We start from the raw sequence: 288,358 nt of genomic DNA, 5'->3' as shown, positions 1-288,358 counted from the left end.
CCTAACCCTAGCCCTAAGTCGTACCCTAACCCTAATCCTAACCCTAACCAAACCTTAACCCTAAAACTAACCTTAGCCTTTAAAACTAACCTAATAGAAACCCTAACCCTAACTCCTAACCCTAACCCTAACCTAACCCTAACCCTAGCCGTAACCCTAACCCTAACCCTAGCCCTAACCCTAACCGTAACCTTAGCCCTAACCCTAACCCCTAACCGTAACGCTAACCCTAAGCCTAACCCCTAACCCCTAACCCTAACCATAACCCTAAACCCTAACCCTAACCCTAACCCTAGCCCTAACCCTAGCCCTAAGTCGTACCCTGACCCTAATCTGTCGCCTGGCGTGCAGGCGTGGCGACCTGGTTCAGGAACGGCGACCCCCGTCCATCAGCTTGCAGACACCAATGTGGTGGACAGCAAATGGCGTTTATTAGTGGTCAACACAGTGTTATATACCTTTGGTTTACGACGCCACTTCCGTCTGCTTACATCGTAAATTAAACACTATTGGTCATTAGGAGAGGGGCTCTAACTTTCCGTACAACGCGAGATCTTCCGACTGCCAGGCCCTAATTACCTACATTTCCCCCCTCCCTATGCGTCGTTAAATTAGTTAAATTAATTAAATTAGTTATAAAAATTATATTAATATAATTAGCAAAAATTTTTAGTTTTATAAAAAGTCTTAAAAAATATATGTAATATATATTATAAATCTAAGTAGAAAACTATATTAAAAACTATAAACACCATAAATTAGTTAGTTAAGGCAGGTAAGTAAGGAAGTTAAGGGGTAAGTCAGGAAATTATTAGTGACAATGTTAAATAAATACATTCTTAAAGCATTTTTTGGTGCTCTACAAACATGATGTTAACTCTTTGTAGTCGTTTTTTGACAAACGACACGAGCTTATTCAGTATACAGGGTCCGAAAATCAATGTCAGCAGGATTATCGTGACTGGCCCTATCAAGGAGGATATCAGGGTGGTTAACCACGGCGAACGGTTGAACCATGATTCGTACCAGTTTTGTTGCTTCTCCCATTCTCTTTTTCGCTTTTCCAGTCCTTCTCGCAGTTTAGCCATGGTGTCTCTCACTATTCCGGTGTGATCCTCATATGTACAACACTCTTCCCTCAGTGCAACACACACTCCTCCCTGCTGTAAGAACATTAGGTCCAATCCCCTTCAATTTTGTAACACTACTTCGGATAGTGATCTAACTGATTGTTCTAATGCACTTATTGATTGTTCAATCCTCGCTAGGTCTTCGTCTACTGCTACTCTTAGGGCGCTGAATCCTTTGCTTTGGTGTACCAAGGATGTTACTCCCGTACTTACTCCTGCTGTTCCTAAGATCATTAAGGTGGCTACCGTTAGTGCTGTAAAGGGTTCTCGTTTCACTAAATGATGTTCTGGGGTAACTTGAGAGTTATAGACAAATTCTTCGGGATGGTAGAAAATTTTTGGGACTATGGACACTTGGATACAATGTTCTGAGGACTTATCAAGGTTTTCTAATGACAAACAAGGCGTAACTCCGGTAGTAGAACAGACCCACTTGGCATTTTTGGTTGCTATTAACCATTTGGTAGAGGCTTTACTCAGCGTCTTATTAACACACAGTTGTTCTCTATGCTTTGGGACTTTGCCTACACACACTCCCTTCCCTACCACCTGTGATAACGTAATGCCTTGTTTTTCTGTGTCCCATATACACTGGGCCGGGTTTGCATCATTTGTCTTCATGGGTAGGTCACTTACTCCTATGGCCTCATAAAAGGGTGGTCTTATTCCGTAACATAACCAGCAATGCTCTGTAAGATTTGGATTTGTCTCGTTCAATACTTGGAAGCTAGCTTGCATTATTTTCCAAAGAAGATTTTTGTAAGGGATTTGGACGTTATCGGGGGTTGTAACTTCGATATCGTGTGTGTTGCTATATGTTGATGTTGGTGGGTTAAGAACTGGATTAGGCCCGATCGCTTGGGGTGTTTGTGGGATTGTCTTAAGGATTTGTATCACTATTCCTGGATCTTTGAAAGCGCTGTGAATGAATACTGACCACCTCTTTCCCACGACCCAACCCGTATTAGCCGGGTTTTGGATCTTCAAAACCAGATGGGAACAGGTACCTTTGTTGGCTAGCAGTCCATTGGATGTGAATTTTGGACGATTGCACCCGTTTGGTCCCCATTCTACTCGCAAATTTTTGTCCTCCCTTTCTGGTTTCCATCTATTGCTTGTCACAATGGTTTCACATCCCCAGTACCCACAAAACCAGCGTCCTGGATAGTTACAGGAACTCTTCCCTGGGTTTGAACTAGGACACCAATACGTTCCCCATATTGATTTAGGACCTCCACGTTTAGGGAACAAATCGAAATTCGTTACCACGAAAGTTGGGGAGCCTGCTGTCACGTTTACCGCTATCACTCGATCGCTGGTGAGGTCTTGTAGGACCCACCTGAATGGCCGATGGGGATTGTAATCTGGTTCTGCCTTTCCTGCAATGATAAGCTTTAAAATCAGGATTACACAAAAGCATCGGAATTTTCCCTTGCCGGGGTTGCTTAGATGTTGTCCGGGCTCCGCCGGTGCGGAATCTTCAGGTTCGGACGGGACTCTTGCCGGCTCGTCACTTCCTGTTGCTATCGGGAAGTATGGGTCACGGGGGCGTCCGATGATCCGGTCCTGTGGACAAAAACTCACAGTTTTCATTAGTTTTATTCTGGAGGTCTGGTTTAATGGACTTAAGCGGACACCACCCAACTTTTCCGTCTTTTTTGACGGCGCCATACCCCCGCCCTGTAAGGACTAGCCTCCATCCTTGTTCCCATTCTCCCAACTCATTTCTGATTATAACTAGCGGGCCTTCTTCTAATGCTCGAGTGGCCCAATGTTTTTGGGTAGGACTATTTACCTCCTCCCCCCAGGGGAACTGATTTAGTGCTAACAGAGCAGTCGCTAAAAGGCGTGGTTGGTCCTTTTGGGGAATGGCGTTGGCAAAACCTTCTGTTTTTGCTAGTACTTCCAATTTGGATTTCAGGGTGTGATTTGCTCGTTCTACTATAGCTTGTCCTGTACTATTATACGGGATGCCGTGTGTTAGGGTAATACCCCATTTTGAAACAAATGCCTGGACTGACTTGGAGACAAAATTTGGACCATTGTCTGTTTTGATCTGATTGGGGATACCTAGCCACGCCATGGTTGTTAGCCAATGTTGAATGGTTGCTTTGGAGTCAGTTTTAAAGTGTTGAGTGGCCGCGATCACTCCGCTATATGTATCCACGGTTACCGCTAACTACGCTCGAGGTTTTAGCAAGTGGCAGAGTGTAAAGTCTGTTTGCCACACCTCGGAGGCCTTAAGACCTCTGGGGTTGACTCCACTGGACCACAATGGTGCTTTTTGACAATGGGGACATGTAGCTACTATGTGTTTTGCGTCAGGGACTGAGATTCCGCATTTCTTTGCTAACGCTTTAGCTCCGATGTGGAGAGACTCGTGTAACTGACGAGCGTCTCTTAGTGTCCACAGTCCTTTAGCAGCGGCGTCTGCTTTGTCATTACCAGTTTGGAAAAACCCTCTGATTGGGCTGTGGCTGTTGACATGGATAACTGATATAGTGCCCTCTCGTGAGGATAACGCTTCCTCCACTATCAAGGCCGTTGTAGATGTTGCCATGCCAGGCCTTGACATGGCCAAGCAAAGTTTGGCTACAAACATTGAATCAGTTACTATGTTGAGATGTTCTGTTGGGAACAGTCCGCATGCTAGTACTATGGCTGTCGCTTCCAACTGCTGAACTGAAAGAGCGTGATCTGTCATTTTAATGCAGTGCCATTGTTCTTCTGATTGCCATACTACTGCCGCGGTTGAGGTCGCTGAAGATGCGTCTGTGAAGACTGTTGGTCCTGGTTGAGGTCGGTCCATGACCTTTTCTGGAAGGTCGATGTTGACGATTGTTAGCATTTGAGTCCAAGGGGGCTTCGTTGCGTACCGGACTTCTCCGCCAAACCCGGTGAGAGCTATGGCCAAATACTCTGATATTGCCACTGATTGCATTGGGAGCTGTTTGCGGAAGGGTAAGTATATTCTGGTGGGTTCGGTGCCTAGATGTCTTAGAGCGAGTTTCCTGCCTTTCATGATGAGGTTACTGAGACACTCAACTCCTGGAGAAAAGGCACAAGATGTTTTTCCTAAGACTATCCATTGTGTTGGCTGGGCTTTTTCTGGGGGGCCTTGGGCTAGTGGTCCTACCCCTCCCTTTTCGGTGAAATGCACATACAGATCAAGTGGTATATTCGGGTTCCACCTGGCGAGCGTGCTTGATGACGTTTGTTGTTCTATGAAGTCGAGAGAGTTCATTGCTTCTGTTGTCAGGGTTTTTTGTTCCCATGGGTTTTTTCCTTTCAAAAGATCATACAGAGGGGTCATAATTTCAGGAGGGATTAGGACGATATTGCGTAGCCATTGCAAAGACCCTACTAACTGTTGCATATCATGGAGTGTCTTAATGTTTCGGTGGATTTTTACTTGAGGGGGGGTTATGTAGAGATCTGTGATCTCCACTCCCAGGAAACTTACACATGGACCTCTCTTAATTTTTGCGTTCGCGATTTCGAACCCGTTCGTTTTTAGAGTTTCTGAAATTGTTGACACCAGCTGGTCCACTTGATTTCCTGACGGTGCAGAGATCAAAATGTCGTCCATGTATTGGATGATAGTTGCAGTCGGGTCACTACACCGGACCGGTGCCAATGCTCGATCCACTGTGATCTGGCAGATGGTGGGCGAGTTGATCATTCCTTGGGGCAACACTTTCCACTGAAAGCGTAAGTTGGGACGTTGGCTGTTTGGAAACACTACAGAAAAAGCAAACCGCTCTTTGTCGTCTTCATGCAGGGGTATTGAGAAAAAACAGTCTTTAATATCAAGGACAGCACAAGGTTGCCCTTCCGGTATCATAGAGTTCATGGGCAATAGTGTTTGGACGGGACCCATTGGTTGGATTATTTTGTTTACTTCACGCAGGTCATGGAGGAGACGAAACCCTTCGCCAGTCCGTTTGGGTATTACAAAAACTGGGGTGTTCCACGGGCTAGTAGAAGGCTCTATGTGACCTCTCTGTAGTTCGCGGTCAAGTAGCTCAAGGAGGGCATCCATTCGAGGCTTTGATAGGGGCCACTGCTCGACCCACATTGGATCGGATGATTTCCACGTCAGTTTGATTGGTGGAGGCGGGTGTATGGCAGTGGCCCTTAGGGTAAATTTGTCATCCTGATTTTTAATAGGGATAGAGCGTCCCTTCCCAACAGGGGTGGAACCCCTGACATGACATATGGAAAAAGAGTGATAGTTTCCTCTGGTCCCTTTTCGGTGTGAAGTGTGATTGCTACCAAGTGGGCGCTCTTCCGAGCTCGGATTAGTCCCCCGACTCCGCCTACCATGGGGGCGTCCTCCAGTTTCCAACGTGGGGGCCAATTCGTTTTGGGGATAACTGTGACGTCTGCTCCGGTATCGATCAAAAAGGGGACACTAATGGTGGTGTCATTTGGGGTATTATAGAGGGAACAAATTCCCCACACCACTGGCGGGCTATCACACGCTACCGCCAGGGCCAACCAGGGGTCTCGCTCCCAGGGGATGGTTTTTGCTGTCCCTGAGATGAGGGCAAATTCGGTTGGTTGACAGGCTGGGCCACAAAATCGGTAGCTCTTCGAGGGGGCAGCGGGTTCGGAAGCACCTCGCCCCAACTTGGATTGGCATAGTTGGGCCGCCTCACATCCCAAGTGGGAGAGGGCTGTGCGCGGCCCAGGTGCCCTCTCCCCCTTCCGTTTCCCTGATTTTTAAATCTACAGTCCTTAGCAAAATGTCCTTTCTTTCCACAAACCCAACACGGCCCTCTAGGTTGAATCTGGCGCGGGGGGGTACGCAGTTAGCAAGTTCCCCAGCTGAGGGCAGTTCATAACAACGTGGCCTTCCTGACCGCATTTAAAACATGCCATCACATCGGCTATTACGGTACGAACAGCCGCCTGAATCGGGGTTAGATGTTCTTCACTCACAACATGCTTGATCATGTCTGCGATACTTGACCCCGCCGGTAGCGACCGCAGGACTTCTTTGGTTTTTGAATTACATTGTTGGCGTAAACAGTCTGCGACAACTGGGCCTTTTGCCTCTGAAGGCAGGGATGAGGAATCAACTGCCGCTTGGAGGTGGTCTACAAATTGTGTAAAACTCTCACTTTCACTTTGCTTTATTGTGGACCATGGTGATGGCTTAGCAATGATTCTAGAGACTGTACGAATAGCTTCTCTAACTGCACGAGTGGTTGCCATAACTTCATGGGCTCGCAAGCCTTGGGCTTGTGCCTGGGGGGTAATCATTGTCGGATCTGTACCCATTAGTCGCTGTAGGTTAGAGCCATGGAGCGGGTGGTCTGCTCCTGCTGCTTGGGCTAGCTGCCTTGCACAGTTCTCTTCCCATTCTTGTTTAAAAACAATCATCCCCGCCCCATCAAAAATCAGTCTACAAGTTTGCTTTGTATCGAATGGGAGCATGTCATCTCCCCCGAAAATTCCATCTATGAGGGTGGAGACCATGGCAGAATTAAGCCCTTTCTCCGCGATCGCTTTAACAATCGCTTGCACATCCTTAGGGTTTATTGGTGAATAAATCCTTTGTCCCCCGTCCGCTACTCGGACTGGGAACGCTAGCGTGGCCGGTGAGGCCCAATCGGCGCATGCAATTTGTATCTTTTTCCAATCCGTAAGGGGAATTTCTCCTTTTCGCGTTTTTTCTTTATAGCGAAAAGGGGTATGTTGGCTTTTAATCTTGTTTACCTCCTCCTCCTCCTCTGAAGTTAGATCGGTTGTGAGCCGCTCGTCACAGGAAGCGTCTGACCCGGAGTCGGAACTCGACTGACTAGTCGTTTCCGGGCTCTGGTACCTTTTTGTTGGGCTCCGGCCCCGCCCCCTGTGGGTGGGCCGTTCCCTCCCTCTAGGCTCGCCCCGCCTTCTGTTCGGGGGGGTGGTCGGCCGTTTTTTCAAATGGCCGCTACGATTGGCTCTCCGCCCCTCACCCGCACTCCCCCCTCTGTGTCGGTCACTCCCATCGCCTCTCTCCTTCTCGTTCCCCTCCCCTTCTCTTTTGTGTGCGCTTGTTAGTTCTAGCGCTTTGTCTTTGTTCTCGCCGGGGGCATTCTCGCCCCGCCTTTCCCCTAGGGGCTCGGCGCCATCTTGGGGCGCATAGGGCAGTAGTTTAGCCCGGATATTTTCTAACTGTGATCTCTCCGTGGCGGTCCTAGCTTCCTCAGCTAACCCTCCTCAGAAAGATTTTGCTTGATCTTTTGCCTCCGCGAGCGGAACGGGGGTTGGGGATTTTGGGGACACGCCACCCTCCCGTGGGTGTTCCAACTCGGCAGAATTGCCGTCGCCTGGGGGGCACTGAGTCTGTGTGGCTGCCCCGACTCCCAATTTCGGGGTGACCAGCAGGCAGGCTCTTGCAGCCCTCCAGGTTTCCTGCTCTTGTATGGCTTTTTGCAAAGCCTGTTCAACTTTTCCCCACGCTTTAAGGTTTTTTCCGCAACCCGAGGACTTTGTCTCCTCGGCTAACGCTTTAGTACACTTACCCCACGCCTCAGGGTGGAGTATATCTACTGGTAGATCAATGGCTCCAATTTCCAAAAGCCTCGCAATAGCAAGGGTAAAATCTTTGGGCCTACACTCAATCCCCCACTGTTTATGTAATTGGGATACGACCTTCACAAGGGCCTCCATCCTCCTTGTTGGTCCTGGTCCGGGAGCGTCCCCTCTCGACCTCTTCCCGTGGAGCTGGTCCAGCAGCCCGTCTGACCGTTCACCCGTCCAGGCGATCTTCCCGGGTTTCGGCACCACTTGTTGCCTGGCGTGCAGGCATGGCGACCTGGTTCAGGAACGGCGACCCCCGTCCATCAGCTTGCAGACACCAATGTGGTGGACAGCAAATGGCATTTATTAGTGGTCGACACAGTGTTATATACCTTTGGTTTACGACACCACTTCCGTCTGCTTACATCGTAAATTAAACACTACTGGTCATTAGGAGAGGGGCTCTAACTTTCCGTACAACGCGAGATCTTCCGACCGCCAGGCCCTAATTACCTACACTAATCCTAACCCAACCTTAACCCTAAAACTAACCTTACCCCTTAAAACTAACCTAATAGAAACCCTAACCCTAACTCCTAACCCTAACCTAACCCTAACCCTAGCGCTAACCTTAACCCTAACCCCTAACTGTAACGCTAACCCTAAGCCTAACCCCTAACCCTAAACCCTAACCCTAGCCCTAAGTCGTACCCTAACCCTAATCCTAACCCAACGTTAACCCTAAGACTAACCTTAGCCCTTAAAACTAACCTAATAGAAACCCTAACCCTAACCTAACCCTAACCCTAGCCATAACCCTAACCCTAACCTTTGCCCTAACCCTAACCCCTAACCGTAACGCTAACCCTAACCCATAACGCCTAACCCTAACTCTAACCCTAACCCTAAACCCTAACCCTAGCCCTAAGTCGCACCCTAACCCAACGTTAACCCTAAGACTAAACTTAGCCCTTAAAACTAACCTAATAGAAACCCTAACTCCTAACCCTAACCTAACCCTAGCCCTAACCCTAGCCCTAACCACTAACCCCTAACCGTAACGCTAACCCTAAGTCTAACCCCTAACCCATAACGCCTAACCCTAAACCCTAACCCTAGCCCTAACCCTAAGTCGTACCCTAACCCTAATCCTAACCCAACGTTAACCCTAAGACTAACCTTAGCCCGTAAAACTAACCTAATAGAAACCCTAACCCTAGCCGTAACCCTAACCCTAATCTTTACCCTAAGCCTAACCCCTAACCCTAACACTAAACCCTAACCCTAGCCCTAGCCCTAAGTCGTACCCTAACCCAACATTAACCCTAAGACTAACCTTAGCCCTTAAAACTAACCTAATAGAAAACCTAACCCTAACCCTAACCTAACCCTAGCCGTAACCCTAACCCTAACCCTGATCTTAACCTTAGCCCTAACCCTAACCACTAACCCCTAACCGTAACACTAACCCTAAGCCTAACCCCTAACCCTAACCCTAAACCCTAACCCTAGCCCTAAGTCGTACCCTAACCCTAATCCTAACCCTAACCCAACGTTAACCCTAAGATTAACCTTAGCCCTTAAAAATAACCTAATAGAAACCCTAACCCTAACTCCTAACCCTAACCTAACCCTAGCCATAACCCTAACCCTAACCTTAGCCCTAACCCTAACCACTAAACCCTAACCGTAACACTAACCCTAAGTCTAACCCCTAACCCATAACGCCTAACCATAACCATAACCGTAAACCCTAAGCCTAACCCTAGCCCTAAGTCGTACCCTAACCCTAATCCTAACCCTAACCCAACGTTAACCCTAAGACTAACCTTAGCCCTTAAAACTAACCTAATAGAAACCCTAACCCTAACTCCTAACCCTAATGACTAACCCCTAACCCTACCACAACCCCTAATCCTAATGACTAAGCCCCAACCTAACCCTAAACCCTAACCCTAACACCCTAACCATAAGCCTAACCCTTAACCCTAATGACTAACCCCTAACCTTACCCAAAACCATAACACCAAACCCTAACCCTAATGACTAACCCCTAACCCTACCACAACCCCTAACCCTAATGACTAACCCCTAACCTAACCCTAAACCATAACCCCAAACCCTAATGACTAACCCCAAACCCTAATGACTAACCCCAAACCCTAATGACTAACCCCTAACCCTGAACCCCAAACCCTAACCCTAACCCCTAACCCTACCACAACCCCTAACCCTAATGACTAACCCCTAACCCTGAACCCCAAACCCTAACCCTAACCCCTAACCCTACCACAACCCCTAACCCTAATGACTAACCCCTAACCCTACCACAAGCCCTAACCCTAACCCTGAACCCCAAACCCTAACCCCTAACCCTACCACAACCCCTAACCCTAATGACTAACCCCTAACCCTACCACAACCCCTAACCCTAATAACTAAACCCTAACCCTACCCCAACCCCTAATCCCTAATAACTAACCCCTAACCTAACCCTAAACCCTAACCCTAGCCCCAACACCTAACCCTAACAACTAATCCTTAACCTAACCCTAATAACCATAATCCTAACTTTAAGCATGACTAACCCTAACCCTAACTCCCTAACCCACCCTAACCCAACAGTAACCCTAACCCAACAGTAACCCTAACCCAACAGTAACCCTAACCCAACAGTAACCCTAACCCAACAGTAACCCTAACCCAACAGTAACCCTAACCCAACAGTAACCCTAACCCAACAGTAACCCTAACCCAACAGTAACCCTAACCTTAATAGCTACACACACACAACCCTAACCCTAATGGCTACACACACACAACCCTAACCCTAATAGCTACACACACGCGCACGACCCTAACCCTAATGGCTGCGCGTGCAACCCTAACAGCCCTAACCCAATACCAACCCTAACCCAATACTAACCCTAACCCAACCCTAACAAGCTACGCACGCGCAACCCTAACCCTAATAGCCCTAACCTGCTACCCTAACCCCCTAACCTAACCCTAATGGCTACACACACACAACCCTAACCCTAATGGCTACACACACGCACGCGACCCTAACCCTAATGGCTACACACGTGCACACACCCCAACCCTAATGGCTACACATGCGCACGCGCAACCCTAACAGCCCTAACCTGCTACCCTAACCCAACCCTAATAGCTACGCACACGCGACCCTAACCCTCATGGCTACACACATGCGTGCGCGACCCTAACCCTAATAGCCCCAACCTGCTACCCTAACCCCTAACCCGATACTAACCCTAACCTAACCCTAATGGCTACACACGTGCGCGACCCTAACCTGCTGCTCTAACCCCTAACCTAACCCTAACGGCTACGCATGCGCAACCCTAACGGCTACACGCACGCGACCCTAACCCTAAGGGCAACACGCACGTGCGACCCTAATAGCCCTAACCCGCTGCCCTAACCCTCCCTCCCAACCCTAACCGCTACTAGCTACACACACGACCCTAACGCTAATGGCCCTGACCCTAACCCCTAAACAACCTAACCCTAATAACTAACCCTAACCCCCCCTCCCCCTAACCTAAACCTAATGGCCACGCGCACACACGGCCCTAACCCCTAAACCTAACCCTAACCCACTGCCCTAACCCTAACCCCTAACAGTTCCCTAACCCTTAACCCTAATCACTCCCTAACGCTAATGGCCATGCCCACACAACCCTAACCCGCTACCCTAACCCGCTGCCCTAACCTAACCCCTAACCCTAACAACCCTCAACCTAACCTAACCCTAATCCTCACCCCCTAACCCTAACAGTGTGACTGACATTAATCCTAATGCTGTGACGAAGCATACCCCTAACCCTAATGGTGTGACTAACTCTAACCCTAAACCAACACCCTAACCAGACACGCTAACCCTAACCCCCTAACCGGACACCCTAACGCAACACCCTAAACCTAACGTGACACACTAACCCAACAACCTAACACTAAACCCTTAACAGTAACCCTAACCTGACAGCCTAACCATGAGCTCACAACCTAACCTGACACCCTAACCCTAACACCTAACCCAACACCCTAAGCCTAACCTGACACCCTGAACCAACACCCTGAGCCTAACCCTAAACTGACAACCTAACCATAACCCGACACCCTAACCCAACACCCTGAGCCTAACCCTAAAGACTAACCCCTAACACTAACCCCTACCGCTAAGCATAACCCCAAACTCTAATCCCTAACACACTAACCCTAAGCCTACCCCGACACCCAAACCCTAACCCCAACCCCTAACCTTAACCTGATGCCCTAAGCCTACCCTAACCTGACACCCAAGCCTCACCTGACACCCTAACCTGACACTCTAACCCCTAACACGACACCCTAACCCGACATCGTAACCCTAAGACGAAACCCTAACCCAACACCCTAACCCCTACCTCTACCCCTAATCCCTAAGCCTAACCCTAACACGCTAACCCTAACCCAACACACTAACCCTAACACTAACATGACACAGTAACCCTAACCCCCTAACCAGACACCGTAACACTAACCCAACACCCTAACGCGACACACTACCCCAACAACCTGACACTAAACTCTTACCAGTAAGCCTAACCCTAATCCGGCACCCTAACCCTATCACCCTAAACCTAAGCTCACAACCTAACCTGGCACCCTAACCCTAATCTGACACCCTAACCCTATCCCCTAAACTGACAACCTAATCCTAAACCTTTGACCTTGAGTCCATGACCCCTGACCTCCACTTTTACCCTCAGCACTGTGACCTTTGACCCCGGACCCCAGTGACATTTGACCTTGGCCCCAAAGCCAACACCCTAACCTGTCACCCTATCCCCAAACCTAAACACTAACAGCCCTAATCCCAAACCCACATCCAGCCACCAGAGGGCGCTGTCCCACCACTCATACCACTCTCTGGTGAGGCCCTGCCCACTGGGTGTAACCCTTATTAGGGTTCCTCTACAGTAGGGTTTCCAGGGAGTAGGGATAGTGGAGCCTGGGGTTCTGCAAGGCTAGGGTTAGGGGTGTTCTGGGCTGTGGTTAGGGATCCCCAAGGTAGGGTTAGGGGTCCCTGGGGTCTAGAGTGCCTGCAAATGCAGGGACCCCTAACCCTAACCCCCTAACCATAGCCCTGCAGAACCCTAACCACAACCCTACAGATTAGGGGGGCCTAATTTGGGGTTCCCCAGTGGTGTTAGGGTGGGGTTCTATGTCTAAGAGGTCCCCTTACCATAGAGCACTAGGGGGTGTAATGTGGGGGGTACCCCCTCAGTAGGGTTAGGGTGGGGTTCTGGGTCCCAATGGTACCCTAACCCTACCTTGAGCTAACTAAAAGTGGAGGGGTGGGGCACATGGCAGCTATTACCCTAATTGATTACTATGGGGAGAGTTCTAGCTTACTCTAATTATTGCACTGGGGGGTGTGTAGAGGTGTGAAAAGTAGGGGGTGGGGCTCAGGGAGGGAGTAGGTAGTGGGGGCAGGGCTCCTAATTAGGGGGTGGGGGTTGGGGAAGGATTACCTACAGGGGGGGCTGCTAATTAGGGGGCTGGTGCTGGGGCAGGGCCTGCTAATCCCAGGGCAGGTGCTGGGGGGAAGCCCACTAACACCAGGGGTGGGCGGTTGGGGGTGAACTTACCTCAGGAAGTGGTAGGTGGATGGGGAAGGTGTAGATAATCTATAAAAAAAAAAATTAAGAATATGTAAGTTTGGTGCAGCAGTAGAAATTGGCTTCCTGCCCAGGAGCAAGTGTTTTCTGGTTTGCTTTTTATTAACTCTTTACTCCCAGGAAGTCTACCAATTTCTACTGCTTTTTTTTTTAAAAATGTTTACTTTTGAACTTAAAATTAAGTTTAAGCACAGCAGTACTCTCACTTTCCCAGTTAAACGCAGCAGTACCGCAAAATCTAAACTTAAGCACTACAGTATTGCAAAATCTGAGGTGAAGCGCAGCAGTACTGCAAAGTTGCAGTAGGAAATGGCTTCTGCCCTAGAAGTAAATTTTTTACCTTTACTTTATAACTCTTTACTCCCAGAGCCTGAGCCATCTGCTACTGCTCTTTTGTTTTAAATTTAAGTGTCACGGTAGCAACTTCCAAGTGTCACGGTAGCAACTTCCAAGTGTCACGGTAGCAACTTCCAAGTGTCACGGTAGCAACTTCCAAGTGTCACGGTAGCAACTTCCAAGTGTCACGGTAGCAACTTCCAAGTGTCACGGTAGCAACTTCCAAGTGTCACGGTAGCAACTTCCAAGTGTCACGGTAGCAACTTCCAAGTGTCACGGTAGCAACTTCCAAGTGTCACGGTAGCAACTTCCAAGTGTCACGGTAGCAACTTCCAAGTGTCACGGTAGCAACTTCCAAGTGTCACGGTAGCAACTTCCAAGTGTCACGGTAGCAACTTCCAAGTGTCACGGTAGCAACTTCCAAGTGTCACGGTAGCAACTTCCAAGTGTCACGGTAGCAACTTCCAAGTGTCACGGTAGCAACTTCCAAGTGTCACGGTAGCAACTTCCAAGTGTCACGGTAGCAACTTCCAAGTGTCACGGTAGCAACTTCCAAGTGTCACGGTAGCAACTTCCAAGTGTCACGGTAGCAACTTCCAAGTGTCACGGTAGCAACTTCCAAGTGTCACGGTAGCAACTTCCAAGTGTCACGGTAGCAACTTCCAAGTGTCACGGTAGCAACTTCCAAGTGTCACGGTAGCAACTTCCAAGTGTCACGGTAGCAACTTCCAAGTGTCACGGTAGCAACTTCCAAGTGTCACGGTAGCAACTTCCAAGTGTCACGGTAGCAACTTCCAAGTGTCACGGTAGCAACTTCCAAGTGTCACGGTAGCAACTTCCAAGTGTCACGGTAGCAACTTCCAAGTGTCACGGTAGCAACTTCCAAGTGTCACGGTAGCAACTTCCAAGTGTCACGGTAGCAACTTCCAAGTGTCACGGTAGCAACTTCCAAGTGTCACGGTAGCAACTTCCAAGTGTCACGGTAGCAACTTCCAAGTGTCACGGTAGCAACTTCCAAGTGTCACGGTAGCAACTTCCAAGTGTCACGGTAGCAACTTCCAAGTGTCACGGTAGCAACTTCCAAGTGTCACGGTAGCAACTTCCAAGTGTCACGGTAGCAACTTCCAAGTGTCACGGTAGCAACTTCCAAGTGTCACGGTAGCAACTTCCAAGTGTCACGGTAGCAACTTCCAAGTGTCACGGTAGCAACTTCCAAGTGTCACGGTAGCAACTTCCAAGTGTCACGGTAGCAACTTCACAATATCAACTTTCAAGTTTCACAATACAGTTTCACAGAAGCAACGTTCAAGTTTCACAATACCAACTTTCAAGTTTTACAATACAGTTTCACAATAGCAACTTTACATTTTTACAATACAGTTCTAGAATACGTTTCTACAACAGCAACTTCAAAAATTGCTGTACAAAATGGCTTCCAACATAATAGTAAATTTTTTATTTCTTTACTTGATTACAGCCAAGGACAGTGCCATATCCTACTACTTTTTATTATTGTTTCACCGGGTATTTAAATACAGAGTTTACAGACCATGTTCTGAGTCTACAGACCATGTTCCAACCTATCAGTCTTTTCCAAATTCCTCACTGCCATTATGTCCGTTGCTGCACGTCCAGAAGTTTTCCTCCCCAAGGTTATGTTACCTTCACAATCCCTGTTCTCAAGTAGAAAACGAGTTGCTCTGCTCCTCTTCACAGACTGTCCACTTCCACACCTAGGCACAAAAACAAAAATTGAAAAATATCATTACATCACAAACTACAAAGAGCACCCAAATATTTTACAAACACACCAAGGAAAAATACAGTTACACTCACGCACTTCACAACCCTGGCCTACTCCATGCTGGCCATCTAGTCCAACTCCCCCCACCCTTTGCCTGCAAAATCCTCAACTATCTTCCAAAGACCATCCGCTGACCAACATAATTCCCTGCGCTAATTGGCAATTACCATGTTCCAGGGGAGCGCCATTCCCGGGAGCCTAGAAAAAAATCCCCCTGCCTGCCAAAACCCCAGCCCGAGCCTGACCCCTATCCGAACATTGGCAATGAACATCACCTCACAGAGCAGCCAGGACTGGGGGGGAAAAAAAAAAAAAAAAAAAAAAAAACAACCCAAACCTGACTGGGGGGGGGGAATCCCCCAGCTAGGGTGGTTTTTTTTTCTAATTCTTTTTTTTTTTTTCAATTCTAAATCCCTAGAAAACATCTCACCTGTACAACCTGAAAGGAAAAAAACATTAAAAAGTCAAAACACATAACCCTACAAGGTTACACACATTCACAACACACTACGCATTGACATCGCATGCACACCGGCCCTCGCTCTCAACTCATCCATCCAACAGCCTGCCACCCTCAAGGGGCCATTGCCCTGTGTCTGCAGCACCAGGGGTCTCAAAAATCACCCTGCCTGCCAAAACCCCAGCCTGAGCCTGACCCCCGTCTGAACACTGGCCATGAACATCGCCTCACAAAGCAGCCAGGACTGGGGGGGGGGGGGGGAATCCACTGGCTGAGAATTTTTTATTCTAATTGTATTTTATTTTTTCCTAATTGCTAACAAACATCTCTGCATCCACCCTGCAAGAGACCACTGAAAAGCTAAACCACGTAACCCCACAAAGTTACGCACATTCACAACACACCACTCATTCAGATCACATGCACACTAGCCCTCACTCTCAACTAACCCATCCTGCAGCCAAAGGGTGTCAAAGTGGCCATCACCCCTTACTTGCAGCACCGAGGACCTCAATAATCACCCTGCCTGCAAAACCCCCAGCCCCAGCTCAACCGCCTTCCAAGCTTCCCACAAACTACCCTTCCATTACAGCAATGCTTCAACACACGCCATCTGCGCCATACACAGATTTTCAACCAGATACTTAGCTTTCATAGTGGCACATGTCACAGTCCAACCTCCGTAGCAGCCACATCGCCTAAAGGCGAGGTTCCTTCAAACGCCTCGTGGCCTGTGATCACCTGCAAAACCAACACACAAAACTCTTGAACACGCACTTCACCCTCGGCATAAAAAGAAATCCTTCACAGCTCCAAACACCTGCTTCTCACCGATTCCAAAAACAAAAACCTCAATACCTTAACCATTTCGAGAAGCTTACCACAAAGTGTCCACATAAACAATATTAACACCCACACCCAATTACCGCCTTACTATATCCTACCTCACAATCCACTTGCAATCCACTCCCCTACTGGCATGCAATGACTCAAAAATCTTTTAACCCTCAATGCTAGCAATCGAGACATATCAACATTTCACCCATAGACTCTTATCGCTGTTCCACCTACCCCGACTCTACGGCCCCGGGCAGGGCGGCTCCAAGCCAAACACACCTGTGCACACACCAACACAAGACAGAACAGAACAGTACAGACCAGGTGATTCAGAGAGAAGACTCTCGGCAAGAAGAATGACTCCCGGGCGGGAGGAGCCATCCGGCAAGATGACCTAGAGGGTCCAAAACGCCGAGGCGAGGAGGCTGTACGGCAGACCGCCAAGGAGTCCAACGTAACAGCCTGTTACAAGATGGTACTGTCAAAACCGAGACGATGGATGCGCCAGAAGCCCGTCATCAAGCCCTAGGAACGTCAAGATGCGGGGAAGAACTCCCAGTCCGAGAAAACGGACGGCTAGAGAGCGGAGCTGCCAAAGCGTCCCAAAAGAACGCCGCAAAAAGAACCGACTGGAATCTGCCGAGACCGATCCGTGCTTTAGAGCTCCGAACGCAAGAAAAGAAGCGCCCGACTGGCACCGGGCCGATGAGTAAGAGCATTCGAGACCCTAGGGACGGCGCCTAAAGCGCGTGCCGTGCTCCCCCGGCACAAAGCGCAACGAGGACATTGAGATCTGAGGAAGGTCTAAGCCACGGAGGACAGACTACGCAAACCGCACACCACCACAGACACAGGCCGGAACCGCCCTGCCCGGCACACGCTGGTCTCGTGCTGAAGAGCAACCCGCTCCCTTCGCCTGCGCAAAGGCGACTGCTTTGAGACGGTCCTCTCTCCTGCGCTAACTGTAAAACCCCTCCCTGCAATTCCCAGCTTCGTCCCTTCCTCCCAGCCGCTCCCCAGCCCGGGTCCCTCAACTTAGCTTTCAGAGGCCCAACAATACGAATCCATCCTCCACAAAACCACACGGGCTAACCAGGATGTTCCTCAAGGGGACACATTGCTCTTCAACATCTGCAATGTAACAAACAAACAAAAAAAACACAAATCAGAAAGGGGAGTAAGCATCCCGCTGGCCAACGCCAACTACTTCCCCAACTCCCCATCCTCACAAGTCCCACCGTGTTCGCTTCCCCGCTCATTTCAGAGTCAGACCCTGCAGCCGTCATCACTCGTGGTACCTAAGGTACCAAGAGACACCAAGTTAGCGCGGCGCTCGCGAGAAGTCATCGGCCCCACGCTCCTCCTCACTAATCCACAGCTCACCTCAAACGCTCATCCAATTCAAAGATAGCCCACACAACGCCTCCAGAACAGAAGGTAAATGCTTAACCGAGCAGCCCCATAACACTTAGCTATTCAACACCGACCCGGCCGACAACCGCCTCACCTTCGAGGACCCCTCACCGGCATGCAGCTTTGTAGGAGACCTTATAGCAGACTTCACGGTATGTAAAGGGCGCCTATAAGAAACCTGCAGAGGGACTTTTTACAAGGGTGTACAGCAATAGGACAAGGCGGTAACGACTTCAGTCCTAGAGAGGGTACGTTTAGTTTAGGCGTTAGGAAGACGTTTCTCACTAGGGGTGGCGAGGAACTGGAACGCGTTGCCCAGAGAACCTGCGGATGCTCCCTCCCTGGAAGTATTCAAGGCCAGGTCAGATGGGGCTTTGAGCAACCTGGTCTCACGGAAGGTGTCCCTACCCATTGCGGGGCGGGGGAAGGGGGTGGAGCTAGAGGATCTTTATGGTGCCTTCCAACCCAAACCATTCTACAATTCTATGACATCCAAATCCAACTGCAAAACTCCTCTGAGAAGGGCTAGTGAACCCTCCTCCCTTTCCCCAGCAGTCCCAAAACTTTAGAAACCCCTTTTCTTCTCCTCAACTCTCAGGAAAGGAACCCCACTGCTTCCTGACACCTCCTGCCCTCGATTCGCACCCCTGAACCCCCTTCAGTGGCTACGCCTCAGGAGCCGCTCTGCTGAGCCACATCCCAACTTCTGGGGGCACCTCCTAACCTACAGCTTCCCAGAGACTCTGAGCTCTGCTACATGCCCACAAAATAAAGTCAAGTCCCAAGGCCTGTAATCTACAAGGGGCCTGCCACAAGCTGCAAAGGTTCTAGGGACAACGTGGCATTCTGTGGGCAATGAGGAAAGGCATCCCAAACCCTGAAGGGCACTGTGCCTCATGGCCCTTCTACTTGCTTCAGAAATACTAAAACTCCATATACAGATGCATACAAGACACTCAGCCTGACCCCTGCTAAACAATGTCACCATCGGTCCCGTTAAGAGAGATATCAGCAACTTACACAGCATACAGCAGAACTGGTAAAGAAAAGAACAGGTTCCTTTTTCAATAAAGCTGGGAATTCCAGGAAAACACAATGCATGAAGAATTAAAAAAAAAAAAACAAAACAACAAACTATGCATACTATTAAACCATCTTTCTACCCCTGAACACTCAAAACAAAATTACTGACCTGAAAAAAAGAAAGGAAAAACAAAAAAAAGCTGCATACAAGTGTTACTTGCTACCACACATGCTGCTGAACCTTGACTGGTCCTGAAGCTCTTACCTCAGGCAGACTCCTCTTCCCAAACAGCTGAGCCAGCTCAAAAGCTGCAAAGGACTCAAGGAAGAGCTGAGCACCAACACCAGAGAAACCCAGGAGCACAATGAGCTCCCTCAGCAGAGGCTGTGGCTCAAATACTCTGAGCCTCCGCCCACCAGCCTTAGTGCAATCACCTGGGAAAGGGGAAGGGCAAACCACCAGAAGTTATAAGAGTCAGCTGGAGGAGCAGCAGCACTGTTCTCACCTGCCTTAAATTTACAGCAAGCAAGGTCCTCGACAAAGAAAGTAACTCCTCCAGGAAATGACACTACTTGCTCCTGTACTACAGCTATTACATCAGCAACGTGACCAGGTAGGGAATTAAACTTAATTTTTCTGGGGTGTAGCTAGAAAACGATAGATGCCCTTCTAAACTAGGTAAGAAACTAGCTCATTAAATGCAATGACAGTGTTGTTATCAAAATTGATGTGCTTTAGTTTCCTATAAAAAAGCCAAAATGCTCTGGGGTTTTGCTTCATTTCTAGCAAGACTGTGCATACCACCTTACTTCTACCAGAACTACCTTCTGGATAGGAATGAATCAAAAAGCAGAATTAGATCCCTTAAGAATTCCATCTCCAAAATATCTCTGGTTGCAAAATAAATTATTTACTGTGAATAGCCAATGATTCAGAGTCCCCCTGGGCGTGTCTCCAGCTGACTCCCTTAACAGAGGTACAAGAGTCCCAAAGCGCAAAAAAACACCAAAAAAACCATGGAAATACACGGGGGGGGACCAGGCAGCAGCCATGCCCCACAAGGACAGGCCAGGGCAAGGGGGCAACGACACCCCCTGCAGTCATGCAGGAAAGGGTCAGCAGAAGCCACACCCCTGTGGTTTAGGGGGGGGCAGCAGCCACAAATGACACCAAGAAAACATGGAACTTCAGGGATACACGGCTGGTGGGGGGAAGAGGGTGACACCACCACCAATCGGCATGGGAAAAAACTCACAGGAAAGGTGGGTTAGATGGATAGTTTGCGGTGGTAAGGTACATGCGCAAGAACATGCACAGTCCGGGGAGCGGGGGCATGCATGAGGTTTACCTTCACCAGGGGCTCCACCCAGGTAATCCACAGTAGGTAAACTCATCTGGGATAATCTGCAACAGCAGTTCCACTCTGGGTTCTTGACCCAACACCAGATAATCCACACTGCCTCCCCCATGGGAGGGGGTGCTTCCCACAGGATGGGGCATCTGCTGAGCATCACCACACCCTTAGGACAACACATCTGGAAAATTAAAATCACAAATTGTATTTCAGCATATTAAAAAAATAACACCAAATGAGTAGAGGAATTCCAGCAAAGGGAGAGGCTAGCAGGTGCCCTAATTAGGACTTGAGCTAAACAGGTCAGCTCACAATACAACACATCCTTTAGAAGGTAGACTGATGAAAACTGGTTTGCTGCTAGATAACTGTATAAGTGAGATTTGATAAATGATCATATATTAACATTATGGTTGAAACAGTAGACAAAGGGTAGCTGGGGACATAATTACAGAAGTGTAGTCAAGTGATTAACTAGTAATTATTTATAAGTTTTGCTGTTCTTTGCTCTTATGACTAGATGTTCCTGTAAGCTAGATGAGAACAATGCTGAAACTGACCACGTGTGATTGAAACTGCGTTAAGCTTCAAGATCAAAGAACAAGGACAAGAATAAAGACTTCAAGGACAGCCAACAAGAACTTCAAATGGGTCCGTGGTGGTAAAAGCAGCCCTTTGCCTCAAAGGGATCCATTGCACATGATCGGATGTAGGCAGTACTACGATAATCAGTTATAATCATTTTTATGTATACGTATACTAATCTGATTAATATGCCATTAGTTATTCTCTATAACCTGTTTGTGCTAAAGCTGTGGTATGCACGCTAGGCGGAAATATCCCCCGTGCATCCAGCGCTTCGATAAAGAATGCCTGCTTTCTAAAACTCCAAAACAAGTCTTGGAGAGTTTCTTCGACCGGCTTTTCAGTATCAGAGAGGTGTAATTGCAACAAAATGAGTCCAAAGGGGCCTTACAGAGCTAAAAGTGTGCTGCAGGGAAAATTTAAGACCTCGGGAGACATTGTGACAGTAGCAAAGGGCTTCTGAGAGGGACAGGCAAAAGAAGGCTCGAGGCCATGATGAAGTAGTCCAGAAGGGATTTGAACAGACTACAGATGTCCTCAGGGGACTAGGGACTGAACAGAGGTATCCTAGCTAGCATAGAGGACAACATGAGCATTCTGGAGATGAAAGATGGCATCAGGAAAGGTTCTCAGGGAGGGAGAAGGGTGCAAAGTGCACAACAGAGCCAAAAGAGGGCTGTGGGGCACAAGGATGGCCTCAGGAGGCATGATGATGGGAGAAGGGTGCTGAGAGTGAAAGACAGAAGGCAGCTCTGGTACACAATGCAAAACTCAAGGTGTCCCAGCAATGTACAGATGTCCTCAGGGGATGAGCGACTGAATGGAGACATCCAAGATAGCAGTGAATAAGGTAAGAGTGCTCTGGGGCACAATGAAAGCCTCAGGAAGAGTTGTCTCTGAATAAGAAAGAAACAAAGCCTGCTACAGAACTCAAGGATAGTGATGGAACAGAAGGATGCTCGCAGGAAGCATTGTTATAGAAATAGTGGGGTACTGAGGTAGACAGAGACACAGAAGAAGGCTCGAGGGCACAAAGATACTCGGGAGGAGATTTGAACACGGTACAGGTATCATGAGGGAGACTGACCCACTGGAGGCAAGCGAGGTGGAAGAGAGGACAAAAAGACTGCTCTTGTTACCGAAATCGGAATAAAAAAAACTTATCAACACCAATTTAGTGTAGATAAGCAGACACTTCTTTATTGACGGCCGGGTGCGCGGGTGAGTCCTCTCACTAACCACGCACACCTGTTACCAAAACAATACACCTTATATTGAACTTACTTATGCATATTCATAAGATTACAAAGACATCATTTACATATTCATCAGATTTCCAGGAAATCATTTGCATATGTTAATGTCCATCACGCAGGCGCACTAAAGGTCTCTGGTGGTCTTCTAGAGTCCTCTGGTGGTCTTTCGTAGTCTTCCTCACTTGTCCGCTTCTTGACCTCTCAGGTGTTTCCAAGCAGCAAACTGGTGTCCATAATGGTTTCCGTAGCCTTTAAAACAAACACTACAAGACTACCAATCTTTGTCAAAACTTCTGTGGTTAAATGATTTTGAACGATACTTAAATTCTTATGGTTAGACATTATACATTTTCTAAGCTCCTAAGTTCCTAAGGCTACATTTCAAACTTAACACTCCCATACTTGTGCTTCACAATTTTCTACTTTTTAGTCAAACCAAACTCTGTTATAATCAGATTTTAATTTTCTTTTATCTTGTTATCTAAGTTCTAAATGTTCCTACTAGATGATTTTAGCCAACTTCTCCGACCTTGGTACAGGGCTATACAGGGGATTTCGCAGCAGGTCCTGGTTGGTGGTTAGATATATAAAATACAACATACATATGATTTTGCTAAACTATTAAAATTAAATATGATTTTACTAAAATATTTCCTATAACTCTATATTACTATTAATATATGATTAACTCTAATCAATAACAAATCAGTGACCAATTAGTAACACTCTGAGGAAGAGGCAATGTTCTGACAAACCAAGAGGGGTGCAAATTACACCCCAGAGATAAAAGCGTGCCGAGGAGACCCTCTAAAGCCTGAGGATGAACCAAGAAAAGAGCCCCCCCAAAAATAAAAGTAGACATAGAAAGAAAATTTAAAAAAAAACAAAAGGGTACAAGGCACAGGAGAAAAATTTAAAAATAGGGACAGAAAACTAGATAAAAGTAGACATAGAAAAGAAATTCAAGAAGGAAGGCATTAAAGGAGGAAAAAAAATTAAAAATAGGGACAACAAACTAAATAAATGGAAACATAAAGAAAATTCTAAAATTGACAACCTACCCAAGTGTTGTGGTTTAACCCCAGCCAGCAACTAAGCAGCCGCTCGCTCACTCCCACCACCACCCAGTGGGTTAGGGGAGAGAATCGAGGGGGGGAAAAAAAAAAAAAAAGTAAAACTTGTGGGTTGATATAAAGACAGTTTAATAGGACAGAAAGGAAGATAATAAAATAATTGGAGATAATAATACACAAAACATAATACTTGGAGATAATACACAAAACAAGTGATGTGCAATGCAATTGCTCACCACTCGCCTACCGATGCCCAGTTAGTTCCCAAGCAGTGATCCCTGCACCTGGCTCACCATCCCCAGCCAACTCCCCCCAGTTTATATACTGTGCATGACATCATAAGGTGTGGAATATCCCTTTGGCCAGTTTAGGTCAGCTGTCGTGGCTGTGTCTGTTGCCGAAATCCGGAATAAAACTCCTTAACAGCAATGAGAAGTTAAGAAGCAGGCACTTCTTTATTGCAGCGCTGGGCACACAGGGGATCACTCCACCTAGTGTGTGCACCTGTCTGGTTTAATCATGCAGGTTAAATACACACCTGTTATACATACTCACTAAATTTCTGGGAAATGTCATACATAATCATCAACTGTCCGATAAATCATTAGCATATGTAAATGTCCTTTTTACGCAGGCGTGGTGATGTCTCTGGTGGTCTTCAGAAGCCCTCTGGTGGTCTTCCATAGTCTTCCTCACTTTGTCCGATAGTTGACCTCTCTTATGTGATTCTGCGCAGTATGATTTTCGCCATGATGTATTAGATTTACATAAAAGTACATTCAATGTTAATTCTTGAATTTAACATTTCTAGTGATTGGCCCTCAGTCACACCACCTTATCAATATTCTTATACTAAAACATTCATTGGTTAATCTTACTTAATTCCACTAACTGGAATCTTGATCAAAGTGGGGTTTCTAAGCAACAGAACTAAGGTCCATAACGATCTCTCTTAGTTTCTTAGGACAAAACACTACAAACTAACAAATCAGTCGAAGTTTCTATGGTTAACTAATTTTAGACAATACTTATTTTCTTATGACTGTATACAGCACATTTTGTATGTTCCTAAGTTTCGATGACTACATCGCGAGCTTCAAACCCCTATATTCTACAGTCTTTACCTTTTGATCAAACCCAGCTTATATATAAAATTTTAACTTATCAGAATATTTGTAACATGTCCCCTCCCAACTTCTTGTGCCTCTCCAGCCTTCTTGCTGGCTGGGCATGAGAAGCTGAAAAATACTTGACTTGCTTTAAGTACTACTGAGCAACAACTGAAAACACCAGTGTGTTATCAACATTTTTCTCATACTAAATCCAAAACATAACACTATACCAGCTACTAGAAAGAAAATTAACTCTATCCCAGCCGAAACCAGGACATCAACAGACAAGAATTAAGAAGTAGAGACAGAAGGTAGATAAAAGCAGATGTAGGAAAAAAAGAAAATTAAAAAGCAACAAGATTAAGAAAATAAAGGAAAAAATAAAAAACAGGAACATCAAGCTAAATAAACAAAATTTTAAAAGTGACAGCATTTTTAAATTACACAGCACAGACTAGAATAAAATATAAAGACAGTGAAGTGGATAAAAGTAGATAAAATAAAAGCAACAGGACACAGGAAATAAAAAAAATAGGGTTAGACATCTTGATAAAAGTAGACATAGAAAATTTTAAGAGTCATAATGTAGAGAACAGATAGGAAAAAAAGGAAACAATAGAGACAGAAAAATACATAAAAGTGAACAAAGAAACAAAATTCAAAAGTGAAGGCGTTAAGAGAGGAAAACATTTTAAAATAGCAAAAACCCCTAAACAGGCGGTGTGAGAGGCTGAAAGAGTTAATGTCTCAAACATTGTGGTGGGGCAAGTTCTGCTTAACAACAAACTCTGCATAGCAAGGCACCACAGGTGAAAAGAAGCAGATCAGCACCCATCAGCAACAGGAGGGGGAGGGCATGCCAGGGGGTGCACAGCTCCCTGTTCTGATAAAGCTGTTCTGATATGCCAGCAGGGCAATTCACCAGGCTGTTCTGATATGCTGAGCAGGGCAATTCACCATACAGTGACAAAAGATCATGTTTGCAGGGAAGGGGAAGTTACCCCCCAAACAACTTCCAAGTCCCAAAGGCTCACAAACTGCTCATGACACCTAATTAGCCTAATAAGTTCGAGTGCCTGCCCGAATGAGGACACAACCTGAAGCCCCAGGTGTGCAAGCCCACTGGGACTGGACCCCTCAGCTGACTGAACCAATGCTGGACCCAGGACTGGTGAAATCTTTCTCTTCTCTCTCTCTGCCTTGTTTCTCTCTTTCTTTTTCCTTTTCTGTAATCCCTACATCTTATCCCTGTAGACATAAACCGTTGACCAAGTCTGGGACTAGGAGTGGATTCAGCTGCCCCTAGGCTCCTCTGTGAGAAGGAGTCTAGAAAGCAAAGTGGTCTGCTCTGAACCTCGTGACTCGACAGAAGGGGTCTCCTTACTGTCTTCCCTGAGCTGATCCAAAAATAAGCAAGGCCTGTAGTATATGTTTGGTGATGCAGGGTTAGCACAGGTTACACAGTTTACTGATGTAGTTTGATGCCAATTTTTGTCGTGAGCGAATAAAGTTGAATTTTGTGAGTTAAAGGATCCCTGGTGTCATTTCACTTTAATCCTGACCTGGGAATCGGCAAACCTGAGTTGTCATCCTGAGAAACTGAGACGTGACAGACAAAGACATAGAAAGAAAATTTTAAAAGCAACTGGGTACGGGACATACTAGAATGGATTAAAAAATAAAGACAGCAAACTGGCTAAAAATAGATGAGGAAAGAAAATTTAAAAGAGATGGGGTACAGGACAGATAGGAAAATTTAAAAAAAGGGAGTGACATCTTGATAAAAGTAGACATAAAACAGAAATTTTAAAAGCGACAAGATACAGTAAACAGGAAAAAATTAAAAATAGGGACAGAAAACAAGATAAAAGTACACCTAGAAAAAAAGATTTGAAAAGTAAAAGGATTATGAGATAAAAAATTGAAAAATAGGGACAGGGTACTACATAAAAGTAGACATAGAAAATTTTAAAAGCAATGCAGTTCATGACAGGAAAGAATTAAAAAATAGAAACAGTTACTGGATAAAAGAAGACATAGAAAGACTATTTTAAAAGCACAGCATTAAGGAAATAAAGGAAAAAAATAGGGACAGCGAACTAAAACAGAGACATAGAAAGGAAATTTTAAAAGCAATGGAGTGTAAGACAAAGGAAAAAATTAAAAAATATTGATAGGCTGAAAAAGAGAGGGATACATAGAAAGTAAATTTTAAAAGTGATGTGGTAAAGGACAGACAGGAAAGAATTAAAAACCAGCAATATGCAGCATCCTAAAAGTAGACACAGAAGGAAAATTTCAAAAGTGATGGGGTACAGGACAGGAAAGAATTAAAAAATAGGGACAGAACTGGTTATCAGAGATAGAAAATTTTAAAAAGTGACGGAATAAGGAAAAATGGAAAATAATGAAAAATAGGGACAGCAAACTAAAGAAATGAAGATGTAGAAACAAAATCTAAAAAGCAACAGGCTACAGGACAGACAAGAAAGTATTAAACAATAGTGACAACAAACTACATCAAGAAATAGAAAGGAAATTTAAAAGTGATGGAGTGCAAGACAGGAAAAAGTGAGATGGTACAGGACAGAGGATAAAATTAAAAAAACAAAGACAGTGAATAGGTTAAAGTAGGCATAGAAAGCAAATTTGAAAAAAGTGACAGGTGTCATGGTTTAACCCCAGCTGGCAACTAAGCACCACCCAGCTGCTTGCTCGCTGCCCCCCTGCAGCAGGATGGGGGAGAAAAATAAGAAAAAAAAGTAAAACTCACAGGTTGAGATAAAGACAGTTTAATAGGTAAAGCAGAAGCCATGCACACAAACAAAGCAAGACAAGGAATTCATTCCCTGCTTCCCATCAGCAGGCGGGTGTTCGGCCATCTCCAGGAAAGGAGGGCTCCATCCTGTGTAACGGTTATGTGGGAAGACAAATGCCATCGCTCTGAATGTCCCCCCTTCCTTCTCCTTCCCCCAGCTTGATATGCTGAGCATGACATCATATGGTCTGGAACAGCCCTTCGGTCAGTTGGGGTCAGCTGTCCCAGCTGTCTCCCTTCCCAGCTCCTTGTTCAGCCCCAGCCTGCTCACTGGTGGGGCAGGGTGAGAAGCAGAACAGCCCTTGACTCTGTGCAAGCACTGCTCAGCAATAACAAAAACTTCCCTGTGTTATCAACACTGTTTTCAGCACAAAACCAAAATGTAGCCCCATACTAGCTACTGGGAAGAAAATTAACTCAATCCCACCCAAAACCAGCACAACAGGGTATGTGACAGAGACAAAAGAATTAAAACATGGGGACAGCTAACTAAACAAACAGATATAGGAAGAAAATTTAAAAGGTGATGGGCTACATGACAGACAGGAATAACTTAAAGACAGTGAATAGGTTAAAGTAGACATAGAAAGAAAAAAGTAAAAAGCAACGGGGTACACAATAGTGAGGAAAGAATTAAAAAACAGTGATACACAGCTTGATACTAGTAGACATAGAAGGAAAATTTAAGAAGTGATTGGGTACAAGACAAAAAAAATAAAATTAAAATAGCCACAGTGAACTAAAACTGAGAAATATGAAGGAAATTTAAAAGTGACACAGGGGCACAGGACAGAGAGGAAAAAAATAAAAAATAAAGACAGTGAACTGGATAAAAGCAGACCTAGAAAGCAAATTTTCAAAGCAACACGGTACACAACAGACAGGAAATAATTAAAAAATAGCAATAGGCAGCTTCATAAAAGTAGATGTAGCATCGTGGTTTAACCCTGGCTGGCAACTAAGTACCATACAGCTGCTCACTTACTCCCCCACACTGGGATAGGGGGAGAATTGGGAGGGTAAATGTGAGAAACTCATGGGTTGATATAAAAAGTTTAATAATTAAAAAGATTTTTTTAAAAAAAGTTGTAAGAGGAAAAAAAAAAAACAAACAGCAAATGAAAACAATTGCTTACCACCAACTGACCGATGCCCAGCCAGTCTCAAGCAACTGGGTACAGGACAGAGAGGGAGGAATTAAAATATAGGGTCAGGGAGACAGAGAGGGGAAGACATAGAAATTAAATTTTAAAAGTAATGGGGTACAAGGCAGTGCAGAAAAAAAATAAACAGGGAGAAGCAGCTGGTTAGAGAGGGGCATATTAAAAATTTAAAAGGCAACAGGGTACTGGGCAGAGTTGACAGAAGAATAACAAGTTTTGAGGAGCCATACACATAGGTGGGCAGGCAGAGAGGGAGACAGAGGAAGGGAGGCAAGCAGATGTCTAAAGAAGGGAGGCAGAGGTGGGCCAGGATGTAGAGGAGAGGACTTGCGACTCACCACAGCTCCTGGTGCCAGCAGGAGACCTTCACCGCCCCGATGCTTCTCTCTCTGCCCCTTCCTCCTCCCCAGTGCCGGCTGCCTGACCCTCACGTACTCGGCAGCACGCAGCGGATGCCTCGACGCTCCTCATCCACAAGGCTTGCTTTGATACATGGTGGCTCACGCATGTAGCCAACAAAGGCCAGGGACAGCTCAGAGGGATCCTTCCTTGCCACAGGGACTGGCCATTCCTTGCTGCAGGCACCTACCAGCCAGACCCCCCTGCACTCCCTCCTCAGCCAGTTCCCCTGCCCAGGCAGCCCCTTTTACAGCTGGAGCCCCTTCACACAGCAGGGCCAGCCCCATCCTCAGCCTCACTGGCCACACCTGGGGCCATCCCAGACCCAGCTGGAGCCCATCAGGAATAGGGGCCATTGCCAAAGCCCCACAGCACATCATCCCTGCCCCTGCACCTACCCACATCCAGGGAGACAGGAAAAATTTATTCATTAATGCATATAAGAAATCCTGGCAGTGAGTTGGCTACAAGGCTCAGTGCCCAAAGGCAGCAGGATGGGGGGATAAAAGGGAAGCGAAAAGCAGGAGGAAGGACAGAGGGACACAGATGTGCAAGACAGGGAGCCAGGAAATTGGATGCTGGGAACAAGAGAGGGACAAGAAGCAGGAAAACAGTGTAGAGAGAGAAGAGCAGAGAGACTGAGCAGAACAGCAGCGGTGGAGATGGAGGAATAAATAATAGGAAGCAGGGGAGAGAAGGGGAAGGGATTGGCAGGACAAGAAGATAAAGACAGGACAAGGGACAGGGAAACATTCTCAAGTGATACAGGAGAAGAAACAGCAAGAACTAGAAAAAAGAAACAGGGAGCCAGGTAGAGAGAAAATTTTAAAAAGCAACAGCATACAAGAAACATAGGCAAGAACTAACAAATAGTCACAGGGAGATAGAAAGGGGGAGATGTAGAAAGAAAATGTAAGAAGTGACAGGGTACAGGACAGAAATGGAAGAGTTAAGAACTAGAGACAGGGAGATGGATAGAAGGAAACATAGAAAGAAAATTTTGAAAGCAACAGGGTACAAGAAACACAGGCGAGAAATTAAAATAAGGTCAGGAAGACAAAGAGAGGGAAAAGTACCAAGAAAATTTAAAAAGCAACTGGGTTTAAGAAACATGCAAGAATTTAAATAGGGATGGAGAGGCAGGAAGTTTCAAAAGTGATGACATACAAGAAACATAGGCAAGATTTTAAAAATAGGGACAGGGAGCCTGATTGAAGGAAACTGTGGTGGGTTGACCTTGCCTGGCTGATGAGTGTTCACCAAGCCACTCTATAATGATAGCCACTCCTCCTCAACAAGACAGGAGGGTAGAAAATACAAAAGAAAAGCTTGTGGGTCAAGATAAGGACAAAGAGATCACTCACCAATTACTGTCACAGGCAAAACAGACTCAACTTGGGGAAATTAATTTATTGTCAATCAAAATCAAAGTAAAATAATGAGAAATATGAACAAATCTGAAAAACACCTTCCCCCCACCCCTCTCTTTTTTTTTCTGGGCTCATTTTCACTCCTGACTTCTCTACCTCCTCCTACCGAGCAGCACAGGGGGAGAGGGAGCGGGAGGTTGCAGTCAGTTCATCACAAGCTGTCTCTGCTGCTCCTTCCTTCTTCGTGTTCTTCTTCTGTTCCAGTGTGGTGTCACTCCCATGGGGCCACAGGTCCTGCCTGAAAACCTGCTCCAGTGTGGGCTCCTCTCCACAGCGTCACAGCCTCCTTCGGGTGCATTCGCCTGCTCTGGAGAGGGGTCCCCCATCAGCTGCAGGTGGATATCTGCTCTGCCATGGACCTCCATGGGCTGCAGGGGGACAGCCTGTGTCACCATGGTCTTCACTGCAGGCTGCAGGGGAATCTGCTTTAGGACCTGGATCACCTCCTCCTTTTCCTTCTTCACCGACTGTGGTGTCTGCAGGATTGACAGCTTCTGCACAGCATTTTTTTAGCCCTTTTTAAATATCACAGAGGTGCTACCAGCGTTGCTGGTTGGCTCAGCTTTGACCAGTAGCAGCTCCATCTTGAAGCTGGAACTGGCTGTGCCCAACATGGGGGCAAGTCCTGGTGTCTTCTCACAGAACCCACCCCTGCAGCCCTTGCCCACTCCCCTGCCCCAGCTTGCCACACAAACTCACTACAGCAGTGATCGGCTACAGGGCAAAGAGGGGGGATTGAAAAGTAGGGAAAGGGAGACAGAGAGAGACGGCGGGGGGGGATAGCAATGGGCTACAGGACAGAGAGGAGGAACTAATAAAAAGGGAGAGGGTACCAGACAGAGAGATGGAGAAAAACAAATATTAGTGATGAGCCATAGGGCAGAAGAAAGAATTAAAAAGGGGGACAGTGAGGTAGATGAGAGAGACTGAGAAGTATCAAAACCACTGATGATCTAAAGGGGAGAGAGAGGGGAAATAAAGAATAGGGACAGGGAACCAGACAGAGAGAGAAAAATAAAGACAAAAGTGGGCTATGGGACAGTGAGGGAAGAAGTTAAAACATAGGGACAGGGACCTGGAACAAGAGAATCTAAGAAAGTAAAAGTGTATCCAGAATACAGGGCAGAGAAAGGAATTTAAAAATAGAGACACAGCATCAGACAGGTGAGAGCGGCAGGGATTGTGAAGGGCTAAAGGGCAGACAGGGAGGAATTAACAAGACTGGCATAAGAAGACAGACGGATAAATGGAGAAAGACAAAGTAGTGATGGGCTGCAGGGCAGAAACAGAGGATAAAAAAAGAGGGATGGGACAGGTCAGAAGTGCAGAGAGAAAAAGAAAACAGAAAGGCAGAACAACAGAGAAAGAGAGGGACTTAAAAAACAAGAGAGGGAGAGGTACAGGAAGAAAAAACAAAAAAATTAAAGCAGTGAGAGAAAGAGAAGGTGAGGGCAGGGAGGGACTGGGATGCAGAAGAGGGGTAACACAGCCCCAGGGGTCCAGGACTCACTGTACCTCCCGCTCTTGGAGCTGCTGAGAGAATCTGACAGTTCACATATGTCTGTCTCTCTCTCCCTCTCCCTTCCTCCTCTGTAGCTGCAGTCACTTGACTGTCATCCACCCAAGAGAATAGATTGGTGCCTTACAGCTCTTACAATATGAGGCTTCCTAGAAACACAGCCTCACATGCACACACACACACACTACATGACTGTACTGTGGTTTTGGTTACACATACAGACCCTGCCGTGCACACTGGTGATCAGATCTGCTGAGGACTACACTAAGAAGGATCCATCCTCACCTGGAGAGGCAGGCTATCTCCTGTCTGCAGCTGCTGGCTGGATCCTCTTTATTTTGCTCTTCAAATAAAAAATATTCTTCAAATGCAGACCACTATGGAATCTTTCCATCTGTCTCGTACCGTCACGGCAGAAGAAAGGGCAACCACGGCAAAACGGTGCCAGCTGACATCCAGCTGAGAGAAGAAAAAAAAACATTAGCACAAAGCTGGGTAGGAATCCAAAGCTGCCCTTTTTTTTTTTGTGAAGGTTTGTGAAGACAGTACGACTGAGCAGAGGAAAAAGTATTTTTGCGTCATCTTCGGTACAGTTGTTGACACAGGCCACTAGAGCTTTTGCATTTTTCAGACAACCGTGCCTTTTTTTTTCCCCTTTTCTTTTTTGACTCATCGGCAACTTTACTTTCACTAGAACTCACTTTCCTAGATACCCAATGCCCCCCTTTCTGTTTTAGCACAACAGTTATCATATGGGAAACGTACAGTAATCCTTTGTCCTCTAATCCTTTGTCCTCAGGTGAACTTACGAGCTTCCTGGATCAGTAGCACAGTTGCAGCGACGGCTCTCGGACGACCAGAGCATCCCAGTCTCGCATTACCTAATCGCTTCGAGAAGTAGGCCACGGCTCGCCCACTTGGCCCTATATATTGGGCCAGGATACCCAGAGCTATACCTCTTCTTTCACGAGCAAAAAGTTCAAGCGTCTTTGTGAGATCTGGCAGGCCTAGGGCTGGCACCCCTATTACAGCCTGTTTCAGTTCTTGGAAAGTAGCTTTCTCGGCATCGGTCCAATCCATCGTTTGAGGTTTTGAGCTGCTCCTATAAAGGTCGGGCCAGCAAGCCACAATTCATAATCTACAGGTGACACCACTCAACCATTCCCGGAAACGCTCGTCATTAATTTTTTTCGTCTTAGGTTCGGGGAGACGACAAATTGCCTCTTTTCTCTCAGTTCCCAATTGTCTCTGTCCTTTTAGGATTTTAAAACTCATTTACATAAGTTTCTTCTTTCTGGGTTATTTGGGGTTTTTTTCTTTTGACACTCGATATCCACCGATTCCCCAAAAGTTCAAAAAGTTAATAGTTAACTTTGTGCATTGTTCTTCCGTCTCAGCTACAATTAACAGATCATCCATATATTTCAGCAAGATTTCTTGATTATTTTCTTTCTTCCAAATCTCTAATTCTCGTGCCAATTGATTTCCAAAAATGGTAAGACTATTCTTAAAGCCTTGAGGCAAGACTGTCCGCGTATATTGTGTTTTTCTCCCAGTCTCAGGATTTTCCCATTCCAAAGCAAAAACCTCTTGACTACCGGGATCCAAGGGAATACGGAAAAAAGCATCTTTTCGGTCTAACACTGTGAACCATTCTTGTTTCTCCGTTAGGGTTGCTAACAAAGTATAAGGATTTGCTACTACCGGATGAATATCTTGTAGTATTTGATTTATTGCTCTGAGGAGGTCTTGAACTAATCTACCATCTTTTTCATTAGCCTTTTAACAGGCAAGATCGGGGTGTTATATCTGGATTCGCATTCTATTAACAATTTGTATCTTAAAAATGTTTGTATTACCATTACTAACCCTTTCCGACTTTCCGGTCTTAGGGGGTATTGTTTAATTCTTACCGGATTCCATCCTGGCTTTAAATCAACTCTCACAGGTTCTGCTTTTTGGATTTACCAGGAACTTCCCAGTCCAGACGATTGGAATTACAGCATTAGACTTTGACTGGTATAATCTTCTGCTTTCGGTAACCATCCTGTTAACAACAAAGCCACTGCTTCGATACGTTTAGTTTCTGGAATTGAAGTTTTAATCTCTCCATTTTTTAATTTAACTTCTGCCTCTAAGTTCTCAAATAGATCTCTCCTTAACAGGGTTTTAGGAGAATCTGGCACATACAAAAACTGCTGAGTGACCCATTGCTTTCCTAATTTCATTGTTAAAGATTTAAAGAAGGGTCTAGTTTCTCGTTCACTTGTTGCACCGACACCACCAATTTCTTCAAAACTTAACTCTCCCTCTAAGGTATTTAAAACTGAAAAGGTGACTCTAGTGTCAATTCAAATTCCATTTTCTGTTCTCCCGGTTTAGCTGTAACCAGAGGTTCTGCTGGGAGACTCCCCTCCGGTCCCCGTCAGATACGTTCACTTAAAAAGAACAAATCTACCTATGGCACTTTATTCCATTTACTCTCTCTCTCCTACAAAACAACAGTAATTGCAATATAGTATTGTAACTCAAAGTTCTGTTTGTTTACCATTTTTCCTGCAATTCACCCCAATGTGCCAATAAACGTCCCAACGGTGATGGTTTTGGTAACTTTTCATCAGCGGTTCCATTTCCTGCACTCTTATTCTTAAACAATTTTGCTGATGCCTTTATACTTCTATACATTCAAATACCAAATACCAAACAAATGCAAATGACAGTTGTCCCAAATAATACACAAAGTCCAACCCAGCAATAGCTTTCGCTTATGACTTACGGGCAGACGCCTAGGCTTCCACTGCAGACGGGTACCCTCCAAGCCCCAACCCTGCGAAGCTTTCGCCGCGCCTCACGGGCAGGCTTTCCAAACAAATTCCAAAGCAGCGGCGCCTTACCTTTTTTTCCAGGGAACGCTGCGAGGAGCTTTGCGAGTCGAGGGTGACGGTTCTCCCCGAGAATACCTCGGTGCCGGCCGGAGTTCGATCGACACTCGATCTCGTCCAGTCTCACTCGCAAGGTCCCATCTGGGTCGCCAAAACCGTTCCCGAAATCCGGAATAAAACTCCTTAACACCAACCTGAAGTTAAGCAGCGGGCACTTTGTTTATCGCAGCGCTGGGGACACGGGGGATCGCTCCTCCAAAGGCGTGTCCCGCTTAGTATCAAAATCCATCAGTTTTTACAGACTTTTCCTGTCAGGTCATTGTTACCTAAGCTCCTTCCGTAAAAATGCATACTATGCTCGTTCTTAAATTTAACCTTTATAATGATCGGTCCTTTGATTATATAACCTTATCAATATTCTTATTTAAAAACAATCATTGGTCAGTTACACTTAGCTCTGCTGACTGGCATCTTCGATCCTCAAATGGAGATGGGAAGGGTAAGGGGGTTTCCAAGCAGCAAACTGGCGTCCCCGATGGTTTCCTTAGTTTCCTGAAACAGAAGGTAGGAGAACCAGTAACTTCCTGGTGAGGTTTCTAGGGTTAGCTCTTTCAAACTTTAACAATATTAAGGTTCCTAGAGTCACGCGTAACACAGCTCCTCCTAAAGTTTCTATGGCTACGTTTCAAACTTAACGATCCTATACGTTATGCTTCACAATTTTACTTCTTAATCAAACCTAACTCTTCTATGTGATTAAATTTTGATTTCTTTACCGGAATATTTGCAACAGCTGGAGCCCAGCAGGAACAGGGGGGACACGGCCCGACCCCCCCAGCGCCTCACCTCCTCCTCCCCTGGGCTCCCTCACGGCCCCTCCACTCGTGCAAAGGGAGCGCAAACGCAGCCCGGAGGGCAAAGGGGACGGGCGGCCAGCGTTTATTCAGTCAGTCGCGTGCCTATCGAGTCCTGCCAGCGAGTCTGCTCTGGGGCTCGGGGCGCCCCCCGGCGCTCCCTCTGCCCCTCGGACACCTCTGATAGCCTATTTCCATACATTCTGTATGGCACGTCTAAATATTGGGATGGTTTTAATATTTTGTACCAGCTGTGGAAACTGGTTTGCTGCTAGGTGACTGCAAAAGTGAGATTTGGTAAATAATTATTAGAAATCTTACACTAACACTACGATTGAAACAATAGACAAAAGTATAGCCAAGCAATCGACTAGCAGAGGTAGGTACTCCTAAGTTTTGCAGTTCTTTGCTCTTATGACTAGATGTTCCTGTACGCTGGATGAGAACAATGCTGAAACTGACCACGTGTGATTGAACCTGCGTTAAGCTTCAAGATCAAAGAACAAGGACAAGAATAAAGACTTCGAGGACAGCCAGCAAGAACTTCAGATGGGTCGGTGGTTGCAAAAGCAGCCCTTCGTCTCAAATGGATCCTTCATTGCACGTGATCGGACGTAGGCAGTACTATGATAATCGGTTGCCGTCGTTTTTATGTATATGTATACTAATCTGATTAACATGCAATTAGTTATTCTGTATAACCTGTTTGTGCTAAAGCTGTGGCATGCACGCTAGGTGGAACTATCCCCCGTGCAGCCAGCGCTGCAATGAAGAATGCCTGCTTTCTAAAACTCCAAAACGAGTCTTAGGGAGTTTCTTCGACTGGCTTTTCAGTATCAGGGGTACAAGGGAGGAAAGGAAAAAAAAAAAAAAAAAAAAAAGGCAGCGGTGTGGGAAAGAGAGGGGACCAGGGGAAGGGGCAGGGAGGGACCAGAACGCGGAAGAGGGGAGACAGGGCCCCGAGGGCCCGGGGCTCACCACAGCTCTTGGCACTGCCAGGAGAATTTGCCAGTTGAGACGCTTCTTTCTGCTCCTCTCCCGCTCCCCTCCTCTTCTGTAACTCCGGCGGCGCGGCCGCCCTCCCCCTAGGAGAACACGCGTCTCATAGGTCTTGCGAGACGAGGCCTCCTAGGCACGGAGCCTCGCTCGCTCGCACACTACGTGGCCGTACCGCACCGTCGGTGCCGCATCCGGACCCTGCGGTGCACCTCGGCGGTCTGACCTGCTGCGGACTACGAAGAGGGATCCTTCCACACGCGGAGAGGCAGGCTCTCTCTTGCCTGCAGCGGGAGGCAGCTGCCGGCCGGCCAGCCTTCCATTTCTTCTTCTCTACCTTTCTCTGGCCTCTCCAGCTTCAGCCGCAGCAGCTCCTGCCCGCAGCCGGTAAGCGCCCCGCCTGTCCCTTTGTGCTCCCGCGCCGCGAGGAGAGGGAGGCCGGGCAGAGACAGCCCGTGCGAGCTTTCCTTGCCGGCGGCGTTTCCTTACCGGGAGGAAGCAACGAGCGCGGCGGCACCTCCCGCCGGTGCCGCATTACCGTTACCGTCGGACGGCACGTGCAGGACCGCGGCAGCCCCGCGCACTCGCAGCCTCCGAGCTGCAGTACCGAACATTGGTCGCCGGGTGGCAGCGGCGAGCGCTTGGCACAACGCGCCAGCGCGCATGGGCGGCACCCCAGCTGCAGTACCGAAGTCTGTTCAACAGGTGGCGGAAGAGAGCGCTGGCGAAACGCGCCGCCACCGCGCGTGCGCGGCTCCGCGCTGCTGTACCGCGTTTCGGTTGCTAGGCAACAGCAGGAGGGCGGCAAAAGGCGCCACCGCGCATGCGCGGCTCCCGACCGCCAGGGCCGCGTTTTGGTTGCCAGGCAACAGCAGGAGCGCCGTCAACCGCGCCGCCGCGCATGCGCGGTTGCCGAGGCGCCGTGTCGTGCTTTCGTTGCCTGGCAACAGCGGCGAGCGCCGTAAAAGGCGCAGCGCGCATGCGCCCGTGCCGAGCTGCCGTAACGCGTTTGGGTTGCTAGGCAACAGGAGCAGGCCGTAAACGGCGCCGCCGCGCATGCGCGATAGCCGAGGCGTCGTGTCGCGCTTCGGTTGCCAGGCAACGGGGCCAGCACCGTAAAAGCCGAACCACGCATGCGCGGTTGCCGAGCAGCCGTAAAGCGCTTCGCTTGCTAGGCAACAGCAGGAGCGCCGTAAACCGCGCCGCCGCGCATGCGCGATTACCGAGGCGTCTTGTCGCGCCTCGGTTGCCAGGCAACAGGGGCGAGCGCCGTAAAAGCCGAACCACGCATGCGCGGTTGCCGAGCAGCCGTAAAGCGCTTCGCTTGCTAGGCAACAGCAGGAGCGCCGTAAACCGCGCCGCCGCGCATGCGCGATTACCGAGGCGTCTTGTCGCGCCTCGGTTGCCAGGCAACAGGGGCGAGCGCCGTAAAAGCCGAACCACGCATGCGCTGTTGCCGAGCAGCCGTAAAGCACCTCGGCCGTGCCCGGCAACAGCTGGACCCCCCCCCCCCCCCCCCCCCCCCACCGACGCACGCCACCGCGCACGCGCCCCTCCCCAACGCCACTTCCCACCTTCGGTCACCGGGCAGCAGCAGCCGCATCCCCGTAACGATCCTCTTCGGAGCATCAGCTGCACGAGGGACGACTGACAGCTCAGACCAGTAGAGACCAGACACAGGCGGCAACTACTTACTGGGGGCACAGGGATTACGTTGCCCTGCCCTTTCCCCACTCGCAGCCCGGGCAGTCATCTTCATCGTCTCCGTTCCAAAGAGCACCCGAGTGGCTGGAGCGTTTACAGCAGTCAAGTGCAAAGAACAGACCATTCGGGTGGTCGCTTCTGCCCCTGCCCTCCCCACCCCGTTATCTAGGGAGGAGAAGCAGCACAGGGAACCTGCAAATGGGGGGGGGGGGGAAGGGTGTCCCCTGGAGCAAGCCCCAGGGACTGCTGTATCCCCTCTGAATGTGGCATCAGGGTTGCGGGAGTGACAGCAGCCAGTCAACAGATGCTGGCAAGAGATTTAAAAAAAAAAAAAAAAAAATTAACGCCTGGTTCCGGTGACAGCCTGAAGGCAGGCCACAAGAGACCCAAAGCTGCTCTGTGCCAGAGGGGCAGCTCTGTCCAGCAGGAAACGCTGCGTCCCAGCGCACCAGATGCCAGCGGCCCACCTGCAAGCCAGCGATACCCTGGCGACCCTGGGGCTCGGTTGGGGTGGGCGCACCTTTCCTCACCTCTGAGCCATCAGAACTCTGCTCTCCCAATCCTACACGCACGCAAGGCTTCTTGTGCGGGGCTCATCTCTTATCGAAGAGACGCTGCACGGTGTTCCTTACCGCCCCGCCCTCCGGCGTGCAAAGGAATCAGCCGTGAAGCAGGGATAGCAAAGAGGCCTGTCGGGATATTAGTAGTCCTCAGCAGACGACCGTAGAGCCCTCGAGGTTCCATCTTTGCTCCCTACAGGAGTGTGGCTCCGCACTCCTTGCCGCTCCCGCCGGCAAGCGACACAATTGCCCTTTGCTGCCTGCAACGCGCAGTACCTGCACGGCCCCAGTACTGCCGCTTACAGAGCGAGAGGCGCTCGCTATAAAGCGGCAATGAAGAACAAGGACGGCCCGTCAAGATGGCAGGACGAACATAGAGAGCCTCCAGCATTAGCCAGGCAGGGCTTGCAACTCACCTCGTGTCGTGGTTTAACGCCAGCCAGCAACAAAGCCCCACGCGACCGCTCGCTCGCTCCCCCGCCCCCAGTGGGACGGGGAGACAATCGGAAGGGCAAAAGTGAGAAAACTCGTGGCTTGAAACGAAAACAGTCTAATAATTTAAAAGAAACAACAACAACAACAACTTGTAAGGAAAAGAAGACAAAAAAATGACAGAGAATGGGGTGCAGGCAGCATGCCAGGGGTCTGGAGCCTGACGGATGATGGGGAGCTGGGGGTGGAATATGGAGGAGGGAAAGGAAGCGGGGGACGATGGGGGGGACGGGACAGGAGATAGAAGAGCAGGGGATTCGGGGGGAAACAACTCGCGTGGGTTAAAAACTCGCATGGGTGAAGGGGGCGGGCTGGAGCAGTGGGGGGCATATATGGGGGAGAAACACACGCCGGGGAGAGGGTAGGTGAGGGTACAGAGGTGCATGGGGGGACACGGGGGGGGACGACCTACCCCAGGGAGTCCACCCAGGATGATCCACAGCAGGTAACTCACCTGGGATAACCTGCAACAGAGCATCCACACCAGATCATCCACACTGGGAGGACCCCCAGCAACGCCCCTCAAACTGCTTGTGCTTCACCCCCAATCTTCCCCAAACTGGGGAGTTTTTTGCTTTTTCAAAATACTCCGTTTGGGGTGTGTTTCAGTGCTTTTCCACAACATAAAAAGGGGTGATCTTTCGGTTGTGGGTTTGTGCATGAAAATGGGGTGGGTTTTTTGCTTTGCAGCTGCACAAATCCAGGCGGATTTGGCTTTCCCAGGAGTCCCAAAGTCGTTTGGTTTTTCCCGTTGCAGACCCAGAATCAGGGGGTTTGGGGTTGTCCTGGTTTCGGCTGGAATAAAGTTCATTTTCTTCTGAGTAGCTGGTACAGGGCCATTTTGGATTTAGGGTGAGAATAACGTTGACAACACCCCGATGCTGTAGTTGTTGCTAAGCAGTGTTTATACTAAGTCAGGGACCTTCCAGCTTCTCATACCACCCTGCCAGCAGAGGCTGGGGGCGCACAAGAAGAGTCGCTGAGCTAAAGCAGGATTCCAGGTAAACAGGTCAGCTCGAAATACACCACCTCCTTTAAAAGTTAAGAGCTATTTGAACACTTAAAATCAGCGTTTAAGCTAATCGATACCATTTTGAACACCTTCTTAGCATACAGGTAAACACTCTTGCCGGTGTTGGAAAACGTCTCCTCCCTTCCTTACAGCACCGCTGCAGGGAGATAACCCTGGGAGGCTGCGGGACGAGGTCGTACGCAATCACAATCTACGCTTACAGATCCGCCACAACAGCTACAGCCCTTGCGCTGCTGCTGCTGCTTTGCATCTTGCTTGTTTGGTGAATAAAGCTGAAAGTGAAGTGGAAAACTCCAAAGAGCAAAAGGAAAAATAAAGAATAAATCTCAATCATTCACTTTACACTAAAAAGGCGTGCCCATGCTTATATACGTCCAATAAAAATACTTATACTGTAAAAGTATTTGATTTTCCTTTTCCATTACCTTAACTTGCACAGCTCTGAATTCATACCATTAAATTATCTCTCTCCAAAGTACACAGTTATAATGGGACTAGGGGTTTTTGTGCGTGTTACAGAACGCGGAGGGACACCTGGCCAGCTGAGCTGCCCAAGAGAGGTGCTACTGAACTGCCAGGGAAACGCACCATTGAAAGCCAGACAGAAAGAAAGTACTTCAGAGCACTCCGTCAAAACATCAGGAAAAAAAACCCATAACATTCAGTTGCCTCTCTTTTTAAACGTTTGGAAAAATACCTAAACTGCTTACATACACCTAATAAATCATATACTACAGCTATTTGGCAGTTGCAGTTTAAACAATGCAAGTCAATTTGTAAAATCCCCAGGGCTGCAATACCTCAGACTACCAAAAAGGACTGGCGGATTCCCTAATGCTTTTGGCAGTACTGAAGCATGCAGAGCAACACGTTTTCATGTTATCTCGACTGTTACAACTGAGAAACCAAAGACCAGTGATGCCATCAACTTTAGGAAGATGGGCTGTGCTTGGGTCTTTGAAAGGAAACTGACTTTTTTTTTTTTTTTCTTTTTTTAAAAGAGAGTGAAAAGTCTCGTTACTGATGACTGCTACTGTCAAGTCGATCACCTCTGAAGATCCACTCTGATGGGAAGTTCCTAAAACAAAATTTCTTTGAGAGAGAAAGACTTCCATTTTGGAAAATCTCTTTCCAACTGAAGTCAAAATTACACACTGTAGGTTAAAGGAAAAAATACATTATTGAAGCAGTAACTCATCAAAAACACCTCAGGACTCACTGTCACTAGTTACAAGGCTGCTAACGCTTCCTGGGAAAGCCTGGAAAACACACAGATGCGACGCCCGTTTTGTCCTGTTTTGTCCACGTCTCTTCTTTGACCTTGATTGCTTTTAGTACAGATGCTAATTACCTCCGTAACGTTTTTGAGTACTACTAGAAGATATTTAAAAAAAAAATCATTGACTGTAAAAGCATAAAGCTTTTATCATGAAAACAAAGTCTGTTTCTTCTGAACAGCTGAACTCTTACGAACAGTTTCTTCCCTCTTTTAGGACAAAATTAGTTTCACAGTATCATTTACTAGCAAGCACACAGAAACAGAAGATTATGCTTTCAGGAAGAGAAAATAAACTGAGGGAAGTAAACTTTGTATAGGTGTAACATGCTCCAGAACAGAACTTGTTTTTAGTATTTCTGTTAAAATATTTCATGTAAAAAAAAGTAGAAGGAGAGTTGGCACACTCTCAACGTTAAAGTCCGTACCGCAAGTACCTTTGGAAAAATGCAGACACACATCGTAGGCATACCTTGTACTTGCAGGCCACTACGGAATCTTTCCATCTGTCTCGTACCGTCACGGCAGAAGAAAGGGCAACCACGGCAAAACGGTGCCAGCTGACATCCAGCTGAGAGAAGAAAAAAAAAACATTAGCACAAAGCTGGGTAGGAATCCAAAGCTGCCCTTCTTTTTTTGTGAAGGTTTGTGAAGACAGTACGACTGAGCGGAGGAAAAAGTATTTTTGCATCATCTTCGGTACAGTTGTTGACACAGGCCACTAGAGCTTTTGCATTTTTCAGACAACCGTGCCTTTTTTTTTTCCCTTTTCTTTTTTGACTCATCGGCAACTTTACTTTCACTAGAACTCACTTTCCTAGATACACACAGGTGACAGACATAGAGACCTACCTACATTTTCTCAAGCCTTAGTATAGCCGAGGCTTCATCACCCTATACGTCCCAAGTTGAGTATTTTTGCTAAAGAGCACAGCAACACATCTGTCCTTGTGAACTGCCTCGTTGCAAAAAAGGAATCACTTTTTCCAGGCCGTTGCTCCAAAGGGGCAAGATCTTTTAAAACCGCAGCTGTGCCACCAAACCCGCTCAGGGTCCCTCCTAGCTTTTGACCGCCCTGAGATTTAACAGGCACACGCTCCATTCCATCTTCCAACAGCAAAAATATGCTAACGCTCTCGGACCCAGAGCGCAACCCTACGGATGTCCACGCACACAGCCTGCCGTTTTGATGAGGAGCCACCCAGCATCCCTGCGAGCACAGCTGCACGCGCCAGATCGGTTTCCCCTCCGCCGCGAGTTACCGGTTTCGGTGAACGTAGTGTCTGACGCTTTAAACTGAAAACCGTATCTGGCCGCTTCGCCACAGTAGAAACGACCCATCGCCAGAATGCGACAAAAACGCAGTAACACCAATTGCAAACCCACAGCAGCAACAGCTCCAGAAATATTTAGACCAGGAACAAGGGAGAAAAACAAAACAGCTTCATCTCATGCACAGGGGAGCGGCAGGCAGAGAAAAGGGTCGGCATTCTGAGCCCTTACAGAACACGAGCATTCTCCTTCTGTTCCTCAGCCCGTCTGTGAAGGTCTAAATACCACAACACTACTACGGCAACGTTGAGAGTAGGGAACAGCAGCCCTGCCACCGGACTTGCCATTGACCCACGCTATTTACGTAGCAGGAGGTGTACGCAGAGGGAAACAGTTTGCCACACACAACCCTGAACTTCCTGAGAATTTACATTTACCAAAAAAAGCCATTTGGAACATATTGCCAAACAACATTTGGCAAGAAAGCTTTGATGCGTTTGACACACACAAGTTTTTGGTCACTTGCTATTTGCTTCCTGTTGCTGCTGCTGTTCTTCCTTCAGAATTTCTACTTGTCACCAAGTTACTCACTGCTGGTTCAAGCATTTGCCTTCCTGGTATTACCAGCACATTCACAGAGGCAAGTAACTTAATTGCTCTTCTACAGTTATCCAAATGACAATTACAGCCATGAAAGAGAAGGAGAGGTCAGGCAGCAGAAGAGCTCTGCAGGCTGGCACCAGTCAATATTGCACTCTCTAAAAACAAACAACAACAAAACAAAACCGTGACCCTGTATCCTTCTTTTTTTTTTTTTCCTTCTTCTTTCAGAGCTCATCCCTGCCTCAGCATTTTGTCTTGTCAGAGCACGAAGCGCAGGTGATCCGTACCCTGACGACTTCTGCGTGTGATGAATGCCTGTTCAGAAATAGTCCAGATCTGCAAGACTGGTGTCATTTCTATGGTTTTAATCATCATAACTCACATTTTATTTACTCACGCATTTGTGAGGAAACTAATTAACTCTTAGACACTGGCTCTCCTTTTTTTTGGGGGGGGGGGAGGGGTGGAAATGTGTTAGAGACTGAAAAGCATTACAATTCAGAGCTCCCAACCATGAGGGAGCGGTGGAGAAATCAATGAAAGCAAAGACCAACAGCAGCAACATCAACTGGAAGTTGGCTTTCATTCCGATCACGTACTTAAGCGACTCTCCTTGCAAGTCTATGCCTCGGTCCTAGGAATGACTAGTCCCTTTTTGGAAGGACAAACTTTTTCACTTAAAAGTCCTAGACTGGAGACTCCGCTGAACGGAATGGGGATTGTCCCACGGGACAACATGCCGTCAACACTCTTAATGGGGAAGGAAAAAAAAAAAAAAACAAATAAAAATCAAGTTTAAGTACCAGTTCCCATCACGTTTCACTCATTACATTTCTACTGGCATCTAGGCGCTCAAAAATGAACTACAGGGACACCACATATTCCTAAAAATTCAGTTATACATAAAAAAATAAAAGGCTATTTCCAACTTGCCCATAAAAATCAGTATGAACAGAGAGAAGAGAAACACTCGACCCTGAAGAAGCTAACAGGCAGCTCTGAATTTACCAGACAGGAAATTTCATTCTTTCCCCTGAAACAAAAACACATCAAGGGACCAGTTCAGGAACAGGGCGCGATCTGTTAACAGCAATTTTTCCATCGTCTTTTCTGCACTGGCAGCAAATTTGCCTTCCCTGTGGGTTTAACGTGGAGCATCTGTAGTGCCCTCGAACTCGCAAGTGTTTCTCTCTGCCCCCCCAGCCCGATACGTGCGATTACCTGAGCAGCAAGCGGAATTAACCACGCAGGATTTTCTTCGTGCGACGCGGAAGGTGACACTGGGAGAAGAGGAGACAAAGAAATGAACCTGCTTGTCACACCCAGCCAACGGTGAAAAGACAGGGGAGGATTCTGCCGGAAGGGCTCTGCACCCCAGGAGCTCCCGCCGGCCGGTTTCTCTCCCCCTTGCCCGGTACCGAGGGGATGACGACACCTCGCCCGGGTCCCCTCGCGGGGGGGGGGGCTGCCCCAGGTGAGCCGGGGGACCCCCACCTCGCTTCTGCCCGCGGGAACGGACCGGGAGAGACACTCCACGCAGAGAGAGGAGCGTGGCGTGGATTGCATGCCCGAGGGAAGAGGCCGGGCTCCCCGCTGGCAGAAGGACAACTCGCCTCCCTGCTGCTCGGAGCTGCTTGCTGCGGACAGCCCTGCCTGCGCCCGGCCGCTCTTCGGCCGTGCTGGGAGCGCGGTCCGGCCGACAGACGCCCCAGCGAAAAGACGCTCCAGCTAATCGCGCCTCCTGCTCGTTACAGCTGCAGGTACTTTTGCCTCTGGCTAATGCACGCTCCAGACAGCGGACACCCCGCCTCGTTCCAGCTCCCGCTTGCTACAGTTCTGGCTCCTTGAAGCCCCAGCTCCGCACTGAAGCTCCGGCTGATTTCAGCTGCTTCTCCTTACAAGCTCCAGCTACGTGCAACGGTCTGGGCTTTCCATAAGGTTGCATATCAACTGCTGTCAAAACTGGAGCATTAGGATTAAACATCAGAGTTACACACCAAATAAATATTCGTTAGTTTGGGCGATTAATTACTTAACGACTATTCTGAGCAGCGCAGAAAGAAGAGTTGGACTCAAAGAGGGCATGTGGGGTCTGAAACCATCGCAGATGTTGAGTTCAGCCTGCTGGGTGCCGGCCTCCCAAATTTCAGGGTCCGACACAACCAGACCCCCATATCTGGGGAAGGTCCATGCCCCCTGCCCACCCCCTGCTTTCCCCCACAGCCCCCAACACCCTCCCACCCACCTGCCTCTCATCCGCCTGCAAAACCAGCCAAGCCGGCTCCCGCTTTTGGCCCCCACACCGGCTGACTCGGGGCCCATTTGGGAGCCAAAAAACCCGGCTGCTGAGCCTGTTCTCAAGGCCCAAACACGCAGGGCCGGAGCTCTGTTTCTGGGCCCAAAGCCGCGCAGCTCGGTCTGTTTCCGAGCCCCCAAATCAGCCACGCGAGCCTGTTTTCAAGCCCCAGGAACAGAAAGCTTGGGTCTCCATTTCTGGCCCCCAACCCAGCTGACCCCTTTGCAGTCCCCACGGGCAACGCTGGGGGGAGCGTAGCCACCCCACAGCCCTGCACCCCTGGGACCCCACACGCAGTTTCGGGAGTGCTCGGGACCTGCGGAGGGCCCGGCCCCACGCCTCTGCGGGGCAGCCCCAGCACAGGCAGGGCACCGCTTCATTACTGCTGTTTCAGGCTCGCTTTCCCTGGCATCACCGGCAGTGCCGGGCGCGCACGCCAAACGCCCCAGCCGAAGCACTCCCGCGGGGAGCCACCCCCAGCCCAGCCCCGCTCCAGGACCCCCCGCCGGCAGCAGCCGGGGCCCTTCCCCACCCCTGCGGGCACCGGGACCCGCCCGCCGCCGCAGGAGCCCCCCCACCGGGCCGCCGCTGCCCGACCCGTGCCGGGAGCGGCAGAGGCCGCCCGGACCCAGCGAGGAGCAGCCGGGGACGGCATGGGGATGGGGATGGGGATGGGGATGGGGCTGCTCCCGCTCCCCCCCCCCCCCCGGCCGGACACAGGCTCGGCCCCGAACCTCCCCCGCAACGACCCCGGGGCAGCTTCCGCCCCCGCCGGCCCCGGGAGAGCAGAGCCCGGACCCCGTCCTCCCCCGCCCCGAGGCGGCTGCCGCTCCCGCAGCGGAGCGGAACCCGGCAGCCGGGGCAAACGCTGCCGCCCTGCTGGCCCCGCCCAGGCGTCCCGGCCCCGCCCCCGGCCCCCTCCGACCGCCCCCGGCCCCCTCCGACCGCCCCCGGCCCCCTCCGACCGCCCCCGGCCCCCTCCGACCGCCCCCGGCCCCCTCCGACCGCCCCCGGCCCCCTCCGACCGCCCCCGGCCCCCTCCGACCGCCCCCGGCCCCCTCCGACCGCCCCCGGCCCCCTCCGCGTTCAATACGGCGATGGGGAGCAGGACGCAGGGCTGGGAAGCGAAAAATAAAACAAGGGGACAGAGAGGGAAAGAAAGAACAAACAGGGACAGGGAGAGAGAGGCAAAGAGAGGGACGGGGACCAGGACAGCTGGGAATATATAGGCGGAGAGGGACAAGGAGCGGGACACAAGATTGCAGACAGAGGTACAGGGAAGTGGAAAGAATGACAGAGAGAAAAAGGCGGGTGGGGAGCAGGACAGATGGGTCCTGGAGAGACAACGAGGGACCCAAATATAATGACAGAGAAAGAGGGAGGAAGGGACAGAAGGACGGATGGCGAGCAGCACAGCAGGATGCAAAAAGAGAGGAATGGGCAGCAGAGCAGAGAAATGGAGAAAGAAAATAGTGGAGGAGAGCTGGAGAGAGAACTAGAAAGAAAAATAAGACAAGGGAGAAGACTGAGGAGCAGAGAGAGAAAGGAAGGTAGAAGGATAAGGTCAGAAAGGAAGAAAAATCAAGGAAAATAATAAGGACGAGAAGCCCTGCAAAGAGATGGCACAAGAAAACATAGGGCCAGTGAGGAGGACAGAGGGATAGAGAGATGGGGGAGGAAAGGAGAGGGGGGAGAAAGGAGGATGGAGGACAGGGACAGGGTGCAGAACACGCAGAGAGAGAAAAAGGACAGGGAACAGCACAAAGGGATTGAGAAAGAAAGAAAGGGTCAGATTGGTACAAAAAGACCAAGAATGAAAAATTTAAAAAAACAGCAATGGGCTAGAGGACAGAGGCAGAGGAATATAAAGGGCCAGGTAGCAAGAAAGAGGAGGAGAGAAAGGGAAAAAGTCAGAGCTGGTTGGACAGGGAGGTATAGCAACAAATGACCAGACAGGCAGTGGGACAGGGAAATAAAGACAGAAAAACCAGGGACAGGAAGCAGAACAGAGGGACAGCGAGAGGAAACAAGGGGCAGGGAGCAGGACAGAGGTGGAGAAAGAAGCATTGGGGCAGAAGGATAGAAAGAGAAAAGAGACAGGAAGAGGGATGGGAGATGGGGGTGGGTGGGAACAAGGAGCAGGACACAGATTGTCAGAGGAAGACAGGGAGCAAGACAAGGTGATACAGAGAGAGAAAAAAGGGACAGGGAGGTAGGACAAAGTGGAAGACAGGCAAAAAGAAGAGACAGGGAGTAGGACAGAGGTGGAAGAGAAAAAGCCTAGGATGGGCAGCAGGACAGGTAGCTGGAGAAGGGAAAAAAGCACTGAGCTGCAGGGCAGAGATGGATTGAGAAAACGCAGTGACAGGGAGCAGGACAGAGTGACAGAAAACAAAAAAAAACAAAGAGGGAACAAGACAGAGAATGGGGGGAAAGGCAAGGAGGAGGACAGAGAAACAGAAAGAGAGTGAGAGGGATAGCAAGCAGGACAGAGAGATGGAGCAAGAAAGGAAAAAAGGACGGGAGGCAGAACCAAGGGAAAGAGAGACAAGGACGGGAAGCAGGACAGTGGGATGGAAGAGGAGAAAAAAATAGCAACGAGCTTGCCGAGCACAAAGCGCAACAGTGGGCACCAAGACCTGCGGAAGATATGGCGTAGGACACAGAATACAAGACTACACAAACTACCTCACGACACACACACAGAGGCTGGAACTGCCCTGCCCAGCATACACTCACATTGTACACAACTGACCCCACACCCTCTGTCTGCACCTAAACACCACTGATCCTGAGCAGCCCTCTCCACGGCGCAGACTTCAAACCCCCTGTTTGCCCTGCTCTGCAATCCTTCTCCACCTCACCCCTCTCTACCCATAGCATGTGCCCCTCAACTTAGCTTTCAGACTGCTGGGGAGGGTCAGAATCCATCCTCAACAATGTTTTGGGCTTGTGTGGTGGGGTTTTGGTAGTGGGACAGGGGCTGCAGGGCCAGCTCCTGTGAGAAGCTGCTTGAAGCTCCCCTGGCTCCAAGCCGGACCCACCTCTGGCCCAGGCCGAGCCCGTTAGTGATGATGGTAGTGCCTCCAGGAGAACAGATTTAAGAAGGGGAACCTGCAGTGGGGGAGGGGAGCAGAATGGAATATGAGAGAAACCCCTCTGCAGACACCGAGGTCAGTGAAGGAGGAGAGGATGCCCCTACAGCCCGTGGAGGAGCCCATGCCAGAGCAGGGGGATGCCCCCCAAGATGGCTGTGACCCCATAGGAAAGCCCACGCTGGAGCATTTTGTTCCTGAAGGACTGCAGCCCGTGGAAAGGACCCACGCTGGAGCAGTTCGGGGATGTCCTGGTTTTGGCTGGGATACAGTTAATTTTCTTTCTAGTAGCTGGTACAGTGTTACCTTTTGGATTCGTATGAGAAGAACGTTGATAACACACTGATGTTGTCAGTTGTTGCTAAGTGATGTTTAGGCTAAGTCAAGGATTTTTCAGCTTCTCATGCCCAGCCAGCATGAAGGCTGGAGGGGCACAAGAAGTTGGGAGCAGACACAGCCAGGGCAGCTGACCCAAACTTGCCAAAGGGGTGTTCCATACCATGTGATGTCATGCCCAGTATATAAACTGGGGGCAGTTGGCCTGGGGGGGGAGTCTTTGCTCAGGAACTAACTGGGCGTCGGTCGGTGAGTGGTGAGCAATTGCATTGTGCATCGCTTGGTTTGTATATTCCAATTCTTTTATTATTATTATTGTCATTTTATTGCTGTTATTATTATCATTATTTTCTTCCTTTCTGTCCTATTAAACTGTTTTTATCTCAACCCACGAGTTTTACTTGCCCCCCCCCCCCGAATCTCTCCCCTAACCCACTGGGTGGGGGGGAAGTAAGTGAGTGGCTGCATGGTGCTTAGTTGCTGACTGGGGTTAAACCACGACAGTGAAGAACTGCCTCCTGTGGGAGGGACCCCATGAAGGAGCAGGGGAAGAGTGAGGAGTCCTCCCCACCAAGGAGGAGACAATGTGGAGGAACTGACCCCAACCCCCATTCCCCATCCCCGTGTACCACTGGTGGGGAGGAGGTAGAGAAAATCAGGAGTGGAGTTGAGCCCAGGAAGGAGGGAGGGGTGGAGGGAAGGCATTTTAAGATTTGATTTTACTTCTCATTATCCTGTTTTGATTTGGTTGGTAGTAAATTCAATTTTTTCCCCAGGTTGAGTCTGGTTTTTGCCCGTGACCATAATTAGTGAGTGTTCCCTCCCTGTCCTTGTGTTGACCCAGGAGCTTTTCTTTATATTTTCTCCTCCCCATCCCACTGAGGGGGAGGAGTGAGCAAGCGGCCTTGTGGTGCTTTGTTGCCAGCTGGGTTTAAACCACAACAAACAAGGAACATGCCATCTACTCAGGATGCTTCTGCCAGTGCCAGGTTCCTCTGCATCATCTGCAAAACAGAGCGGTGGCAGCCACTGGCAAGCCAGGCAACACTAGCCCCTTCCACAACACCACCTTCCTCAGAAGCACAGTGTCACTGCACTCACCTGCTCTGCTCTCAAAATCAGATGTTGAGACCACCAGCTCTCACAGCACCTGGGAAACAATAAAGATAAAATGACCATTGTGCTTGGAAGCAATCACCCATTCTGCAGGGGCCACCAGCTGCTCCTCTCATCTCCACCAACTCATCTCAAATCCTCAGCCATTTCTGAAGAGAGCCCTCCAAGGCACCTGCAACACCAAAGGGAAACACTTCACCGAGTTGCCTCATACTACTTTGCAATTCAACTCTAACGTGGCCAACAACCGTCTCACCTTCCTGGGCCACTCATCAGTGTGCAGTTTTACCCCTTGAGACTGGCATCTGGAAAAACAAACAAACAAACAAAAAACACAGAGGAAATGCACACTCTGAGATAGCTCCCAAAACCACAGGCTGCCTGCAGCAATACCTTTCGCCCTCCTTCACCTTGGCCACTCACCCACCAGGTCTGTTTATTCAGTCATCTACATTGAGGTCTGTACCCACCTGTAAACACAAACAGCAGGGAATGATTACAACTACGTCAACAGAATGACACCTCAGAACTAACTGCTACCTCAGCCCTCTCTTCATCACTCAGCTCTGGTGCTGAAATCCCACTTCACACTTTGCTTCACACCTTCAAAACAAAACCAGGAAAGGCTATAATATAGTCAGAGCTGCCAACAGTAGCACCTGCTGTCTGACACAACACTCTATCCCACCTTCTTACATCCTTCCACTCAGCTCCCCTCGTTGCTCTGTGGCCCAAGGCTCTTTTCTCTGCATCTGAAAAAACATAAAGCCATTCATTCAGAAGCTGACTGATAGCTTGAAAAGACAAAAGGGTCTTGCCTCCTTTTGCATATGCCTTCAAAAAAAAAAACAAAAAAACCCAAAACAAACCCAAAAAAACAAACCATCACGAACTAACTATAGCCTGCAAAAAAAAAGCCAAACCCAGACATTAAGTCGCAGACATACAAGCTTAGGTACATTCAGGATTCAACCTGCTCAAGTACCACACCAGCTGCCACTCCTTACTGCCTCAAGTCACCCTCCTGGTACCTGCGAAACACAAAGGGGAACAACTCTCTGTGCAAGATGCTGAAAGCTACTCACCCAGAGATGGACCACACGGTCTTCGCCAAAACAATCTGGGCACTTCAACATATTACCACACCGAATGTACTACTACGCTAGTCCCAACTCTACTATTGCTACACTCCCAGCCAGGACAGCTCTGGCCCAAGCACGCACACAGGCCAACACCATGCAAACAACATGACCATAAGATGCAAGAAGAACACACGCAAAACAAACAAGTCTCAGAGGAGGGAAGATGCCAGTGGCCAAGAAGCCCTACTGTGCCACAACAGCATGGCACCGATGCTCTATGGCAGGCCCAGAAAAAAACGAGTCACACACCACAGCCCATGACAGAAAGCTACTGCCAAAACCAGGACAATGGATGCACAAGTAGCCAGCCTCTAAGGCCCAGGACTGTAAGGGCACAGGAAGACACCCCAGAAGAGGACCCAGTGGAAGGTGAATGCTCAAGACAAGAGAAAAGCTACTGACACAGCCTGGATCGCCACCACAAAGATGACTGTCCAGAAACATCTATGACACAAAATGCGTGAGACAGATCCACACTTCAAGCTTCAATTGCTAAACAAGAAGCGCACGACTGGCACCATGCTGATGAGGTGACACATTCAAGACCCTCGTGATGGCTACTGAGGTACTCGCCAAGTGCAAAAAGCAATGCAGACATCAAGACCTAAGAAAAGTATGGTATAGTACACAGACTACACAAATGACACTACAAGACACCACACAAGCTGGAACTGCCCTGCCCAGCACATGCTCACATCCTGTGGGACAGACCCCACGCTCTCTAGCTGCACCCAAACGTGACTTATCCTAGACAACCCTCACCACAGCATTGACTTTAAACCCCCTGCCTGCCACACCCTGCAATGCCACCCTTACCCAACCACCCCGCACATATATAACATACGCCCCTCAACTTAGCTTTCAGAGAGCTGGGGGTCAGAATCCACCCTTGACAAAAAAATGCATCTGCTAAGTAGAGTGTTCCTGCAGGTACCAGGTTCCTCTTCATCTGCAAGAAGAGACTCCTTTCAGTCACTGTCACGTCAGCCAACACTGACCTCTTCCACAGCAACACCCTCCTCAGAAGCACCACAGCTTTTCACTCACCTGCTCCGCTCCAATTCCGAAGTTGGATGGTGCAGGCAGCATTACCTGGAAGAAGAAAGTGACAAAAAGACCATTGTGCTCAGAAGCAATCGCCAGCCATGCCTCTCTTCTCTCCTGCCCAGCCTCACCTTACATCCTCAGCCATTTCTGAAGAGGGCCTGCAAAAGCAAAGGGAAATGCACAAGTGAGATGCCTCATACTACTTTAAAATTCAACTCCATTCCAGCTGACAATCACGTCACCTCAGACTTCTTGCTGGCACGTGGCTTCGCCCCTCTGGGACTGCATGTGGCACATGCAAAAGCCAGATGAAAAAGTACATACTGAGATATCATCCAAAACCACAGCCTGCCTCCAACAATTCCTCTCTCCTACTCCTTTACCTTGGTTGCTCGACCACCGTGACTCCAAACCTCCAGGCTGCCACACTGAAGCCTGTGTACCACCTGTAAAACCCAAACAACAGGGGATGATTCTAACTACAACAATATGACACCTGAAAAAAACCTCTCCACTTCAGCTCACTGGTCATAGCTCACCTTGCCTGAGTCTGCTCTGGTGCAGACATCCTGCTTCCCATGTTGCTTCACACCTTCAAAACAAAGAGCAAAGAAATGGCCATATAGTCGCCAACAACAGCTCCTTCCCCCCCACACACACATGCTAGCCCACCTTCTTACAGCCCTCCGCTCATCTCCTCCATCGCCCTTTGATACATGGCTCATCCCTCTGCATCTGCAAAAAATATAAAGCAACTCACCTGGACACTGACCAATAGCTTCACAGCTCTCCATTTACAAATACCAAGTAAGTTCTAACTACAACCTGCAATAACAAAATAAAGAACATTAAGCCCCACACATAGAAGCATTCAAGATTCAAACCCCCTCAACTACCATGCAAACAGCCACTCCCTAAGGGCTCAGGTCACCACCTTGACACCCGAGAAAAAAACAAACACAATGGAACCAACTCTGCAACAGCTGCCAATAGCTACTTGTCACAAGATGGACCCTACAGTCCCTGCCAAAACTAACCAGGCAGATCAACATGTTACCTCACCACTGTATTGCTACACTACCTCTGACTCTACCATTGCTACACCCCCCATGCAGGATAGTTCCAACCCAAACACACAGGCAGACTGACAGCGCACACAGACAGTATGAACAACATGATCAAAAGATATGAGAAGATCACATGTGAAAATGATGACTCCTGAAGGGAAGACACTGCTGGTCAAGAAACCCTATGGTGCTGCAATGGTATGGATGCTCCACGGCAGCCCCAGAGACGAGTCTAATGCTACAGCCCGTGACAGAAAGCTACTGTCAAAACTGGGGCAACAAATGTAAAGAGAGACAGGCTCTAAGAGCTGAGACTGTAAGGACACAGGGAAGAAACTCCTGTGAAAACAGAACTCTCAAGAGAAGAGCTGCTGACACAGCCTGGACTGCTGCCAAAGATGACCGTCCAGAAACATCTACAATGCAAAAGACACAAGACAGATCCACGCTTTAAACTCCAAATGCAAGACAAGAAGAGGTTGATGGCCACTATGGCCATGAGGCATTTGAGACCCTTGGGATGGCTACAGAAGTGCGTGCTGTGCTCCTTTAGCACAAAGAGCTACAAGGCTTCAAGACCTGAGCAAGGTATAGGACATAGAACACAGACTACGCTATGACACAGACACAGGCTGAAACTGCCCTGCCTGACACATGCTCACATCATGCAGGCAAGACCTTGGGCCCTCTATCTGCCTAAACCTGACTGATCTCAAACAGCCCTCCTTGCTGATCTCATTTTCAGCCCCCATGTCTGCCTGCCCTTCCCCTCCACCCCCAGGCACCACCTCCCCCAATAGCCTTTATCACCTCAACTTATCTTCCACAGTGCTGGGCATCAGATTCCATCCACAACAGAAGTCACATCCTCTACAGCGTTCCTTAAATTGCCACATCCCTCTTCATCATCTGCAAAACAAGAGTGCCAGGAGTCAACAGCGTGCGTGAAATTGCTCTGCACCGCTGCACTGCCACTTACAACACACCTCCTTCACAATCATCTTGCCCCACTACTTCTACACCTCTTGAGTCACAGCCCCCATCTCAAGCTTCCAGGGCAGCTGTTTCTCATTCACGTGTTCTTTCATATCCTGCCCCTCAATCCCCCTCCTATTTGTCGTATACCAGATAGCCAAGACATCCTAGCCTAGTTTTCAGTGGCACACCCATTTTGACATGCTCAGGCAGAGCAGAGGGCAGCGAGAAGGGTGTATCTCAACACAGTACATCAGGGCACAGAGCACCTTGCTGCATAGAAGCAGCAAGAAGAGACCCTGTGCTTGTGAAGAAAAGAAAAGTGGCTCCAGTAGGTGCTTGGAGGTGACTTGGGACATTCTGTACCTGCGCCTGGTCCTCCTGCAGCCTCTCTGCATGCAGGAAAAGGTGCCTGAACATGGTGGTGTTGGGAGGTGGTTACATGGTGTCTCGGGCTGCTGTGGGGAGTGAAGGGCTGTTCCAGGGTCTCTTGTGCCATTGTAGGGTCCTTGGTGTGGGTTTGTTCACGTTTCCCTGGGGACTTTTCCTTCTGCTCCTGTAACAGGAAAGCTCAGCACGGCCCTCCTTGGAGCACCACTTCTCACAGCAGCTGCTTTCCCAGCCCCAACCTGGGCAAAGCTACTGCTACCAGGAGTCCTCATAGCTTTTCATAGCCTCCCTGCCTGCCTTACCCCACCCCTGCTGTCAACTTGGGATGGTCCCAGCCCCTGGGGACAGCCATGCCTGGTCCTGCCAGAGATAGGGAAAAAAAAACCCTATCAAAGTAGACTTTGAAACATAAATTTAATTTGAGCATTTACTGTTTATCGAGAATGTATGTTCGGGAAGAGGCACTGAGGCGAAATCACGCCTCATCTTTAGGTTTGCATGCTTTCGTACATTTGGACAAACGAACCATAAAAGCTCTAGATAAAGGAAAACTAATCACCATTGGACCAAAACCACATCACTCTCGGCTAGTTGGTAACTAAGGATATTGCTCAAGATTAGCCTTGTAAGTGTACACATAGTTCTGGTTACTGTATTGTCTTTGCGTGCACTGCTTCCTGCCGGTTGCAGTGACCGGCAACTTCCACAAAACCCTGTCCTGAGCTGGGAAAAACTGAGGAAACTCCACCGTTCCCGGCAATCGCCGGGGACTCTCATGTCAGCGACGCACGGACACCCCAAGTCACTCCCGCGGGGTAGAGGAGGCAGGCACACCCGGACCTACAGCTCCCAGCGTGCCACAGAGCGCAACACGGCCGGCCCGACCCCCACCCCGACAGAAAACTACACCTCCCGGCACGTCACGGGCACAACACGGCCGCGCCGAAGCCGTCCGTCCGAACACCGCGCCTCCCGGCACGCTCGGCGGAGCCCGGTTCCGACAGATTTACCGCCGCAGGTATTCCGTCCCTCGCCGCCTCCCGCCCGCTTGGAAGCGCCCGCGGAGGCCGCAGCGCGACCATCGGTCCCGCCGGAGGGGCCCAGGGCTGCCCCGCCACCGGCTCCGGTTCAACGCCGGCACGGCACGGCCCCTGCCGCGCCGCCCCACGCCCCCGGCACAGCTCCGAAGCGTCCCTTAACCCGCTCCCCCCCGACCGCCCGGGGGGCTTCCCACCCCGCGCAGCGCTCAGACCTGACGCAGGGCTCCCGCCGCACTACTCCCACCCAACGGCGAGCAGCTCCCCTCGATGCCGCTTCCCCGCCGCCCCCGCGCGTCCCTTCCCTCCACCACGGCTACCGTGTGCCGGCCGCCCCCGCGGACCCGGCTCGCCACGGCACCGGGGCACCCCCCGCCCCCAGCGCGGCTTGCCCCAGCGCGCCTCCCCAGCGCCCCCCGCTGTTTGCGTCGCCTCGTCCGGGACGTTCGCTCTTGCGGGGACCCCCCGCCCGCGCCTAGAGCCTCGGCGGTTGCAGCCGTAGTGCCAGTGCCCGTCCCAGCTGGCGGTTGATGCTCAGCGGCGGCTCCGCCGTCCCACACCAGCTCGGGCGCGACCTCCCCGGCCAGAGCAGCCCCCCACCCCCGCTTCCCTGACAGAGCGCGGCCGCCCCGGCCAGAGCAGCCCCCCACCCCCGCTTCCCTGACAGAGCGCGGCCGCGGCCGCCCCCGCCTCGCAGCGGCAGCCCGTGGGACACAAGAGGCCGTCGCCATCAGCCGCACCGGCCAGGCACCTTTCCTGCCCGACCCCCGGCCTACAGCTGCGGCCCATGGGGAACGCGGGGCCGTGGCCACCAGCCCCCAAAGAGACAACCAGGTCTGCTGGGGCAGCAGAGGTGCATCCCACATCCTCACAGCAGCTTGCTGAAAGCTAAAGGAAGAGCTCAGAGGTGCACCAAGAGGGAAGAGTATTAAGGGGACAAGAGAACAGATGCAGAGCTCTTGGGGTGCAATAAAAGGAAAACCAAGACAAGATCAGGGGATGACAAGGGCAGACAGAAGACTCTGGGTGCACAAGGCAAAGGGAGAGCCCTGCTATGCATGGAAAGAGAAACAGCTGACCTTGAAGCACACCAAAAAGCACTGGGAAAACTCTGGCATGGGAGACAGCTAAACAGAAAACTTTGTGGCACACTGCAAGACAAACACAGGGCTCAGGGGCACACAGAAAGGCATATGGAGGACTCTGGAACAACTCAAAATGTGAACTGATGGATTCAGCGGGCGAACGGAGGGCTCTGGGGCACATCAAGCTACAAATGAAGGGCAAGGGAAATCCCCTGCAGCCCTGTGAAGAGCACTGGGGTTCTCCAGGAAGCCCCAGGGATCCAAAGACATCTGAAAGACCTTGGGACCCCTACCACCTCAGACACCATGGGTACCCCCTTCCCCTGGCACTGTCCTCAGGCACGTTTTAATAAGGAAATACATATTATAACTATACATAAAAATATATTTGTTGTTATAAACTAGATATTGCACTGTTGTAGATATGGCACTGTTGTGTATTACCCATTTTATAGATATATGCATAATAAATTTTATATATATACACATATATATAAAATAGAAATATATAAGAACTCTTGGCCAAAGTTGGTTAGAAGGAAGTGAGGAAAGATAAATTCCTTCAAGCGGGAATACATGGCTGCAGTCACTCAATGAAGTTGTACTAAAAAAAAAAAATCAATGAAGAAGGATATTCAACTTTTTGTTGATTTCCTGTTAGTCACTTTCTAAACAAAAAAATGATCAACAGTGTCAATACCACAGTAATTTGCTATTACTGTGTTACAAAAAAGCTCTGGCTGCCCAGTTCTGGAAAGGAAGCAGTCCTGGACTGCCTACATTATGTTGCATTAAGCATAATGACTGAGAGCTAGCACCTTTCTTGAGTAGGGAACAACAGGATTTATGGATGCACGTTCAACAGTGCAAATAGAGCCTGCCTATGCAAGACAAGTGGACCATCTGTTTTAAAGACTGCTTTTTGTTAGGCAAGATCTTTAGTATCAGGTGCAAGAGCTATAATACCAGATATATCTTATAGAAAATACTAAATTTTATACAACTTTTTTGTCTCTAAAATAATGAAAGGGATATAGTTCATTATCAAAAAGAATTGTGTTCCTCATAGACAGTAAATGCTTTTATTTCAGGTATGTTTGGGGGGAAAAAACTGTGAAAGATATGGTCTTTCAGTAGTGAGTATGATTTAGACTAAGAATTAAGAATTTAAAAACATGTGAAAAGCAGTGTTTTCTAATACTATGGGAAAAAACCTGAATCATCTTGCAGTCATAAAAATTAGAGTTAACAGCCTATGTTACACATTACTGTTGCTCATCGTTTTGTCTGGGTACAGGACAACTGGCTTCGTACTTTTTCTTCAAGCCTTTCAAATATATACGCAAACTGTCTGGATCCAGTCGAGAATTTCTGGCAGTCTGAACCAATCTCATTGCTAAATGGTATACAGCTCTCTGTTTCATCATCTCAGGAGTGCTTTGCTGCCTGTGCTGTTCTTAAAAACATACACATGCATTAAAATACAAAACTGATTATGTTCTATTATTAAAATACTAATATTAGCTATTTTCCAGCCTGTTTCTGATCTCCTGATTCTTGGTTTGTACACCAACATTACATGCAATGCTCCTTAACCCTAAGGACTGCTTTGTGTTGTCACCTAACAGGGACCTTCAGCATAATCTTTTATAACCGGTTCCAGAAATACAAATTTTAATGAAATCTGTTTTCATAAAACCATAGGCAGTGCTCATCCTATATCCTTTCAGAAACTGAAAATATATTTCCATTTTATAAAAACTGTGAATTACAGTATTATAATTTTCTACTACATACCAAAATTTGTTTTGCAATAAGATTTGTGATTTCCTTTGCATCCAAAATTATCGATAATGGTAGGGAAGAAACTTCTGCAGCTTTTAATCCTAAACATATAAAACATAAATCAGGATTTTTGATATAATTTTTTTTCCTACCTTCCACACTATGTCTGCCAGAATTAACTTAGCCTGTTTTTTTAAAGGGTGAAGTTTTCATTTTTATTAAAATAATTTTGATATACATTTTCTCTTTGTGTCTCTTTTTAAATTTTTTTTTTTTAAATAAACAATATGGGTTTGGGAGTTACAAAATAAAATGTCTACTTTGTTGTAATGCTACCTCTAAGATACACTTCCATGTGAAGTTACTGCTGGTAATAGTGTAACTTGGCAGGATGAGACACATTAGGGGTTAAAGGAAAAAAATGGCACAGTGGTGTTAACAGCTTCTGTTTAGTTTTTTAATTTGGCAGGCCAGAAAATACTGAGGTTGTGCTAAATGCACTCTCCATTAAATCCAGACATCCAGTGGATATGGATGTCAAGTTCCAAATGCTACTCTGTTGCATTAAATCCAGACATCCAGTGGATATGGATGTCAAGTTCCAACTGCTACTCTGTTGCCAGTAGCCAAACTGCCAGATACTCAGGGTAAGAAAAAGATGTAAAATATTTTCTTCTGCCCTAACATGATTTTTTCCTTTGCCTGTGGCCCTGGCTGTTCTGAGAAAATTCTGTGTTTCATTGGGTGCTTTAATACTGTAGGGTTAAAAACAAAAAAAGGGTCAAGAAGAGCCCTTGCACTCTTTCTTAGAATGTAACTTTGCTCAAGTAAGGTAAAGCCAAGACACCAACACTGAGTTACTAAAGGTTTCCTGTTCTCTGAGAATACTCTCTAAACATATTTTTCTGCATTAGTGGTGGCGTAGCATCCAAAATTGAGCTTGTGCTGCCAAAGGTAAAGAAACTTATTCCAAAATTCTGATAAAGAAATGTTTTAAGTCCAATTAATTGAAGCTTGACTGGAATAATTTGTAGTCTTCAGTTACCACTAGCTTGCACAAGTCAAGTGTAGCTAATTTCCTATTGATTAAATGTCACCTAAATCAAGGATCCAACTTCAGAATCTAGTATTTGGAAACATGTGGATTTCTGTAACTCTTTAAAACAGGTAGCTATGCCTTACTGTCACTCACTGATTTATTGACTCATAATCCATCCACCAGTACAGTCTTCAGTATGATTTATTCTAAAATTAACCCACTTTCCTGAGAACACTGATGCTTTAGTGGAACCTCTCAAAATAGCCTTAGGCTGAGACACAGTAAAATTCCTGTCCTTTTTCAAAGAAACTTGATTCCTTTTTGCTAATCAAAAAGGGCCAAGCTGCTATTTAACTGATATATTATTACTTATGGCAGACACATAAGAGAGTTTTGCATAACACAAACCTCAGCATTCACAGCTTTTAAGTCTCTCCAGAACTTTCACTCACTTCCATCAGCAGAGATTAAATCAGCTCAAGTGCTTTGTGCTCAGAATGGCTCATCTTGTTCAAACAGAGGTGAATCAAGTAGGTACCGACATTACTAAAATGTTTTTTTTCACTATGAAATTTCATGTAGGTTCTTCATACTACCCCAAACCACTATCTCACTACATGGTTACTTAAAACACAAGTATTTGGAATATATTTACAGATCTGCAGTTGTTACTCCATGAGAGACAAACTCAGCCGATATCTGTCAGCAGAAAAACAGTTAGATGCCTAATAACTGAAATAGTATCCTATATAATCTGTACTAAGTTAAAGTCATTTTGGAATCCATTACCGTAGTTCTTTTCCTCTGTATATCCTTTAGAGAGTGTGTAAGTGTAAGCAATTTTCTCCTTATTTCCAGCACTGCTTCTCATATGTTGCACTTCAAAATGGTAATTTTCCACATTGGGATACAAAGCATCTATATGACACAGTTCCAGGAAATGTGTAGCAAACAATGTAAACGCCTAAATAAGGAAACAAGAAAGAAAATCTCTTTTGGAAATGATCCTGGAATAAATGACAATAAATAAGAAAAAATAAATGATGTCACAGATGTCCAGGTTTTCCTCCAAAACATTGAAAAGCTGTCTTTAAATTACTAAAGCAAATTAAAATCTTTAAGCATTGAGTTCTACCACTGGCAAGGTTATCTTTCCCAACTGGGGGTTCTCCCACTCCTTTCTCCATAGAAGGAAAAGAATATCAGGAGTAACAGGCAATCCATGATGCCTGCAAAATTTGACTAGGGCTAATTTGAATGATTGTCAAATAGTTGCCTTACTCGCAAGGAATGTTTTGCCAAAAGTACAAGCTATAGAAAATAGCTGAGCTTTTGAAATCAAACCACAAAAGTACTCTTGAGTAAATTCTGATGAGAAACTGAACACCTACACGCTTACTTCAAAAAGCTGACAACAACCTGAGGTTTGTGATGTAACTGGTAATAGAGGTGAAACTTCCAGCCCCTCTAAAACCATCTTCCACTTTTCTAAACAATCTCTAACTTCTGTGACCAATTCATAAGTTGTGTAGAACTACCACCGTATTTTGGAAGGGTAACAGCCAGGTAAACAGGTTCACCTCTAACATTCAAGCATACAAAGCTGTACAGAAATAGGTGATCAGCGCACTGGTTTTGGCTGGGCTAGAGTTAATTTGCTCACAGTAGCCTGTATGGTGCTACGTTTTGGATTTGTGACCAAAACAGTGTTGGTAATATGCCCACGTTTTAGCTATTGCTAAGCAGTGTTTGCACAGCATCAAGGCCTTTCCTGCTTCTCACCCAGCCCCACCAGCAAGTAGGCTGGGGGTGCACAAGAAGTTGGGAAGGGACACAGCCAGGACAGCTGACCCCAACTGACCATATGACGCAGCAATAAAAGCTGCAGAGAGGAAGGAGAAAGGAGGGACGTTCAGAGTTGCGGTGTTTGTCTTCCAAGTAACCATCACGTGTGATGAAGCCCTGCTTTCCTGGAGATGGCTGAACACCTGCCTGCCAACGGCAAGTGGTGAATGAATTCCTTGTTTTGCTTTGCTTGCACGCGTGGCTTTGCTTTACTGTCTTTATCTAAGCCCGCAAGTTTTTGCAGTTTTACCGTTCCAATTCTTTTCCCCCATCTCACTGGGGGGGAGTGAGTGAGCAGCTGGGTGGCGTTCTGCTGCCTACTGGGGTTAAATCCAACAACCAGTGAACAGAAGGGCAGTTTACATCAGCATTTTTTCTCTATCACTAATTCTTACTATTCACCAGTTATGAAAAATATCATATTTAGGCAAGAAATCTCTACAAAAATGAAGTTAAATTATGAGAAAGTACTGTATTGACTTTCAGTAGGACAAAATAATTATAAGGTTTAATTTTTTTTTTCAAAACAGAATTACCTTTAAGTTCAACAGATATTCGCAGGCAGCATAACAAATGCCAATACCTTCTTCAGCACTGGTACCTCTACCGAGTTCATCAATTATGATGAGTGATTTTTCATTAGCATTTTGTATGATGTATGTTATCTAGGAAAATATTTAATGTGTTATCTTTCCCATAAATGCATTTTTTTAAAACCCTAATAGGAATACTGCTGCTAATAGGACTACTTTGTGCTATTCAGATGAAACTTAATGCAGAAATTTTAAAAAGTCTTGTCAAATCCACCAATTTTACCTTTTCGCAGCTTTCAAATAGCTGTCAATTCTAATCAAAGACTCATATTACAGCACTCTTTCTCTTTTCCATTGAACATATCACATTCCCTCAAAATCCTATCAGTCTGGGAGAGGAAACTGAGAGGGCTCAGGCTCCTACAAATAATCACTTCAGGTCTAAGAAATAACAAAATGTTGAAACTACTATCCAATAGAGCACTGATTTTTACTCATACTGGGATATATTTTTATTTAAGATATGCCTGGTTTTATGTAGTTTATCATCAAGTTAACAGATGAAAGCTGAATTTTTGACTACTTTTCAAAGTACACTCTTTCTGTGAAAATATACTAGTACAATTTCTATTAGCTTAACAGTAAAAATGGGCCTTGGACCCTGGATTAGCTATGTTTAATACCTCTTTCATTTCCTTCATGAATGTTGATGCATTTGTTTCTATATCATCATCCATACCTACTCTGGTAAAAATTTGCTTTGCAATTCGAAAAGAACAATACTCTGCTGGGACGTAGGAACCTACAAAACAAGTAAAATACAAGTTTTCTCATATCAGTGTGACAAATGCCCATTTTCCTGAATACGTCCATGGGGAAACAAAAATAACAGTTTTACACTTGGTCTTTATGCACTGCAGAGAATGCATCTTATTCTATAAAGTTTCCTAAGATTGTGTTCTACCATTACTTTATAAGAAAAAATTATTATATAGCTACCATAATTAAAGAAGGTTATCAGTAAAACCTTAAGAAATCATATGCCTGAAGCTGTGTGTCATCTAAAGGGATGCAAAACTGAGAATAAACACTAGGATCAATCTACATTTCTGTAGCCATTGAGCTACTAATCCCAAGGAATCTTAGTTTCCCAAAAACAAGATTATATTGCCTTTATCAGACTTTGAGGCTTATTAGTTTTAATGAAGAGAAAAGAACAGGAAACCTGCCAAAAGACTTTACAGTCCCCTTTACTCACATTAAAACTCAAGTTTTTGAGAGCAATTCCTGAAGAACTGGCAGTTGTTGGGGACTGGACCCACAAACACATGGTGGATAAATTTTCTTCTTCAGTGCCAAGTAGTTTCATTCTAGTAGATTTAGGGCCAGCCTACTAAGGTCTTTCTCCTGTGCTACCAGCCTTACCTTTATCTTTAAGGTAAAAATAATGAGGAATTCCCAAGTATAGGGATGAGTCTCAGTTAGACTTTACAAATATTTGTTTTGCTTTTACAATTTAGTGATAGAACGTTGCAGTATTTATTACTACTTTTATTTGAAGTAGTTGATTATTTATCTGTTAGTTCTACTTGGCTGTAAGCATGTTTCTCTACATAACTGAGGTATGCTCAAGTTCATCTGTTCCTTTTGGGTGACAAATACATATGTGGCCCGATGGGCATACTTCAAGGATACTCACTATCAATCTAGCAAAAAGTGCTAGATTGGGTTAAGGTGCTCCAAAGAATTAAAGCATACAACTGTGCTTTTCCTGAAGACAGACTGGGGAGGCTTCCAGATACACAGACAGGGCCCCAAATGTTTCCAATGGCAGACCCAAAACCTTGCAGTGGCCTCTGTCAGCAACACAAGAGCTAGTAGGAGCGAACAGACTAAAAATTACCTGTTACTATTTAGACAAAATCTTATTCTAGAAGCCAAATCATTCAACTTCATAAATATTTTTAACTAGAAAACAATAAATGTGCTGCAGAAGGTTCCTAAGACAGTACATTCTTACTCACCAATCTGTGCCATAATTTGACAGAGAGCAATCTGTTTTAGGTATGTTGATTTTCCACTCATATTTGGTCCTGTAATAATGACAAAATTGTTACCCTCTGTCAGGTATGTGTTGTTAGATACAGGTTTTTCCATAGCTATCTTTTCAAGAATGGGATGCCAACCCTGCTTGATCGCTAAAGTATCCGTAAATTCTGGACGAACTAAATGAGAAAAAAGATATAAAACACTGCAGAGTTAGTGTGGAAACCTTTATGTTATTAAACTACTGCATTTGAAATAAAGTAATTCTTGCAGAGCAGAAGTCAAACTTTGTGGTCCTGATTCCCTAATTTCTACTTTCCTGTAGTGAACAAGCCTAACATGCAGCAGTTGGGAAGAATTACCAGCCACCTTCAGGTATAGATTCTGACTGTCATGCAAGTCTTCATGATTTATTACTACAAAAAGAATCTCATAACTAACACTTCATTTCTAAATTAGCATTCTGTGTTTGTGTTCTTTAGTAAGTAGGGTTGGACTCCAGTAATAAAGAAAAATACAAAGAGCAAAACTTAAGAAGTAATTAAAACAGAAAATCTGAAAGCCAGTTTCACAGCTAATATATTTTTAATAATTTATTTTTGTACTGCTATGAGCATATAAAGTACAGGGGTCATGAACTCTGTTACTACTACATATGTGCCTTATTATGTAAGCACAGGAAACAAGGAAGTAGCATTCCTTCTATTTTTGTTATATTTTATCATATTGATTATTTGGGCGTATACTATGCCTACATAGATCCATTTGATACTGGGACTATCTGTACATATTTCTGTCAGAATACAGTTCTTTTCTGAACCTATTCCTTATGCCTCCTCTTTGTCTACCTCAATAGCAGTACCCCAGGCTAACAAAGAAGCACTGTTAAATTTGGTGGTCTGTTTAAATGGAGCAGCCTTCAAGAAAGAAGTGCCAACACAGTTTTTCAGTTTTAAACATTGGGGAACTCTAACTACCTGGTGTAGGTTTTAGTCATTTGATGATTTAGATGAGAGAATCAAATGGCAAAGGGGACCAAAAGCTACAAATGACAGTCCATTTCTTTTGGTGGATACCCATTCATTCCTGCCTGTGCAAAACTGCAGGTGTAGATTTATGGGAGAAGCTAAGTGGCTTTGGTCTTATTATTACTGCTAAAGAAAACTTGTGCTCTGATTCATTTGGCGAGAAAAGGTTGTGATGCCTCAAGCATATCACCTACTGTTCCGTTACATATCAATTAATGTGCTATGACTGGAATCATCAGCACATGAAGATTCACAGTTCATACTGCAAAGTAAACTGATGCTGCTCATGATCTGGAAATTACATAGCAGCATCAGTAATGATGAGCTAATACATATTCTGAGATGGCTTCCAGACCTGATTTAGTATCTACACTATATTGTACTCTAGATAAGTATCTCAGGTCAACATTAATTGAAGACAATGTGCTCATCTATACAATGCAGAACGGGGCTAGGGAAGCAGGATGAACCATATGCAGGTAAGCACGTGATCCTGGATTCCTTAGAAGACTCTACTTCCAAAAAATGTCTGAAAGTGCCACAGAAATTGAAGCAGATAAACAAAGGTAGCCACATATTTTGTTTCATGGTATATACTTAATGTTGATCAGCTTATATTATCTTGTGCCCTTTCAGAACAGAAGTGTAGATTCAGAATGTTCACAGTCTTTGTGCTTTTGAATAGAACATGCTTAAACTGGCTATCTTAAAAAGACTGGCTGTGAAGGCTTACAGCAGCTAAATGGCAGAATGTAATTTCAATGAATGGAAACAGAAAGAACATCAGCAGAAAACTGGCAAGGATAGACCAGAGACACTCACCTAAAGCCTACTGAGACTCAGAAAAATAAATGATGTGGGCTTAGCAATTGGAGAACCAGACAAACAGCCTGGATATTCTCCAACAGGAGGGTCATTATATGGCCCATAATGGAATCAAAGAAAAAACTTACCATAATCAGAAAGAGTGCAGGCATGGGCAAATGAAAGCAGCATATCCAGCATTGAGACAATGTCAGACAGCTTGTATAGGCAATGAATGTGTTCATAGATCTCATTCAGTAGTTTACAGACTATTCTGAAATAAGACACTGATTTAGTTGCTGCACAGTACATACTGTCACTTTATACAACTTACAGAAATAAAGCAAGTTAATAAAGTTCATCCTGCATACATTAGGATAGGAGGTTACTCATAAAATGCAATCATCTCTGCCAGAAGCAAGCAAATGTATAAATTTCTTGGAAGCAATTTAAGATCTTATACCATCATCTCAGATCAAATTCTGCTATCAGACACAAGACACAGCTCAAATACCAACAGCTCATAAGAAAGCTTCACAAAGAAAATGAACTAAAAATATAGCTATGCAATCAAGTATGTTTTATTAACACATCAAATGTGACTCGAACTCCCTTAGGCCTTCATGTTAATAAAAACCCCACATCGTTTCTAGAAAGAATTTGCATTAAATGGACATGCAACATTACACTTAGTAAGTCTTCTGAAATAGACAGCAGAGCAACATGACATGCAGCAACAACAAAATACAGAAATATACAGTTCTACTGTAAATGCAAGGAACTTATTAGAAGTAATGATTCTGTATTACAAAACTAATGCATTCATTGTGTCATTTTGTGTAGATAATTCACCCATAAAAATTTAGTAAATATGACGGCCACCCTTATTAATAAATGCCTATATATTTTTAATGACATTTAATACAATACACACTTTGTGGGTTTTTTTTTTTGTCACAGGAAGTACACTTAATCGGTTTCACTTTGGATTATATCTGTAAGTAGCCATAACTTAACAGAAAGATAGCTTTAAGAAAACACATAATTAGCTGTTAATTGGACAAAACAAATGTAGTTAGCAAATATTAAATAGTTTTAAATGGTCTTACAAGTAGGTCATGTGATATATTTCTCTCAAGGACTCCTGACATCTTTCATTCATTTTTATTAAATCTGCTGAAGTGAAGCTATATGTGTTTTTCATTTTAGTGATCTACAGGGAATTCAAACCAACAATAAGAACTTGCCATATTATCAAAACCAAAAGTAGTTTCTAAAAAGAAAACCGGGAACAATACGGGGGGAAAAAAGCAGAAAAACAGTGCCTGGTTTCATTTTTCCCATATAGATTTCTATGAAAAAATCCATATAAAAGAATGGAGTTATCAGCAAGATATATGACTTTATATTTACACACAATATAATTGTATGTAATTGCACATTGCTGACTACATTAAGTATAACTAGAAACAGGGCAGTTATAAAAACATACCAATTATACCTTCATTTACTTCTAGATATCTTCACTGAAATTATTTTAATTGTTGCTTAAATTACTGTATAATGTGTACTTTATTCATGTACTAAACATTTCATATACATTAAGTATACAAACATATTATGAAAAAACATATCTAGTACAGATACCTTTGTAAATTCTGAAGGAAGTTGGCCATTGGGTAATGTTGAACAATCAACATTCATCTGGATAAAAAATCCACGAGTAGAGCTGAAACTTGTTTTCAATGGTAGGTTGTACTTTTCTGCAAGTTGTGTTATCATACCTACATACCACAAATAAAGATTCGACCCAAATTACATACATGCACATGCATCCCACACATACATGTTTGTGTTGGTACAAAGATGCATACTGTTAATGTGATTTATAGGTGTTGAATGTCTCAGGTAAGTAATATGACAAGAGGCCTTAGAAGTGGGTCTCCAGGGAGTTATTTAAGTAACATATTAATGTAACAAATCTGGCTGTATAAAGCTATTGGGGAAAAAATCAGATAAATTCATGACTTCTTTCAAGACAGTTCATGCATTTGACCAACTCCCAGGTGGGCCTAATTATGGAAAGGAAAGTTTGCTCAAGCACTTAGTGTCAGTGTCTAATCAGTAGACAGAATATGAACTGTAGACTAGGGACTCTCAGTTTTTAACCAGTCCATGATTCTAAGCAATCTTCTTTCCTCAGACTCAGGGTAATGCTTTATGTTTGTAATCGCCCCCCCTTAAATCCACCTTGTTCCTAGCTGAGAAGATACCACATGGAGGAAACTGTTAGATGATAGAAGAATATATATGGTTAAATCATGCGAATTCTGAATACTGAAAGAGGGTAATAGTGTAGTACTCCTGTGAGAAGAAAGGATGGAGCTACTCAGCAGCATTTCCCTGCTGCTCATTGCTCTAAGCTTGTCCACTCTCATGTTCTAACCATTCACAACATAGACCAGCAACTTAGGATGTTCTGGATATTGAATCACAGAACGGTTTGGGTTGGAAGGGACCTTTAAAGATCATCTAGTCCAACCCCCCCTTTCATGGGCACGGACATCTTTCACCAGATCTGGTTACTCTAAGCCACATCCAGCCTGCCCGTGAACACTTCCAATGATGGGGCATCCTCAGCTTCTCTGGGCAACCCGTTCCAGTGCCTCACCACCCTCATCACAAAAAATTTCTTCCTTAGGTTCAACTTAAATCTACTCTCTTTCAGTTTAAAAGCATTGCCCTTTGTCCTGTCAATATAGGCTTTGGTAAAAAAGGTCTTTCTCCATCTTATAAACCCCTCTATATATTGAAAGGCCATAATAAGGTCTCCCTGGAGCCATCTCTTCTCCAGGCTTAACAACCCCAACTCTTGCAGCCTGTCTTCACAGGAGAGGTGTTCCAGCCCTCTGACCAGTTTTGTGGCCCTCCTCTGGACCTACTCTACAGGTCCATGTCCTTGTGCTGGAGACCCCAGAGCTGGATGCAGTACTCCAGGCAGAGTCTCACCAGAGCAGAATAGAGGGGGAGAATCACTTCCCTCGACCTGCTGGCCATGCTTCTTTTTAGGTAGGCCAGGATACAATTGGCTTTCTGGGCTGCAAGCACACATTGCCAGCTCATGTCCAATTTTTTGTCCAACAGTATCCCCCAGCCTACATTGATACTGGGGATTGTGCTGACCCTAGGTGCAGGACCTTGCAACTTGGCCTTGTTGGACTTGCAAGAGGTTCACAGAGGTGCACTCCTCAAGCCTATCATGGTCCCTCTGGATGGCATCCCCTTCCTCTAGCAAATCAGCTGCACCACTCAGCTTGGTCTTGTCTGCAAATCTGCTGAGGGTGCACTCAATCCCACTGTCTATGTCATTGATGAAGATATTAAATAGTATTGGTCCTAGTACAGACCCTTGAGGGACACCACTTGTTACTGGTTTCCACTTGGACATTGAGCCATTGACTGTAACTCTTTGGATGCAGCCATCCAGCCAATTCCTTATCCATCTCATATCCATCTCTCATTCCTTTGCCAAACCCATCTTCCTCCAATTTAGCAACAAGGATGTTGTGGAGGACCATATCAAAGAGCTTACAGAAGTCCAGGTAGATTACATCAGTATTTCGGTCTTGGAGTCATTTAGAGTTTAATCCAGTAGAGAGGCAAAGAGAGAAGAATCCCTTCTGCAAGTATGTGGGCTACCGTGAAAATGGGCAAGGGGAACACATCTATGCACACATTCTGGAATCCTAGCAGCTACCAAATTTTGGAAGGTTTAGGAAATAAAAAACAATTGCATCTGTTCTTTTCACTGTGTACTGCGTGGAATGTAAAACTAGAAGGAAACAGGAAGCTCACAATATATGACAGATGCTAAAGTTTCTGATGTTCTTTTAAGATTCCAATTATATTGTAAAATAAGAAGGTGGTCCTTTAGCTAGAAATCAACATTTTATACTAAGAAAAAGGAGATCCATTCCAGAAGATAATCTTTTTTCTTCTATTTTGACTTCATGATAAACAAGAAGGTTACTAAAACACAGTAACAGACATTATGTTAAATTCCTTTTGTTCGTATTTTCCAACTCTTAGTAGCTTGGCTAAAAAGTAGTCCATGGATAGATCAAGACTGCTTAAAATATAAAGAACAAAGAAGTCAGAGAAGCTAAAACAAAGATTTAGATGTTTTATGCAGAATGTTTTAGTTGGATTAATTCTGTTACATTACTTTAACTGTTTTGTACTTCTAGAGGATAAGGAGCAACAGAGTTTTAAATATAGGAATCACAACGTAGTTCAACTTCATTAAAATAAAACTAAGTTTTTATCTACAAAAGGAGAATCTCAATATCTATCTCAAAAGTTACTTCAGTTACTTATCAATGACAATCGGTTTATACTAATACTAAATACTTTTTACAAACGAGGTTACAATACGTATGATTACATGGCTTCTATATGCCAGGTGCAACATACTCTGAACTCCGAATAAATAAAAATCTCGGTTTAGAAATACCTGCTATGTCATCAACAATTTCTGTGTATGTTCTACGAGCTATGTCAAGGAATTCATTGATGTTAGGCTTAACAGCGTAACATTTCTGGGTCCTCATACTCAGACATCCTTTTGTGTACCTTGTATCATCATTAATTACAGTTGTAATCTTTTCAAGTATAATTTGGAATCTGCAATATTAGTTGTATCGCTAATTAGCTACATAATACTTTATGATTTTTATTTGCGATATCATCCCAAAATTACAAATAAGAGTATTACACATAAATGAAACAGTTCTCTACTGTTAAAACCAAACACTAAATTTCATGTCTATTTTCACCTCAGAATGAAGTATGACCAAAGATATCATTCAAATCTTTGGGAGATAGAAATTATATCTCAAATACACAGGCAACAGTTGGTTTTCGCACTATTATAGGGACTCTAGGAAACCACTACTTCAGCCTTTTCAGAATTATTTCTAATGGAGTGCAGTTCATCAGCAATTGCAGTATCATAGCTAACTTTCTGGTTTTCTTTTTTCCCTGTTGTCCTGGTTTCAGCTGGGATAGAGTTAATTTTCTTTCTAGTAGCTGGTATAGTGTTACCTTTTGGATTCAGTATGCAAAGAATGTTTATAACACACTGATGTTTTCAGTTGTTGCTAAGTGATGTTTAGGCTAAGTCAAGGGTTTTTCAGCTTCTCATGCCCAGCCAGCAAGAAGGCTGGAGGGGCACAAGAAGTTGGGAGCAGACACAGTCAGGGCAGCTGACCCAAACTGGCCAAAGGGGTATTCCATACCATGTGATGTCATGCCCAGTATATAAACTGAGGGGAGTGGGCCTGGGGGGATTGCTGCTTAGGAACTAACTGGGCATCAGTCAGTGAGTGGTGAGCAACTGCATTGTGCATCACTTGTTCTGTATATTCCAATTCCTTTTATTATTATTGTCATTTTATTATTGTTATTATTATCATTGTTAGTTTCTTCCTTTCTGTTCTTGCTAAACTGTTCTTATCTCAACCCACGAGTTTTACTTGTTTTTTTTCTGATTCTCTCCTCCATCCCACTGTGAGGGAGTGAGCGAGCGGCTGTGTGGTGCTTAGTTACTGGCTGGTGTTAAACCACAACACCTGCATTTGTTTGTTAGTTGAAAATCAGAATTTTTTACAATTAAAATCAGCTTTTAGGCAAAAGAATTGAGCTATACCTGTAACTACAAATAAGCAAAGATGCAACATCTTTAATCATACATTCTTAAGAAAGATGAGAGTTTCTAACACACTAGCTAAAATATTATGATACACACCTTGTATCTTCAAGGGAATTGCAATAAGCCTTTAGCAGTGGTGTGTTACAGCTTCTTAAAGCAGCCTGTTGAAGATTAAAATATGGACATGAACAGTTACTTCTGTTTTGTAGCCCTTTTAAAGGACTGAAAGTTCTTAAGAGTCACTGAGGCTTATTAGCAGTTGCATAAGCAGCTTACAGAATCTGAGCAGGAGTTTCAGTTAAATGTTTGTTATAAAATCAATTACTCAGGTAATGGTAGGAATCCAGTTCTTAAAGAGTATTAGACTCAAATGCGTATTTTCAATTGGCTTAAGAATTAACAGATTAAGTTGGCGGTATTGTGTTCTGCAAGATATAAAGTAAAATAATATTTTTTGGACTCAATGATCCTTATTGGTCCCTTCCAACTTGAGATATTCTATGAAATTTAACAAACTGCACTGTATAAAAATAAGGACAAAACAGTCTGTACTTTACAAAAAAAATGACAGCAACAGCTTACTTTTAGAGGCTCCACAAGTTCTAGAGTATGCTTCAGGTAGATTAAATTAGTTATTTTTGATTCAGCAGTTTTAACCTGTTGAAAAGTTTTACAAATATTGGAGGTATTTGTATATCTGCCTGTTTAAAAAAGTACTTAAGAACTAGCAGAACTCGTACTGTTAACTGTAACAGGTTTATACTTTTAATGAAAACTGCTAAAATAGTTTAAGCTCACTTTGACAACTTGATGCATAACTGCATAAAAAAATGTCTACCTACATTTCACATTGCCTACTGTAATAGTTTGCCCCTCAGTAACTAATATTTTCATGTCTGCACTGATAACAATTGACTCTGAGAACACTATAACCCAAGCCATGAAAACTTTGAATCTTCTACATAATCATAGCTCTATACAAGCTATACATAGCTTGTAGACTCTTTCAAAGTGAATACATTATGCATCATAATTAAGAAGCACAGCCCTTTCCATAAATGCTGTTAAACACAACATAACCCAGTTTTGTTGACTTATCTTTGGTTAATGTATTTATATCCTTAAACATCTGCCCATGTAATTAAAAAAAAATCCAGTACGTTTAAAAATTTTGCTTGCAATAATGACTGGTCTTCAAAATGTTTTGTCCACATACACATTCTACCTTGTTTTGTATGCCCCATTGATCTTTATCATAAAGAATTTTGCTGCTGCTATTAGGGCACAGCATATGTACCACATAGCATATGCAGTACATATGCACTGTGAGAGAGGATTTTAAGAAACTAACATAGATAAGCACATTGTTTCGTTCCTTAGAAAACCTAGTGTCAGTTTTCTACATGAACTTAGGTGTATGACCCTGTGTGAAATCTCTTCTCATTCGTATATGATAACACTTCACTCTTGTGGTAGAGGGCATCTTTTGCCTTATCTTACCTTCTATATAAAGTTTTTTTCTGTAAAAGATAGGACTAAACAATGCAAAATGTATGAATGGAAGAATCAGAATCTGCAAATAAACGTGGGGTCCAAGTCCCACGATGGAATCGGACATCAAAAGGACAGAGAGGGTCATATGTGAAGAACTGGTATCTTGTAATGGAATGTACCTTTGCTAAAATAGTTCTTATAGGAACTTTAACTGAACTGGTGTTAAAACTGGATCTTTGTACCTGCTGCACTTTAGGGTCAAAGGGAGAAAATGAATGAATACAACCATAGTTGATAACTCTTCTACATAATGTTACTTCTTTATGATCCATTAATAACTAAAATGCAAGCCTATCCTTTACAGCATCTGAAATTAATTTGTCCACAGTCGCTCTGGTATGTAAAGCATGACAATGCAGAGAAGTGGTTGACTTTGGTTTTGTGCTAGAGACTTAAGTCCTACAGATTTAAGTGCTGTGTCACTGGATCAGCCCTAGTTTAACTTTTGTATTTCCTGGAAATTCATTTAAACCAAAAATATTGGTACCTTCACCCTGTGAGAAAAGGAATCCATCTGTCACATACCTGGAACTTCAACAGGCACAAAATCTATTGAATTTGTTCTTCAGATGGGTGACCAAGTAATCCAGAGCAGGTGGTCCTCATTTCCACCAAAAGTTGGATGTTGATCCAACTTCTAAGGATCCTTCATGATTGAGGCAAGAGGGTCTTCTAAGGAAACCTGTTTTGTTTTTTTTTTGTCCAGATACCTTTAATTTGCTTATATATGCAGATTTCGTAAGAGGAAATACTTGATTTCACCAATGACATCATTTTTCAAGTAACACATCTCAGCAAGATTGTCAGTTGATGGTTCTCCTTACGATGAGAGAATGCTCATGTTGAAAATACCACTCACACTTCTAGTGACTGAAACAAGGCTTTTCAGATAAGCACCTCATCTATCGACTGGTGGAACATTTTGCAATGAAAATTTTTATGGGGAGTGGCAGTGAAACATACTGAATGGGTTAACCTAGCCTTTGATTAAAGCAACTGAGTTAGCACTTGAATGAACATGTCTGTTGCACGAATAGAAAACTCTGCTATATTGGAGGCAGTCAAGATTCAAAACACTGCAGTTAAAGTTTGGTGTACATGGTCCTATGTATATATAAAGGCATCCAGTATGACAGTTTTAGTCATACAGCTGATCTTTCATTCATGTTACAGATCTCTACAAGGAAGCCTGGGAGCAATAAACATTCAGCTTTTGGGGTATGTCATTAAAGAAATTTGTCTGCACTTATTACAGTTCTGCTGGAGTCTGTACCTGGTTTCTTTAAGTGGCATTAGACAAGTAATTTATCTAAGCAGGTAAGTCAGCATGTGAGAAGACACTGAGAGGTGAAAGAGTTGTAAATATCTATGGTGCTGGCATACCAGCATAAACACAGGCAAGTGTAAGCTTCAAAAGCATTGGCAGAAATATCCTACTCAAGTACAGTAGGCAAATATAAATTATAATGGAATGGTTAAAATATGCTTAGTAGAAAAAAGTTGAGGTTCAGTAATGTCAAGCTCACTATGGTTAACTGTTGTGTCTGGTCTCAATCAAGATCCAGTAGTAAGCTACAGGTATTTAACCTGTTTTGATACCTGTATTGCATGTGTTAACATACAGATTGATATACAAGTCAGAGACTGATGAAAAAAAAAATTTCTTTGAAACATGTTAATAGTCACTAGTGGGGAGAGAGCTTTTATACCCCCTTCAGCAATTTTTGTTTACAAAATAGCCAAGAACAGGAGCTGACCTCCCATCTAACAATGACACATTAGCACACTGAAGGAAGAGAAACCTTAATTAATCACAACTATCTCCTGGTTAAAAATGTTACAGCATGAGTTTCAAGGCAAAAGATTAAATCTGTCTTGAGCTCCTAGAAGACTTCAAAGGGGAAATTCGCTACAAATACTGAGGAGGAAAGCAGGGTTCTAAGGAACTTGAATCTGAAGGTATATTCAGTAATTCTCCCAAAGGTGATCTGTCACAGAAGCCTTCTCTGTTGGTCAGGTTCCTGAATGCCCTCTAATGGATGCAACATGAGGCCTAAGGTGCTCATGCAGACTGAAACCATGGCTGCCACTGTCAAGTGGGTAAGGGATAAAATACCTTAATGCTGAAGCCTTCACATAAGCAGATAAAGTACTGCTTGTCTTTCAACTGAACTATGTTGTTGTAAGCATTTATAGCTTTATTGTCTAGTTATGCTTCTATGAATAAATGCTTTTATCTGCATTTCATTTTGGTCTGCCTTGTAAAATGTGTGATTTAAGGTAACAGATAAGAGCAGGGCACTCTTTTAATCCACAACACAGGGCCCTGAGAAAACTTAAGAGTAATCAGTTCTCCAAGACATTACTTATTCCTTGCATTCAAAGGTTAACAGAGAAGCATGGGTCAAGTTGAGAACTGGATGCAGAATGGACTTCCAGACGGTATTCATAACCTAGATTTCTCTCTCTCTGTGCTTGAGACGTAAGGTTCTCTGCTTATGAGAACAGTCAGTGTAACGGAAGCTTCTGTCTCATTTGGTACTGCTTATGCTGTGGAAGCGAGTATATTGTTTTCTGTCAGGTTGTTGTTGTTCAGAGGAAACACTTAACTCCTGCATGAAAAAGTTGCGCTTAGCTTATATGTCTGTATCTTGGAAATGAACAGGTAAGTCCCACTTCTGGCTTTGTATGTTTACACAATTGACTTAGTAATTGAACACAGATTTAAGTTTGTCTGTATTATAAGCACAGCTGAGCAAAGTCAGAGTGCTTCTTAAGAGCTTTTTTCAAAATAATTTTTCAGGCAATAAGCACTGACTTCTATTAATTTGTCTTACATGAAAACTAAGAAATTATTTAATTTCTAGTAAGAACGATGCTTAATTTTCTTTAGGCTATCAAAAATTGCATTAACCTCCAAAACCAAGAAAGTAAATTTCTGTTATACACTTTTTCCTTTATGCTGATGTGAAGAAAATTCCTCTCTCTCATTCTAGTACTGTTGAATAGGATGTACACTTATGAAGAATAAAGGTGGGGAGTGATGAAAAAGTAAACATTTTTGGAAGTCAATTTGCATAAATTAAGATAAATGCAATATTGAAGCAAACCCAAATTTTTCTAACATTCTCCTATGAGAATCTTCTACTGCTGTAAAGATACATTCTCCATCTATGATAACAGTATTCCATGTCTTTTTAAGGTGCAGACTTTTTCTTATCATATCATGCTTATTTCTAGATATCACATTTATATATTGCATGTTATAGCCAGATAACTGATCATCTAAGGTATACTTCAAAACATACTGTATCCTGCTTTGGAATTTGTACCAAAACTGAAAGTAGTTGTTCTGTATCCAGGAATTTTGAGATAACTGTAAAACAAAAGTAAACAGATCAGAAACTGAACTGAAATTGTAATAAAATCTTTTTTTTTTTTAATGCACATAATTACTTAGTGATACTTATGCTAATCTTTTTCCTTCATTCTATCTTCAAAAATTATTTACTAAGGAAAAAAAGCAGGTTAAAAATAGCTGCTATCTACATTATTTTGTCATAGCTATACTTACTACACCTAAGCATGCAGTGATAATTGTACAGGTGGACATATCAATTCAGCAATATTCCTTGTTAGGTTGAATCATATTTCTCTTGTGATAACGATTAAGATTACACAATCCAACTTCAGGTGGACTAACTCATACTCTGGTATTGTTAGGGTTTTTTTTTTTACATTTGTCTGGACCACTATGTTTTATGAAGCAACAGAAAAAGATATGCATACACAACAAATATTACATCAGCGATGCCTTTATTTGGTTTTAATATACACATTATGCGTATTTGTATACTTCCAACATAGAGCGTATCTAGCCATAGAAGTAAAGAGGACAAACTCAAATTGTTTGAAAAAGCTATTGGCTCACTGACTTCTATCCACTTTATCAGAGAAATTAACTTTTCTTAGCAAAATACTTGAGAAAAATATCACTATCATAATGAAGATTACTTCAAAAATTAAGTGTCCACTATATAAGTGTCACCAGACAAATCATAAAAAAAATACTTTTCAAACATATTGAGTCACACTGTATACTTTCATAGATTAGAAAAAATGTTTAAAAAGAAATATAATACTATGTATTAAAAAATAAACTACTACCTGCTTGAAGACCAAAAAAGAGCTCCTCATCCTGGAGTAATTCCTGAACACAGTCCAGTCTCGTGTTAATTGTTTCGGCATCAACTAGTGGCTCCAGGATATTGGATCTAAGTCTTCTACTTCCACCTGGAGTTTTAGTGTAATTTAGGATGCCAAAAAGTGTGTGACCATTCCTTTGAAAACAAAACAGATGTGAAGAATACACTCACAAAAATAAAGATGGTAAATGTCAAGAGATATTTCCAGGTAAGAGTATCCTACAAATTTGAGGCATGCTTTTGGGATGCTTAGTACCTCTCTATTTGCCATGTATATTATATGAACTACAGCAGTTTAGAAAGTCAGGTAATTTAATATTAGTCCTCATTATATCATTTTCCAAAGTACAGAGATACATTTGTACTCCATATTTTTCTCATTTTTTGTAGTAGTATTCCATTCCTACTGCAGTAGTTCAAGTTCATATTTTTCCTCTCAATTGAACTAATTAAAAACAAACGCTACAAAAGGAGACAAATTATAATCTGAGATCAAATACTAATCAGAACATTTTCACTAAAATACCTTTCTGAAAATGTTTTAAAATACTTAGAAGTCCAAGAGAGAAATAAGCTTTGATTTTATTTTTTTAAAGGACTGTCAGTCAATACAGGAGCCAAATAACATGCTTATGATTTCTAAATATTGTTTTCATGTTCATGGCTTTTACGTGTTACACATCCCAGGGCCTCACGCTTAAGGGTTGATTGTATCTTTAAAATAAACAGACTACAATATTTACAACTAGTACACACCTTAACAGTTTTAGAAACCAGAAACCTTCAGTGCTATTGGCTTGAAAGAAGGCCAGTGAAAACACTGGGGCCATATAAACATATTGATTGAAAACAGAACTTGAATAGGAAGAAATCTGATACAAGTATACAAAACAAACAGCATAAAGATAGAGAGATAATACAGAAACTCCTGAAATACCATGGTATAAAAGAACAAAGCAACAGTCAAGAGAATTAAAAAAGGGCAAAATTCAAAACCAGTTTTATTAAGAACATATTTACCATAAGATGCAACTCATGACAACACTTAAGGGGAACTCTACATTTGGGATAATATCCACACTGCCTACCTTTAAGCAATTGATGGTTCATTTCTGTATACAGTAAATGAAGAGAGACAAGCCCCTCCAGAATTAGTACTGGCATAAGAACTCAATTTAGGTGTTTCTGGTGTGTGCCTCTACTATTGACTTTTACCTGTTAATATCTGATACAAAGATATACAACCAGGCTTTAGCGGCAAGATCTATGTAATGAAAATAGCTGTGTGTGGTCTGATTCAAACTTGTTACTGGGTCAGCAAAAATTCTGCAGCAATAATGCTAAAAAAAAAAATAAAGCAGTTTACTGTTGCTCAGTTCCTCCTGTGACCTCCTCCTCCTCAAAACCATCTGTGGAATTAGGAGCAGCTTTTGGCAAAATATTGCTCTGAGGGTACCAATCTTAGAGTGGATGGCTCCTGCAGTTACATATGAAGCAATGGAGCAAACAAGGAGGAACTGGGGGCAGTGCACAACAGATGAGCAGAAACTATAGTTACCTCCCACTTCTGAAGAACACATATGTGTACTCTGCAATCCCGACAAAAATTTCAAAAAAGAAAAAAAAAAAAAAAAAGAGCAGTGGCACAAGGGTAAGGACGATTGATCTAGTCAAGGATGTTCTCGCCAACAGCAGGGAGGTTGGAACTAGATGATCTTTAAAGGTCCCTTCCAATCCAAGCCATTCTATGATGCTATGACATCTCTCCAAGTGGCAAGCTCTTATGAGTAATACTTGGAGAGTGAAGAATCTCCAGGCTCCCCTTTCTATATCAGGGTGATGAGTGGACTTCTAAACAGAGGTGGATCTCAGAACTTGGCAGGCAGCAAAGTGCAAGTTCCAAGTCTTCCGCTTTATAACCAGAAGCATAACAGTCTTGAGAAGGTAAGCCTTGCAGCTTCTTCTGCCTACAAGACAAGTAACTCCTGGTGAAGGAAGTGCTCCAAGCATGTTTTCATTGTGGAGAACTACCATGCAATCAAGTACCACATTGCACGTGACCATCATTATAGAAATTACTTTGCTTGCCCCTATTCCTTAGAGCTAAAGGAAAACAAAACAGCCTTTCAAGCCCGGAGTGTTTAGCTTGTGTAAAATGAATAAAACCTAGGTATTTTAGTCCAACGTAAGTAACTTCTTGCAGAAATGTTGCCTCTTTCATTCCACAATCTGTGAAAACTTGCATCAACATCATAAGTTTGAATAAAATATAGACATCAATATAAAGATGGCTATGTATCATCTCTTCCCGCAACTCACTTGTAGGATTTCCTATCCTAGAAATTTTGTGCTGAATTGTAATGCATTTTTCTGTCCAAATGTTTTTTTTTTAAAGCTCTGAATGGTATATAAGTTCTGTCATACAGAAATAAATACAATGGTCAGCTCTGACACAAATGTCAAGGAAACTTGGTGAAATATAACTCTATAAAAATGTAATTTGTAAACTTAAATATTCTTACCGAGAATCTCTGTTATTAATTACTAGTTCAAGATTTTGCGCTGATGATGAGTCTATCATAGCTGTTTTCTCACTCCCCTGGAAACGCACCTTGAGTGATTTAGGAGCATAAACTGAATTTTGAATAAATTCAACGTATTTTAGCAAAGCTGCAGCAGCTGCAAGACAGTAATACCTTGGAAAGAAACAATCTTTAATTAATGTTGAATAGTGCTATTTGAATTTCACAAAAACAAGCTCTGCACTACAGAAATCACATTCACACTTCTGCTTGACATCTACTGGGATTGATAGCACTGAAAAAGCAGTATGTTTTAAGTACACACTAACCCATGTATAATACACATATATGCATGAAAATCAAATATTCATGAATGTTTGAGTCTCTGTACATTTGACACCCCACACTATATAGCTGGTATTGTGAACATATATATTTCAGTAGTTACATGTGGCTTGAAACGAAGACCCAGGTCACCAAGTAACACTACTTAAAATTGTTGATACAGAGAAAACATTTGCTGAGGCCAGAAAGAAAGTCAATCATAGCTGTTAGGTTGGATCTTTAAGGACAGAACGAAAAGGAGAAAGTGGAAAGTTGTGAAAACAAACAAACAAACAAAAAAAAAACCCAAAAATGTGTAACGGGCTTTCTATTTAAGTTTCTAGATGTATCAGAAACACTGGAGGGGAAAAATAAAACAACAGCTCTATGTTTTTCTAACTTTCGCAACAACCCACAGACTTGTGTACTAAGTATGTAAAAAGCTGTTAAAACCTTATCTGGACACAGTATGCTTTTTCCTCATTTAAACATACTTTGACTGAACCTCCATGAAAATGGTGCTGAATTCAGATGCACACAATTGTTCTATATATTCCAAACCCTTTGTTTCATTGAAGTATTTTCTTTGGACAGTTGTAAAAGTCACATTCTGTGAAGATGGGGGGGAAAAGCACATAGTTGAAAAAGTTACAGATTTTTTCATTAGACAGACTTCTCTATTTTTCTAGTGGTATGTGTTTCCAAGAAAATCTATCAACAGATTCATCTATCAACTGATTCAGCAATCTGTCTCTGTACAAGTATTCGTTCTAGCTTATTAGCACAAGCCACACTATTGTTACTCATCTTTCCTTCTCTCTGGTAATGAATACATATAAAAGGCTCATACTACCGTTTTTAGGTAATTAACATAGGCTTTTTCTTGGATATTGCTTTTCCTCTCAAGAATTAGCTACTCCAAATTTTGAATTTAACCTGGGGATTAATCTATCATAGCTGTTTTCTCACTCCCCTGGAAATTTGGTTAAAATTAATGACTTTTCAGGGAGAGTTATTTTCATGCTAGCATTGATGCTCACATTCAAATTAAGGTTTTCCCTTGCCAAGGTTTAAGCCCAAGGGATCATTATCAAGCCTTCAATGGTAAACAGGGAATAAAGACATGCAGGTCTATGTAACTGAATGTGTGCGATGTGCAAGTGATTTATGAATGAAAAAGAGGAGAGAGGTCAGGAAGTAGAAGAGGACTCATGAAGAAGCTATCAGCAGTGCAGCCATAGAAGCAATTCAGTAATACAGTTTTTTTAAAAGTTCTGAGGCTTTAATACTCATAAATTACATAAATTAGTTCATCTCACCCTCTTTTACCCTGCTAGTGCCCTTTTCCCTATTCTGTGATACATTAGCCCCATCTATTTATCAGGTTGAGAAAACAAAGGAGCAAAGGAAAATTCTTAATTTTTTCATCTCTGAATCTTTCCTAGGTTCAGTAATTCTCAAATTACTTCAATGCCACAAATACAAAACTTTTGTCTTTAATCAGTAATATACTTATCTCTATAATTGTCAGGATTAAAACTAGCAGCATTGGAGCTGCATTTAGGTTATTCTTTACCATGGTACAATTAGGCCTGAAAATCATAGAAAACACAAAATCTGACTGCATTTAACGTTTTAGAAGTTGTGGAAAACTCTCAGATCAGCAAATTGATCAACAAGAACTCTAAAATATGGAATGAAATTTAAGAGTTTACCTTGAAATGTTCTCTTATTAGACTGAACAATTTTGTTGTGTTCCCTGCATCACAAGCAGTGTTTGACATTATTATTTCTAGTGGTGTTAAAATCTTGAGTTTTGTAACAACCTGAACAAAAAAAAATAAAAAAAAAAATCCCCATATAATCTAAAATATTTTTACATGGTAACGAACCAGCAACAAAGAATTACAGAATCCTTGTATTTTAAAATCACAGTTCCAGTCTTGTAAATAAAGACCAAATTTTCTGCTAACTTCTACACTAATGAGTCAAATTTATCTGTGTCTATAGCTACAGGTATATAAATATACATGGAACTAAATTAAAAAAAAAAAAAAAAGAAGGTATCTATCCCGTGTTATTTAAACATAGAAAAATGCTCGTCGTCAAAGAAAGAGATAAATATCCAAAACTATATTCCATGGCTATGATGGGAGAAGGACTCAATTTTCAAGAGATGACAGTTTCTAGGCTTGCAGCTATAAAGTTAATGGTGGTCTGGAAGATAAAGAAATGCAACAGGGCTGAATATTAATAATCTTTTGATTGAGACTTGTTTTAGACTTTGTTCTAACCTCCTCTTATAACATTTATCTCAGTCTTACCTTTTACAATATGGCTTAAAATGTGCATATTTAAACCAGTTTTGCTTTGATTATGTTACACACACCTGCTGTAGGGATTTAAACTACACTATATGCTTTTCTATTTGTTTACTGTATAAGAAAAGACAAACATCATTATGCATTTACACTCATTTGTATCATCATCCACAAATTCTCAAGGGAGAAACATGAAGAAAACCAGACTATATTTTATGTGCTTAGAAGTTAATATGTGAAAGAAGGGACAGATAACAACGGAAAGATGAACAAGCATAAAAAAAATACACAGAATAAATCATCTAAGGGTATTGGGGCATGGGAGGGAGAGCTATCGCCACCCATTATATCTGATAACCATTATGAAGTTTTTTCAGAGGCATCACAGTTAAAGCAAACTTTGAGGAACTTAAATAATACAAGAAAACTTTACTGATTTAATTTACAGAATATTCAAAAATAAAAGGGTGCACAAGAAAAAGAAAATACAATAAGCTTGATATCAATCACTAGCAAAACATGGATAGTGACACTGTAAGAAAACAGCTGATCAGCAGATAGACAGCATTGTTAAAGCCGTTAGAAACTAAGATAAGAAACTAGGCCATGTAGTGCTTTTGGGAAAAGTAGTTGAATACTAGCAGCTCTTCCGTTTTTTGGGTTTTGGTTTTTTTTGTTGGTGGTGGTGGTTTTTTTGTTTGTTTGGTTGGTTGGTTTTTTTTTGTACTGGATGGTCAATACAGTATCAGGTATGCCTACAGAATGGAGAACTCCGTAACCTAAATGGAAAATTAGGAAGATACGTGTACAAATAAAAATGCCATCTTTTAGAGTAGTAAGGGAGGAAAATACTGAACAATCTGGCCATGGCCTGACAGGCGGTCATAGAAGATGTAAACGTATCTAGATATAAGTCTGAGTAACAGAGAAGAGAGTCATGTTATCAGAATTTAAAGACAAAGTATGAGACTTAAGAGAAGTAATTGTATTTTATCATTAAATTCAAGTCAAAACTGAAAGTAAAGGGTTGGGGGAGGAGTTTGGGCAGCTAAAATACTTCTCAGTTCGAGAAAGATAAATTTCATGGGACAATAATACAGTTCTTAACCCTGACACAGTAGAACATGGGAGACTCTAAACACATCTACTGCTTGCTAAAAAGAAAGCCTTTTACTCTTAGAAGTAACTGTAATCTTAATGAAACCATTAAAATTAGTAAACAATTTCCATAAAAATAATCTGAAGTTTCCTTGCAGAATTTTCATCTTACCATTCTTTTGATTACATGGGACTTCTTCTTCTAGGTACAAGCAAATCAATTTTTCACTTTCAAACCTCTAAGTGAATTGTTATTTAAGTTGCCACATCGTCATTTGAATGTCTACATTTTCTCATGCACCCACATTTTCAAGGTGCACATCTGATTTTGATTTTTAGTACTGTGTATTACAGAAGTATTTCTGCAGCTGCCAGGTTCAGTATGTACTTACGTGTGTCAAGACCAGGATAAGCTTTAAAAGCACTAATGATCAAAGAAAATGACATTATACAACACATATTTTAGTAAATAGATTTGATAGCTGTTTATATTCTGAGTCATGTCTACTTATTCTCCTAATTAAACTTAGTTTTTATTTCTTTGAATATTGTAAAGATGCTACAAGCCACATTATTTTCTAGCATGCATACCTAGAACAAAACCATTAAATAAGATGTTTTATTAATGGTGGAGTTGCATAAAGCAGGGAGATTACTCTCCAAATTAACGGAGAGTATGCAGTGCTGGTAGGCAGAACACTTGGCTGTAAATTGAATGAATTTCATTTCAAACTGAGAAGGAATATTTATGCCACCATACAAAGCTAGCCCTAGAGTTACCCTCCTTCCCTCCCCTCCATTTATGCAGTTCTGCTCTCAAGAGTTGTTTGATGAAAAATATTTTCAAGTTCTACCACCACATATTGCCCAATGCTCTTCAAAACAAGGCATCTCACTTCCACATAGTTCAAACACACTATTTTTTGCAGAAAGGCTATTTTTCTTTTGCAAAACATTCTTTCCTCTTTAGCTAAAATCTGTGGCACAGTAACGAAAATAGCAGTCCTTTCAACATTGCACGTTTTCTAGAAGTCATTACTTTAACTTTTGAGAAATTTCTTCTACAGACTAAAAATTTAATTTCCCATTAGTCACACGCTTTTTTAAGAAAGAAAGTCACAATAATTAGCCTGTAAGGGATACAGCAATTAAGTATGCAACAATACCTTGGCATAAGTTGTATTGTCTGCAAACTGTGATAATATCACCTCAGGATTTTTTAAGTCAATACTGGCCATTCCTACTTCACCTCTGGCAAGGCCTCTTCCTTCTACTACAGCTACAATAACCGACGCAACAGTATGAGCAGAGACTGCAGATGAGGATGTAACTGTAAAACAGTTGCATATATTCAGTTATGAGCCACTACTATATATTCACAGAATCATACTTTGACATTCCAGGTGATATATATGTTTATATTCCCATATCCATGGAAAGCCCTTTTAATTTATGAAACTTAAAAATCAGAAACCCTGGTTGTTGAACTCTTTACTTGCCATACCATACAGACAAGGCACACTTTCCAAAGTATGAACATCATACTTTTTTAATGTAAGACTGATTGAATCCATTCATTTAAGATTGTCAGACCTAACCACATAGTAAGTGAAAATACAGTTTCTGAGTCACTATCTCTGTACTAAACAAAAAAGATGTTTAGTACATGCCAAAAGGCAGGCTATTATTAACATTTCCCATTTTAAATTAAAAATGATTCATAGCTATTACCGCTAGTCAAAATCAGGTGTATTAATTGCAGAGAGATACTGTAAGTTAATATTCCACAAAAAGCACAACTCTGATCGAGGTGGCTTAGATCTCATCAAGTTAGGGGAAACAAATGTCTTTTTTTTTTATATATATATATATTTAATCTGATTTTACACTAAACTTACTGAACTATTCTAAAATACATACATTTATATATATCTACAGTATGCTTGAGACCAAATAATTTGATTTTAATTTTGGTGTTTTCTTTTTAAAAAACACTTTTAGTATCTTAAAATTGGTTTGGCTTAAATTTTCCCAAATATCATCACAAACTCAACTGATCTCATCTCCTTCTTCAAATATCCAGGTATCTCTCCGAGACACCCCTTAAAAAGATTAAGCTTGAAAATTAAGATTACAGCTCCTTAACATGTCTTCCTTTCTGAAGACCCTAAACCTCATTTTCTTATCAGGTCTCTTTCTTTTCCCATGTAGATAAAACCACCGACCCAGCTGCTCTAGCAATTTGCCCAACATAATACAGCAGATCTGCTTTGGGATTGTACTACAGACTTACAATAAACCTGACGTTTATACCTAAACTGAACTCTATACACCTCTGATTCCTAATCTCATGTCATTCAGATCCAATTAGCTAATTTCAAAAATGGGGCTATTTTGTCTTCAACCATGGTTTACTGCAGTATAGTTGACTGGACATTCCTTCATCTCACTCCTCCCACACCGCTCCATACAGTACTGGACTTTATATAGCACCGAGTTAAAAACCAACTGTCTTCTAGCACTACTGTTTTCCCTAAATATGACATTTAACTAATGGGGTGATGCCATTTTAGTTCCATGTACTGAACTTCTTTCAATCTATAAAAGACAAAAAATATGTATACGGTGCTTCTTCTGGTGTCTCAGCTAATTTTTGCTTCATGTTTGCAAAATGGTGTTACATTCTTCCAAATTCTATCAGAGAAGCTACTAATGTGTTACGTTTGGAAATCTGCGACCAAAGACTGTGAGACTGTGCTATTCAAATGAGAAAATGTGTAACTTGCTGAGCAATACTGAAGTAATTTAATTACCACTCTGTGAAAAGCAGCTGCTACATACACTTTAGTATAACTTCTCAAACTGGAGAAACCCTTCATGATCTCAATCTTCTCAGCCTTCAGCTGAAAGCCAAACTAAACCTTACAATAGCTGAATTGAACAGATTCTTCACTTAATCCTTCTTGAATTCACTTAATGTTCAGAAGAGATGCCATTATTAAATAACCATTAAGTCTAAAGTATTCAAAGTAAGAAAAATATGTGCACATACAAAGCATGCCCCATTTACACTTTCAGAAACATCTAAACAGTATTGGATTTTGATAGCACAGACATATTTACTGATCTGAACCACCAATAAACTCTACCTGCTTCATAGTGATTATTTACATTCTCTTCCACCATTACCTTCCCTTGTTCTTCACAGAATTTGCTCTCAAAAAGCAATGGAATAAGAGTATTCTCAAAACAGAACAATCCTGCTGAGAAGGCATAATACACCAAACCTGCCCTTTTCCTCTGAGTAAACTCAATCTGTACCCCAAGAATCAAAACTAATCCTACTAGGGATCGGGAAAGGTAAGATCAGAATCAGAGTTTATCTAAGAACTTAATATTAAAAGGTTGTTTGAATTGCAACTGGCTACCACTTGAGCAAAATCTTTGATGCTGCACACAACTGAGTCTGAACCTTCATTTATTCTACCTATGTTCTGTAGGCCACAAGATGTCAGCAACAGCATTCACATAAAGTTTCATCTGAGACCTGCTGAAAATGTAATTGTTATTCTGAATCTTCTACTCGGAATAACCCCTGGCCCATCAGCAGCAGCTGATTACAATATTAACTCTTCTTTAAAAGTAACTAAAAGGTGAAGTTAATAAGTATTTTAGTTTAGGTATGATAATTACAAAAATTTTATTTGGAAAATGGTTAGTTTTTCAGTTTGTCACACTAAAAAAAATACAGTGACCAACCAATGCTCTTCAGAATGTGATACTCTGCATACGCTGTCTTCAGTACAGATCAGTGCAAGATTGATCAAGGAATGTCACATACAATACAGCAAGCATAAACAAATATATAGACGTGCACACACACAAACATAGAACCATAGAATCACAGAATCATTTAGGTTGGAAAAGACCTTTAAGATCATCAAGTCCAACCATTAACCTAGCACTGCCAAGTCCACCACTAACCCATGTCCCTAAGCACCACATCTACACGTCTTTTAAATACCTCCAGGGTGGTGACTCAACCCGTTCCCTGGGCAGCCTGTTCCAGTGCTTGACAGCCCTTTCAGTGAAGAAATTTTTCCTAATATCCAATCTAAGCCTCCCCTGGCACAACTTGAGGCCACTTCCTCTTGTCCTATTGCCTGTTACTTGGGAGAAGAGATGGACCCCCACCTCGCTACAACCTCCTTTCAGGTAGTTGTAGAGAGCGGTAAGTTCTCCCCTCAGCCTCCTTTTCTCCAGGCTAAACAACACAACAAAAAAAAAAAATCAAAAGGAAACTGAAGATGTGGGCTTGTTTCATTGTTAAGTTGCACAAAGTCTAGAGAAATCTGCTCTGTGGATTTCAACTTCATAGTTACTCTGATTCCTCAATTCCTTGAGTAGTCACAAAGAAAACTGTGGATCACAACAGCTGTAGGAAATGACAAACTTCATGTTACTTACCTTTTGCAAAACAGTAATTCAATTCAGTAGCAAGTGGAGAGCCAATTTGTATTCTTACCAGGAATAGATAATTTTTTTTTAATAAATTTTTAAATAATTTCATTACTTCAGAGAATTACCAGTAAATAACTTCAAGAACACTAAAGACTGAACTGATAATGATTAGTCAGACTGTGAAAGAACTTTGAATCCCATTACCTCTGCACTACCAGAGCACAGACACACATAACATGGCACAAGGCATCATTACCCTGTAACACAACTTTGTTCGTAAGAAGCACTGCAAAATGTACACCCAATGAGCTACTATGCAAGTGTTCTCCTGAAGAACTAGTGTTCTACACCTTTGAAGATACCAACATAAAATGCATAAAACTTGCACCAAGAAACCTGAGAATGACATCATGATGTGTGATGTACAATACATTACAAACCTAAAAAGAAATGCTGATTAGAAATATGCATAAATTTGGGCTCTTCAGTTCAGTCACCACACAAACCAACATGTCCACAAAAATAATTCAGTTTTGGACAATCTGAAAAAAGTCTGAATTCTAACTGGTAAGTGACCAGAGGTTGCAATACCAAAACATCAATTCAATATCTAAAGTAGTATTTTCCCCTATGGGTGCATCTTTCATTGGCAGACATCCCTGTAGTACAAAACAGATTATGTTTTGTGTTTTGAATATATTTCAGTATCTTACTGTATCACATTAAAAAATAAAGTATGTTTAATAAATTAATGTTAGAAATGTAAGTGGGGCTACTTCCTTTAAGAGCTATTAATCTTACCTGAATATCCCATAAGAGGGGTATGGCTTCTGCAAACAGATCTACCAGAAGAGAGGGGCGTTTTTCCTATATATGTGCTATTCAGGCCTCGCACAGAAGAAGAACTCGTGAGATTCAATGTACTAGCATTTTCTACATAAGAACTTTTGTCCCCAAAATATGATTCTGAGGGGAGGGGGAAAAAAAAATTAACTTTTGAAAACAGACACATTAAACTGTGTTACCATTTAAATGGAAAAAAAAAAAAGAGATTTGAATCATTTCTTAGTCAGAAAGCAATATATAAATATATAGCTTAGAAAACTTTGTTTTTCTTACTGGAAATAGAAATAGCAATTAAAGCAATAACCTTTAATATCATTCTATAAAAGCTCTCCAAAGTATAAAATGAAATAAAAATCAGCCTGTTTTGAAAACAAGCTTGTATCAATATCGTTATTTTCCACAATGACACTACTTGCAGTGCCAGTAAAAATCTTTGTTTACATTGTTGGACTGAAATAATGCAACAGAAGTCACTTTACAATGCATAATTTCATATTCTAATGAATTGTAGATTTATGAAAGAATGTTGTAAGTCAGCTCTATCTTGCATTTGCTCATCAGTTTTAAAATCCGTATCTAAAACTGCACACATTTATGACAAATTTTTTTTTTTTTAAAGCTGAGCATTCTTTTTAAAAAAAGTACAGTAAGAGAAAACAAAGAACCATGCTCAAAAATTCCTCCATTTGAGAATGATCTCACTTTGAATTTATGGAGTTCAACTCTCAGAAGTCATGCAATAAGCTGGGACGTCTTTGTTATCTGCGGTTTCTTTTACACGTGTATCTTAAGATTCATCTACCTTTTTAAGTCCTGAAAAATCTCTTTTTCTCAGATCATTCTTTAGTTTTGATAACTTAAAGTATTTTACTTATTTCCAGTTCTCTTGAGATGACTAAAAACAACATCACATCCTTAATCTAGCTTGGATGATTGCTTCTTAAGATGAAAAACTAATTAAAATATAAAGAGTTTTTCCACTTAAAACTTACAAAATTCCAGGTATTAAGAGACATGTGAAACCAAATGTTTCTGTTCCTTCTATTACACTAAAAACTGATCTACAAGACAAAATACTTCAGTATTGCTCTCAGATGACCCATTAACTGCATGACATTTTCTCATGGTTGGTACAAAAATATTTACAGTACTGGGGTTTTTTCCGTTTGGTTTGTTTTTTTTGTTTGTCTGTTTGAATCTTACAAAACTGTGACAGCTAAAAAAAAATTATTAGTTCAGACTGTAATTTTTTTTAAAAGAGTGGACAAATCAGCATTGCAATGCATGTAAATTATTTTTAAAAATAGCATTTGCTTAGATTTTGGCATAAGTTCACTCAGAAGTTTGGCAGACAAGACTTTGCTATTTATTATCTTAGAGTGTACTGAATCTGGCATAACATGGGGAAAAGCATAATCTGAAAGACCAGATGAACCAAATCATCTACAGGTATTTTTTAAAACCAACATTTAAGTTACGCCCTACTCAAATTAGCATTCTAAGTTTTGTTTCTTTGTTGTTGTTTTTTTTTAACGATTCATGACTGATCATACACATTACCCAAAACCATGTTACTTTCTTGCCAATTTATGCATAATGGAGATGTATGTACTTCAGAATGCATTTCAGCAAGTGTTAAAAGAATTTCCAATTCTTTTTATAGCTTTTCCACTGAAAAAATACAATTTGAACCATTTTTTTCTGCAAAGATACAGACTTTTATAGTAGGACCAAGTCTTATGAACTGGTTGATGCACACATGTTCAGTAGGCAGGAGCTGTTGAGGGGTCTCGTCCTCAGGGGAGAACCAGGAGACTGGCATTAACAGCAGTTTTATGTAAAGGATGGCAAACAGCAGTGTTGCATTATAGGCCCACAACATTCCTACAGCCCATCAAGCATAACAGCACTTAAAACTATTTCAAAGGCCAGGGCAAAAAAACCAAACCAAACCGAAACAAAAAAAAACTCAAAAACAACCAAAAGACCAAACACAAAACCAAAATCCATAACCAGCTGAACGTGGTTCAGGTCGCTAGTAAAGCAAATACTGTGTTGCAATTCAAACCAGTTTATTGACCCCAGCAGGGAACTCAGATAGTGGCATTTATGAAGATTACATAAAGAAAATAATAAAAAATTATTTAAGGAAGTGCGAGGAACGACTACTATTGTTCCGATGGGCTGAACGAAAAAAAAAAAAAAAAGAGGTCGCTAGGACGAAGAGATGCTGCTGCCCCCTTCTCAGTACAAGTACCGCTTGTAACAGCTCTTTCGAAGCCCGACCCAAGCAAAGAGGGCAGCAGGATAAAAGAAAGGGATAAACCGGGCGGAGATGGCAACGTCGCATCCCACCTCCTCTTCCGGGAACCGACGGCTTCACCCTGCTACCCTTGGCAGCCCGGCTGGGAGCGAGGCCTTCCCCGCTGGGGCTACCCGGCCTCACCCCGCCGCTGGAAAAGTCGCCGGTGCTGTCCGCCGTGCTGCGCGGCGTCTGCAGCAGCCCAAAGGTATAGCGGGGTGCCTGCTCCGCTCGCCCGCCCAACCCTGACGTGGAAGAGCCGCGGCCCGTACAGGACTCTGAGGCGGCGGCCCGCCCGCAGGTGTCCATCATGCCGCGCTGCTTCAGCATCGCCGCCTCCCCCACCGCGGGCGCCGCCTGAGGCGCACCCACAACCGCCAGCACCGCCTCCTCTCAAAATGGCGGCAAACGCGGCCCTCCCGCGCATGCGCACAAGCCTCCCACCCACACCGCGACCGAGCGGCCGCCTCCCGAGGCGGAGGGGGAAGCCGCTGCCGCTCCGCTCGCTGCCGCCGGGCCGGTGGCAGAGCGCCGCAGCTCCGCTTCCCCCGCGCCGAGATGGGGTTCTGCGGTAAAGGAAAACAAATTGGAAAGCGGCAGTTACTGGGACAGCTGTACGTGGTACAACAGTAAAGAGAGTTGCTGGGCACGCAACACGTTCCATTATAAATGTGCAATGACGGACAATGGAAGGGCGATGCAGAAACGCAAAGAAAGGGGCTGCTATGCTCTTTAAAAGAGGACTAAAGCATTCAAACGTATTTTGTCCCACATTTACTCTTCAACAGGATGTTCCTGTTTCAGCAGGAGCTTCAGAGACGTTTTTCCCCCTGCTCAAGAGTTTAGATACCAAAAGATCCCAATAAAAACCATAAAGCTTGTTTACGTCTAGAACTGTCTTCAATGTATGTCCTTCTGTGCATGTTTTAGAACACTGTAATGCTGCTTTGTATACTAGAATGTAATATACACCACTAAAACTGTTTCAATTAACATTTTGACTAGACAACGTTTTGACTCTGGAATTTAATACCTCTGCATTAAAAAAAAAACACTCCAAAACAAAGCCAGCAACTCTTTGAGGACAGTTGTATTTTTTGATGGCTATTCAGCTTCACAAGAGAAATTCTAACAGTTGCAGCTTGTCAGCTGACACCAGAGAGGCATTGCCCCCAGCCTCCTAGCTCAGAACAGGCATGTGCTCTCTCAGCACTGAGCACCATGAGACAGCTTTAAAAATTCGAGCATCAGAAACTTCAGTCTCACTGCAGAGCAAAAGATGGAAGACAGCAGGTACCGATTCCAGTTACTGCTCTTGTCCTGAATTTCAAGTCCTACACTGAGCTTTCCATATGCATTCGGACTCCTGAAGCTGATGTTAGGCCTTCTCTCCTCTTCTGACACAAATTTAAGTGTATGGCAAGAAAAGCAGAAACAAAAGGAATGTCCACCTTCCTTTCTTATGGTCACAGTTCAAAAGGCTGCATTCGCCTACCAGGCTGTCTCAATAAAACTGAAAGGCAGCATCTTTGGAACAAAGCCCACACCTCTGGACTTGACCGTGTTCTTAGAAGGTGATAGAATGGCTGTTGATTTCACACACACACAGACAGATTTTCTTTTAATAAACATACCTACAGACACACAACTTTATGTACCTGAATTATTCATTATTCTTTCGCAAATTCTCATACAGCTTCTTGCAAAATTTATTGCTGGGAACATTAGCTACACAACAGTACTTAAGATCAAGTACTAAGATAATGTCAGGATTTTACCATATAAAGATTTCCATGGGAAAAAAAAATTATGAAAGTACAAATTTCTGAAAGCCTTTAATAAAGGACCTGTAACTGACAACTGAGAACAGCAGATTAATTACTGCAAAGTTTCTAACTACATAAGCTAAGAAAAAAATTCTTATCAGTACTTCTAACAAAACAGAGGTAGATGGTAACAATGTATTCTGCACCAAAATGACTAAGTCTTAACATAGACACACTGAGCAACTAGTTTTTTTCACAGTACATTTAACAAAAATGGTGATTTTGTTTGCGTAAGAAAAATTGTGATGACTCTTTCTACAAATACAGTATTTTAAAAAGCTGATGCAAAGAATGGAAGAATATTCTTAAGAAGTTTTTAGTTTGTGCACATACTTGCCCCTTTTTTAACCTATAATCTTATAAGACCTTTACAAATCACAGCTGACTTAGGAAATGAAGTTGACCAGACCTTCTTCAGAGAAAAACTCCAATAATATTAATAGGATTTCAACCTACAGTGAAATGTTCTACACTGTCATGCAGTATCACCCACATATTAATTCCCAGGGTGTCTCAGTCTATACTAGACTAGAAATCCTGAAGAGGATTCTATTTTGTCTACACAACATGGAAAAACCAGCAAATTCCTATGTACTGAACCGTGTTTCCTTAGACGAAAAGAAGCAGCACTTGCAAAGGTAACCTGGAATGAGAAAAACTTATTTTTAAATTTCTGTTAAACTTTACAGTTAGATAAAACCTGATCAGTGCTCTCATTCCCTCGCACTCAACACAAAGCCTACTGTAACTTTTTCCAAACCTTGAAAAAAATTAATTCCAGGCTTTGACCAAAGAATTCATCAGGCAAGTGGACAGCTAAAGAGAGTAAGGTTTTTACCTTATCTGAAAGCCTGTAGGGAAGGCTTAAAAAATTCATTAGAAATACTTGAGCATTCAAAAGACACATTCTCTCTTTGAAATTCTCTACAAGTAAAGGTCTACCAAAAAGTTACTTTGTCCAGTTCTAGCTTACACCCTACTAACACGAATAGGCTGGGTAAAACTAACCAGCTAGCTTTTAAAACTGTTTAAAACAACTTTAGACCTTCCTTAAGCATAAGTACAGTCAAAGATTTCCTCCTCTTCACAATTACCTTTTACTGTGTATTTCAACTGAAATACCATTCAGTCTTAGCCAGGGTGTGTGGAATGTAAATTAAGAGGCAATTTTAGGGCTTCTGTGAAGACAAAGAGGACTTCATCCTTCAGAGAACAAGTATTTTCCATGGCTAGTTTTATTCTCAATTACACCATAATCAAGTGTTGGCAATTATTGTCTTAAAAGCTACGAAAGCAGGATTTCAACCCAGCAACAAATTTAGGATCAACTTCATATTCAGTTACAAGTTACTGTCCTATAGAGACCTTCTCTAGAATGCTTAATGTTAGCAAGTGTCACTATACATACTCAAGATATGCTCTATTTCAAATATCAGCAAAATTTCGCCTAAGGGACTCATCAATAAATGAAGACATTTATATACTTCATGGAACCATAATTTTTGTTTTCACTGGTATCAATTACTATCAGAAGAAAAAGCTCATTTCTCAATATATAAAAGTGATGGCAAACATAAACAGGAAGAATTAAATACAGAAGTGTGTGGCATTAAGTGCATGGCTTAAGTAGGGTTTTTGTTTGGGTTGTTTTTTTTTTCATATTCTTTTAAAGTGCTTTGTGTGATCCACCATCAAAACACGCTTGTGTAAAGACAGATGCTAGCATGATTGATATCACAGGAATACAAAATTAAGCATTCACACTATTGCTTTGACTTGAATATTTAAAAAAAATGCAAAGGCCCATATATTTAGATACAGATTAGAAATGTTTCTATATCTCTTATATACAACCAAAGAACATGTTACACTCAGATTATTAGAGCAAGCCTGTTCTGATACAGTTTACAAAGTGACAAAGCCCACGGTAAAGCTATTGCTTTACTTTTGTAATGTAAACACATCTCGAAGAATATGCTAAGAGTTTCAGAGATGAGATTACTTAAATCAGTAAAACCAAAGCAACTGGGCATATCAACCTTTTGTCTCTACGAGTCTTAGCTCACAAGCTCAGGCTGTACGTTTATTCTTCGAAGGACATCTTCTGGCATACAGAAGACAGGATTGACGGCCTTAATTTGTTCTTCTCCTAATAAAGATAATCCAGCAATTCCAAATAAGGTGTGAAACGGATCCACCTGGGAGAAGAAAGAAAGTTTGTGTCCATTTCCAAAAGTCAATCAGCTTTTCATTTGTATGGAATGAGGCTTTTGTTTGCTAGCAAGAGAACTGCAAATCTCCATGGCTGGAGAAGACAATGCAACTGAACAAACTTTCATTTGTGCTGACATGAGTTGACAGGCAAGACGATTTCCACACCATGCGTTTACAATACTATGATTTACTCAGAGATCATTGTCAATTGTCTGCTGCTAAGGTGATTTTCAACTCTGAATTTGGCAGGAAGCACTCACGTGTCTCCATTAGCATGCAACGTCATAGGATAGCAGAAGCAAAGATTATAAAAATTTTGAAAGTAGATTTGTTCATCTACAAGTACCACTTCCATAAATTCCCCATTTGCTCTTCAGCAACATTATAATGCTCTTTAATTGTCTCTGAATACAGAGCTGTGCTGTAAAATCTCGAGAGAGGAGTAGCAACCTACTGTGCTAAGAAAACTGAAAGGAAAAAATACAAGGAAGAAAAAACCCAGAAGAGACAGGAGCAGTTATTTGGTATCCAAGTATTCCTTCACTATACAAACCTTTCCTAAAACCATGTATCACCACATAACTGCAATAGACTATGAAGTCTCATAACATAAGCATCCTGTCAGTGGAGTTAATTAGCCATTCTACAAAATCCTATCCAAAAGTACCTGTGCTGTCTGGTGCAACGTACATCCTGTTTGCATTAGTGGAACTTCTGGATCTTATCACAAGGGTTCTATACTGCAGTAAACTAAGCTGAATTACCATGTTATAGTCATATACAGGATCTCCAACCATTGATCACAGCCTAGAAGGTTCAAACTACACTAGCATAGCAAGTCTTGCTCCTCAGTGGTTTGGCAGCCACATTACAGGTGTGGTCAAAGCTCAGACATATGTTTACTTGCTCCTTCCCAGAATGAGTGTGTGGTCATTAGAGGAGAGGTAAAATAAACAAATACAGAGCAAAATAATAATAATAAACAGTACACTTCAGGAATGGCAAGAAAGAATTTCCTTGTACAAATAGACAGGCCCAGAAGGGGAGATGGTCCCCAATGGGAAGTGTGCAAATGAAATTAGATTCAACCTCTTGATGAACAGTACCCATGTTCAGGGAAACCCAGATTCCTAGAAGATGTATCTCCTGCTATGTTGTCTGCTCCGTTCTGCAATTTTCTTTAATGCAAATAAAAAAGGAAAAACCTGCTGAATTACAACTAAGAGCTAATAAGCACAGCTACTAAGTTCTTGAGAACTAGCTGCTTGGAACTTAAAAAAAGGTGTTCAAAACCTGAAATACAATCACAATGTCAAATCCAAAGACTAGAACCCAGATTTAAAAAAAAAAAAAAAAGAGAGCGCAAAACACGCATTGACCCCAAAAGCAAAAAACAAAAACACCAAACCAAAAAACCCCTCCCAAACCCACAAAAAAAACCCAAAAGCAAAAAAAACCAACCAACCAAACAAAACACCACACACCCCCCTACCCTACCCCCCCCCCAAAAAAAAAAGAAAAACAAACCCAAAACAACAGGGTCTGTTAGGAATGAGCTTCTGCAAGAACAAAGCAAAAACCTGTGGAGGTCAACGTTTCTATGGCAGTGCCCACTTCAGCAATGGATGGCAGGTAAAAATAATATGAAATAACTGCTAACATAATAGGCAAAAACTCTTCCAAGGGTGCCTGCATTAGATATAGAAAAAAGGCTCTGCAAAGTTGCTCTCCTAGCAAGACAAAAATAGTTCAATAGCTCAAGTTTAATCTCAAAACCAGAAAAGCATTAAGACTTTAAGTGTTAGGTTTTTCTTGAAGAATTCTGGAAAGGGGAAAAAGTCTTTCTGTGACCTTCTTAGAAATACAAAAACCTTCTCATTTTAACACGACCACAACAGTTTCCAAATGACAGACCAGAATAAAGAGATTTCCCCCCCTCCCTCAAGTGGGAATAATGTATCGGCTTGCAAAGAAATGGAAAGCTACTTCAGCTTTTAATGCATTTGTGGAGAAAGAAGACACGGTCAGCTGCAGTAAAAACAGCTAAGACTTCCCCCTGACTGTTGACAAATAAGCAGCCAAGTGTTCTTATAGGAATTGCACTGAGGTCTCATAATACTTTTATCTGTCCAGCACCCTTGAAAGATACAAACTTCATATGCCATTTTGCCTGGACAATCTCAATTATTTCCGCTTGAAACCAGAGAACAGACCAGCCAAACCGAAACTGCTCTCTCAACCAAGCAGAAAATCCATACGACCAGCCTCTTTCATAAAGTTATTAAAAAAGCTTCTTCCTCCCTCATCTAGACAAATGCCAGTGAGAGGATTTATTCAGTGGCTGGGCTGGCACAGAACAAAAGTTAGCATATAAGGATTCTTGTTAAAAAACTTACACCTCATTTAGATCAGGCAAAACCACCAAGACAGCTGAAGACTACTTAACCTGCACTGGACTCTAGCTTGCATATCATTTTACAAAACAAAACAAGCCCCCCAAAACCCAACACATCCCCCAAAAACCATCACCAAACACAGGATTTTTACAGAGATCTTCCAAGTGGTCGTGTGAGAAACAATTTGTGTGGTATGTGTAATGGGAACCAAACCACAACTTGTAAGAAATGGCAACTGACTTCAGTGGGGGATACTCTAGTACAAGTGCAATATAAAACATGTGCTCCTCAAGTAAGCCTTCGAAAGCAACTCCACCCTATTCTTTCCTTCAAAGTAGAACGCAGGCTCTGCAAAACACACCTGGATCACGAGTTGAGTTATACTCAAACAAGAAAACTTACATTTTCAGTTGCAATTTTCAGTTGAAATTTTCAGTTAAGTATATTTTATTTAGTAAAGGATTATTTACCATATCTCCTGGTCTGTCAGCAAATCCTCCAGTCTCCTCATCCTGGCAAGCCAAAATAAAGCAGCGCAGTTTCTCTCTGTCAATCCAATGTAACCTACCAATCATCTTCAAAGATGCTAGCACCCACCATGAATAACATACATCAGGTAACTGGCAAGCAGAGAAACAGATTATTATTTGATTTTGGTTTAAACTTGATGTTGCCAATTTTATTGGTGATTCTGCAAATTACTAGGTGTGCTGCCATAATACTCTTGCAGAGGAACAACAGTTAAAGAGTTTCTTTGGGGTAAGAGAGAATAATGTTCCTGGGTGCAGTCTCTTTTCAGATTACTTCCCTTCTTCAGGAAGGGAAAGTCTCTTTTCAAACCTCTCCCCTTCTTCAAGAAACAAAACCACAAGAATGTGATTTTTGAAACAGCCTTCACCTTCTGTGAGAGTGGCTAAAAAAACACAGCACCTTTTTCAGGAGTAAGTACAAAGAACTTCGTATCAACTAGTTTCTTTTTTTTTTTGGAAAAAAATCTGTTCCTTCGTTATCTATTTGCCAGTGGAGATTATTCTAGGTTACACAATTTCCTAGTGTGATGTGAAATACTATTACACCCAGGATTTACATCCAGTAAAACAGTAATTTTTGTACAAATCCTACAGAAGAGCTCATTCCCAATGTCAGAAAATATTCAAGCCCTTATTTAACAGTATACTAGTTCAAGTGGTCAGCAAGACATCCTTCAGTATGTTTACTTTCCTAAAACTGCACACTGAAACTAAGCATAGCTAAGGACTGCATGACAACTGCTAGTGACAAAATGAAGAATCAAAACGAAGGCCTGACTTCTTTGAAAAGTTTACTAAAGATTTCATAGAAGTCATGACATTTTCCAGAAGTACTTCAGCTTTAGAAAAAATAATCTCTATGGAGGTTTGAGAAGCAAAAGAAGCCACCTAATACCTTCTCTGGTCGTCCGTTGAGACCTCCAGAAGGTAGCTGACGTTCACAAAGCCACCAACCCAGCAAGTCAACATTTATTTGATGCAACTGGTCTGTTATAGCCAGAAATCCTGTGCAACAATAGATCTAAAATTACAGACATAAATTTTTTGTGTATTTAAAACCTAAGTATAGTTTAGCAGACTAAATGCAGGAAAATCTCAAAGCAGGAATACAGTCATGCAAACACAATGCAAAATAAGCACACATTTCAACTTTTAGTTTCAATGAGTTTTACTTTTCTACTAGAAAAGTATGTTACTGTTACAGTTGCTTTTGTATAAAAGTACCAGTTACACAATGTAATTATAGAACAGTAAGATTTTACTAATATAAGACACTAATGCAAGTTTTAGAAAAAGATGCTAAAAGATCAGAGCCATACAGTTTTATTTTAAAAACACAGACTCTCAAGCCAGAGTACAGTTTATTTTTTCCTGGAAAACAACATTTACAGTGCAACAGCATACTCTGGTCACATTTCATGCAGTTACTAAGAAAGCAGCCAAGCACAAACTGCAAGAAACCACAATGTCAACTGAAGCCTACTCATAACTGCCTTTTCCTAATAGAACACAGGCCCAAAAAGACAACAACAAAAAACCAACAAAAGCACACATCAACAGGGATATGCCCATCCAAGAATACTGCAAAATAAATGTGATATTCCCAGAAAACTTTTGAACTACTGTGCAGGCAAAGGAGTTGCCCTTTACAGCATCTTAATGAGTATGTGAATATGCACAACAGATCTAATACTCGCAAGGAAATGCCAGCTGCAGAGTGGGTTCAGCTACTTAATCTGACTTCCTTGAACAGCAGAACATGGTCCAGCTGTTTAGACCATATGGGCAATGCTACTGTAGATAAAATTCATAAGATAAGGTACATGTACCAGGCTAAAGTGTCGTGTCCCCCCCCCCCATTTAAAAAAAGAAGGGCGGGGGAACCCAACACTTCTCAACAAAATACCTCTAGTATTTTTATGTGCTGAGGTGAATCCTGGATATGGCATTGCTCACCATAATCACACAATATAAAAACGGGTGATTGCAACAGCATTAAAATATTTTATTAAAAGTTGATTTCTATTCATAAATTCAGCTTAAGTGCAATAATGCCTTCCATGACAAAAAAAAATGATAGGAAAGGTAGTTTTTAATGTAAATTTTCTGCCGGAAAGAGCCATTGAGATTCTCTTCCCTGAGAGATCCCTTAATTTGTTCCAGTTATACTACTGCATTCTCTTCTCAGCTAGATTTTACTGAGCATTTTTCAGAACTCACTGTCACTAGCAAAACTCTTTAGTGCCTGTAACAAAACATGAAAAATGTTCCCATGCCTGAGTTAGCCATCATCTTAAAAGTGACTTTCCTCAAAAAATTAAGCAAGCCTCCCCTTGAGAAAGTTCACGTCCCATTTTTGAGTTCATCAGTTGATAAATATCAAACATATTATACAACTGGCCTTTATGTTTCATTATGATTTGTGGCAGACACAGTGATAGATCTTGTCCAATGTCTCCATTAATACCCATTTCCAATTCTCTAAAAATCCTCGTGCTAACTATTCCAACATCACTATGTGAAGATTGAAACACAGTCCTAAAAGTTGTTCCCTTATGATCTTTTTTTTTTCCCCCAGACTATAATCTCTCAAGTCTTTACTCGTCTTCTCAGATTTATCTACATATTTGTTCATTTATTTTAACTAAGGTATTAGAATCAGGCATTTGGGAAACAAGAAAGATGTATCAATTGACATCACTGATAGATGTTGTAAAGAAACATTTATAGGCAGTATGTGATGCTTGCTAACTTGAAACATTTCCATATGAAGAAAAACTCACCTGTCCTGCATGTGATTCAGAACCTGGTCTACAACCAAATCCTCCATCAAAGTTCATACAGGACAAAACGAATTCTACTGCTTTCCCCACATCAATAGCATCCAGCTTTCCCTGCAAGTCAGAAAAGCAACTAATGCGCTTTATGTTCTACCAAGCTCATTAACTACAGAAACTTCAGTGGTACCAAAGAGAAGATTCTGTACTTGTGCAAGTAATGATTTAGGACTTACCAGAAGTGCAAGAGTTGCCACAGCACAGAAGGAGAACCTTGTATCTATTTCTCCTAGAACATGGGGGGATAGGGAATGAAGTAAGAGTATTTTTATTAACAACAACAACAAAAATACATTTAAATCACCACTGAAAATATGGAACAAAATGTTAAAATACTAGGTTTTACTCTGAACAAAACTCAGTCAAAACCTGCCCCCATACTGCTTCCTTTTCCAGCCCATGAATTATTTCCTCAGTAATTCAAAAAGTGTACATTACAACTCAAGAGATCTGTATGTTTACTGCACATAAAAGCAAACAACTCATTTTGAGGTGGTGTATAGTCAGATATATATCCAAATCAATTCAACTGGTGGTAATTTACAAACAACTATAATTTTACAGTTCAACTGTAGTGCTCTACTAGATAATTGCAGAGCAGTGGGCTCAAAAATACTCAAGACACAACTCTTGATCTGCCCTAAATCTGGTCAGAAGAAGAAGCCATAAAACTGTTGAAAGTTGCAAGTTTTCTTTTGCATATGTATACCTGGAAGTTAAACCAAAAATGCTACACCTATAGCAGAATGATTGCTCAGCATACCAATATAATCCATACCAATGCAACTCTCCTAGCACAAACTGTGAGCAATTAATACTTGAAGTCAAATTTTAAAATTGAACCCAGCCGCAAGCATTCAATTTTTTGGTCAAACTGACGCAAGACTTTTCTTCTTAAGAAATCCACAAGCTGAAACATATAAAACAAAGGTGCTGTTCTGTACTACATCAGATATCACACTCCTTTAGTTGCACTCCAACTGCCTTTCAGAAATAACGTAAATCCATTGTGCATTCAGTACATTTGTTTCAATACTTTAACAAAAAGGATGCAGCAAACTATGAACCATTTTAACACACAGCATAGCAGCTACATTTACAGTAGCATACATACACTGCCATCATCTTGATTGCTGAATTTTACCAGAACAACATGAATGATATGCAATACATTTTATTAAAATTTAAGTGTTCCATGGGGATAAGTATTTTTAGAGTGACTAAATATTTATGCTACAGCTTAAAAATACCATCTTTGTTCATAAATAATTTATGTGCAGAAACAAAATCGGTATTAACAAATGTTCATGAGTACAAAACCAGTTTTTCTCACTCCCATATAGTGAAAGATCCTTTCACAGCCAACATGGATAAAGATCGTAACTAACTGCTATTAAATAGCAAGCATAAAACACTCCTTATGGAATAGCATATCTAGTATATCAAAGTACTGCCAAGTTACAAATGCCCGGAAGTTTTCTTCTTTAAAAGCTGAACAATTTATTTTTAACACAAGAATGGAACTGAAGTTTAGAATATTTATGAAAGGAATGAAACACAACTCTTTCCTTCACAAAACCTCCTTTTTCATAACTCAGAAAATAGAAGTGTTCACATACAATACATAAGCAAAAAGACCATCCAAGGAAACTTAAGCTCACAGACTTACACATGTCAACCTGGTCACTAAATTTCAAAGATCTAAAAATTACCCCATTTGTCTCCAGCAAATGATCCATCTTCTTTTTGCAAGTTCTGTATATATTCAACAATTTTATTTACATCGACAACATGAAGACTATCATATAAGATAAGAATCTGCAAAAAAAAGACACAGTAACAATCAGAGAGGTGCAAAAATTTTAAAAATGTATTTCTTTAAAAAAAGAAATCTTGGATTTATAAAAGACTTCTTTTAATTGACTGAATACTATTTGGTAAGACTTATTAAAACAAAATTTCATTCACTGGAGTTCATCTATCTGTCTAAAAACTTTAAGAAATTCTCAAATGAAAATATAGGCAATTCAAGCTGAACTCTTTCACACTTTGTTACTTTCCAACTTCCAGCTCTCCTTTCAAAAGCATTATCAGGTATATTTGTTTCTATGTTAGTATTATGTAGAACAGAGATTTGAGTACGGTTAATTTTGTAATGGGATAATGACATCCTAGACTTACAAATTTGTAGTTTGTGCACTGCTGCTACTGGGATATGTACAAGTATAAGTTAAGCAGCTAGTTACTAATACCACTTAACAGTCCAAGCCTGTCAGCAATGATTAGTTTCGAATTACAAGATTTTTATTTACCTTCCATTTTTAAATATGATTAAGAGAACCAAATTGCAATAAATTAAGAAAAAGTATGAACAATATCATTAGACACAAACTATACAGTTAATATATTCTGGAAGAAAAATAAAAGGTCATAGTAGGGAATACAAAGTTTTCCAAGCGAGCACTGATTTGAACCAGTAAACCCATATGACACAATGTCATGTAAAAACAACAGTACTGTTTCCAAGCCCCAGTTGGCTTCGTGTTTTTACTCATAACTTGCATAATCTGTAAAGAGAGTAATTAAGAATTTATTATAAGTAGCATAATAGAGCAGTTGAAACCAAGCAATAGTATAGTGCCAATCCTGAAAAATACCAACAACTATGACTTTGAACACCTAGAGTTAGCTGGAATCTTTCACTTGTTAGATAAAATTTAAGTCTTACAGAAATGCAAAAAAGAACGTACAACTCCAACAGAAAATATATAATCATAGCATGCTCCTTAAAAAGTAAATCTGAACAAATTACTATTAATTGTGATCAAAGGAAGATGTGATATGACCCTTTATGCATTCTGGATATGTAGACAGGACTAAACGGTGTTTGTTCACTAAGAATATGCATGCTCATTAAGACATGCTGGTTAAGTTTACCACAAATATTTTACATCAGCACTTGCTAAAACTTTTCAGCTTCGCACATCTAGAGCTGCATTCAGTTAACATGAAAATACCTCAAGTATTTATTTAAGAATTAATATTTCTCATATGTAAAAGTAAACAACCTTTAATTGTACCCCTTTCTCCTTATATTGGATTAGAACTTGTGAAAGGAGTTCCACTGGACAGTTTGGAAAAGCTCAAACACCATAGCCTAAAGAAACTTTAGTTTCCTGGTTCTCAGAGTAATTCTAGAGCTAAAGTGGTGATAAATATTAACTTTAGAGCAGATAATACGTGCCAACATTCATCACTGACCCAACAAAACAGCGTTCTCCTGTCCTACCTAAGGGTTTCAAATCCAACACCTTAAATCCAACACACTTTCTTCCTAAAACAGAATGCTATCTTATTTATTTGTAACACCATTTAAATATTTCTTCCATAAGATTAGACTAGAGATACATTATGCAAGCAATCAAGCAATTGTTCAGAAGCATTTGAGCCTTTTCAGTATTTTTTTTTCCACTCTAGTTTAGGGGGGGAGGGGGGGGGGGGAGAAAAAAAAAAGACACAAGACATAGTGAGAAATTAAATCTATAATGGAGATAGTTATGGTGAAAAAATAAGATTGAAAATTCCTTTTTCTCAGGGGAAGAGTACACACCAAATAAATAAAATGCTTAACAGACTAGTATCATTTTTAAGTTATACACAAAAAAAGCAGATTTGAGGAACACAAGAACCAAGTACTACAATGTTTCTTTTGTACAGTACTAAAGTGTAAACACACTACTCATAATTATACATATTATATATAGTTTATGTAAATATTACATAATTATTTATTAATACGTTATAATATATAGCAATCGTAATATATACATTAAAAAATAAAATCCAAAACTTTACTTTTATTCTGGTCATACATATCTTTCACCTCAATGTACACTAAGAATTTATAAAATCCAAAATTATCTACAAAAAGCTCCAGTAAAACCTGTAGCTGAAAAGTATTTCAAGACTGTTACAAAACGTATCAAGAATGCAGTCATCATTAAATCATCATTAAAAGTACGTTCCCAAATCTGACAATTTTTTAGGAAACACTACAGCTAAATCCTAAAGTTTTGTCCATTAGATTTTATTTTTTTTTAATAAGGTACTGAAATAGTTTTTGCTATCGGGATCCAACAGTACCTGGCTCGTAAATCTGCAATCATCAAAATCATTAATTACAAATGTTTTTTTCTAAAATTACCCTGTTACATTTACCTGGACAGCACTGAGGGTATAGAGAAGATGAGGATCATGACCTATGCTGGCACTTATTCCACCACATTCATGTTGACATGATTTGATGAATGCCAGAATTTCTTCTTTGTTCATTCGGTGCAGCTGCCCCATGAGATCCATTGCTGTCAGCCCCCAGTAAACACCACTCATCCTCAAATACTCCGACATACAGTATTCCTAAGTAGTGCATTATTTTAGTTCTTAATCAGATAAGCACATCATCAATATAGAGCAATGAAAATACATTAGTTAACACTTAAAGTTTGTAATATGTCAACCATCTTCCATCCCATTAACAATTTGCTATGTATCAGCCACTCAAATACTCTGTACACCACGCATGTATGTATATACACGCATACATACAGGCACATACACGTGTATATATCTACACATACTACATTCCCTTCCTCCCCTCTATCTTCTAGTTCAAAGTATCAAGCTCCATGTCAAATTAAACATATACAAGTAGTTAGGCACCAATTCACTTCAGATTATCAGTTATCATCCTGGCATCCAAACCACCACTCCAATTACCACCCCAACTAGTCTCAAAAATAACAAGTCTAACATTTAATGAAACTTACTTCCACGGGCCAAAACTGCCACAATCTAAAGCTGCACTAAGAAGTGAATTCTCTTACATCAATTACATCACGTACACTACCCATAAACATTATTTTCTACATGCAGTACTTTTTAAGCACAAGAACAACAATCACAAGCAACAGTGCCTAGAGTTCTGTGGACAGTAAAGGTAACTGCAACTTTTCTTCAGGCATAAGCAGTTATTGACATTTTTTCACCTGCTGGAACTGGAATCCTACTGTTGTGGGCTACATCTGATGACCTGTGACTATAAAACTGATGCTAGTTAAAGTGTTCATCAAACCTAGTAAGCACGAAGAAGTGCTGGTGTGAGATTCCGTATGTTGTCCCATCAAAGGGGCAACATGTAAATGCAACTATACTCCTTGCACATTCTAGTGGATGAAGAAGCAACGAGTAGTTAATTCCTCAGGCCTCAGAGTGATTCTAGAGCTAAACTGATTATCTTCAAATTTATACTCAGGCAATACATGCCAAGACTCATCACAGACCTCTTGTACACACTGAGCTGCAGGGCCAGAAACAATTAGCTTGTGAGCGTGCACCTAACCCTCAACTCTGAGCTGTACTGAAACAAATCATACATACATAATCATCTTTCTTTGTTCCATACGAAGCTATATAGTCCGCATGCTTCTCCGAAAGCAACGTGCTTGGGGCATCGGGTTTTATTATAACATCCTTTTGCGGTGTCCCCTGTAAAAAGTACCAACAAAACGTCAGTTGCATTGCCAGCTCAAGAGGTTTTAGTACCGAGGTATCATTTAGTCACCACCACTAGCAGCAGGAACTGTTTGGAAACAGACACCTCTTTGTCTGCTTTGAGCACGGGGCTGACGGCGCGCCTCACATCGCCACTTCGCGGCCTGGCTAAATTCTTCCCAGGGACAGGCTGCGAGTGAAACCTTTCGCTAAATAAAGCTGAGACAGAGCAGCCCTTCGCCAGCCGTCAACCGAACAACCGGAGGCAGGAGCCCTGCACCGCGCGCGCCGAGGACGCCGCGCCCCTCGCCGCCACGGCCCCGGCCGCAGGCGAACCCCCGCGCCCCACAAAGCGGGGCTGCCGCCCAGCGCCACCACGCCGGGCGCTCGCCGTCCCGCCGTCGCCATCGCCATCGCCAGGCCCGGCCCGGGCGGCAGGCGGGCTCCCGGGTCCCCGCCAGGACCCGAGCGGCGAGCGCCGGCAGCGTCACCACTGGGGCCGCCACAGCCACTAGCCCAGGCCAGCCTCCCGGCCCGCTGCGCGGGATGGAAACCTGCACGCCGCCCGCGAAGGCGGAGGCGCGGGCTCTGCCGACCCGACCCGCCGGGCCGGGCCGGGCCGGGCCCTCTCCGCGGCGCGGCGAGCCGAGCCAGACCCACCATCTTCGCCGCCTGCACCGGAAGGGGCGGAGCGTCCTCCTGCGGGGCGGAGCAAGAGGCGGTGCCCGGCAGGGCCTCGCTATAGCTGCCCGCGCGCCGCCAGCCGGCGTCTGCCGCCCCGCCCCGCATGAGGAGCCTCAGCCGCCTAGAGCGGCTGCCGCCGGCTCCCGGGAGGGCGGCGGGTGGCTCCCGTGGCGAGCAGCGGGGCAGGCGCCGAGGAGCCGCGGCCCCCCTGGGGCGGGTCGCTCCGTCCTTGCGCCTCTCCCGAGGCTGGGAGCGGGCGGGCGGCGGCCGCCCCCGAGGCCGTGGCGCCCGGGAGCCCGCGGCGGGCCGGCGGGAGGGGCCGCTCGCCAGCCTTGTGCGAGCAGGAGCCCCGCCACAGCTACCGGTTGTCTTGAAACCGGGGAGGCAGCGACTTCGAAGCACGCCAACTCCGAGCGTGCGCTTTCCTGCCTCACGGCCAACAGGACAACGTTTAGAAATGCTTCAGCTTCCTTCCCTTACCTCAGGGCTATGGAAGAGCAAGTCCAAGAATTCAGTCTCAGAGCTTGTAAGGGTAACCGTCCTTTTGCCCCAAGCCCCCACTTCGCTTCCTAATTAAAACTGTCTAGGATGATTATCCTGTTGATTACCAACACTTGATGCTGGCACACGTCCCCCACTGAACCATACCAGGCAGAAATGCCATTTTGGTTCTAGACAAGAAATACTACGTCTAATGCTAGCTTGCATAGAACAGTCAAAAATATGGTCTCTCTTTTACATATCTCAAATACTTACCAAGGATGTCACGTTATTGGTCTTCCTGCAGGTAAGTTGGTGATTTATAGTGATTAAACACTTTTAAAGACCTAATTTCCCAGGTGGCCTACCTAAGAAATAAGCATTGCAAAAACAATACCTGGTGATAGTAACTGTACTATCCAGCACTAAATTTAGATGGTGGATGGAAGAGATCACAGCAAGGCAAGGACATTTTGGTGAGAAATTGCAAATGAATTTACAGAATTGTTGAGGTTCAAAGGGACCTCCTGAGAGGAGGTCAACCCACCTGGCCCAAGCAGAGTCGGCTAACAGAGGTTGTCCAGGAGCGGGTCCAGCGGAGTTTTGAGTATCTCCACAGATGAGACTCCGCAACCTCTGCCAGTGTACAACATCCCTCACAATAAAAAAAGTGTTTTCTTGTGTTCCAGTGCAACTTCATGTGCTCTAATTCATGCCCATTGCCTCTTGTTCTGTCAGTGGGGACTACCAAGAAGAGGCTGGCTCCCTCCTCTTCATTGCATCCCATCAGCTATTTATGCATGTACGTAAGGTTACCTGAGCCTTCTCTCGTCCAAGCTAAAGTCTCAGCCTCTCCTCGCATGACAGATGCTCCAGCCCCTTAATCATCTTTGTGGCCCTGTGCTGGGCTCCCTCTAGTTAAGTCCGTATCTATCTTGTTCTGGGAGCCTAGAACTGGATGCAGTACTGCAGGTACAGCCTCACCAGTGCCAAGTAATTTGCTCAAGAAGTCCAGGGAATGTCTACTCTGCCAGCACTGCCAAGAAGGGTCTAGCCAAGGTTAAAAAAAAAATATCTCATAACAGTTCCTCCTTCTCAGCTGTTCCTGCTACAAACACAGTTAAGTATATACATTGATGGAAAGGAATAATAGGTTTAAATGTACTGGATTTGAAGTAAACACCATCTCAAAAGTCATTCCTAAGGAAAAGCTACACACTTGCACTTGAAGTGAATCATCCTAGTTGAACATTTACTTGCTTAAGTGAGTGTAACAGTGCAAAAGGCCACATTCTCTCAAGCCAAAATTGCTACTATTGGATAGTATCTAAACCCTCAGAACAGACACATGTGCAGACAGTAACAGTGCAGGCCTTCATACTGCTGATCTGGAAAGGCTATTCAGCTGCTGTGGGCAGTAGCATGGTAGGAACTGAGGTACAGCTACTAACATATTTCAGACACTGGGAAACTTGCCCAAAACACAATTTAAGTGATATGACAAGTAAAATGAGTAAATACCAACCACACTTAAAAAAAAATTTATTAGAATGCAGCAATTACTGTCAGAAATAACATTCTGATCATCTAATTCTATAGTGAGAAAACATTGCATTGTGAGGTTCTCATTTCTTGCCCATTTTGTATTTGAACAACCAATCACTTTGGAAATCAGAATGTTTAGAAAATACCAGCTTTGTTAGTCAGGAATGAAGTGAGGGACTGGATAGGCAGAACGGAAGCAGTGCTTAATAATGTAGAGAATAAAAAGATTTTGAAGGAAAGTTTTTTTTTTCTCCATGGCTTTTTAATTCTATTGAGAAATGCACTAAAATCCTCTTCCATGAGAACACAGAGCACTACAGCAGTGCCAGACACACTTTATACATTTCTTTAAGCCTGAAATTTGCCAACGTGTTCACGAGCTATGATCATCCTTTGAATCTGAGCAGTTCCCTCATAAATCTGAAAAGAAGAATTGCAATAATGTTAGCTGATGATTTTTTAAAAGGTTTTAACAGGTCTACACTTCTAAACATTCATGGCACTAATCCAGTGTGGATTAGGATGTGCGTAAAGACAGAGAAAACTGAGAAAATTCCAGTGTGACAGAGTAACTACAGTGAGCTAAATGGAATAAATAACATACAACATATTAGGAGACAGTTTTGTTCTCTCAGGTGCTCTTATCTAAACTCAGTAAGGTTCTCAGGCAAACAAACAGACATGGTGGGTGAAGAAGGAAAATTTCTTATCTGAGGAAGAAAATACATAGTCTAGGTTTTAAAACAATACATGAAGGGAGGAGGTGACTTCTGCTGCAAGTGTTGTATTTTCTTTGACTAGCCTTTTAAGGTCATACCAAATGTTCTCTTGGATCCATTTATTTCCATTGCTTCTTGTTAACTAGTACTCTCTCCTGTATAGTTTTGTTTGTTTTTTGTTTTTTTTTTATCATGTATTCTTGCATTTTCTTCTAGACACAGTCTGCATCATCCTTCTGTTGTATTTGTTTGCTGGCAGCAAAGTCAAAGATAGACAACAAAGCATATATGAAGCTCTAATGCCGAAGGAGGTCATATGCTCCACAAGTATACTGGAGCGTAATGCAAGGGCTTGAAGCAACATAGTTTAGGGGTTCAAGTGTTTCAGCTCCCTGTTCTGCCAGAATTTAGTTTGGCAAATTGCTCAAATTCATGCAAATTCACGATCTCATTCACTTACAGGAACAATCTTCCCAAGAACCTTACAAAGCTTTTTGAAAATAAAAACACTAGAACCTGTGTTCACATTAGTTTTTTGGTTCAGAAGAAATTGTTCATTCCCAAAGTGAATTCTCTGACTGCTGCTGCTTACCCCATGTTGATGCAGTTCATAGAACAGGCTGTTTTGTGAATACTAGGTGCCATCTGGAGCAAACTGAAATGGAAGTTCTGCTTTCTCTATATACCAAATACCCACCAATCTCTAATGAAGACATAATGGCCCAAGCCTACAACAGCATCTTTACAACTACAGGCACAGTGGGGACATACAGTCCAAGGGACCAAAGAGGCTCGCTATGAACTCAGTCTGCCCAAACTGCTTGTAGTGTAGTTGTCGGGGCCTCGGCAGCTATTCCTGAAATCTACTCATCTGCTCCTATTGCACTAAATTACTTGCTGATGAAGACAGCCATGGAAGTGTTAAGACATCAAAACTCACAATCTTCTTAAGTAATTACAAGAAAGGTTTTGGTTTATAAGCCAATCGAAATAGTTTCAAGAATCATTGACAATTAAAGAAGGGAAGTTTTCAAAATCTGAGAAGGGAAACTAAGTTAGAGTTTCTACCAGAGTAGCCTAGATTTGTAGCCAGACAAACCTAGAGCAGAGTAAGGACATGTAAAAATGTTACCAGTAAACACAGTATTAGAATTGTGTAATACTGAAAAAGATCAAATACATGGAAGAAAAGTTGGAAAACCAAGTTTTTGTACACGAAACATACAGCCAAAAGCATATGCCATCTGGAACTGGGCAGCAATACAGTAAAGCACAGTGAAGTGCAAGGTATAATCAAGAGACATGGACAAAATAATTGTAAAGACAAAAGCCTTTCCTGAACTCTTTTGGGGATGAAATGGAACAGAAAAACACCAACAATTCAATACTAAATCTGATTAATCTGAACAATTAAAAAAAAGTCTACTTAGCCATGCATTTGTGATGGATCAGTGTAATGGAAAATCTAAGTAACTGGGAGCCTGTAAAATCAATCTCAGCTTCCAAATAAACTTCTAACCCTCACACCATCTTTCTCTAGAAAAGCATGCAACCTGACAGGAAAAAAGCCCAATCATAATAAAGTTCAATTAATCATTCATTTCCTCACTCATAGGAGTGCAATTAGTTCTAAGAACCTTTAGATTCCAAAATAGTGGTTGTCTTTCCTTAAATAGAGAAAAATAAATTCTTGGCTAGTGAGTATAATAGTTATCATTTTAAAGTCAGCTGTAAGAGAAATATTAACCACCTAGAATCTTAAGAATGACAGCTGCTATAGCTAACTAACATTACAGGTCATGGTCTGCAGACATTTCTTGGTATCTATTTTGATATGTTTTATCTAGTCACTATTAATGTCATATAATGTCAATAAAGATTACTGGTTTTGCTGAACACAATTAAAATATTCTTGCTGAATACAGAACTGTAGCATAGTATATGCTAATAGAAGAATTACAACATGACATGGAATAATTTCTTGGCAGTCACACTGCGGAAAAAAAACTGGGGATTACGGGTGACCATGGGCTAAACATGAGTAAATATGAGCAGTTTTTGTGTTAAAAAAACAAGGCTAATCACTCCAGGTTGTGTCACACTTCTGTTAATACAACACATGCAAGATAATCATTCCGTGACACTCAATACTGGTGGTATTGCAACCAAAGTATTCCACCCAGCTTATAATACCAAAGTTTCAAACAGAAGGTTTAGAGTACAACAACAAATGATGAAGAGGCTGGAAACAGAAAGGAAACAAAACCAAACCAAAACAAAAACTCAAACAAACAAAAAACCCACCCCCAACTTATGAGGAAAAAGGTGAAGAAGCTGCTTTAGCATTCAGGCTGAGAGGAAAGCTAAACTACAGGCAGGCACCAGTCCAGGATACATATGAATGGTCAGAGGATTTCCCCCACTGAAGGTTTTCAAGAACAACATTATACATAAACCATCTCTACTTACAGAATACCAAAGCAAGCATTAGTATTTTCATCAGTTTTCTCTATGTTTTTTTCTTCTAAGAGTTCAAAAGATTTAAAATTAAGAGTCCAAGAATTTCAAAGAGTTACCACATTAAAAAAAGAAAAAAAAAATTTCTTATGTGGGTTGAGTTGTTGGTCCAGTGCAATGATTTCTGTATGCAAGAAGTTGCCTGATTTGAGTGACTCTTTCTTTAAATTGAAGGATTATTGCTTTCATTCTAAAAACATTCTTTTTTGTATGTGTACACCATGAATTGAAATAAGTAGCCGTAAGTTTATTTTATATAATATTTATGCATTACTATAAAGATCACATTCTCTCTTTTACTTACCTGGAAGATTTTAGCATCTCTCATTAGTTTTTCTACAGGATATTCAGTATTAAATCCATTTCCTCCAAAAATCTGTACTGCATCTGTAGCTACTTGGTTTGCAATGTCACCAGCAAATGCCTTTGCAATGGAAGCATAGTAGGTGTTCCTGCGACCAGCATCAACTTCCCATGCAGCTCTCTGGTAAGCCATCCTAGCAAGTTCCACTTTCATTGCCATTTCAGCAAGCAGGAAAGACACTGCTTGGTGCTATGAATGATGAAATAAACTAGGTTAACATTGCCTGCTTAATATTCTATGACATCCAAGAAAAATATAATCTTCTTAATAAAGTGATCTCTTCAACAAACTCAGTAAATTGTACTAGAGGAGTTCTACAGAATATGGATCAGGCTTTCATAATTGTATGTTGAATTAGACTTTTAAGCTTTTAGTTCTCAAATCCATTTAGTCATAGGGATTAAATACTGAATTATTAAGTTCTTCTTTACTATTTATGAGATTGGTATTTACCTTGCTGTTTATTCATATTTCTTTAAAACTGGAAAGCAGTGTGATTTGCAATGTATTCTCTTAGTATTTGTACTGTGCATCTCATTTCACATACCTCAGATGTTTCTTCCTTTCCTGAAAATCCCTGTTTAATAGCACTGAAGAACTTAAGTATGTCCTGATAGTACCTGAGGTTTGTGTTTGGGGGCAGAGTTTTCTTTCTGCTTTTACTATTATCATTGATAAATTACTCCTGAAGTTACCACATAGCTAAGTTTACTTAAATGGTGCTGACCTATATACTTGGAAACTCCAAGATGGCAGAGATAAAATGTAAAAATTAAGGAACTAAAAAAGTCAAGGAATAACCTTAGCAAATCAGTAGTAGGACATCTGGTGTGAAAACATAGCTTTTATTTATATTCTCTCTCTTCCCCCCACCTCCACTTACTTCAACAATTGGTTTCCCAAAGGTTTTTCTCTCCAAAGCATACCTAGTAGCTTCATCAAGTGCTCTTTTTGCTAATCCAACAGCACCAGCTGCTACCTGAATTGAATACAACACAGAATAAAAAATCAGTAACTCCTGCTATATTTTTTAAATAAGTTATTTCTGATACTTACAGGTGGTCTGGTCTTATCAAAAGCTCCCATTGCGATTTTAAAGCCAGCTCCCTCAGCTATTAATACATTTTCTTTTGGGACTCTCACATCTTCAAAGACAATACCTCTTGTATCCGAGCAGCGTTGACCCATATTAATTTCCTGAAATGGGAGATTTACAGAGGTGTAGCTAAATTGTTTTATTCAAAGGTACGATATGTTTTCGTTGTTTAGTTTACTCAAAGCATAAAGTATGCTTTGTTCCCCAAAACACTGCATATAAAAATTACCATATACACGACAAATACTAGTTTTGCGCTTGCAGACCAGCATCCCCTTAGTTTGTCTAAGCTGGGCAGTTTACTTTCTCCTTATATGAAATCAGTTCTGTAGCTGTAATCAGTAGTCTTGTCTTTCTCTAGTTCAACTACATCCTTTGAGATGGGAGTGGAAAAAGTGAAGAATCTAATATGCAGGCAGTACAGGTGTACTACAAGTAAATAAATAAATAAATAAATAAGCTTTTCAAGTTTTTGGATTCCTTTCCTAATGTTCCTAATCGTCCAGTTTTGCCTACTACTAAAAATAGTACTTCCCCCCCCACCCCCAAAGAGAACTAGCACCAGTGTCTCCAAGGCCTCTTCCTTGACCAGCAGTAGCTAAAATTAAAGCTCGCTGTGTGTGTATTTATGGTTAAAATTGTCCAATTTGCTGCTTATCCTTTCAAGGCATATTACTTCTCATTTATTGGCACTTGTCAATAAAATAGTTCTCAAAGATTCTTTTGCAGCTGTTCAAAGTCATCTTACTTTAGACCATTCTGAATAATTTCTTATCTGAATTAATAACATTATAATTAAGTACATCTTATGAATCGTTTCTGAATATTGTGAAAATGAAAAGATCATTGTACATGAGCGTATGAAAATGTTCAGTTGCGCAACACTCTTTTTTCTTTAATGGTAATTTGTTGCATTATTGGTTTAGAACTGAACAGTAATTCCTGTCTTGTCAAATAAGAGGTATACTCTTCACCTTTCTTCCAATTTGGATTCCAGGGCTATCTGCTTCCACAATGAATCCAGTAAAGGCTTTGCTTGCAGGAGCCTTTGGATCTGGATTGGTACGAGCTAGCAAAAAATACCTAGCATAAAAAAAAAAAAAAGAAGAGGGATGAAGTTTATCCTTACATTTAACAACCAGATGCTTTTTGAGTGAACATTTAAAATGTTTTTATGTGCATTTCTACCACATAATAAATTCTATCTGTAAGTTAAACCCCCTTTTTTCTTGCCTGTCCCAAAAATAAACTGAGAGGGAACAAAAGAGGAAGTTTCAAAGATTCAATACTTCAGATCACCATGCAAAGATTGTCCACCTTTTCCATGTATTGTTGAATCTTTATGATACTACCAGCTTCACAAATAGTACAAAGGAAACCTATTCACAGCACATACATAAAAATTAATGCTTAGGAAATACTTTCTTGCATGCAAAATGTTATCACCTGATTTAAAAGATCTTAATTCTGTTCTTCTAAGTATCAGTTGTAAATAAGTATTACCCTTATAAATCAAACAGTCGTAAATCACATTTATGGTGTTCAGTAATGTCAAAAGATATCTGGTAGATTTGTCTTTGATGGATCTGCCTTGTAGAAGGAAATAAATAACTAGAAAATTCAGCATTTGGATAAATTGTATAGTTTTTCCACTTCAATTAAGAATTTGTGTGTTGCAAATCAGTGTGATGTGAGACACGATGAAAGAGGTTTATATTATAAAGCACAGTCCATAGACACCACAGCAATATTTGGATTCTTTGACAGCTGGAAAACGTTTTCCCTTCAGAAAATAAAATGTAACACCACAATCCAACAGTGTTTTCTAGCTTCACTAGAAGTGAGAGGTGCTTCTAGTAGAATCAGAAGCAACTGATCTCAATCACCACAACTACAAAGCAAGGTAGCTAGTAAAACGAGCCTCTTGAGTACTTTGCAAATTAAATCATACTGTTGCTGTCCTGCCCTGAAGAAAAAGCAGAATTAATTTTGTTTGATAGCAGCAAGATTCGAGAGGCCTTCTTGAGTGAGGAGTTGTCATGTCATTGCTCATTTTCCTTTTTAGGCTTTGCACAGCCCTGAGACTGCATTCTTATATCCTATCCTGATTAACTGGTCAGAGATTGAAGTGTAATGTGTTGAAACACAAAAACCATTCAGATTCATAAAGAATTTCATTCAGATCTTTAAAGAATTTAACTTTGGGGGCAGGGGGGAGCCACTATATAAAATAACAACTGAAAACATAACATGAGTTAACAGTTAACATACCAGTTTGCTTTCCCACCATTTGTGATCCACATCTTCTGACCATTAATGACATATTCATCTCCTTTCTTCTCAGCCTTTGTTTTTATACCAGCCACATCAGAGCCTGCTCCAGGCTCTGTTACACAGTAAGCCTAAAATAAAGTAAAATGCAAAATCCTGAGGAATAAAAGTTCTATTTTTAGGCAACCACAAATTATTGCAGACTATGTACATCAAACTGATCTGTAAAAGGTTTAAGTGAACTGCATGGTAAAACCCAAAACAGTAAATAAAAAAAAAATTAAAAATTAAAAAAAAAATAATCCAAAAAACCCCACAACAGCTGTCTGAGCAAGAATCCAAACATATAACGGTTAATTTTCTTTACAAATGCATAATGATACATAAAATTGTCTTTTAATCAAACAGGACCATTCTGTAACCCTTAAGTCATTACTTCCTCAGGCTTCACAAACTCTGATGCGAAAGCTGAGGATCTTTAAAATCTGAAAATAAGAGCACCGAGTAATATTTCATTTTTACTGTGTCCTTCATTTTATGAGGCTTAGTTGTTCAGATTTTAATGCAGTGCACATGGATCTTTACTTCTTTCTACGTAACAAGTACTGCTTATATAGTGTTTAAGATCACAAAGAAAAGTTTAACTCCCATCCAAGTTGAGTTTCTCCTTGTACAAACCTCACACTTTTCTTGAATTCCTACACCCCCTCTTGAAAGGGAAATAAAAGATACTAATTTTTGGTAAGTGACTTAGGATGGGAACGATTTTCCAAGCAATATCTTCTATTTGCTTATCGATGCATTAGCTATTCCCCGACTTCCAGTAAATGCCACTGTTTATTTAAAAAACAAAATGGGCTAAGTTGTGGGTACATGTCAGTGTTTTCTGGGAAAAAAAACCAGAAAAAAAACCAAAGAAAAAAAGAAGAAAAAAAAGGAGTAATATTTAATATGGTTTAGGAACATTCTACAGTGTAGCAGTTATACTTACACACATCATTGGTTCCTCTGTCATTCTCCCTAAATATTTTTTCTGCTGATGCTCATTTCCTGCAATGATTACTGGCATTTGCTGAAAGAAAATATTTAGACCATTAAGCCATCTTTTTAAAGTGCGCAGATTCTAGTTTAAGGGACGCAAGGAAAGACAGAACTTACCCCTAAGGAATTTGCTTCAATGGCAGTTTGAACCCCTGTACATCCATAAGCTAACTCTTCTGTAATAAGGCACGCTTCAAAACTACCAAGGCCAAGGCCACCTACAGTTAAAATATTTCATTTACTAAAATGGGTTTAAGTTGTAATATATTAGTCATTTACACAAATTAACAAAAATTTATTCCCCCACATACATTTGATTGTGTACTGTGTTTGATTAGACATTCTCATGCCAGCTTTTGAAGTTTTGCCAGAAGAGTAGCAGGTGATTTAAAAATTACATATCACAGTTCCAGGGTTATTGTGTGATTAACGCAGGACAAGTTGCACCAAGTGGCAAGAATGTACCACTCCAATTTTTTGACTACTTTACATTTGAGAATTAAGAGTTCTTAAGAAGCAGAGATAGGGGTCCTGAGCTACCACAGCACTTGGGGGGGGGGGGGGGGGGAACCCACAAGTGACCATATTAGTCAGACAACCAACTCAGTAATCTGCTTCTGCCAGAAGCTAACGCTTCAGGAAATACATACAAATACAATAACAATACAACTATACTTCCTCAAAAATATTTTCCTGAGCCTTCAGGTGACTTCCTCAGCCAAAGAGATACCTCTCTTTGGTATCTTTGTTATGCTAACTCTTGACAGATATTTCTTATGTGAATTTGCCCAGTCTCTTTTTGAATCTCTGTAAAATTTTATCATCAATCTCACCCAGGGGCAACGAGTTTCACAAATTAACTACACACTGTGTGTAGAAACATCTCCTTTCATTTATTTTGAACCTGTCATCTGCTGACTTCATTTCATGCCTTCTAGTTACATTGAAAGGGACAGTGAACTACCAATTCCTTTTCACACTCTCCATGACACTGACATTTTAGACATTTCTCATACAGAAGCTACATCTCACACAGAAGATACATCTTTTATGATCTTTGTCATCCTTTTAGGAACCTTCTCCATTTCCACAATACTCTTTTGAGATGGAAGGATCTGACTATATAATGAATTAAGGAGGCATGTGCATTTTGGATTCAGCAGCATAATTATGCCTTCTGCTTTTTTCTTTATTCACTTAAAGGTCCCTTCTGACCTTAAATTTTATGGTTTTGACCACTTCTGAGCATTATGCTGACGTTCACAGAACTATCTATTATAAGCCCAAAAATCTCTTTTTTGAGAGGCAGTTACTAGTTCAGAAGATACCATTTCTCTGTGAAGTTCAGATTGCTTCTTTCCCTTTGCATCACTTTTCCTTTTTTGAATTGCATTTGCCATTTTAACAGTCACTCAGTTTCATGACCTTCTCCTGCAGCATTTTGCACCAGCCTCATCTTTTCTACACTGAGTAACTTAGTATTATCAGTAAACTCTATCACCTCAGTATTGATGCCCTTTTCCAGTTTATTTATAGATATTCCAAATAGCACAAGACCCAGCAAAGCTGTGCTGCTGATTTTTCCACTATGAAACCCGATGATTTTAAAAACTCATTTTGGAAGTTCAAGCATTCTATATCAACCAGGAATCCCTTGTTCACACACTAATTAGCTACTTCAGAGAACTCCAATGTTTTTATGAGGCATGCTGTCCTTTCACAAAAACCCTTCTCTAGCATATCATGTTTATCTGCATCCACTATTTCTGTACTTCATCTTACTTCCCCTTAATTTACATGGTGTATCAGGCTTACTAGTATGTATTTTCCCAGATCTCCCTTGGAGACCTTTTAAAGCAATGCTGTCCAATTTGCCACTTGTAATTTTTCATTTAATATTAATCAAGTGATTATACACTGCAGTAGTCCAGCTATTTCAGCCTTCAGTTTCTCTAGAATTTGTAGCTGAACAAATCTAGTCCTCACAGTTGCTCCTTTTGTCTCTTTGCTCCTTAACCTCATTTATAAAATTTTTGATACAAGATATATCCTCTGATTAGTTTCCAAAAAAAGGGTCTACTATGGACACTTTCCTAACTTTTTCAGGTAATATAGATGCAAAAAAGAAAATAATTTAACATTTTTTTTTCCATGGTTACTTATATACCTAAACACTGCCAAAGCACTGCTGTACTGCACCTAATCTAAACTGAAAAACTGTCCTTCTGGAAAAAACTCTTAAATTGCTCCAGCCTGTGTCAGAGACTAGAACAAAATATGACCTTCTAATTTCTCTGCCTAATCAGCTGACAGAGTGCACCAGGGGAACATTAGGCAGTTGTAATCACGGTAGGAAAATCTGGTCATAATTTACTAAATCATAATCTGTCTAATTTGTCTCCTGATTACATCCACACCTAGTAACACTTGTATGTGTCAACCTGCCTACTGATTAAATTTAGATTATTCAAGTATGCAACTGTTTATTTTATACAGAATCCATAATTACACATATAAATCTCATCTAATGCCTTTTCTTTGTTTCATTTTACCGATTAAAAAGAACATTTACTTACCACAGCTTTCTGGTATATGTGAATTCATAAGACCAAGTTCCCAAGCCCGTTTTATAAGTGGAAGAGGATACTGAAATAGACAGGGAAAAATCACTTTCTGATTCATCACAATCAACATTTTAAATTTTATGCAGGTTAAGATAAAAGTCTGTTTTTTCCCTTACACTATGGTAGATTTACCTCTCCAGTTTTGTCATATTGTGCAGCAACAGGAATAATTTCCTCTACAGCAAATTTACGAGCAGTAGCTTGAAACTCTTTCTGTTCATCAGTAAGTTCTATTTAAATAAAGAAATAAAAAAAAAAAAAAAAAAAAAAAAAAAGGTCACAAATTCTCTACTACCTTTAATTTTGCCAGTTGTCAGACTATGAGAAAAGAGAAAGCAGGAGTGTCCTTCCAGGACAACCCAAACCACCACTTCCTGGGCCTCTTCCGGAAGCAAAAAAGCTCAGCTTCCTTTTCCTCCTGGGAGAAAACCTCCATTGTTCTCTCATCAACACCTACAATGCATTTACTTACTTTTGATGAAATTGTCCAAAAAATATTGAAAACGCAGTAGACAGGACTGTGTAACATAAAATACATTACCAAAAGAAACAAGAAGAATGCCATGCTAATTAAATGGAGGAAGAGGAGGAGGCAGATGTCATCTGAAGATCCTGGTTATTCAGTTTCAAACATCTAGCTGCTGACCCACTACATTTCCTTTATAATATGCCAAGATGAGGATGAATTTCTTTATAACCAACTATGACTACATTTAGTTACTTTAACATTGTAAACGGCAATGTGAGATAATTATTCAAAACTAAGACACTTTGGCAGTAAAAAAGCTTAAAACAGGCATGAGTTAAAAAAAAAAAGAAAATCTTACGAACACTACACACATACCTTGACTTGCCTGAGCTGAGGAAGAAAGTAATTTTGGTTTTCAAACATTTTTTTATAAAAGAATAGAAATCTATTTAGAATAAACACCTTCATTTTAAATTCACGTTGAACTGCAATATAAGATTTCATATTTTTTAACACTGCAATTTGCCCTTTGCCCTTAATTGCTGTATTTCTTTCAAAACTGTAATACTTACCAAAGCTAAAGCCAGCTCCAGGTTTGCCTATATGTAAGTTTTGAGCAGGTTTACTAGAACATGACCTCCATCCATGCCCTGCAATGGTTTGAAGCATTTGCTAAAGAGAAAAAGAACGTGAGGTATAAGATCTTTACAGCTCAAGTCTCCTAAAGCTACCAGCCTCACTGCAGCACAACATTAAATGTAGAATTCCCCCTTTAGAAACAGTATCACATCAAGTATAATACAATTACTACAGTGATAAAAGAATTCTTGGCTACCTTAAGTTTTGTTCCTGTGGCAAGCAGTGCTCACATGAACTGACAGCTATGCCAGGAATCCCAGGCTTTAAGAGCACTGAGCATGAGTGAACTGCCGTATCCACTTTTAAGTATTGCGCAACTGATTATTTAAAAATAATTAAGCACAATTAAAATTTATGTTCACAGAGACATAGCAGTATATATTTCTTTCATTTATACACACACTCGCCAAACCTGATTTTCTTGCCCTCTAGTGAATATTCTATCTATCCAATGTTTACCTACATGCAGATTTAGCAAGACTTTAAAAACAACCTATTAACCAATATCTATCAGAATATTTTGATAAATTTCCAGACTCATGTCTGCTTTCTTTTAATAAGCTGCTGCCATGGACACTTAGTGATTACTGTTATTATACTCCAAACAGGATAGAACTCAACAGACTATCTGAAGTTTATTTTTTGTCCTCATACTTACCACAAATTTATTCTTTTTCATTGTGTTTGCTTTGGTTTTTTTAGTGCCCACAAATATTATTGTTACAGCTACTTTCAGAACACCTTAATACCGTACAAAAACATGTCTGAATTTGATTTTAAAAGGTTGTTTTGTTCTCTTTCATCCTTCAGTAGTTATGAATCTCTGAAATGTTTGGAAAAAAATGAAAAATATTTAATTGGAAAAATTCTTAGAAAGACCCATATCAATACTGTGCAAAAACAAATGAGCCTAAACCCTAAGAAAAGGCTTGTTCTTGATTTTCTTACGTGAAAATGTAGAAAGGAAAAAAAAAAAAAAGTGTGATCACACCAGCCACTTATTTCATAACATTAAAAAAAATTGAATGAACCGTAATAGAGCAAAAATATCACAAAAATTTTACTGGAAAGTCTAGAAGACAAGGACATTACAGAAAGTTACATAGCTGGGGAGGCAACAAGTAGCTTCAAAATAAAGTTGTGGTAGATAACTGTGCTCTTAAAAATAAGAATGCCATGCAGAGATGGTTACAAAGTCACATGACAAAAAGCATGAAGAACACCGGCAATAATAGGTATCAACACAGTGAAAAAAGTTACTTCCAGCGGATACTGAAAACATCTATGAAGCTGAAAGGTGAAGAAATGAAGAAAGACCACTGCTAGGCATAGAAGAGGGGGAGGCTATGACATAATTGAATATTGAACTGTTAAGTCAGTTTATTAGTAGTTCAGGATTGCATTTTCCAGTAGGCAATGTATTATCCATTCCAAGTTTTCACAAGCCACAGACATTGCAAAATGGTATCTTGCTAAGTTTTGTGTTACTGCTACAACTCTTATATAGAAAAACAAAACAAACAAACAACACCAACAAACATCTAGAAAGACCTTGATCCTTCAGAATGTTTTATGCCTTATTTTATCTGGAAAGACTAGATGAGGTTGAAAAAAAGCCAGAAGATTGTAATATTTTTTTTCTTTTTTTTTTAAGGAGCAACACTTCACAGACTCATACATAGCTTTGCCACCAAAAAGTCTTGCCTACACTAGAAAAAGTACTGAATTCAAACTAATGCTAAAAGTGATACCCTATATGAAAGAAGCTGTCAAATTTATACTGGAGAACTTATGTCTATCGTGGTTTTTGTACCAGGGTAGAATGCAAGGTCAACACTGAAGGTTACTCTGGAAAAACTCAACGCTCTTCCCACAAACAGAAATATGAATTGGACAGGTGGGATTCATACCGGGAAGTTGCATGAGTGATCAAGTGACAAAGGATCACGGTTTGCTACATGTAAGAATTTGGATGACCATCTGTCCACTCTGTCAACTTTCCTATTGCTTGACTCAGAGGAACAGTCGATTCAGTCACAAGCTACTGCTAGTGATGCCCAGATGCAAGTCCTACTGCATTTCCTTGCACTACTGCATAAGCTCTGTCACAATCAGAAATATGATCATTGAAGTGGCAAGACTAACACTGGAATAACCTGCTGTCTGGAAAAGGGTATGACGATACACACAGAAGCGATGCAATCTTCGTTACCTTAATGCCAAAGGAACTACAGAACTTGTTTGAAAAGCTGCACATTACAGAAAAAGACAGGACAACAACAAGCTAAGGTCACTAACCCTGATTCTCCCTCACATAACTCAGGACAAGAATGAAAGGAGTTGTCAAGAGCAGCTTGCTGTATGTCCTACAGTAGGCATTAACTGTTGGCTTCCCTTGCCTAAAGCATTACTTTTTATCTATAAACCACCAGCCAGCTTCGGATGGAGACTTCTCCCCTCAGCGACACTGCCACAGCAACACTTTGGACATGTGGTCAAGCTGCATCACTTTGGAGCAAAATAACACAGCTGCCAGGAAGCTCTGACGAAGGGCCCTTCGGCTAATTCAGACTCATGAATGACTCTGGAAATGGGGAAACCACAAAAAGGCCTGTGTAAATGCTAAACAAGGTACTACCTGAGTTTTGAGTAATTTTTACTTTCTAGTTTGAATCTCAGAGGACACTGGTGGTTCCATATAGCAGAATGTTAGTACTTCAGAAAAACAACTATGACACATCACACATATTTAAAAAAATTGCCACAGGTAGTACAGCTAGGTGTGCTTAAGGAAACACACTGTATAAAACACCCTGAACTATAAGCCCTGATGTTTCAAAGCCGTCTCCATCGTTTGAGCCGGAGCTGCCAGGCGTACGCTGGATTTTTCTGGAGACCTCGCAGCGCGGCCTTTGGCACCTCGAGGGCCCCGAGGTTGTGCCACAACTCCGCCGAAGAGCAACAGACGGCAACGCCCCTTCAGGCCGCGAAGATTAAGGCCAAAACCTCACGGGTAATAATGCGGAGACAGGAAAAACAACAGCGAGCCCTGCACTGCTTTGCTCCTCCGCGGCTCCGGGGCAGCCCCTCGGCCCTCCAGCGGCCACGGCGGCGGGAGGGGGCGGCCACGGCGGCGGGAGCGGGCGGCCACGGCGGCGGGAGCCGGGCTTGCCCCGCAGCAGCCGCCCTCGCTCCAAGGCCCCGAGGCCACCGGAGCTGCCGGCCCTTCGCCCTGCCGCGCTCCCTCGGCCTGCGGCCCTTCCCGGCCACCGGAGGGCCTGTCACCGCCCAGCTCCCACTCACCGCCCGCCAGCAGCGGCGCGGCGCGGCCCGTCCCGTCCCGTCCCGTCCCGGTCCGTCCCGTCCCGTCCCGTCCCGTCCCCCCGGGCCTCATGTCCTCCAGGCGCTCGCACCGCCCGGCCCGGCCCGGCCGCTCACCCGAGTGACCCTCAACGCGGACATCTCGGCGGTGGTGCCCGGCGGCGGCGGCGGCGGCGGCGGCGGCGGGGCGGGGCAGTGGGGCGGCCGGGGGCGGTGCCACGCAGGCCGCCCGCCTAGCCGAGCGCCGAGGGGGGGCTGGGGGCCCGGCCCCGGCCCGGGACCGTCCGTCCCCGCGCACCGCGACGGCCGCCCTGGTCGTGCGCGGCGAGCCTGCTCCCGCGGCTGTGCAGGCTCAGGCGGAGCCCCGCGGGGGCCGTGAGGCGGCGGGGCGAGCGGCCCACCGCGCTGTGGGGTCTGGCCGTGGTCGTTGGCCCTCCCTCCGGCCGAGGGGAGTTCATTTGTTCCATTTACGGCTCGTCCCACAAAACCCGGGGCGGGCAGGGCCTTTGACCCTCCCCCGCCAGGCAGCGCACGGGGAGGGGGAGCCGGGCCGGGCCGTGAGGTGAGGAAGGAGCTCGCCTGAGGCTGAACCAATTTGGGTTTTCGTACCGAGTCTCCTGGGCTGTCTCCAGCCTCCTCCGTCTTTTCCCTGCCAGCAGAAAAGCCCCCGTGACCCGCTTCGGTGTATTTTTGCCCGTCAGGGACTCCTCAACTCCTGCCTCGGAGGCGGACCGGGACCGGGACCGGGATCGGGGGCGCGGCGGGGCCCCGCGCGTGGGCCCCGCTCCCCCCCCCCCGGCTGCGGAGCGCGCGCGGCAGTCGCGGTTTTCTGCTCTCTTTCCAAGAACTTCTAGACTTGTAGGTGCGAAAGAAAACAATCTGCTGGCATAACTGGGCTTTTTAAATTGATCTTCATGTGACTGTGAGCTTCTGATACCATTCTTAAGTTGAGATGCCGTAGCGATGTGTACTGTGTTGATAGTTACGGAAAATGTGCTTACAAATGCCGTGTGTTAAACCAAAAGCATTGATTTTGTAAACTATCTGCAGTGTGTAAAATACACGCTTTGAATATTACTGCGTCAGCGTTGTAAAGCAGTGCTATTTAGGGCTTTATTAAAATAAGACAAATAGCTACTTTGATTTATCTACAAATGACTTCTTTTGGTATGAAATTTTAACAGAATTATCAAAACATAAAGCACTTTTCTGGAAGCTGGATTTTGGATAACATTTTATTTTGCATAACAATTCAAAGTAAGGTGTCCCAAATATTTTTAGCACCATTATTGCCTTGGTATGTTTGGTTCTTAATTGCTTGTTTTGTTTCCGACAGTTGAGAGTATTGATTTTGTACTTAATACCAAAGAAACACTTCAATAGGAAGCTAGCCATGTAAGAGTTACTTTTTGCATATATATCAACTGATTAAAAAGAAGCTGATTGTAATGTGGTATAGGCTTTATACTGGGATGACTCCAGGTGTCTACCGAATGGAGGCCTGTAAGCAGCTTTGACTTAGTGCACAGGCTACTGATTTTACACTCCAATGTTGGTGGGGTTTTTCCCTGTACTTCAAGGGTAGTTGAGTAAAAGGCATAAGCATAATTTATAACTTTAAGTTACTTTAGTATTTCATGAAGATATTTGTATGTTCTTCCTGTTCTAGTTTCAAGTACGCAATACCACTGTATTGTATGGCTGTAGGGCTTTTAAATATCAGCACTCAAGTCTGCATTTTGTGTTCCCTTTTATATAGGGCTCTGTTCCACAGGTCATGTTTCTGCATATAGTGTGGGAGTTTAATTACTGAGCAGTCCATTTTCTGTTCATATATTATTTATCTATTATTTGTATGGTTTGTGTATACATAGTATCTCTGTATTCCTCAGTTGATTTATCATCGAAACAGCCCTTGTTGTGATGATGTATAAGTAAATATATTCACCTCATTTTAATGTTTTAAAAGTTTAATTTTAGATATGCAGCATGGATTTTACTATGCATATTCTAACTACTTTTACACACACTATAAAATTCTAAAGATGGGTAGATGGGTTCAGAATCTGTATGAAAAGCTGATGTCATAGGTACTATACACTCTCACAGGTAACAAGCAACTCCAGCTGACTGAGTCAGGTGCCTGAACACTGGTAAGGGTGTTATATACTAAGCATATTTACTCGCTGCAGGAAGGGATTTAAATACTGCAGTGCTCAGAATTGAGATATTAATTCTAGGTGCCTTTGAGATGAAGATCCATAACCCTTCAGTAAGTAAATAAGCTCTTTTTTTTGCACTGAGGCGAAGAGGCAGTTTGGAATGGGGTTCAGGACATCCCTAAGTCTGAGAGACTGAATAAATCAGTAAACTGAGGGAGTTTTAGCATTAGGAAGTAATGCGGACCAATACTGTTGGATTTATAGACTGAAATGGTTGGATTCAAGACCGAATAAGCATTTTTGAGGGTTTATGCTTTGAGCTAGATGGAATACCCCCTAGTAAGTGGTTGGAGCACATTAGGTGCACTCCTAGATCATGTCTTCCAGTTAGTTTCATCCAAAACTCAGTTCGTGTGCTTTGAAACCTCTCTGTGAATCAAGGCAGGCGCAGTAAGTGAAGACAATTGGGAGATTTACCTCAAAACTTCACTCCTTAAGTGAACTAAAAACTGTTCATGTAGACACAGCCTGGGAAGGTAGTTGTCTGAAGCTGTCCAGCTGAGGAAATTGAGTCAGGAATACACCATAACATTTGCTGTTCTCCAGGTTTGCCTTATGCTAGAAGCATCTTTGCATGTGAAATTTGCTACTTGCCTCTGAAGACAGGTGTCTATGTACTTTGTGGAAGCCAGCTTTTGTATTAAAAAGCTGCTATCTGTCATCTCCTGCAGTGTTGTAGAGGTTAAAGAACAGAAGAAGTTCCAGAAAAAGGAAGGAAAGAGTTCATGGAGCCAAGACAAAGGTATTCAAGGACACTTCTGCTAAATGACAGGAGCAACTGATGTAAGGTACTGAAACTAACTCTTGATTGAGGTCACTAGTTAATGCAGCTTGCAGTAATGAAGCTATATCCTTGCTCACCTTTCTCACTGCCTTGAATAATTTTCTTATTATCTCTTCACATCTCCTTCTTGGGTAGGTGAGTGAGAAATTTTTTTACAATGTCTTGTCAACAGAATTTTTACCAAGCCAGTCTGGAGGGGAAAATTCAAAGCACAGGCAACCTCCACACAGTGGTCTGTGTCTACCAAGTATTTGGGAAGAGAGGGATATGAAAGATGGCAAGGTTATCTGTCAAAGCCTGAACCACTTGAACTCTGAGGTTCAAAATTATTTACTTAAGGGGTGACAATAGATAAAAGTTTCTGTTGTGTCCATCTAGCATTTTTAGCATTTCCCACAGAAGCAAGAAATACAGCATTTGTCTTTCCTTTTTATCTTCTCAAACCCTTACTATTCTGTCCTATTTCTTCTTTATTATTCCTCTGATTGCTTTTACTACAGTAGAAATTGTTGGCCTCATTTTGGCTGGGATAGAGTTAGTTTTCTTTTAGCAGCTGGCATAGTGTTATGTTTTGGATTTAGTGTGAGAAGAATGTTGATAACACACTGGTGTTTTCAGTTGTTGCCAAGTAGTGTTTAGGCTAAGTCAAGGATTTTTCAGCTTCTCATGCCCAGCCAGTGAGAAGGCTGGAGGGGCACAAGAAATTGGGAGGGCACACAGCCAGGGCAGCTGACCCAAACTGGCCAAAGGGATATTCCATACTGTGTGACATCATGCATAGTCTATAAACTGGGGGGGAGTTGGCCTGGGGGGGATCACCACTCGGGGACTAACTGGGCATCGGTCGGTGGGTGGTGAGCAATTGCATTGTGCATCACTCGTTTTGTATATTCCAATCCTTTTATTGTTATTATTGTTGTTGTTATTATTTTCTGCCTTTCTGTCCTATTAAACTGTTCTTATCTCAACCCATGAGTTTTACTGGGGTTTTTTTCCCAATTCTCTCCCCCATCCCACTGGGTGGGGGTTAGTGAGTGAGGGGCTGCATGGTGCTTAGTTTCTGGCTGGGGTTAAACCACGACAATTGTATACTGCACAGTTTATTGCATTATTAACCTAGAATACTCTCTTTTATACTAACCACCAGAATACATGATGCTTATTGCTGAAATGTATAAATAAGCAAGTAAACACAGTAAGGATATTACATTACAAAATACAGGTCATTGCTTAAAGTTAGCATCTGTATTCTAGGCTGAAGTGTTATTTTTTAGTAGTAGTAGTAGTTACAAATTTTTTACAGTTTATTTTTTATATTGTTAACAACCAACTGTATTTTACCATTTGTTAATGGACCTTCATTTTAGAAATGGAAAGCAACTTGAATTTTCTGCGGTGATTTATGTAACGCAAGTTACTGAAGCTACTGCACTAAACAAACATGGTAAAGTTTAGTGTGTACGTTCTGAGTTAATGATCTACAAAGTAGAATCCTTTTTGATGCAGTACAATGCAACAAGCATGGCAACTTCTTCTTGATAAAATGATTAAATGTTTTTTGGTTTTCTTTGATCCCTGCTACAATAATAACTTAAAATATCTTAAACCCAACATTTTTTTTCTAAACTTCTGTTGCAAGCTCATGTAATTTTTGTAGTTTGTCTTGGGTTTGGTTTTTTTTGCAGCTTTTTCATGGTCTTTAAGGCAATAAATTTATTTGGAGGAAAAAAAAAAAAGGAAAACACCTATATGGGTGCCTTTGAATTATCTAAAAATGAAGATAATGTGATGCTTGAATTAAAATATTTTCAAGTATATTTTTAGCTTGTTTGATTCCTGGGTATCACAAACATTACTTCATTTCAAATTTTTAATCTTTTTTAATTACAAAGCCATACCTACTCAAAGTTTTGGAGGCTTTTAATTTGACTACTATATGTAAACACATCAAATATTTTTTTCCTTAATGTCATAAAAAAATTTCAAGTTACATTTATGTGACTCTCTAACATGAACTATAAAGAAAAAGAAGGGACTGATACACAGAGCCTGAGAACAAATAAAAAACATTCAGTTGCATCTTGTAATAATTTTGGCCTGTATGACTTTCTGAAGACACAGAAAGTCAGTGGAAGGCTCAGAAGATAACTTCTGAACCATGCCTTAGAATAAAGATCAGCTGTCCTGATTTTTTTTTCAAAGTATGCTGAAATTCACTTTAGAATTTTACAGGACTTACTACTTTAAGAAACAAGTACTTAGACAACCATAGCTTTCACTTGTGTGAAATATAAGCAAGTTAATCATTAAAAAAAATAATAGAGTGAGGTAAGGCCTATCTATGTGTAAAGGAAGCATCTAGGACATTTTAACACTAAGTCAATTTTAATCATCATATTGAAATATGCTGCAGCAGGCACTTCAGCAGCTAAAAAAAAATCTTCAAGCTACGTTGCTTGGTACATTTCTCCTTGTGGAATCATGTATTAATAAATGCCCAGTTGCAATGAACACATCTCTCAAACGTATTTAACACTTGTAGGTTAGATAGCAGAACAGTAGAGTCAAAAAAAGTGTTTTGTTAAAGAGGTGTGTGTGGCTCTGGCAAAGCCCCTCTCATTTAACGTGAAGTTCCAGGTCAGCAGAGATTTAACGGCACCGTGACAGTAGGGGGTGCTGCAGAAAGACCTTTATAGGCTGGATTTTAACAAACATCTGTATTCTAAAGTATCGGCTGTGGCTATGCAAGACCATACCAATACCAACATTTAACAGTGTACAAGAACTTAACCGTGTAAATGGGTATTGATGTAAGATACAACGTAGACATTAATTTTATAGTAAAACCTATATAATTATTTTTAGCAAGTGCAGCAAACGACAAAACAGAAAGTAAGTACTGCCTTAAATCACAAGAGTTCAATTTCCATAACAGCTGACAGAACTCGTCAGACAGAACTCAATAAAGATTACCACTGTTGCTGTTGTTGAATTGCGTAAGGTAGAGTTCAGAAAGACTACCTGACATTATAGCCGTACTGAGGCATGTGCAGTGAAAAAGTAAAGAAAGAGAGAAACCTTGTGTTGGACATCCTGGAAAAAGAATAATGGGATTGAGAATATGGGCACAAGAAGGTGAAGGTTGAGATTTTCATCTAACATTCATATGACAAATGACTAGGCCCTTTGCAATACTGATAGCTAAAACTCATTTTGCCAGGAAAGTGACAAGTCTTGTGCTAGGTCAGATCGAAGGTCCATCTAGGAGAGTATCCTGTTTATGGCAGTTGCAATGAAGAATGCTTAGGGAAGGATTCAAGAACAGAGCATTTACCACTAATGTAGTGATATTTTTTAATTTTTTTTTTCCCTACCCTCCAAAAATTTTCCGATTTAGAAGTTTCCTGAGCTGGAGGTGATGCCTTTGTATTTAATAATGCTTCATGGATGTCTCTTCCATTAACTTGACCAGTTACTTTTTGAATGTGTTGGGTACCACAGCTTAGTTTCTTACACTGTGAAGAACCACTTTGGTTGGTTTGTTTTCAACTTGACATCTGCTAACTTAATTTGTTGTCCCTACTGCTTGAATTGGAAGAAGCAGTGAACCATCAGTCCCTAGTCATTCTCTTTGTGTCAATGATTTAAGAGAAAAATGTCATGATGTCCTCTTAGCTATTTCCTTCCAAGCTGAATAATCCTCTTTGGGTACTTTCTACAACGTCTTGGTTTTGTCACGAAAGAATCAGAATATAAAGTGGCTCACGTTCTTGCATAAAGGTGAGAGTATAAGTTCTGTTCTGTTCTCTTTTTCTGTTTTTTTCTGGTAACTCTTTTTTGCCTACCTCTGAACACTGAAATGAAAATTTTCATATATTAACTATGATAACAAAATATGATTCCTGGGATGTAATGGTCAACTTAAAGCTCATCTTTGTATATAATTATTTCTCTGCATCCCTTGTCTGTATCATTTTATATTTATCTACCCTGAGTTTATCTGAAATTTTTCAGTCCCATAAATAACTTACTATAGGCAGCAAAATTTTCCACTTCAGTGTTCCTCTCCTTTTTCAAATCATTGACCTGTACCTGGAACAGCAAGAGTCCCAATACATAAGTCTTTGAGATTCCATGGGTGACCCCACCACTGTAACAAATTTTTGTTTAGTCTTGAAATTTTTAAAAAATATCTTTTGTAAGGGTGTGTGAAGGAAAGTGTCTGTGCCTTTAAGGGTATCCGGTCAAGAACCTTTTCAATGCAAAAAGGGAGAACAAGAAAAGGAAGAAGCCATAAACAAGAATATAAAGAGACACAGACCTGACTGACAAGTGGTAAGGGAGGCAGTAATGAGACACAAACCTGGTCAGTCACACTAATTGATGATGGAATGTTTATTTCAGTAAGATTATCTGATCAAAGGTCTTGTCAAATGGGATACCAAGAAAAAATGGGAAGCCATAAACAAAATATGGAGACACAAACTTGACCGGCAAGACAAGAGACAAGGACAAGAAACAAACTGGCTCTCGATAAACTGCAGGCAAACTGGGACTTTGCAAATGATAAGGATGCAAATTTGAGGGTCCAGAATGTTGGAAAGGGATCTGTGGAGCTGTGCACAATAATGAAGGAATGTGCAGGGGAAGGGCTTCTGGAGGAACAAAGGAAGAATGGACAGAATAGGGTATAAAACGGACCAGTCCTGTGCAAAAGAGGGTAGTCAGTACACTTGTCTGACTGAGCCCAGCACCTGATCACCACAGTCGTCTTATTGAATCCTATCTTCCTATTAAATCTTTTCTCAGCTATCTCTCTCTGTAATCTCATTAGCTGTGCCGTGTGTATGTGTGTTATAAGGATAAAGTGCCAGCTACTGAGGGTCATGTGTGAGTGGATTTGGTACCAGCAAATGGAGTCAGACTGGGAATGTGGGTGCCCCCAGCCTGTGGTGCCAGCTTCTGGAGCCGGTGAGGTCCCAGTGTCAGCTACTGAGGCAGAAACAGCGTGTGTCCCAAAAACCTGCTACTGGGAAGGACTGGTGCGGGTGAGTCGAGTGAGGGGCTCAGCAGCAGCAGCCAGAGTGGGACAGCAGGTCACAGCTCCTGTGCCTGATGCTGGTTGCTGAGGGTGGTGAGTGCCAGTAACTTCCCGAAAGTGAGCGTGCTTGTCTCGGTCACTGGCAAACTTCAAGCTGGACTTGCCAGTAAGTAGGAGCTGCTGGGTCCAGGCAGGGATATCTGGTAGGCAAGAATCCGTGCTGCTATCCAGGGTGACCTGTGAGTGCGGAGTGTCTGCGGGACGAGTGTGAGTGCGGAGTGTCTGTGGGACGAGTGTGAGTGCGGAGTGTCTGCGGGACGAGTGTGAGTGCGGAGTGTCTGCGGGATGAGTGTGAGTGCGGAGTGCCTGTGGGATGAGTATGGGTGCTAGGCATTTGCAGGAAGCATCAAGCCGGACCAGCCAGCAAGTAGGCAGCCCCTGAGGTGGGCAAGAGTGCTGGGATCTCGGCAGGGGTACTGGGCAGACAGAGGGGCCGTGAATGTGCATGTGCTTGTGCATCCAGAGAGTCTCGTGTGTGTGCCTGCACTAGCGACCTTTTGTGTCTGCCAGCCCAAGCAGAGGAAGGGAGGTGATTGCCTGCGCTCATGTTCAAGGCAGGTCCTGTACGGAGGTACTGTTGAAGGCAGTGCCTCACCTGTGGCAGTGCGTGTGTCCGACCAAGTCCGTGTCCCGTGTGTGTCTGTGCGTGTGACCAGCTGAGCCCGTGTCCTGTGTGTGTCTGTGCGTGTGTCTCTAGGTCGCGGGCTGAGCTTCACTGCCGGCTGAACCTGCAAATGGGAAGGTGGCAGCCCCATCCCTCTGCCTGGGCAGAGATGCTGGGTCCCCAGGCACCGGCCTGGGCTCCAGCAGCTGGGCACGGGGGGGTTCTGGGCCGGAGCTGCAAGAGGCGACAGCCACTCCTAACACCCCTTAACAGTTTTTAGCCATAAAAACACTTTTCCCACTATGGTGGCTTAATCTATTTAAGTCTTTTTGATGAGGAACCTTGTGGAATGTTCTCAGAAATGCAAAATCAGCTGTATTCCCTCATCTTCATGCCTACTGACTCCTTAGGAGGTCTCCAGTAGTTCTGTGAGCCCCAACTTCTCTTCACAAATATCATACTTCCCTGTTTGTCATATATTCCAAATCTATCTGCATTATTGTAGTTTCCACTATTTGCAATGTGCAGAGGTGAGGTTTATGAGTCTGCAGTTTTTTGGATTTTCATCACCAGTATTTTCAAGAATTTCCAAAATCTTTACCACCTTCAATTCTATATACGCATAGGAGGCTTAAGGAAAAATATCATATTGGCCCCGCATATTCTCCTCCTGCTCCTGGCCTTTAAAAAAAGGATTATTTTTAGTGTCCACACTTTTTGCAAATTAATGCTCAAACTCTTCTTTGGCCTGCCTTATTGTGCTTTCACATTTAACCTGCCAAATTTTGTGATTCTTTCTAATTTACTCATTTGAACACAACTTTAACTTATCAAAAGATTCCTCTGTGTTTGTAGCAACTGCCCATTTCATTCTGTCTAAACATGCTGGCTTCCTTTTGCCATTTGTCAGGCCCTTCTGAGAAACATGAATATACAAAGATGACCTGCTATGTCTCAAAGTGGTGTCTTTACGTAGCCTTCTATCTACCTGGAAAACTCTAAATCATGTAGTTTTTAGTGCTATTCTAACCTTTTTAGTTCTTTTTAGTTAGTTTTCTCTTTTTTTAGTGTATTTTTAAGTTATTCCTTGGTTCTGATAGTCAGAACCAAGACAAAAGTTACTTCTCCTGGAGGATTCTACACTAACTTCTTAATACTATATATGATTTTATTCTTCAACAAAATCATAAGTATCTTGATTTTATATTGGTCTACAAACCCTAATTAAACGGAAGAAAGATCTTTGCTAGAGTGCACGTGAGGGTTGGTTTTTTTTTGCCAGGACTTGGAAGTTCTGTGTAAGTAAAAGCTTATTTCTAGCTGTTAGCCATAGTCCAACATACATATATGTTCTGTAATATATAACATATGCTGTATGTTATATATATATAGCGTATATGTTAAATATAACATATGCTAAATACAATAGATAATACAGAATATAAATACTATATTGTATAGTATGTATAATATTATATATACACAATAACACACACACACACTATGTAATATATTGTGTATGCTGTATATTATATATACTATATATATGATACATATATAATATATTTTATATATTTATTTGTGGGACTGGCTATACAAACTCCATTACCTAGGTTTTTTATTGTGTAGTTTGTTGAGATCCCAATGTCCATTCTTGAAAGTAGGCTATATATAGATACACACACCCCTCTGCACAAAGGGAACAGAGTAACACTGAGCTGTAGAATAATACTGAAACTTCTATGAGAATACTACTTCAGCTCTGACTAGCAAATCCTGTCATGCCCTGCTACCTTCAGGTTACCATGCCTTATCAGAATGAGCCAGAAGACATTAACCCACCACCTTGTTTCTTACAAAACTGTCCTACACAGCTTTTCTCACATTTGACTCAGTCTCCGACACAAGCAGCTCTTCTTTCTATAGGTGAGATTGTTGGAATTGTTCTCTAGTCATCAACACTGAGATGAAATAAAGATTTCTTCTTAGATAGCAAAGTATGTCATCCCTTTTCCACATCAGGTGTTTACCCTTGGGATCCATTTCCTGGAATGCAGACAGGCATCTTGGGTAGCTAGACCGGGTAAGTGGCTTAAGAGGATAGGTGGACTAGGTTTAAGAAGGAACTCTCATTAACTTTGCAGACCACTGGTGGTGCACAAAATGCATAAACCTTTGCCTAGGTAGTATCTGATGAAATAGGGTAACTGGAGGAAGCGACTACCAATTTTAAGAGTTAGAAGGACAAATAAATCCTTGCAATTTAATGCAGAGGGGGAAGTAACTTCCCCCAGTACTTCCACTACTAGCAGACAAAACTGCATATGTGGAATTCCGTAATTATCAGAGCAATTGGCCTGAACTGAGGCCTCTGGGAGGATGGATAAGGTGCTACATATGCCTGATGTAGTTTTCTTAAAACTAGCCGAGGCAGCTAGCTCTACAAGACCTGGTGGTGTACTCACTGCGGAGGAGGCACATACCGTCACTGCCTCTAACGCCCATGTGATTGGTTTATGTTTCAATACAAGTGTAGTAACAACTTCCATGATCTATGCATATTAATTTACTCATAAGTAAAATAATCGTGTGCCTTTGAGGGTCTGAAGCCAATTTTCGAAAGGGTAACTTTACTTGCAAGCCTTGGGAAGTCCCTTTTCCTCACATTGTTCATGTGGAAACATGTAAATGATGGCCTACAGGTGCACTTCTCTCAAGAATTATATAGGGTTATTTCAAAATTTTTTCAATACAAAATGTTCCTTGTGTTGGACTTAGTGAAGTTTCCCTAAACGCAGACTAATGGATAAACAGCACTGCGACATCTGAACGTAGCGTCCTTTTGCTGTAGCGATGATTTGGGCTGTCACGACTCAAACCGAATCTCAGCAGTCAGACTAATTGCTCTTTAAGTGGCGTCGCCCCATTCAGATAAAACAGAGGGAGGTGGATGACAACTGAAGGAAAGTTTGTGACCAGCAATCTGTGTTTGTCAGGACCGATCCTGGTTTTTGACCGAATCATGAGAATAGCCCCCACCAGGACCCAAACCTGAAGGGTTAAAATGCCTCCCGGTCAGGAGGGGACAGAAAACCCGGCTCCCCGTGAGCATGCCAGAGTGCTGCGACCTCTCAGCGGCCCCTGCGAGCTCACGCCCTTTCCTCGCGTGGGCCGGAGGCTGCTCCTCGCGGGGCGGGGCGGCTCGGCCCGGCCCGGCCCGGCCCGGCCCGGCCCGGCCCGGCCCGGGAGCTCAGCACGGGCGGCCCGGACAGCTCCGCGGGGGCCGCGGCAGGAGGCGCTTTCCAAGGTGGCTGCCGGGGCCGGCGGGGCCCGGGCGGGCAGCGCGCGGCTCCAGGACCGGGCTGCCCGCTTCCTCCCCGCGGCAAAACCTCCGGGCTCAGGGCACGGGAAGGGAGAGCCCGCCCGCCCTGACAGCGGCACGGGCGCCCGAGCCGGAGCCGAGCCGGCTGCTGGCGGTCACGTTTCGCGGGGGGGGCGACCGGCGCTCCGCGGCAGGGCGCTCCTCCCAGGCGGCGCCCGGCGGCGGGGAGAGGATGGAGACGCCCCCGCCGCGGACCCCGCCAGGTACGGCGCCCGCTGCCACCAGCCGCCGAAGTTGTCGGCGGGAGCCGGGCCCGCCCGAAGTTAGCGAGGCGCGTCCCGAGGAGGGGGCGTGCGGTCCTGCCGCCGGCTGCGGGCCGTCCTGCCGCCCCCACGCCTGCCCTCGGCGCGGCCCCTCTGCCCGCGGCTCCCCCCCCCGCCCCGCACGGCTCGGGCACCGCCCCCGCGGGCTCGGCGCAGGCGTCGGCCGCGGAGCCGACGGGACGGGAGGGTCAGCGCGGGGCGCGGGTGGCGTTCCGAGCGGCCGCGGCGGAGCGGAGCGGGAGGCTGCCCGGCCGCCGCCGCCTCTCATGCCTTCACGGCAACAAAGAGCGCGCTGAGCGGCGGGCGGAGGCGCCGGGCCCCTGGCTGTGCCGGCGCGGAGGGCACCGGGAGACGATGGCGAGGAAGGGAGAAGCCTCCGCGCCTCTCTACGGTGAGCGCTGGGGCGGCGGGGGCAAGGCGGGGCGGCCGCCGGTGCTCGCGGGCGGAGGCGGCCGGCGCCCGTGCCTCCCTCCGGCCTGTTTACGTTGCGGATCCAGCCAGCGTGCGGCAGCAGCGGCGAGAGTTTGTTTCCCTCGGCGGATGCCGGGGGCGGGGTGGGCGTAGGGCCCCCCCTCCACCCCGCGTAGGAGGGAGCCCCCCCCCAGGACGCCGGGGCACCTCTCTGCCGCTGCGGCGGCTCGCCCGGCCCGAAGAAGGCGGGACGGTGGGGTTCGGGGAGGGGAGCCGGCGGAGGGGAGCCGGCGGGCGCAGAGATGGGGGCGGGCAGGGCGAGAGCCTCCTCCGCCGCCCCCTCCCCGGGAGCAGGTGCGTTGCGGCCGCTTTGTCCGCGCTCTGGGGAGGAGAGGGCTGCGGTGCGTGCCCGCCCGGGGCCCCGGGGGCCGGCGCGAAGGCCGCCGGGCGGCAGGTGCGCGGCGGCGGGGAGGGCCGGCCGTTGGGCGCGCGGGGCCGGGCCGGGCCGGGCCAGGCCGCGGCGGCCGCTGGGCGCGCGGGACCGGCGCGCGGGGCTGGGGGCTGCTTACCCGCGGGCCGTGGCGGGGCCGCGGTCCCGGGGCCGGGCGGCGGGAGCCCGCTGCGCTGGCGGCAGTCGTGGGGCGCCGGTGGTTTGGGCGTAGGGACGGGGAGCCCGGAGGCGTAGCCGGGGTACCCGGACGGAGCGAGCTCCGCTCCCCGACTGGATCCTGCCAGCCCGCGCGTCGGGGAAGGTCACCGGGGGCAGAACTTCGTCTCGGTGCTCGAGCTCTGCTTTAATTGCTCCTTGGAAGCTCGTGTGTTTGCGACAGAGGACACGGGGTTTGCAAAGCTCCTTAGCCTGTTTGAAGGTGTCGCTACAAAACCGGCTTCCTCTCCCAGCCTGCGCGAGATTTCCATGGCAAAACAAATCTGCAGAATGAGCAAACCCCCTTAGAAACAAGGCTTCTTTTCTGCGAGTCCCAAAGGCTGCCTGTAATTGGCCGAGTGATGCAAATGGGCAAAAACGGCCTGGTGAAGCGGCCTTTGCCTCGAATCGCAGGCTTGCTGTGTGACTTGTTTACGACTCAGAAAACTCTATTTTATAATTCACCTCTGTGGTCTGAACCTTGATCTGCACAGCTTGTTTTCCTCCCAGAAAGGAGATGGTAAGAAAGCCTTTAGGGCAGGAAGACAAGCCAGAAGGAAATTAGTGTGTTTCAAAGGTGAAATCTAAGTAGGTGAGTCTGTAGTTATTTAACTTGTGAGAGAACCTGCTCCTACTCCTATGGAATTCAGATGGTTTTGCAGGTTACTGCAGAGGGAGTAGGCCTAGGACCATAGATACTCAGCGCTGATCGTAGAAAGATAGGCATGGAAATATTCTTCTGAAAGAAGAGCAGGAATACAGTATTCAGGAAGGGAAAACACATTTTGAATAGAGTTCAGTAAGTGCCATATGTGCTTCCTCACTTGCCATTTGTAAGCAAGAACGCTCTGGTAAGAAAGTCATGACAGGAAGTACCGAGTGTTGTATTGTCATAATACAATAATTTTTAAGCTTCATTTTTCAAAGCATGTTACTCAGGTAAGGAAGCGTGATCCTTCAGTTATTCAACTTGAGGGAGGAGGGCAATGTATCTGTAATCAACTTGTAGTTCTGAAGAATTGTTCTGACTAGAATTTTTGCTACTTTATCTGTTTCATGTCATCATTGTGTTTACTTCTTTTTATCTCATTAGCATATGTAGATTTTGTTAGTGGTGGTGTGTATTGTTTTAACCACATTTGCAGGAATCTTGCGTAATTGCACTAGGCTTGTATTGGGAAGCAAGGTTTGAATTCAGATTTGTTTTCCCTGTTAGATCACATAATGTTAAAGACTTACAAAAGGAAAGAGCACCATTTCCAAATTAAGCATATACAGTATGGTTTTCCTTTTAAATTAGGTTGCTGTAATAGTTATTCTCTTGACTTTGTTATCTCTGCCAGTAACTGGTTATTTATTAGCCCACAGGTATGTTTTTCAGAGGTATAGGTGTCCTAAACTTCTCTCCTTGAATCTCAAGGATTCCTCAGAGTTTCAGCATTTACAAATGAGAAAGGCAAATTCTTCTCAAAAGTTTTGGGCTTTTAACTTGTGGCATCAATCTGATTCTTTAGAAGAGATGAGTCAAGCCCATGGTTGACCGCTGACATTAGACTCCATGAACAGTTTTGTAACTGCCTCAGATTTCTCTTTGAGGTAACGAGCATCCTGTCAGATGACTGGATATTATGAGTTAGACTGACTGGTGGAAGCCCAAGGTACCAGACACACTGGTTGACTGCTAGTGTGAATATGGCTCTGTAAAAGGTTTTGATAAGCCCATAGGCATTTTGAGGCCCTTAAGCTCTCTCACTTTTAGTTGCGTTGTCTGTCTGCATGCATGTGTGAGAAGGATTGTAAATTCATCTTCGAAAAAACAAGCTTCTTGGTGGTTTCTGAAGTTTAGTCTTCATTGGGATAGCTGTAAGCTGGCTCCAGGAATTGCATCAAGTTTGTCCTTAAAATGGGTTAAATACAAAGGTTTTGTCATGAACAATGACAATTACTTTATTGAGGCCTGCCTCCATAGCAGGGGACTTCCAAATGAGAAAAAACAAAGTTCTTTCCCAACAGGAACGTTGCCACTGAAGCTAACGAGGCAAAATATTCATTATTTCCTTTTCTCATCACAGCTGATTTTTCAGATTGTGGGATCTTTATTTTTTAACCAAAGTAGTATTTTCTTTCATGTAACTGCAATATTAAGGGCTGTCATGTGACTGTTGAAATCAATGGTAAAATTCTTTTTGTCTTCGTTGCAGAATCAGGCTCTTAGCAGTGATTGTACTGAAGTCCAAATGGATGATGATGATGTCTTTAAAAAAAGCTTTTGTCACTATTTTAAGAAACATTACTGAGGGGAAGTATATGAAGTGCCAAATTTGATTACTTTCAACTCAAATTTGGCTGGCTTACTTTTTTATATCTACATATTTAGATCCTCTCTAGGAAGAACTACTTTCCTATGATTTCTTTTGCCAGTAGTGGGTGCAACCAAAACTTGAGTCTATAATTTGGATTCCTACTTACTGCTGCAAAGTGATGATGTCGGGTTTTTTACTAAAAAGTATTCTATTTGATTATTTTCCCAAGTGGGGGAGGTTTTTCCATTTCCCTTGGAAGAGCTTTTGATGAACTATGAAATTTTCTATCAAGATATGTTATTTCTTGTAGCTTGGCCTGCATTCCCCTTTTCTTAATTTCATTCAGTTACACGTGTACCATGCAGGAAGCACATCCTCAATCTGAGGAAAATGGGCCATTTAGCCATAGCAGTGTTACACGATGTGGAAGCCATTGGCTGTGACACTGCTGCAGATAAAGCCTCCTTAGCTCCTGCTGGTAAATCCTTGTATATCATGTTATGTAATTCATTTTGCCTTCTAAGGTTCAAATTTCATACCAGTGGGGTACATTCATATTAAAGGTGAAACTTAATTTAACACTTTATTCACATTCGAATATACTCAGAAGTGTTACAAGTAGGTGACACTCAGATTCAGATGGTTTAAACCTTTCTTCCTCTGACATAAATTTGGTCCACTTTATCTAGGCTTTGCAGTGCATGTTTTAGGTGGGATAAATCATTTACTCTTTGAGCACATCTGCTTAGCCTAGGTACAGAGCTTCAGCAATGTCTGATTTTGCTAGCATACTAGTTTTAGAGAAAACAATTCACTGTGGAATAAATTTAGGGGACTGAGGAGAAAAACAGAGAGAGAATTTTAAAAGCAGCACTTTGTAGTATGTTCCTGGTTGTTTATTACTGCAGATAGGTCTCTTCAAGTAAGAACTTTCTCTCTTAGCATGCTGCTTCATCTTTTGCCAGGTCCTGTGGTAATGTCGTCCACAACATCCTTGTCCCAAGAGTTACAGTCAATGGCTCAATATCCAGATGCAAACCAGTAATGAGTGGTGTCTGTGTTAGGACCAATGCTATTTAATATCTTCTTCAACAACAATAGATAGTAGGATTGCTGTCCCAAAAGCTGGGTTCTTTCATCCAGTGTGCAATAAGCCAATCAATACATCAAGTTGAGATGTTTGTCTTTATTGCTATACTGCAGTATAGGGTGCCAGATCTCCAAATACCTGTACACCTTTAGAAAGAAAGGTTGAGGTTTTTATACAATCTTGTGACAAGCAAACACATACGGCAAAAGTTGTGATAGGCTACACAAACTTATATAATGAAAAGATCTTTTGAGCATGTCATGCTCTTGTCCAGTTCATTATACTAAGGTGGTCTCATATTTACATGCTCATTATGCACAAGTGGGTGTTGATTTTAGTATTAAAATTAAGCAAGGTAATGTAAGCTGATTCTCATCCAGCTTTGACTAATCTACCATTATCTATTCCTAATGAATAAGATGTTCTTGGTTATACATACCACACATATTCTAACTCTCCACTTATCTTAAGTTTACATGATCACTTAGCAGCACCTCCAAGGTAATGCATTTCTTCATACCAATTATTTCAAAATTTCTTAAGTTTTGCCAACTTTGCGAGCTAATTCTGCGAGTTACTGTAACAGGATTGAGTGCACCCTCAGCAAGTTTACAGATGACACCAAGCTGAATGGTGCAGTTGATACACTAGAAGGAAGGGGGTGCCATCCAGAGGGGCCTTGACAGGCTTGAGGAGCGGACCTGTGCGAACCTCTTGAAGTCCACCAAGGCCAAGTGCAAGGTCATCCATCTGGGTTGGAGCAATCCCAAGCACAATTACAGGCTGGGAGATGAATGGTTTGAGAGCAGCCCTGTGGAGAAGGCCTTGGGGGTACCAGTGGATGCAAAATTGGACATGAGCAGGCAATGTGCACTTGCAGCCCAGAAAGCCAATTGTATCCTGGCCTACCTAAAAAGAAGCATGGCCAGCAGGTCGAGGGAAGTGATTCTCCCCCTCTATTCTGCTCTGGTGAGACCCTGCCTGGAGTACTGCATCCAGCTCTGGGGTCTCCAGCACAAGGACATGGACCTGTAGAGTAGGTCCAGAGGAGGGCCACAAAACTGGTCAGAGGGCTGGAACACCTCTCCTGTGAAGAAAGGCTGCAAGAGTTGGGGTTGTTAAGCCTGGAGAAGAGATGGCTCCAGGGAGACCTTATTATGGCCTTTCAATATATAGAGGGGTTTATAAGATGGAGAAAGACCTTTTTTACCAAAGCCTATATTGACAGGACAAAGGGCAATGCTTTTAAACTGAAAGAGAGTAGATTTAAGTTGAACCTAAGGAAGAAATTCTTTGTGATGAGGGTGGTGAGGCACTGGAACGGGTTGCCCAGAGAAGCTGAGGATGCCCCATCATTGGAAGTGTTCATGGGCAGGCTGGATGTGGCTTAGAGTAACCAGATCTGGTGAAAGATGTCCATGCCCGTGAAAGGGGGGGTTGGACTAGATGATCTTCAAAGATCCCTTCCAACTCAAAGCTTTCAATGGTCTGTATACCGCTTTTGTATTTGTAGCAAGCACCTGTTGTCCCAAGTTGTTTAGATGACTAAGATTCTTATACCAACCCTCTAATTTGCCTGGATAGTAATTACATGAAGGAGAAGGTGGTGTGTTGACTTTAAATAGTGATGAGATTCTGAACAGTAGGTAATTAATTTAAATTTGATTATCTGTTCCAAATTTTTCCATTAAAAAAGTAAATTCCATGAGTCCCAGAACTCAGGAAGCCAAGTTTCCTATGCTCACGTCTTGTGACTGATGGACTTTGTAGTCAAAGTCAATCAAGTTTTGGGGGACATTTAGACAGTAACTTCCCATCCCCCATCTTTGATTCTCTGCAGTCTAATACGGTGTTTGCTTAACCTTTCATGCCTCAAGGCATGTGCAGGGTAGTCTTTCTCTGCCTCCTGCTGATTTTCACAAAATGTAAAATTATCTTAACACATATCCACTCTTCTAGCAGATTTAATGGAAGTTGATGATGGAATCATAAGTTATTGGAAAGTATAAACACAACACCCACAGAAGGTTTATGCAGTCACATTGTAGAGTTATTGAAAAGTAGGTTTAATAAACACAGTACTTAGTTGCAAAAGGGTGACTTGTAGAAAAAAATTAAGATACTGCAGTATGTACTTTGGTTGAGGTGAAAGTGACAAAGCAATTTTAGGCCATTTATGTGGCTGATGTTTCTGTCTTGACTTCATAAACACAAAATGAATGCAGTAGGAGACACATACAAGATCATCACACTTTGTGTATGTGAGCTAGCTTTCTAATATCTCAAAGTATGAGGAATGTTTCTTCCCAGAGCAGAATTGGGCTCTAAATCAGGTGTCTAATGTGGAGATGTGTCTGTATACTCTGAGCCGTATGACATCTATATGACTTGTAGTCAGGAAGTTCATGATCATGTTGAATGTTCTTATAATGAGTTTGTTTTCTTGGAATAGATATGACAAAGTATATGTCATAATTCACTGAACAATCAGTATGGTATCAAGAAAGTATTAGAAATGCAGTACAGATTTGTTTCCTTTTACCTTTTTGTCATTACAAGATTTTAACTCAAATTTATCTCTACAGAAGTCAACAGAAAGTTAGGCCCCAAAACTTTAGGAATCACAGGACTGATAACCCTAACTTTTTCTCATGCATATTAAATTATAATGTTAGAGGAAAAAATAAAAATCCCTATAGAACTGTGTAAGAGTGAATACAAAGGTTTGCAATAGCTTTCTAGATAAATTAGAAACTAGTCAATTATGTAAATATGCGTTTCAGGACTGTTTAAGTACACATTTTCATAATGCATACTTTGAAGGCTTTAAATGCACATTATTGACTGCAATAGGATGTGATATAAATATGTATCTAGACTGTTAGAGACACACACTATTTTTATTGAACAGTGGTGACTATTAATGGGTATTTTAAAGAAAGTAAAGTATTTACCCAATAGAGATGAGACTTTCTGAACATCAGTGTGGTTTATTGTGTGTTATGGTAAAACCCTGATTACAAGATAACTGGATGTTCTTAGTTTTCTATGCAGTTGTGGTATTTCAGAAGCATCTGTACTTTGGTGATAGTTATACCTTCATGGGATTCCTACACTGTGCTGATCTCAGAAACAGTTTGAACATCCTTTCCTCATTTGGATTATCACGGAGACTTTTATGGGATGACTTGGATTTATAAAGCTAGGCATATTCTAAGTTTTTGCAAGAGGTCTTCAACAGCTTATTGACGAGATGCATACTATAGCTCAGTTAAATTTACAAACATCTCCTTTGATACAACGATAAGTGCTTACTTTGTTAATATAAGTAGCTGAGCTGAATTCAATGTATCTTCTTAAAATATGAAAAATACTGCACACCAGAAACATTTAGGTCAGTAAGTGAACAGGCAATAAAACCAGTAGGATTTAGTCAATACAAATTGCTCATCTAGTGGTCTAGTACTTCTGTGTATTTCTTGAGCCAAATTAATTTCTACACTTTCCATTCCAATTAAGATTCTAGAGTATGTGAAAGCATCCAGGCTCTGATTTATCATCCTTTAGAGCCTGAGTATTGTACTTCTTTCAGCTTATTGACTTAAGCTGAGCAGTTCTTGGGAGTAAGGTATTGCTCAGCCATGAACAAGGATGATGCAATCAGAACATCTTTAAGTAAGGAGATTAATTTAACTGTTATGCATAGCTATACACTATTCAGTTGATAATTTATTGCTGACTGGTGTGACTGCATGTCACTGAACATTACCCAGAAAGAAATAGTTTAATAAGCTAGGCTTCTTTATGACTAAATAAATTTTGTTATGTCTTTTAAAAAGCAGGATATTGATACATAGTTGAGGGCAAATTCTCTCTGCTACGACACAATTTAACAATGATGCAATGAAATAAACTCTAACCTTTACACAGTTGTCTGTCAGATGGATTGGAGCAGTTGCTACATGATACAAACTCCAGGAAAGTGTGGGTGTGTAATGGAGTTGTCATGCAGGAGGAGATAAAGCTCAAACCCACTACTTTTAGTGGAACTCCCTGTGTTATCAAAACAAGGCTTTTCATACATGTATCAAACTTTAAAAGCCTTTAGTGTTCTTATTTCCTTGGACTATGTTCTCTGCAAAAGGAGACATTGCACAGAAACATGAAGCATAACTGTTGCCGAGTTAGAATTAGTACACTTACCATAACTTTGTAGTTCTGTCAGAGTTAGCAAATCCTTCTGTTTAGGAATCCATCGATATTTATCTGCATCAGGGCGCTGAGAGCACGAATAGGTCATTGTTGCCCTGACCAGTCTCTTCTGGGCTTCCACCCACGTCCTCTGACCAAGGGTTCTGTTTAAGCTCAGGCTGGTGCCTTCGGTTCCTGTCTGAGCTGTGTCCTAGGGGTGTCTGTCCCTAGTCCTGTTTCTGAAGTGCTACGTGGAATCCCTGGGTAGAACCTGGCCTGTTACCCTGTCTTGCCTGATGATCACTTAACTGTCAGTAGGACCTGTTGCATGTCACTGCTTTCTGTGCTTGCCTCTGGTGCTATAGGTAAGGTCATTGCACAGCCTGTGTTTTGGGCATCCTGGGGTCCAGACTTGCCTTCCCTTAGGGAGCAGTCCTGCTCTTGCTGTTCCTTGACACTCTGTAGTCTGTCTCCACATCATTTTGTCTTCTCAATATGACTGTCAAACACTAAAAGCTGATCCTTTTTGGATTAATTGGTATTTTGTGCATTTGCCACAAAGCAGTTGTTTTCACAACTCAAGTTGATAAAAAGAAATTAAAGAAACCTCTTTATAGCAAATGCAGAGGCACTAATGGTTGTGTGAAAGACTTGGCACTTTTCTCATACCTATTTGACATGTTCATGCTCTGGTGTGCTGGGAGTTAAATATCCTCGGGTGTTCCATCTCTTTCCAAGCTTCTCTCACTTTCAAAATCAGGTACAATCTTAAATGTAAAATAAAAACAAAAGGAAATCTAGCCCTGCCCATTTTTCTCTCATGCACATACAGGTAGTATACTTATTTACATGTTTTTAGAAGGCTAGTGGAAATCTCAAAGACAAGAGAGGAGGCTGGTTCAATCAGGAAGCAGACAAATAGACAGTACCTTGAACATGTCTGGCTACAGCTGCATAAATAACTGATATGTTTGTGTTTCAGTGGGCAGTCCTGACAAATGAAAAAAAGTTCCAGCTTTTTAATTCTTTCTTCCTTTTTTAGTCCAAGATGGCTTACTGAATTCAGTCCCAAGACACTCAAGGTTTTGTGTATCAAGTATTTATAAACCTTTCCCCACTCCCATCCTGTCAAGCCTTCAGCTGTGCTCCCAGCCTTTCATGGAAAAAAACCAAGTCTTAGGCTTTAGAGGGTTGCTTAGGTTGATGTGTTTTAGGGTTTAGGGGTTTTGTTCTTTTGCTTTTTTAAATACCTATATCATTTAGCTATCTTGCTGCTTTAAAAACAGTGTTGCAAGAGATGAAAGAAATAAGACCCTAAACATTTTTTGCATGCTGAATGTAGTCATTATGCCACAAAATATATCTCTGGTCCTAGTAGTAAATTTCAGGCCTAGTTAATCAGAACTTTCTTGGAAGCCAAGGCGTTGAAGCATATTCCAGGACTTGCTGAGGTCCCTTGCTGTGGTTGGACTGTTGCCTACTGTCTACCATCTAGAACGTCTCATAGGTTTAGACTAGAAGAGTGCACTTCTGTACTTGGGAAAGAAGATAGGTATTTACAGGCACGTGGAGTTATTTCTCACCAGCATCAGTACAGATTAAAAATAAGCTTTTTTTCACCAACCTCTGCAGACCTTTGGCATTTAGGAGAAATTCTTAAAAGATGCCCCTCCAACGTGGTAGATGCATTTATAGTGCTGTTTGGTTTTCCTGTGTAGCTTCTCTTTGGCATATTATTTTTCATAATCTGTCATTGAAATAATAAAATACAGTATCAACATAACTATTCTCATGCTTAAAATTCCTGGGCTAGCGTGTCATCTCAACTCTGTTGTAGCAAATTTGTTAGAGTTTCTCAGAATGTACACCAGTGAAGCTGAGACAGTTTTGATAATTCTTTGGCACATTAGAGGTGAGGGAAGGGACAGGAAATCAAGAAAAGTTTGGTGTCTTATACTACAGTTGGGCTGTAAGAAGAGAATTTAGCATCTGTGCTAGGCTGAAAATCTTGCCTGTGGGCAAAGACGAAACACACCTTATATATAAAGCCAAGAATTCTATTGTTAGAATAATTAAAATCTTAACAGTCTAATCCAATGATCTGTATCAGTTCAAATCTAGTTATTACACAAAAAGAAAGAGTACTTCTATACAGAAAAAAGTCTCAATAATAGTTACAGTTAAATAGAGTTAAAATTGTTATATTAATGCTTCTTAATTTCTCTCCCTTTTTCCTTTTTCCTAGTGACGGAAGGTTCATCCTTCCATGTGCTACTCACAGTAACACCCCCCCCACAGCCCCCCTCAGCACCAGACTGAAGCCACCAACCTTAGAATGTGGAGCAGCGATGGAAGGTTCATCCTTCCATCCTTCTGTTGCTGCTCCAAGTCCTAAGGTTGGTGGCTTCAATCTGGTGCTGGGGGGCAGAGGAGGGGTGTTACTGTGAGTTGCCAGCATCTGGAGTCCCTTGCCAGGAGGAATATAATGTTGATATTGATGTTTTTTTCTTCCTAACTCTAGGATCCACTTTGGGAACTTTTTATATGCTTGCTAACATACTTGTATACCTTGCTCTTCATAGGCCTACAACTTCAAATTATATCCAAACTTACTATATATGGTGTGTTTTACTTACATTAAATTCTTGCTTTTTGTTCTTTTTTGTTATTCTTGAAAACCAGCATTTTCCAGCTCTAGCACTGTATTTCTTAACTTCTTGTGAGCTGTTTGTAGTCATGAGGTCTCCAGTGCTAAGCCTGTGCCCCATCTTGTGTCATCCCATGCCTGTACACTATATTACCATCCAGTCTTGTGTCTCCACTTCTCAAGGTCTCTCCTGTCATACCAGGCCTGTATTTCTCTACACTGCATCCTTATGTTAGAATCATAAATACCTCATTCTGCATAGATGAGTTAGTTGTTGCTATTATCTGTAAAAACATGGTTGTACCATACCATGATAAGCAAAAATAAAACAAATCACCCATAATCACCTGGTGAGAAGAAAAATTGCTGTTACAATTAAACCAAATGAAAAGAAACCTGGAGGTGGTTTAGTAAATTCAATAATTGATGTTCACTTGGATGTGAAAAGCTTGTTAGCTGTGCATTCGCTCCTGAAGTGCAGAAGCACATAACATTCACAGTTCCTTAACTGTGTTTACTATTTGTTTTTCCTATTGCTAGTACCTGGCTCAGAGGCAGTCAGATTTACAAAATTAGTGTGAGTATATAATTTTCCCTAGCATCTGGGTATTATGTCAAGGAGACAGTGTCTCATTAATGACTATTAGCCTAATACAATAGTGCGGAAACATCTAGCTGGATAACATAGATTGATTTAGAACTATTAAAGCATGTAAACATAGGAGTTTTCTGTGAGGTTAGGAACAAGGTGTGTTTGATGAAATATGACTCTGCTTGGTTTAATACAATGAAGATAAACACATCCCCAAATTTGTTGACAACCTTGTTTTGTTACAGTGAAGTCTAAGCAAAACATAATGGCTGTCCATTGTACAACATATACACAAGCCTGGGCATTTAGTTTTTTGCATGTATTCTTTTCCTGCTGAACTTGTACTGATTCCTTTGAGACTTTGAAGGTGTTTTAGTCATAGGTTGAGGAAGCAGTGAAGAAGTATCTAAGAAAATCCTGGAAGAAGACAAGGAGAATAACCTTTCAAAGTTCCTTCCAACTTTATTTTCTGTGATCACTTATTTAGGAGGTGGTTGAGTCTCATCAAGTTTGAGAGCCAGAAGCCGCAATAAAAAGCAGTGTTTGTGTGGGATGCCTCTAACCTTGTTACCTTTTGCAGTGTTTGTAGCAGCTCCTGGTCAAGTTCGCACACAGTAGACAGCATTTGGCCCTGGGTCAATATTCATTGCTTAAAAATTCATTCCTTCTTTCCTCTTGGATAGACAAAATAGTAGCCAAGACAGGAGATCTCGTTCATAGTACTCATTGGACTATGCTGACTTAGATGAGCTAATGGGATCTCATTCAGGTGGTGTGACAGAGGGTTTAAACTCCTTGAGGGTGGTGGGAAAGCAGTGACAAGCCTAATAAGTAATTACGGGGAAAAAATAGGTTTATCATAAACCCATGTTTTACTTTTGCTAGGATGACAGGAAATAAATGCCTGGCAGCCATTAGAGTTAGATGGATCTAAGTTTTCTTAGGCAATAGATCCCAACAATAACCAAGTATAAGTTTGGACAAAAGACCTGTGCAACTTAAACTTTGTCTTAGGTTTTTTGCTTTCTTTTTCCCTTCCATATTGTTCAGTCTGAATTTGTTGGTATCAAGCTCTTGTGATCCCAGAATTCCAGTCTCTGGAATTTACCTCTCTCCAGTTATAAATACTTTCACACCTGTCATTCTGAATAATAGAGCTGCAATCCATATGAAACATCAGTTTGTTTTGGTTTGGTTTTTTTTTTAATATTGTATTAATCTGCTGTGGCACTTCACAGCAGCTGGGCTGCTATAAGCACCCATAAATAAAAGTAGCCAGGAGGAAATCTCTCTAGCTTGTGGGATAACCCCATACAGCCTACTGCTGATTTAGAAATTCAGTGCTGTCCACAGGCCCATACAAATTATGGGGTATTTTTACAGGCAGGGATGGGATGTTTCTGACTGTTCCTTCTAACGAAGGAAGGGCCACACAGCAATATTTGCACACTTTCAACCTCGATCCACGTAAGTGAAATGATCCTTTCCCTCCTAGATTGTGCTGAAAAGAGCTGCAGCAAGTGACCATAATACTTGAGTGTAGTCAAGTCACTCTGAAGTCAAAGCTCTTTTATTGTACTAAAATCTGAAACTGTGCCTTTGATTGATCTCTGACAGCTACTAAGACAAGGAATTTTGGCCTAAAGAGATCCTTTCCCTAAAGAGGACCAATGACTAAGGTTCTCGAAAGATGTTTGGTGGGTTACTTCTCCGGCAGGAAGTCCCATGCTTGTACCTGTTTCTTAGACCAGGAGATAATTCATTAAAATATGTGGCTTAGTGTGTGCTTCTGATGTGATAAAGGTGGGAACCTGTTTCTACCTTAGGAGCATGTGTCACCAGAAAGAGGAACTCATAACACGAGTGGGCAAGGATTCTGCTTAATTATCTCTTCTGCACAGCTGATAATATGTAGAAGAAAGTAAGTATCTTTTTCAGGTTAACAGATTCCTGCTGGGCCAATTGCATGCAGAGCATCTAGGCTTGTACAAGCTGATGTGCCGTGAAATCTGGTAGCTGAATTAGCATCCTTCATAATCAGTGTACTTTGAAATAAATGAATATGCTGAATAATAGCTCTGGTACTTATTATTTAAGATTATTTGTACTGGATGTTACAGTAGAACTAATTGTTTTTTTCATCACTTATATTTTTCTACAAGAGTTAGAAATTCTTGGACGTGATCAGGTTGCTAAAAACCAGCTGACTAACAGTGTAGCAAAACACAGTATTTATTTTTAGATTTTTTTTCCCCCAGCAGAATGATAAATAGTTCCTATGCTGTTGCTTTGCTCTGACAAAAGGCAATGAGCTATATCTGTGAATACCCCTTTTTGTTGGTTTCAGTACAATGCAATATCTGTGCTAGCATCTAGACAACAGCTATAAACAGGAAAATGATAATAAGTGCTATGTGCCTGTGACCAATAGTCTTGAAGTCTTGTAATATTTACCCCCATAAGTAATTTAAAGGTTTGAGTGGGATTTGTGAGATAAAGTGCTTAGATACATATATATGGATTTAGGAAAAAATGTATATAATATGCACATTCATATATATTTCCTTGTTGGGATTTTTCTGGCATATGTCCAGGTCCCTACTACACCTAGACAAAAGACCAATAACAGAATTATTATAGCCATGAATACATAATTTCATTTGGAAAGCAAGTAACATAATATGTGCATACATTGTATATCTATTTATGTAGTTCATGCTGAGTAGACCCTTGCTAATTTATGCTGATGGGCTCTTCACAAATGACTGAATGTTGTGGCAAGAGGAAGGTAACACTAGTCCAGCATTTTCCCACACACTTGAAGCCAGCCACCATTTTGGGACTCCAGTCCTCCAGTCTGAGGGAGAATGACCATCTCAGCAGCTGTCTTGAAGCTTATTTTGCAATTGTAGAGAAAATAATAAAAAGAGCTCAGCTACTGGAAACTGCCAGCTTTTTCTTCTGATCCCTTTGTAATGAAAAGGGTTCCCTTTCAATTAAGGGAATCAAAAAATCTGGAGGTAGTGAATGAGTGTTTTGGGATACTGAAAAACAAAACAGGAAGAGAAATCAATTAAAGTTTCTTAACAAAACAAAACCAATTCCAAAACAAGTGAATCTGTAACTGGGGTAAAACAAATAAACAAACCAACCTGCTAGAATTCTGAGCCATAAACTACCAGTGAGGTTGTATGGTACACCTGGAAATGTGGCTTTGCAAGCAGAAGGAAGTAACCCCCACAGCTGTCAAGAGCTCTCTTCCAAGACTTTTCCCTGTTATATGCACTGTAACCACTGCCAGAAAAAGATACATGAGAAAACCTATAAATGTTATTTATTTATGCTCTATCTTACTCAAAGGTGTAAGGAAAATACAATAAAAAAGGATAACACAGTAAAGGAGCAATTTGGAAGTGTTTCTTATCTCCCCGCAGAATGACTTCTGTTTGTTGATGCTAGCAACTGCTCATAACATAGCTGTATTTGCAAGTCAAGACAGGAACTTACATCCATGCAAGTATCAAACTGGAGTTAACACCTTCTCTCTGACAGTGTTAGAACATCCTAGTCCTTGGTATAATGTCAAACTATAAACATGAGTGTTAGGAAACCTCAGTAGGCTCACTGAACAATCTAAGGTGATGCTGGAATTGACCTAGGATAAAGGCTTACAGACACGCTGGAGCTAGTTCATAGTCTCTCCTGCCTTTCTTGTCTATCTCGTAATGCATGTAAGCACATGGGTTGGGAAGAATCAGAGATATGCTGTTTTGCACATGAGTAATCAGTAGCATTTTTCTGCTTCTGGTACACTGAGCTGGACCTGCCAGCTATCTGGGAAGTTAACAGCATGCACCTGATTCAAAGCAAAACAACTTTTGAATGGCCACACCTGATCTGTGTAAAAATCCTTCATGTTTGGAGATTTTAGAAAAAAAAAAAAAAAAAAGGAAAAAAAAAGTTTAAGCATCATGAATAAAGTCTCTATGTCTGACTCTATACTAGTAAAATAAATATGCAAGGGTGCAGGCTCAAGTGCTGGCATGCAATTGTCTGTACCATTTAGCTGTTAGCGCCTTCAGTAGCAAAGTTCTATGAGTCTATCACTCACCGATTAATTATTCTACAGGGAATTAAGGGATATGTCTAGATCAGCTGCCCTTGTCCTTATGGGTGATTTTAACTTCCCAGACATTGACTGGGAACATCATACAGTGGACAAAAACAGGTCCAGGAAATTCCTGAAGCACATTGGAGATAACTTCTTGGCGCAGGTACTAACGGAGCCGACTAGGAAAGGTGCCCTCCTAGGTCTGTTGTTTGTGAACAGAGAGGGACTCGTGGGCCAAGTGGTGACTGGTGGCTGTCTTGGTCACAGTGACCATGAAGCAGTTTTGTTTCAAATTGTTGGTGACAGGAGAAAAACGGCCAGCAAAACTCTGGCCCTGGACATGGGAAGAGCAGACTTGGGGCTGCTGAAGGAGCCAGTTAGTAACGTCCCCTGGGAATCTGCTTTTGAAGATATTGGGGTCCATGGATGCTGGTCACTTTTTAAAAGCCATCTCTTAAGAGCGCAGGAGCAGGCAGTTCCGAAGTGTGGGAAGTCAAGCAAGCAGGGCAGAAGACTAGCTTGGCTGAGCAGGGACCTTTTTCTAGAATGGAAAAGGAAAGTGTACAGACATTGGAAGCAAGAACAGGCAACACAGGAGGACTACGGAGGTGCTGTTCACCACTGCGGGGAGAAAATTTGCACGGCCAAAGCTCGATTAGGGTTCAGGCTGGCCAGCACTGTGAGAAGCAACAAAAGGACTTTTTTAAATTGTGGTGGGTTGACACTGGTTGGACGTGAGGTGCCCACTAAAGCCGCTCTATCACTTCCCCCCTCAGCTAGACAGGCAAAAGAAAATACAACAAAAGGTTCATGGGTTGAGAAAAGGACAGGGAGAAATCACTCAACCAATTACCGTCATGGGCAAAAGAGACTTGACTTGGGTAAAATTAACTTAATTTATTGCCAATAAAACCAGAGTAGGGTAATGAGAAATAAAACCAAATCTTAAAACACCTTCCCCCATCCCTCCCTTCTTCCTGGATACAGCTTCACTTCTGAATTCTCTACCTACCCCCACTCAGCAGTGCAGAGGGATGGGGAATGGGAGTTGGGTTCAGTTCCTCACACATTGTCTCTGCTGATCCTTCCTCCTCAGGGGGAGAACTCCTCACACTCTTCCCCTGCTCCAGTAGGGGGTCCCTTCCATGGGATACAGTTCTCCATGAACTTCTCCAATGTAGGTCCTTCCCACGGGCTGCAGTCCTTCACAAACTGCTCCAGCAAGGGTCCCTCCCATGGGCTGCAGTCCTTTAGGCACAGACTGCTCCAGTGTGGGTCCCCCGTGGGGTCACAAGTCCTGCCAGCAAACCTGCTCCAGTGCTGGCTCCTCTCTCCATGGGTCCACAGGTCCTGCCAGGAGCCTGCTTCAACACGGGCTTCCCATGGGGTCACAGCCTCCTTCGGGCATCCACCTGCTCCAGCATGGGGTCCTCCATGGGCTGTAGGTGGATATCTGCTCCACCGTGGACCTCTGTGGGTTGCAGGGGGACAGGCTGCCTCACAATGGTCTTCCCCATGGGCTGCAGGCGAATCTCTGCTCTGGTGCCTGGAGCACCTCCTCCACTCCTCCTTCACTGACCTGGAGGTCTGCAGAGCTCTTTCTCTCACATGTTCTCTCTCCAGCTGCAGTTGCGCAGTTGGTTTTTTTTCTCCCTTCTTAAATATATTATCCCAGAGGTGCTGCCACCGTCGCTGATAGGCTCAGCCTTGGCCAGCAGCAGGTCTGTCTTGGAGCTGGCTGGCATTGGCTCTGTCGGACATGGGGGAAGCTTCTAGCAGCTTCTCAGAGAAGCCACCCCTGTAGACCCCTGCTACCAAAACCTTGCCATGCAAACCCAATACATAAATGTGTTAGCAAAAGGAGGATCGAAGATAACATTGGTCCATGAGGTTGGTCACCTCACAAATAGGGACATAAACAAAGTGAAGACATTTAATGCTGCCTTTGCCTCTGTCTTCAACACCAGTGATGGGCCCTGGGCCCCCCAGAGCCTGATGTTGGAAGACTGTGGCTGGGAGGATGATAAACTCCCAGCTGACCATGAACTTGTTCAAGATTTGCTGCTCCTGCTGGATGTGCATAAGGCTCTGGGGCCGGATGGGATTCATCCCAGGGTACTGAAAGAGTCATGATTAGTGCAATAAAGGGCAAAGTCACATGTCTCTCTGCTTTCCCTCACTCTGTCACTGCAGGATGCTGTGTTGTACATGATTTCCTCTTACAGTTGGGATTGGTTTGCTTTTCACCTCTGTCCTCACCTTCCTTTTTCAAAGATGGATGAAAGCTAAATATTTGATTAGAAGACTAAATTATGTACTTATACTTTTGTGTGCTACATTTACATTTAATGACAACTACAGGTTATGTTGTCTTTCTCTGCTCCTCTAGCTGCATTACAAAATCAGTGGCAAGTTACGGTTACTTGCAGTGGCAATGGCAGTTACTTGCAGCTTCCTCCTGACCATTTGAGACACAATCTCTCAACCAAATTCTGCTAATGTTACTAGTGTAGATGCATCTAAGTAATTGTGAGGTTGTATTCCTGCAAGGATAAAGAAATTTTATGCAAATTATTAGTTTAGGTGACAAGTTGTTGTACTATAGCTGTTGTCATTACAGGCATCTATTTTGACATCATCTGTGACTGCTGCACACCTTGCATCTGGAGTGTCTGCTTTGTCTTTCACTATTGTCTCTTTGTCTCTATGTTCTATCTATCTGTCTTTTTGTTACAAAATAACAGTTTTGCTTGAAAGTACAGTTTATCACCTGCTTCTTCATTGTTTTCCTCTGTTTTAGAGGAATTTCATGAATTTTCCTCCCCACCCTCACTGTACTGGTTTCAGCACTACAGGTCTGACCTACAGCAAAATAAAAGTGAGTGAAAGGCAAGGAATTTGATGTTTTCTTCTGTGTTAAATTTGCATTGTATGTCACCATCAGAACTATTTTTTTTAAAAGGTAATTGCAGGTGGCCAAAATATAATCATATTTAGAATACAAGATTCTTATCAGGATGAATTTGTACTTGACTTCCAGCTGTGAATTCTCTGTAATGCATGATTTTTCCCTGTTAGGGAAACTGCCATTTTCTTTTGGCAAAGCCTCAGTAGTGATAAACATTGATCAGCAAGTTGTTGGAGGTGATTTTGTTCATTTGTTTTGCGGCTTTCATAGAACTAGGTAGAAAGCACATTGCAGCAGATTTTCTATACAGCTGAAATTTATTTGCAGATCTTTTCCAAATCTTCTAGTGAGTTAAAATGCTGAATCTGTAATAAAATAAACATTTTGGCCATGAAAAAATCTTCTTCTGAAAGCACTGAGTATGATGAATGTTGTCATGGACTATCACATTAGAAAAAGATCAAGAAATATTTAGTGGGTAAAGGATGCCTCTTGTTTTCATCAGTTAGCCTTTAACGACTTGTGTGTTGCCCAAGACAGGAAACTTGTAGAATACGTGAAAAGAAGCTCACACTTCAGGACCATTTTTCTAGTCACTTTTCTTGAACAAGTAATAGACTCAAAGCAATTGTGAATGTAATTGTGTGGATACAACTCTGACAAAATATTGGAGTATCCCAGAAATAATAGGTCTTAATACCTAATGATCAGAACTCTGTTTGGCTTGATATACTTATTTCTGGTGAGGCACTGTGCAAAACAACTGAAATGCTTCTAACACTGGGAATGCGAGTAGGATGGAATGCAAACTGTGGGACAGATTTTTGCTTGAATTCTCCAGTGGGTGGGAAGTCTCTAAAGAGCGGGGGGAAATCCAGGCATGCAAGTAAAGAAAATGCCATCTTTTTTTTTTTCTTTAAGTCTGAATGATGGCTTTTAGGTGTATTGTGAAACCACATAATTGCTTCAGTGTTCCAGCACAAGTTGGATAACAACTAAAGTAGGGCTTAACAGAGTAGGTATCAAAATCATAATGAGGGAGATGGGGGCGATGTCTTGACATAAAATAATTGGCAAACACATAGCTAAAATTGTGTCGCAAGACTATAGACATCACTGGCAGACTGACTTCACTTAAATATTTCCAGATTTCTGAGTGTAGTAATCCACAAGTCTAACAGTTTTTTTACTTTTTTTTTAATCTATAGTGAAGCAGGAAGAGAGACTGAGGATAATTATTGGTATGTCTAAAAAAGCCTGGGATTGAAAAGCATTGGCTTCCATCCTTAGAACAGAATAGTAACTTGTAACAGCCTTCTGGCATGTGATCTTAGAAAGTCAGTCTTCTGTGTCCTAGTATTCCCAACTTGTCATGTTTAATCTATATTAATCTTCTCAATTTTTATAGAAGCTTTGATTAGGTTTAGTGATTGAGATCTCACATTGTTATCCTTCATTTTGTCTGTTAATAATAGGAAAATATATGGTTGTGGTTCAGGCAATTTTTTTTTTTTCTCATGCAAGTTCATTATTGCATTTCCTAAAGCATTCAGGATATATATGTATTATCATCTTACACTGCATTTTGCCAGTTCATGCTCATTATCTATATGGTTCTGTCAAGAAATCATATGGGGCTTACTGTGTTTCTTTTTAAGTATTCAGGAATCATTTCATTAGTGTATTATTCAGAAGTCAAAACCAAGTAGCAACATATTATAACTATCAAATTATCATTTATACACAGTTTACTAGGGTTATGTTTGACTTATTTGGATTCAGTTGATGGGAATGTACTGTTCAGTTAGAAAATGCTTAGGGGCATTAGAAGAAATTATTGCTGATGGTTAAGATTAAGTCATATTACAGTTTGCAAAGAATTATATCTTGAAAACGTGCTTGGATTTAATCTTCTTTCCTTTCAATTCATACCATTCTTAATTACAAAATTGTTATGCTTTACATTCAAAATTTTAATTCAGAAATGAATTTTTGGAATAGTTTGTTCCATTTCTTAGCTGTCAGGATAACTGAAGTCCAATTTTAACTTAATGCCCTTAAGTTGCCTACTAAATGTAACTTGTGGTAAACTTGTTTTTAGTGAAGGACATATGGCTAAGTCTGCTGTTGTTCTTGGACACCTGATTGGTCTTGTAAACCCTCCTACACTTATGTTACAGTTTGTTCTTCCACATATCCTACTGCATAATCTCATTCCTGTCTCCCCTGCATACCTTATGAGGTGTTTCCATTTCCACTTGCTTTGAAATTCACCCATTTTTTTTCTTTTCTCCCCCCACCCAAATAATTTTTGTTCTAATTAATCAAGCTCCTTAATTGCAATTTAGATGGAGATCTGTTATTGTGTCTTTTAAGCTGGAGGGCAAATATTGCCATTGCTGCATTGGCAGGGGAGTAAGTCTGGAAAGCTGAAAACCTTAGAATTCTAAAACATTTGATCAATCCTATTTTAAGTGCAGTAAGATTTTAAAAACAAACAAAAAACCCCCATCCAACCAACCAAGCAAAAAAAAACCAACCCCTGCCATCCTGGGAGCAGCACTCACAAAAAGAGAAGCATTGCTATTGCAAAACCACAGATTTTTTTAGCAATAACACTGAGCTTGTTTAGGTGATTGGGGAATCTGAATGGACAAACACTTGTAATTGTTTCACAGTGTAAAATTTTACTGCTGGTAGCAAGAATTATACCTTTCCTGAAGGCTGCTGCAAATCTAGTTTCCTCAGGCTTAGCCCCTTTTTGCATTTAGAAGTTCTGCTGACGTGGCCTTTGAGGGCTACAGATACTGTCCAAAATTTCTGGATCCCTTATAGTTGGATACTTCTGTCCTCCGTGCTCCACTTCAGAAAACCTGATTGTAAGCCCAGCATTGGCAGCTGTTAGAACAATCATATAAGTGCTATGCCGTGCGTAGGTGGGTGTAGGAGGGCTGACACTCTTGGAGGCACAGGCTTACTTTGCACGTTCTACCCATTCTGTTTGGTGCATGTGTTGTAAACCTGTGTTTCCAGGAAATGTCAGACCTACTTTGTATTCACTTAGCAGCTGTTACACAACCTGGAGGTACTAGATTTAATCCATGTAGTGCAGGACATCATTCCTCCTTTTTCACAGTTCCCCATCTTCCATGGAAAAGCCTGTTTGTCTAACTTGGAAACCTATGGTGGGTTTGAGCCAAACTGTTGCTGTGGATCATCCAGGGATCAGTTCCTGGGAAGCAGTGTGGGAATGTCGTGTTCTCACTATTAAGATACAGATTATATATCAACTGATTGTTGAGTTTGACCATCTATAAATGGGACCTGAAATGTTCATTGTTCAAGAGAAACACATTCACACAAAAATTAAAGTGAAAGACTACCATTAACGCTTGTGAAATCAAGTATTTCAGAGGTGCAAATGTGTGAGTGTTGTCATCCATTAATGGAAAACACTCTGGATGTTGAAGAGGCTGGTGAATCTATGAATATTCCAGTGTCTAACAACAGATGAACGTTTCTTTCTTGATAAATTTTAGTCTTCTGGGTGGATGATGCTGTTCTGATTCAGACGATGTAGAATCCCATGTGACCAATCAACACACCCTCACAGTAGGAGAAGGCTCAGAGGAGATGGGCAAGAATTATAAGCTCTGACAAGAATGAAGGGAATGACCAGGAGTTATGGTAAAGACAGCTGAACTTAACCTCAACACAAAAAGGACTATAGGGTAACCTTGTTTTAGATATACAGTAGGTAACATAGTTGTGTAAACTGCCTTTCCTGAGATAAACAGTAGATAGTAATGTCTTCCTGAGCTAACCAGGGGCAGGGAAAGTATATACGTGGCTCAGCCCATCGTAAAGTATAAAACCAGAACAATCAACAAAAGGACCTCCAAAAAGGGCCATGGGCTTGAGCGAGCTTTGACTCACACATTTCTTCCCAGCATCGTGATGATACACAGAGACAAGTAAAGGGAATCATGTTTGTATTGTGATCCAGCTGTATATTGCACTTGTTATATTGTGCTTGTGTTGTGATTTCCATACATGGCTGTACCACTCTGCTAAACCCATGCAATGCTGAATATCTTCAAATAAGTAAACTTGTTATTAAACATTGAACCCTCCTAGTGTGGAATATATAAAGTAACTTGGTCAGAGAGTATTGAACTCTGACACTAATGGACTCATGACGTCCCACAAGGGAAGAAAACCCCCTATTTTCAATGGCTGAGTTTAAACCAATTTTGTTTGCTGTGAGTTACATATGCTTGTGAAATTTGCAGTCTTACTTGTGTTACAGACATCAGGTTTTCTTGCAAGTAAATTCAAAATATGCATTATTAAAACCTACCATTAAACTGACGTAAGTCTATGGTGACTATAAATGATAAACATATTCCTCAGTTTGTCTGCTATTAAAAAAAATAAATATCCTGAAGCTTTACAACCTAGTTAACCTTCATAGCCACATTAAAAAATAGCAATAATTTTCTTGCATTTGTAATTCTAAGATTTTTTTTTAAAGTTTCTTACCAGTTTTGTTTTTTAATGTTGTAAAACAGTATATGTACCATTCAGCATTGACGTAAACTGGATATTAAAACAATAACCTTTTTCTCTGAAATAGCTGTGATGTTTTATTTATGCAACTTAACTTTCTTTTAAAGTAACAGTGGGAATTGTTTTTTTTTTTTTGTCATCATGCTTTCATACAGTGACTTGGTGTCGTGGTTTCACCCCAGCCGTTACCAAAGCCCCGGGCAGCCGCTGGCCCCCTGCCACCTCCCCGGCCGGGCCACGCTGGGATGAGGAGAAAACGGCAAGAAAAGCTGGTGGGTCGAGACAAGGACAGGGAGGGATCCCTCCTTCCCTCCCTCCCTCCGCCCCCACTGACGGGCCACAGACAGGCTCAGCTCGGGGAAGACGCGAAACCGGTTTCCCTCGCTGCCAACCGACTCCAAACGAGGAGAACGAGGAGGAAACCCCGACCTGCGAACCCCTTCCCCCCAGCCCTCCCTCCTGCCCGCCTCAACTCCGCTCCCGCTTCTCTCTCCCTCCTCCCCCCGGCGGCGGGCAATGGCGGTTGGGGTCCGCTCACCACACGTTGTCTCTGCCGCTCCTTCCTCCTCAGGGGGACGACCCCTCACTCGTCCCCTGCTCCGCCGTGGGGTCCCTCCCGCGGGAGACGCTCCTCCGCCAACTTCTCCAACGTGAGTCCTTTCCGCGGGCTGCAGTTCCTCACAATCTTCCCTGGCGTGGGTCCTTTCCGCGGGCTTCAGCTCTTCCCGAACTTCCCTGGCGTGGGTCCTTTCCGCGGGCCGATCTTCAGTCACAGACTGCTCCAGCGCGGGCTTTCCCATGGAGTCACGGCCATCTTGGGGGGACTCCGCTCCCCCGCTCCCCTCCATGGGCTGGGGGGGACAGCCTGCCACCTCGCCACAGGCTGCGGGGGCATCAGCCTCCTCAGGCACCCCCTCCTCCCCCTTCTCCTTCTCCTTCACTGACGCTCAGTATCTGCAGAGGGCTTCCTCTCATATTCCAATCCCCCTACTCAGTGCAGGTTTCCCTTCTTAAATCTGTTATCCCACAGGGGCTTAAATCCGTTCTCCCCCCGGTGTTCCCGCCGTGGCTGAGGGGCTCGGCCTGGGCCGGAGGCGGGTCCGGCCTGGAGCCGGGGGAGCTTCCAGCACCTTCGAGCAGGAGCCGGCCCTGCGGACCCCTCCCCCGCTACCAAAAAAACCCTCCACACAACCTCAAAACACTTGGCAGTAAGTCCGAGTGAAATAGCTAGTGTGGTTGGACTCAATGGTCTTAAAGGTCTTTTACACCCTAGTTGATTCTATGATTCTAGCATATCTGATGGGGTAACACTCCCCTTTGGATGCAGTTTCACAGTATCCGAAGTCAAGGCTAGGCCTTCTGCAGTCCCGTTCGGACCCATTGTGTGTACTCCCTTCTTCTCTTTTCTGTGGCAACTAGTGCTCAGACTGCTGAAAACTAACTCTCCTGAGGACAAAATAAAAGTTTACATTTTGACCAGCTTGGGTCCCTGAGCTGGCTTGCTGTCCAACACAAGGGAGGATCCCATAGCTGCAAATATGGAAGGATTCTGGCAACTCTCACAGGAATTGCCTTGGCCTGCTGTAGAATTAGGTTAAATAGGTTCAAATTTCTTGTTTACAGGTGTTTACAACTCAGTGTTTTTAAAGAAAAAGCTGTAGCTCTAACTCCTATTGTGAAAGTTTGAGAGCATTTTAATAACCCATGATGGAAGCTGCTGTGTAGACATGTTTTGTATAAATACAACTATACTAGTACAGAGCATAGGAGGGTGGATGTGTATTTGACCCCACATCACAGACTGTCAGACCTGTTAATCTCGTGATGGCTGCTAGTAGTGATGGCTTAATGTGATTTTCTAAAAGCCAGTGTAGAAAGCATGTGGAAGTACTGGAGTATTTGTCTCGCCAACTACCTCATTACCTAATGAACTACCTTGTGTTTAATCTGCGTTTGGTCCTCTTCTACTGCTGACTGAGTAACAATGCTGTGACAATTCCAGTCATCATATACAGGGTGAAGTAGTATTAGGAAACAATACCTATTGAACTAGACTGCACACCCTCTGGTTTCTGCTCAGACCTCTGGTATCTCCTCAGCTGTGTAGCCTGATATAAAGCTTGACTGTGACTTGGGGAGATCTTTATTCTAACCTTGCTATTGCCACTGGTCTTCTGGATGGCCTTGGGCAAGTTACTCTTTTTGAGTCCATTAGTTTCACCAATTATAAATCACAGAAATTACAACATTTTGTAGATGAAAACACTGTACGAGAGCTAGGTATTATTCTTCTGCTTCTTTCTCAGTTAAAGGTCTTGCTCGTGTTGAAGTAGCACCAGATAACACAATGATTTTTAAGCTGAAGAGTGATCTTTAAAGTATTTTTAAAAAAAAAGTCGTCTGTGGATGTCTGTGCCAGTATGTAGAAATTTTACTTAATTGGATACTTTAGGATTTATGGCTGAAGAATTTTTTTATATCCTAAATATATTTTTTAATATGACACTAAGGTATTAAGCATTCATTAATTTTTCTTTCCTAACCAGTTAATTAATAAATTACTCAGAGAAGCTCCTGTAGTTAATTCTCAAAACATGGACAGCTCTACAGTCAGAGAATTGCTTCCTTCAGATCTTCACTTGACTAAGAGAGTATTTGTTAGAGTGAGAGGGCTAAATTTAATGGCACTGCTATCTAACTGTTTAATTTAACTTACACTTTCAGTAAAAAAAGAATTCTAGTGAACCAGACTCGAGTGAGTCTAGGAATGATCAGATAATTTTATCTAAAGTTATTATTGAGCCTGGTTAACTTTCCAAAGGGTGTATCTGTCTCTGAGGCTACACAAGAAATCATTATGTTTTAGACCCTGGTAATTTCTCCACCTCATCTTCCTGTTGTCTACACTCGCCAAATTCCTTAAAAATAAATTTTCTTTGTACTCAGCGTATCTGGTGAGATGGCTCAAAACCTCCTCTCTTGCTCTTCATCAGTTTCTGTCAACTATTTTGTGCTGTAAAGGTGATCCTCTGGATAAAGGAGTTTTACTCAGTTGCTACATAGGTCATGATAGACAGTGGTATTTCTGAGCCATTGTGGTGTCTTCTGAAACTTGGCTGAATGCATTATTTGTCACTGGATGGGCTTTTGAACAGATAAACCCTCATACTGGGTCTGGTGTCTGTGTGCTTTGGAATGCCTTTTACCTAGAGGGAATGAGGGATGCAAAGTTCCCTCTCCAGTACCTATAATCCATGAAGGGATTCTCTTAATGAATCACCCTTTGTCTTCCTCTGGACATTTGGAACATGGGCTTTTTATACAAGAGTGGAAGGGCATTCTGGAAACAGTCAGTTAGTGATCCTCTTGACCAGCATGAAGATAAAGAACAAAGATCCAACAAGAGCTAACCTGGTTATAGTAGGAGGTAAAAAACTAACTCAAAGCAAGAACTCTCTGCATTTATTTGGATTTGCATTGTTTTCTGAATTATGCCTTTTTTCTTCAAGTGGTGAAGACACCCTCATTGCAATAGCTGGTAATATTCTGCAAATATTGTTAGTTGTTCTACAAAGCAAAAGAGATCTCTGTTGCTTTTCCCAGGGGAAAAAAAAGGGAAATTGCAGATAGTCAGAAAGCATGATGACGCAGCCCAGTAATACCCTGATTACTTCCTTCTCTAAGGTAGTGTCTTCTGTGTCATAATGACTTTGCAAGAAACTTGCTCAAGTACTGTAACCTTTCTGCAATTAAAATAATTGTAGTTTCCTCAGATTAAATTGCATTTCCTACTTCCAACAGCATTACCTGCTTTATGGGCTATTTAGCAAAGAACTCTGCTGTGCCTTCCTCTAAAGTCTCATTCTGGTGTTGATGTTAATTCAGCAGAATTTTATTAGCTTTTTGATAATGTTAACTGCAATTTAATATTTATTCACTGTAAGAGTAATTATTACACGAGATTAAAATAGAAAACTGAGATTTGTATAAACTTATTTCCTCCCTCAAAATGATTTAGGCAAATTGCATTTCTAAACAAACACTACAAGTTGCTGATACTTCAAAATTTTTCCTTCTGCTATGAATATAAGGTCAGAGTGATAGGTAAATAATAGGTGAGACAGAAAAACATGCGGTTGGCTGAAGGATCAGAGGAACTAGCTGATAACAAATTTGCTGCATCTTCAAGACTACTTCCAAAGGGGGTGTGTCTGTGATTCCTTTCTTGGAAAGAGCACAGGTCCTCTGGACAAGCTGGTTTTATCCTGTTCTTTGCATTTTTTTCTATATTGCACCTCAGCAAATGGATTTTTCTGACAAATTTTGCTGCCACTGAAGAAATGTTTCATCTCATCTGATCCCTAAAAGTGTAGGGAAAAGATTTCTGGCAAAATATTTCGGGGTTATGTTTTAGTGATCCAAGTGCTTTAGTAAGGCACTGTAATGTGAAAAGGGAGGTCAAAGGAAGGAAAGCTTAAAAGAAACATTTAATTGAATTGGTAAATGTGTCCTCAGAGGCTGGTAACACAGACATGGATTAAGCATAGGGTAAGCATAACCTTATTCTCTCCCCTCACCCTCCTTTCAGGACTGCCTGTCCTGTTTCCACAAATAAAGAGACCACCTTGATAACAGGCACAGTTTTACCAGGAGTCTTACATTGTCAAAATATTGTGAACAGCTGAGGACTGTGTGGAAAGAAAAGAGAAAATTCAAATGATATGGAGCAGAGAAAGAACATTTAAAAGTAAAAAGAAATCATTCAAAGATAATGTATTGTTGCCAAAGACGGTGGCAGTAATCAAGATCTTCTAGTCCAATATGATGAATCAAACAGTGAAAAAAAAGTAATAATACAGTCTAAGAAATAACCAAAAGTACAGAAGAGTTTAAGGGACTTCAGGTAAGGAAAACAGAAGAAGAGGAGGCAAGAAAAGCTGAGGGAAAGAGCAAAGGAAAAGAGAAATTAAATATTGACAGAATCATAGACTGGTTGAGGTTGGAAGGCTCTCAGTGAAAAAGAAAAAGTTTTAGGGGAGTATGTATTGATTATCTTTAAAACAAACTAAACAAATCCCCAAAACATATTTTGGGGGCAGTTATTCATCTGGAAACTGGATGAAAAGTATAAACCAACATTCACTGCCCTACTAAAACTCTGGCAGCAATGTGTGGCCTCAATGACAAGAAGAGAGTCTAGGGAAGCATAAAACAATATGGTGTTAACCATTATCTTCAGAGAGTTACTTTCATGTCCAAATGGTTGCAGAATTGGGCCCAAGATACTTGTCTCTTAAGACAATGTCAATGAGAAGTTTGAATCACATTGGTTTCTAAAGCACATCTGTTCAGTGCAACACAATGGATGTAGCAATATGTCTATATATTTCTATCATAATCAGCCCATAAAATTCATCCATTGATCTCCAGACTTGCTTACATGGCTGCTATACTTCAGCTGTGGTGAAGTATTATTCATGCTTGCATGCTCCTGTCTTCTCTCATGCCCTAGCACAGCTTTGTGAGGCCTTGCAGTGAAAGTGAGCCAAATGTTTTTTTGCTTGGAGGTAGTTTTCAGTCTTGTCAGAACTTGGCTGTTACCATGAATCTGCAATAATGCTACTGTTGGCACAAGGCAGAGGACAGGAGCGGGTGGCTAGGGGATAGGACCAGCCTCTTGAGTTTCAACCTGTTCTTAAACTGACCAGATAGATGCTTTAATGAATCTTGAAAGTGAAAAGATACACTGAGGAGTACAAGAAATTGGAAACTATCAATTGCATATAAATCTACAAAATTTTAACCTGCTCAACTCTTCCTCTTGTGAGGAAGATTTTTTATTTTGTTTGTTTTCTAAGGGTTAAAAGTTGTTTTTTTTATCGTACAATTTACCTTATTAATAAACTAATACAGTCTTGAAATATAAAGGTGATCTTCATTCAAGTTAGAATTTGTCTTGCATGTGTCTGTTGTGATTTATTAGTTTAATACTTCAGGAGCAAACACTTTTTTTTAAACTAAGATTTCTGGTAACAATTGCAGCTCACATTGACTCTCTTAACCCCTTGTTTCAGATATAAAATGCAACAACATCTCAGTGACTGTCCTGTCACCCCTCATTTCCATGGATACAGACTTTGAATGCAGGTATGATTAGCTTGCTGCAGCCACAAGTAGTCTGTCCTCTCAAAGAAGTAAGAACATCATAGGGCAGATGTGTTGTACTGTCACTTCTAACACATTTAAACTGAGGCAATTTCTCTGAACTATGAGGTCAGACTATTGAAAATGTGCCTTCTCTTGGGAGTTTGGTGAGGCATCAAACAAGTTATCTAAACCCAGACAGACGAGCTGCAAATGTTTGTAACAATTGTAAATTGTTAAGTTGGTACCCTGGAGAAGATAGGATCAGTCTGACCTTCAGATTCCCCTTGTGTTCCTTCTGTCTGTTGCTGTTTAGTGTCTGACAGTTTATGGGAACTGCTTTCTGTGGACATCTCTAGTGATGAAAGATTGATGTTAGCATAACTTTTAACAGTCCTAACTAGGAGCATGTACTTGACCAATTAATGACTGTTTTGTGATGGTCAAAACTATTTGCCCACATCTCACTTACTAATAAAATTAGGTAATTTGAATATTAAATCTTATTTAGAGACTGAACGTCTTGCTGTTATCACTAATGCATAAGTAAATATTCCTGTAGGGATATGTAATTGGAGAGGTGTAAAACAATGGGAAGCAAGAAACTTCCCTGAGAAAGGAAAACAAAAGAAAACAACTTGGCTGAGCATGGGATACTTTATAGCTGGCTGATAGGAAATAGTAAGGCTAGCATACATCTGCAGTGCTGTCATGATTCAGAATCTATGAGACTTTAGTGCGAGCTTACACTACTTGGAGCTGTTTTGCAAAGATCACGGAAGAGCTTACTTCTGTAAAATGTCAACAGGGTGGTTCCCATGGATGTTCTGGCTAGAAGGCTAAGGAAAGTCCTGAATAAAGTGCCTTCATCTTGGGTGAGGGCACAATCTGCATAGTCTAGACAAGAGTCCAATTAGAGTGTAGACTAGTCTGGATAGTAATTGTTTCTCCATTCTGGGGGCAAGGCATGGAGCAGAATGCAAAGCAGGATTCATGGCCATAAAAACTCATGGGAGCATGAAACAGACCCAGGTAGGAAAGTTATTGGAGTGAGGAGAGACCTGTGTTCAAGTCTCTGCAGTACAATTATTTCTCTTTTTTTGGCTGAGAGCTGTTAAATACAAAGTCAGTACTCTCACAGATGGGAAACCAAGCCTCCCCCAGCAAGCAAGTGTACCTGTCCACCAGTCCTGTTTTGCCCTTGGCTTACTAACTGTGATCTCACAACTTTTACATTCCTGTCCGTGTGGTGGTCTGCTTGTAACAGGGTTCCTCAAGTCTACCTAGTTTCTTTTTTTAGGCCCTAATTCAGTTTATAGACCTGTGCCTTCATCTTAGGCCAGCCTATACTGGATTACTCCAGTGGAGAAAACCTTTCAGAAAATAGTAAAAAGCCGGTCAGGAAGCTTCTGATTCTTATCTTTGGCATCTTTTTCTCTGGCATAAGGTCTGCTGCTTAAAACATTGGATAAACTCAAGACTTCTGCTATTTTCAGTGCAAATGTTTGTAGCTTTTCTTGGAATTGCTGCTGTGTATAGTGATAACAACACAAATTTAAGTTGCACTTTAAGAACTCCATCTGTCTTTTTTTAAAAAGCGGAAGATAGAATTTAGAAGCAGTAGAGAGAGATGAAGTTTCTGAAGCATTATTTCAGACTAGTTCAAGTCTCATTCAACTTACAGGAGAGGCTAACATGGGCCCTTTCCTGTGGAACCGATAGAGAAATCTGTCCTTTTAACTGAGCAAGTTGTAAAAGATTTGCAAATGTTATTGTAGAATACTTAGTAAAAGCACATATAAACAGTGTTCACATTAATAAAATGTGCTCGTAAATATATTCATAGTCATGGGAAGACTAATATCTATACCTTTAAAGTTGAAATGTTCTGGTGATGTATGCTAGTATTCATTGTTGAAAGTTTAGAGCTATGCTAATTCCAGCTATTTGATGAGCTGATGCTTCAGAGAGGCTAAAGCTTGAAACTGTAACCCCATAGTTGGCACTCAAGTTGTGATTGCAACGCAGTGCCTCAGTGGAAGAGAGTGTTTCTGTTACAGCTGTTTCCATTGCACCTGTTGAATGGATAACAGTAAGTTTTTGATCCTTAAGTTCATGCCACGACTTTCCTTTTAAAAAGTGCTGGCTATGAAATGACAGGAATTTTGTAAATATCTGAGTATAAAAATACATTTGTTTGTATTATTTAGTCTTTGCAGCTGTACTGATCCTAGCCAGAAGACCATTGTACATCAATGAGTTAGTAATCCATGTAACAGTGAACCCGAAAAGGCACTGTGCTGTGCTGCACTGTGCTATGCTGCAGGAATAGCTCAGTCTTCAGGACTGTGATGTTCTGCACATATCCTTTGACTGCAGGATAACCTCGGCTGGCTAATCATAATAGAGGCAGCTCCCACTCGGCACCAGCAGTGGCCACCTTGACACTACCTGCATGGCCTTGGCTTTATCTTAAAGTGAAGCAGCATGTTCTCATGTGAACATCCTTTTGTTTGGCGGTAGAAGTGATGATAGAGTTGTTTTCTTCCAAGAAAGAACTTCCTATAAGACCTCTACAGACCAAAAGGCTGATGAACTTCTCCACAGATGACAGCATGCCATGCTCTGATTTGAGGTCTGTGTCCAACGCTGTGGAACTTGGGGTTCCCAGCATCTGAAGGAATGTCAGATTATCATACTATGCTCTTTTTCCTTCTAGTGTTAGTGCCAGTAAAGGGTATTTTAATCAATACCAGCAGCATTATAATTTTCTTCTTTGTTTATTATTAACAAGATAGTACTTGTTAATAATACAGAATGCCTTATCAGCTATTTGGAATACCAAAGACTTTCTTTGCTGTTCTCAAAGAAGCATATAGTGTTAGTGTCTTGATAGACTATAAACATTCTTTTCTATCTTCTCTAACTTAAAAGGGCTTAGCTGGAACCAGTTCTGCAATGTTGCATATTAACAAAACAAAGGCCCTAGTGAAAATTAAACAGTTTCAAAATATTGTACCAGGTTCTTAAGAGACAAGAACGGTTTTAATTCCAGGTTTATGCAATGCTTCATGCATTAGGACCTCCAACTTAATTTCAGTTTTGAGACCTTTCTATAATAATGTGTAGTAGCTTAGTAGACAATAGAAATGTTGTCCCGAGAGGGTGGTAGCTCTTGCAACATCCACGCTTTACTGAAGCACTAGTTATAACTGTCAGTGATTTTACATTAGTTTTTAAAACATGTGTTACTCTGTTTTTGTAACATCCGATTTTTGCTTTATACCCTTCTTTGAGCTGGTAAACAGTCTATATAATACCAATAAAAATAGAGTTTGGTGTTAATCATGCAAAGTGGCAGTGAACCCACCTCCAGTTTAGACAATACACTTTAAAACTCAGAAACTGAGCACGTCTGTGATTAGTATTTCTCTTGAGAAAAGAATTTACAATCTGTTGGTGTGATGTCACACAAGCCTAATGAAGCCTATGGGAGCTGCATGGAACAAATTAAGCAAGTCAGGACACAAATCTGATCTTAGCTAAATAGATTAAAAACTGTAGCAAGTCAGGTGAAGTTAGTGAGTGATTCTGGATTTATACCATTTTATTTAGACCAGAATATGGCTGATACTACTGTAAAATTAGAAATAGAATCAAATCCTTGAGTATGAAGGTCCTCTTAAACTTTTGATATAATCTCAAAACTTGGTCATGCACTAGTTGAAACAAAAGCATTAACAAGCCTAATAATGGACATAAACAGTTGATAGAAAGAGTGGCAAAAGGTTGGAATTTGAAGAGGAATTCAGAAGCTTACATAACTGCATTTTTATTAGGATACTGATTCTGGAGTTGCTCTGAGGCAATTTTTTTCAGTAGCCTCAAACGGTAGTAGACACCAGAATATCATGGTTTCAGATTCAGACAAGCAATATTTGTGTTACAGGGCCTGCAGCATGTCATTCACCTTAACATCTAATTGAAAGTTTCTGTCTAAATTAAATATTAGGAGTCCTTAGATTTATTCTAACCACAAAAAACTGGTTTACTGCAAAAACAACGGAGTTTAATCTCATTAGAAGTTAATTAAATCTTGAACACTCTTTAAAGGCTTAGACCAGTCTACGACTGTTTCAGTCATCTTCATGCCCCACCTTTTACAAGTGAAAATCTACTTTCCTCTTGCTCTCTGAGAGGGATGCCTCTGACGTAGATTTCAGCAGCAGGCGTAGTGGGCATACGTGTGCTGAGACTTCGGTGCTATTATTTCAGGTGCCACTCAGCTTTAGTGAAGTTTTTGCTTTATCTCTCCATTGTATCTTTAGAAGTTGTGTTTCTAAACAGAGTTAAGTCTCTGTGCTGGTCTGACTACTCTCAGAATTCCCTCTCGTTATAACAGATCTTGCTGAACACCAAGATTCTTAAAACTTCTTACACATTTATCACAACAGAGGGAGGAAAAAAGTAGAGGTTCAGAAGATTATTGGAAATGTTCTCCTCAACCTTTAGACAGAAATGTAAACAAAACTGGTTACAATTCATTAATAATTTCCATCTTTATTTCACTGAGGTATGCTGTTGAGTATTTGTTAGTCTTTGTACTTTCTTAAGGAACTCGCCTTTGGCCTATTGTCCATGGAACTCAAAAAGAATTTCTTTGCTAGAATTAGGGTGATCCCAAAAGCTTTTGAAAGTGAAACTAGAGAATAAACCATTGGCTTTAGAATCACAACTTTCAAATTCTAATGCTGAATTATACACAGGAAAGGAATGTATATCAAAATTAGTGATTTTCTTCTTCTTATAACATAAACAGTCCTTTTCTGACATGTCCTTTTATTAATTTCTCTGCCAACATAGGGTTATTTCTACAGAATAGCTTTCTGTTTTCAAATTAGTTTCTGGTTACCTTACCTAATTTACAATATTGTTTGAATGTTGATTTCACTCTTTCCAGTTATTTTCTGTGATAGGCTGCCAAACAGAATGTCTCTTGACTGGCAAAATATCTTAGGGTTTTGTTTTAATGGAGGATGGTACAGCGTAAAAGACACCAGTTCAGAGGAGATTAGACTAATGCTACTGCTCACTGAAATATTTAATTAGTGCTATGCATTCTAAGGTATAGCAAGCAAATTTAGTATTCAGTGGTCCCTTTATTCGATTGGTCTACATGTACCTTCTTAGGTAGTCTTGATTTCAGACCAACTCTCTTCATTAAACCAGCTGTTATTAAAATGCACAAACACGCTGTAATTTTCAGTTCTTTCATATGTTTGTATTTGAAACCAGTAATAGAATTTACAGCAATTATATTAGGATTTGCCCAAACTCTACATACATGCTTAATTACAAAATATCCTAATCCAGTTGAAATCAGTTACAAACTCCTGTTACTTTTGTTGGGAAGAGGAGCATGTCAGGATTTTTGGTCTACATTTTTTCTTTAAGCCATATAAAACTTTGTATGGGTTGGTCTTTTTGGTTTTGGGGGTTTCTTCCTTAACCAGTTGGAACTTGTAAAATGCTATCCTTAATAATATTGTTTATTATACTGCAGTGTTTTTCTTCTTTCCATGATATGCAATGGACTGTTACAGGGTAATTTTTTAAAACACTTTTGTATGACATTATCCTACTGACATTTTGGAGATTTGATGTAAATCGAAACAGAATATCCTGAAGGAAATGTATTCTTTAACAGTCTATATAATCTCTTGTTCTTGCTCCCATATGCTTCCCTATATATTGCTGATGGCCATCTTTGAAATTCATACTCCTGATTCAACTGATATAATGGTTGTTCCATTTATAACATACAGGTAGTTTGTAAGGATCACTACAACTAGCAATTAAATTTTTAACTTTAAGTAGTGAAATTTTCAGGAGTAAAATTTAAAGGTTCAAGAAAAATCTGTGAGTGGAAGCTGTGTTGACTGTTGAAAGAACAAGATCTCCACAGGATGTTTTTGATCAGATTAAACCAGTTAATGTTGTAGACTTGTAGTTACTTTCGCTAGTGGCCTGATGAAATGCCAGAGTACCTCTTCTGTTTTTCCATCTCTCTCAACCAGTTTAATTAAAGGAATACCTCATCCTAAAAGTTACACATCTTTTAAATCTTTAGATCTCTGGGCTATAATGCCACAACTACTTTGGATTTTCAGAAGAGAAAAGATTGAATGAAAATGAAACTGAGGGGTTTTAAAAGCAGGCATGGAACAGACACATAAAGACTAGAATATTGGTTGGGGAATATAATCTGGAACTGGACTAGCAGAACAGTTTGAATAAGCTATCTTTACTTTACAGATTTCTGGTAACTAGCCAAAGTAGAACAGCTTGCTAGTTAGAGTTGGGATGATAGAGCTGCATCCCTTGGAAAATGATACATTGCTTTTTAAGAATTTAAGTTTCAGTATTCTGGCAAATAATTAATTTTTCTAATGCTTTGATTCTGAATGTTTTCTTCAAGACATGATTTTTTTTGCTAGCTTGATCCACGTCATCTTGGATGTGTGGAACAATGGGTAATATTAATTGGGAGTATAATGACAGCAGAACAAATTCAAACAGTAATTCAGTTAAGTGGCATCCTAAAGCAAAAGAGCGCAATTTGAATGGTCTGAGAACACCACCGTAACTGAGACTAAATTACAGCCTGCTTAATATGAGTTCTGTGACTACTAGATGTATAAAACATTTTTTTTGTCTAAGGTTGAGCAGAATGAAAATGTATTGTCCAGGAGCAGTCCTGTTGCATAATATGGCATGGTAGAGTGACAATGAAAATGTGGTTAGGAAGAGAAAGGAAGAGAATTTGGGATTCAGGATGGAAGATTATTTAAGGACGTGAACTAGGAAAATGAAGATTGAAGGACATATGGTACAGAAGGAAAAGGATTACAGTGTCTGGAACACTGGAGGTCACAGATTACTGGAATATAAATTATGAATCCTTGCACATGTTCTGCTTATACTTTAGCCAGAGGAATTGCATGGAGATCTGCCTATTACTAAGGGATTGCTGTCTTAACAGAACAGTCATTTCTGCTGAACTAGAAAGGAAGTGTGTTGTCTGCTAAGTAAGTATAGGTGATGCAAGTGTTATCATGCAATAACACGTGGACACATGTCACCCTGGAGTGTTAAAATCTTGCATTTCAGAGTCGCAGTAAACAAAACCCTTCCAGTTACAATTATAAATCTATATATGTGTACAGTCACAGGCACACATGGAAACAAATTGTAGGTAAAATACAGTCATTGCAAAACAGCTAGTTAATAGTATTTTTTTAGCTTCTCCAGAGATTTGGAATATTTAGTGAGTGCTGATAATAGATTCATGTATTTCACATTTATACATAGTATAGTACAGATATAGTATCTTTCTCCTCACTTTCCTTTTTTAAAGAGATTAGTGGATTAACAGAATGCTAAGGAAAAAGTAGGGTATAAGCATGCACTGTGAAATCTTCCCTTCACACACTGACAGTTTAGTTTTGCAATACCTTTTGTTCATACCAACCAGAGGTTCATCAGAATGAGTACTACAGTGAGGTGGTTCACTGCAGAGGGCAAATTCAGAGTGCAGACCATGAAATTTATGTTGATGTGCAATTCCCTCAAGGTCTCAAGAGGTTAGATTAATGTACTAGGGTAATGCATTCTGTAAGCTCAATTCTAATTTAAGCATGGTATCTAAAGGCCATGAAAGGAATGCTGGCATCTGCCCTGTCTGCAAGTAAATGTGTCCTGAGTGCATTCTATCAGTGTACCATTGGGAAAGACAGAGTAGAATCCTTGATGGCACCAGCAACAGAGTTACTAGCCACAGAAACCTGTCTTACTGCTATAAACTTCAATGTAGCAAACCATGTTAGCAGCACCTTCATGGCTGAATGTTAGGCTTACGTGCTTTGCAGCATTTGGCAAGACTCAAAGACACACTGTGCTTCAGTACATCTTTTTGGTGCCTTTGTACTAGCAACTGACATCATATGTGGCAGAGAAAAGTGTAAGCAACCTGGGTGTTAACGTAGGACATAAAACAAAAACAATTTATTAGTTATTATTATTATTATATTTCTTGACTATACCTTTCAGTGCCAGATACCCCTAGCAGAAAAAAGCATTGCAGTGGATTCAGCAACAAAAATGTAATGCTAAATTTAGGCTCAATTCTCAGGATTTACTTTGCTTCTAATTCCTAGGATTTCACAGTTTTCACAGGATATTACAACTTTGTCCTGATAGTCTTATATAAAAGCAGGAACTCTAATTTCGATGTATAATCTATGTAATTATTAATATTTAGCAAATATAAGATAACAATTTATATGAATATGTTGGAGATTAAACTAGAGACTAGCTTTTAGGCATCTGGGCCTAATATTAAGCATTTTAAGCTGCAAAAATAGTACCAGAAGTTTCAGTCAGCAAGTTCTTATATCCATTATGATTTTATTGCTCACTGTTGTTCTTAAAATGTTAAGGGACATCTGCAGTGCATAAAGCTGAGTCTAGGACTGTAAAATGCTCTTTTCTCTGTGACTTTTTGTAAGGAGGTGAGGTATGTTTCACTTCTGAGGCTGGAAAGGAATTATTTTACCTCCTTGCTTCAGTGGATTCAATGCAGGGACCAACTGTTCTTGTTCCTATCGTTCCAGTTCCCTATCCCTCCAATCACAGAGCCTGGCCGCTCCACCTTCTGTGTTGTTTCTCAGAGTCGGCACACCAAGCTCCCCTGGTGTTGCTAACATCTAAAGTTGCACGTTATGTTGCTCAGGGAACTACCGTGGAACTGATTCTTTACTTGTCCACTGCATTCCACCCTGGAGGTTCGCCTTCCCTTGAGGGGGGGTGTGTCGTATCGTTAAGTCACCTCCCGCAATCATTCCACACTCTTCTGTTTCTGCAGCTCTCTTAAAAAGCTTTCTCAGTGTTGCTAAGATTAATATGTATTCTGAGAATCTCTCCAAATCATATTTTATCTCCTACTTTGGTCTGATTTTGATTTGTCTTTGAGATGTTTCCTCTACACAAGTTACTTGTCAGTCTGTTAAATATTCATGTGTTAAACATTCATGTTAAATATTCACATCCACAGTGGACTGTGACTCCCCCTCTCCGGAGCTGGAGTACACTTTTCATGTCATTTGTGTATAAAGTGTGAGTATTAGTCTGGAGTTGCTACACAGCCTGTAAGAGTACCTCTTCCCTCTTAGATACCAGTGAGGGTCTGAACCAGCATTCACATTTGACAAAATGCCCAGCTTTTTGATCCTGAACATTCTCTTCTTCAGATGCTACTACGGCCCATACTACAATTCCTATAATGGAAGGAGATGTTGGGCTGGGTTAGCATTGAGTAGTCTTTCTTTTGAACAGCATGTTGTTTAGACTGTAGAAAACATTGTAGAAATGTTCCTACAGTTTTTATCTTTTGTAATTACCTCTTCACTAGTTCCACATACATTATGGCTGATCCACATCTAATGATTCTTATAGATGGGTTTTACTCCTATAATCATTTCAATCTAGACTGAGCATTCAGGACTGTTATTTATGCCATTGTGTCAGTGAATTTACTTCCAGGGTTATATTCTTCAGCTGTTTTCATTCTAAATTGATATACCAACAACAATAGAAAATGTGTTCCTAATTGTATCACAAACTGGGAAATCTGCAAACAAGTTATGATAAACTGAGTCTTATATGTTGAGCACATCATGTATTTTGCTACTGAAATGGAGGGAGGAATCTGAGCCAGTTCTGTGTGCTTTAGAAAGTAACTTGACACCTGCTTCTGCAAGAACAGGTTATTTCATAGAAAGACTTTTCTCATAATGCACAGTGCTTTGTATAGAGTATTGGGGATGCATGTCTGCAGAATATCATTGCAAGTTAGCCTGTGTACAGGTTAAAGAGTCACCATATATCTTTTTTTTCAGATGCCTAGCTAATGTGAAATTTTTCAGACTTATCCTCTTACATTCAAAATCATTCAAACAATTTTCAGATCACCATTCAAATCGCATTTTTTGGTTATTGTAGCACATAATAATTAGATGTATGGAGACATTATTTTCTGCATCAGTGTAATAATAACTCATTAATTGTGTATGTTGGAAATGCTGGCAAGTTCCTTTTAGGAACAAAAACCTTTAACTAATGTTGGATTACTTAATTATTAACAGTCTTATTACCTAGGAATAGAACCTGGCTCAATGGATGCAGACCTACTTGGCATAACATGTTGTGCCTTTAGGGGTCTATGGAGACAGAAAACATCAGTAGTCACAGTCCCCTTCTTTTGCCTAAGAACACATTTGGCTTTGTTTAAACTCAAGCTTTTGATTCCAGAGGATTTTTTATGAAGACAAAATAGACAATATAGTGGAAGACTGTTTTTTATTAATAAGTGGAAAAAACTTTGAATGAAGGGCCACTTATGACCATTTCTAAGCAACTATAAGGGATTTATTTGCTCAAATAAATTCATAAATTAAATCTGCCTGTGTTATCATTTTGTGAATATATTCACTGTTCCAGATACACAGAGCCATTGTTAACACTGGTAAGACTGCAGAGCACATCCTACAGTAAATGGCAGTAGTCTCAGAAATGAAGGCAAAATAAAGGAAAATGTGGCTGCCTATTAAAATGCTGGCCCTAATTAACATAATCTTACAAACTCCACTTGTAACTGCATATCTAATGGTTCAAAAACAACCATGGAGAGCTGGTGCTTTGTTCATTGTACCAGACAGTGTGCTGTACATAGACTGCTTTCAGAAAGGCAGGCATTCATAATAATGCATCTTATGTACAGTATTATATAGACATAAATTTTAACCTCTGTTAAAGCAGCAATAGTCATGAGTCACCAAATCTCCATCTGAATAGTTTTCGTTATATCATGCTTTTTCCTTTTTTTTTTTTAAGAATATCTACAAGGTGTGTGTATCGATACAGAGAAAAGCCAGTGAATTAGTAAGTGTCTAATGATAAGGCTTTTTAATCTTATCTGTGAGTCAGTAATTTTCTGGACAAAGCTATTGTTTGCCTAACATTGTAATCAGTCTAAAGCATAACCAGTTATTTTTGTATTCAAATACCATACCAGATACTAGTAACCAAGTGCACAAATTGGTCATGCAATTGGGCAGTTAGACTTTGACACGAAACTATGTGTGTGTGGTTCAAAACACGCCCTTTTGGTTCAAAACACGCCCTTTGTAAAGGGAAGATAAAACATTTTCTAGCTTTTGGAAATACTTTAAACTATCAACTTACTTGTAATGTGTTAAATTGTCCAGAATAATGTAGCGTAATTTACCAGATACTGCTCTGCATGCAAAATCTATTGGTATTTCAGCAATGTTTGTGTAAAACAACCCTTCAAATCATTGTGGAGGGCATTCTTTTAAGAGAAAATGTTTACTAATGTAAAGTATGCTTGAATTTCTGATATGTTGTTCTTTGGAAAAATTGATTAGTCACTCTGTATGTAATCACCCTGCTGGCAGGGCACGGTTTGCCCTGGGGAGCCAGGCAGGGAGCCCCATGACCTGGCTGGCAGGGCAGGGCAGGGGCCTTGCAGGCCAGGCCTGTCCCGTGGCGCTCAGGCAAGGCCGGCAGGGAGGGCCTGGGCACCCGGAGTGAGCCCAGGCCATCAGCAAGCCCGTGTCGAGGAGACAGGGCTGGCGTCAGGCCAGTAACATGGCTCGGTGGGCCAGCGTGAGGGCCAGGGCTGGTGGGGTGAGCAGGGTCAAACAACTCCATGATCTTGGGGCAGGCCGGTGGTGACCAGGCAGTGCAAAGCCAGCCAGGTGGCCGGCATGCGGCTTGCCGTCCGGGCGGCTCACGATCTGGGCTGGGGGCCTGGCACAGGCATGGCTGCGATGCAGCAGGAGCTCAGGCCGGCCTCCCATGGGAGGCGGATCGGCCCTGGCTGAGGCCCCTCTGTGGTGGTGCACCGGAGCCTCTCCTCAGAGTCAGGGAATGGAGGGCAGCCCTCAGCTGCGCCATGCTGAGGCCAGGCCGCCATACCTGGGGGGCGAGGCAGAGAGCGCCTGGAGGGCCATGGCACTTGCGCTGCTCTTAGTCACATGTGGTCCAAAAAGCTGTGCCTAAGGCATGGACGTGAATGAGGGCAGAAAAAGTCTTGCTCTCTTTCCAGTTTTTCAGTCTCTTTTCACGAAAAAGAATGGTTTTATTTCAGATATGAAATGTGGGGGTGTGGTGGGGGAACCACAGAAAATGTGTTGCAGCAGCTTGCCAATAAAGATAATTAACACAGTAATGACATCCAAAGACTTGTTAAGAAGACTAAGTAAAGTTTGCTGGATGTTTTTCTGTTTTCTCCTGTAAGCAGCCAGTCGTAGCTGGGTGCAGTTTCCTGGCCCGATTCTCGCAGACTGGAGGGCTAAGGCTGGAGTTTCCAAAAGCCATACATTAAATTACTAGAGGCAATTTTTCCAGAGACTTTGTGCTATTTTGTAAGAATGTACTTCATAGATTTGTGTACCCTTTTCCCCCAGAGTAAAGGACTGGGGGGAGTGTGAATATTTGTATATTTTATTGAAAAACAAAGGTTGAAATACAGTAGTTTGTTGAGTGAATCAGGATGTCTCGCTTGCAATTTTTAGAAATTATTGTAATTTCTTAATGTTATTCAAAGAAGCAGAACTTCATGTATGTGCTTCTGTCAGTAAATTACACCAAGGAATACCCTCATGTCAGTTCGCTGGTTTTGAACTGACAGACACTACAAAGTTCTTATTCAAATACTTCTACTCAAATAGAAGGGAAAACATAATTTGTAATGCTACTTCCAGTACACCGTTTACATCTAAAAGAAATCTTGACTTTGCTAAGTAAGTTTTAACTTGAAGGTGCTGTATAGACTATAATAGCTGTTTTCTAGTGGATACTTCTTAGTATAAAAAAAAAGGCAATAAGAGCCAATTTTAAATTATTATTTGAGCTTCGTTCTTAAGGGAATGTCTGTGAAAATCTATGAATTGTCTCCATTTTGAAGTAATTAATCGCATAGGACCAAGCTTCTGTCTCACAGAAAATTATAGTCATTAACAAAGGTTAGAGTCCACTAGAGTGCTAAACATTTAGTGAAATGAATTTTGTTAGTCCTAAAAATGTATTGTAGAGGAGTATTAATAGTCTAATTTCCCTGTAGCAATAAATTACAACTTGTTCTAGAGCTGAAGGTTATCTTGCTTATTTTATGCCTTCCCTTTGATTTCAGTATCAGGTTTATTTAGTTTGTAGTAATACTGATGGGGTTTTTGTTGTTGTCTGAAAAAGCAGAAGGTTATTTTCAAATTCCTATGTTCACCTGCAGGAATACAGTTCCTCCTAAAAGTGGGGTCCTAGTTGTAAAAGTGAACTCACCAGTTGCTGAATGTGCTCAGCAGGCACGTTGCCAGAGGGCTGCTGAAATGGAAGAGTAGTACACGTGTACTACGCCAGGAGCAGGGTAGTACACACCAGGAACAGAGTCTCCAAGACATGAAGAGCCAAAAGAGGGAGATAAAACTGAGGTAACTGTCTTTAAAATTTGGATGCCTGAAATGTTGTTTTCAAACACAAGCTGCATTTTAAAATGTTTTTTTAAAACAAAAAAGGAAAAAAAAAAGAAGAAAGGATAGAATGTTCTCTTACTGTTTTGCCTCCTGAGAACTGCATAAGTAATCATGACTGAAAAATTAAACATTAGTTACATTTGGAATTATGGAACAACATGACACACGATAGCTATGTACGTTTTATGTTGGACATTTTAACAATGTTACATTAGGATTTTTGATGTCTAATTTTCATAGAGAACATTGGCTTTGGCATTCCAGGCAACCATTGGCCATTCTCAGTTTAAATCAGCAGCCTTAGAAAATGCCTGGTATACAGAGGAGGACAGATGTTCAAAACTATACATTGCTGTTAAGGGTCCAATTACTGCAGTTTCAAGATGGCTTTTGTGAATTAGACACTGGTTTATTCAGAAGGTTGTGGGCCTGACTGTCCCCTTGCTTGCAAAGTTATTGAATCCATTTGTACAAATAAAATAGTGGCAAATAGATGATGTACACAAAGTCTAGAATAATCCAGCTTTTGTTTCCTCCACCGGACATTTTTATATCTGAAAAATGTGTATAATTGTACTTCCTTTGCCAGTAGAAGCAGTGCAGTGGTTTAATTATTAATGGTAAATGCTGATAGATAATACCCTCTTTCTGAGGTTATGAAAGTGTTATTTTAATGCTATTTTAATGATTTATAGAAAAGGTCTCAGATGATATGGTGTCTGCATGCAGCATTTTACAGCATAAGATAAACTAGGAAAGATTGCAATGGTAGGTAATGGTATAAAGCATTTGGGGCTAGAGACTCAGCTAGGAGAAAAAATTATTGGCTATCATCTGTCGTCCTAGATCAACTGTAGTAAAGCAGCCTAGAAACAGAAACCTCTGGCATTTTCTGATCCTGGGTAGGAAGCATCTGTTTATTTCAAAGCATCACTTTTTGCAGTTAAAGCGTCATCAAAGACTGTATTTTAGATGCTGTTTTTTCTAAAGCATATGTTGCAAGACCAAGCACCCTTCCTAGCTGCATTAATAGTAAAAATGTTGGGGAAACGAGATACTTAACGAAACAGTGACATCAAACACAACTGTATGATAACAGCTTGCTTTTTTCTAGAGTTCATCCAGTCTTCTGGGCCCAATCTCACTTTGACAAAATGTCTCATAGAGTCACAGAATATTTGAGGTTGCAGAGAAGTACTCTTCCCACACAATTTGCTCTATTTTGGAAGTGTCTTGGTAGCTGTGTCTTTGCTTGGAAATTTCATGTTAACTTGTGGCTGCAATAGTCCCAGAACAAGAATAAGAAATGGAAGCTGGGAGACAAAAGAACAGACAATATTTAATCTCTATAGAAGAATTTGGGGGGACAGCTGATAAGCACGTTGAAATGGAAGCCTTAATGAAGGTGTGTAGGTGATTTCCAAACTGCCAGCAAACTTACTGTCTGATGTTTAGAGAAATGTAAAACCTTGACTAGCTATTAGTATTCTTGATCACGTGGCAGAATTGCAGTTTAGTGATCAATTAAGTTGTAGTATATTAACTGTATAAATTTTCAATCCCGTTTCTGTGGGTAGTTGTTTGACAACTGGTATATTTCAAAATCTGCCTAATAGCCTATGTTATCACTAGTATCAGAAGAATGTTAGGTGCAGACCTTTGAAATTTGATGATACCATGCTGGTCAAACAGATTTCAATGTTTTGTCTAATCTTAAATGAACATGGACAACATGTTAATTGTACAGGCACCACCTCAGTAAAAACATTGCACAATTCTTGGACAACCTGATAGTCAGCTGATATATGATGTGTTGTCATTCACTTTGTCTTGTGGCTATGACATGGAGAACATCATGCTTCTTCAGATACATGACTAATTAGGACAGTGCAATAACATTAATTTTAAAGTTTTGGCTTCTTAGAGCCTAATGTAGTGTTTGCTTTTGTTACCACGGTGGAAAAAAGGTCAGCCTTCTCCATTGGAGAGTCAGTCACTGACCTCAGGATTCCCAGGCAATTCTCTTTATGGTATGTACATATGTAGTGCTGATGGCCTGGACTGCTTGGGAAGCAGAGGAGTCTGTATGATGGGTAAAACTGATGCAGAAGTACATAGTACTTTGGTCTTCTTGAAACCTACTTAAACCCTTGTCTTTCACCGTGTTGTGTTCCCCCTCCCCCCCTTCTTTTATCGTGTCCCTCAGTAAGACTTGTGGAGGTAATACTTGATTTGTGAGCAGTGCTGAATGCCCTCAGCTCCACTGTAGTCAGTGGCAGTCATTTTTGAAACTCAGACTGAATGTGGATGGGAAATGGTGAATTGCATATGAAGATTCATGTCTGTGCAACTGTGTAAAGAAAGGGACACTGATGTGATGAGGTGACCTGTTTGTCTCATCTGTCACCTCCTCTTCCCTCTTCACCCCTCCATTTTTTGCAAGTCATGAGCCAGTATCGGTAGTATAAAGGCAGTACTGGATTCAAATATCATTTAGGTTTCAACACTTTGCCTAGTTCATGAGTGTGCCCTGCATGACTGTTGCCTCCCTAGTTAGCCCCTTGAACATTCTGAGTGGTGGCTGTCCACGAACAAATAACCTGAGCATAGTGGTTAGCCAGTGATCACAATGTAATTCCAAAACACCCATTGCATATGCTTTTGCCTTCCCCGAAAAACAGGGAATGTAGTGGAAAGCTGATTCAGTACTACAGGACGAAAGGAATGTGTGGACATGGAAATGAATTGGAAGAATTGTGTGGGAGTGGTTAGAGAATGTAGAAGACAGAGCATTTCAACTAGTGTCATTTGTTCTGCTGTTGAACCACAACTTGTTTTCTCATAATCTTTCTGAAAATTCCAGAGGGGGAATGAATTCACACTTGTCTAATGCAGTAGCAAGTATATAGCACCATGAAGAGTTGTTCCCTTGGGTGTGTAGCTTGTTGAAGAATTTATTGCACTGTACATTAATAAAAATTTCCCTGTTCTGGTTGCTGTTTGCTAGTGCAGTTCCTGTTTTGTGAGTTGATCAAAGACCTCTTGCAAAATGTTTTGATTTGAAATCTGGATGATTGTCATATGATAGAGCAAGTGGTTTTTCATTACTATTAATAACTTTCCTCTTGCATTACTATTACCAATGCAATCCAAGGTACCAGTTAGATCTTTTTGAAGCTTTGCATTCTGGGAATTCCTAATAAGATGAAAGGTAAGAGTACTTTGGGGATCTGGCGGAAAAAAACTAACTTCTGTGTAATAGCATAAGAAATTTTTGCTTAAAACATTAAAAGAAGGAAAAATGATTTTTTTTGTATTGGAAAGAAAGAACTTACTGGTCTGACTGTATGTTACATATTAAATATTGGAGTAGGGACAGGATTCCTGGTTCATCTACTATGAGCTACCCAAACATATACACAATTGTGTTCTTTCTGACAGTAACTCTTACAGCTGCATGGAGTGCCTTTCTGTTCACATGTAAGGGGGATGTCTCCTACCCTCCTGTTCCCGCAGTGTGGGTCTGAATTTAAATCTCTTGCATCTTGAGTTGGAGCAGTCTATTTGTATGTGACTGGGAGACAGGCACCATCATCGCCTCTGGCATCTGTGTTTGTAAGGAAAGAATGCCTTGTTTGTTATTTGATAGAAACTCCAGGGAAAGATGCAGGCCTGTGAATTTTGCTCAGAATTAGGTACCCGAGTACCTATAGAGAACTGAGCTGATAATGCATTTATTTATTCAGTGTTTTTCTACTAGCTAGTTAATCATCCCCTGCCTCAGTGGGCTGGATGCCTCTAGCCTTTTCTGATAGACTTACGTTTCACAGCTGTTAAATGGCCTAAGTGATATAGAGCTGTGGATTCCATTGTAAGAACCCAGAGCCCCTCTTTAGTCCTAACTTTAATCACCTAATGTTGCCATTTCTTAAGTTATTTTATTGTCCCCAATAGCTTCTACTTGTACCATTTTGTTCAACCTAAATTAATGTTTTAAATGTGAAGGAAAACATTTTACTTAGTTTTTGGATATTTACTTGATTAGTTTGTAATGCTCAAGGTACTAGAGCTCATGTGCATGCGTGGGCACATGAAGAAACAATCAAGGGGATCTCTTCTGCCATGCCAGGTTTCCAACAAACACAACATACATAATCTAGCCTGTGATATAATATAGGATCAAGACATTAAACCTCTAGTACAATTATTTAATGCAGTGATATTGCTGACTCACATTTCAGTGTGTGGCATCCATTCACTGAGACTCTTATGCTGAATTCTCAACTTTTAAAAGATAAACACATTTAATTATTTTTCTGGAAGAAAAATCTGTCTGCATGAATGCCTAACAGGAAATAAAAAAAACCACCCCACAACCCAAAGTCAGAAAAGTGTGTCTTCTTTGGCATTTAAAAATGGAATTCAAGGTGGGTTGTATTCATCCCCTCATTAGCTTTTCTGGCTGAAGGAGCAATAAACAGAAAAAGATAAAAGATATTTCAAAGAAGGCTACCATTTAGTATGATTTATTACACAAGAGAGGAATTATAAGTATGCTTTTATTATAACTGAAATTTATGTGTATATCAGTATATGATCTCATAACAAACAAGTTATACCCGAATCTTTCAAAGAGGAAAAAAAACCTGTATGCGTGTAAACCAGGCACAAGACTTATAGGAAGAGCTGTTTTTATACTAATGTCAACCTTTTGACTTAATAGGCTGGCTCTACACCTCTGTAAAAGTAATACATTATGTATTACTATGTATACATTATGTATAATACAATCATGTATTATTTTATATTACTAGGATCATTAGGCTGTTTCTGTATAAGGAACATTACATGTGACTTACAACGTAGCTTAAGATTGCCTAAACAAAATTAAATTGACTGCTACTAAACGGCAGTACATCTCAAACATTTATTTGGATTCTTTGCAAAATTAGACTGTAAACCTTGCAAAGATTAGTCTTTCATATATGTTCAAGAAGTTTCTGCTTCTGAAAGGGATAGATGAATTGTGCAAGGCCTTGTGTTGTTTTGTTTTTTCCTACTCCTACCCAGAACAGAAGGGCAGAAGCATCAAAATCTTTAAATGATTATTTAGAGAAACATCATCTGGGATGAACATCATTCAATCCTAATACACCCCGAGCATTTATTAGCAGCCTAATTTGTTGGCTTGTGCACTTGTATCTTTGAGCATTGAATTAGCAGGATGTGTACACTTGCCTTAAAGGAGGTGTTACTATTGCTGATGCATATTACAGTACTTTTAATTACTTGAACATACCTATTTACTCCAGTAGAGGGAAGCAGCACATACACATACAGCTCCAACACCTTTCTAATAAAAATACTATTCTCTTAAAAAGCCACACCTACTCTAGTCACAGGCACATGTAATTGTTGATCAAACACCAAGGAAGAAACCTGAAGAAACTTAATAATTATTGAAGGAGGAAGAGCATTTTATTAGAGTTGGGTAGTACATTGCTGGCTGAATGCCATGTTAGTGTACATCTGTGTTTAGCACTGTCTGTTCAGGGCCTTCTGTTACTGTACTATATTGAGATTTACTGAGGCAGCCTTTGACAGAGGTGCAAACTTGAGTAGGAGTACAGTAGAATCATAGTCACTTGGCTTCTCTGCTTTTTTTTTTTGTATTTGTCTAAGAATAGCAGGAAGTCTTGGGAGGTAGTTAAGTATGAGAGTTCAGTCAATGGTTAATATTTTACAAAAGATCAATTACATCCTCATCCTATTATTTTTACCTTCATTTACTGATACTGATTATACTAAATATCTCATTTGGTAAATATTAGAACATTGCTTTTAAGTTCTGTAATCACAAAGTGGGCTGTGACTTCCTATCACCAGCATCATTTGTGAACTATGAGATCATTCTTTGTCATTGTGTACTACACAGTGACAGGGTTGACTTAAAAACGTTATTTTTGTTGTTCCGGCATGTAGTTCAGCTCTGTCTTGTAAAATTAATGTAGAAATGCATATACAAGTGTACATATTTCTCATTACAGAATTCTACAATTGGTGTTTTAATCATATTCCACAGAGAAGGGAAGTTTTACACTGGTCAGGATCACCACATGGGAATTCTCTTCCTTTGTGGCTAAAAGGAGAGGTTGCTACCTTTTTTTTTTCTTTTTAAATGGCTTCAGGCTTTCAGATTCACGTACCACCTATAATGCCTTGTACTTCCTTTCACTATATAGGCATTACAGTATCTAAAGTAACAATGCTAAGACTTTGTAGCACGAACTACTGTTCTGCACTTTTGTGCTATGCAGAAATACAAAATGTACATTTTGTTAAGAAAATAATTTAGTAAATTATGACTACTTCTACAGATAAATGTTTCACTTGACAAGAATGAAAATTTGATATACAGCAGACAGTTTAGATTTTAGACTTAAATGTGTCAGAGTAAATCTTGTTTTTCCTACTTGCATGACTTGTACTTTGGGGGAGCTAGTCATGTGTAGAGAGGAAGAAATATTTGGCCAGCTGTGACATGTAAAGACTATTTTCACTCACAGTAGCACAGGCTACAAAAACACAGTAATTACTGACAGTATGATACCTTATTCTCAGTTAGCAAATCATCAGTAATTTTTTTCGGTTGTATTGTCTTCCACAAGATTATTTTACAAATGGTATTCAGGTGCAGACATTTGCCTTTCTGCTTATACATTGTATGTTAGTACAAGCTGGTAAGAGTCATTCCTCTTCATTTATACTATCAGACTGGCTTGGAGTAGGTGGGCAAGGCACTGAGTGATAACTTTCTATTCACAGAAAGGCCTGCCTACTTTGTGAATTTCCATTCTGATTGGAGAAGTCCATGACGCTCAGCTTTATTATAAAATCTATTGAAATATTATTTTTGTGTATCTGTGCTTGCTGGGGAAAGTGTGCTAGCAACACTAGTTAATATCTCACACAGACAGCTTGCTAAAATGATCCAGGTACAATAACATGGATAGAGATGAAGAAAACTACTATGGAAAACACGGTAATTTACCTGCTTTCTTGTGACAATTCGTAAGCACCTCATCTAAATCTCATTTATTTCAATTGCGTTACTTCAACTGATTTTAATAGGCTTGCATCTAGCCGCAAATGGTATTCTGTAACTTCTTTAATTATTAGCAATATCCTAATTTTTTTCCAGCATGACATTTGCAAGTTTATTTAAATTGCAGATTAAAGGTAAACTTTATATATATATATATATATAGTCAATTTTTATTTTAGATAAGAAATTTAGATTTGCTTTTTAAAATTATTACAGTGATAAAGTGCAACAATTTAATTCATATGCTGTTTGGAGTCAGAATTGGTAAATGAAATATCTTGTGAAATATTTCTTGTAATGATACTGTAATTCAACCTACAAAAGTTTCCTCTTACAAAGCAGCCTGTGAAATAGATCTGTCTCATCTGCAAAGAGTGAATATCATCTCAGTTTTTAATCTTAGCCAAAAAATGATAATCGTTATCCCGAACCACTGCTTTCTTCCTTATGCCTACCAAACTCCTAAAGCTTGGAATTTGCTTTCTAAATACATTTGGGCTTTTATAGCTAAGGAAGTGGTTTGCATTTGCCAGGAGCTATGTGAATACTAATAACATAAATAATTCCCACCTCACCCCCAAAGAATCTTCTCAATTTTTAAAGAATGGTAGTAATTAATTTTGGGAATTTGTTATCTAATTTAGAAAAATGAGAATGAAACAAACAGCATTTTTCTTTTTCTTTGTTGTTCCATGAAACTATGATCACAGTTGCTGTGTCATATGTTTTGGTAAGGAATATTCCAGTGATGCTACAGACTACTTCTGTCAGTGAATTTTAGTGTATTTTTAACTTAGAATATAGTTACCTTTTCCTATGTAAACTGCCATATTTTGTAATGGATTTATTTCAAGAGCTAAGTGACAGAGGAAGACAATTTGAGCAGTATTGCTCTGCACCATGCCACGATAAGCATACTGACTGCTGGCTGTGAGGAACAATTCTTGGAAGAAGTTTGCACTACTGCAATAATTTTACTGCTGTTACTATCTCACAGTATCCCTCTTCTTGCCTGATGGAGATGAAAGTCTCCATTTGAATCAGAGTTCATCTTCTGGAGTGCTTTGTTTTTATTTTCTTGCCTATTAGTTAGTGGATTTTAGTTTTTATTGTAGCAGTATTGTGGAGTTCACCTACTACACTTGAATATGCTCCATAAATACGTGTATCTTTTGATACACATTTTCTTTGTTTCATTTCAGAAGCACACAGGTATGACATAAATAACAAAACTTCAGCTATTTACAATGATAGACACTCTGTTAATAATGATCTTATTATGGAAAGGAGGCCACTTGTGGAAACATATTACATCTTGCCCAACTGGTTACATTATAAAACCATTCTGCTTAATAGAGAGATTCTGGAAGCTCAGGAGATTAACCCTGTCAACAGACTTTCTCAGTACAACACAGACTGACTGGAGAAACATCTATAAGCAAAATACAAGTGTATGGCTTCCCTGCTGAAAGTCTATTGTGTTTTTGAAAATCTAGCTTGTTGCCATACCAAGGAGATCAGAAATCACTCCTTTCTCTCTGGAAAGTAAACAATGTGTGTGAGAAAAGATAAAAATGGGCAAACACGTAAAAATACATTTGGGGCATGCTAGGTCTTAGCTGCCCGTAACCAGACAATTACAGCAATGTGGGGCTAGATGGACTTCAGGAGATCCATTTGGCTGCCTCTGTGCTGAGACATGGTACATTTTTCTATTCTCTTCCCAACAGGTATTTGTCTAATCCATTCTTAAAAGCTTAGGGTGAGGAAACTTCAGAAGTATGCTTGGAAAATCTATTCCAGTGTGTAACTGCCCATGTGTTCTGAAAGGTTTCCTGATGCCTAATCTAAAACCATCTTTGCTGTAAATGAAGTTAGCTTCTCTCTCTGATAGAGGACGCTGAGAACAACTGATTACTCTCTCTTTTATATGGTATTTGAAGACCATTATTTTGTGCTACTTTTCTTAATCACAGTCATTGAAGTTTGCATTAATTTACTGCTTTTTGTAAACCTCTTAGTGTCTTCTTTTTAATCAGTCTTTCTACTGTCTCCAGTTTTTCTGTGTCATCTGAAATTCTAGGGCCATGATCTAGAAATAGTTTTTCAGATGAGGCCTTACATGTCCCAAGCACAAGGAACAGTGACTTCACCAGTCATGCTCTCACTTCTTGAATGAGCTATGCTTTTTTTTGCGAAGAATCGCTTAACTGACTCATTGGCTGTTTGCAGTCTGCTGTAATCCTTCAGGGTTCTTCTCATCCGTGTTGTTGAAAGCAAGTATTCTGTATGGATTTGTGAATGGAGTTTGTCTTTATAACTTTCTTCAGTTTATGAAAATAACTTTGAATTGTTAAATTGTTTATCAAAATCCCTTTGATTCTGTCTCCAGAAGTATTTTAACACCAGTCACCTGCACAGTTTCAAAGTGTTCATTCTACTTCATTGTTCAAGTTTTTAAGGAAAATATTGAGTATCTGTGGAGAATGGGTTCCTCCAGTAGTGGGATTGAGCTAATTACTAACATTAAAGAGTGAGAACTTCGGGTCTTAATGGATGATTCAGTGAAAGTGTTTGCCCCCAAAACCAAGTAGACTGTAAGAAAGAATTATTAGGAATGGACTGAGATCAAATAGAAAAAGTCATTATATGATTGTATAAATCACAGTATCGTGGTTTAACCCCAGCCAGTAACTAAGTACGATGCAGCTGCTCACTCACGCCACCACCCCCCACCCCCCCCGCCCCCAGTGGGATGGGGGAGAGAATCAGAAGGAAAAGGTAAAACTCATGGGTTGAGATAAGAACAGTTTAGTAGAACAGAAAGGAAGAAACTAGTAATGATAATAACAACAATAATAAAATTACAACAATAATAATAATAATAATAAAAGAATTGGAATATACAAAACAAGTGATGCACAATACAATTGCTCACCACCCACCAACTGGTGCCCACTTAGTTCCTGAGCTCCCCCCCCACCCAGGCCAAGTCCCCCCAGCTTATATACTGGGCATGATGTCACATGGTATGGAATATCCCTTTGGCCAGTTTGGGTCAGCTTTGCTGGCTGTCCTCCCTCCCAGCTTCTTGTGCCCCTCCAGCCTTCTTGCTGGCTGGGCATGAGAAGCTGAAAAATCCTTGACTTAGTCTAAACATTACTTGGCAACAACTGAAAACACCAGTGTGTTATCAACATTCTTCTCATACTGAACCCAAAACAACGCTATACCAGCAACTACAAAGAAAATTAACTCTATCCCAGCCCAAACCAGGACACACAGCCAATATTTATGGTGAATATTCTGTGCAGTTCTGGCCCTTCCTTTTCCAGTAGTATGTAGTATCACTGAAAAAGGTAGAGAAAAGGAATATAAGCATGACCAAAAGTATGGAATGGCTTACATATGAGAAACAATTGAACAGACTGGGACCCTTGAAGATAGTCAAGTAAAGAGGAATATAATAACCTGTAAACCTATTAGTAGCATACCATGCTGCCATACAGGTATGAGCTGACTGATGGCAAGCTTAAAACAGACAAAAGGAGGTAGTACTTCAATGTTTCATTAACCTGTAGTATTCTGTGATGTAGGGCATTGCAGATTGTTAAAGTGTACACAAGTTAAATAGGGATTTATGAAATAAATGAGAAAGAAATTCACCCACAACTATTACATACAAAGTCACTTCCTTTGGTTCAGAAAAGTGCAGTTGCAAATCTCTGAAATCTCAATTTTAGGGAAATACCACTATGTTTGCCTTGATTTTGTGTTTCTCCTCAGGTATTCACTATGGCCCCTTGCTAGATACAAGGTGTGGGTTCAGTGCATCTTTCTTGTGATCTGATATGGCTGTTCTTACATGCTAAATTTGGGTCCTGTGTGAGCAATGAACAAAGGTTCACTTCAGTGTGCCTTATGGTCAGAACTTGTTAATAGGGAGCAATGTTACAGAATGTGAATTGTTCTGGAGATAAATTATTTTGTAGAAATACTTACTTTGTAGAAATTGCTGTACAAAAAGGTTCTTCAAAATACAGGTTTTGGCCCAGCATTAGGTATTGTGTATGGTACACTTGCTTTCTGGACCATGGTGGGTTCCCATAGTACCTGTGTAACAGCATAACTTGTATCTTCCACTCCCCAGCATTGCTGTCACACATCACTCTTCCGAAGTTTTAGCTTTCCCAAACTCTTCTGTGTTAAAATATATTTGTTTCAGGAGCTTGGTAAGGGGGACCTGAACACCTCAGATGAAGGGCAAATAGAATTTTATTATCTGCTGTGTTTATTGTACTGGTCTGTGTGTATTTTGATAAGGTTTTTCTGATATAAACCAAGAACAAAGTCTGGCATTTAGTTAATAAGTAAATTTTGCTTTTGAGAAGTTGCTAAGTTCTTCTCTAATTGAAGAAAATAAGTATTTTTTCTGAAGGCAGGGGAAAGCTTAGGCTGGTAACACCCTTTAATACCAGGTATATTCAGGAGATCCTTAAGGAAGCAGTGAGAAAGCACTCTGAAACAGTAATTTGTATTGTAGTGTTGATATTTGAATGAAGAATTTTTCATTGCACAAAGTTTGGTTCAGTAAAACTCCATAATTACTGACCTTAAAAAAAAAAATCCCATAAAGCTGAATACCTAGCTTCAAAAGGAAAAAACCAAATCCTGGTCTGTTGATTGAAGGACTGCTTCTTTCTCTTCATACAGTAGCTTGAAACTTGAAAATTTAAATTCTACCATAAATTTTTGTTACACTTTCCCAAGTGAAATCATAATAATACTGTAATACATAATAATACTGTAATTCATCTTATTCAAGTCCACATTTGAAGCACAGATTGGTGGGTTAGTATTTGGCAGCTTCTTAATATAGTTTGCTTATGCGTAGGGTGAATCAATTGGAACTATGCTAACCAGGATAGCCACATGAAGAAAATGTAGCACGTTTGTTTCCTTTCATCTGTAAACTCTGGCCAGATGTTACTGACTGTTTCTAGGAGGGACCTGACTTGACCTTCTAGTCATTCTGAGATTCATATAAAGCAACAACCATGTTCACGAATATGTGTATAACCAACTTTAAAACCTGCTCTGCTTCATACACTGGGGTATGTGATGGGTGCATCCACTTGAGAGTTAGAGAAGGTATTTGAAACATGTGCTCTTCCGCCTGCTTTGTGGTGCTGTACCTCATCTCCGGCTTTGGAGAAGCTGGTGCAGTTTCACTACCTGTGCAAGGTAGTGTAGAGCAAGGTCAGCACTGAATTTCTGCAGCCTCCAGCCATGCTTTGTCATCTCCTAAGCCCCATGCAAAAACGGCAAACCTGCAACTCTATGTCTATGAAGTCCTTTAACCAAAGCAGTGGGAAGTAAGAATAACTCTGCAAGACTGTAAGTATAACATTAAGTACAGACATGACTCCAAACTGTTCTTTTAGAGAAAAATCAGAAGGGCTTACCCTATAGCTCCAGAGGGGTAGGTTCACTCACTTGCTGCCAAACACACTTAGCATGTGACTGTGAGACATAATCCTTGTCTCTCAAGTATCAGCAACTTTCTACTGTGAACACTGTGCATAGGTGTAGTGATAGGATGTACATTAAAGGTAATTTATCATGTGGTAAATGTGAGGCCCTCAAAGTTTTTGGGCTAGAAGAAAAAGGCTTTGATCTCATCTACAAAAACTATATAATCGTATTGGTGAATTACTGATACTGCCTGCATGAAATTATTTTAACAGAACTGATTAAATAGGAGTATATGGAAGATGTTCTTCAAAGACTGCTGTTAACACCCCCCTCTCTATAGAATTTGTTTTAAATAAGGACATATTTTTATACTGTTTTATTTTAAATGCAGGTGAACCAAGGAAATTTGACCCAAAGTTCAGAGGACCTATTCATAACAGGTAAATATCTCAACTCATTCTATTTAATTCTTTTGGTTTTCCAGTGAACAGGGGATAAAAAATTTTGTTAACAAAACTTGTGAATTTGATTTAGCAATTCTTTTAAATCCAGAAGACAATGCTTACTACCCTTGAGATTGTATGATTACTGGGGAATATTTAACTGTGAACTCTTTAAGTTCTTTCAATTTGAATGCCAATTTTGTATGCCTCATATTGTCTAGTACCTGCTATCTTACCTTGTGCTGATATAAGTAGGACCATTTGAGGTGGTGTTATGTTCTGGGGTGCCATGGCCGTGCGATGCAGTCTGTCTTGTTTCCGTACAGCACAGGACTGGAACCCTGACATGCTCTATTATTCAGTTTGGAGCTGGTTTTCCTGCTCCTGTAGTCACCTCATGAAGGGACTTATTTAGTTTTCTCCAGAGTATGGCCTGGGTGTGCACCATTACATTTGTGCTGTGGCTGGCCAGCAGGCTAAATCCCAGGCAGAAAACCAGCAGTGCTTGAACAGTGACAGCAGTAAAGTACTGTCAGTGATGTGGCTAGCTGCTGGAGTCACTCAGCCCTGAAACCCTTACTTGAGTGAACAGTTTTTACATGTGTGAAGAGTGTCTCTGAAATGAGACTACCTATGAGGCTGTGGTCTGCAGAGTTGGATCCTAAAATATTGCAATTTAATGGTATTTTTGAGCAGTCTATTATTGTGCCTTTCCCTCACGTGCATGAGTGGTGAAACTCTGGTGGTGGAATGCTAGGAAGACTTCTCTTATTTTTACTGTTACTGCGTGATAAAGTTAGTAAAAACTGTTTTTGCACTGTGGCTTGCTGTTGGACCTGTGTAGTTGCTGTGACAGCTTCTGCAATTCCAGGTATATATATGTGCTATTCTAATTGTACATGCCACAGCAGCTTCTTAAAACCACAAACAAATGAATACAATGCAACACCACTACACCACATATGTTTAGTGCATTTTATAATGCTTTAGTGAGATAGTATTGTTGGAAACAATATAAAAAAGACCAGTTCCCTAAACATTAAGGTTATGGCTTCATTGTACAGTAGACCATAAGACAGTGAAAGCTGCATTGATGCTTATTGAGCATCCTTTGCAATGAGGTGCACTTGCATTTAGATTCAACATACCATTTCTGCAAGATACCCAAATGACTTGCCTGACCTTTGGGGTCATCAGGGCAGCACTGTGCAATACACTACAGACATGCCCTTGAAGTAGTTTAAGATTATTATTCAATCTTTTTAAAGACAGTGAGTGAACTGGGTTTTTTTTAATTAATTTTTCCAATTACTAAGATTAAGTGATTAAGAAACCACACTCTTTCAAGCAAATAAAGACTATATAGTTCCTATGAACAAAATGCCTTCTCAGAAGATATTCCAAAGAGTTCAACGGGAGGAAAATGGGCATCTTCCCTGCATTTGTTTCTGACTTTGGGGCTTCCCACTTTTCTGTAGGAGAAGAGATACTAGGAAGCTGAAAGCTTACATTTTTGTTTAGACAAATGAGTGCTAGTAATGGATATGTGGATAGGGACAGAGCTGTTTGTATGCCTTGCCATAACTGGCATAACTCTGTGTACAGTGTGGGTGGGGAAACACTTATCTTTGCTTTCTGCTGATAAAATAATTTGTCCTGCTCTTGATTTCATTGTCAGTTTTCATTGATCAGGGAAGAAGTTTGTCTTTGTTTTTGAAAAATGGAGAGGATGGGTTTCTAGGAGATAGACTGCAAATTGTACATATGTGCATTGAAAGGTGCAGAGACAGCTCAAAAGGTCATGTCCAGTCATCGTGAGTGCTGAAGCTCATGCATTTTTTGATGTGCTGTAGAGTAGAAATTCTGTTTTGAAGTTGTTGAGCACCAAGCTATTCCCTAAACCACTAAAAGCCTGAAAAACTGAGAAACAGAAAGCCAAGTCTTAATAATGGTGTATTAATGTCTATTAAAGAATGGATTACTCCCACAATTTTTGTCAGATGGATCCTTTGCAAGGAGATTCAGTTATCATAGAATCATAGAATGGTTTGGGTTGGAAGGGACCTTAAAGATCATCTAGTTTCAACCCCCCTGCCATGGGGAGGGACACCTTCCACTAGCCAGGTTGCCCAAAGCCCCATCCAACCTGGCCTTGAACACTTCCAGGGATGTGGCATCCACAACATCCCTGGGCAATCTGTTCCAGGGCCTCACCACCCTCACAGTGAAGAACTTCTTCCTTACATCTAATCTAAATCTACCCTCTTTCAGTTTAAAGCCATTACCTCTTGTCCTATCACTACATGCCCTTGTAAAAAGTCCCTCTCCTGCTTTCTTGTAGGACCCCTTTAGGTAACTGGAAGGCTGCTCTAAGGTCTCCCCAGAGCCTTCTCTTCTCCAGGCTGAACTCTCTCAGCCTGTCTTCATAGGACATTTTTTTAATAGAACAGAGCTGTTGCCAGTGGTTGAAGTGTTGAACAATGGTGGGTAAAAGGAGTGTTCAACAAGGCAATGTGTACAGTGCTTTGATAGTACCATCATTCTCAAGAGGGTTGTATGGAGTTTGGTATATTTCATGCAAATATCTTTTTATTAAAAAAAATTAAAATGCAATGGCTGGGTTGATTGACTCTGAGCAGCCATCTCATGAAAATCCAAAATTATGATATCAAGATGATGTCTTTTATTGGTATGACTACATACTGCAGTCCTTTCAGTTTTTTCCATTCTCATTCTGCGCCCTTCAAGACTGTCTACTTCTGTTCTCCATAGAAATGTTAGCATACAGTGGAAATATGTGGATTGTATCAAACAAGTGGATTGTATCAAACCTAAAAGTAGTTCTGAAAGATACTTCTTTGTTACAAAGCCTGCTGCCAGAACAATCTGGCTTGACTTCAGTTAATAGCCAGTGCTGCAGATGAAAGCATGTCTGTTACCACTTATAAGGTTCAGTAGTTTACAAGTAGGTGAAATTGCTCAGAAAGCATCTAAGAAATCATGGGCAATTCATCAGTGTTTTCCCAGATGTAAGTGTAACATAGAGAATAAGTTCTAAACTAGCATTTACTATCCTTAGTGAGAAGAATAAATTAGAGAACCACAAGTTATTTATCAGTTTTATCTTTCTCAGCAGAAAATTTATGACAGAGAAGAACACTGCAGCCTTGTGGTACTCTCACTTGAACACACACACACTGTTCTCATCTATGCAAGATGTATTTCTTCTTTTCCTTTCTGAAAGCTAATAATTTTAGAAATAAATGAAAATGTTTGTTTAGGTAGTTGATCCTAATTTGTGAAGTATCTTTATGATACTGCCAGTGAGACTTTGTATGCACTGTGTATAGGAATGAATTTAAGTGGTAGTTTAGGGATGTTATTAAGTGTTCATCTATGTGCATTACTACTGGAAAATACTTGTAAGGTTTTATATGTTGTATCCACCGAGTGAATAACCTTACAGGTTGAAGCAGTAGCTCTGCAATTTCTCAGCTCAAAATGATGTAGCAGGAGTTTTGGTAGACAACTTTCTAGAGGAAAATAGAAACTCCTGGAGTTCCCTGTCAGTCTGAGCTGGAGATGTATACCTTCCTCACACCAGATCTGATGATCACTTTAACAGAATTTGTATGAGACACAATCTAGCACATCGTATTTTGAGAGTAAACTGTCTCTGATTCCTCAAAGGCAGAAATTTCCTCCAAGCCATCTTTCCCTGCCCCCAGAGGTTCATTCCGAAGAACTGAGTAAGTTGGGCAGCTCTCAGTTTCCAAATGTATGAACACTTGTCTAGTGTCACAACCCTGAAGCTGTCTGTCTGTCTCTCTCTCCCATTGGCATTGAAATTTGTCACATGAGAGGGCGGCTCTGTTGAATGGTCTCAGTACTTCATGCCAATGGGGGATGAAGCGGGGAAGGTTGTGGAGAAGGCTTGTCAAGTTAAGGATTCATAAGGAATTTAGATAGAATATATTACACTTCTTAAGAGTAAAACAGCATTTCTTCCACCAACGTCATCATAAGATACCTTAAATATGTTTGTGGATAAATCAGTCAGGTACCATCATACAGGTGGGAAAACAAGCTTCTCCTTTTTCTTAATGCAATTATACTACTTTGGGTATAAAATGAACTGTGTTTCTCCATTTAGATTTTCTCTAAATTCCAGTAAGGGAATTTATACAGTCAATACTATCAGCATATTTTTCTAAACTGCTTTGGCAAAATCAAATTGGTAAATCACACATCTGACTTATCACCTATTTCATGGAATTTGTCCTAACTCTTTCCCTTGCCCCTTGTTATTTTCCTCCCTCCTCTATGTAGTTTCTTGGGGTTTTCTCATATTCCTCTTGCTGGTTAGACACATTGTAAATTTTTTTTCTTGTTATGTTTTAAAAACTCCTGACACCTCCTGGACTATCTTTAATTGTTCAACATCTTTCTAGAAGTTCAGTGTTCTTGTTAAGACAAAGATCACCTTTTCCTTTGTGATTAGAAAATGAAGTTTATGGGTTCTCACACAAATTAAGTATCAGTAAATTTCTATGACCGTTTAGCTATCTTCTTTAAGAGTTTGAAAAAAACTAAGAAAAATTCCTGACCTTAACTAGAAATACAAATTTCACCTTCTCTCAAACATAAGGTGTCACTCATAGATACCTACATGGTACATCACTTGTTACTGTGGGCAATATTGAAATAAACAATTTTGACATTTAAAGTCTCCCTTGTGCTTTTTAAACTAAATAGCCTGCTAAAGATGTTACTTAGGCTACGCTAAGAGTCTACCATAGATAAATGTTGGTAGAATATAAAATTATTTTTCTTGCTACTGGTGTTTTATTGGTCCATATATGTTTTATTACATGTTGTTGTCTATATCAACATAATGTGCCATGCACTCACTAATATGAGTGGGGAAGCCTACATTTTTCTTTGAGTTCTTGTTTCATGTTTCTGGTTTGGGGCATACAGTGTCTACAGGTGTTGCTCATTTGCAGATATCGAAATTTTGAGTTTTCCAAAACTAAACAATACTTCTTTAAGCATGGTGCCTGTAACTAAGACATATCAACTTAGAAAATCCATGCAGGTCACTGCAGATCAGTCATACTCATTAAGAAAATGCAGAATTTAAGGTGATGGAAAACAGCTTGTGGTGAAAACTTCTCTAAATACCTTTTTCTGTGCGGTTTTAGCCTCCACAGTAGAAGTGGCAATTCATAGGGGATTTTGAAAGGGACTTTCTCTGCAAACATTTAGTTTATGGGTGCCGTGCACATTTATTCAGCTGTGCAGGATGATACCCTCAATGTCACTGTGCTGATAGAAATATCCATTTGTACAGCAGATCTTGCTTCTCAGTTCAGCCTCAGTGAAGAGCGGGGTCTTCAGAGGTATTCATGGCATTATATGGCATAGTATAACATCACCTTGACACAACATGATTTAGGGAAGTTTCAAAACACAAGCTGTTAGTCAAGCAGGGAGGAGGAACTCAGGGGTGAGAACATCAGTGGTCACCTTAATGTGTCAGCAGAGTTGAAAGTGGTAAACTGAAACTCACACTGTGAACATCTTGAGTGTCGTTTTGCTCTGTGGTTGCACAGTGCTGGGCTCAAGACTATTTGTAGGTGCTAATATACTGCTAGTGCTGTTTAACTAATAAATGTCGTAGTTTCTTGCTAGTGCAGCATCTTGAGTGAAATTGCATTTGTGACAGATTGGGCACGAAACTGCCAAACAGAGAGAGGTTCTAGTCAGTCATTAAAGATAAAGTGCATGAACTGTCAGTGAATAAATGGCTTTTATGCACTAATACTGTGTGCAGATGATTTTATCTTTGCATTCATTTATTTGTTAGGATGCCATTACACATGCACAAAGTATTGTTTACATGCACTGCCACGTGTAACACAGCAAGATAAGCCAAGAAGCCAGTATGTTTCTGAGAGACAGTGGAAAGCAAATCAGGCTCCATAAACTAACTAAATCACAGCAGTAAGCAGTAAAACGTGATGTGGGAGCCTGAACTGTGCACTTAACCAAATTAAGGTCTTTTATTGCGTCACCTGAAAGTGATAAATCTAATGGTTTTATCAGCAATTTATCTCTATGGAAACTCCTGTGTTCAAATACATAGACTCATTGTGTTTTGGTTCAGATTATGGAACTTAGTTATCTAAAAAGTACCAAAACCCATCAAAATTTCCAATACTGGCTATTAGCAAAAGGATTTTTAATGTTTTTGTCATCTATACCATAAGAATTGTAAAGTGCTTTTTCTCATTTATCTTTGAATGTTTACACATAATTATTATATAAAAGTATGATAGCACTATCTGTAAGAAAGATTATAGAGCCTGTATGATAAGCAGTCTTCTCAGTTCCTATTCTCATAATCCTATTTCCATTAATCCATCTTCCTTAGGGTTCAGTTTAACAGTTCAGTCTCCTGAGTGATTTTGCTCTACCGCATTAGCCTGAAACAAACTGAAAAAGCAGATTTGCCATAATAGATCGCCTTGTTAGTTTGAAAAAATTCGTATCAAATCTGTTTTCAGTCAAAGTGTGGCTGGATAATTTCTGATTGGATTTCAGTAATAAGCAAAGGCTTCCAATATCTCCTGTTTAGGAAGAGGCAATTCCCATCGTTCCAGTTCCTGCGACTTTGGAAACTCACAGAATCTTCACAGTATAACTTTGTATCTTTATAGAGTTATTTTAATTCATTCATTTAAGATGTTTTACTTTTTTTTTTTCCTCTCCTGTGGAGCCTTGTATTTATGAGGTAATATTATGATCTCACTGAAAGTGAGCTACTTGAGCTAACAATGACGTTAAATGGATCCAGGGTTTCGCCCGTAGTATCTAGTAAGATAAGCAATTATTTTGTAGGAAGAACAATTAGTCTGTATGAACTGTTTCAAAATTTTCTGAAGCCACCCAAAAGAGTATTTATGTACTACTTATATATTTTTTAAATATTTATATAACAGCAATACTTGGCAACAGTGAGTTTTACTAGGTGCTGTACAGAAGTTTGTGTATTACAAAGAACAGAAAATCCTGCATTCTAGTAAACTGTTTATGGGTACTTGTTCATGGTGGCTCTGCAAAGGAAGCTTTAGCACAAATGGGTGTAACCTTTAATTGCATTTAGGTATCATAAGACAAGACCTGTGAGAATCGGACTGGAAGAGGTTTTTGGGACTATAGGAGTTGTAATTAAAGAATTTATGGTGCCATATTTCTCCTGAGACATCTTGAATTAAATATTGTACCTCTTAAAAACGGCTCTGATGGGGTGAGAGCCAAGCTTCAGCAGTGTCAGAACTGCTTCTGAACAGACGCTGGGAAAACGAGCAGCACTGTTTTAGCATCGCTTCTACTTTAAGCAGTTGTCCTTTCTTAGATTACTGTCATATTGACCTTGAATCCTGGACCACCTTGGCCCCACTGAAATTTTTTTTCAGTGAGATGTTAAAACTGTGTCTCTCTAGAGAAGTGCAGAGGATTTTTCATTCTTTTTCACACCTGGAAACATTTTTCAAGTCCTCCAACTGTTTAAAAGATCTGCCATCTTTATCTCCTTTATGCTAAAGAATAAAGGTCTCTGTAAGAGGAAACATAGATTGGAAAATGGAAGGAATAGTAGATGCTAAAAATGACTGTATGTCAGTGGGAGCTTGGATTCTAAGATTTCTTTTACTGGCAAGATGCAGCTTGGATCCACTTGGCTCCCTGCATGGACTTGCAAGCAGAGATGAACATCGTTCGTTTTATGAAGGTAGTCCTTTACTTTAACTTGAAGCATGCTTTAGCTTTCCTAGAGTTATTACTGCTCACTCATCTGCCACAGAAAAGCGGAACAGGATTTGGATCAGGTCAGAACAGCAGCAGTTTGTTACTACAGCTGTGGGACAGCCCAGAGCAGCACCAGCACCGACAGTCTCTGTGGACATAAGCCTGCCCAAATGGGGCAGTTACAGTTCATATACCTTTAGGTTATACAACCTGTTCTTCACCAAAACTGTGTCAGATAAGCAGGACATTGTAAATAACAACAGCGACTGAAATCCTTCAGATAAGGAGGCTCTAGGCAGCACACCCTTTTACAAGTAACTCACTCCTCTGTTAATTAAATCCTGGCAAGACGATTAGCTGCAACTGTTTCTTAACCAGTGACACTTGCAAAAGCCTGTGAGAGGGTAACTATTTTGCTTCGACGGACCTTCAGAAACAAGGGCTTGTGAAGTTGACTTGTGAAGGAGAGGACTGCTCACCTCAGCTGGAGCTCTTGGAGTCGATGGTCTCCCCAAGTGTGCACTGACCTTCTGCTCACTTGGGCGTGTCGTACTTCAGGTTAATTACACTCCTGCTCTGATCAAGTTCAGGCACTGGAGAAAAATCAGTCTAGCCATCCACATCTCCACTCCTCTGCCTGCATGAACTTAATATGCAGATCAATAAGTAGAAGACAGTAATTCAACTGAATATTCACAGTTTACTCACTGGCTCAGTTTTCAGACAGGAGAGTGCTGTTCTTCGATTGCTTGTCTGTAAAAGAAGGTACGGCTGTCCATAATATGTTGGGGGTTTTTTTGTCCTCTCTCTAGAGCATATTTTGGTTGCATTAAATTAGGTCAAGCAGCTGAGTCAGAATTTTGTGCAGAGATCAGGGGTAGTGGTGTATAGGCTTTTTTTCAGTTCACACTGTTATTTTTCCTTTCATAAGCTATTTATAATACAGGTAAGTTGTGCTGAATCTTTCTTTCATCACATTGTTTGCAATATTTGATACCAGCTTTACGGACATGCTGAGGCAGATGTCCTGTAGTAGCTTATACCGTAAGTGATCTCCTGGATTCAGTTTTCTAAGGTATTATTTGTTTTAAGAATATTTAAAACCTGTTCCTCAATATGTTTTTATTGCTGTCTACAATGCAAAAGGCATACACCTTTATTTGCTGGTCTTGCTGTGAAAGCAAGGCCTTACACCTCAAATGTGATTTTGTGAATAAGACTTATACTAAGTGCAGATGCAGACATCTTATTCAGATGTTAAAATACCCTATAACACTTAGACACCTTATTTTTAAAAAGTGTTTCTTTCTGTCCCTAGGCACTGTACAGACATTATTTGCTGTGTGATCTTCATAGTAGTCATTCTGGGTTACATTGCATTAGGAATTGTGGGTAAGTAAATGCAGGTATAGTAGTGCTTCCTTATACACAGGGGAAGCAACTTTGTGAATGTTAGAATTTTTAACTGAGATGTCCTTTTTGCTTATATCTATGTAAAGCTTTCCAAGCAATAAGCAGTGCCTTTCCTAGAAGCAAAAAATGAATTAACATTCAGTGTCTATTGTAATTATGGAGAAGTTCAAAATGATGTGTTTACTGATGAAAAACTCAAAATTAAGTGTGTTCAAGTAAAAATGACATGGTTTGATAATTTTGCTATCATAAAGTAACTGTAGGGGAAAAATTGACTTTCATTTGTCATTAATTTGACAGCAAAAGTTAGAAATAAACACTTTGGTTTTAAGAGGCATTTTGTTCTGTAAAATTTTACTGAAAGAACCTATGTGAGCAATAAGGAGAAGTAAGAGAAATTACTTCATTTATTGTGGGATCCAGAGTTGTTTGCACATCAGGATATTCATTAAGATTAGCCATTTTATTTTGTTTGTGTGAGAGATTTGTATGAATGCCTGTGTGTGAAAGGACAAATGATCCTGTAAAAGTGTACTTAATGTGTATCTGCATGTCCGCCTGAGCTCCTTCAGTTTGCTTGTAAAAGATTGTTTTGGCCCTGCCTTACATAGAAGAAAAGCCGTTAGTTTTCTTCATAATTCTGTAATACCATTTTCTGTTCTGTAGAGAGAAAAGGTTGTGCAATCTCCATCCTTGGGGATATTCAAAAGCTGGCTGGATGTGGTCCTGGGCAACCTGTTCTAGGTGACCCTACCTGAGCAGGGGTTTTGAACAACATGATCTCCAGAGGTTCCTTCCAACCCCAACCATTCTGTGAAAAGCTGCTGTCTGTAGCATGAAAAGATGGCTGTAAGCAAGACTGCTTTAACCTAGGTGATTCCAGTAACTGTCTGAGAGAATACATGTATCCTCCCATAAATTGTACGGTAGCATAACATACTCCAAGCCACAGTGCTGAGCTGTTTCTTCTCACCCTGCCTGTAGTAGCTGAGCACTGAACATGTTCTGGAAAGTCTGTTTTCTCTCTGAAGCGCTGGGAATTCTGTGTGCGTATTTTTTCTTTCCCTTATTCACCTGCACTTACTGCCAAGTCATGAACCTTTATGTCTTCAGGAAGACAGAGAAGTGAGGAAGTAAATGGTATATGCCAGCAAGTTAGAGAGGCATGGAGGACCTTTGCAAGGAAGTGCAAAGCCCACACTAGGAAGCGAACACCACGGGAACAGATGGCTGATGATGCTTGCAGGTGGAAGAAATTATTTCTTTTCAAAACTCTTTGGTTTTTTTCTTGTCTAATCTCTTTGAGCCTCTGTTTCCCAAAAATGAATGATAACTTGACATCTATGAATGTAAAAAAAGTGGGCAGACCAAAAAGTGAATTCAGAAGCTGTTCAAGCTGTACTTGATTTTATGCCATACTTCTAGAGATTACAGCAGCTATAGGGTTCTCTTTGGGTTTGGATCCAGGAAGAGAGTCCCTAACTGTACTGCATGGCACTATTGTACAGTCAGCTTCAGACAGACTTGAAATGCAGTCCTTTGACAGTTTTTTCACAGGTCAGTGTCTGTGATTCTGATGCTTAAGTTAACATCAGTGGTATCTGTGTGGAGACAAACCCAGGATCTCTTTGTTTTGTAGCTGCTACTGGATTCTGTGTATGCAAAATCATGCATGTACTCTCTCATCACAGTTCTGGCTACTGTTTGGATTCTGTGGACCCTTTCCTTTGCTAGGGAATGAAGCATCTTCTTGCCCTCATGGCCTAATTGAATTGTTCCCACTTTGCTTAACTCCAAATTGACACTAATGTTCATTTGACTTCTGAAAGTATTTGGAGCAGAAAAACTCATGTGACTCCCGGTTATAGGAGATTGGAGAGGGACTTACCAGAATATACATGCAATATGTATCTCTGCTTACTAAACCTGTGCTGGAATAGACTCAAGAAAAGGAGGTAAATTATTAGTCCTAAGAAGCAACGGTAGCTGCTGGACTTGGTGCTGGGAGTATGCCTTGTCTAAAGGACATCTCTGCAATGTCTGTGCTCCTGTCCTCCTCTTCCTACCTGACTGACTGATTCTTCACTGATCTTCTGGTCTCTTCCTTCTGTCACTGCTCAAATGCAAAGCCAGAAATGAAGAAGCTGGACTCAGATCAGAGGAATGTTTGTTATTTTCTTGAGCATACAAATGCTCTGGTGACTGGTGACCTGCCCTTGTGCAGACAGTATTCTGAAGTGCTACTACTTGGACAAAGGGAATGGAGAGCACTGGCTGTTTATAGCTGTACAGTATTCTTGTGCTGCCCGGTCTTGGTCATCTTTCCAGCACTATATAAATCTCCATTTTTTGTCTAGAACTTTATGTCAACTTTGTATGTGCAGTTGCCGAAGAACCCCATAAGCTAGATGTTGCAGAAGTAGATAGCACCAGAAGAGGACTAGCCAGTTCCTCACTTCTTCATGTCTGTAATCTCAGACAAGGTAGTTACTGTGATGTGGGACAGTAAATTAGTCATATTCCCTGCTCTGCACATGGAGAGGTTTCCAACTGCACACGAGGCATCTGAACAGCCCTTTCTTGCAAACTTTATGAAATACTGGTTAGAACTAGAACCTATTCCTGGAACTAGATACCGAATTTGTAGCTGGTGACTTTTTCTACCTTTCTTACAGAGAAGATTTGAATTTTCAGTCTAGAAACATTTAGTTCAGCTCCAAATCCAGATCCATGTGGTCCCTGCTTTTCATCTTTCCTTGTACTGTGCTTCAGCTATTCTTTTTGCTCTAATTTAATTCTAAGTAAAAGATGAGATCAGCTTTGGTACAGTTCCAGGGGCCAGCCCTGACAAAATACATGAGAGCCAAAAAAGTTCGCATTAAAAGAAAATAGACTATAAATCAACCCTTGGTCATGAATTATGCCTTATGGCTTATTAAAGGAAAAAAAAAAGTTGATTTCTGCAATTTCTTGAATATGTGTGAATACCGCTCGGAATCCCTGTTTAATTTGGCTTGAGAAGTAAGCAATAAATGCAGGTTCATCACACAACTGTTATGACTGAAAAGATGAGTGAAATTTTGCCCTTAGTATTGTATGTAGAGCTCACATAGGCTTCATCTATATGTGTGTCTGTGTAACAGTAGGGTAGAATGTTTTTATGTTTTGGGGGAGCTGAAATGTAGTCTGAATAAAAGGTAATCAGTTCTCCTTGAAAGATGAAACCAAATTATTTTTGATACTAGCCTTTCTTAGTCCTGCTTCATTGATGGCTGCTGTTGAATGACTGTACTGAATAGAAATAGTTATTCTGTGGTTTACTTTCTTATTATTTTAACTTTACAGATGAAGCAATAGGGCTAATTTAACATTGTGGGTAGTTTTCCTTCCTATCAAACTGACTTAACTCTTCATGTTTATTTCAGAGACACTGGGTTTATCCAGGCAATACTTTACAAATGTTTAGCCTCTTAATTTAAGATTATTTTAATTCAGAAAAGTGCACATAAAAGGCAACAAATAAGTTATCTTGGAAAAGACCCTCATATTTCAAAGGACAGGTTAATTCAAAGTAATAACTCTTGTTGTATTGCTCCAAGGGATGCTTATACCATACCAGCATTATCAACATGGATTTACAAATTCTGTATCATGTGTTCTATAACCTGTTTCAATGCAGTAGTAAATAGCTTGTGTTAAAAAGCCATAAGAACAATTTAGTGGGTCAGTTTCTTCACACGTTAAAACATAAAAAATATACCCTTAAGGGAAGCAAAATAATGATATGAAAGACTGCCCTTTCAAAAATACACAGTAGAGGGAATGAGACAGATAGTATAAACAGAATTGCAGTTCATTTTTAAGTATCACAGGGTGCCATTGTTTTCATCACATTTTCTCCTTGACAGGGAGCTTTCCAGCCTTTACAACCACTGACATGGCCCATAAAGCACAGGAAAAAAGGAGTGCATCTGATAGACATTTAGTGATAAACATTAGCTATTTTTGATATTGTCCATGTGTGTCGGCTCCACATCAGTAAAAGGACTGACATAACTGCAGGCCTCCCGAAAATGCTATACCAGTGTCATAGGATGTCACATTGATGCTTTGAGGGCTGAGTCAACTGTGTAATATGGTTCAGCTCTTCTTTAATTTTCTTTTTTAGCCCAGATGTTTGTGCCAGCACTCAGACTGCAGCCTTATGAGCATCAGAGCATGCTGGAATAAAAATTTGACGTGACTGGATTACTTTTCATTTAGTGCTTGATAGTGAGTCACCAGTAGTGCAGCACAACATGCAAAACATGGTACTACTCTGTCAGGGTAGTTGTCACAATAACCTACTTCACTCAGTGAGAACTGTTGAACTAGGTACTTATTCTTCACTGGCTAGGCCAGAAAAATTGTGTCTTTATCACATGGATTCTTCCACTGTCATCGCTCTTAAGTTTGCAAAGAAGGTGACGGAGGATTAAGTTTATTAATCTTGATGGTTAGCCCTGGCACAGGCAATGAAGGAAGCTGTGTATTTTCTCTTCTGTTGGTCATTTCCCTTCTCTTTCTGCTGCAGAGTTAATTAAATGCTAAATGTATATGTTGTGAATCAGACCCAATTACTTTTTGTTTCACTTTGGAATTTATCTGAGAGGCGTCTTCCTCTATCCACCCAGCAGCTGATCCCAGTGATGGAATTTCACAAAGTGTGCTAAATCTACTTTTTAAAAGCAGATTCTTTTTAATACTTTTTAATTCTTTTTTATTAAAAACATGACTGAAGCCTTAAGTCCACAGGACAACTACTGCCAAGCAGGAGTAGTTTTAGACAACTTGATAATGGCAAAGCAGGTACAGTCTGAACAGAAATTCTATTCAGAAGTGAGCAGTGTGTTCCATTGCATATACTCTTCTAACTTCTACAGGCAATTGAGAAACACACTGCAAAAGATGAGTGATTAAATTTGAGACCAAGGATTGATACAAACCCAGTGAGTGAAACCAAGGGAGCCTTTTGAAATATTTCAGCAGACTTTGTATTAGAACTAAAAAGAACGTAAGGAGAATACACTGGACTGACCATTTGATTAGCTGAGTTTTATCCCTGTTGGCTGTGTTAGTCCACCTAAACAGGCTGAAGGAAGTAAGCCTAGGTCACATGGGCCCTTCTTATGGAAAGATCCTTAAGACTGAGATAGCAAAAAAACCCAACCAACATTATGTTGCAGTGTTTATCTCCTTTCTCCCAAGTTTGTCTGAGGAGTGAAAAATAATTCCAGGTTTAATATACTACTTAGGAAAGGGATATTGTTGGCAGTAGCAACTGCTTCCAGATTATCTATATGAAGCAGATATAAGTCTTGTTACAAAATTCTTGTCAGTACTTTGAATCTGGCATGGTGGGGCTTATCTCTATTGCTTCCTGTTTTGCTGGTGTTAAAGAAAAAATACAGCCAAATGCAAAAAATGAGTCCCTTTAATAATGTGCCAAGTTAATTTAAAAAAAACTAATTTGGGCATTGGGAAAACGTCAATTTATTAGAGTCACCTAACATCATACAAGTAAGGCCTGAAAGGTCTTTCATGTCTGTATAGCAGCTTGATCCATTTGGGACCAGGCTTTTACCAGTATGAAAAGCAAGGTCATATTAAAGTAGAAAGAAAAACTCCCTCTTGTCAGTCATGATGGCAGAAAGTGTACATGGCATAATTTACAGACTCATTGCAATCACCAGACAGCTGTCTGCTTTGTAATGTCAAGTACAGATATGAGTTATCAACTGACTATAGGAATTCCTAAGAGAGAGTTGATGCCTCCTAAATGTTTCTATTAAGTAATGCTACTGAAATAAGTAAGTGGGGGCTAACAAATGAAAAAGTAAATGGGATTTAACACTGGTGAAGCACTTTAGCTTTCTCTGAGCATCAGAACACCACAGTTAAGCTGAAATGCGGTTAATCTGAATGTTCAGAAACTGTTTGATACCAAGCACCAGGTTAATTTACAAACTCCAAAACAGAGGAAAACTAACATAGGTTAAAAAGAGCTAGTAAATTCATTTTGGTAGCCTAAAATCATTCCAGGTGAAAGGCAGCATTACAGATTCTCTATAAACTGTTTGCAAGTCATTGAAGATATGTTGTGCATCTGTCCCGAACATTTCGATAAATTTGCAGTCTGCTGCTCTGACATCTTATATAGGTTCTGTCTCTACTGCACATATCATTATTGTTAAATGCTGTTATTCTTACCAAAGTGACCTTGAGGAAGATGACAGTTTCACAAATGATTAAATGTAATGTCACAAAGTTGAGACAAAATGGGGTAATTACAGAGAAGCGAGTTCAAGGTGGTTTGCATAGATCAAAGCCTAAAGTGTATGCTAAGTGGGCTCCTGACATTCAGTATGTGGTGCAAGAAGGGGAAGGCTGGGACTAAAATATTTGTAATACCTGTAATCTTCTCCACATAATACAAGCACAAGAAAATGTTTGGGAGAAGATCAATGGTCTTTTCTAACAGTTCTCTAGCAACCTGATTTTATGGTGTCAGCTCAGGGTAGTGATATGGAATTATATTTTGGCATTATATCTTACTTTCAGATGCTATTTAAAAATAAATGAATTTTCCATTATTTAGAGTTGAATAAGGAGTTAGTAGCTAGAACAGTTCCAAAGCTAGTGATTGGCAAGTCATGAAGGAAGCTTAGTCAGGTCTGCACGCTACAGCTTAGAAATAGTGATACTAATGGTGATAACTGGTGTGTACTTGATCCTCAAAGGGAAATAATGGTGCAGGTGAAAATGGCTTGGAGAAGAAATCCTGCTTTGAAGTGGAGAAAAGACATTTAAAAGTTCAGTATCAACCTCTCTTCCCATTCAGTACTATGGTTCATTCTAGCATATAATAAATAAGTTGCCAGGTGCATACTTAATAAATGAGAAATGGGACAATTGCTAAGTGAGAGGTCAGGAAATGTTTTCATTTACAAAGTGAGAGTTTGTTTCCTTTCTTAGTGCAAATGGAGTCCATTAGATTCAGTCACACCCTGTGTGCTTTTGTCACACACCCAGGTAGTCCTATTAATTTCAATGCCATTGTTGTTGTCTGTGATTGCTCAAATTTGTCTACATAGTTAGGCCCTCTTCTTTCCTCTTTTAATAACCATTATTGTTTAAGTCCATTAAATCACATTTTGGATACAACCCGGATGTATGTGCCCTGAAGGTAAAAAGTGAACTGGTTTGTTTTCTTGCTGATTCATCCGTATGTTAGTTCAGTTTAGTTTGTTTTATATTTTAGATTTTCATTAGGAAATCTACAAATCAATACTCTTCAATGGTGATTGACAAAGATTAAAATGGCACATTGAAGGTGATACATTTTCATGCTAGTCAGTTTGAACTGTTAACTGTATACACTTGACTAAAATGTTCAAAGAGATGTGTATATTTGCAGCTTGGGTGCATGGTGACCCCAGGAAAGTGATTTATCCAACTGACAGCTATGGGCAGTTCTGTGGTCAGAAAGATACCCTCAATGAGTGAGTACTAAATCCATTCACATACCTTTATTATTCATGCACTATGAATAAGATGGAAGGTTTCAAATCTCTGTCTGCTACGGGAACACAACATATACGTCTGTATGCTATCTTCTTGTGGGAAGTTGGAGACAGAGAGACTCTTACTGTATTTATTCCAAATAAAGTTCAGAAATAGATTAGTTGCTCAGTGCAAATCTAGACCCAAATTATCACTATAATGCAGTTGTTTTCATCATTCAGAGAATATTTTTAGTAAAGTATCGATATAACTTAAAGATTGCATCACTAATTGCATAGAAAGTGACTATCTGGCACAGCTTCTAACTGCCAACGTTTGGATAGTTAATAACCTGTTGAGTAATTCTGTCCACCTTGGGATAAGAGTAGTCCTAAAACACTGTAGCCTGGTTCTTAGTTTTTCTCAACATACATCAAATAACAGAAAAGATCATGAGGAAAAGCTCTTGGTTTTTTTCTGGTGCTTATCCAGTGCTAGTAGAGAGGGGACTGAGTGGTCTGGGGGACAGGCAGCTGTAATCATAGCTTCCTTGGGCATATCAGCCAAACAGCTTTATTTACTTGTGTCTGTTTCCCAGTCTTTTTAAATTTTGAATTGTGAGAGTTAAATTAATTAGCCGATATCAACAGAGTACTTCTACATGAAAAGAGCTGCTCACAAAAGAAAGATGTCACATCAGTGTTTTCTCTGAAAATCTAAGTGTTTTATGAAACAATTTAAAGAATAGTTTGCTTTTTTCCTCACCTTCTCCCTTTTAAAAAGTAAGTATTATGCATAATTTATGCCCTTGTCACTGTCAAGAAGCTGGATGCTATGCAGGAAGCAAAACAGAAGCTAGTGTTTGATAACAGCTCTTTGCTGCTTCTTTCTTTTCCCATTTATTTTTCCAGGAAAAAACTGAGGAAACCACTGTCCAAAGGGCAGTTCAGAAGGGGAGGAACAGGAGATAGGGAGTGGAACAGAGGTAGAGCTAGGACTTTATAAGCTCTCAAGTTATTTTTTACAGAGGAAACAGACTAGATAGTGTAAGAAGACCTGTTCCACTCTCTGACTAAGATTCTTCACAGCAGTTGTTGGAGAGTCCAACTTTCTGAAGAGGAAAAACCCGGGGAAAAAGTTGTCATGTTGTGTGTGTTCCCCTCACTGCACCCCTTCTCTGCTTTCCCTCTCCTCACTCCCAATTTGTCCTCATCCCCTCTCTGGTCTGTAGGAAGCAGTGGGCAAATGCATTTGGGACTCTCAGACACACAGCATCCATGCACTGTGTGGCGTGTAGCCAGATGCTTCTCTCTGATTCTTACCATCCACTCCCATTGCCTCTTTCTCTTTGTTACTCAAGTCTTCCCTTTAGTTATTTCTGACAATGTGATTTCCAGTTTGTATCCACAAATGTCCCTCCATATATAGGATTGCTGGAGAATAATACAGCTACTGAGACTGCATTTTGGCACTTACTTGCTACATTGAGGAGTTTCTTATGAAAATATAAGCCAAAAGACACATAATTCAACCTACTGGAAAAGCAACAGTGTTATGGCAGTAGGACAGGAGGCCCCTCAGAACAAGTCTGTCTAGTCCCTAAAAGTGGAGGTGTGGGATGTGCTCTTCAGGCCTTCATTGATACCATTGTCGAATTTTTCACATGCCCTGAAAGTAAGCAGTATGAAAGGCTAACCCAGGACTATGGTTTTCCAAAGTCCCTAGGGGCTTAGTCTGAGACTTTTTCCTTGGAAAGTAATCATAGTCTCTTGTGCTTAGAATCTTGTGCTTAGAACAAACATTCCCAGCAATCTCACTGAGGAGTAGAAAAAAGAAGCTAAAAACCATGCCAACACTCACAACTCATGCAAAAACCCATTCAAACTCCAGTGAATTCCATGCAGTCAAATTAATTCTACCTTGTGTTGTCATGCGAGTCTCTCTTAGGCCTCTTTGTGTTTCCCTGTAATCCATCCATTAATCTCCATGTAATCTCTAAGCTTGTTTTGCCTTCTACAGAGCACAGTGTAATCACAGAATACAACACAATTTCATTATAAAGAATACAGACCTAGTTCTCAGTGGCTGTTTTCTTGTGTTACGTGTATTTTTAAACTTTCTTTTCTGCTGTCAATGTCAGCAAGTGGGCTAAGACATAAGAAAGAAAAAATTCATTAATGGCTTTGAGCAGCTCACAGATGATAAATACTGTCAAGAAACTATTGAAGAACGACGACATTTCAGTCCAAAGTTTTATTCTATTGATTTAAAGAAATAACAACTAATGATAGTGAATTGTTTTTGCCAGGATGCATGTTTTGTTAAACAGTGCATAGTAGAACATACCTCAGTGAAAACAATTTAACCTTGTAAAATGTCAGGCAGTTGAGCTAATTCCAGTTTTAAAGGGAGCTTGAATGTGCTATATAATGGCTTTGAAGGCATAGCCATATTCAGCAATTGGTGGGAGCCACATGCTGGTGGAAGATCAGAGGATATGTTCTGGTCTGGGGGATACAATGGAGAGATGTGGGAGCAGGACTTGTGCCAGGTTAGCAGATAGAAGAGGGGCAGCCTTGTTAGCCCAAGCACACTTCTTTGTTAATACTTCCACCCTGCTCCCAAGGCAGAGCTCCCTCTGTGCTGCATTGTCACAGTGGGGGTCAGTGGTGGCTCAAGCACTGCTTACTGTGTTCTCTTGCACACCATAGGCCGTAGGGGGGTGTATGCACCATTATTTCTTATAGGGACACTGTATAGTTCTGGCATGGCTAGCTGACTGTGAAGTCTTGTGTAAAAAGGGCAGGACTACTGCCATGCCATCTTCACTAGAGCTATCTGATAATTTTCTGACATAGCAAAGTTTAACAGCATATTTTGCTGTCTTCAAAACCCAGGTGTTTAAACCCAGAGATCTTGAGGTAATCGGTTTTCAACAAATCCAAACTGAGGTAACAGCTGCCTCAAGGTCCCAAGTTCCAGAAGCTGTCAAGTGTGTGGATTCTGGGGTGCAAACCCCTCAGACTGTCCCTTCTTTATATCAAAGGAGGTTTATCAGCATTATTAGGAGATGCTATTATCATTCTGTTTCCTGACCAGCTGCTTTCGGTTTCCAACCATAAAAAGCTTTTGACTGATTTTGGTGCCACCTTCTGATCAACAAGAAATAGGCAGCTTTTACAGCGTAGCATTTGCTGATAGTAATTTTGCATGCAGTACATGCACAATATGTTCAGTGTAAGCAAAGGGACCACAGTGTTTTTGCAGGGGCATTTTACAGACCTCACTTCTTAGAGGCAGGACTACAGATACCTGTAACAGTGCGTAGGGTTGTTTCAGATTAAAACCTTGCTGTAGAAAAAACTTATCAAAATAGCATTCTTTAGAACAAATACTTCTAGTTTCAGTGATGTCTTGGCACAGAACATTCAGGGTCTGCTTGGGATTTGTTTTTTTGTCTTGTGTTTACAATATGACCATTCACAATAATAGAGTTTAAATATCAATGTATGCTATAACTTTTTGAATGGTAGGATGTATAAGCAACCATATTTATAACACTAATTATCTTATATCCACTTCCATAGGAACAAGACCATTTTGTTTTACTTTAACATTCTGAAATGTGCCAGCCCCATAGTGTTAATAAACCTACAGTGCCCTACAACACAGGTGAGTGAAATACAGAGGTAAAATATTTTCCCTGCCTCATAGTCATGGTGCTTAAGAACTAGACATACATTTGTCTGGATTTAAAAATTGCTGTTCATATCCTTCAAAATATAGTATGATTGTTTCATAGATGACGTGTAGCACAGTCTCAGTAGCGTCATGGTCAGAAAAAATAGAAATGCACAAGATTGTGTATTTTGTATAAGAGTTGACAAAAAAAGGTCTGTTTAGTTGAACGCAGCAATTTGTTACTTATGAATTCATCACAGCCAACTATCCAGTAGTAATCAGTGCATGCAGCAAAAAATTTTGATTGATATTTAGGGTTTTCCAAACTAGAAAATGTGTATATCCCCAGTGACAGGAGTATCTGGGTGTGGTTGGAGCCTATGGCACTTTCAAAAGTGGAGATCTCAAAAGCCTGTTCTTGCCTTATGCTACAACTTGTACTCCCTTAGCTGTGCTGCAACTTTTCGTGAAGCTGTGAAATAAACCCAGCCACTGAACTTGTGTGGGTTAAAATTATCTTCCTGATCTTTTTATATGAGGCCATTTTACTGACCTGGTTTGTTGATCAATTGCACAACCAGTTATGTCAGTTCACCTTATGAGGCAAGAACTTATGGCATAGGGTAGGTCAGAGGAATTAGGTGCAGTACTGCTCTGATCCAACTTTGCTGCCAAAGTAATTGTACTGTGTAATTGAACTGCAGGTGACAGAGTATGGTCTCAGCCATCTTGACAACATTAAGTGGAGTCCAGTATTAATTTGGATGAGGGTTGTTATATGGTAACCAATATACTGATTACAAATGTTAATTGTCTATTTATTTGACTATCATTTTAAAATGTTTCCCATCATTGATAGATGTTTCTGGCCTATCAGTTAGTGTGACCGTATGGACTATTTGACACAGCTGAAGAGATGGAAATCTCCAGCAAGGAAGAGCAAGACCCTCTTAACACTGACCAGTTGCTGTCAGAATGGAAACTTTCTCTATCAGCAGCAGATTTGCTTCAGGAATCCCCATCTGTCCACATGCAGACACCGACACTGTTACCCTGCAGTCTTTAGACTCTGTTACTGGAACAATTCAGCCTGTTCAGAAATACTGAGGTCATTGTGTGGGATTTGACTGGTGCTGTGGTCAAGTTGGCAGTGGTCATGAATCAAGTAAGGTGAAATACTTGTTGAAGGAGAGTTTGGGGTAGCAGAGTAGTTATTTTGTTTATTTTCAAACATAAAACATCTCCAAAAATGAGAATGTTTTTCAATGCTGTTTGCTACTGCAGATGGTTAATTCTCTGGTCTTTTGTGAAATGCTGAAGAAATGTTTGTTTGATAATTCCCCTTTTGAACTGCAGACAGGATCTTTCATTCCTGTCCCATTCATATCAAATAGCAGGAGGAAAAAAACCCAAGAACTGTCATGGGAAGAGCTTCAGTTCTTGAGTAAGACTGTGAATTTTCAAACTGTTATTACAGTTCACTGGATCCATAGACAGCACATTTAATTGCCTGTTTCATAGATGGGAAACTGAGGTTACAGTAAAGTGTATACTTGTTAGTCATCTGTTGTTCCAGCAAGGACAAAACTCTTCTTTGTTCCTTGGCCTGTGGGTAGTCCATAGGACTGTAGTACTTAACCTAGAAAGACCCTCCTGCAGCATCTGCCCTGTTCTAAGGATTAGTGCAAGATCTTTTCCCAAAATTCCTGTAGGTGAATCATACATGGCGGAATGCTCTTGAGGTGAAATACAGTTTCGTGCATGATGTCTCTCTGGTACTTGGATAGCAGAGCTTTGCAAAAGGTGTTTGGATAGCGCAGCTTTGGAAACAGAGAACGACCTTCTAGAAAAGGCTGAAACTTGCTAAAAAGATGGACTTCAAACTACCTCACAGTATTTAGGAACACTGAGGAGTCAGAACGGCTACACACTTGCATGATTCCAGTGACCAGCAAAGCCTTCAGAGTCTGTGTATTCGGGTGGCTGCTTCTCCATTACATAAATCTAAATCATAACTTCTGAGTGGATGCATTCATCAAACCCCAGACCTCACTTGATTTCTCATATAAATCCGGTTTATAATGGCTGTACCTTCAGTGGTGTGAATTTCATTCCTGGCATGTGCACCCCTCTTGCTTTGTAACTAGGCGAGATTCATCATTAGTTAATAGGAAAAAGTCACATTTGAGTGATTTACACCTAACTTGACTTGAACGAAATCTGTGGAGGTATATTTGACTGAAGAGACTGTGTAGAAGGGTGGAACAATTTTAGCTGTGTGAGACTTTTTTTTTTTAATAAAGTTCTCCTTATAAATGTAATAGAAAGAAATTATGTGTATCCTGTGAAAGTAGCTACTGCACCACCTTGCTCATATACACTGCTGCTGATGGAAGTAGAGGAGGACCTGACAGATTTTTTTCCTGGTGTTCAAAAAAAAAAATTTTTTTTCAACAGACTGAAAGCTCTGTTTATTTACCAGAATGTGTAGAACCTAAGAAGGTACAGAGGGTGGCTTGATATGCCAGATATGAGAGACTTTGAAAGTGTATTCTATCAAAGAATTTTAGAAGTAGTTATCTAGGGAATCAAGAGGAAAACATATGTCCCTGTCTAAATACTGCAGTAAATATTACTGAAGGCAATTCCATAAAACAGTGCACTTTTATAGGTGGCTTTTTTCTTGCTTTTTAATCGCACTGATTTTCCTTACCCTTCTCTACCCCCAGTGTATCTTTACTCATCTTTTTTTCTTTTCTTGCAGCTTTGTGTCTCAAAGTGCCCAGACAGGTTTGCAACCTACATTGATGTTCAGGCTTCCTATAGATATAAACCAGATCAGTGGAATTACTTCAGGCAATTCTGCAAACCTGGTTTTAACAATCCTCGCAAGGTATGTATGTATCAGTAGGTGATGGAATACATTTTTTCTTTAAGCAATATGTAATATGCATGATTTTACTGAGCTACATCAAAGTTTTGAATTATTCTGATTTCACCGTGTAAGTAGTTGTCCCATGTACATGGTTTGACAGTGATTTAATCAGGGGTAAGGGTCTTGTATGCCCACCAAATCTCCCACTATTTAAATGATTACTATTTGCTTAAAAGAATATGTGCAGCTACCCATGCAGTTGCAGTACTGTGGCAAGCAGTATCCTTTAGTACTTATGTACTCCACAGCAGTAGCGCAGAGCATCTCAAACCAGTTCTTAAGGCTCCTGAGTCATCTATAGCTACTTAGTAATTTAGCTAGGAAAATTAATCTATCCTTCATGTAACTGATTTTGCACTCAAATGTACTGCATTATTTCTCCCATCTTTAAAACACCTTGCAATTCAGCTATATTAATTGTGTTAAATTCTTACTCTTCTTTAAGAGAAAAGGCAGAGGGGAGGCAAGGAACAATTGCCCAGTCACTTCTGGCTTAGATGCTGATCCAAAGTGAAGAGGTCTTTTCTTTTTTGTCACTAGAAAAGGAAAGAAGAATAGTCTTTTTCCAAATCACAATGACAGTTTGGATTCTCACTTATGTCATGAATGTATCTTGCAGCTCCACCAGTCAAGTTTGGGGAGGAGGCTACAAAGCCCAGTTTGGGGCGTTTTCTCAGACTGGGTGAGAAACAAAAACCACATAGTTATTCTGCGATGTATTCAGCATTCCTATTTTTCCCCTTTTTAGTCTGTTGCTCAAGTCCTACGTGATGAAGATTGTCCTTCGATGATCATTCCAAGCAGGCCTTGTGAGTGGTTCTACTTCTTACACACATCTTAGCAGATTATAAGCGTTCACATTAAAGCACAACTCCAGTCTGAAAAGTGTTTTGTGGCAAGGTCACTAGGAGCTTTCTGTTATCTGGCAGTGACATCCATTCAATTTTAAACAATTTGAAAGTATAAAGATTTATTATTATTTTTTCTAACTGCCATCCATGAACATTCATCATGTGATCGAGTCAAGCTGAGCTCTTTCTTGCTCTTGAATCATCATTGATAATAAAAGCTTTACAGCTCAGATTTTGCCTTCCAAGCCATGTGAGCAAGCAACCTCACTGGCATCAAGAAAATGTAGGAAGGATCATATGGCCAGCTGTTGAAGTTCAGATGATACTTGAGCCCAGTTACAATGCAGCTTGCTTTTCAGTTGCAGTGCTGGCTATGCAGGACATACAGAGGAATTAAAGGGCCAAAAAATGTTTTTGTCTTTAGGGTCAGCAGGTATTTCTGAGTTGATAACCACAGGTTTCAGAGCTCATCTCAGCTGCAGAAGTGTAATACCAAGAGTATCTGTCACTGGCCCAGAAGCTCATGCAAATAAGAAATTGCTGTTTATTTTTCCATTGTTTAAAATAGACATCATGTAAACCAGGGACAGGCTATCAAAAAGAGAAAATGGATTAAATTTAAAAAAAAAATAAGAATTTGTATGAAAACTGATGTACTCACCCAAAAGACAGAAAATAATTTGCAAAGAAGCTATTATCTTCTTTTAGACTACAACAAGGGGCAAAGATTACAGAGGGAGGAAAAGAGACATGTTACTTAATTATTTCCTCAGAGTAATTGGTGGGGTAGATATTTTAGACTGAATATTGAACCCTGGCATCAGTATTTATTGGAACCTGATAAGGAAAGCACAGAATTGTTATATAAAGTACAGCCATATAGGAGGACTGATCTGCTCTTCCCTTTGGAATGAAAACCAGGACTTTTTGCAGCAAAGAGCAGGGCAACATAAATGAGTATGTAAACATCTCTCCTTTTCTCTCTCTTTTATAATCTCCTCCTCCCTCTGTCTAACCAACAGTTTCTGTCTTTTTTCCATTGCTTCCTCTCCAAGAATATCTAGTGATAGTGGCTGGTACTGGAACTCATCTGGCATATGAGGAACTGACACTTGCTGTTATGTATTGTTTTGGGTGCTAATACCATTCGTGACCAGTCATGTTGAGTCTGTCCCTGGGGGCTGGTTTGATTATTACCATGAAATGACATATTTGAGAAGCTGCAGTTTTTGTAAGCTGCCCAGATACTGACAGAGAGTAAGTTCTGCATTTATTACAAATTCTTAAACTGCTACAGATACTACTGTTGTTATTCGGTAGCACCTAGAATCTCCAGTTGAAAGCTATGATCCCACCATGCCTGAGCCCCAGAGCATAAAATTCATAGTCTTGAATATAATGGCTCTTTCAAGATTTGTCAAAGTCAACATATTGTTAGATAATCAGTTGAAAAACATTTGACTGTGAATCTGAAATTATTTAAATATGTTACAAAAGACAAGTCATAGAAGTGGAGCTTGACATAAAATGTAATACGCATGCTTTGTTTTGGTATTTTGAATAGTTCTTAAGAGATGCTTCCCAGACTTCTCCACGAAGAATGGTGTGCTAACTGTGGCAAATCAGACTACATTCAAAGATGGAAGAGGGAAAACAAGAAATGTAACTGATCTCAGGGAAGCTGCAAAGTAGGTTTTACCCTTCTTAAGTGCTCATTTGTTGGATTCTGAGATTGTGAAATAATTTAGGAATTGAAAAAAGAATCAGAATCTGTTGTAGCAAATGGCTGAGGGTACACAGACAAGGCTTGCTAGTAAATGTTCTATCTGTGCCTGGGCACTTGCAAAGTTCCAGTAAGGAAAACTATGACTGTGGTATGCAGAAATGAGCAAGGAGCAAAAGGTTTTAGTCCAACTATCTCAGAATGACTGTCAGTTTTTAAATCATTCTTGTTGTTTTTTCTAGCAAAAATTAGTATTAAAGAAAGCTAAAGGAGGTTCAAAATTAAATACTTGTGGTGCAGGACTCAGGCCAGACAGTAATGGCCTCGGCCGTTCCTTCCTATGATGGCCTTTCCCCTAACATGGACTGTCTTAGTATTTTGGGCATCTCACCTCATCAGTGTTCCTGTTTTTAGTACATGTCTAAAGGTCAAAAAGCAATGTACTGGGCTCTGATGCTTGACAACACCTGCCTTGAAGATGGACAGCAAGCATCTCCAATCCTGGGCATCGACCAGGATGAGAGAAAACTGCTGCAATAGCCTCACTTTTCCAACTGCTGTCAGTCCTCAGCCTGTCTGGAGCACAAGGGTACCTTTTCTTACCTCTCGACCCAAGGCTACCACATTCTAGCACCTTACCAACACTGATAACACCTGCACCTTATTAGGTTCCCATCTACAACTACATTGTCTGTTCTTTGATAAGAAGATCCTTCATTTCTTCTTAGGAAAACTTTAATATGAGCAAGCACTTTGCCGGATAGGAAAACAGTTCCATAAAGTCAAACTTTTGCTTCACTGAGCTGTTTTCTGCTTCTCTGCTATTAGCAGTTCTAGAATCACAACTGTTTGGCTCTTGGTACATTGCAGATCATATTAGTATACACTTTTCTTGTGACGTAATAAGCAATTATATCTGGTGATAGTACTCATAAAGCTTTTTAAATAAAGCTTTAATAAAGGAGCTGTATAGACGTTTTTACACAGATTTTTTTTCTTTAACATAACTGATTGATGTTGGTTTGGTTACAGAACTGGAGCTGGAGGACAGTAATATACTCTTATCACTAGTAAAGATATTTCAAATTGTTTCACTAAGCCTATTTGTTGTTCAGATAAATTCTGCTTTTCTACCTAAAGGAACCTTTTCTTTGGTTTGTCTTTTCTCAGCGGCATCAATAATGTCCTGGATGCAAGATCAGTTGGAATGAAAATTTTTGAAGACTATGCCATTTCTTGGTATTGGATTTTAATGTAAGATTTTCGTGGGTATTTTTATTTTTTCCAAACTCACTTTGGAGTGTGCAGGGAATTAAAAAATAGATCACGTATGTGTTTGTTACCAGTCCTACTTTGAAATTCAAGGAGCAACTGTGATTTCCTTTCATCACATGATAATAATGTTGTTATGGTGCTGTACATGAGGTAAGGGTAGCACAGCATACATACATAGAGTGTCAGTTGATCTGGAATAGCTTTTTAATATCCTACTAGGCAGAAAACCAGGAGGTACTGTCTTCTGTTGCAGGACCCATCTGCGTGGTAATTCCAAAACTGAAAAATCTTAATTAAGAAGGCTTTCAAATCAATTGCTGTTGCTCAGTGTCATTAGTATATATATAAAACACATAATTTCTAAATTCCTACTAGCAATATATAGTTAAATCTGTTATAATCCATAAATCCAATATAAATCCATAAATCCAATGCAGCAGGCGAAGCAACATCAAGAACAAAAAGTATTGAACAGTATTAACTTTATCTTGTAATTAATACTCAGTAATCACCAATTAGTAAAAAATGCAGCACTGAAATAAAAGAAGTAGCTATTTTGCTGAAGCAAATATATAAGTATATGTGCATTCTTAGCCCATTAATATTGTTTTTGATGGATCAGGGTGTTGATGATTTAAACAGGAGCAGAAGTCTTTGCCAGGTGAGAGCCTATAGCATGCACATACTAAGCATACATAGTTCAAGCCTGAATGCAAATCCACAACAATAAATACATAAACTTTAGATAATAAACTTAGTATGGAGAATTAGGCAGTTCAGAAACAGAAGCTGTCAGCTTTTAAAGGTGTTCAGTCACTGGCAGAAGGACAGCTTTCTCATAGTCTACTGCTGTGCTCACAATAGTCAGTGGCAAGAAACTCAACTGGCAAGCTCAGTTCCCTCTAGATCTCTTATTGAAATCAGGCTTATGGTGCAGATTCTTTCAAAGGAGATACCACTGAACAGATAGGCTGGAGAGAGGGTTGACCATTTTTTTAACAGAAATACTAAATACTAAAGCCAGTTCCCACATTTCAAATATCATATTTTTATAAGGAGTTGTTGCTACTTTTAAAGTAATTGGATAGAATTTTCTTCACACTTCTCACCAAATGGTAGCATACATCAAACAATTTCTGGACAAACATATTTAAGTGCCAGAGTTTTGGTGATGACAATTAAGGCCTGATAGTGAAAGGAGGCTGGGTTAAAAATCAAATATGGAATTGCTCTAGTGTTTGCAGCATACTCCAAAAGAACAGCTGCTTTCAAGCCTCAGTTTAAGGAATTCAGTCTACTGAGGACAGTTGTTACCATGTACTCAGTTTTGGTGTTACTAGGACTCATGTATATCTAAAGATAACTTTAGATAAAGGTAACTTTACTGCTTTCAAGAATAGTCTCGTAAGCTCCAAAACTACAACTTTTTTTGAAGAATACATTCTGAATTTCAAACAAGCTATTCAGAAAGGGAAAATACCTCATGCTCCGAAGTCTTTAAAGGGCTGGGACTTAAGACAGGCTTACAAAGTTTTAACTAAATAAGCTGATGTTCTTTTTCTTGTCCCTCTGCCTATCTGGCTTAGTTTGCCCAAAACATCTGGTTTTGATTGTTTATGATCAGGTTGACCCATTTTTTATTTTTGGTAACTGGCTAAATACGCTGGGAAAGTTCAGAAGAGAAGTTATTGAACACAAGCAACAAGACATTTTAAATTTTTTGGGGTCTGTACTAATACAAAATTCTGATGTAACACCTAGTAAAAATTCTGAGGAATGAAATGTTATGTGAAGCATCTGAGCTGGATGTTTGTTGGATGGGATTATTATTCACATTGCTTTATTCACATTGCTTTAGAAGGCCTCACTGAGTAAAAAGGCCTTTTGCAGTCATTTTTTACTTTCTGACTTGCTTTCTGGAAGTGAAATGAAAACAAATATTTCCTTACCGCAGACTTGATAAAGGGAAGACACTGTACATATCTTTTCTAGGGTCCCCATTTATAGCTCTTAACAGTTTCTTTTTATGCATCACCATACCCTGATCATTTCCTCTTCTCATGGATAGAAAGAGTCACTGGTTTTACTTCTAAATTTAATTCTTTTTTTCTAGGAAAACTCCTAGAATAATACTTTACTAGTTGCAAGCAGGGATTTTTAATGGAGGACATAAAACAGCAACCTCCCCACGTATAGTTATTCCTCCGGTTTAACTTTCTGAACTGTAGACTAGACCATGGACTGAAAAGGCAGTGAGTTGTTCAGCTTCTGTAAATGACCAAAAAGGCATTGTACTAGTCCCGTTGAGCCAACCTGAGAACCTAGTGTATACAAACATTTCTGGCTCTGCCCTGTGAGATCATCATATATAAGCTATTTGTTTCTAATAGCAGATAATAGCCAGGAGGATGTATTTTGTAAGTAAGATTTTGAAATACATTTTTACAAATCATTCTCTTACGTGAGATGAAGTGACCCTTATTTGGAGAAACAGGCATGCAAGAAAGTGAAGATTCTCACACTTTTTTTCCCCTGTATTTCTGTTTCTTTTCTTTCTAGTGGGCTGTTCATTGCAATGATAGTAAGTCTGCTCTTCCTTGTGTTATTGAGGTTCACGGCTGGGGTCCTCTTCTGGATTTTCATCTTTGGTGTGATTGGAATTATAGGTTATGGTAGGTGTAATCTTCTAGCCTCTGAGGCTATTTTTCCTTATTACTTAAGTTTGGGCAAGGAAAATCAGTAATTACATCAATTAAATTGTACAACTGGGAGAATTAATGCCTAGTTTTAGACACAGTTAAGTGAGAAGGGCTTAAATGGCACTGAAATTTAGTAAGAATCCAGCTGTGCTGATACTTAGCACCAGAGGTAGTAACCTGAATTATCTACCCACAGTATGCTTAGTCTGTATTCACGTGTACTGATACTTCTTTTCTATATATGTGATGTTATAATTGAGTAGTCTCACAGTAATGCATTTTTGGTTTTTGCTTACCAGACATGCTGAGGACAAAACACTTGTCATGTAAAAGATTTTTTTTAAAGAGCTTGTCCTTGCACTCTTCAGACACACTCATTTTATATTGATTGTTTTTTTAAAAGGCATCTGGCATTGTTACTGGGAGTATGATCATCTTAAAGGAATACCTGGATCTGACCTCACTGTTTACGACATTGGATTCCAGACAGACTTCAGAGTGTACCTGCAACTGAGGCAAACATGGTTAGCATTTAGTAAGTGCCCTTTAAACTTGGAATCTGTTAATGGATATTCAGGAGAATCAATCAATCAATCACTGTCTTGCTACAGTTTCTGTTTTGTTGAATCTTCTCACTCAGAGAAGTAAGCAGAATTCTCTTTCTTTGTATTGTGCAAGATACTTTTTGCAAGGAGACTAGTCTATTTGTAAGGGGAGATAATGCAATTGCACTAGTGATGAGAGTGAAAAATGCTTGTGTTATTAGCATTCCACTTCCTGTGTGTTCAGTCTTCATAATGGGGGAGTAGAAGGCAATAACTAAGTTAGTCCTGATGAAGTTGCATAAGGAGGGGCATTTTTCTCTTCCAGTCTGTTTATTCTCCTTGTTTGAGGGCCCCAGAAATGAGATTAATAACTCTACACTTCTTTGTACAACTGTTTACATTCAGGTCACTGAATTTTCTTGGAGGCTGATCTAAGACTCTAGAATGAACCATCACAAATTTCATCACCTTTATTTTCAAAAGTGCTTCATTGCCTTCTCTTACAAGGGCAGTGTATTTAAACCAAAATCCTACTGCAGCAAGACAGCCTGCAGTATACACATTCCTCCCCAGGGAAGGAGGGACGGAAGAGAGGACAAATACCTGTTGAATATTACTTGCACTGCTGTTGCTGCTCTATTAGAAGGCACACAGACACTAACTGATGATGAATGGGACATAACCTAAACCACTGCCTCTCCTTATTGGTAGCTAAATTAATAGAGCAGTAGTTTACTGCTTAAATCTCCTCTCTCTGCTTTGTGTCTTCATTTAAGTCTATGTTGGATCATTGAGCTCATGAGGCATCTTCTGCATATTGTTGAGGCAGAGCTTTTTAGTATGCTATCCCTAGAGAGTATTAGGACTTTATCATGTTTTTCCTTGTAACTCTCCAAACTCTTCCCCTGCCTGATTCTTAGCAGCCAATATATAGTTTATCTAGAGGTCAGTGTCGCTTTCAGATGAGTAAATTGAGGTACTCAGGAAAAAAATTACTGTTCCAAAGTCACCCAGCAAAGCAGTTAAATATCCTTGAAGAAAACGTATATCCTCTTAGTCCTACTCTAGAACTTATCATGTACTGAGATTGCTTTCCTGTTTCACAATGTTTGGGGCAAGCTACATTAAGTTAACAGAGCTGAACTGGAATGAGACCAACTTTAAAGAAACCTGATTACACATTCCTCCATGGGGAACCATATAAAAAATAGGTGCTGAAATGCATGTAAGAAAAACTGTTCTGAACGAAGTCTGTGGCTCTAAGCACCACAGTGGTCACTTGCCACCTGCAGTTCTGATGGCCAGGGGTATTGATAATACTAGGGATCGCAATTTAACATCATCTGTGACTATTTAGGTCTGGATTCTGAGACTATGTCTAAGCTGTGGGACCTGAAGCTAATTCCCATGTCCTTTTGCAAAACTCCAGACAAGCCAAGGCTTAGGGATACTATTGTCCTGTCTTCCTCTCCCTCCACAAAACTTCTTGGTTTCAGCTGGAGGAGACAGATCCTGCTGTGTGCAACCATCCACAACTGCTGGGCTGTTTTAAATGTTGTTTAACCATCTGAAGCACCCAAAATTGCTAGATATGTTTCAGAGTCAGAGGCAATGTGCTTCAGGCATTAAAGACTCTGTCTTCTCTAGATGAAGTCCAGAGAATTTTTTCACTTCCTACTGCAGAAGTAGGTTTTGAACTGACACAAATAGAAATCAGACTGAAGCAGACTCTTTAAACCAGATCTGGGTTATGATTCAAACACTGCTCGTAACTAAGAGAGGAAATGTTCTGGGACATGGTGCTCTCAGCTCTCTGACCTCAGAGCAAGTTTGTATGATTTACAGAGGCAGCATATTGGTTCAATTCTTGATAAATCTAACTTTTTTTGTTTGTTTACAGTGATAATACTTTGTGTTGTTGAGGTCATAATCATACTGATGCTGATCTTCCTAAGGAATCGGATCCGGATTGCTATTGCACTGTTGAAGGAAGGTAGTAGGTATGTTTGTCTAATATATTTTGAATTTTATTAAATGATCCGTAGAGTACACTCTTCTTGAGCTTCATCTTGCACTACCGAGGGCAGAAAGTTGGGGGTTAAAGGACAACACTGGATTTGTTGAGCTGAACAGGTAGTATAAAGATTGCCAGTTCTCTGTTAATGAGGTTGTCCTTATAAGAGCTTTCTCCTTTGCAGTAAGACATTTCTTATCTCTCAGCTCTCTGCCTGAAGAGTACATATACTGCTAGTGGTACCACATATCCTCAGTGCAAGAAGGTTTATCAGCAGAAATGCTAAGTGTGGTACACTGTTAATAGGAGCCTGGGACCTATAGCTGCCAACTTTGCTCTGTCATTGGATTGCCTCCAGAGTGACTTACTAGTGGTAGAGGATTGGTGGTGTTTTGGCTGTGGCTTTTATTTGGAAAGACTGGATTCTTTTGGCTCCAGTCAAACTTTTGCGTGGACATGCATAAATCTGCAGAGAGAAAAGGAGACTTCCATGACCAGGCATTGTAATATGGTGCAGTCCAAGATACTTCTTTCCAGCTCTGAGTAAAGAAGAAAGCAGAGCAGGATATGAGAGTTGAAGGCCTAGGAGACCTCTTCATTTTGTGTTTCCTGAAATCTGCATAGACTTTGTTCACAGTGGTTCCTGTTTTACACACTGCCAACACTTAATTCTTTTTTTTAAAAAAAATGGGAATATAACAAAGGAGAAATGGACTTAAAACATCAGGCCCTTGGATTTCATTGCAAATAGGCTAAGATCTGATAAGGCTTGGAAGCAGAGCTCTGTTAGAGCACATAGAGTTAGCTCTGAGTTTATCTGTGTGCACTTGCTTGTAGTTTTCTGCCATCTCTGTTGACATTGTGGTTCTCAGGAATCAGGATTTGGGATTTTTGTAATGGGATTAAGAAATACTGAAGTTCTGCATTCAGCCAGGTACTTGTTTCCTGTCTTATGCTACTGTGCAATTAGAGCATAGCAATTAATTTTGGCAGCACTGAATTGTACTCTAATTCCTGTTCATTAAAATCCAGTAACACTTTTAACACTGCAACACTTTTATTCACAACCTTGACAGGTAGAAGGATTTCAGAAAGTTCATAAACTTGCTGCTGAGAATTAATAACATTCTGTAGTTTTTCAACAGCATGGAAAGGTCACTTGAGGGTGATGTTTTTACTCTCATGCGTAATGCATGAGGTGAAACACTGTATGTAATTACTGTAAACCTAACAGACCATGCCCTGTATTCAGGAAGGTGCAAAATAAGCTGCTAATGACTGGAAATCAAATTACATTTTTCAATAACTTTTAACTACTCTTTCAAAAATATTACAATGCTAATAATTGACTTGAAATCCATAGTTAGAAATAATTAACAGTTGTTAGTCAGTTTGTTGGAGTAACTGTCCGTGGTCTTAGTGGTAACTGAGAGGCTTACCATTAACTGCTGAACACTTCTAACACATAGTGATTATTTCTCAGACAGCATAAGCCTGTGTCCTCCTGTGTGACTCTTAATGGACTTTTACAACTCTAGACTCAGACAGTAATTGACGTGTTGCTCTTCACCTCTTGATTGCACACAACAGTTCCCTTGCATTCCGCCCCCCCGCCCCCCCCCCCCGCCCCAGCATTTACTAGCTTAGCAGCAGGAACCGAGTAAATTTGTCTCCTTTTACATTCTGGAAACTGCCTCCTATAAAACAGATAGCATCAGAAGTGCCACAGGTCATAGGAGAAATACTGTAGGAAATACTAAGACAAAAAGGCTTGTGATAAGCTTACAGGGTCACTGGAAAGAAAATTTAGAGTAACAGGAAGAGGTAGATGGCAGGAGTGTAAAGAGAATGAACCTGCAAACTTCAGTGAACAAAACACGCACTCTCTGAAATCACATCCAGTGAGATATGCAGCTGGAGGTGTTTGCGTCTGAGATAGCTGCAGCGAGTTTACCCAGAGGGGCTGTGTTGACTCTCTTACAGAGGAGTCGTCCCTGGCAGAGTAGGAACTGGCATGCTCAAGTTCAGGCTCACGAGTTGCATGCTAGCCACAAGAAGTATTAATAGAATGTCAGCCTCTAAGACATCAGCCTTGATGTTAAAAGGAGCTCTCTAAGCTGTCAACAGTGAACAGCCATTATTCTTTCTGCCGGCCAACAGCCAAAGGCAAGCACCACTCAGTTACGGCACATGCAAGGGAAGTCACACAGTCCCAGGAAAGTGTTAGCATGTCCTGGCGTTACAAAGACAAGGTGAACGTCCCTGTCCCAAAATAGTTACTACTTAATGCAGGAAAGGGGCTGGGAACAGAGTCCTCAAATACAAAGTAGCAAGAGGTAATTTCAGATGTGTAGGAGCTGAAGGAAGAGCATAGGAGCTGAGCAGAGTCAGACAGGGAAATAAAGGGTAATGTCTGCAGCAGTCAGCCAGGAGGTGTGATTGAAATGGGTTTGTGACCTGGACAGAGCTGGATCTCTGAAGCAGTGATGGAGAAGGAGAAAGTAGAAGGTAGTCTTGAACATGGCAAATGGATAAACTTGACTGTAGTGCTGCTGATAAAGGTGGAGTGGTAGAAATGAGAAAGTGAAGATGTGAAGACATTTGAAGAAAGATCCTGCACTATTCTGAGATCCCAGCACTAGATTATGCTACCAGTATCAACAAGTAGCTCAAAGTAAAAAGGATGATGCTAGAAGAGAACTGATAAAAAGCTTGCTTCTTAAATTGTTGTAGCTTACTGATATGTTTTGTTTCTTTCATAGGGCTATTGGCTATATAATGTCTACATTGTTCTACCCAATCGTCACCTTCATACTCATTGCAATCTGTATTTCCTACTGGGCTGTGACAGCTGTGTATCCTTCTGCCTGTGTACCTCTGGAGGAACAGTCTTCTGGTCTGCAAGACTAGATACTTCTCTGCTATTTCACCTTAACCAGACCAGCGTTAAGAAGGCTATTTGGTCACTTAGCTCTTGCTGCACTGGTACACTCTTCCTCACTGCACATTTGCATGTGATGTACAAATCAGATGGTGAATTTAATTTCATTAAAAAGAACTGGACTAAAATTCAGGCCAAGCAGGGGGATCATACAAGGCCTTGTGTACTACATAAGGTTGACTTTAAGGGGCAAAAAAGGGCCCTCAGCAAAGAGTGAATATGGCCTTTAATGTGCTGCATGCTCTATAGGCCTGATGTTAATGGTCTCTTAGCTAGGGGTGGGGTGGGCTCCAGGTGTGTTTTGTTCAGAATAGTATAAGAAAGGAGTGAGAGAACATACAGTGCACTGAATCCTCTCTAAACTGTGTAACAACAACCACTGTCTGTTTGTTCCCAGAACAGCAAGGGTTTGGCAAGGTATGAGAAAGGGGAAAACTGCTTTTTGAAAACAAATTGTTCTTTCACATGCAAAGAGGGTCATTTATTGCAGTTCAGGACAATGTTAATTTATCCTTATGCTATGTGTCTACTTCCACCAAAATATGAACTGTCAAAGAACTAATGCATAATCTGCCTCGTCAAAGGTAGATATGCAGGAGAGACTGAGTCAACTTTCAAGGTTATTCCCCTTGCCCATTCTGGTCAAGGGTTATTACAGCTCCAGGATGGAGTTTGCCTTAATTCTCTAAGTAATTAGAGTATTCAGTCTTGTCTATCAATCCTTCATACGTGTCTCTGCATAGCAAGAGCAGTTTTTCTGTTATCTGCACAAGTTCTTTAGAGCTCGTGGTTACCCACTGCAGAATCCTAAGTTGCTCAAAGCCTACAGTTCTGTGATTTGTCCTTAAAATATTTCATTCAGTTTTCTGGCTACATCAGGAGAACCTGTGTATAAAGTAATGGCTAATCAAACACTGTGCAAGTATGCAAACCTGACTTGTGACCCAGAGGTAAGTGTAACAAATATTTACCTATAGTAAGATCTATACTAATTGCATTTCTTAATCACTGTTAAATGCAGTGCTAGTAGAAAATGTGCATATTTTAAGTAATGATTCCTCATGTTAAATCTGAAAATAGTGTTCAGATAACATTTCTTTGTTCAAAGCAATTTATAGACATACATTATTTTTTCTGCTAAACTGTCCTGTGAGGCAGGTAAATATTAACTGTTCTAATTTACAGAGTGAGAAAGGAAGGCACAGAAATACAGGTTTATTTGGAAGGGTGTTCTTGAATTCATGAGGATTCTAATTTGTGGTCCTCAAAAGGCAATGGAAGACTTGGAAAGCTATGCCTCAAACTTGTCCAAGGACCAGCCATGTTTTGAAGCAGAGGCTTAGCTTCTTTTGGCACAGCAATGACCTTTATGAAGCTCCAAAAATATGTCTTTTTTTTAAAATTTTGTCTTCAGTCAAATGTTTTGACTTGACTGTGGGGTTGAATTTAAGTATTTTTTTAAAACTAGAAATATTTATCAAATGTTGTATCAGGGTTATTTTCAGGTGTTTAAATTTCAATGTACTGCTGTGGTTATGTATATCCCAAACAATTCCCCACCCTGCTGCTGTCTGAACACTAAAAAAGAAAGGGATTAGAAATTGTCTGGGTTTATTTCATGCCCAAACTGAGCAAACACATGAAACGAACAACAGAAATAGGGAGAAGTAATTCAATGTAAAGACTACTCCTGTTTTAATACTCTGAGATACGTAAGGGAAGTTGTGACCACATCCACAGCTTGTATAAAATGACATAGGTCAGTTGATTTCAGTTCTACTGTGGCGATTTACCCAAACTGCAGATTTGGCCTCTGGTTTTCAAGTAAATATTTATTTATTTTTTATGTGAGCAGTTTTTCTTTAACGAAACTGAAGTGTTTATGTACCTTAAAAGTAGATTTCTGAAATTCAAATTCCATCTATGTGGGTTTCAGGCATGTGGTGAACAGCCCTGTTTTCTAACTGCATAGTTTAAAGTTAAGCACCTGCGTAAGACATTAATATGAATCCTTAATACCTAAACAGGTTACATAGTACTGGAGTGGAGTGCAGTGTTGAATGAAGTAATGAAACATCAATCAGAATTATGTTGTTTGTATTAAGCTGCTAAACTTCAGAGACTGTGTACACAGAATTCATTGCTTATCATTATGTTTATTTTTCTTTCTTTACAGACTTTTAACACAACCAATGTGACTAAATTGTGTCCGGGTGCTCAGTGTACTTTTGCTTTTTATGGAGGAGAAAGCCTGTACCATAAGTACATCTTCATCTTCCAGTTAGCCAATGCCTTTGTCTTTCTGTGGCTGGTGAACTTTGCAATTGCACTGGGTCAGTGTACCCTTGCTGGTGCCTTTGCCTCTTATTACTGGGCTTCTCGGAAACCAGCTGATATTCCACTGTGGCCACTCTTTTCTTCATTTGGACGAGCCATACGGTAAGACTGTGGAGGTGGTTGTGAGCCTTGTCATGTATCCAGCAAGTGCTCTTTTTACATCTAGGGAAGCCAGACTTGGAATATCAAATGAAAAAGATCAGTCAGCATTGTGGTTTAATCTTGGTAGGCAGCCAAGTCCCACCCAGCCACTCACTGACTCCCCCTCAATGGGATGCGGGAGGTGAAAGTGCGAAAACTTGTGGGTTGAGATAAAGACAGTTTAATAGGTAAAGCAAAGCTGTGTACCCAAGCAAAGCAAAGTAAGGAATTCATTCACTAGTTACGATGGGCAGGCAGGTGTTCAGCCATCTCCAGGACAGCAGGGCTTCATCACGCATAGCAGTAACTTGGGAAGACGAATGCTATAACTCCAATAGTCCCCCTCTTCCTCCTCCTTCTCCCCAGCTGTTATTGCTGAGCATGACACCATATGGTATGGGACATCCCTTGGGTCAGCTGGGGTCAGCTGTCCTGTCTGTGTCCCCTCCCAACTTCTTGTGCACCCCCAGCCTGCTCGCTGGTGGGGTGGGGTCAGAAGCAGAAAAGGCCTTGACACTGCTCAGCAATAGCTAAAACATTGGTGTGTTATCAACACTGTTTTCATCACAAATGAAAAACATAGCACCCTACAAACTACTATGAAAGAAAACTAACTCTAGCCCATCCAAAACCAGTACAATCAGGAAAATGTTGTTGTTAGGGGGAGACTGAATCCTGTAGCCCAATAGTGGCAAGGCTGCTGCAGCTTCGTGCCACCAGGTTCAACCAATTACAAGGCTGAGTAAGTACTCCCAGTAGGTGCACACACCCAAATACATGTATACAACACATATATACACAGCTGGCCACACGGATTGACAGGCAGACACACACAGCACTCACACAAACACCAACAGCACCAATGGCTTCATCCTGTTCCTCTCTCTGACAGATCAGGATGAAAGTCCATTAATATATGTAATTCCCCCTAATGGACCTTTCTCCAGTTATAATTTGATTTATATATGTATACACACACACACACATGCACATACATATATAATTGTACATATACACATACATGCAACATAACAGTCGTTTATTTTGTTTTAGATACCATACAGGTTCGCTGGCATTTGGAGCCTTAATTCTTGCAATTGTCCAGCTTATTAGAGTAATACTGGAGTACTTGGATCACAAACTGAAAGGTGAGATTTATGAATCTGCTCTAGGTTATTAAGACCTCCTTTGGTAAATTACTTCCTTACTTTCCCAAGATGTTTTTTCACCAGTTAGAAGAGATTAATTCCACATTATTTTTAGCCATTGTAGTTCCATTTGCAGCCAGTGAATTTGTGCTGATTTACTCAAATTGAGTCTATTATGTCCTTGGGAACTTAATGCAAAGTTCATGTGGGGTGTGGATCTGATCTATGAAAGCTAGTGAGCTAAATTTGGTTGAGAAAGAGAGTCTATAGCTAGAAGAAGAGAAATAGTTTCTGCTTTTGTCACAATTTAAGATTTTCTTCTGAATAGCTTTCGATGTTCTGAAGACTGTTCATGAGTTCTATGTATGATGCACTCTCTCCTTTTTTTCAGGTACACAGAACTCCTTCACTAGATTTCTACTCTGCTGCCTCAAATGCTGTTTCTGGTGTTTGGAAAGATTCTTAAAATTTATAAACAGAAATGCCTACATCATGGTATGTGCTGTCTCTGCATGTGGTCTCCCCTATCTGGGACGCTAAAATACCCTAGCCACTACTGGTTGGTCAGCAGCCAGCAGTACTAGAGTCTGGTGAATAAATAATGGGATTTGTGGGAATTTTCAGGAAATGCATGTGGTCCTACCATGAAAAAGTAAGATCTCTTTTTTTTTTCTTCTAAACTCACCCTCTTTTCATGCCTGTCCTTGTCTGTCTATCTAACCCTTCAAACTAAGTGGGAAGGGATGGCATAACCGGTTAACTTCCCCTCTGATTCAGCAATTGAAATCCTGATTTCAACAGGAATATTAGCTTGTTTCATACTGCATGTTGATGACACTTCTGTTTGGAGACAGTGTTTGAATAAGGAGGTCAGAAGGCATGTGGTATCTGTATTTCGTCCTGGAAGTTAAAGGCACAAATTCTACTAGCAGCAGCAGTAATATTTCTCTAAAATAACCCTTCTTAGCTTCCAGAAGAGAAATTCCAGATTTTCACCTAAATAAACATATATAGATTTCAGCCTAGAATGTTCCGACTTGAAGCAATTTCAGTGATTGAATGGTACAGTCACGGACTTGTTGTCTCAAAGGAGGTGGCTGTAATGGGTCTGTTATAATCCGTGTTCATGCAGTTGATGTTTCAAATTAATGCCATCTTGAAGAGGAAGTATTCTTTTTTACTATCTTGTTTAGTTGGTAAACTGACTGCTGTTCTAGTATATCTTAGACTTGTGGACACTATTCTGGGAAGAAGAAATGGTTTTGTTCCTGAATAACTTTAGCTGCTTTACTTTATGTGGATGTAAATCCACTGACTTTTGATACTGGTATTGCTGATTTCTTCTTAACTGAGAGCAGCATCAGGTCCAAGGACATACCTACAGGAGTCAACTCACTTCTGCTCTACAAGTGCCTGTTCCTTTCCACTGACTATGAATCTAGTGTAGGTAACTAGGAAAGTGAGAAGAATCCCTCAGCTAGTACCTTATTTGCTCTACTTGGCAAACTAAGTACTCAGTCTACTGCCTCCAAGATCACAACGGGTGGCATGCTCATCACCAGGTGATTTGAAGAGGAAAGATGGATAATATTCTGTCCCAGCATGGTGGAAAGCATTGAGAGGCAACAGGTGACTGGGGGCAGTGCTTCATGTTCATCTGAGTTTCAAGGCCACATATTAGAGAGAACTATGCATTACATGCAGTAAGATTCTGGCATACAAGGAGGTATCCTAATTATTTAAAATACGTAACAGCTACTATTATTTTGCAGATTGCCATATATGGTAAAAACTTCTGCACCTCGGCAAAGGAAGCATTCTTTTTGCTTATGCGGAATGTGGTGAGGTAAGGGGCCATCTCCCAGTCCTTGAAAATGTCAAGATCTCCTGCTCTTGCACTCTGAAGACACACTTCTTTCCTCTTCCGTGTCTCCTCCAAATATTATTGTAAGCTGCTTCTGTCCTCAGACATGGCCCTCACTTCTAACACTCATTGTGTAACAGCAGGCTGTCCAGCACAGTAACCTATGCAAAGTTGATATAATCTAACAGTTTTGTTGTGATTGTTCTTTTAAATTCATAAGCACCCAGTAGGTTGTAATAGTGCCTCCAAGGAACCAGTGGAGCCCCTGAGAGGAGATCTATGGATATACAGGAATGGGGTGCTCATGATCTGCTGTATGTGTGTTTCTTGAGCTTTGGTCTACTCACTGTCTGTGAAAAGGAAAGCAGAAAGACCTAAGTCTTCAGATTCATCCAGAAAGCTTATGGGGTGTCAAAGAGTGGCAATAGAGAAGAGAGAGTTTGCTTTCAAAACCAGTAACTTGAACATAACCAGATCTCCCCTGGTGCTGGGAATTCCCCACCACCACCACCTTTTTCCCACTACCAAGACTGCTGCCAAACTCCCTGTTCTCATCAGTAGTTTTCTTCATTGTTCCTGGCTCTTCCTGTACTACTGTGAGATCAAAAAATAATGGGAGAATAACTTAGGAGCAGGCCGTGTTGATGCAATAGCAGACAATCTAATTACCAAACAAGAGACACAGTAAAACTGGTTAGGTGGTTTAAATTATTAAGTGAAGGACTGGGAGGAGGAGAGGAATGGAGGGAAAGGCTGAAAGAGGAAAATGCAAATGATGCTTAAGAAAGAAGAGGAAAGGATTGGAGATGGGAGAATGGAGTACATTCACTCTGTTACCCTGCATTAATACTGGTACAGTGGTGTCCACACCTGTGCCTGTGCAATAGGAAAGAGAAGCTGCCTTCATTTCCTTTCAGAACATCACCTCACTGTCCTTTGTGCTTTTGCTCTTACTGATTAAGAGCAAAGCTAAAAGCCAAACATATAATTTTATTGTTTCAAGTGGAGATTTTTTTATCTTGTGTATTTTGCTAATTCTGAATTCTGACAGGTTAATGATGATTTGTTCTCTTTAATATGTCTTAATGTTTATTTTTCATGGTAGTCAGTGCTATATATTACCATATCCATAGCCTTCAGTGCTGTCAAGAGGCAGATGATACAAAGCTCATTTTCCATCCCACTTTACCTGCAGTTTCTGATATGACAGGCTGGCAGGATTTCAAGCAGAAACTTCCTGCTGTTGCTTTCAATGAGGGCTGCAGATTTACTGTCAATTTTTCTGTCTACCTTCATTCATTCATCTGTGATTGATTGTCTGCCTGCTTTGAGGACTCCTGCCTTCAGTGTTGTACCGTGATATCTTAAAATAGTAGATTTGGCATGTTATGGGCTCATGAAATGGGGCCAGATAGGACCAAGTGAAGAGAAGACCTATCAGCAATCTACACAAACATTGCTTTTTGTTTTGGTGTGTACTTTGCCTCTTCCAGGCTGGCTTATCTGTGACCCTAGAAGAAAGGCTGGAATAAAAATACTTTGATGTTATGTTTTGGGTTTTTTTAACCAGCAGGAGCAATAAACAGTCTTCAAGTACTGTAGCAGTATTGCTGCATTAAGGCCTAACTCAACAAGAGGCTCAGTGCTTTTTTGCCTCATGGGATTAGGCTGTAACAAAGCTCATCTCAGTGTTGCATTGCTGCATTGTTGTACGTCAGCCTGTGAAACCAGCAGAATACAGCTTCTTGGTCATGTTTTGTCAATTATCCATAGCTTTAAGGAGAAAGAATACAAATGTCTGGTTTGTGATGATGATGTATCATTTGTCTCTTGCTGAACAGAGTTGCAGTTCTGGACAAAGTTACAGACTTTCTTTTATTCCTGGGGAAGATTCTCGTTGCTGGTGGTGTAGGTAAGCTAATCAATTTTTTCCAAATGGTATGTTCTATTATCTGGTACCTACAAATATGCCTGCCATATTCATATATGCTTAGTTAACAGCTGGAGGTTTTCATTGGTCTGACTATTTGGGAAGCTGTTCCTGTGTTTCTAGGCTTTGCAAGATTGAACTAAACCACGTTTTTTTCTTTTTTTCTCCTTCCCCCTTGCACCCTGGTGTGTTGTTGACAGCATCTTTTCCATAATTGCTTTTACTGCTCTTGCATGTGTTGCTGGCACAAGGACTTCTGCAGCCAAAGCGTCATAGCTAGATCAAACCAAGTTCACACCCAAAAAGTCAGCCACAATCGGTTCACCTTTCATAAGAACTGAACGAAATTGCAAATGAGATTCACCTGGTAGCAGACAGCATGCATACTGAGGTGGTGGTGCAGGTCTGCAGGAGATGGGCCTGAAGCTCTGCTGTATTCAAGCCCATTATAGCTATAAGCTATTGTAAAAGAAATATTCTATATTTCTAACATACTTACAGGGTTTTCTTAGTTATTGGTAAATATCAAAATATCTTATTCATGTTCTTCTGTGACAGAAAAGTGATTTTTTTTTTTTAAATTAAGCACTTTCAGAAATTCAAGTTGTCAGTACTCCCTTACGGTTTTTCTAAATGGTCACAGCAGTTTCAAACCATTATTTTACAAATAACCTTATTTTGTATTCTGTATACTTTAAGAGATTACTAATGAATTGTATTTTAATCAAAAGTTGAAAATTAATACCAAGAACAGATCTAAAATATTTTGTCATTACTGTAGAATGACTTTCAAACTGGGGTAGCAAATTTGATTTGAAACATATTCTCTGAAATGTAAGCCATGAAATACTGAAATTAATTAATGTGTTTGTCCTCTTTGAGAAGAAATTCTTTGGATGATTTCTATCGTAGATGCATTGGTCTGTTCTAAACTTATTGTCATGCTTATTACTAGCACTGCCATTTCTCCTTTTAATCTGAAATAGTTAAGTATTTCTTCAAGCAATAAAATTTAAAGCAGCAGAATTTTTCTCACTCTTTTTTTATTTTAGAAAAGATCCACCCAATGGTCTTTTTCATCCCATGTCATTGTCTTGTTTATAATTGTTAATTAATTTTGCTATTAAATCCAGTAGAATGATGAAACAAAACAATTCATTAAAGTCTTTCTGGGCCCATGAATATCTTTATGGTAATTGATTAATTTACATATCTCTTCTGTCAGAATACAGATCCAGCAGATAATTAGTACTGAGGAATTTATTGTTTACAAACTTATTTAAACCAACCTAGGATCTGTTGTCTTTGTTTTGTCTCATCCATTCTTTAGGTGTTAGGAAATCAGAGTTAGCATAGGAATCACTAATCTTCTGTGCTTCTTGCAGGTGTTCTTGCTTTCTTTTTCTTCACACAGAGAATACCAGTCTTTGCACAGGAAGCACCAACGTTAAATTACTACTGGGTGCCATTGTTGGTAAGACAGCCATCTAATCTCCTGAACACTGAGGGCAGTTTGAGGTGCACAGACTACTCAAGGCATGGTCTGGTAACAGCTCTTGTTGTCATCCTCTCAGTAGCACACTATCCATTGAATCTGCTTACACTCTAGTCCTCTGGATCCTTCAGGCAGAGGTGACACTGCAGTGACTCTGCACCTTCAGAATAACTGAAAAAGGTTTCACATCTGCTTTGCTCAGCCTTCCCAGGCAGCAAAGAGTGGTGGTGAGGCACCGATGACAGTGTGGCTTCTAACGGAAGGGACTTGTGATGCATCTATTTCTCCTTTTGTAGCCTCCCTAGACTCCAGAACACCTCTAGGATGAGTGGTTCTTTAGAGTAATCTTGAAGGAGTTCAGAATATTCTTGGTGTATATTCTGTTTGGGGTTGAAATGGCTCCAGTCTGGCAGCTGGAAATGTTAGGAACTGCATGTTAGGATACGGTGTCTTGAACCTGTGATCCTTTTCCACAGCAGCAGTAACCTTTGGTAGAATTACAGAGCTGCCATTAAATCCTCCCAAATATGCTTAGCAGACTAGACTTCTGACTTGTTTTAACACTGCCTGACATCAGTGCCAAACTAAATTTGGGGTTTTCTTGTGGTTTGTTTTTTGTAGACGGTCATTATTGGCTCCTACCTAGTTGCACATGGGTTCTTCAGCGTCTATGCAATGTGTGTCGACACGCTTTTCCTCTGCTTTTGTAAGTACTACATTTTCTTTCACTAATAACCTGCAAGTCATGGGAAGAGGAGTAGAAAACCACCTTATCCCTTCATTACAGAATCCTGGTGACATGCTAGCAGACTGTGTGAAAAACAAACTGATTCTGCTTTTCAGCCTGGCTTCTTGATGCATTCTTCAGTGCAGAAGTGTTTTAGCATTCAAATTTAATTAGTTGAAGTAATGGAAGGTAGCTATATGGCTCATGGGGGTATCTGGCTTTTGTTTTTCAGAACTTTAATTAACAGTTTGCTTCTGGGTGCTTTGTAAAGAGCCCTGTACAGCAGTGATTCACTCAAACCTTTTCTTAATAACAAGGTTTTCCTTTGGTATATAGGCAGTCCTTTGTTTTCAACTTAATAGTCCTGAACAAAGTATTATGCTGAATTACCTTCAAATTTGCGTAAAATACCATTTAAAACACTATCTGTCCTTTGGACCCCCCAACAGCAAGCAATCACGGGCACTCTCAAAGGGACTGCTGTTCAGTGTGTCCAGTCAGAGAATACTAAAATCACAAAAGAAATCTGTTGGTCTCAAATTAGGACATGATTATAAGAAGAGGATGTACTTACTCCAAAATACATTCCATTTGCTAGATTTACTGAATTCAAGAAATAGATACAATTTTTCTATAATGAAAGTCATTCTGGTTGGTCCTAAGAGAAGTTACATGGCAGTGACTGTTCTTGCAGTTGGTGAATTATTTGATAATACTAAGGGAATACTGAAATAGTCATAAGCTTGATCTATCATATGCACAATAGATCACTGAGGCAAGATAAACATGGTAATACTGATTCTCCTCTTACAATAGCATAAATTCTTTCTTTCCTTTGAACACTCACCTTCTTAACCCTGCTTCCCTAGGAACTAAGGTTAGCAGTGGTTCTGGAAATACTGGGTTACCAAAGAATCACAGGAACAAGATCAGTCAGAAAACTGAAAATTGATGTCTAGTTGAGAGCTACATCCTGTTTATCTCAAGTTACGGACTTTGGTTCTAAACAAACATGATCACAGGCAGACGTAGCACTAATAAGAAATAAGCTAAATCATAAATAAAAAAATAATGATTACTATTATTTAGAGTGAAATGGAAATTGATCAAACTAATAAAATTTAGAAAGTTTGTTGGTGCACTCAAAAATTAACAGATTTTCTTTTTAATTTATTCCAAAGCTACGTGGTACATACTGCAATGGAGATATATGAAGATTTGCTTATTCTAACTTCTTTGGCCACTCCTTACAACTAGTGCTCTCTTTTGGCTTTGCAGATACAACTGTCTGCCTCTGCAGGGTTGCAATTGCAGTGACTGTGCTTCACTGCACACTCCCTCCAGATTGTCCATCACTGGTCTGTGACTACTGCATGGCATAAACACTGGGCTGAACCCAGACCAGTGATTTTAGTCGTGACCTTCTGCAGGAAAAAAAGTACTGTGTCTGCCTCATTATTTTAAATTCATGTTCTGTTTTGCTTCCTATGCTTCCATTCAGTAATGGACAGTAGGAGATCATACAGAATATTGTGCACTTGTGGCATCAGGTTTTCAAAAGAACTTTATCTTACGCAGTGAAAAAGGGTCCGGTTTTAAAAAGTGCTTAAATCCACAGCTCTCTTTGGGACAAATTTTCTAGCAGGAAGTAGCCAAAATGCCAGGCTTCAGTGGAGGCATAAGTGTTTCTGAAAATTTCCACCTATACTGCCAAACCAAAGAACGAGAGAATAGAAAGTATATATTGCCATCATTTAAAAATGGCTAGATGTTTGTGTCTCTGCTTTGTGTAAAACCTCTTCTGGTTTGAGAAAATAGAAGTTTTATAGTGTCCTTCAACTTAACAATACAGCTAAATTGGCCTTGATTGAGGTTTTTTTTTTAATCTTGGGTCTTTTGCTCTCTCCTTTCTTCAATTCTGTGTGTGTGTGTGTGGTTGTACTGCTGTTTGCTCTTTTGGCTGCTTTTGCTGTGTAAATTCAGGTGAAGACCTGGAAAGAAATGATGGATCTACAGCAAAACCCTACTTCATGTCAGCTAGCCTTCACCGAATTCTAGGGAAGAAGGAACTAAGCCCGAAGAAGGCAGTGGGATAACATACACTACACCTCAACATCAAAACAGTGTCACTTTTAAGCAAAACGTGTATAAAGTAGGCAAAAGTAAAAACTGTAAATGATGCTTCTGGTAAATGGGTGATTCTTTTTCCTTTTGCTTATATCTAAAAAAAATGAGCAACATTGGTAACATTTAACTAGTTTAAATGCTTAACTAACAGCTGTGAAAACAAGGCCACGTTTTAGTTTATAGAGTGCCTATGAAAAGGAAATTGTAAATTTGAAGCTTTTTTAAGTCTATAATGATGTTTTAATAACTTTTGTAACACAAGTTGCTGCCTTAGATGACAGCAGTTTTGATAATGTTTCTTTTTATAAGTGTATATTTGTAAAAGAAATTCAGGCAATTTTTTGAAAGCACTAACATATAACCTAATTAGCCATAAAAAGATAGTTTGAGACTCTCTAGTTAACCAGGAGATGGTACTAAATCTGTAAATACGGTGCTATGATTGTATTTTTTTGTACAAGCTGGTACACAGCTATTTAAACTGTGATTATACATGCATTAATGATTCCCTACACTGAAAAATGTAGTGATATTTTAATCACATCCACAACTGCGTCTTTTTTAAGAAATTATGGTACCCTGCAGGTCCCAAAGAAGGTAGTCAGAGAAGACTATAGTTGATACCGCTTAAAGCGAAGTTTTCTGTGAGTTGTGCTTAAAAGATGATATAACTGAGAGAAGGTTCCACTGCACTTGAAATGATTTGTGGTTCACACAAATGAAGTTTCATCCAGTACAAGATGGTGAATGTATCATTTTTAGCCAATGTCCAAGAAAGATGCACTTGTGTTAATATCCTCCTATCTCTAACGAGTCTCCAGTTGTGTTCTACATTATGAGGAAGTTGAGCTTCACTGAAAGGAAAACCAAATGCAGTCTCTTTTTCCTTGGAAGAAAGTCTTGGCCATATGTGTGCATGAGGAATTCCATTGCCTCTGCCTAGCTTCTTAACGAGACATTGCAATGACTGTGCGGGTGCTGAGTGCTGGGTGTGCTCTCTCTGCGGGTCTCCAGGATCTCAGTGGCTCACACAGTAAGTTGTTAAGACATTGAACTTGAGTCTCCTCATGATACAGGATGAATAATTTAGCTACTGAAAGATGGTCCAAAAGAGTTAGTTTGCTTTTCGATTATTAAATTTGCCCGGTCATTAGTACAAAATCTGTTGGTAGAAAGCACATTAACATTCTGTTCAATTTTATGACCCCCTCCCCCACCGTTAATAGAACTGTCACTGAGGTTAGTAAACAGCCCTGCTCATGGAAAAAGTCTTACACTGGAGTACTTCTCAAGTCTGTTACTGCCATGAGCTGAGCTGAAAAGGTTTTAATTTGTTAGTCTCGTGGATGCCCAAGGACCCAACCACACTGAGGCCTGCCCCTAGTTTTCATGGATTCCACCGTACTGAATAAGGTATTTCATTACTGTCTGCTTTCCAGGAGTGGCACATGCCATACCTCTGCCAGATCTGTTACAGGAGTTCAGTGTCTGGAAATACTTTTCTAGCCCCAGGAGTCCGTTGGTGTCACAAAGAGAAAGGCAAATTCTTTTCCAGATGGTTTGAATGCAAGTTTCTGGGCAAAATTTTCTGATGATCCACATCCCAAAGTGATTTTGCTCTTTAACTTATGGCTCCAGTTTGTGATGATTGTAATTGCTACAAAGGCAGAAATACTGTCCTTCCTGCAATGGGTCTGGGGTCATGTTGATGCTCACGTGGTTACGTGATTGGAGTCATGGCCACGGTAGGCTCTTGAAATCCTGTGAACTGAGGTGCAAGTGACAGGATACTCATATGCATTCTCTGTAATCCAGCGGGCACTGTAGTGCTTCCCCCTGAAGCAGAAACGAGTGGTTCATTTTAGGACTCAATGTAGAATAAAGGCGTACAGTTTCAAACGTAACTACTGATTGTGGGCACCTTCAGTTTTTGATAACCCCTCTTGAGATACCCTAGAGTAAACCTGACTTTCAGAAAGGGCTGAGAAACCTACCTTCAGAAAAAATCAGACTCTTTACTGATGAAGTTTTTCATCATCGTCATCATTCCTTTCTCATTATGTGCATGGCATTGAATATACAATCCCCCCATTAATCCAGTCTCTTCTGAGAATTAAGTCAGTAACTTTTTGGGGTATGTGTCACCATTCTGTGATTAAAAAAGCTGCTGGTCTGATTACAGTCCATGTGCTAAAGCTTTTTTTTTTTTTTTTTTTTTAATACTACTGTGTGTTTAGTTTGCAGCTAAAGAAACATTAAGTAATCTATATTTCTACTGGACTTGAGTGTCTTACTGGGAGCTCAACTGAAAAAGTGTATTTCTGAATACAGCGTGCTTTTTTTATCATATGAATGTAACCATAGAGTTTACTAGGAATAAAACATAATAGAAATAGTATACAGTTATTTGATTAGAAGACTTTTGTAACAAACCTATGCATTTACTAAAGGAATTTCTAAAAGTGAAAGTTTTAAATTGTATTATTATTTATATACAGTAAAAATATATATATGTATAAATTTACTCCACTCACTATTTTGTGAAATTATTTAGAATGTAAGTGATTATCATTTCTGAGAAGAAAATTTAAAAGCCATTTTCTTAATTATGAGAACTGTGAAAATACAAAGCAATACCATGTAGATTTTGTAATCAATAAATTGAATAAATAAATCATAATGATTTAATATTAAAATTGGCTTTTAAAATATAAATTGCTATTAATTAATTAAGTAGAAATTAATGCAAGTATTTACTTGGGAAAGAATCACTTAAAATATTTTAAGACTAACTTATTATACTGGTTCCTAACTAATCCTGTGGGCCAGAGTCTGCAGACTTACACCACAGAGGAGGTACTAGTAGTGACATTTATGGATTTGGATGTTTACTTTGTTCCTTGACTTAGTACGAAATGCAAAATTCCATTCTTGACTTTAGAGAGTGGAACATGTGGCTATCTATAACATGGTAAAGTATGTCATATGTGCTTTGCTCCTGAGCCCACGGGAGTCTGTGATAAAATGCCCACCCATTCCATGAGGTGCAGGCCAGCCCTGTGACAGAGGTGGCAGAAGGCTGGCGGTTGCTCCACGCTCACAGTGCAGTAGAGGAGGAGATGTTCAAGGGGAAAACCCGGTGGGAGCCCGTCGTAGTCCTGCCTGGCCCTTGGCTGGACGCCTCCTCTCCAGGCAGAAGCTTTGGAAAGGGTGGGTGGCTCTGCAGAAAGACCCTTTCACGTGAATAGGAAGAACTCTTTTGAGGATCTGGCACAAGCAGAATGTAGAAACCTAGAGACAGTAGAAAACACCTGCTAGCATATCCATGCAATCATGTTTGGTTTAGTTCTGGTTGGATTCATTATGTCTCCCCACAACATATTGATGGATGGCTTTCATTTACATGTTTTATACCAAAGTTTTAATGTCAAGCCTTCAAATTTTGTAAAAACTAAAAAAATAAAAAAAAAAAATAAAAAGAAAAAAGTGACCCCAGAAAGAAAACAAGGTAACAAGAAAGATGGGATCATTTCTTACGCTGAGGGTTTGGGGTTTTTTCCAAGTAGTATTCAGCAGCTGATTCTTGGGCATTGCAAGGGTGCTGAATAGTCTTTCAAACATTAGTATTTAACAGTATGAAATATTTTACTGTTGCATGTTCTGCTGTAGAACAGGAAAAAATATTTTGGCGGATGCAATGTCAAGCTGATTCTGGGACAGTCAGTAAGTATTCTTCTACAAATGGGTTGTCAGAGAAGCAATTATGAAGAATAGACTGACTGTTTTCAGTAACATAGAATGTCTCCCTTCGACCAATTGCTCAGCCTGGACAGCTGTGTCCTCTCTGACAAAGTGCCTTACTGGCTATTATTTTACCTGGCTTATATTTTGAAGTTTATTCACACCATGTAGGTGACGAAACAGAAAAGGCTAGATAGGAAAAACAGTAGTCTCTCTATTTCAAATTAACTGATATAAAATGAATGGCAGACAAGATGTCAGATGTATTCGAGCTGCATGATGCAGCACACACCAATTTCCCTGTTGCTGTTGTCAGATCGTGAAAGTAGACTCTCTGGTCTGGGAGAAAACACATCATGACAATTGTGGTGTTGCAAATAATTAAATAAAAACAATGCAAGACTGTTCCATTTTCAGTAGTAGATTTTTTTATAGCTTTAATTTATGGCATAGTGAACTTCAGCGTAGGGCCTGTTCTGCTTTCAGTCGCAGTGATCGTATGTCTTGTACCTGTGTAACTGCAGGGAGAGCTGGGCTCCTGCTACTTAGAACAGAAGGAAAAAAGCTGGCAAATACATAGTATATTATTGTAATGCAGCTATTTGCGTGTTCATAAGTGAAAAGTTCATTCTCCATTTGAAGACTGATCGTTTGCTATTCTGGAAGTGTTTTATAAATTATTCTACCTTTTTTAACTTTTGATACGGGCGATGATTTTTGAGGTAATACATTATTTGTACTGCTCTGTAATCAAATTAGAAAGGTACCTGTTTCTTCATGTTTAAGTAACACTAGTGCTACTAATATTAAAATTGTCTGTTTCCTCTACGCTACAAAAAGTCCACATGTATTTGTCCCAAATAACGGGTTGTAAAATCACAAGACAGGCTCTTTAAGGCTTAAGAAATGGAAGGGAGGTTACTGTTTCATTCATGTGATTATCGAGGTTATATTATCATCTCGCCAAAACCAAATTAACACGAGCACGACAGTTTTGAGCTCTAAAACCTGTTTGCTTCTGCTATGCAGAAACGGGAACGTATTGTTTAAATATCTTTGATAACCGAAGTGTTTAATTTTGTTGTTACTTCACTGTTTTACAGCTCTTGGGGATTGTTCTAATAAAGATTTAGATACAAAAGGCGCTACGTGTGTTCGTGCTGAGCGCTGCGCCGCGCTGGGCGCCGGCCCCCGCTCCGACCCCCCCTCCAGCGCGCGGAGCCTCTGTGGGGCGGTGGCCCCGCCCTCCTCCGCGCGGCCCCGGGCCTCGACCCGCCGCCGCCGCCGGCCGGGCAGCGGACCGCCGCCGAGAGGGAGAGGGACGGCGGCGGCGGCCCTGGGGGCGGCGGCGGCGGCGGCGGCGGCGGCAGGCGGGCCGAGGCCGAGGCCGAGGCCGAGGCGAGAGGGCGGCGGGGCGGGGCGGGGCGGCGGCGTGAGAGGCGGTGGGGCGGTGGGGAGGGGCGGGGCAGGAGAGGGCGGGCCGGGCCGGGCCGCGGGCCGGAGGGCGCTGCGTGTGCCTGGAGCGGAGGAGGCCTGGGCCTGGGTCCGGGCCTGGGTCCGGGCCGCAGCGGCGACTGGGCTCCGCGCTTTGTGGACTTGCTGGTGGGGGCAGAAATGAAATGCTGCGGCGTGCGGAGGCCGCGTGCTGCCCCTCCTTGAGGAAAGGAAATTCTTAGTTTTATTCGCAAAAGCTTGAGGATTGCTTGTTACCTTTTTTATTTAAATTTTCTGAGCCATCTGATAGTAAAACACGAGGGTTTGGCTGAACCCTTTTGATATCCTCCTGTACCAGACAAGGTGTATTTTAAATTGGCCAAATTCACACCTCGTAATTCAGAAGAAATGTCTTTTGGGGTTTAGGAGACTTGCTAAAAGTCCTGGTTTTCTTTTGTCTGTGTGTCAGGTCAACAAAACTGCTATTGCACACCATGGGTTGACCTAGCTTTCGTAGCTTCAAACGCTGCTGTAGGTGTTGAAATCACGGGTGGGTCTGTAGCTGGCCAGTGGCCCAGTCTGGCCAGTGGCCCATTGCGACAAGCAGGGGAAATGGGGCAGTATCTCTGCCTGCAGTACATTTTTCTGGCAGATGGGGGGCGAGGCGGGGGGGGGACCCAACCAAAAACAATGCAAAAGCTTTTCAGAGATGAGGACAGATTTCAGCAGGGGCAGCACTGGAGCAGTTATTTGGAGGCGGGACAAAGGGAGAATTTGGGCTCGAGGTTAATAGTGAAGGTATGCATTATAAGTCGTACCATATGTGGGGAGCCTTGTTTGAGGATGCTTCTGGCATTCCACAGTCGCTGCAATGGAACCTCAGGATAAAGTTTTTCAGTTAGCACAAAAAGTTATAATGCTGACAGTTGTGGCCAGCTGGGCATTGCTGTCATCTTGGGCAGAGTGGCAACGGCGGTAGGAGGAGACATTAGCTAGAAATGCTTCGATGGAGAAAGTATGGCTATATGGTTGGGATTCAATGACTGAATAGCAAATAGATGCATTCAGGCTCACAGGGTACACAGATGCTTTAAATTCAGAGTTGCAGCATATATCATTTAAGGGAAAATGAGCGGTGTATTAAGCTTACACCGTAGGACACTGTTTCTTAGAGCGGGTTAAATGCTGTTGGTTTTGGTGGTTAGATTGATGGGTTTGTGTTGTCCAGTCAGCCATATCATTGGTCAGTGGCCATGAGGAGTGGTACTTGTACAGCACAGCTCTGCCATGCAGGAGTCGTGACTGTCTATGCCTCGGGGTGGGTGACAGCTGCTGGAAAAGTAAAGTTGTGACAAGGCAAATGCATACAGTGAGGAGAATGGCTCAGCCCAGAAGGTTTAGATGTGGGCAATTTCAGTCCAAACTAAACAGTGAAAGGTGAACTGTAAAAGCAATCTTCAGAGGGATGCTGGTGTTCCCTGAGCCCAGTTCAGCAGCTAGGCTGACCAAGGCCATGCCACACAGGAAGAGGTACAAGCCTTGTAGAGAACAGTTGCTTGGAAGAGCTAGAAGACACTGCTGTTCTACAGTAAATCTTCGTGAAAGCATACTTTCCCCCCCTTTTTTTTAATGTTTGATCAGATGCAAATTTGGCAAACAAAGCCTGCATTCTTTTTGTTCTGTAAAGCATCACTGTAAAGCTCAGTTCTGATCATGGCAATAAACAACAACAATAATAGTAAAGCACTGTGTATGTTAAAGCACAGTATCATTGTTTGAATTCAGGTGATCATGTATAGCCCTGCAGAATCTATCATAGTGTACCCAGACACTGGAAGATACATTTGTAATATAAAAGTTATTGTAAGGGCATTTTGGAGCAGAGAGGACCTTTACTATGTGTCTCATATGTACATAGTTATTTTAATTAAATCTGGATTTTTTTTTTAAACTACATCAGTATCTCCTGTTAACACACATGGTCTGTTGGAACTGACTTGCAGCGATTAGTTATATTGTCCTCTTTCAGAAAATGTCAGGCTTACTAACAAAATTGCTTTCTTGCCTCCTTTTAAATGTGTTTTCAGACTGATGTGTTTTATATCTCACATGGTTTTCTTGCCATTCATATTGCATTTAAATCTAACGCTGGCTGCATGCCACAGAAACTTTAATCCACGTCCAGACGAATTCAAAACCCAGCCTGAGTTTTCTCTTGTGTACCAGCAGTCTGATCTCCAGTCTTTTCTAGGGATCCTACTTCTTTTGTGAGGTCTGTTCTTTCTAGTTCCCCAACGGGACCGTCATACCCTGCAAGTCTCCCCTGCAGGCCTGGGGTGCGGGTTGGTGACCCACGTCACCAGTTGACAGGATGCAGCATGGCTGCTCGTTTTTAGTTGATGATGGGTTTGTTGCGGGCAGCACCTATGTGCTGTGCACCTTGCTCAGAGAGCTCTCCTTACTGGCATCCAGTGCCTGCTGCACAGGGAAAGGGGAGAAGAAGCCACCTTTCTGCTCTGGCACTGCTAGTCATAATTGCGCTGCAGTTACACTGGGACAGAGTAGTGGTGCAGTCAGCAGTGGTGTGGTCTGACTGAAATTCCGCTAAAGAAGAAAATGCTAAGGTAACTGACCTGTTACAGTGAAACAGACCCTGGTCATAAATACGTGGTGAAAATGCTTCTGCTTTTGTCTTGGCCAATGTTTGATGTGTACCACCTGTGATGTCTTTGCAGTTTGACTTTGCAGATGAATGTTGCTGGTGGTGCATTTCTTCTAAGAACTGGCATGCTACTTTGCAAATCCACACATCTGCAGATGGCTTGGAGAGGGAAAGGAAGGGATTGTTTTATACAGTGCTTCATAATGTAGTTTCTGGTTGCCATCATTTTCAACACATCTGACCAACTCAATTTCCTGTCTTGAATCAACTCTCATTTCATCAGGTCCCAAGTTCTCATTTCTGTTGGTTTGGCTGGGCTCTGCGGGCGATCTATTTTAATTTTGGAGTCTGAAAGAGCCCAAGTTTGGAAAAGAATCGAAGTAGTCTCAGGAGAAGGTTGCGTGCTTAATTTGCTCCAAATGATAATGTCAGAAGGGGGGGGTGGGTGTAGTGTTTTTTGGTTCGGGTTTTTCTTTTATTTTGTTTTTTTAGTTTATGCAGTTCCAGTTTCTTACAGAAATACTAAGCACTTAAATAGCATCATCATATTGGTATGATTAAGCTCACAAGTGGGTTATTTTGTGGGAATACTAACAATGGTCCAAACCAGTTTAACAAATCATAGTCTAATACTCAGCTGTAGTGGTTCTGGGCCACTGAAGCTTAAAAAAGTAGAAGTTATCTTTGCGACTTTAATGTTAGTGGCTCTTGGTGTCCAGCGGTGGCAACCTTTCTGAACTGATGTCATGACAAGAAACTTGTAACTGCATGTTTGAATATGCCCTGTGGAGTATGTCTTAGCATTTCAGTCCACTACCAAGACACCTGTACAAGTTCCTGCAGAGACACTGAAGATCAAAATGTATACTGAAAGGTAACTTTTCTATGAATTTAACTGTGCATAACATACATACGCTCATTTTTTTTGTCTTAAAATGATACTTTGGGTAAGTTCCTGTACCCATGTTATAGGAGTGCTAGTATTTCTGTGGATTATTTCTGAAAATAGTGAAAAAGGTGGCTGTTAGTTGTTCCTGCATTCAATGAATTACAGTTTACATCCTATTTAAATGGTATTTTTATGGTTAGCTTTCTTAGATGACCTGCTAACTCACATTAAAAAAAATCAAATGTTTCATTGGGTGATTTTTTTTTTAATGGAGTAGCTGTCTTTCCAATGCAATGGCTTAATTTTAAAATAAGAAAATGTGTAACTTTTTTATATACTGGTGTGCTGTTACTTGTTCTAGGTTTCCCATAGTTCAGTAATAAACTTTGTGTGTAGGAGATTGGAGCAGGAGGCAGCTTTCTCCCATGAGGCCAGCTTGGGAAATAATATTGGTGAGTTTGTGATGGCAGCTGTTATATCATTCTGGGGGGAGGATTGGTTCCTGTTGAGATGTGGGAGGCCTTTAAAGAAAAAACAAAAAAAACACAACAACAAAAAAAACCACAAGACAGCAATGTCCGAAAGAGAGCTGACACACAGTCATAGTCATGTGCATGTCCAACAGGGAAAACCTCTTAATGAGAGGGGTGGGGAAGAAGTCCAGGGAGAGTTGTGTAAAGAAAGGAATGTGCAGTTTGCAGGCAGAAAAGGAATTTGTGAGGTCTTTTCCCAGGACTACCATTGATTTGTTGTATGCTTATTTGTGTGGGGAAAAAAAGAAATTAGCGTGAGTAGAAGAGAAAAGATGAGCACTGGAAGGGAGACAAATGACAGATGGAGAGTCAAGCATTTGACTTTGGTTACTCCACCTGTGCTGCTAATCCTGGCAATGATTAAATACTGTAAAGCTCACATCTTACATGGCACATCAAACAGTCAACAGTTTCAACCAAAAGAGTAAATGCTTATTTCATTATTCTTCTTTTTAACTTAAGGGCTTCACAGCTACAGGTAATGTGAAGTGAGTACACTTTAAAGGACAAACCAAATGTAAAGAGGAGAAAACCCCACACATATGCACACATATATATATATTTATATATATATGTATATATATAATGGTGATGTTTTTAAAGCATCTGTCTAAAGAATAAACTGGTCTGAGCTATGCCCATATTTTTATTCCCCTGATAGATTTTCCCCTGGTCAGTACCTGTTGGCCAGTACATCCTGGTGCAGTCCCTTCTGAGGATGTAAATACCCTCTTCTAACAATGACATGTTGAATAGCTTTTTGTCACCTTAATATATGCATGAATAACTGCTCCCACATAAGAACATTATATATTGATGTAACAGCAACCACCACGGGAGTGTAGCTGTGCTGGAGCAGGTAGCATGACATACAGCAGCAAAAATCTTTGTCCTTGTTCTATTGGATGCTTCAGAAGCACGTACCCAGAAGTTGCTTTTCTACATACACAGAAGTCACCAAAACCTTCTGTGCATTTCAATTAATATAAAATGAGAGAAAAACTGAACGGGATCAGGAAAAGGTGCATCTTTATACTTCAGTGTTTAAATTAGATTTTGTGTGTGGGTTTTTTGTTAGTGGTGGTGAATCTTCTTCTTGCAGAAGTAGTGTTGTTTCCTTATTGGTTTTGTTCTGTTTTGAGCCACTTCATCAAAATTTACTCTCAACAGTTTCTCTATACAGATTTGTTTTTTCACTGCGTTGTTTGCCAAGTTCAGGCCTTTCAAAATGGTAGACCAGAATACTTACTGACAAAGCCCAGGTGAACTGATTTAAGAGTAGTCTTGGACATAGCTATGAGATTTATTTTTTCCCTAGCCCTTATCCTACTCCTGAAATAAGCTGTAATTCTCTCATGCCAGAAGTACCTTTAATATTAATAGACTGACTGTGGGTGTCCTCATCAAATTGAATTACCCAGTTTTTAACAAGAAAGAAGGGATCAATAGTCTGTGTGAAAGTACTGTATTGTACTGGCAGCCTGGTGAGAAGCAAGATGTTAGACCTCAGAAGGCTTATATTGTGTCACCTCATTTGATGACAGCAAATCAGCAGGTTAGGTGTCAGCACTGATTCTAAAATCACAGTCATATTTTTCATCTCAGGGGAATATGTTTGGAAAATACAGGGTACACTGCACAAACTTAAATTACTAGCAAAAAACATAACTGCCAGACAATTTATCCCTGAAATCCAAGATGTTCTGAATAGACAAAGAATGGATTTTTGGGGGTTCTAGGGCAAGTTTAAACTTGAAACCTCCTGACCTTGACCACCCTTATTACTCCACAGAAGCTGTATGGCCAGGCTGGACTCCCAGACAGTTTAACAAATATGTGATCTCTTTGATGCATCTTTGGGGAAGAGCATGTGTTGCATTTCTGGATGATGGCTCTACAGACAGAGCCATATTTTTAAAATGCATAGAAACTATATGGACATTGTTGTAGCAGCTTAGAACAAAGAATCAAGCTTCTAAACCTAAGTTCAAAAAGAAAGTTACTGCCTTTGTTGTGAATACGCTGTCTGGTATCTTGGACTTCCGTGGTTTTGCAACAAGGCCCTTAAGCAGCATGAGAGACCTAAGCAAAGTTTCAGAACATATATTCAACACTTCTCTCAAACAGCAAAGATGTCGCATATCTTCTTAATCTCCCCACTGAACTAGCAAAATACAGACTTAGGAAAAAAAACACATCTGGGGAGGAGGAAAGGTGACTGCACTGGCATTCTAAGTGGTCTAAGAAACAACAGAACAATGTGAAACTACCTGTTGTATCTGTCAACATAATCATGATTTTTTTTTTGCCTTATACTTTATTCTGTCTTTGTAGGAGAAGATGAATTCTTTTCTTAGGTACGCTAAGGCATTAGCTATGGAACAACAATACTAAATAACATCTTCATCCGGGAAAGGTTGCATTTTTAGCTCTGAAAAAACCTGGGATTTGTATATTCTACAATCACCTCATAGTCTAGGTTACCATAATACTTTTCCAACACTAAAAGGGCTGAATGCTGTAGCACAGCCATGCAGTACAAAATTAGCTGCCTTTTAGCTTTACTATTACTTGGGAAGATATAATGTCAAGCAACATGCTTTATCCACGATGGTCTGTTCTATACTAGCAGAGTAGTAGGTGTCCCACAGCTGCTGGCTGGTGGCAGAAGAGCTCAGTGAGGAGGAGGAACTGTCAACTCTTGGGAAGTCTTCTGTGTGACTGCAGCCTTTGTGTTTCAGCTTAGTACATGGGAACAAATTCTTGGCAGTCCAGAAGCAAGGTATTCAGGGCATGTTTGTCGTAACCAGCAAATGTAATAAAAACATAAGAGTTACATTTAGATAAAGATACTGAAAAAGCCAAATAAACTACAGAAGAATCTTCTTGCAAGAGATCTGTCCAGAGGCTAAAGACAAAGGGTGTCATTCTACATTACTGCTGGCATCCATCCACAGCAAGAGAAGAGTCACTAGTGCTGGACTGTTGGTTACAGTACAACCACATTGGGTTGTATCAACAGACTCTGGCATCTCAAAATATCAAAGCAGACTGTACATTTTAGGTCAAAGCAGTCTCTTCTGCTGCTAGCTGGTCAGAGGACATAGTGATAAACAAGTTCAGTTGCTCTGCTTGCCTTAGAAGGATCTCTTCTGATTGAAGTGCAGATTTTGAAACTAATTGAAATTGGAAATTGAAAATAAATGTTTGGGTCAAAACACTCTTCCAGAAACTGAGAGCAAGCACTGTACCACTCTCTACACCTAGAAATAAGCAGGGATCAAACTCCACTCATCCTGTATCAGAAAACAGAAGTCAAAGGAGTTTACTTTGTCACGTGCCACATAAAGTATTTTGTTTATAGCTTAACTTGTATTCTATTCAAGGTTTCACCAACTATGCCATACTATGTCAAAACAGAAGACGGTCTAAATCATCAAAGATTTGGATAGCTTTCAAATAAACAAAACAGAAAAAAGCACTACTTGTACTTCAGCGTTTTAAATACTTTTTCATATGCACAGTGATTTTCAATTTTGTCTTTTTATTGTTCACCCAACTCCATAAGATGCAAATCTCTTGAGGAGTCTGTCAAATATCAGAACCGCATTTAATAGAATTTCTGTATAACTTGGGATAAATGCAAGCACTGCAGAAGTTGCTGCCCTCAGTACCAGGAAAATAGAAGGGGGCGGGAGTTTCAAAACAAATTGTACCAGTGGTCTGTAAGAGTTGCATATTTACTATGATCAACCACATGTTATATTTTGTTAATAGAAATGTTGGCTGAAACTGCTGATTTTCAGGGATGAGGAGATACATTTATTTCAGCTGCTTGTGAATACTTATTTTGCTCCTCTCAAGGGTTGCTGGAGAAGGGGAAAGTGAAGGAGAAAGCACCATGAGAGTATGCAGTTGTAACAGGTAAGTGTGGTGTTCTGTTCTTTTTTTTTTTTTTTCCCCCTCCTTACCTGGCATCTATTTCATAGAAGATCAGATTTAAGCCATTTGATTCTGAGAGTTTAAGTTTGCCTAAATCAGGATCAAGCATAGAATATAAAAAGACCATCCTTAATGAGAAAGACCAAGTGTTGATGATGAGCCAGCTGGGGATAATGTTGGATGCCAGGATAGAGAATGAATGCAGGTAAGAATTAAATTTTACTTTTCTCTTTGCGACTACTCATGATGCATCATTTCTTTATAATAGAATGCAGAAAACATTCATTAGGGGGTTGTTTTAGTATATATGGAAGAACTAAGAATGACTGGGTAAGTAAGTCTTTAACGTCAGTTTATACAGCATATCAGTCTACAATAATCCTTTTCCCCACAAGAAGAAAAATAGCTATCATACATTTGTATTGCAGTTATTACTACCAGACTTACTGGAAAAATCTGTAAACAATTTTAAAGTGGTGGTCTTATAACAAATGTAGACCTCCAGAGTTTGAGATTATATTGTTCTAAGCAACATAATCCCAAACATACCTGCTTTTTCAAATATAAGTGGTTGATGAAAGCACACAGTAAGTACCTACAGTATTCCTGTTTCTTTTAAACTCTGGGAATAGAGAGGCTGCATGAACATTACCTTGCTCAGAACATGTTCTGGACTCAGCATTTCTTAACAGGGTGAGCATTAGTTACAACCTTACCTGTAACTGAGAAGGCATCCACTTGTAACTTAAAGGAAAAACTGTTCTGCTTGAAACCAGGATAGCTCAGTTAAGACAACAGAAGGTCACTCTCTAAAATTACTGTTAGAATTACATTCCATTACTGTGTATTAAAGCCAGTTAAAAGTACACAGTAGTGCAGCAGATACCCACTACGGTATCTTGTTCTCTCATGTTCTACCGAAGAACACGTGAAAGAGGTAGTTAACAGATTGGTATGTTTTCAGTAACTATTCATTTTATTTTAAAAGGAAATAGGAGAGTTAAAATGTGCAAACACGTACTTCAGTATCAATCAATTTATTAACAACTTGGAGGCAGTTTGTGTTTCTTTTGTTATTAATCTTGTACTATCTTTCTCTGTCCCTAGATGTCACTATTCTAGAGACTCATCCACACATAACTAAACTGTGGATTTTCAGAAATTAACTAAACTAGTTCAGGTTTTTTTCTGCTCTTCATTTAAAATAATGATAAATTGTTTTCATTTTTTGAAAATGCTTGGCTATCATGCTGTTAGTGACTTGTATGACAAGTCTAGTTGCTTAAGTTTTAATTGCGGAATAAGCAGGAGTTGAAAGTTAACTAGCAACAACAGTAATACACAGAATTAAATTGACAAGTTAAATTTTTGAACTTTCAAAATTTTTTCTGCTGCAGGTGCACACATTTTTCCCAAGTAGTTGTCTAGGGAGTACATATGGAGTAGCCGGATATTTGGAGTTTAAATGTGTTACTGTAATGATGAAAGCCACAGGTGAAATCAGCTGTATGGAAATCAGCAATGTAATTTTAAAAAAAAAGACAAAGGAAAAGGGAGACAAAAGCACAGTTGCATGTGTCAAAATATTTCTGGAAACAGTGTCTTTTATGAAGACACTACTCCTTGTACATCTATTTGACTACCCATCCTTACAACATCACTAACTTTGCATGTCTTAAGGAGTGCAGTATTGCAAGATGAAAACATAGGGGGGTTCAAGAAGGCATACCACAAATCCAGAGCCAAGCTGTAAAATTTCATAAGCGGGGCAAGGGGGAGACAAGAATCATCAGTTTCTTCAGAAATGAAAACTATTCATAACAGTTATCTATCCTTACCAAAAAATGAACAAATAAAGCAGAGGTGGAAGTGTAATAAGATCAACTTGCCTAAACTTTAAGCAACTCTTCAAGTTCAGATGTAATCGTAGAAAGGATGCAGAAAATAGTTATCGTTACTATAATGCAAATATGAAAAACAACATGAACTTCTGGCCAAAAAGCCAACTTACAAAATCAGGCAGCATTAGCAAACATCAACAAGGGTAAAGAAAACAGCATTGTGTACATTTCTTAATAAATCTAATGAAGAGTAAGGCTAGTGCTGATCTATCAGAATCAAAGCTATAGCCAGTGAATGCCAGAAGGCCAAACTAGACTTACACCTGTATCAGTTTTGACCAAAACAAACCCCCCAAAAGAAGTCTATGAACAAGTCACTAGTATAGTTAGTACCAAGGCCAACAAAAGCAAGCTCTCTAGATGATTTCAAAGTAAATGTTTTCAGGTAGCTTGGGCCTGCTGCACTTTCTCCTAGGACAGTTGAGCCAGATAGCAACCTCTCCAAACCATTAACTCTTATTTTTGAGAGACACAAGAAGAAGAATTGATACAATGTCTATAGCCCAGGGCAGAAAAAAGCCAAGAAATCCAATAATGCAGTTTAATTTCAGTCTAATTATTTTATTCAAGAATTTTAAAATCTTAACCACACCAGCAATAATAAGAATACAAACAATGAGACTGTCAAATCAGCCCAACTTCCTTTTAGCAAGGGTAACAGCTGTGCAGGTGGTCAAGAAGTTGTACATGTCACACAGTCTGATGTAAGCAAGATAGGGGAAAAAACCTAGGATAGAAAAGTTGGAAAATAAGTCTTCATAAGCAGTTCACAGGGTACATTCTCCTGTTTGAAAAATGGAATTACCAAAGGATCAGGTTCTAGTCAGTATTTTAGTTAATTACCTGGGTGACAGAATAAAGAGATTCTTAGTGAATTTTTGACAATACAGAAGAGGCAGTACTGGGGAGCTCAGAACTGGAATTCAAAATGATTCTGAAAACTTTGAGAAATAGTAAGAAAGAAGCAGGTGAAATTCGGTACAGTAAAATAGAAGCTGCTTACCTAAGTTGCAGTAATCTATAGAGAATGGTGAACAGAAGACAAGATAACAGCTAGTCACAGACAGAATGTGGAGGGCAGTATAAAGTAGTCATCACCCTGAACACACAGCAATGAGCAACTTAGGTGCCTTGATCCTCCTGCTGAGCATCAGTAAAGGCTTGGCTAAAATGGAGTTCCATGCTTCAAGGAGATGGACAAAGAAAACAGCACGGAAACAATTAGGCATTTAGAAAATATGACTTGGTATGAAAAACTCGACGAATCGCATTTGTTTGGCAGGGAGGAGAAGACTGGGAGTTTTCTTTTGTTGGAATTTTTTTTTTTTCCTAAGACAGTGCCAGATTTCCTGTGGAGTCTGTAAAAATTTCTACTGTTGGAGACATTTAAGAACAGATTAGTCAAACCTCTCCACTAGCAGTAGCTAAGATATTTCACTGTGCCTTGGGGTGAAAAGCAGACTAGAGAATGCCTGAGTACTTTTCAGTTTTATCTTTATATGAACACAGACCCATATTTCCAGTGAACAGCTGGAATTTCAAAACATCTAGATTCCAGTATTTCATTTTAATTGCAGAGTTTGAAATATTTCTAAAAGATGGCAAAGATGTTGTAGCAATAGACTACTTCTTTGCTCTGCAAACTGAAATGCTACCAACTCCTAATAATAAACAGACATCCTTTAGAGGTTCTGTAAAGTCTGCACTAGGAAGATATTTTTCATCTATATTTTCCCTCCTCCTACAGCAGGTTGAATTTGATAAATCATAAGTTTTATTTTGCAGTGTAGTTACTTGTTCCAACGCACAACATGTGAGCCAGCCCCAACTTGCATTGGTTAGACAGGTCAGGGAAGGAAAGGGGAAGGGAGTGGAAGTTGATAGCCAGTCTTCTTACAGTGTTTTTGAGACACAACTTAAACTTTTTTAGTGATATTTTTTCCTTTGAGAACCTCTTGATGCAAGATACATTTTGCATCATTAGTTCCACTTTGGATTTCTTAAGATATGTTGCATGGAAACTAATTAGCAAGTGCCATATGATCATCCTACCTTGTAGGCTAAACGCTTTGGGATCAGAGGCAATATATTGCAAATACAGTAATTGACATAGCAAAGCACTAGGCAGAGCACTGTATCATTCCCTGCTCAAGATAGGTCACTTAAGCAAGATGTTAAGACCAATATTTCATATGCTAATTTCATACAACCTTTCAATTTTAATTGAACCTGTGCCATCTAAAAGGTGCTGACTCAGCATACTACAAGTTCCTGCTGCAGCTATAGCTGCATTCTCTTCCTGTAAGGAGAACCCATGAATTTCCCCAGCACAGCAATATCCGAGTTACTTTTTTAAACAGCAAGAAGCAGTAAGGATGGCTCCAGTGTCAGAAGCGCTCAGCAGCAAAGCCACAAGTGCAAGCCAGTGCACAACCAGGAGAAAAAGACAAGCATTCAAACTTGTAAGTCAGGCTACAGCAACAGCTTCAGCTGAGGGCAGCAGACAAACTCTCCTCAGTTTTCCATATGCTTTGTCAGCCCAACATCAGCTGCAGAGAGCTCAGGTCAGCCAGTGGTACAGCTCTGACATTCTCAAAGGGAAGACACAAAAGTCCAGATCCTCTGCTGGAGCTTCCTATTTTCAACTCTACATTTTCCCTGCTACATTACACATAGCTGCTCAAGCATTCACAGTAGCAAAAGACGAGTTCTGCTGCTTCCCATCTTCATAGGAAAATTGCTCCCCATACTTTAATCCTGCACTGACTTTTGAACTGAAGGGGAAGTTTCATAAATAAGCTCAGACTGACTTTGTGTCAGGCAACCTGAAGCTGCTTAGTCCTTCAAATGAAAAGTGAATAATTACTTTTCTTTAAAGGGACTTGATGCAAGTCAAGTTGCATTTTGAAACAAGACAACTGAATAGTATTTTAAATTGCCAAGTTATGTTAAGGTCTATATTAGCATTATTTAGCATTTAACTGGTAAAACTTCAGTAGTAAGGTTGTCCTACTTGTATATCAGACTCAACAAATGAACAAAAACCAGTTTCTCAACTGATAGGCATGCAGTTTTTTAATGATGCAGATATATGGAGCTAGCTTAGGTACGGAAAATAACATACTGAATTCAGTATTCCACCCAGAGTATTTCACTGAGAAGTTATGTATGTTAGAATAAAATGTAAAGTCAGTCAAGTTCCACAACATGCCATGTCTTTTGAGTGTTTTGTGGAAAAAAAAAAAAAAGTGGCAGGATAACATTAGCCTAGACAAACCATTGTGCCAGTGCAAATACAATGCTTTTGCTACTCAGATTAGCTCAGACATCTGTGAGTAGCACTTGAAACTGCCAACATTTCATTTATGGAACCTGAATAATTCGGAGCCGGTGAAGTTATGCTCTCTGAAGCCATCATTTTTCCATGGTGGCAGGGAGAATACTGCCTTTCCATGTTGCAATAGTTTGACCAGGACAGTTAAGAAATTTCACAGAGTAGAGCCACTAACTCATAGTTGGGAGAGGAAAAAAAAAAAGGACAGACACACCCCCCCACACCCTCAAGACACAAGTAAAGTTTAGGAGTGCAGATGGGATCTACCCACCTTAAATCCTTGAAGGGAACTACTCTGTGAGACAAAAATCAGTTGAATTAATAGTACGCACTAGCCTTTGTCCATCAAATCCGTGTATCAAAACATGCTTTGCAATTCTCAGCACATTAACAGTTTAAAACACAGACTTTTCTGAATTTGACTGAATTCCAGTCTCTGTTCAAATGCCATTTGATACAGGTCAGTTAAAATACTGAACTAGATCTTACTTTAAAAATGCAGACTAAGTATTTCATATTAATTACCATCCTGCTTAACAAAATCACAAGATAAAACCACTGAAGAAAACAGAAGCTGAAGTAGTAAAAATTCAAAATGTTAAAGCAGATGCAATTTCAGGTTCTCTGCCTGCTGACTTAATTCACAGTTGAAAAAAAGAATCTATCCTATACATCCACCAATTCCACTCACCCTCAGGAGCAGCACTGTTTTGTGTATACTTACTTTAAAGAAGTACCTATTTGGGGCATTTCAAGACCCATCTAAGCCCATTAAAGGATTTTTAAAATCAACTGAGACAGATATGAATGCTCTTGAAAGAGTTTGGTGTAGTGTACCTAAGTATACCAGCACCCTTCTCTTAAAATTGAAGATTCAAGTTAAGCACTTGACAAATTATCACAGTTCAGCCATAAACACAGCAACATTTTTGCTTGGCATGCTACAGCAGAAACTTTATTCAGTTCATTTTGAAAATATTTGCAACCAAAATTTATTTTTGTAAACTCACAGAAATAAGCTTTAACATATAGGCTGTATACAACTCAAATACAGGTAATACTTTTAGCAATAACTTACAGATACAAACTAATGATAAACTACAATTTCACAAAGAATTGTAAACATTTTGCACAATTGTCAGTCCTTTCTTTTAGGCAAAGTGCTCTTTTGATGACAAATAAATTAACACACACATAACTAGAGTGGACTACTTCCAGACAATACAAAAAGGTGTTTAATAAGGCTTGTAAACAATGTAATAGTTATTTATGCAGAATCCGTAAAAGTGTCTTGCAGGCTAAATATACTTACATACCTGGGCAGCAAAAATGATCTTGAAAATGCTTTAGATGTTAAATAAAGAGTTAACATTAATATCTTTCCAATGATATTTTTAATACACAATAAATGACTTAAGGTTACATCCTTAATATCTTACATCCCTGACAAAGGAATTAGGTGTGACTTAGTGGCAGTTGTGTCATTGAATGGGGTAGCAAAGGCTGGAGTCCAAGAGCTGTAGGTGAATGAGCTACAAAAAACAGAAATATTTACCGGTCAACTTCACCCAAGGTAGAGAAAGATTATGAGCTAGTAAATTCCATTGGGTAGTAACAGTTCACTGATCCCAGCCACCATTTTCCCTAGCCCAGCATTCCCACTCCTCCACCCACAGCCCACCTTACACCACTGTTCTAGAGAAAAATAAGCTCAGGCCACCCACACGGCTCAGAGCCTCGTTCTCCCAAAACCTTCCCAGTCTCTCCTAATCACAAATACTAGCCAAAGTTGTTGACTTGCTGGGTCGTAAGACACACAATGACCAAAACGCACTTCTGACCACCAGGCTCCCCGCACCCTGTGTTTCTGCGAGGGAAGCTTAAGTTGTCAGTCAAGTTGCTGCACAGAGTATACCTACAATCCCTGGGGTAAGAGCCAGGGAGTGGGTGGTAAGCAGTTTTCATTAAAATTACATATTGTTAAAAAACATGGCATGGATGTTTAAAAAAGTGTTTGATTTCTTATTACTAGTGTTCATAGTTTGGGGGAACCACAAAAACTGGTCTTCATACCCAGATCTTCAGCTATGCTCTCACAGAGAAGGGCTACTGCTTGAAGAGGCACTTTTCTTAATGAGGTGTAGATAGCAAGTACAGTATTAAGATATTCTCTAAAGAATACTAGAAATTAAAAACCTGTCAAGTTTCTTTAATTGGTGCTTGGTAAACTGTTCTTGCTACAGTCAATAATGACTTTACTTGGATACACGAAGTTGTCATACCTACCATCCATATAGCTGTGTAGAGCAGTTAGCATAGTCCCATCCTGGGGGACGTATGCAGAGTATGCCATTTCTTCTAACATGGGTGGAGACAGCCTGGAGGGCTGAACTGCTGTGACAGGAGCAGTAGATGAATGATTAGGACTAACATGTTTCTTATGGCGTGCTCTGCAATTTTGAAACCACACCTGAAATGGGGGGGGAAAAATTTACATCATGTTGATAGACTGCATTCTGTTTCAACATTAGCATACCAAAAACCTCAGAGTTCTAACTTCAGCTGAATTCCGTTAGTTAATTGGACCTTTAACATAACCCTGACAGTCCAAACGAAGAAATATCCATCTAAGCCTACCGGGTGCCTCAAACAGGCATGGTCAAGTCAGGAAAGCTGACCCCACAAGGGACAGGCACGGCGAGGGGCTGCACAGGCGTCCTGCCAGGCTGAGCAGCAGCACCCACAGCCCCACACCGCTGCCAAGGCTGCTGTCCCCAGGCACACGACAGGACACAGCCACCTCCGTGTCCCCCAAAGCACTGCTGACAGTGAAGCAGGTTTTTCCACAGGAGACCCACTTTCCTTTTCACACTCAAAAGTGTGCAAGCCACTTTTTTTTTTTTTAAAAAAGCTTGATCGCAGCTGTCAGATGCCTCGTTTCTATAGAAACGCTCAGTCAATCTTCCAGGCAAAATGAGTGGAGGGAACAGCAAACTTTTTTATATAAACATATATAATTTATATTATATAAAAATTCGTATTTATGCATAAAATGAGCACGCGTATAATGTTTGCTGAGAGGAATCTTCAAGCAAAGATTGGAAGCTTGTGCTTCTTCCGGTTTTGGATGGTGTGGGTATATATTTTAACTCTGCTCTCTAGAACAGATCACTAGATACTCACTCATTCCTAATGTGTCATACCACAAGCCATTTTCAAAAAGAGTGCAGGTCTTAAGAACAGGCTATTAAAGTCAGAAATTTGTATTTAGAAGAGCTTAGTGCCAAATTCTATACTATTTAGGCTGAGAAGTTTCTTCCTGGAAGATTACTAATCCTCCACACAAAGTTCAAGAGGAATACGGCAAGTTTTCCAAATTAACATGTTTGTTCTAGACCTATTCCTGACTAAGGATGCTGTCTGAAGTTATGCTAAAGCTGCCAGATTAGATCTTTTTCCATCACAGTATAACTACATGGAGAAAACTGCCGTTAAGCATTTCCAATGGATGAGTACCAGACTTTGTTAGTCAAGTAACTCAGCACAGTTACCTGTATAACACGCCTGCTCAAGCCTGTTCTTTCTGCCAGTTTCTGAAGCGTTTGTGCATCTGGATTGTTGTCCTGAGCAAACTGTGCTTGCATAACCTGAAAAGGCAAGATAAAGAGATTGCAGGTTTTTGTGTGCAGCCTCAAGAGCAGCATTAGAGACTCCTCTCAGACTATGGTCCTACTCCTTGCCTGTTTTTAGGAAACTATTGTAATCACTAGTCCCCAGACAGTCCCCAATACATTAAGGGGCGGGGGGGGGCCAGCAGAAATCCCCCCAAGGCAAAATACAGGCCCCTTATTATGCTTAACTGAGCTGAGACATTTACCAGAAATGAAAGAAATGGTTTCTGCTTGGCAGAGTAAAAAATTGAGGAAGTGTTCTGTTGTGATTGTATTAAAAGGACTGTGAGAGAAAATTCACTGCAAAGCAATTCAAACATGCTTGATAAAGAAAACTTCTATAGCAGCAGACCACAGTGCACAGCATAAGGAAGGAATAAACTTTGATCCACCTCTCTGAACCTGTCAATCACTATCTGCATCTTGTATTATATGGACAACTTAACCCTCTTCTCAGCTGCATGGAGGATGCAGGCAGCTGGGAAGCACTTTGTGCCTCGTTTACCTTTAACCAACCTGAGGAACACAGAGGCTCCACCTTGGCTGACCTGCACTATGTAATTGTTTGGTTACACTCATCTTTTTACAGAAAATTGAAATGAACACTTGTCATTAGGTTATGAATTACATTTTTTTTTGAGGAAGTAGATGTCAACTTGGCCTGCATCCTGAACAGTTTGAGAGCCTGTAAGAGTTTACCTTATTTAAGAAAGTAAGGCTTCATGGATTTCTGCAGGGTATCTTCAGCAACTTAGCAAACTGTAGGTTCTCATTTCTGGATTTTGACCCTTGATGGTCTGCAAATTTTGCCTGGCGTCATTTTTGAAGATTCAGACTACTCCTCTCCGCATTCAGAATGCTGAAGCTATTTACTTTCCTACTGTTGCATACAAAGACATCAAAAAGCGTGGATATCCTTTTGTACAAGTACTTCACGAGGTGTGTTACTACACGCTGCCACTCCGACAGTCACTTATCCCTCTGACGCTTCTCTTGCTGGAAGTCTTATACCAGCATCAAGGACAGGCACAGAGACAGATGCCCTGAGCAGATAGCAAGTGTCCTTAAATAACAAGAGGCCCTAAGATCTCAAACACCAGCTGAAGTAGGTTACAACCTATCTAAAGCAGAAAAAGAGGGGAAATGGAACTTTCAATGACAGCAAATGGGAAGAAGCCCAGAATACAGTTCCTACCCTGACGGCTGGGCTTAACTCCCATTCAGCTACTGCTGGAAAAGTTCATTCCCTTTCGCAGAAGTTTGAGCCTGATGTCCAGAGCCCTTGCCCTGTGCCCTTCTCAGATTATTGCTAATTGTTTTGTATTAACAACACATTCTGCCTCCAGTCATGGCTGAAATAGTAAACCAAGCTTTGAACAGCCACATGCCATGTTATATAGCACTGCTTAAATGCCTCACATGTGTTATTACACCTCACCTTTAGTTCTTCTCAACTACTTTCACCATGAACAAGAGGAGGACAGGCCAACAAAACAGAACTCGTACTGAGACAGTAGAAAACAAATAGTATAGTGGCCACGTATGACCAGAAGTTCAAAGACATTATAAACTGAAAGCAGACATGTTATAAACTGAAAGCAGACATGCACAGCTAGCATTAGGTAGAAAGCTACAGCTTGCTTCCCACTGCAGGTTGAAACCTCTATATCTGGTCTCACCACCATCCCGTTTCGTGGGGAGCTGGCCCTAGTCACAGTGTTTTTCCCTAGAAAGCCAATTTAAGCGGTCATCCAGAGGGTGAAATAACTCGTATTTGAGGCAGTCCAGAGCTAACTCTTGCCGAGGCAGCAACAAGACAAGAAGCCCTGAAAGTGGAGCAGATGGAGGCAATTCCCCTCCCCTCCCCCTTCAGGGCAGGCTTGACCCTACAAGGAGGAGTTTCAATTTGGTATGTCCAGACTTCCTAGCTCCCACTTCCCTTAGTCCTGACCACAGAAAGGAATAGAACTAGTGCCTGAGCTAGTATAAAGGGATATTGGAAAAACATACTTCAGTAACACAGGTTCAAGAACAAATTGGACAAGTACAAGAATTGCTGCCAAGTACTTCAAATGCATTTTCCCTGTATTTCACTCCACCCAGCTCTATGAAAAAAAAGTGGGTTTTTTTCCCCCCTAAAATGTGCAGCATTAAATACTGCAGCTAGGTCTTGAAATATGACACCAAGACTATGATGACTTTAGTATACGTTTAACAGGCAAAGCTCAAAGACGCTTTGAGGAAATCAGCACGTGAAGCATTTTGGAAGGGCTGGAAGAAGAAGAAGAGAAGGAAGGAAAGCAAAGATGAGTCCCTGCTGCTAGTTTCTCTTCCAGGTGTACGGAATTATAGCCAAGACTATAACACAAGATCTAAAAAGCAAGTATTGAAGAGAACCATCTTGGGAGGAAAAATGGCAATCAAGAAATAAATGCGCAACTATTCCCCATCTTCTCTATAAACCAAAGCAAAAGGAGTCATTGACAGGAGTCAACCCTGTGTTCACACGAATATAAACAGGAACCCACAATACTTACCTGTTTTGAGAACACACTCTTTTGCAGCCCTTATCATGCATTACAACAAAGTTCAAACTTCCATCCTGTTAATGTCTTAAAGTCATAAAATACCCATCTATAGTATAACTCTTCACATTACATAATCCTAAAAATATTTTGTCTTTATTATGTGTAGCGATGTAAATGCCTGATTAAATAGATTTCATCGAGCAATCAAAATAGAACCACCTTTTTGTTTCCACTCTGCAGAATTACTGGCTGCCCCCAGGGAAATAAAGAGCTTGAAGAGTAACTATTTCATATTAAACTGCTGAAGCTAACAAACAAGTCCAGAAACATGCTGTGTCTTGATAGTTTATGAAATAGTTTAAAGCATGCAAGCTTTTTCTTTTCCCCCATATGCATCGCATCCGATTTCCTATCAGTTCAGCACCTGTATCCTGCACAAACCTGAACTATTCAAGCTTTTTAGCACTGCCTCTACCTGGAGTTGATCGGCTGTGAAGCTGGTCCGAGCTCTTTTTGCTGGTTTTGGATGATTAACATCTTGTTCTGTTAGTAATGCTCCTTCCACACTAATCCCATTACCTGAAGCATTAAAAATAAGACAACACCGTCTGCTAAATGTTCAAAACAATGTTATTTGTAAGTCAGGCTGTCCTCCAACAATAACCAGTAGCTAGTACTTGGCTAGCTGAATTTCACCTTTAAAAAAGTGCCATATTCCATTCAAAGTTAAATTGATCTGGCACCATTACCCATGACACCCCAAATGACTCCCTTGCAAGTGAGGGAAGGAATAGATCCAGCATAATATTTTATCAACTAGATAGGTTCTTGCTTTCTTTTCCTTAGGATGGAAAACAAGTTATACAAACTTAAAAAAAAAATTAAAGCATCAAATAATTTACACAATATTTTAATTTAAGAACCTGTGCTTCAAGCCTTAGTAAAGCTAGGTAATTACCTCTTCATAAGGAAGATGAAGTAAAACCCAACAATTTAATTAAAACTAAACCACAAACATGGTTCTTAACAAAAGCAGTATGTTACCATTTTCAACTTCTCTTTTCAGGTTGTCCAACATGCAGTCGTAATGTACTCTACAAAGGACTTTCTCTTCGACCAAAGCAAACTCCTCTCCAGTAGAAAGCTGTCTTTTGCAGGAGAAGCACGCGAAACATGCCAAGTGGTACACATTTCCTTTAGCCCTTCGGACCCAGTCAGTAGAATGAATGTGCCTCCCACAGCGGGAACAGCGGGTGCCATACCGCCTGCAAAAACAAAGGTAACAGGAGGGTGAAGGCACGGACACTAACCATCTCGGGCAAAAGGGTGACTCTGGGAGGGTTAGAGACGACCAGGATGGGGGAGCGCAGCCGAGACCCGCAGCAAGTAGGCTGACCACACGGGATGAGAGGACAGCATAATTGTGGTTTTATTGCAAAACCATCCGCAAGTTTGTATCTGACAGCTTAAGGCAAGACCACTACTGAACTACAGAAGCTAATATTTTCATAAGGCAAAGAATAAAACTGAAACATCTTTACTACATGAATTCACAACTCTTCATCTTTCCTTTTATAAAGATAATTACCCTTTCAAAAGCTGTGAGTGGGAGATGGAAACAGCTGACTTTGTGTTCAAGTTCTCCCAATTATTCAAATATATTTCACATTACTCTAGTGGTAGTCTGAAATATTATATTTAGGTACATCATTCTTCACTAATAATTCAGTCCCCTTCAGCAGAAGGGGGGAAACCTGTATCTTCATTGTTATTTCCTTAATTACCACCACATTATGATTTTAAAAGAAATTCAAATATCTGCAAGTATTTACATTACTACAGTAGAATATTTCTCTTTGAAGAGAAAACTAGCCACCAAGTTATGTTGATTATTTACATAAGAATTTATCCTGAAAATCTTTGCAGACTCATAAGTTGTTTTTCTGAAGTCCCACAAAACTTTGTTTTTCCAGAAGTTCACAGTATTCAGCCTGCCCCCTCCCTCTCTTTCAGTGTCAAAGCTGACTAGCTGAACATAATCCATTCACTACACAGGTGAGAATCCCATAAATAGTTTGGTCTGGGGAAGTATAGTAATCACACCAAAATTAACAGAAAAAATTTTTGCTACTTTCTAGACCAAAGAGTTTGTATCACGAGTACTTTCAATGCCAGCATGAATAAATAATATTCTTCCTTACAGGATTAGACCTTAATCTTGAAGAATGCTTCATGTTCTAAATCAAATTGATCAGAGAAAAGCGTAACTGCTGAAAGCTTCTTTTAAAGGTCATGGGATTTATTCTGCCTTAGTTTTGTAGTTCCATGTGATACCCCAAGTCCCATACCAGTAGAGTGCTAGTCCAGAGTCTCATCTCAACCCTACCTCGTGTTCCCACTCGGCATTACCTAAGGATGATTCTTTGCACATATGATAGCTTTTACAACCTTACTGTGGCAGGGACTCTGACTACTTTTTTTTTTCCCCTCCCCTCTGTGCGTACAGAAGTAAATTACTGTATAAATGCAGTAGCTATGTGTAACACAGGAGGGGGAGACTTAGTAGGTAGTTACATTAGACAGACCTGGTGTTTCCCAAGTCCCTCTGCAAGAGATGTCAGAGTTTAGCTACTGAAAATAAACCTAGCAAATAAAAACCAAAGAGCCTAAACGTACATTTTAGTTGCAGCTTAAGTGAAAAGTGACAAGCAAGTGTAACATTATCTAATAAAATGATATTCCTGTATGATATACCTGAAATAATCAAGTTTGCAGAAGATATCTTTATCTTTGATGTAACAGCTGGTGTGCCTTCCTAGAGACGTTCTGCAAACACTGCATGAGAGACAGCGCACATGCCAGCAGAGGTCATTTACCTGCAAAAACACAAAAGACAAATAGCCCTCAGTGTTTTTGCTACCAATATTATATTTCATATTTACAAAAACTGTTTTTTCCATCCATACAGACAAGGCCAAAAATTACATTTACCATGATTCATGGAAAATTTATCTTCAAGGCAAAACATTTTTCCTATAGAACTGCATGCATATTAAGGGTTAATTAATTTGATGGATGTCTTCAGAAAAAGCTGTCATGGCTTTGTAATTAAAAGCACCAGAAGAGGAAGCAAGAGATTCAAGCTCCACATAGATATTTTGTGCCCAGTTCTGTTCTCGTAGCATTAGAGTAACAGAGCAAGTTTTTGGCCTCCCATGACCTTGGGAAGGCAGCTAACTTACATACTTTTATCTCCCAGTCTGTTAAAAGTCCTGCCTAACAAAGAACAAACTTTGCAAAGTGATTTGAAATTTTAAAATGCAAGTATTGAAGGGGAAAAGACAAAAAAAAAACCAAAAAAGTATGTCAAATAGAAACACAGCATGAACCACATCTTTGTTTGCCAGGTTTCTGTTAAAGCAAAGCTAGCAAACAGAGTGCAAGTTTCAAAATACCAGCAGTTGTTTTAATAACGAATGCAACAATTTTTTAACATGTAATATCCACAGCAAAACTAGACATGGTCATGGAAAGCAGCAGAAATCAGCAGTTTTGAAAACTTGCATATAATTTTTGGGCAAATAAACTGAGTGCAATTATTTTCATTTCTTCTTTCCTATAACGAGAACTCTTTGTCATGCAACATTGTGCATAACACATCAGCTGAATAGCTTAAATAATCTGAAAACCCAAGACTCCCAGCGACCATAAAATTAAGTAATAACCCTCTGGATAATCCTGTGCTGCATAGGAGGAATTCTGTAAATGCTGTAAATGACTAAGTTTAGATTTACTTTTTTTTTTCCCCCGAGTCAATTTCTCATCTCATACCAAACAGCCCATATATTGCCTATGGCAAAGCAGCAGATTTGAGATAATCCAGGATATACCTTTCATCAGAACACTGCCAGACAAACCACAGAGAAAGTGAGGTATTGACGCCACCACTCATGCTGGAATCGCTCGTTCCAGTCATTCTTCAGGTTATAACATTACAGTTTGCAGTTGCCCAACGCTCTCCCAACTATTATCCTTGTTGGCAGCCATCTTCCCATACGCTGACAAATTAACACCACGATATAATGTGAAACTGCTGATAACTGCTGTCACCGGGCCGATCCTCCCAAGTATTTCTTCACTTGGCTGTGCTGCGGGCAGACACAGGGCAGCAGCACTCGGGCCAGACCAAGCCCGCTCAGCAGTCGTCCCCCCAGGAAGGGTCCCCAGGCGACCCCAGCAGGGCCCACACCAGGAGCCGCGGGCAGGCGAGGGGGGCCTGCCCACAGCTGGGCCGCCGGCACACAGCATTGCAGTGCGAGCTGACATCCCAGCCATGCAAAGCTCGGCTCGCGCCCGTTTTCTTCAGGGGCTAACACTCTTCCACAGAGCAGGACATCAGTAGCTTTGATCCTTGTCCCATTTGATGTCACCCGTCTACATTCTTACTTACTAATTAACAGGGCTGCAGTTGGAAGATGTACTGCTGACGATCAATGAGACGCCAGTCTACCAGCACAGATTCCTTTCTCTCTCTGCCTGTGCAGGAAGCAGTAACAACCAATTTAAGCGTAAGGCTAAATCATTTAGAGGTCTTTTGCTCCAAGCTGCGTTATCCCAGTTGTTCAAACAGGAGACAGCAATGATCAGTAAATGAGCTACCGAAACATCACAGGAGTTAATGGGGCCAGAACCAAGTTCAGGTTAGCTCTGCTCCCGGTCCTACTGCACTATTCATGTGCAAGCCCAGCCTGTTGCAAAGGTGGCTGGGATTTACTGGAACAGAAGGTATATAGCAGCTCCCCCACACCTGCACCTACCCGACTGCAAATGAACACCAGCCCAGCATACATGTTCCTTCGACCTCCTCACCCCAACTGAGATCTCAGCAAAAGATCTAACAACAACACTGAGATGTTTTCAGCGGTGTCACCGACTTTCACTTTGCAGGATATACAACGGCTTTATTTAAGGCTGCATCTAACACAATCAAGTGACTTCTAGCACGGTCGCCTCCTCTCACTCTTGAAAGCAGGGAGAGAAAGAGTCCGATCCAGGATAATTTTAATGGCTGTAATACAGAAGGAAAATAGCCCCCCTCCCACCCACATTAACGCTTTATGTTTAAAGTCACATGGTTTTGTTTGTTTTTAAATGATCTTACTCGGTCCTGAATGCTAAAGCTAGCAAAATTACTCTGCCATCACACAGCTCCTTTCCTTCACAGACATTACTAGACCACCTTTTACAGGAATAACTTATTTCCACCTTTCCCAAGAGGCACCGTCTGCTTTGTGACTCACGACATCCCACTAGATGATTTATTTCGGCTAATAACAGACGGGTCACACCGCCACCACGTAACCAGGAGCGCAGAGCGCGGCAAGGCAGCTCTCCACGTTCCGAACCGTTAGGTCCCTTCCCCACTCCTTCCTGCCGCTCGTCAAGAACACACAATCCCAGCGCAGAAAAGCGTTGCCCAAACCCGAGGCAGCCGTTCGGTTTTCCTCCAAGGCCGAATCTCGCAGAGCAGCACGCAGAGATCCCCTCCACCTCCTCCCAGCAACGCCAGTCCCCTCTCGGCAGTATCGCCACCGGCGCCCGCACGCCGAAGGGACGCCGGTTCGGACGGAAAGGGCACGACGAGGGCACGGACGCCGGCAGCTCCAGCGGCGTGCCAGAGGGACAAGTCTCCCCGCAGCCCGCCGAGCCCGGCCCCGCGCCCCCGACGGCCCCAGCCGTCCGGGCGGGCTCGCCCCGGGGCAGTCCCGGGCACCGGCCGCCGCACCGGGCTGGGCTCCGCGGCCTCGCCGCACGCCGGGCGGCCGTGCCACGTCGGTGGGGGGCCGCTGCCGCCACCGTCCCCGCCGTCCGAGGCCGGGCGGTCCGTCCCCGTCCCCGCCGTCCGAGGCCGGGCGGTCCGTCCCCGTCCCCGCCGTCCGAGGCCGGGCGGTCCGTCCCCGTCCCCGCCGTCCGAGGCCGGGCGGTCCGTCCCCGTCCCCGCCGTCCGAGGCCGGGCGGTCCGTCCCCGTCGCTCCCCCGGGCGCTCTTACCTTCAGCAGGTACTTGTCCACGATCTCCAGGCCGCAGCTGCTGCACACGCACTTGCTGGGGGCGCAGCCGGAGCCCGAGGCCATGGACCGCGGCGAGGAGGAGGGCGAGAGGGCGGCGGAGGAAGAGCAGGAGTCCTCGTCGGCCGCTGCGGGGCTCGCCTGCGGGGGAGCGCACGGGAGACGGCGGTCAGCGCCCGGCCGCCGCCCGCCTCGCCCGGGGCAGGCGGGCAGCTCCGCGCCGGCCCGGCCCGCCGGTCCGCCGGCACCTGCGGGGCCCCGCCGGGAGCCGGCGCTCCTCCGCGGGGCCGAGGGCCGCGCCCGCCGGGTTCGGGCGGGGAGCGGCGGCACCGGCCGCCGCCCCCGCAGCGGGCACCGGCGCCGCGCTCGCCCCGCGCCGCCCCCCCTCCCCGCCGGTGCGGCCGCTCGCCGCGCCGCGCACCTTCTCCGAGGGGCCGCCGAGCGCGGGAAGGTCCTTGTCCTCCAGCCTGCAGACGAACATCGGGTCGCTCTTCCAATACATGGCACTGCCCTACCGCATGCCAGCGCGGCGGCGGCGGGCGGCGGGGGCGCGGCGCGGCCGCTCCGGGGACCCCGCGCCGGGTCTCTGCTCTCAGCGCCTGCAGGAAAAAAGTTTTGTTTTCAAGTGGGTGGACCCGCCGCGCGGGGACCTGCCTCGCTGGCCTCACCTCCTGCGCAAAACCCGCCTTCTGAGCATGGCGGGATCGCGATCTCCGCCAGCGAGCCCGCGCCGGGTTTCGTGCGGGGGGGGGGGAACCCAACAACAACAACAACAGCAGCAGCAGCAGCAACAACAAAAAAAGCCAGCAACGAAAAAACCCGGAGGATCCCCCCCGCCCCCCGTTTGTCTTCATCGTTTGCCACAGCTTCCCCCCGCCGCCCTGGTCTAAACAAAGATTCGAGTTACATCCCTGTATTAGCAAAGAAGACAAACACGACGGAAAGCGAGAGTACGCGTGAACGGGAAAGGTTTTTCCGTGCCGCTGAAACGCAAAGCCCGAGAGTATTCCTGTAGCTCAGACTCACAATTCCCGAACCTGCCTTGCTGACTCTACTCCTGCTCGCGCCTCCAAGATCCCATGATAAAACCTTTCTCATTAAGCTAAAAAAGGAGCATCTGAGCTGCCCAAAGGCCGTAGCGTTGCTCCGGCTCGGAAATCAAGCCTGAAAGACCACGGATGTTGCTAATTAACATCAGAGTCCTCGGTCGCGCCGTGGACAGAGGGGGCTGGCAGCTGGCTGCCCACAGCTCCCCGGAAAAGTAGGCAATGCCTTTCGGCGGGGGGGGGCGGGGGATACTAGTGCGCTTTTTCCACCGCTACAAACCTTGCCCGCAGAGTTCCCTCAAACCAAATACTGCTGGTGTTCGCGGGACATTGCAGGAGAATAAAGCAACAGCTTGTCCATCGCAGGTGAGGTAAAGAACAGGGGTGGCTGCTTCTCCGCACGTATTTAACTAGCCAGGTGTTTTTAATTAAACTTGTCGTTATGTTTCCATCTTTCCCCCCCGCTCTTTGTTTCAGCTCCGCCTGATGATAGATGCAAGACATGTTGCAGAGCCTCAGTAAAGCAAAACGAGAGACTTGCCCGTATGCTTGGAAATACCATAGGTTTGACAAAAGGGAATTCTGCTTTCGAGCAGCTGTATGAAAGGAGAAGCCCCTTATTCTTCTCCCCCCGAGAAGTATGATTGTTGTTTCGAGTCCCAGGACCCCCGATTCTGCGGGACCCTGACTGAACGAGCGGTGGTGCTGAGCCCCGGTGAATCCGGGACACCCGCCGTCAGTCACTCGTTTGTCCAGCGCTAAAACCGACCTAACCCTGCGCAGAATCTCGCTTAAATTCAGTCCTAATCTCCTTAACAGCCGCTGCCGCAGCGAGGCAAGTAGCGGTTTGGGTTTTTTTCTGGCCGCGGCACGGTGCCGCCGGCGGGCCGGACCTCCGAGCGGCCGCCCGCCGGACGCGGGACTCCGCCGTTCCCTGGACGCCCCGGTCCGCCCCCGCTAGCCTGGAGGCGGCTTTCGGGCCTCTTCCCCGGCGGGCCCGGGGCTGCCCACGCCGGCCCGGCCCCTCTTCCCCGGCGGCAGCCCCGCAGGGCGAGGTCCCGCACACCCCGGGCCTCTTCGCGCTCCCTGCTGGGCCACCGGCCCCGGGAGGCGCCGGACGGGCTGCCGCCCCGCAGAGCGCCGTGCTGAGCCCGCGGGGTAACCGCCGCCGCGCCGCGGGGCCCCCCGCTCCCGGCCCGGGGACCGCGCACCGGGGCTTCCCCCGGGGTCTCCGCTCCCCGGCCGCAGCGGGGCGGCTGGGCCGGTCGCCGGCCGAGCGCTGGGGCGGCGAGTGCCCGGGGTCACCCGTGGGCTCCGGCGGGGAGGAGCGCGCGTCCGCGACCGCGTAGAGCTGGGCGCGGAGCCGCGTCCAGCACGGAGCCCGCCGGGACTCCCCCTCCTGCGCTCCGCGCGGATCTCCCCGTCCGTGACCGTCCGAGGGACGACATCAGAGCTGCCGTCCGTCCTAGGCGGCACGACCGAAACCGAGCACCTGGCGAGGGGCTGCAGAGAGACGTGCCGTGGAGGAAAGGGGGGCCAGACCCGCCGCGAGGAGAGCGCTTGGTAAGCCCGGGGCGCGACGGGACGGTTGCGCGGCCGGGAGCAGCGTCGAGTTTGTTGCGCGTCGGTCCTTCTGCTGCGCCGTCAACGAGTTAGTTCAGGGTGTCCGTGCGCGCCTCACGGAGGGCTGCGTATTCGATTTCTGTAAAACAACTCCCTTTCTGTATGCACACACCTTTCCCCTCTGAAAAACACAGCAGCAGGAGCCGGCAAAGTCAGTCCGCGCGTTGCTGCCCGCGGCGACGGTGAACGGGCAGCGGTGATTCGTAAAGCGGCTGTCGGAGGAAAAGCAGCGTACGGCAGATTTCTCCGTCTTTCTTATCGTCCTCGGAGCCCGGGTCCGCCAGGCGACGGGCGGGCGCGGCGGACGGCCGCGGATGCGCTGCGGGCGGGGGAAAGACGGGCAGCCCCCCCGGCCGCCCAGCTCCCCACGTCGCTGGCGCCCCGCGACCGCCCCCCCCGCACCCGCGGTCCCCTCCGCACCCTGTCCCGGCTCAGGCCGCGCACCGGGGTCGCCTCTGGGTGTCTCGCCGCGCTCTCTCCCGCCTCATCCCGCCCCCCCCCGCCGCCGCGGCCGTGCGCTCCCTGCGGCGCAGCCGCCCGCCCCCAGGCTGCGGGGAAGGGCCCGCACGGTGCGAGGGTCGCGGCGGAGCGGGGGGCACGCCGCGGGGGTACGGGGCTTGTCCGGGGCCTCCCCGAGGGCTGCGCAGAGCCGTGGGCTGGGTCGGCGGCCCCGGGGGCGCAGGGGGGGGCGGGAGGACAAGGCGCGCCGAGAACCGGCGCGGAGACAATCAGATAGCGGAGCCTGGTTATTGCTACGGCCGGGGGTGCTTCGCAAGAGGTGAGGGTTTTCGCCGAGCTTATTGGAGAGAGGTGTTGTTTCCGAGAAGAGGTCAGAAACCCTACGGTGTGTACACGGGGTGGACGTGGAAAGTGCATTGGGCTTGGTTATCCGGGCTCCACCCGTGCTTCGCCTGTGGGCTTTTATCGCCTCTCTCTCCAAAGTCCAGTCTAAATTTCATCGTTTCAGTTACACGCCCTCGATATTTTAGACAGGATTCCCAGCATCGTTTTTTTGAGGAGATGAAAACACGCAGACACGCAGGCTTTAAGGAATTTCCGATTTCTGCGCGCCCTCGCCTCCCTGCTGCTCTCTCCATGCGCACCGGAGGGATGCGCGGCTCAGATGCTGCTTTAATCCCGCCGCTCCTCGCCCCGCGGGCTCCGCGCTTGGGGCGCCGGTCCCTGCGGAAGGACCCCGCGGCGGGAACGGGGGGGCCGTTCCTCGACGGGCTCTCGGCAGGGAGAGACGGGAGGGAAGGGCAACCTGCCGGAGGGGCAGGCAGTCCGCCCGGCCTGGTCCTGTCGAGGCTGGGAGCGGAGCGGGGGACTCCCGCGGGACCCTCGACGGGGGGGGACTCGCGTCTGGTTCTGATTCCTCTCTCCCAGCAGTAATGCAAGGATGCGCGTGGGTGGGAGTGCTAACCAGCTGCACGTAGGAGAGACCTCTTAAATATTTGACGGTAAGGCGCAGCACGAAGAAAATGCCGAACGCGGGGAATTAGGGTCGTTTTAACGAGAGGGTGTTGGCATATAGACCTCTTAATCGAAGACCGCACCGTAGTGCAAGCGCGTGCGGCTGGATGTTTCTCTCTGGAGGTTGCTCTAGCGAAGCTGATTCTCCCGTTAAAACACGGTCTGCTGAGAAAAACGGCCTGGTGGGCAGCTTACGAAAAACGGCCTGGTGGGCAGCTTACGAAAAACGGGCGCTGAGACCAGGGCCGCGGGAAGCCGAGCCGCCCGCCCCCGCCTGCTCCCCTCGGGCCCGGCCGCTGTCGCTGCCCGGGCGGCCCATCCCCGCGCCCGGCACCGGCGGCTTCCTCAGCGCCGTGCCATGCCCGGCCGTGCCCGGGGGCGGCGGCGACCGGCGACCCCCCACCCCGCGCTGCCCGCCCCGCCGCTAAGGCCGCGCTCTCGGGGGTGCCGGCGGGACGATCGTGTCCCTCGAGGCGCTTCGCACGGCTGGCGGGGGCGGGCAGCGGGGCGGCGCGGACCCGGCGGCGGAGCGGGCCCCGCCGGCCGCCCCCGCGGGTCTCCCGGGGGCCCATCCCGGGCGGCCCCGCCGCGGGTCCCGCCGCGTCCCCGCCTCTCCTCCCCGCTCTGCGGGGTGCGGCCCCCCCGCGGGTGCTGCCGGCCCTTATCTCATCTCGCCACCTCACCTCCCCGCTCGCCGCCGGGTCTCTCCGCGCTCCCGGGGGAGCTGGGGGCGCGGCCGGGAGGAGGGCCGGCGGCTCCGGCTCTCCGCGGTCTGCTCCTCCGGGTGACCGCGGGGCCCCGCCGTCGCCTCAGTCGCCAGCAGCTGTCTGGCAGGAGGGACGGCTCGGAGGGGAGAGCCTGACAGCCACCGCGGGACAAAGTTCGCTTCCAGGCAAGCTCCCCTCTCTTGTCTCGGCCACCTTCGTACACGTACTTTGGCATTTGCACACCTGCCGGTGTCCAGAGGTTTCCCATCTGTAGACGGCAGCGTCCAGGGCTGTGGAAGACAGGCAGGGAAATCGAGGCAGCACTCTCGGGCTTGCTCTTTGTGAGTTTGTGCATCCCCGCTGGCTCCAGCCACTGGGTTTGGACTAGCCCTGAATTCTTGGTGCTCGAGAAGTAAACGAACCCAGCCTCTTACCAATGACTTGTTTTCCAAATCAGTGCAATGCACTTTTCTTGGGCCAGGCTGTCTGCCTCCGGTTTGCGGGTCCAGGGTCTTCCAAAGCTGCACACATGTGGCTTTTGTTCATGGCTGTTCCAGCGTGGAGCTCTGTGTTGCTTAATTGTGAATGACCAGATCAGTCGAAGGGAAAGGTTTCTATTTCCTAATTGGATTCCTGAGCCAGCAATTCCCCCACCAACGTCCAGAACTTGATGCAATTTGCAGTTTTGGGTTGTTTTTCGGGTTTTTCTTTGGGTTTTTTTTTTTCTTTCCCCTACAGGGAAAAAAAATGGGGGCAGGGGCGGGGAGGCAGAGGGCAAGGAGGGAGTGATTGGGATGCAGCCCTGCATCTTTTTAGAGCACTGACCCTTGCACTGCGGGAGGAAGTGCCGGGAGTAATTTCGACACCCCAGGGTGTAACTGCAATAATTTTGCTTCATTTACTCAGATCTGCTTATTTTACCTCTTGGTCCTTGCACTATGAACAGACTATGTGGATGAAACATGTGCGTGTTCGAATTAAGCGTTGCAACTATGCGTTCCTGAAATCGCGGCAAACACTTTATCTAGAAGTTGACTTTTTAAGCGTCTGTGCTAAGTGTGTCACGCTGTCACTCAGTTAGGGAAAGTGCTGGGGACAGAGGAACTTAAAGCAGCGATCAAATTACGTAAAAGAGCGTTTTGCCCTTAACGTACTGGAGGGCAAAACCAAAATGGAAACCATCGCGGGTTCTTTATAAGCCCCCAGCTACAAAGCTCGCTGCGTGGTTTCAGCCGTCAGGATGTCCTGGTCTCTGCGAGCATGGTAACTCCATGCCGAAGGGCCTGAACGGTTCCCCTGAGCTATCGTATCTGCCCGCTTAATTCCTTTCCCTTCTGTTTACGCGACGAATAAACACTACTCTGGCAGGAGACCCGGGCCGTCAAATGGAAACGCGTGTGCCGGGGGGAGGAGGGGGCCCGCCGGAGCCGCAGCAGCTCGACAGATTTTCAGCTCCTTCGGCCGCCGCCGGTGAGGACTGGCAGGACAGGGACCCCTTCCTCCCCGCGGGCTGCGGGGGGAGCGGGGGGTTCCGCAGGGACCCCCGCCCTGGACGGGCTTTAGCGAAGCACCCGAGGGGCTGCGGCAGCAGGAGGGGTCCCCCGGGGGAGCGATCTCCGCCCCCCCCCTCCCCTCCCCCGCAGGCTGCCCAGCTGCTCCGACCCGCACTCCGCCGGCTCCGCAAGGACGCAGCGAGGCCCCGGCGGGAGGTCTGCGCCGGGACCCCGGGCAGGTGCCGTGCAAGCCCCGAGCCCTCCCGGCTCCCCCCCCTCCGCGGAGCCCGTTTCGTGGTGCCCCACGCCTGCCGGGGCCGGAGTCCCGCCCCGCTGGGGGCGCGGTCAGCGCCTCCGCGGGTCTGCGCGCATCCTCCGCGGTCCGCCGGGCGCCGTGAGCCGACCCGGGCACCGCGCTGTGCCCCCGTCCCGGCCCCGGGTCCCGCGCTGCTTCCCTCCCGGCGTCCCGCCCCCCCCCCCCCGCGCCCGGTGCCGCACGCCCGGGAGGGCAGCGCGGGGCTCCGCGGCAGCGCTCCCCCCGCACCCCTTGGGGCCGCCGGCCGCCCCGCGGGCTCGCTGGGGCGGGAGGAGGGAGAGAGGCCGGCCCCGCTCCGGCCGCCGGGGGAGCGGCGCGGGAAGGAGGGCGGCGGCGGGGACGGGCCCGAGCGGCCGCCCGAGCGAGAGCCGGCGGCGGGCGGGGCGGGCGGCCGCGGGGCTGCGGGCGGTTGCGGGCCGGGCCGCCCGGCGGGGCCTCGCCCGCCTTTCCGGCAGGCAGGCGGGAGCCTCGTCCTTCGCCTCCCGGGGAACAGCCCCGGCGAGAGGAGGGGGCTGGAGCGGGCAGGGGGTCCGGGGGCAGGCGCAAATTACAGGCAGCGGACGGGGCCAGCACCGCGGGCCAGCGGGATCTCCTTGCAGGAGCGGACTTGCCGAGTGCGGAGCTGCCTTTGTCTTCCGCGGGACCCTCTCCTGCACTCGAGTCGTGCCTCTGAACGCCAAGCGCAGCCCCGCCCGGGGCAGGCGTGGGAAGTCGCCTCTTTTGACGAACGAACGCTCCCCTCCCCCACAGCAGAGCGAATGCTTTTCAGAGGAAAACCCCACATTCGCTACCTCGGGATCAAATCCCGCCTCTTTCCAGTGTCCCAGGCCACGCTCTGGTGAGCAGGGTGCGTGATGCGGTCCGCGGTCCTGTCTGCCCGTACAGATGCCGAGCACTGAGCACGCCGCGGCCTTTGAAGTGTGCTTGCCTTTGCCTGAAACATATTCCGGGATTTCTAAGGGGCTGGATTTCGGTTTTGCAGAGCTCAGCTGCAGACATGTTCGGGGGAACTTCTCCTCAAGTAGTGCTTAGCTTGGTGAAAATCCGGACTCGAGGAGGTGTAGTAACTACCTGGGGCACTTCAATACCTCGGCCTCCCTAACCACTGGTCATTGTTGAAAATTTTGGCTGTTACACAGAGGTATGAATGACGTTGGTTGCTGTGCGATTGAGGTAGTGACGCTGCCCAGAGCGTGTTGCAGTGAGTACCTCATAGCACGCTCAGTGGCGGGACTTTCTTTTGGAGTACCAGTATGAAGGACTGTCCTCTGCAGTGTGAATTAAAGGGCAGGCTCACTCTATTTCAAGACGCAAGCTTTCAAAGCCTTCCCCAGCTAATTTATGACTTTGCATGTTGATACAATGTTCAGCATGTGTATTAAAAGGAAAATGTCTGTCAAAAACCGAGCACATTTAGGACTACCTAGCTAGAGATGTTTTGTTTACCAAGTGGACAAGTTGGGAAGGGAGCTCATGAAAAAAGGTGATTCATTCATGCCAGGTCTGAAAACCACAGCCAGCCTCCAGAAACAAGATCCCGGTTTGCTACCCACGGGTTACAATTGCCAAAATGTTTGCATGTGTCTACAAGTAGGGAATCAAGACTTACAATTGTGTGACTGGTGTGTACAAAGTGCTACTGTAATTCTCTGAAATAAAATACATTTCTTTTGAAAGTGCAGAGGCTGCAGGTGTTCAGAGTAGTGTTTTAAGTAGAAATAAGGAATCTTATTCTTCTTTGTGTCTATCATTTTTACACTGATATGGCTACATTAACTCTTGACTGACACAGAACTAAGCAGGGAATTTTTACCCGGTACTGGAGTGATGTTGTTCTAGAGGAGAATGAAGTGCCTGGACAGCATGTGCTTGTGCCCAGATATCTACTTTCATTGAGTTTAGCACTTGAAAGCAGTCCAGTACTTGTGGGCAGGGGACAAGATAGGAGAAATGTCATGTAAGTTTAACATAACTCACTTTGTCCATCTCCTTGTTCCGAGAAGTTTCTGAGATTAACTAATCTGTTCACACATGGAAGCACACTGGTCAGGATTTAAAATGCATCTTTGATTTGTGAACACATCGTGGCTTTAGGAAAAAGCTTTGTGCTGTGGTACCTTGGCTGTAACTGTTGGGGATCTGGATCCAGTCCTATTCCTACTGTGGTCAGCAGCATCCCTGGCTGTTGTGCCTCTGCTTTTGAAGGGCAGCAACAAAGTGTTTCACTGAGCATATATTGAAAAAAAAAAGAAAAAAGTAACAGATGAGATTGATTACTTAAGCAGCACGCTAAACAGCTAAAATTTACTGGTTGCACATACAGGAGTAGTCTTGTTCACCTCACTGCTCTACACAAACCTGCTTGTCCCCTTTGTGGGTCCCAAGAGACATCATACTCTCTATATGGTACTCTCAATACTCTTTGTACTCCACAACAAAAGTCTGACAGAAGATGATTTTTTTTACTCGTGATCTAATGATAATCTTCTGTTCATTGCTTCAGCTTGGGGTTGCAAGAAGAGAGTGACAGAGGGAATCACTGGAGATTTTAAAGGCAACTGTTTGTTTTAATCTGTGCAAACAAACACTCAAAAATGAGTCAGCTCTGGCTGGTTACCTGAAAAAAGCTTTACATAAAGCAGTGCTTTACCATCTGATGTTTTGCTGTTCCTTAGTACCATCTGAATGTCGAGGCTTGAGCAGGAGAAAAATTATTTACTTAACTCTCAGGGAGAGAGAGTCTAATGGGATGAAGGAAAACTTAGAATTCAATGGAGCACTGACTTGCCATCAGGGTTATACAGACTGTAATATTGACGCTATTCTACTGCTGTGTTATAAATACCCAAACATTTAGGTCATCAGCAACCAGCCCCTGATGGCATCGAGAGGCAGGTTTACAAAATGAAGAAACCAACCATGCCAGAGGGCCACAAAACTGCAGACTTCATGCTGCCTTGCTCCTAACCACTGAAAGGCTCCCAGCATGTCGAGCCCAGTCAGGCTGGAGTCCATGATTTTGGCAAGCGGAATGATGACTCCCTGAATGCCTGCCTGCCTTGTGCCTGCTACAGCAGTAGCTGTGCTGTCATCAGGGTCTGTTTGTTTTTTGCCTTCTACATGGCTGCAAGCAGAGTGGGAGACATGGCCCCTCTCCGTCTTGTTTTACTGTTTATACTCGGCAGCTATTTTTGCTGTGTTTCCACATCTACTTTGCACTGTTAACTTGGGAACCTGTGTTTTCTTGTAAGACAAAATCACAGAGAGTTCAGAAATGGAAATTACATTTATCCTGTCTTCACTGCATTCTGTTTGGTACATCTTCAGTTCATGCCAGTGTTTTGGGGGGATTTTCATTCTGGGGGCTGATCATGCCCCACCATCTCATGGAGGAACAGGCCAGGACATACGATGCTGCTTTATGTCTGAATGTTGGTGTTAAATAAGGTATGCAGGATCCCATAGCAAGTAGCTCAGACTGCTAAATCTCTGCAGAGGGACAAGAGGAGAACATATGGATTCTATTCAGTGCTAGAAGCTATGAATGTGCTATTCAGCTATGGTGTGTATGGCTAAATGATATATATAAGAAGAATGGAGTCTGACCAGACAGCTATTACATCTAAAGACCAAAGAAGGTGTTGTTACAATGAAGGATTCCTTCACATAACAAATCAATAGTGAAAGTAGGTTTAGAATGTTGATTGGTGCAGCAGATACATGAAATGGTCAAATGTGCAGTGCCCGTCTAACCACAAGTAAGTCTTCTGGAACAGGCACTAGCTAGGACTCATCCCTGCAGTAAGATGGTGACTGGTCTGGTCTATGACAACACTTCTTGAGCGAACACAGAGTTCACACTTGTCAAACTGACAGACAAGGTACTTTCCTCGCTGCTTCTGTATAGTTAAGAGCTCTCCCTGCAATGTTTCTTCATTTACGCCGTCATTGGCCATCTGAAGAATTTGAGGTTAACGTTAGCTGCATCTCTGGTGCGTCCCAGTGGAGCAGCATTTGCTCTCTGGTGCTCAGGTATCAGGCTGGCTGAAGATCAGCAGCTATGTGGCAGATCCCCTTTCTTGGACTTCTTCTCATGTGCACTGCACGCAGCTGCAGACTCCAGCTCTTGTCAGGCTCCAGGAGCAGCCCTGCAGTGTGGGCTCACGTGTTCTTGCTCAGGGTGAGAGGTTTGTCCATCCATGCAGGGGGAGAAGTCTGGGCACCACTTGGAGAAAAGTGAGGTGTGGGGAGAGACACGTGAACCGCATCAAGGTGGTGGGAGAGCAGCTGGACCATCCAGCAAATCCTCTGCTTCATGCTACATTTCTTTTCTGCTTTGTGGCAGGGTTATGACTTCTCGGCCAGGCCTCACCCTGTGACTCTGGCAATAGGCATAGGTGGGACTTGTGTACATCACTGGGCATCATTAGCTGCAGTGTCCTCTCTGTGTGCAGAGGTGGGCTAATTTTGAAGACCTAGCAAGGATTAACAACCCTCTGACCTCTAGTTGTCACATGCACATGATATGGTGTGTGATGGGAAGAACTATGCCAAGGCTCAGCCATCCCGTGCTGTCACGTCACCGGCAGCTCAGGCGTGACCGTTGCAGTGGGGATGTGCACACCTCTCCTGCATGGCCGCCGGCGCTGCACCCTTGTCCTGCCCACGTAGCTGCTGTGCCATCTGGTACGGCAGCAAGCTCCCGCTCTTCACCAGTAGGCACCCCTCACCGCAGTGCTGTACTCTGCAGCAGAAACCCAGCCCTGCTGCACTGCTACTGCTCCGCACATAGCAGTACTCATATTTGTCTTTTGCTGGTGCCTCCTGAGTGTTTTGAGACCCTCCTCAGATGGGGTCTGTGGGCCACGTGTCCGATTGTTACCTGGGTACATGCAATGCCTTAGCTAGAGAAGTAAGTCTGTGTTCTGTGTGGGTGCTTAAAAATGAACAAAGCAGGCTACTGTGGAGTGAGGTGCCCTGCAGAAGTGTCAGTACCAAACAAGAGGGAGATGTCGGCACAGGTTGACAAAGCATTTCTATCTTTCTTTTTTTTAAACAAGTGTCAGACCTCCCTCATCCTTAGGCTAATGTTTTTCTGTATATTGTACATTGCGGTTAAAGCTTCTTGCACTAATTATTCCAAATAGCAGATCCTGCATAGTCATCTGTGTACAGTCCCGGTATTGCTGAGCAAGTTCCTAACCAGAAATCCTGAGAAGCAGTGAAAGTATTTACCTGGGAATCAGTGTGTGCTCTACGCCTCTCTTAGCTCACACCAAACAAAAAGCTTTGGTTTGGTTTGTTTTTATCTAGATGTAGCAATTCATCATGGGGTTTTAAAGAGAGGACTTAAAATGACTTAATTGTGTTTTGTGTACTTCTTATTTAACACTGCAAGCAAAATAAATCAGAATGGGAGTAATTCATTTTAATTTGTTGTTGTTACTAATTATATGATTAAGACCTCAAATACAATAACATTTTTATTCAAGTAGGAAAAAATACGTTTTAAAACAGGTATGTAAGAGAAATAGAATTTGTTCTCAGGACCAGTCTTAAGAAGTAATGTTACATATATTCCTGGATCCTGCTTTTTCTGCAGTTCATATCACTAAAGAAGTTCTGCTCAGTGCAACAGAAGCATCCCTTCTTTCTAGCTCTGCTATCTTTCGGGGTTTATAGAGATGCTATGGTGAGTAGATTGTTTTTACTACAAATGAAAATTAGAACCATGTGTGTTTTCACCAGTTTGATTTGGCAAATGGACTTGTTTTTATCCATTATGTGTGAGCACCAGTTGCATTTTGATAATAAGAATAGTTAACGTAGGGCAGCCTGCTCTGCAAGTGCATCTTCATGGTTTCACTGACTATGACATCTCTCATTTTGTCACAGGGGATGAGGCAGGTAATTCCTTCTGCCTCATTCTCAGAGAGCAGTTATACACTGACAACGGAAAGTTCATAATTTTGAAGATCAGTTGAGATCAGATGCTCCCACAATGTGTATTCATTAGGATTTGTTTTAGCCTTTAGCAAGGTACACATTAAGATGTGCAAGGAGGCTCTACTCAGCTTGGTCCAGTGGAGAGAAGAGCTCTCATCTCTTCCAGGATTATCTGAAGCACCATCCTCCTACACTGAGAGACCATGGGCCATATCGGTGCAGGATTTGTCTGTTCACGACCCTCTTTCTATTGTTTTAGATGTATGGTAATATCCAGGCAAAAGCACAAGGTCATGGATCTGATGCAAAGTGCTTTAAAGACCATGATCAGGAAAGAAGAAGGAAACAGAATTAGACCAGCTCAGTGAACAGAAGCGATGCTTTAAATACGTTCTGGGCTACATACGTAGGCTTCCTTCCATTTAAATTCCCAAATCAAAACAGTTATTTTAGGGAAGCATTGGAAGAGTAATGGATCCAGTTAGGGGGCATAATACCTTCCTCTGAAAATGGGATGCCGGAGGAAGGGGTTATTTTAAGGTTATATGCATACAGTTTGAAATACTAATAAACAGTCCCAGGGATAGATTATGTAAACACACATGCATCTAGGAGTAGATTTCATCGTCAGTTTTTCACTGTCTATTCAGTGCTCTGCCCTGCAATCTGAAACCGTGGATTCCAGCAGCAGTGTCTCTGTGCCTCATGTAAGAGTTCAACAATCTGCAATGTGCATCTGAAAAAAAGTAATTTAGACCCCCGCCAGCCTCACATAAGGCTTACCGTGCTCAGGGGGAAGACAATGAATCTATTGACTTCGATGAGGACAGGCCTGGGCCCACTGCCATCAGCACAGGACATTATCTAACCGAACAGGTCCCTGCGTAAATAGCTTGCAGTGCCTCCAACGGTGGTTTCTGCCGTCTTGGTCCCTTGCTCATATGTGGGTATTCGGTGATGGGAGGTTTAGCACAATATCCAGTTCCGGAGTTTTGAATGGAAAATGTGCTCTAATACCCAGGAGGCGTCACAGTCTGATTGTCAGAGGTGCTCCGCACTGTCCTGCCCGTGCGCTGGCGAGTCCATTGCCTCTGCCTGCAGGGAGCTGAGCTGGGTGGCTGCTCCTCATCGCCGGCACCGGGGCCGGCTGGGAGAGCTTCTGGGAGCAGCTGGAGCCGAGGGTGCCAGCTCTCGTGGTGGGGCATGAGTACCATGTGCTTGCATGCTGGTTTTTCCTGGGCTACTTGTGTGTGTAAGGCAGCAGTGAGCCAGAGTGTGGCCCACAGACCAGCTCTTTCCGTGGAGAGAAACGGGGTGTATAATACTGCAGTATAGATCCATATACATGCTGCTGTCACAGTGTGTCTACATACCTGTTTTGCAGAGAAATGATGCCTCTTCTACTTGGCTAGGCAGAACTTAGCCTCTGGGATATTTTGAGGCTTTTCTACTTACTCTGTACACAGCAGACCAGTTTTGATTTAAACCATCCCTCCCAGACTGGAGTCACCGTGATTCAATTCACTGCATTTTCAGATAGTTCATACTCCTCTTAATTTTATCTTTCATTTCTAAGAAAGGCCACCTTAGACAAATGGTTTCGTTCATATAACGCGTTACTTACTTACACTTTTGGATGCAAAAGCTACTTGCGTATTTAGTGATGACAAGTGTAGAAGTTCTGTGTTTAAAAATCAAACTGCAGCACTGTTGATGTAACAATCCTGTGATCCTTACTCTGTCAAAGTGCCCGCTGCTTTCAGTCTGAATAATGACCCCAAGATTGGTCTTCTCTCTGCAGATTTTAAGTTTCTCATGGAAGTATGCATGTACACAGATGAAATACATATGTTTGTCTGCAAAGGAATGGTTATGCTGACATTTTAGATATGCTGAGTGAAAGAGTATAATCCATAAATATGGGTAAATGCTTCAAAGTGCAGCAGTGCAGGTATAGGATTTTTAATTTTGTAGTCAAGTTTATGATTTCAGCCTTTTGTTCTGGAACAGATTTTTTTTTTTTCCTTCTATGTTTCCTGTGATCTCAAATTCTAAAAAAAAAAAGAGAAGAGAACAGCCTGATTAACAAAATCAAAACACTTCATTGATATGTTGATCTTATATTATACATCTTATTGGACAACATTAGTTTTAAAACCTGAAAAAAATACGTAGAAATATAATGTTTTGGTTTACTGGAAATGCTTTCTCTTCATCTTTATTTTAAAACTAACGTTCCTCAAAAGTGACATATTTCTCCCTAACTGTTTCACTTCTGACAAGCTGGTGTTTTCTGAGGTACTTATGTCTGTCAGAAATTTTCTGACTGGTGCTGGTATAAAGTCATAATTGTTTTTTGTTTCGAGATGAGGCCCAATTTCTTTAAGCAGTTAGTTGAATTTTGCCTGTGTCAAGTTCCATGCGTGAATTTCTCTAAACATGGGTGCGATCCAGCTGTGTTGTGGAGGAAGGGGTGGGATGGCTTTGCTGATGCAGGAACGGAGCTGTGGCCAAGATGCTGTCCCCAGTAAATCGCTGCCTCGGCAGAAGGCCAGGTCAGAGCTGCGTGCCAGCCAGGCTGCTACCACCCGCACTGTCAAAGTGGAGACTTGCACTTAAAAAAATTTATCTTATATTTTCAAGTTAACTGCTTCTGGAAGAATTAGCAGATTAAATGCCAGTCATCCTAGCTTTATCTAATTTCAGCTGTTGTACCGTCAAAATATTTTCCTATAAAATACCAGGGATCAGGCTGCATTGCTTCTGAAATCAGGGGCATTTTCCTATCGAGTTGAGCAGGCTAATCTTTGCTGCTGTGCTATGGGCTCAGAAGAGGAGGAACTTGCACATTTTCTCCAAATCTGTTACCAGTGTGCAGAAAAGCAACTGCAGCAGCAGCAGCCTAGAAGTCAGAGAGCACGTGTGGGACAAATTGTTGAACACTGTTCAGTGCGCGGTTTATCAGGGTCGAAGCAGTTGGTGGTGGCAGGGCTGCCAGGGCTGGCAATGCCACTGGTGCCTGGGGGGACACAGGCTGCTCATCCGATGGCCACCCCCATGTCCTGGCGCCCCTTCCTGCCCGTGCCACAGGGGACTTGCTCCAGATCTGCAGATGCACGAAGGAGGGGAGAGCTGGGCGCTAAATCTCTATATGCCTCAGCTGCCTTGCATGGATAAGAGTGTTTATTTTTGGCAAATGATGCCGCCCTTTGGTGAAGAGCTGTTGAGGACTATTCCACCACTGCCCATAGAGTACTTGGAAAGCCTCAACTTCAAGGCATTATTGGTCTTGATCCAAAGCCAATGGGAATATCTGCATGACATTTAACGGCCTCTGGAACAAGCACTTACGGAAATGTAATGTCTTATTTATTGGCTTGCTTGAAACAAGAGCGCCAACAAAGGAAAATTGTTTAAATGCCTCCTAATTACTGGCTCTTGAATCTGCCACCTCCTTTTGGTTTTGTTTTGTTTTTTGGAGGGGGGGATGCTTTCTGGAAGGACGGATGAGTTTTGACTCGAAAGTGAGAAGTCAGGCTTTAAGATCTAACATATACCAAAGAAAGAAGCCCCGAGAGCTTTCAATCTGTGTGCCATGAGAGATGCTCCCCCACTCAGACAAACTCAGCCTACGGTCCTCCTTCCTGCAGAAAGAGCCCCTCACCATGTTCCCCTCAGACCTTAATGAGTTTAGTCTGCAGGATTTCCTCTTCCGGTGACATTATCAGAAGAAATTACCATGTACCATTACCTGTGGCCAATGAAGGTTGACAGGCCTCCCCCTGCTCTCCTCTCCTGGACTGCACGCGACTCCCCGAGACAGGAAAGTATAGTCTGGACTTGACCCTTTGAAGTTGCCCTTACCTCCACCCACCAGCTCGCTGCAATTTCAGAGCTGCGGTCCCCTGTCCCCTGCGCTCGGAGGCTGCGGATGCTGCCTGGTTGTTATGGCTGGGTGCCACGGGTGCACGTGGGGGGGCCCGCTCCATGGGAGCCTGTGGGGGGGAGGCTGCAGGGGGTCCCCAGATCCCTTCTGCCCAGCCCTGGGTGGCCGGGGCTGGCCTGTGGCCCACCAAGGAGGGGGGTGGGTGCGCGGACTGAGAAGTCTGAAAAGATGCAGTGCCATTATTTCTCAGGTGATGCTTAACTTCAAAGATATTTAAAGAAAGAAAAACATGTCGGAAAAGAACAGTGACTTCAGTGGTAATAAATGAACATCTCAGCAAAGTGCCAGACTGAGGTTCTCACGGTCGTTTCCACTGATTTCCTGCTCACCAGCTAGCACCCAAACCTGGCTGAGTGGGGCCCTGGCGTTTGTCCTTCTGCCGTCCACCACCACCAGACTCCCCTTGATGGTCCTGGCCTGGACCCCGAGCGCTGGGCAGAGCTGGGCACAGGGGGGTACATGGTGTGAGGACGTCTCTGACCCCCCTTGCTCTTGTGCAGCATGTGCCTGAGGAAAGTGCCACAGCTCGGCAGCACGTCTGGGTCCGGGAGCTGGCCCGGGTCCCTGGTGTCATCTGCCCCGGGTCCCTG

General features: G+C 42.1%; 5 protein-coding genes, 3 long non-coding RNA genes and 2 other non-coding genes across 18 annotated transcripts; 2 read left to right on the top strand and 8 right to left on the bottom strand.

The window, feature by feature from the left end:
- Window positions 1-23,290: 23,290 nt before the first annotated feature.
- On the bottom strand, window positions 23,291-33,999 carry LOC142035341 (uncharacterized). Of its 2 annotated transcripts, none has more exons than XR_012651870.1 (3): window positions 32,196-33,999; window positions 30,326-30,858; window positions 23,291-24,197 (listed from the first exon to the last, which is right to left on the bottom strand). It is a non-coding gene; the product is annotated as an uncharacterized LOC142035341 (long non-coding RNA). The 2 variants fall into 2 exon arrangements; XR_012651869.1 differs by having other exon boundaries at window positions 30,326-30,801.
- A 15,710-nt stretch (window positions 34,000-49,709) lies between these two features.
- Window positions 49,710-53,668, bottom strand: LOC142035340 (uncharacterized). The gene is made up of 7 exons (XR_012651868.1): window positions 53,375-53,668; window positions 53,154-53,206; window positions 52,998-53,060; window positions 52,743-52,772; window positions 52,615-52,659; window positions 50,411-52,516; window positions 49,710-50,313 (listed from the first exon to the last, which is right to left on the bottom strand). It is a non-coding gene; the product is annotated as an uncharacterized LOC142035340 (long non-coding RNA).
- Window positions 53,669-58,273: 4,605 nt separating this feature from the next.
- Window positions 58,274-91,958, bottom strand: MSH4 (mutS homolog 4). Its single transcript, XM_075037404.1, has 20 exons — window positions 91,645-91,958; window positions 89,245-89,409; window positions 85,149-85,312; window positions 82,279-82,389; window positions 81,058-81,173; window positions 80,240-80,413; window positions 77,680-77,852; window positions 76,821-76,888; window positions 72,541-72,615; window positions 72,055-72,119; window positions 70,762-70,931; window positions 67,896-68,032; window positions 67,358-67,461; window positions 66,398-66,522; window positions 64,395-64,595; window positions 63,054-63,172; window positions 62,374-62,502; window positions 60,782-60,956; window positions 58,966-59,054; window positions 58,274-58,619 (listed from the first exon to the last, which is right to left on the bottom strand). Exons 1-20 carry the CDS (start codon window positions 91,919-91,921, stop codon window positions 58,434-58,436), a joined length of 2,823 nt encoding a protein of 940 aa, XP_074893505.1. The 5' UTR covers window positions 91,922-91,958; the 3' UTR covers window positions 58,274-58,433.
- Window positions 91,959-94,634: 2,676 nt separating this feature from the next.
- RABGGTB (Rab geranylgeranyltransferase subunit beta) lies at window positions 94,635-107,640 on the bottom strand. Of its 3 annotated transcripts, XM_075037401.1 has the most exons (9): window positions 107,605-107,640; window positions 106,831-106,938; window positions 105,613-105,810; window positions 103,107-103,212; window positions 101,571-101,623; window positions 101,341-101,451; window positions 99,453-99,578; window positions 98,498-98,647; window positions 94,635-95,615 (listed from the first exon to the last, which is right to left on the bottom strand). In XM_075037401.1, the coding sequence occupies exons 1-9, from the start codon at window positions 107,605-107,607 to the stop codon at window positions 95,475-95,477; spliced, it is 996 nt and encodes a 331-aa protein (XP_074893502.1). In that variant the 5' UTR covers window positions 107,608-107,640; the 3' UTR covers window positions 94,635-95,474. The 3 variants fall into 3 exon arrangements, with proteins under 3 accessions (XP_074893502.1, XP_074893501.1, XP_074893503.1); XM_075037400.1 differs by lacking the exon at window positions 107,605-107,640 and having other exon boundaries at window positions 106,831-107,598; XM_075037402.1 differs by lacking the exons at window positions 105,613-105,810; window positions 107,605-107,640 and having other exon boundaries at window positions 106,831-107,598.
- LOC142036174 (small nucleolar RNA SNORD45) lies at window positions 104,572-104,656 on the bottom strand. The gene has a single exon (XR_012652105.1). It is a non-coding gene; the product is annotated as a small nucleolar RNA SNORD45 (small nucleolar RNA).
- Window positions 106,652-106,734, bottom strand: LOC142036172 (small nucleolar RNA SNORD45). Its single transcript, XR_012652103.1, has one exon. It is a non-coding gene; the product is annotated as a small nucleolar RNA SNORD45 (small nucleolar RNA).
- A 1,993-nt stretch (window positions 107,641-109,633) lies between the features above and the next one.
- ACADM (acyl-CoA dehydrogenase medium chain) lies at window positions 109,634-125,420 on the bottom strand. Of its 3 annotated transcripts, none has more exons than XM_075037399.1 (13): window positions 124,776-125,063; window positions 124,697-124,735; window positions 121,327-121,426; window positions 120,418-120,515; window positions 120,238-120,307; window positions 117,779-117,879; window positions 117,612-117,692; window positions 116,621-116,751; window positions 115,324-115,432; window positions 114,310-114,450; window positions 114,137-114,232; window positions 113,194-113,442; window positions 109,634-110,073 (listed from the first exon to the last, which is right to left on the bottom strand). In XM_075037399.1, exons 1-13 carry the CDS (start codon window positions 124,785-124,787, stop codon window positions 110,002-110,004), a joined length of 1,299 nt encoding a protein of 432 aa, XP_074893500.1. In that variant the 5' UTR covers window positions 124,788-125,063; the 3' UTR covers window positions 109,634-110,001. The 3 variants fall into 3 exon arrangements, with proteins under 3 accessions (XP_074893500.1, XP_074893498.1, XP_074893499.1); XM_075037397.1 differs by lacking the exon at window positions 124,697-124,735 and adding an exon at window positions 122,052-122,216 and having other exon boundaries at window positions 124,832-124,917; XM_075037398.1 differs by lacking the exon at window positions 124,697-124,735 and having other exon boundaries at window positions 124,832-125,420.
- Window positions 125,421-136,940: 11,520 nt separating this feature from the next.
- On the top strand, window positions 136,941-243,902 carry SLC44A5 (solute carrier family 44 member 5). 3 transcript variants are annotated; one of them, XM_075037396.1, is made up of 22 exons: window positions 136,941-137,010; window positions 193,264-193,312; window positions 202,446-202,519; window positions 209,997-210,081; window positions 213,670-213,754; window positions 216,528-216,656; window positions 217,447-217,507; window positions 219,114-219,237; window positions 220,443-220,526; window positions 223,107-223,219; window positions 223,650-223,781; window positions 225,692-225,791; window positions 228,568-228,660; window positions 229,609-229,696; window positions 230,923-231,185; window positions 232,278-232,372; window positions 232,764-232,867; window positions 234,145-234,218; window positions 236,078-236,148; window positions 237,552-237,640; window positions 238,283-238,367; window positions 240,372-243,902. In XM_075037396.1, exons 1-22 carry the CDS (start codon window positions 136,980-136,982, stop codon window positions 240,482-240,484), a joined length of 2,142 nt encoding a protein of 713 aa, XP_074893497.1. In that variant the 5' UTR covers window positions 136,941-136,979; the 3' UTR covers window positions 240,485-243,902. The 3 variants fall into 3 exon arrangements, with proteins under 3 accessions (XP_074893497.1, XP_074893496.1, XP_074893495.1); XM_075037395.1 differs by lacking the exon at window positions 136,941-137,010 and adding an exon at window positions 137,283-137,461; XM_075037394.1 differs by lacking the exon at window positions 136,941-137,010 and adding an exon at window positions 137,777-137,835.
- A 4,629-nt stretch (window positions 243,903-248,531) lies between these two features.
- On the top strand, window positions 248,532-266,678 carry LOC142035335 (uncharacterized). Its single transcript, XR_012651867.1, has 5 exons — window positions 248,532-249,226; window positions 249,603-249,693; window positions 253,639-253,698; window positions 253,816-253,921; window positions 266,217-266,678. It is a non-coding gene; the product is annotated as an uncharacterized LOC142035335 (long non-coding RNA).
- On the bottom strand, window positions 259,890-274,288 carry LHX8 (LIM homeobox 8). 2 transcript variants are annotated; one of them, XM_075037392.1, is made up of 9 exons: window positions 274,000-274,288; window positions 271,640-271,817; window positions 271,201-271,359; window positions 267,905-268,026; window positions 266,195-266,415; window positions 265,626-265,729; window positions 262,503-262,598; window positions 261,238-261,421; window positions 259,890-260,483 (listed from the first exon to the last, which is right to left on the bottom strand). In XM_075037392.1, the coding sequence occupies exons 2-9, from the start codon at window positions 271,718-271,720 to the stop codon at window positions 260,407-260,409; spliced, it is 1,044 nt and encodes a 347-aa protein (XP_074893493.1). In that variant the 5' UTR covers window positions 271,721-271,817; window positions 274,000-274,288; the 3' UTR covers window positions 259,890-260,406. The 2 variants fall into 2 exon arrangements, with proteins under 2 accessions (XP_074893493.1, XP_074893492.1); XM_075037391.1 differs by lacking the exon at window positions 274,000-274,288 and having other exon boundaries at window positions 271,640-271,928.
- Between the last annotated feature and the right edge of the window lie 14,070 nt (window positions 274,289-288,358).

Source organism: Buteo buteo, chromosome 10 (genome assembly GCF_964188355.1).
Source record: "Buteo buteo chromosome 10, bButBut1.hap1.1, whole genome shotgun sequence".
In the NCBI taxonomy this organism is placed as follows: domain Eukaryota; kingdom Metazoa; phylum Chordata; class Aves; order Accipitriformes; family Accipitridae; genus Buteo; species Buteo buteo.
This window is presented reverse-complemented; position numbering and strand designations above follow the sequence as displayed.

Excerpts from the sequence above, each read along its gene's own strand:
- MSH4 (XM_075037404.1), bottom strand. The coding sequence starts at position 91,921 with ATGCTGAAGCAGCGCGGCATGATGGACACCTGCGGGCGGGCCGCCGCC. Across the intron at positions 68,033-70,761 it reads AATTGTTGATGACATAGCAG|GTATGATAACACAACTTGCA; the intron begins GTATTTCTAAAC and ends TGTGGTATGTAG. Across the intron at positions 58,620-58,965 it reads TTATTGCAAAACAAATTTTG|CACAGGCAGCAAAGCACTCC; the intron begins GTATGTAGTAGA and ends TTTTAAGAACAG.
- RABGGTB (XM_075037400.1), bottom strand. The coding sequence starts at position 106,971 with ATGCAACTGACGTTTTGTTGGTACTTTTTACAGGGGACACCGCAAAAG. Across the intron at positions 101,452-101,570 it reads TGGCAACTCTTGCACTTCTG|GGAAAGCTGGATGCTATTGA; the intron begins GTAAGTCCTAAA and ends TCTGACTTGCAG. Across the intron at positions 95,616-98,497 it reads CTGACAGACCAGGAGATATG|GTGGATCCGTTTCACACCTT; the intron begins GTAAATAATCCT and ends TTCTTCTCCCAG.
- ACADM (XM_075037399.1), bottom strand. Across the intron at positions 114,233-114,309 it reads TTGATAAGACCAGACCACCT|GTAGCAGCTGGTGCTGTTGG; the intron begins GTAAGTATCAGA and ends TATTCAATTCAG. Across the intron at positions 113,443-114,136 it reads TTGGGAAACCAATTGTTGAA|CACCAAGCAGTGTCTTTCCT; the intron begins GTAAGTGGAGGT and ends CATCATTCATAG.
- SLC44A5 (XM_075037394.1), top strand. The coding sequence starts at position 137,784 with ATGGGGGCGGGCAGGGCGAGAGCCTCCTCCGCCGCCCCCTCCCCGGGA. Across the intron at positions 223,782-225,691 it reads GCAAACATGGTTAGCATTTA|TGATAATACTTTGTGTTGTT; the intron begins GTAAGTGCCCTT and ends GTTTGTTTACAG. Across the intron at positions 225,792-228,567 it reads CTGTTGAAGGAAGGTAGTAG|GGCTATTGGCTATATAATGT; the intron begins GTATGTTTGTCT and ends TTTCTTTCATAG.
- LHX8 (XM_075037392.1), bottom strand. The coding sequence starts at position 271,720 with ATGTATTGGAAGAGCGACCCGATGTTCGTCTGCAGGCTGGAGGACAAG. Across the intron at positions 268,027-271,200 it reads TGGACAAGTACCTGCTGAAG|GTAAATGACCTCTGCTGGCA; the intron begins GTAAGAGCGCCC and ends GTGTTTTTGCAG. Across the intron at positions 262,599-265,625 it reads TCACAGCCGATCAACTCCAG|GTTATGCAAGCACAGTTTGC; the intron begins GTAGAGGCAGTG and ends TTGCCTTTTCAG.